Source organism: Bos grunniens, chromosome 10 (assembly GCF_055505025.1).
Source record: "Bos grunniens cultivar Pamir isolate PY7600 chromosome 10, Bosgru_T2T1.0, whole genome shotgun sequence".
NCBI classification, from domain to species: Eukaryota; Metazoa; Chordata; class Mammalia; order Artiodactyla; family Bovidae; genus Bos; species Bos grunniens.
The window spans coordinates 64356613-64644970 of NC_141174.1; the positions used below are offsets into that span (position 1 = coordinate 64356613).

Below are 288358 nucleotides of genomic sequence, written 5' to 3' on the forward strand. Positions count from 1 at the left end.
AAAGTGTGATATATTAGAATCATCTGCCTAATCATGGGATGGGTCAGTGGTGACATCTATGCCTGAAAACAATCATCTGGAGGCTACAGGACAGCCAAATCTTTCCTGCTGCTGCTGCTGCTAAGTCATTACAGTCATGTTCGACTCTGTGCGATGCCATAGACAGCAGCCCACCAGGCTCCCCTGTCCCTGGGATTCTCCAGGCAAGAACACTGGAGTGAGTTGCCATTTCCCTCTCCAATGCATGAAAGTGAAAGTGAAGTCGCTCAGTCGTGTCCGACCCTCAGTGACCCCATGGACTGCAGCCTTCCAGGCTCCTCCGTCCATGGGATTTTATGTCTATAAACATAGTAGCTCTGTAGATGCACTTCAGGGACTACAATAGAGAAAGAAATAAGATCAAGATATTAAGGTTCCAATTGCTTACACACACATACACACACACACACACACACTCTTCAATCAGTACACCTCTTTAAATTTTCTTTCAGGTTATTTTATTTTATTTTAAATTTTATTTTATTTAACTTTACAATATTGTATTGGTTTTGCCATATATCAAAATGAATCTGCCACAGGTATACATGTGTTCCCCATCCTGAACCCTCCTCCCTCTTCCCTCCCCATACCATCCCTCTGGGTCGTCCCAGTACACCAGCCCCAAGCATCCAGTAGGTTATTTTATATGTTGTGCTTTTTTTTTTATTATTATTTTTTATTTTTAAACTTTACAAAATTGTATTAGTTTTGCCAAATATCAAAATGAATCTGCCACAGGTATACATGTGTTCCCCATCCTGAACCCTCCTCCCTCTTCCCTCCCCATACCATCCCTCTGGGTCGTCCCAGTACACCAGCCCCAAGCATCCAGTAGGTTATTTTATATGTTGTGCTTTTATACGAAATTCTCAATTCAGTCATTCCACTGCACACCTACACTAACACTTTAAATCACTGTATCAGAGTAAAAGATAAATTTATTTTTATGAAAATGTAGCAAGCTTCTTATAAATAGATGCTATGGAAAACAATTCTATGTGACTGAAAAGATTTAACCTCTCCCAGCTCCCAAAGTCTGAGGTAATTAAAGAGAGATTCTAAAGGGAAAGTGGTCAATTCATTTCTCACCCCATGAATGGGCTCTGAGGTCCAACCACTGCTCTTCCTGTAATCCTCTTAAAATTAGAGATTATCTTTCCACTGACATCACTGGAGGATCCAGGTTTTATTTTGTGATACATTTTGGTATGTGTTTCCAGGAGTGAAATTAGTAAGTGATCCTCAAGAAAAAGATGAATGTTGAAGATAAGAGCTGAGACTGTAGGGCTGAGCCATTTTCTGCCGAGGGTTTCTTTCAAATCTTAAAAATGTGAAGTTATTTAAAAGAATCAAAAGTTTCTCTTACACAAGAATGTCAATAAATAGATGGAACGGGCTATAGTGTATTCAACCTCATTTTGTCATAAGGAAAAAATACTGAAAAGAACTAAACACATTAAGTTATATAATAAATATTAGATAATTATTGAGACATAAAATAAGAGAGCCTAATGTAATTTCTTGGAGAAATAAGAAATTCTTTGTGAGAAAAAAGATTGTTAGTGTGAAGAGTTTACCAGGTAAAAAAGATAGGGAAGAATACAGTTAGGTGAGAAAGCCATGTACTCATAGAGGTGAGCTTCTACATAAGATGAAATGGAAGAAGTACAGGAGTAAAGGGAGAAGTTAAAACAAATGGAGAAGGCCAGAAGATTATAGGAAATGAGACTGATGACTTAGAGCTCTTATTTTAAAGAACTTTGGAATGATATGAAATTCAACTAAAGCAACAGATACATTTTAAGCAACCAAATTATTTGATCAGATTTAAAGCAATGTTATCTGTGTATACATATATGAGATTTTAAATAGAAAATGTCCTTATTTTGTTTTCTGGTTACTATGAGAATAATATAAATTTAGGCATATTTTCATCCTTCGGGTGCTAAAAAGAACAGAGTTGTGAAAAAATAGATTATTGTTATTCCCAGAGTGTCCTGGCAATTTTCTAGTTGGATTTCAATTTTTAATATTTTTCCACATAGAAATATGATATCTGTCAAGGTGAGAAAGCAGAATTATGTTGACACTGCCTAAATAATTGCAGCATTGTAATAAATATGAAGCCAGTGAGTCTGCATCCTTATAATAATACCATACACAATTATGGATTAATTGAAATTCTTATAATTGTATTATGCAAATGCCTGTGGTGAAAATTCTATCTAAAAATACATGTGGGGGGAATGCTTAGCAGCTGTATTTCTAAACCACCAGCTAACTAGAAGTAATAGCACAATATTTGGCTATACTTAAGTGCAATATGAAATCACAAGGCGAAACTAGAAAAAAAAAATTGAGTTGAATCTACTCCAGTTTCAAAGTCATTACCAGAAGTATTGTATCTAAACAGGTAATATTCCACTACACTCATTTTGAGACCATGTCTAGCAACTACATTTTTCCCATTATGGCAACTGCTTTAAAAACTATAGTGATATAACTGAGGTACTGTCTTTAGCAACTTGAATTACAAAGCAAGGTCAGAGCAACCATTCATGAAATCATGGAAATCCATCTTTCTTCCCAGCACCAGATTCCTTCCTATGATGAGAACTTTATTTTGTGCTATGGAAGTGGAAATGTCTGTCACTCAGTCATGACTGACTCTTTGCAATCCTATGAACTCTAGCCTGCCAGGCTCCTCTGTCCATGGAATTCTCTAGGCAAGAATACAGGAGTGGGTAGCCATTCCCACTTCCAAGGGATCTTCCCGACCCAGGGATTGAACCCGAGTCTCCTGCATTGCAGGCAGATTCTTTACCTGCATCTTTACCATCTGAGTCACCAGGGAAGCCCTATTTTGTGCTAAGCCAAATATAAATGAGGGTGCTTGTCATTTCTACAGTACTCAGTCCTGCATATATTTCCTCAAACAAAGGGAGGAAAACAACTTATTTATCTGGCAAACACCACTGATCTCTGAGGGACTGTCTGAAAGTCGTCTCCTAACATATGGGGAACTTCCCTCTATATTATTCTAAATTATAAAAGCTGCCTTCCAAGTGTATGTGATACATGTCCTTTCACTTGACACAATAGTCATTGTCTAACTATCACCATAATGTGTGTATCACGGTACCAGGGTGGCTGTGTATGGAAAGGAACCAAAATACAACCTCAAAAAACCTCTTCCTTGAGCCATTTCTTCATAAGACACCTTGAGTTGATTCCTTATCATCTGATTCACTAGAGTTGTTTCTCTCCTAATTGAATGAAAGGTCTTTGCTGGCTTTGGGGAGCCTTTTGTATTCCATGTCATTTTCCTATAGTTGGAGTCATCTCAGTCCATAGAGACATTATAACAGCTTTGAACTGCAAAATAAAAGGTTCTCCATAGCAGTCCTCCAAAAACAGTCCTTAGCCTCTCTGTGATTTGCAGCTCACCATCTCAAAACACTCTAATTCTTGGACCTTTGAAATTTTAACTCAATATAGCTACAAAGCTGGAATTGCAGTCTGCATATTTCACCCTGAAATAGTTTGTATTTGTTCATTTTTTATGTACATAGTCAAAATGAACCACGTAGATAGATAAAAAGTTATTTTGTTGTAGAAACCGGGAATCAAGAAACCAAGCACCACACTCAGAGAGTTGGAGAACTCAGGTTTATTATGCTGGCAGGCCCAGAGGAGTTAACACTCCAAACTCTGAGCCCCAAAGATGTTACGGAGTTTTTATAGACAGACCAGAGTGGGCAACACTAGCTGCTAATAGGCTGGTTTAAACTAAGGGCTTTCACATGCACAGGAACAGCAGTCAAGACAGGGAGTGGGGTGTCTGATCTTTACACAGATAGGCATGATTAAGCAGGTTTGCAGAGGCTGGGCAATTGCAAAGAGCAGGACAAGGGTGAGTGAGATAAGCTCCAGCTTCTAGTATTGTAGGTCCCCACTTTCTGAGACTACGTGACCTACGTGATCCAGATTCTACAAGGAGCAACTGAGTTACAGAGGCAGAATGAGCAGGAGATTATGTAAAATTTTAACTTTTCCTCCTCAATTTCAAGAGGACTTGATGTCTTCACATCTAGAAACAGAAATGGCTGCCAGTTTCCTTTGAAAAAATACAAATAATAATACCAACAAAAAAGAGAAGGACAATGACCACTTACTTGAAGTTTCAGAATAGGTATTCAACAAATATTTGATGATCAACTAATAAAGACAATGTGAGATTATAATGTAGTCCAAGTACAATATGCACACTACTGTTTATTTTTTCAGTGTTTAGCCAGGACTAAAAAACATGCAAAATTTCATTAAATATGTTATCAGCTTGAGGGCTGAAAGATTTGATTATAACTATATTTCTAACTGGAGTATTATAAACAGACAAGATCTGAGATTCTTTTAAAGCAATGATTTCTAAATGACAGTGAAATGTACAAAAATGGAGAAGGAATGAAAGATCAGTCCTAGAGACACACATCAGGGTATCATTTGCATGTGGATGATGAAGAACTAGCACTTACTTGGCACTGAAGACCAAGAGCCTAGAAAAAGTTCTGCCTCCTTCTTATCCAGTTATAATTACCTGAAGAATTTATTTTAAGAAAATATTTCAAAGAAAGAAAAAGCTGTTTACTGATGGATATTAATAAAAATAAATAAATATATAAATAAATAAGAAACAGACAACACCAAATGCTGGCAAGGATGTGGAGGAAGAGGAACTCTCATTCATTGCTGGTAAGCATACAAAATGGTATGGCCACTCTGGAAGACAGACTGGCAGTTTCTAACAAAATTAAATACACTCTAACCATACCAATTCAATGATTATGCTCTTTGGTATTTACATGAATACATTGAAAACTTATGTACAAACAAAAATTTGTATACAGATATTTATTAGCACCTTTGTTCACAATCACCAAAAGTCTGAGGGACACAAATTGTCCTTTAGTAGATGAATGGATGAACAGTAATGCACCCATACAATGGAATCTTATTCAATCCCCCAAAATTAGATATTAAGTTATGAAAAGACATGAAGGAACCTTAAATACATATTAGTATGTATCCACATTAATACATATTATTGAGTATTCATAGTAATACGTGTTACTCACTTAAAGAAGCCAATCTGAAATGGCTGCATACCATGAGTCCCATTGATATGACATTTTGGAAAAGGCAAAAACTATGAAGAAGGCATAAAGATCAGCTATTGCCAAGAGCTGAAGGGAATGAATAGGTGGACACTGAGGATTTTTGAGGCAGTGACACTATTTTATATGCTATATGTCATTATAATGACAGACACATGTCTTGTGTTTGTCAAAACCCATAAAATGTTCCCTCATAGCTCAGTTGGTAAAGAATCCACCTGCAATGCAGGAGACCCCTGTTTAATTCCTGGGTTGGGATGATCCACTGGAGAAGGGCTAGGCTACCCACTCCAGTATTCTTGGGTTTTCCTTGTGGTTCAGCTGGTAAACAATCCACCTGCAGTGTGGGAGACCTGGGTTCAATCCCTGGGTTGGGAAGATCTCCTGAGGAAGGGAAAGGCTACCCACTCCAGTATTCTGGCCTGGAGAATTCCATGGACTGTGTAGTCCATAGGGTCACAAAGAGTCAGACACAAATGAGCAACTTTCACTTTCACACTTCACATAAAATGTTCAATACCAATAATGAATCCTAACATGAACTGTGAACTGTGAACCCCAGGTGATAATGCTGTGTCAGTGTAGGTTCATCACCTGTAACAAGTATACTACTCTGGTGCAAGGTGTTGATAGCTGGGAAGGCTAGGGGTGCAGTGAGGTATCAGAGGGTAAATAGAAACTGTACTTTCCATTCATAATTGCTGGGAACCTAAAACTGCTCTAAAAAATAAAGCCTATTTGAGGAAAAATAAGAAACATCCATATGATGTATCCTAAGCATCAGGGTAATTAGTATACACCAGCCTAACATAAAGATTATGAGTCATATAGAAACATATGAAATGTTTTACAACACAGTAAGGAAAAGATCTAAATCCCAAGGTTTATATTTCCTATGATTACAGCTATGAAAAAATCTATAAATAGAAATCCTTAAAGGGAACATGGACTTTTTGAGTAATTTAAGTGAAATTGGGAATATAGGTTATTTTTGTTGCTTTAAATTCTTGCAATTACTGTACTATGTTGTTCAGAATAAATGTATTTCCAAAGGAGGACCATGTTATTGTAGGGTTCATTCAGTTGATATTTCAGTGAGAAATAATATCAGTGCTCACTCTGGATAAAGTCTTACTTTATTTGAGGACTCAGAATTATAATTTTCAACAAATAGTAAAAGAACATTAGCACATTATACATATTGCTGATTCACTTTGTTGTACAACAGAAACTAAGGTTAACACTGTAAAGCAATTCAGTTCAGTTCAGTTCAGTGCTCAGTCGTGTCCAATTCTTTGCGACCCCATGAATTACACCACTCCAGGCCTCCCTGTCCCTCACCAACTCCCAGAGTTCACTCAAACTCACATCCATCGAGTCAGTGACGCCATCCAGCCATCTCATCCTCTGTCTTCCCCTTTTCCTCCTGCCCCCAATCCCTCCCAGCATCAGAGTCTTTTCCAATGAGTCAACTCTTCGCATGAGGTGGCCAAAGTACTGGAGTTTCAGCTTTAGCATCAGTCCTTCCAAAGAACACCCAGGACTGATCTCCTTTAGAATGGACTGGGTGGATCTCCTTGCAGTCCAAGGGACTCTCAAGAGTATTCTCCAATACCACAGTTCAAAAGCATCAGTTCTTCTGTGCTCAGCTTTCAGTGTAGTCCAACTCTCATATCCATACATGACCACTGGAAAAACCATAGCCTTGACTAGACAGACCTTTGTTGGCAAAGTAATGTCTCTGATTTTTAATATGCTATCTAGGTTGGTCATAACTTTCCTTCCGAGGAGTAAGCATCTTTTAATTTCATGGCTAAGGCTTAAATGTAAGGTCAGAAAACATAAAGCCTTTAGAGGAAACCATGGGCAGTATACTCTTTGACATAAATCACAGCAAGATCCTCTTTGACCCACCTCCTAGATTAATGGAAATAAAAACAAAAATAAACAAATGGGACCTAATGAAACTTAAAAACTTTTGCACAGCAAAGGAAACAATAAACAAGACTAAAAGACAACCCTCAGAATGGGATAAAATAATTGCAAATGAAGCAACTGACAAAGGATTAACCTCCAAAATATATAAGCAGCACATACAGCTCAATATCAGAAAAACAAATAACCCAATTAAAAAATGGGCAGAAGACCAAAACAGATATTTCTCCAAAGAAGACATACAGATGGTCAACAAACACATGAGAAAATGCTCAACATTGTTCATTATTAGAGAAATGCAAATCAAAGCTACATTGAGGTATTACCATACACCGGTCAGAATGACCATTATCAAACAAATCTACCTACAATAAATGCTGGAAAGAGTGTAGATAAAAGGGAACCTTCTTGCATAGTTGGTAGGAATGTAAATTGATGAAATCACTATGGACAACAGTATGGAGATTCCTTAAGAAACTAGGAATAAAAACTACCAAATGACCCAGCAATCCCACTACTGGGCATGCTGCTGCTAAGTCACTTCAGTCATGTCCGACTCTGTGTGACCCCATGGACGGCAGCCTACCAGGCTCCCCAGTCCCTGGGATTCTCCAGGCAAGAACACTGGAGTGGGTTGCCATTTCCCTCTCCAATGCATGAAAGTGAAAAGTGAAAGTGAAGTCACTCAGTCATATCTGACTCTTTGCAACCCCCATGGACTGCAGCCTACCAGGCTCCTCCATCCATGGGATTTTCCAGGCAAGAGTACTGGAGTGGGGCGCCACTGCCTTCTCCGACTACTGGGCATATACCTGAAAAAAACATAATTGAAAAAGATGTATGTACTCCAGTGTTCATTGCAGCACTATTTACAATAACTAGGACATGGAAGCTATCTAGATGTCTGTCAACAGATAAATGGATAAATAAGGTGTGGTACATATATACAACGGAGTATTACTCAGCCATAGAAAAAAAAAATGAATTTGAGTCAATTCTAGTGAGGTGAATGAACCTAGAGCCTGTACTACAGAGTGAAGCAAGTCAGGAAGAGAACCAAATATTATATAGTATCATATATATATGGAATGTAAAGAAATGGTACTGATCAACCTATTCACAGGGCAGAAGTAGAGATGCTGACACAGAATACAGACTTGTGGACACAGTGTGGGAAAGAGAGGGTGGGATGAATTTGAGAGAGTAGCATTGAAACATATACATTACCAAACGTAAAATAGCTAGCTAGTGGGAAGTTGCTATATAATATGGAGTGTGCAACCCACTACTCTGTAACAACCTAGAGGGATGGAAGGGAGTTTCAGGAGGAATGGCACATATGTATGCCTATGGCTGACTCATGCTACTGGATGGCAGAAATCAACACATCATAAAGCAATTATCCCCCAAAGAAAAAAAAATTTAAAGATCTAAGTTGTCACATAAATATAATATAATTTTATGTGAAAAAATAAATCAGGGAAGGAAAATAGGAAATGCTTGGTGAGAACAGTGTATAAATTTAAGTGAGATGTGAAGACTTATTGAGAGAGATGGTCTCTAACATTACAATATATTCATTTACTACTCATGTATTCATTTGCTCAACCCTACTTTACTGTTGTTTAATTTTGAAGAAAAAAAGCTTCAGAATAAGTCAAAAGAATAGTAAAATGAATAACCTCATAGTTTTCACCTGGAGTCCTCAATTATTAACATTTTGGCAGATTTGATTTCTTGTAAAACTGTTTTTGCTTTGTTTGTTGGTATAGGATATCAAGATGTTTCATTATCGCCTGCTTCACTAAAGAGTTTTAGTTGCTTTAAACAATAATGATTTATTATTTCACATGACTCTGTAGTCTGAAATTTAGGCAAGTTCAACTGGTTTTTCTATTTGGTGTACATGACACTAGCTGAGTTCACTCATGGCTGCATTCAGATGAGACTAAACTGAGACAGCAATATCCAAAATGACCTCTCACTTCACAGGACCTTTCTCCATATGGTCATCAATCACTTGCGAGTGTAGCCTGAATTTCTTAAAATATAGAAGTTGGGATCCAAGAGCAAAGGCTGAAGGTTCTTGGATGAGGAAACTTAAACTCAAGCCAAAAACCTTGCCTGGGAATGGATACTGTCTTGCTTCTGCTGCAGTCTATTGTCAGAGCAATTCACAAGGCTGACCTAGGTTCAGGGACTGGGGAATAAGCTTCGCTTCATAATGGAAGGAGAGGGAAAGGATTTGTGGCCATTTCAATTCTATTATATCAAGGATCAGTCATTGCATTAAGTTGCTGTTTTGCTGTATCCAATTTTAATTTAGAACAGCTTTTTTTTTAAATTTTCATTTTTAGACAATGTATTTCAATCAATTGTATTCATTATTCTTTGTGATGCTCAAATGATCTCACAATTGGCTAGTAGGTCCTTCCTTGACTTCTATGTGCATTAAACATATACTGACTTCTATGTTCATTAAATATAGGGTTTAATATATGTTCATTCATTAGAAGGACTGATTTTGTCATTGGAAGGGCTGATGCTGAAGCTCCAATATTTTGGCCACCTGATGTGAAGAGCTGACTCCTTGGGAAAGACCCTGATGCTGGGAAAGATTGAAAGCAGGAGGAAAAGTGGGAAACAGAGGAAGAGATGGTTGGATGGTATCACCAACTCAATGGACATGAGTTTCAGCAAACTCTGGGAGATAGCGAAGGACAGGGAAGCCTGGTGTGCTTCAGTCCATGGAGTCACAAAGAGTTGGACACAAATTAGCAACTGAACTGAACTAAATATATGTAATTTATAAACTCTAAAAAAGATGTTCTGCACATGCCATGCATTGTTTTCTTATTCTTTTTAAAGTGTTGAACACACACAGAACAGCTTTTCACAATATTATCTTCTTTTCATTTGTAGACAAAGACAATGCCAAAATTTTTATATGTATGGGGGGGGGAAAGAACAAATAATAGATGTCTTTAATCTAGTTAGGAATGTAGAAAAAGAACTCTCCAAGAAGAAGATATGACCTGAGTTCAGAAGGATAAATCAACCTTAATTAGGAAAAAGGGGGATGAAAAAGCACTCCAAATAGAGTGTTCCAAACATGGATTCCCTGGTAGCTCAGGTGATGAAGAATCCGCCTGCATTGCAGGAGACTCTGGTTTGATTCCTGAGTTAGGAAGATCCGCTGGAGAAGGGATAGGTTACCCACTCCAACATTCTTGGGCTTCCTTGGTGACTCAGTGGTAACAAACCCACCTGCCATGTGGGAGACCTGGGTTCAATCCCTGGGTTGGGAAGATCCTCTGGAGAAGGGAACATACCCACTCCAGTATTCTTTTCTGGAGTAATCCTTGGACAGAGAAGCCTGGCAGGCTACAGTCCATGGGGTCACAAAGAGTCACACATGACTTAGCCACTTCCACTTCACTTTAAACATATAAAAATGTTTGGGGGTTAAAATAACAGGGTATACGGATAAGATTTAGACAAAGTTGGTATAACTACAGAAAGAACCGAGGTTTGAAAGAGAGGTAGGGCCTAGTCAATGCAGGGCTTTCAGGGACATGTTGAAGATTGTCATCCTAAGGATGACATAGGAGGCATTTCAGAGTCCTACACAAAAGACTAGAACATTTTAGGCTAAGGTGGTAGAGACGGACAAAAGTAACAGATCTGAGATGTAAACAAAATTCATCTAGTGAATTGACCACAGACAGATAAAGAGGTTAATAGGTCACAGTTAAGCTATCTTAGCATGTCCCAGAGGGATGGTCTAAAGTTCTTTCCCAAACTGCCACCATCTTCATATTCCACCACTTCCTTTCTGCCTCATATGTTGCATTCACATGGAACCATTTGCCATTCCCTAAACATGGTTCACTCTAACATATCTGCTTTTTCCCTTACACTGTTTATACATTGTTGCTCAAGATTTACTAGCTTAAATTTTACCTCTTCTGTGAGTTCATTTAAATTTTATTTATATAGATTTATTTGCTCTCAAGAACACCATTGAAAACTGTTCTGTGCCTTAACAGATGTTATAGACTGAACTGTGTCCTGTCAAATTTCATATGTTGAAGCCCTAACTCCCTAGTGTCTTAAAAAGTGACTGTGTTTGCCAATAGGGACTTTATATAACTAAGTTTAAATGAGGTAATCAGGATGGGACCCTAATCCAGTTGGCCTGGTTTCCTTAAAAGACACAACAGGGATGCACATTCACAGAGGAAAATTCATGGGAAGACAAAGGAAAGAAGACAGCCATTGCAAGTCAAGATGAGAGACCTCAGGAGAAACCAAACTTGCTAACACCTTGATCTTGGACTTCTAGTGTCTAGAACTGTGAAAAGCCTGTGTCACTCCAGGAGTATTCAAAGTCAATCATCCATTACCTGTCTAAGGTCATTAGAATATGAAAATTTGGTTCTGAAACTTAGCTCAAAATAAATATTGGAAATTATTTAAAGTAGCACTCATTTTTTTCTTTTATGCTAACAAATGTCTCATCAGAAATCTCTTGCCCTTTTCTGAAGTTGAACCTGGAGAAAAATCAGCTGACCAATTCTGAAGCTAAGATAAGTGGACAACTAAAACTTATTAGATGTCTTAAGTTGCTGGTAAATTGTCAGTTCATTAACAAAGGGAAGAAAATGAAGTAAAATAGTTTTCCATAAAATTGATGCCTATCTTCAAAACCAGTTAGAATAGCATTTTATAGCATTTGTGAATTAGCTATCTTGGTATAAAGTTAATAGTAAACTTTATTACTAAATCAAATGTTCCACTGATCAATGGAATTCAGAGATAATCTCTCAAACATCTTTTTTGCCCAATAGCAACAACAAATAACATTATGTGAGCTGTGCACTCTTTGGTTAATGCAGTTATAATGTCTTTCCTATTATAGTTTGAAAAGCAAAATGATGAACAAACAGGAAACAGACTGGTATTGGGAAGGGGGCAAAGGAGGTTATCCCCAATAAGGTAGTCAATTTTCAGGTAACCAAAAATTGACTGCATACAGAGTCTGAATCTTGCTGATTTATAGTAATGATTCTTAAATGTGGCAGTTCTCCACTTATATTAGCCTTGAAATTGGTCAGCTGATTTTTCTCCAGGTTCAACTTCAGAAAAGGTAATGGACAACTGACTTTGACTATTCCTGGAATGACACAGGCTTTTATTTTTGACTATTATTTATTTTCTACCTTCTACATACATATTTAGGTAACTTGGATTTTTTATTTTTGGTGTCAACCTCCATGAAGTTTTTTTTAAAATCAGTTTAAATGCCAATTATAAAAGTATTGAAACATTTAATCTTCAATTCAAATATTTTATTTTAAAATCTACAATAACAAATCAAAAATAGCCTACCTGAATTCACATGTTATTATTACAATGGCTTCCTCTCCAGTCATTATGTTTTTAGCTCTAACATTTTAACATCAAAACAACTGATCCCACATCTTATTTCCTCTTTGGTTAAAGTTTATGTGAAATCCCCTTCAATGTTTTCATATGCAGGGATTGAAGAGATGAAGGAAGGGTGCAACCTATTATGACTTGCTTCAGTTTTGTATTTATTATTATATTTTTATTTTTTCTGAGCTCAACTTTCTAGAAAAAGAAAATAATTTGTGATCAATACACCCACTGGAATCAAAGATTTAACTGACACGTGGTTTCTAAAATGTTCACTTGAACATCAGGCAATAACATCTGAACAAGAATTGCATGTTGAAGATAAACTATCAGACAGGGTAGGCAAGCAGTCTAAGCTATTTTTAGTGCAAAAAATATTTTAGAAATAATTTTTCATATATTTTTAACCCTTAGAAATATTTCACTGACCATTTCAGTGCTATGTGAAGAATTACTAAAATTTTCAGTAAACTGTTCAGTCAGAATATCTTTCATGCTTATCATTATTAGCCCATTAGTTTGCAAATTTGAGGTCATTTTGTTGACTCCATATAATCAGCCACCATTTATTTCTTTATTCATATCTACTGCATGTCTGCACAGACACTGGGCACCTGTGCTTAAGTAGACCTAGTCAACACTGAAAAAAATAATATATAAATTAGCTTTAATACCTTCTACATACATATTTAGATAACTTGGATTTTTTATTTTTGGTGTCAACCTCCATTAAGTTTTTTTAAATCAGTTTAAATGCCAATTATAAAAGTATTGAAACAATTAACCCTCACTTAAAATGCTATTTTAAGTGACTACAGATTCCATTTTTATCTGCTACAGTGTAGCCTGAATTACTAAACCTTTTACAGTACAGACAGCATGAAGCCAAGTTTCACAGAGATTTTTTTTAATAATACAGGCATCATAACACATTCATTAATAACTATGCATCCTGAAATAAGCAAAGTTATTTTTGCAATATGATCTGCATAGTGCAAACAAGTAAAAGATTGTTAAAAACCCATGCAGTACACACAGCAGGTTCATTGGAATAAGGATTCATAGATGCACAAAATTTAGACAAGCATGAAAAACATCTCTCACTTTGTAATTTTTGCTTTTCTTTCTATTCTTTACCTTCCTCAGGAAAGACTGAAAAATATTTTTTGTAAGATCTGATAAGCCTTTCATTTTTTGTCTTTTTTTCTCTGACAATAAGAATTTTTACACAAAAGTGAGAAAAGCATTTCTAATAAGTAATGTGTTGCTAAGGGCAGTCCAAACTGTCCAAAAATAAATTGTAGTGAACCACATACTGTTTTCAGTGATTAAGGAATTTAAGTGTTCTAAAAGCAATACCTGAACCGTGAACTTCCTGATGTTCAAGCTGGTTTTAGAAAAGGCAGAGGAACCAGAGATCAAATTGCCAACATCCGCTGGATCATGGAAAAAGCAAGAGAGTTCCAGAAAAACATCGATTTCTGCTTTATTGACTATGCCAAAGCCTTTGACTGTGTGGATCACAATAAACTGTGGAAAATTCTGAAAGAGATGGGAACACCAGAGCACCTGAACTGACTCTTGAGAAACCTATATGCAGGTCAGGAAGCAACAGTTAGAACTGGACATGGAACAACAGACTGGTTCCAAATAGGAAAAGGAGTACATCAAAAAGGCTGTATATTGTCACCCTGTTTATTTAACTTATATGCAGAGTACATCATGAGAAACGCTGGGCTGGAAGAAGCACAAGCTGAAATCAAGATTGCCAGGATCAATAACCACAGATATGCAGATGATATCACCCTTATGGCAGAAAGTGAAGAGGAACTAAAAAGCCTCTTGATGAAAGTGAAAGAGGAGAGTGAAAAAGTTGGTTTAAGCTCAACATTCAGAAAACTAAGATCATGGCATCCGGCCCCATCACTTCATGGGAAATAGATGGGGAAACAGTGGAAACAGTGTCAAACTTTATTTTGGGGGGCTCCAAAATCACTGCAGATGGTGATTGCAGCCATGAAATTAAAAGATGCTTACTCCTTGGAAGGAAAGTTATGACCAACCTAGACAGCATATTCAAAAGCAGAGACATTACTTTGCCAACAAAGGTCCATCTAGTCAAGGCTATGGTTTTTCCAGTGGTCATGTATGGATGTGAGAGTTGGACTGTGAAGAAGGCTGAACGCCGAAGAACTGATGCTTTTGAACTGTGGTGTTGGAGAAGACTCTTGAGAGTCCCTTGGACTGCAAGGAGATCCAACCAGTCCATTCTAAAGGAGATCAGTCCTGGGTGTTTTTTGGAAGGACTGATGCTAAATCTGAAACTTCAATACTTTGGCCACCTCATGTAAAGAGTTGACTCATTGGAAAAGACTCTGATACTGGGAGGGATTGGGGGCAGGAGGAGAAGGGGACAACAGAGGATGAGATGGCTGGATGGCATCACTGACTCAATGGACGTGAGTTTGAGTGAACTCTGGGAGTTGGTGATGGACAGGGAGGCCTGGCATGCTGCAATTCATGGGGTCGCAGAGTCAGACACGACTGAGCGACTGAACTGAACTGAACTGAAAATCAATTTATACAGAGTCAAGTAAGTCAAAAAGAAAAACACCAATACAGTATATTAACGCATATATATGGAATTTAGAAAGATGGTAACGATGACCCTATATGCGAGACCGTAAAAGAGACACAGATATAAAGAACAGACTGTTGGACTCTGTGGGAGAAGGTGAGGGCGGGATGATTTGAGAGAATAGCACTGAAACATGTATATTATCATATGTGAAATAGATCGCCAGTCCAGGTTCGATGTATAAGGCAGGGTGCTCAGGGCTGGTGCACTGGGATGACCCTGAGAGATGGGATGGGGACGGAGGGTCAGGATGGGGAACACATGTACACCCATGGCTGATTAATGTGAGTGTATGTCAGAAACCACCACAATATTGTAAAGTAATTAGCCTTCAATTAAAATTAAAAAAAAATAATATTCAGTCATTTAAAACTAATATATGTAGTCATGGTTATTTCCAAAGGAAATAAAAAGTGATAGATGCTCTCTCTATGGATTTGGAGGAAGTTTATAAAATGCAACCATCATAATAAATATACCTTTTATTAATCTTTTATTGTCTACCCTGTAGCCCAAAATAACTCATGTTCTTAACAAGTACAAAATACATTCTGAAGTTTGTCAAAAGTTTCATTCCGTTACAGCAACAGGTCACAGTCTAAATTTTCATAATCTCATCAACTCACAGTCCAAAACCTAAATCAGACCCAGGGAAAGAGGAGTCTTGTCCATAATAAAGGACACCTGCTAAGGAATAATTCCTCTCCATCTATTGACGTGTGAAACTAAAGAGACAAGTTAGCTGACTACATCTGAGACAACTCAAATGTAGTTGAAACAAAGAGTAATAGTTATAAAAATTCCAGTTCAAAAATTGGAGAAGTGAATGTGAAAAATACATAATAGTTTTGAATTCCAGCTGGAAAAATGTTAGGTTTTTCTGGATTAAGTTTCAAACTCTGGGAAATTTTTCTAGTGATTCTCAGCTCTACCTTCTTGGCTCTTGGTTCTGACCTTGGAGTCATCCTTCCATTTTCATGAAAGACAGTTCATTTTTCATAACTTTCCAAAAAAATCTAAATCATAAACTGCTTAATGTTTTAAGTGACAAAAGAATTTGTCTTCTTAAATCAAATATTTTCTCAATCTTCTAAATATTTGCATAATATTCCGTTATATAAATGTAACCATTTTTAATTTAACTAGTCCATAGCAATGATTATTTTGATTGCTAATAAATTTTCTTAATTATAAACAATGTTGTAATTAACATCCTTGTATATGTGTATATATGTATATGTGAAATATAGGTATATATATAGATATATCTATGTAATTATACAAGTATTTGTAGTGAAACAGGCTGGGACCTAGGACTCTTTGCTGTAGTGCTTACACCTGGACAAACATCTCCTAAAGTAACAAAATACAAAGTAACTATAAGGGTCTAAAAACAACCATGTGCATACACAGTTCTGTCAAATTATGGACAATAAGATTAAAAAAGACCAAAAGCCCAAATGCTACTTCTGAGAAGCTGGGAGCCAAAGCAGGGTACTGCGGATGCACCCGGCAGATAGTACCACCAAAGGGGTGGGCAGGCCATCTAAGCCACCCTTCTGGCCTGATCTCTGGACCCACCTCTACCATCACTCCATATAAGAAACCAGCTTGCCCACCTAAGTAAGTGAGCTTGGGAACCTGTTACTTGTTTTCCTCCCCACTGCTGCAGCAGAAACTCCAATGAAATCTTGCCTGAATTTCTTGTCTGGCCTCTTACCAATTTCTATTGATTAAGGCACACCAGCAACTCTGGTCAGTAACAGTAGGATAAATTTCTAGAAATGAAATTACTGGGGTAAATGTTTTGCTCTCTTAAAATTTTAATAGATATTACAAAATTATTCTTAAAGGAGTTAAAACAATTTATATTCCCACCTGTGAGTCATATTTCTGTATTCCACAAACTCTGTGTAATATTTTTTAAAAATAAATCTATCATGTTTCAACATTATGCAAAATTTTATATTTCATTATGTTTTAGTTTGCATTTAAACTACTAGTAAATTTTAGCAATGATATTGTATTAACTTCTTTGTAAACATACATGCATGTCTTTTGTTCTCCTGTCTTTGAGGTTGTTGATCCTTTTCATGTTGATTTGTATAAGCTTTTATATAGCAAGAAAATTGCCCCTTTGTCATATGTATCATTAATGTATTCAAGTTTATGTTTCATTATTAAAATTTTGTACAAGTAAATTTTATTAGTGTAACTATGTAAAATGTATAGATGTGTTCTTACTTATATGGGAAACACTGATCATAATTTTATTAAATAGGACATGTTAAATCCCAATAGAAAACACTGACTGTTCTTGATTCTGATATCGATGGATACTGTAATAAATTAACCTGAGACAATCAATCTTATCAGCAATTCTTAGTGTTTTTCTCAAGGCTCTGCTATAAGATGTTGGCAAGAAATTGAGTCTTTAACAAAGGACCATTTCAAAGCTTTGGTAGAAAAGCATGTGTTGGATATGCTAAACTATTCTGCAGTGAGTAGAATTTTGCTTGTTTGGAGTTCTAAAAAAAAAAAAAAAAAAACTGGCTGAAATAGTTCAAAGAACTCAGGTAACCAGGTAAGCTGTGGTCATTACCATGTATGGACCACAGTGAGCTGGCACCAGGTAGTAAATTTTTAGAACTCTTTTTAGTCTGGAACCAGATGATATTAGAAAGGATAGTGGTAAACCAAGATCCAGAAGGACAAGAAATAATCAAAAGGACAGAATTAAATGAGAAAGATTAATTGTGCTTATTTTAGAACATTGTTGGCATTTAAATTGTTTTCTATCTCCTGACAAGCATCTCTGGAAGTCATTTCTCTTACTGATATATCTCTAAGTCTCACTTTAGACATACAGTTTTGTTCAGTTTTGTTTTTTAGATTCTTTGGCAGTTTGAATGTAATTTTTATTATTTTGATAAACTGACAGAATAGTCTTCAGTAATTAACTCATAATAAAAATGAAAACATTTCAAAAATAAAAAGATTCTGATCCTCCCACAAAATGAAAACATTTTGAAGCAATAATAATAATAACTGGTATAATAAAGTATTCATTCAATAAATATATTTGAATTTCTACTTATACAAGGTAGTTATCAGACTAAAAGAATACATAGAAAAGTAAGACATAAAATTTTCTTTTTTCTTTGCTACTCTGCCCAACTTGCGGGAATTTAGTTCCTGGACCAAGGATTGAACCCCAGGCTTGTGGCAGTGAAAGCCTAGAGTCCTAACAACTGGGTCATCAGGGAACTCCCATAAATGAATCTATTAACAAAACAGAAAAGAGTCACAGAAGCAGAAAACAAACTTATGGTTACCAAGGGGGTAAGAGAGAGAGGAGGGAAGAACTAAAAGACTGGGATCGACATAAACACTACCATACAAAAGAAATCACTCTACTGAGTATTCTGCAATGACCTGAATGGGAGCAGGACCTGAAAAAGAGTGGTGCTGGTTTAGTCGCAAAGTCGTGTCCGACTCTCGTGATCCCACAGACTGTAGCCCGCCAGGTCCTCTGTCCATAAAGTTTTCCAGGCAAGAATACTGGAGTGGGTTCCCATTTTCTTCTCCAGGGTATCTTCCTGATCCAAGGATCTAACCCAGGTCTCCTGCATTGCAGGTTGCCTCCTGCACTGCAGGAAGATTTTTATGGACTGAACCACCAGTGGATATATTTATCTATCTAAATAAACATAGACAGATTCATTTTGCTGTACAGCAGAAACTAACACATTGGAAATCAATTATATTCCAATAAAAATTAATCTAAAAAAGCATAAAATAATCTTGTCTTCATTGAACTTACATTCTGATAACAGGAGACAGATAATATGTAAGTCAGTAGACAAGTAATCAAGACCATTTTCCAATGTAAAAGGTATTTGGAAGGATGTCAACAAGATTAAAGAACCTGGAAAAACAAAGAGACAAATCAAGGAAAACCTATTTAATGAGCTCTGACCTGAAAATGATAAATATTCAGCTGTATAAAGATGCTAAGAAAGAATAATAAAATAAATGTTAGACAAATTAGAATATCAATGTTTTAAAAGAAAGAAAATATTTAAAATTGAAAAATATATGAATACTGCATATTCTAAGCATAAAAAACAAAGTAAAACACATATGAATAAAATTGTGATGGATCTGACTGCCTGAAACATGATATTTTACCTGTGGGAAAATGTAACCAGAAGGAAAAGCAATAAACTGGACGACGTATTTGCTGTGGCTATAACTGAAAAAAAAAATTGCTGTTAATATATAAAGCAATTTAAAAATAAATAGTAATTTATTAATAATAATAAATTCTTATTTCCCAGTAGAAAGTGGCCAAAATACATGGAAAGGAAATTCTCAAAGGAAAAACAAAAGAAACCATGTCTAAAATACTCAAATTCTGAGTTAATCACATGAGCAGTAAACTAGTTACATATAACTAAAAAGATAAAACATGATGTTTGTAAGCATGAATAAAAATCTTAGATATACACCTGAATAGACATTTCTTCCAAAGAAAGCACACATGGCCAACAGGCACATGAAAAGATGCTCAGCATCATTAATCACCAGAGAAAGGCATATCAAATCACAAGATATAGAGGCTTCGCTGGTGGCCAGTGGTAAAAAATCTGCCTGCTAGCACTATTTACAATAGCCAGGACATGGAAGCAACCTAGATGTCCACTGACAGATGAATAAAGAAGCTGTTGTACAAGCACATACACGTGTGCACACACACACACACACACATATATATACATATAAATACATGCATTCAATGAATATTACTCAACCATTGAAAAGAATGAATTTGAGTCAGTTCTAGTGAGGTGGATGAACCTAGAATCTGTTGTACAGAGTGAAGTCAGAAAGACAAAAACAAATATCATATATTAATGCATATACATGGAATGTAGAAAAACGGTACCGATGAACCTATTTGCAGGGCAACAATAGCGACACGACATAGGGAAGAGACTTGTGGACACAAGGGGAAAAGGATAGGGTGGGGAAAATTGAGAGAATAGCATTAAACATACACATTACCTTATGTAAAATAGATAGCCAGTAGAAATTAGCTGTATGACACTGGGAGCTCCACCTGGTTTTCTGTGACAACCTAGATGGGTGAGATGGGGTGAGAAGTGGGAGGGAGTTTCAAAGGAAAGGGGACATATGTATACCTATGCTAATTCATGTTGATATATGGCAGAAGACAACACAACATTGTAAAGCAATTATCCTTCAATTGAAAATTAATTAATTTATTAATTAAAAAAAAAGAATCCACCTGCCAATGAAGGAGACATAGGTTCTACTCCTGATCCAGGAAGATCCCACATGCCATGGAGCAACTAAGCCCATGCAACCTAACTACTGAGGCTGTGCTCCAGCGTCCCAGAGCTGCAACTGTTGAGCCCATGTGCCACAACTACGGAAGCCCGTGCATCCTAAGCCTGAGCTCTGCAACAAGAAAAGCCACCACAATTAGAAGCCTGTGTGCTGAAACTAGAGTAGCCCGCACTTGCCACAGCTACAGGAAAGCTTGCACAGCAATGATATTTGATATTTTGATTTATTATTATTTTGAGTTACAGTAGTACTTTTCACATATTCTTAATTTTTCTTTAATGACAAGTTATGAGCTTGCTATATTAGTTTATGATCACTTTAATATTTGCTAAACATTATGAGATGCACGCTGTAAGCATTTAAGGCTACTCCTATATAGTTCAAGTTTCTATGAAATCTGTTATACAGATTTGTATATGTAGATATAGCCCTGTATTTACATATACATTATTTGTCAGAAAGAACCACTCTAAGCTTTTACTTTTTTTATCTAGCACATCCATCTCTCATGGTAGTGAACTAAAAGCTAAGCTGATGGTTCACAAAATCCCCTGAAGTAAATTCATTTTAGGTTACTCTCCCAATTCATTTTTGCACACGACATGTTTTACAGAGGCCATCAAAGTCATGTTTTCATTTGGTGTGAATTAAAAAAGATAAAATACAAAATCCAGCAGCACAAAAATCTAAACATCTTGTTGCTGTGCCATTTAACAAAGCTATTTATCATCTCATATTTTATTCAGAGCAATCATATGCCATATTTTGAGATTTTCTTGTTTGTGGATGGAGGAAAGTCTGAAAAACACTCAGTTAACCTTTGTGTAAGTAGTGTGATAAATGGGGGGAAAATGTGGACTTCAGATGGGTGAGGGTTTCAACACCATCTTGAATACTTAACCTCTTCAAATGACAATCTTCTTAGAAATTAAAACACAAAAATTTGATTTTGAAAGGTTGTTTTGAAGACTTACTGAGATAAGATGAGTAAAGTGCATAATAAGTGACTAGTGTGCAATGTAGAAACAGACTTTCTGACAGGGAGTTGTAGGTAATCATGAACTTACAAAATCTAATATTGCAAATAATAATAATAATCCTTTACATTAAAAAAATAATTTTATATATATTGTCGTAACAGTACAATGATGAAAACTTTGTAATGATGTAAAATGTACAACTTCACATTTTACAAAAAGAAAAATGAGGGACAGAAAGTTTACCTAAAATGAGACCAGGGTGATGACATAATAAAATTTAGTCTTTTTTAGAATATTTCAGTTCAGTTCAGTTCAGTTCAGTCGCTCAATCGTGTCCGACTCTTTGCAAATCCATGAATTGCAGGACACCAGGCCTCCATGTCCAACACCAAATCCCAGAGTTCACTCAAACTCATATTCATTGAGTTGGTGATGCCATCCAGCCATCTCATCCTCTGTCATCCCCTTCTCCTCCTGCCCCCAATCCCTCCCAGCATCAGAGTCTTTTCCAATGAGTCAACTCTTCGCATGAGGTGGCCAAAGTATTGGAGTTTCAGCTTTAGCAACAGTCTTTCCAAAAAACATCTAGGACTGATCTCCTTTAGAATGGATTGGTTGGATCTCCTTGCAGTCCAAGGGACTCTCAAGAGTCTTCTCCAACACCACAGTTCAAAAGCATCAATTCTTTGGCTCTCAGCTTTCTTCACAGTCCAACTCTCACATCCATACATGACCACTGGAAAAACTATAGCCTTGACTAGACGGAACATTGTTGGCAAAGTAATGTCTGCTTTTCAATATGCTATCTAGGTTGGACATAACTTTCCTTCCAAGGAGTAAGCATCTTTTAATTTCATGGTTGCAATCACCATCTGCAGTGATTTTGGACCCCCCAAAAATAGTGTGACACTGTTTCCACTGTTTCCCCATCTATTTCCCATGAAGTTATGGGACTAGATGCCAAGATCTTCGTTTTCTGAATGTTGAGCTTTAAGGCAACTTTTTCACTCTCCACTTTCACTTTCATCAAGAGGCTTTTTAGTTCCTCTTCACTTTCTGCCATAAAGGTTGTGTCATCTGCATATCTGAGGTTATTGAAATTTCGCCCGGCAATCTTGATTCCAGCTTCTGTTTCTTCCAGCCCAGCGTTTCTCATGATGTACTCTACATATAAGTTAAATAAGTAGGGTGACAATATACAGCCTTGACGTACTCCTTTTCCTATTTGGAACCAGTCTGTTGTTCCATGTCCAGTTCTAACTGTTGCTTCCTGACCTGCATACAAATTTCTCAAGAGGCAGGTAAGGTGATCTGGTATTCCCATCTCTTTCAGAATATTTGCAACACCCCAAAAAGAAACTCCATACCCATTATCAGTCACTCTCCATCCCTCTACAATTCTCCCACTTTCAAAAAGAAAATGTTTAACTATTTTCATCTCTATGCTGCTGCTGCTGAGTCACTTCAGTCATGTCCGACTCTGTGTGACCCCATAGACGGCAGCCCACCAGGCTCCCCCATCCCTGGGATTCTCCAAGCAGGAACACTGGAGTGGATTGCCATTTCCTTGTCCAATGCATGAAAGTGAAAAGTGAAAGTGAAGTCGCTCAGTCGTATCCAACTCTTTGCGACCTCATGTGGGTTGCCGTTGCCTTCTCGGTTTCATCTCTATAGTGCTGCTTAAACTAGACATTTCTCATAAATGGAGTCATATAATGTGTATTTTTTTGTGAGTGGCTTTTCACCTAGCACAATGGTTTGATGTTGCAGCATGTATCATTCTCTTTTTAGTGGCAAATAATAACCATTCTAATAATATACCATATTTTGTTTATTCATTAGTAGAAGAGTATTTGGCAGGTCTGCTGCTCTCTACCCCATTACCCATTCTGTCTTCCCTCTTACTAAGCCCTTCTTATTGTTGAGAATGATAATTTTGCTTGGTAGAAAACATTTCCAATCCATTTTGCAGATTGCTCCTGCTAAGTCACTTCAGTTGTGTCCGACTCTGTGTAACTCCATCGACGGCAGCCCACCAGGCTCCCCAATCCCTGGGATTCTCCAGGCAAGAACACTGGAGTGGGTTGCCATTTCCCTCTCCAATGCATGAAAGTGAAAAGTGAAAGTGAAGTCGCTCAGTCGTGTCTGACTCCTACTAATCCCATGGACTGCAGCCTACCAGGCTCCTCCATCCATGGGATTTTCCAGGCAAGAGTACTGGTGGGTGCCATTGCCTTCTCCGATTTTGCAGATTAGTTGGCCACATAACATAATTAGAATCAATTAGTCAAGGTTAAAGTTGTTGAGTGGGGCTTTAGTGCCTTAAAAGATACTATCAAGAAAGTAAAAAGATAACCTTCAGAATGGGGATATTATTTGCAAATTATATACCCAATAAAAGACTTGTATCTAGAACATATAAGGGACTCTTACAACTCAACAACAAAAAGACAACCCAATTTAAAATAGGCAAAGGTTTTGAATAGACATTTCTTCAAATAAGACGTATCTAAGTTACCAAGAAGTACTTGAAAAGATATCCAGCATCATTAGTCATTAGAGAAATGCAAAATCAAACCACAATTAGGTACCATGTCACAAGCACTAGGATGGCTATACTTAAAAAGACAGACAATGTGTTACCAGTGATACTGAGAATGTAAAATGATGCATTCACTTTGGAAAGCGTTTGGCAGGTCCTCAAAAAGTTTAACATAGATTTACTATATGGCAGAAAGTGAAGAACTAAAGAACCTCTTGATGAAAGTGAAAGAGGAGAGTGGAAAAAGTTGGCTTAAAGCTCAACATTCAGAAAACGAAGATCTTGGCATCCGGTCCCATCACTTCATGGCAAATAGTGGAAACAGTAGCTGACTTGATTTTTCTGAGCTCCAAAATCACTGCAGATGGTGACTGCAGCCATGAAATTAAAAGACGCTTACTCCTTAGAAGGAAAGTTATGATCAACCTAGACAGCATATTCAAAAGCAGAGATATTACATTGTCCACAAAGGTCCGTCTAGTCAAGGCTATGGTTTTTCCAGTGGTCAGGTATGGATGTGAGAGTTGGACTGTGAAGAAAGCTGAGAGCTGAAGAATTGATGCTTTTGAACTGTGGTGTTGGAGAAGACTCTTGAGAGTCCCTTGGACTGCAAGGAGATCCAACCAGTCCATCCTAAAGGAGATCAGTCCTGGTTGTTCATTGGAAGGACTGATGTTGAAGCTGAAACTTCAATACTTTGGCCCCCTGATGTGAAGAGCTGACTCATTTGAAAAGACCCTGATGCTGGGAAAGATTGAGGGCAGGAGGAGAAGGGGATGACAGAGGATGAGATCGTTGGATGGCATCACCAACTCAATGGACATGAGTTTGAGTAAACTCCGGGAGTTGATGATGGACAGGGAGGCCTGGCTGCTGCGGTTCATGGAATTGCAAAGAGTCGGATACAACTGAGCGACTGAACTGAAAAAGACAGGTATAAACAGTAGGGGGAAAATATAACTCTTATAAACTAACACTACAGTGGTCGTTGTAAATGTTACTATTGCACTTCTCATGTTTGTGTCTATACTTTAAAGAGTGCTGGATTTGCTGCAAGTGAGTATGTTTCACTTTTGAAATAAATATTTCTGTTTAATCCAGTGTTCCAGTTCATATAGCATACTTTATACTCATCTTATTCATCAACATATTCAAGAAAATTTTTTCATTTCCAGCAAGATCAGTGAATTTTTGCCATGGATCCTATATGAGATATATGAGACTATGTCAACATATATTTAGTACACAGTGTTTAGAGAAAAACTACTGAATCCAAATTGAAATGTAATTAATATCATAATTAACATACTGCTATATTCAGAACAACAAAATGTGTTTACATGAAGGATCAGCCTATGAAAGATACTAATATTTATCTATTCTAATATTTATCTATTCAAGAATGTAATACAAGAAAATAAATTTTAGTACAGGTTAAATCCTATATAACATTTGATAATTTGGAGAAAAATCTGATATATTTTTCCTTAAATTTTAAATAAATTTTAATGCCAAGATGTGGAACATCAAGAACATGTCCTAAAAAGGATGTGTGAAGTGTCATATGATAAACCAAAATTTCCTTAAATTGGCAAAGTTCTTGAATGCCATTGTGCACATGCATAAGTCACATCCTACTCTTTGTGACTCTATGGACTGTAGCCTGCCAGACTCTTCTGTCCATGAAATTATCCAGGCAAGAATATTGGAATAGGCCATACCCTCCTCCAGGGGATCTTCCTGACCCTGGGATTGAACCCACATACCTTAGGTCTCCTACATTTGCAGGCAGGTTCTTTACCACTAAAGCCACCTGGGAAGCCCACTTGGACACCATTATGTAACATCAATCATCCTTTTGAAACATCCTGCCTTCAATGAATTGTTATAAATACACAGTGCTTTATCTTCCAATGTAGACAATAAAATACACCATGATAAGAGTTGCAAAACATTTACATTTAATAGAATTCTAGTCTCAGAAATGAATATAAATATGCTTTCTGCTAACATATGACTTGTAACATCTGCAATATATTGGATTTGCCCAAAACTTCACTCAAGTTTTCTGTAACATCTTACAGAAAAATTCAAACAAAGATTTTTGGCCAACCCAATATATAAATTGTGGAGAAGAATTTTATATAGTATACAATTCTAACCATTGTTATACTTATTTTATAGTCACATTCACCCAATTTAAACACACTGATCATATGGTCTATTATTTGTGTTTGACACATTGACTTCTCTGAAGTCTACTTGGGGAATCTACAGCATCTCAGTATGTTATGAAGGCATGTTAATTTAAACTATTAAGTAAATCAGGAAAAATACAATATATTTTTAGTTTACTCTCTTTACCATTTTCAACTTCTACTTTAAATCTTTTTTCCTTCTTTGATACAAAGGTTTGTCTTTTTCCTTTAACTCTGGAAAAATAGTCAATGACTTCTCTGGAGTTTTAAACATTAGGTATCTATAAATGACATATAAATATGTAAAACATACTTTGCTAGCCAGTTATAGTATTCCAATTACAAGACTGGTAATAACCAGATAGAGATGACAAGACCTTGTAGGAACTCTCTGAATGTAAATGTGGTAAATTATTTTATTATCTCATATCTAAATACAATTTAAAGGGAGCTATATTGTTTCATTGATGAGAGTAAAAATTTTAATATCTTAAAAATGCTTATCAAACATGTGTTTCACAGATATTTTTCAAAGTCACAGAAAATGCATCCAGTACAAAGAAGTGTTCCATGTCAGTGGGCTCCAGAATCAGAAAATCCTATGTTCAAATCCTCATTTATCATGTAATCCTGGTAAAATCAATCAACTTCTCAAGACAAATATCTCATTTGTAAAGTAGGAGTAATATTACATACTTTCTTCATGGTATTGTTGGGGGGATTAGTTGCAAACACAAATGTAAAGAGTTAAGCAAGTGCCTAACCAAGGATAAACACTTAATAAATGTTAGATTTTCTTTTCATCAGAAGGCTTAGAGATAGACATGACAGTAAAAGAAGTAAATAAATTCTGACTATAAGACTATTAAGATAATAAAGAGAACTACCAAGGATCTTTTAAAATTTCCTGTGTCTTCCCAAAATAGGTAAAACTGTTTCTCTAATAGACTAGGTATTAACCTTATATCTCAACAGATTCAGTTGCCTCTTTGTTGAACTTCAATTTCCTGTTGCTTCCACGTATGATTTAACATCTAGAAGCATCTTGCTTAAGGAAGAAAAGAGTTTCTATTTCCAGAGGAGTAAAGAGCTCTCAACTCAAAATTCATGATATGAACATAAAAATCCTTCACTATTGCTTCATCTTTATCATGTTTATCTCCTGAGCTTATGGTTCAATATATTGGATTCTTTCATATTAATTTCTTGCTGGTTAACTCTTACCAGAATGCAAAACAAAAGAGCATAGGTTTGAAATGAAGAACTTAATTTTAGGTCTTGGCTCCAGCATTGTTCCTGAGCATCAGGCTCTACATTTGTGAAACAATAACTACCCTTCCTCCATCACAGGAGAAAGTCAAAGTTCACGTGATGGAGAAAGTAAAAGACATTGAAGATATGACATGAAAAACATTTTAGAGGGGAGGAGCCAAGATGGCGGAGGAGTAGGACGGGGAGAACACTTTCTCCCCCACAAATTCATCAAAAGAGCATTTAAACGTCGAGTAAATTCCACAAAACAACTTCTGAATGCCGGCAGAGAACACCAGGCACCCAGAAAAACAACCCAACTCTTCAAAAGGAGGTAGGAAAAAATATAAAAGACAAAAAAGGAGACAAAAGAGGGAGGGACGGAGCTCCATCCCGGGAAGGGAGTCTTAAAAAGAGAGAAGTATCCAAACACCAGGAAACCTTCTCACTGCCAAATCTGTGCCGAGCTTTGGAAGCACAAAGGGCAACATAACAGGGAGAAAAAATAAACAAACAATTAAAACTCGCAGATTGCGAGCCCTACGGGAACTCCCCCAGCAGAGAAGCAGCGCAGACGCCTGCACACGCCATTAGCAAGCGGGGGCTAGGCAGGGAGGCACGGCGCGGGCTGCATCGCTCAGAGTAAGAATCTGGCCTGAATACCCTGAGCACTATCTGAGCGAAATAATTTGGGCTAGCAAACCAGACTGTGGGATATCTACCACGTGAAAAGCCAGCCCCAACCTAAGACACCGCCAGGCCCGCACACGGAACAAAGGACTGAACAGAGATAGCCGGCTGCAGACCTTCCCCCTCCGGTGACAGGCAGCCAGAGCCAGAAGGGGCAGTCGCAGCCCCAGAGAGACATTATCTATAAAACTGTAAGCAGGCTTCTTTGCTAACTAAAACTTCTTGGGGGTCTGGACGGTCAACATCTGCCTGAGAAGGTGCGCCGGTTTTACACCCAGATAACCGAGTGGCGGGGAGGCGATAAGTCGCAGCATTGGCGCTCGCCAAACACCTCATCACCTGAGCTGCTCGGACCTGGGAAGAGCACAAAACACAGGCCCAACTGAGTCTGCGCCTCTGAGGACTACCCGAGGGCCTGAACCTGAGCGGCTTGGACCTGGGAGGTGCATGCAGCACAGGGCCGGCCTCGGATTGTTCCAGGCGGGACAACCTAGAGCCCGAGCAGTGTGGGCAGGGAGGCTACACGCACCGTGAGCGGGGGCAGACCCAGTGTGGCTGAGGCACTGCGAGCGCACGCCAGTGCTATTTGTTTGCAGCATCCCTCCCTCCCTCCCCACAGTGCGACTGAACAAGTGAGCCTAAAAAAAAAAAAGTTTCCCCCACCGTCCCCTTTGTGTCAGGGCGGTAACCAGACACTGAAGAGACCAGCAAACAGAAGAAGTTATAACAGAGGGAAGCGCCTTGGAAGCTACAGGCAATAGATTAAAACCCCGTGGTTACTACGGGCTACATAGGAAGGGGCCTATAGATCTTGAGAAATTTAAGTCGGACCAAGGAACTAGCCAAGAATGAACTGAACCCACAATACTCACAACAAAACCAGAGAAAGTCCTAGATATATTTTTACTATTTTTATGATCATTCTTTTTTTTTTAATTAAAAAAAAATTTAAGTCCTCTATTGTTCCTTTAATTTTCACTTTTATAACCTATTACTTTGCAAAAAAAAAGACCCTATTTTTTTCTTCTTCAACAAACTTCATATATATATATTTTATAATTTTTTAACGTTTTTTTTTTTTTTCCTTTTCTTCTTTTCTTTAACATTGTATTCTTGAAATTCCAAACTCTACTCTAGTTTTTTAATTTTAGCTTTTTGGTATATGTTATCAATTTTGTACCTATAGTTTTTTTAATAATTTCTGTGACTTTTTTTTTCTGTTTCTTTCTCTTCTTCTTTTATATAACATTGTATATCTGAACTTCCAAACTCTACTCTAGATTTTTAATTTATGCTTTTTGGTATTTGATATTAATTTTGTACCTGTATTTTCTTTATAATTTTTGTGACATTGTTTGTTTTTGTTTGTTTGTTTGTTTTCTCTTTTTATGTCTCTTCTTCTTTTTTTTTAACATTGTATTTTTGAAATTCCAAACTCTACTCTAGATTTTTAATTTTTGCTTTTTGGTATTAGTTATCAATTTTGTACCTGTATTTTCTTTATAATTTTTGCGACCTTGTTTGTTTTTCTTTGTTCGTTTTTTCTCTCTTTCTTTTCCTTCTTCTTTTCTTTAACAACGTATTTTTGAAATTCCAAACTTTACTCTAGATTTTTAATTTTTGCTTTTATGTATTTGTTACCAATTTTGTACCTTTAAGAACCCAATCCTCAGGACCCATTTTTCACTAGGGAGCGAGATTACTGGCTTGACTGCTCTCTCTCCCTTTGGACTCTCCTTTTTCTCCACCAAGTCGCCTGTGTCTCCTCCCTAACCCCTCTCTACTCTACCCAACTCTGTGAGTTTCTGTGTTTTCCAGACGGTGGAGAACACTTAGGGAACTGATTACTGGCTGGATCTGTCTCCCTCCTTTTCATTCCCCCTTTTAATCCTTCTGGCCACCTCTGTCTCCTTCCTCCTTCTTCTCTTCTCTGTATAACTCCGTGAACATCTCTGAGTGGTCCAGTTGTGGAGTGCACATAAGGAAGTAACTACTGGCTACCCCACTCTCTCCACTATTGATTCCACCTCATCTCATTTGAGTCACCTCTAACTCCCTCCTCCCTCTTCTCTTCTCCATGTAACGCTGTGAACCTCTCTGAGTGACCCTCACAGTAGAGAAACTTTTCATCTTTAACGTGGATGTTTTATCAATGGTGCTGTATAGAAGGAGAAGTTTTGAAACTACTGTAAAAATAAGACCGATAACTGGAAGCAGGAGGCTTAAGTCCAAACCCTGACTCCAGGGAACTCCTGACTCCAAGGAACATTAATTGACAGGAGCTCATCAAATGCCTCCATACCGACACTGAAACCAAGCACCACACAAGGGCCAACAAGTTCCAGGGCAACACATACCAAGCAAATTCTCCAGCAACAAAGGAACACAGCCCTGAGCTTCAAGATACAGGCTGCCCAAAGTCACCCCAAAACCATAGACATCTCATAACTCATTACTGGACATTTCATTGCACTCCAGAGAGAAGAAATACAGCTCCACCCACTAGAACACCGACACAAGCTTCCCTAACCAGGAAACCTTGACAAGCCACCTGTACAAACCCACACACAGCGAGGAAAAGCCACAATAAAGAGAACTCCACAAACTGCCAGAATACAGAAAGGACACCCCAAACTCAGCAATTTAAACAAGATGAAGAGACAGAGGAATACCCAGCAGTTAAAGGAACAGGATAAATGCCCACCAAACCAAACAAAAGAGGAAGAGATAGGGAATCTACCTGATAAAGAATTCCGAATAATGATAGTGAAATTGATCCAAAATCTTGAAATTAAAATGGAATCACAGATAAATAGCCTGGAGACAAGGATTGAGAAGATGCAAGAAAGGTTTAACAAGGACCTAGAAGAAATAAAAAAGAGTCAATATATAATGAATAATGCAATAAATGAAATTAAAACCACTCTGGAGGCAACAAATAGAATAACAGAGGCAGAAGATAGGATTAGTGAATTAGAAGATAGAATGGTAGAAATAAATGAATCAGAGAGGATAAAAGAAAAACGAATTAAAAGAAATGAGGACAATCTCAGAGACCACCAGGACAATATTAAACGCTACAACATTCGAATCATAGAGGTTCCAGAAGAAGAAGACAAAAAGAAAGACCATGAGAAAATACTTGAGGAGATAATAGTTGAAAAATTCCCTAAAATGGGGAAGGAAATAGTCACCCAAGTCCAAGAAACTCAGAGAGTCCCAAACAGGATAAACCCAAGGTGAAACACCCCAAGATACATATTAATCAAATTAACAAAGATCAAACACAAAGAATAAACATTAAAAGCAGCAAGGGAAAAACAACAAATAACACACAAGGGAATTCCCATAAGGATAACAGCTGATCTTTCAATAGAAACTCTAAGCCAGGAGGGAATGGCAAGACATACTTAAAGTGATGAAAGAAAATAACCTACAGCCCAGATTATTGTACCCAGCAAGGATTTCATTCAAGTATGAAGGAGAAATCAAAAGCTTTTCAGACAAGCAAAAGCTGAGAGAATTCAGCACCACCAAACCAGCTCTCCAACAAATACTAAAGGATATTCTCTAGACAGGAAACACAAAAAGGCTGTATAAATTCGAACCCAAAACAATAAAGTAAATGGCAACGGGATCATACTTATCAGTAATTACCTTAAACGTAAATGGGTTGATGCCCCAACCAAAAGACAAAGACTGGCTGAATGGATACAAAAACAAGACCCCTACATATGTTGTCTACAAGAGACCCACCTCAAAACAGGGGACACATACAGACTGAAAGTGAAGGGCTAGAAAAAGATTTTCCATGCAAATAGGGACCAAAAGAAAGCAGGAGTAGCAATACTCATATCAGATAAAATAGACTTTAAAACAAAGGCTGTGAAAAGAGATAAAGAAGGTCACTACATAATGATCAAAGGATCAATCCAAGAAGAAGATATAAATATTATAAATATATATGCACCCAACATGGGAGCACCGCAGTATGTAAGACAAATGCTAACAAGTATGAAAGGAGAAATTAACAATAACACAATAATAGTGGGAGACTTTAATACCCCACTCACACCTATGGATAGATCAACTAAACAGAAAATTAACAAGGAAACACAAACTTTAAATGATACAATAGACCAGTTAGACCTAATTGATATCTATAGAACATTTCATCCCCAAACAATGAATTTCACCTTTTTCTCAAGCGCACATGGAACCTTCTCCAGGATAGATCACATCCTGGGCCATAAAGCTAGCCTTGGTAAATTCAAAAAAATAGAAATCATTCCAAGCATCTTTTCTGACCACAATGCAGTAAGATTAGATCTCAATTACAGGAGAAAAACTATTAAAAATTCCAACATATGGAGGCTGAACAACACGCTGCTGAATAACCAACAAATCACAGAAGAAATCAAAAAAGAAATCAAAATTTGCATAGAAATGAATGAAAATGAAAACACAACAACCCAAAACCTGTGGGACACTGTAAAAGCAGTCCTAAGGGGAAAGTTCATAGCAATACAGGCACACCTCAAGAAACAAGAAAAAAGTCAAATAAATAACCTAACTCTACACCTAAAGCAACTAGAAAAGGAAGAAATGAAGAACCCCAGGGTTAGTAGAGGGAAAGAAATCTTAAAAATTAGAGCAGAAATAAATGCAAAAGAAACAAAAGAGACCATAGCAAAAATCAACAAAGCCAAAAGCTGGTTCTTTGAAAGGATAAATAAAATTGACAAACCATTAGCCAGACTCATCAAGAAACAAAGGGAGAAAAATCAAATCAATAAAATTAGAAATGAAAATGGAGAGATCACAACAGACAACACAGAAATACAAAGGATCATAAGAGACTACTATCAACAATTATATGCCTATAAAATGGACAACGTGGAAGAAATGGACAAATTCTTAGAAAAGTACAACTTTCCAAAACTAGACCAGGAAGAAATAGAAAATCTTAACAGACCCATCCCAAGCACGGAAATTGAAACTGTAATCAAAAATTTTCCAGCAAACAAAAGCCCAGGTCCAGACGGCTTCAAAGCTGAATTCTACCAAAAATTTAGAGAAGAGCTAACACCTATCCTGCTCAAACTCTTCCAGAAAATTGCAGAGGAAGGTAAACTTCCAAACTCATTCTATGAGGCCACCATCACCCTAATACCAAAACCTGACAAAGATCCCACAAAAAAAGAAAACTACAGGCCAATATCACTGATGAACATAGATGCAAAAATCCTTAACAAAATTCTAGCAATCAGAATCCAACAACACATTAAAAAGATCATACACCATGACCAAGTGGGCTTTATCCCAGGGATGCAAGGATTCTTCAATATCCACAAATCAATCAATGTAATACACCACATTAACAAATTGAAAAATAAAAACCATATGATTATCTCAATAGATGCAGAGAAAGCCTTTGACAAAATTCAACACCCATTTATGATAAAAACTCTCCAGAAAGCAGGAATAGAAGGAACATACCTCAACATAATAAAAGCTATATATGACAAACCCACAGCAAACATTATCCTCAATGGTGAAAAATTGAAAGCATTTCCTCTAAAGTCAGGAACAAGACAAGGGTGCCCACTTTCACCATTACTATTCAACATAGTTTTGGAAGTTTTGGCCACAGCAATCAGAGCAGAAAAAGAAATAAAAGGAATCCAAATTGGAAAAGAAGAAGTAAAACTCTCACTATTTGCAGATGACATGATCCTCTACATAGAAAACCCTAAAGATTCCACCAGAAAATTACTAGAACTAATCAATGACTATAGTAAAGTTGCAGGATATAAAATCAACACACAGAAATCCCTTGCATTCCTATACACTAATAATGAGAAAACAGAAAGAGAAATTAAGGAAACAATTCCATTCACCATTGCAATGGAAAGAATAAAATACTTAGGAATATATCTACCTAAAGAAACTAAAGACCTATATATAGAAAACTATAAAACACTGGTGAAAGAAATCAAAGAGGACACTAATAGATGGAGAAATATACCATGTTCATGGATTGGAAGAATCAATATAGTGAAAATGAGTATACTACCCAAAGCAATTTATAGATTCAATGCAATCCCTATCAAGCTACCAACAGTATTCTTCACAGAGCTAGAACAAATAATTTCACAATTTGTATGGAAATACAAAAAACCTCGAATAGCCAAAGCGATCCTGAGAAAGAAGAATGGAACTGGAGGAACCAACCTACCTGACTTCAGGCTCTACTACAAAGCCACAGTTATCAAGACAGTATGGTACTGGCACAAAGACAGAAATATAGATCAATGGAACAAAATAGAAAGCCCAGAGACAAATCCACGCACATATGGACACCTTATCTTTGACAAAGGAGGCAAGAATATACAATGGATTAAAGACAATCTCTTTAACAAGTGGTGCTGGGAAATCTGGTCAACCACTTGTAAAAGAATGAAACTAGAACAATTTCTAACACCATACACAAAAATAAACTCAAAATGGATTAAAGATCTAAATGTAAGACCAGAAACTATAAAACTCCTAGAGGAGAACATAGGCAAAACACTCTCTGACATACATCACAGCAGGATCCTCTATGACCCACCTCCCAGAATATTGGAAATAAAAGCAAAAATAAACAAATGGGACCTAATTAACCTTAAAAGCTTCTGCACATCAGAGGAAACTATTAGCAAGGTGAAAAGACAGCCTTCAGAATGGGAGAAAATAATAGCAAATGAAGCAACTGACAAACAACTAATCTCAAAAACATACAAGCAACTCCTACAGCTCAACTCCAGAAAAATAAATGACCCAATCAAAAAATGGGCCAAAGAACTAAATAGACATTTCTCCAAAGAAGACATACAGATGGCTAACAAACACATGAAAAGATGCTCAACATCACTCATTATCAGAGAAATGCAAATCAAAACCACTATGAGGTACCATTTCACACCAGTCAGAATGGCTGTGATCCAAAAGTCTACAAATAATAAATGCTGGAGCGGGTGTGGAGAAAAGGGAACCCTCTTACACTGTTGGTGGGAATGCAAACTAGTACAGCCACTATGGAGAACAGTGTGGAGATTCCTTAAAAAACTGGAAATAGAACTGCCTTATGATCCAACAATCCCACTGCTGGGCATACACACTGAGGAAACCAGAAGGGAAAGAGACACGTGCACCCCAATGTTCATCGCAGCACTGTTTATAATAGCCAGGACATGGAGGCAACCTAGATGTCCATCAGCAGATGAATGGATAAGAAAGCAGTAGTACATATACACAATGGAGTATTACTCAGCCATTAAAAAGAATACATTTGAATCAGTTCTAATGAGGTGGATGAAACTGGAGCCTATTATACAGAGTGAAGTAAGCCAGAAGGAAAAACACCAATACAGTATACTAACGCATATATATGGAATTTAGAAAGATGGTAACAATAACCCTGTGTACGAGACAGCAAAAGAGACACTGATGTATAGAACAGTCTTATGGACTCTGTAGGAGAGGGAGAGGGTGGGAAGATTTGGGAGGATGGCATTGAAACATGTAAAATATCATGTATGAAACGAGATGCCAGTCCAGGTTCGATGCACGATACTGGATGCTTGGGGCTAGTGCACTGGGATGACCCAGAGGGATGGTATGGGGAGGGAGGAGGGAGGAGGGTTCAGGATGGGGAACACGTGTATACCTGTGGTGGATTCATTTTGATATTTGGCAAAACTAATACAATTATGTAAAGTTTAAAAATAAAATAAAAAAAAAAAAAAAGAAAAACATTTTAGACAAAGCTTAGACTGTTAGTAGAGAATTCCAGGCAAGGGTGCCATGATGAGGGAAGCTTATGCTTTAGTTTTATAGTACTATAAACCTAATATAGGATATCTCTTCTGCTACTAAGATATTTTTTTCCTGTTTTCACTAAAATGTTCTAATTTAAACTAGGTAAGATCAACAACTAACAAAAAGTCAAAACTCACCAATCGCATCTACAAAAGCTTCCATGGGCTTCTTTTACTCTTCTGTGTATGTGTGTGTGCATGTACATGCAAGCATATCCATTTGTTTATCTAAAACTAAGGCTGATTTTAATTACATGGACATTTTTACTTGTATATTTTTGTCTTTTTGCTTTGTCCCTCTTATTATGTAAAGTATTTCACTTTCCTTTATGACTCCTCATTATCCTAAAGTGTTTCAAGTAATAGTGTTTTTAAAAAATAATTTCCTCTTGGAATTTGGTAAAGGAAGCAAATATATTAGGTAGATATATAATTTTTCTTGACATTCATTTTCAAATTTTAAAAATAAACTATGAATTCTAGTTTCTTGAACACTCAGTTTTCACTAGAACACACAGTGACAATTCCAGATCACACTTAAGGCAGAAATACTTGTTTTGTGATATTCAAACTTTTTAAAAGTTTTACTTGTATAGTATATATCATTATGTAAGCAATACACATGTATTGTTTAAAAAATAGTAGAAACTAAAGGAAAGTTAAAAAGAATCACCTCTAATTCTACCACACAGCTTAGATTTTACAGTATATGTTTCACAATTTTATGTGCATGAATATACCATACTTTGAAAATGTAATCCTATTACTCCTAGTTTTATAATTAGTTTATTTCACTTATACGTGCTGTCTCTTCATGACAATAACCATGTATGTATATAGTAATTTATAATGCCTTCATTATATATTGCATATACCAAGTTTTATCAATTCAACAAAACTGGACATTTACATTGCTTTTTTATATAAATAATATTATGATAAATATATCCAAATCTTTGAATGATTGTCCAATTAATTCCCTTAGGATAAGTGTCTAACATCAGAGTTACTTATGCCAAAGGAATAATTATCTTTTTAACTTTTTAGTGTAGTTTGACAAAATTCTCCAAAATATTTCACTTTATTTTTACTCTTAACAGCAGAGCTGAAGAGAGCCTTTTTTTAATATTCTCACCAATACTGAGTTTTTGTTTTTTAAAAATTATCTGTATATGGACTATCTTGCTTAACTCACATATCATTTATTACTATTAAGGTTGATTTAGCCACTTGATTTTGTCCTGTAAAATGCCATTTCCCATCCTTTGCTTATTTTTTCAAATGGTTTTCTTTGTATTGCTTAATAAAGAACTTTTTATGTGTTAATGTAGATAACCTTTTATTTTGTATTATATATTTGTTTTCCAAGGTTTTCTCCTTTTAAGTTTATTTACTGTAGTTTTTGATATATAGAGGACATAAAATCATATATATATGATTATATATATAATATATATTATATATATATTTCTGTCATAATATAATATATATTTATTATATATAATATATATCATATTATATATATATTATATATTATATATATTATATATATCATAATATATATATTATATAATATGATATATTATTATATTATATATCATAATATATATATTTCTGTCATTTATATATATATATATTTCTCCACATATATATATAGTGGAGAACCTCAAGTCTCCTTGGGTTTTAGATTCAGAGTTAGTGTCCCCTCCCTAGGACCCTTGCTTGGTCTGAGGGCACACCTATTACACATCCAAGGCTCCTCTGCTTCTCAAACACAACATTTAGCAAACTATACTCCCAATGTCTGCTTGCTTTTCTGTCTCCACCTCTGACTATAAGCTCCTTTAGGTTATGAACAGTCTTACCTATACATTGGCATAAATGGAAACTTTCCTAAGTTAGCGCTCTCAGTTATTGTTTAGCAGCATTCATAACCTGTGTTTGAACTTGCTGGCATAAGTTGCATTAATTCTGCATTACTGATACAAGTATTTAATTACATAAGCACTTGATAACCATTGTACTTCTCCAAAATATGTCATAATTATATTAGTTATATAAATGCTATGTTAATATTGGCTGCTTCTCAAGAGAGAAATTGTCTATTTTTTACATTTCTGGATCATCATTTTATTTCATTAACTGAGAATTGTAAATGAATGAATCAACAAATAAATACACAGTTCATAATCAAGGACCTCTAAACAAAATATATCATAATTTCTCTAAATTTCCTGAAATTAATTTAAAATATTTTAGTTTCTCTATCCATATTATGATAGGACAGACCATAAAGAAGATTTCTAGTTTAATTTCTGCATTCATTATTGTATCATATTGAAATAATCCAGGGAGCCTACAATATTTAAATTTTAAAATAGCTATCAATGCCATGCTATCAAACACTTTACAGCAAAAGCATTTTGTCTCAAGTTGCCAATGAACTTTTATATTTTTTGTTAAATCATGGACTCATATGTATAAATAGCCTAGTGCAATGTTGGACAGGAGAATAATAAAAACAGATGGAAGACATTTTCAGTTGAATGACCTTTTAGTTCACAGGCTTGAATAAGGCTGAATCTAGTTATGCAAAATAACCAGTGGTACCTCTGAGCACCTGTTCAGTCTTCTAATGTATTTAACCTTTGCTTCTAGGTTGTTGAGAATAACTGTGTTCTGTGATGGGAGGCAGATGTGACTTGATGTTGATGTGGCTGTACAAGCCTATTCTAGTAAATTCTCTAGGGTAAAACATGTACAACCTTGAAGATAACAAACATTTGCTTCTGGCCTTTTCTCACTATGGAAAAAAACTTAAATAAGGAGAGTAATGCTATATTTATTTTTCATCTTTTAGCATGAGAGGCAACAGCAAAATCAAATTGGGTTTATTCACAATTTTTAACAACATATACAAGATTAAGAGTATGTTAAAGTCACTTTTAGCAAACTAAAACACTGATTTATTTAACAGAAGAGGACAGTAGCTCAGATGCTAGAGTCAGTATCCCCAACCCCAAATCTTGGTTCCAGCGCTTTACTTTATTAGCTGTATGAACTTGGAAACGTTCCTCAAATTCTAGGTCTTCTTGGCTATAAAATGGGGTTTATAATACTATTAATCATTACCTCAATTCTTTAGACACTTAATGTTAATAATTTTCATAGTGCACATTTAAGCATTCAATAATTATCAATTAATTATTCAATAATTATCAATAAATTAGCAATTATCAATGCACATTTAAGCATTCAATAATTATCAATTATCAGTTATTTATTATGTGAATGAAAGCCTAAATTATAACAGCTTCATGAATTCTTATGTATCCTTCAAAATCCAGATCAAAAGTCACTAGTTTTGAGACTCTTTCTTACCCAGAGAAGATCTAATTTTCTATTCATCTGCACTTCTATTTATTCATTATCAGTTAATATGAGATTAATTTGTTGGATTACTATTTCAAGAAGCATTTGGGCTAGGGTAAAACCCTAGCCCAAATAGGATTCCTTGAGGAGCACCAAGTATTCCCAGTTCCATTAATTTTGGGGCTTTTGCTTTTCGGAAAGAAGTGGCCAGGCAAAACTATTAGTGTAATTATGGAGATGTAGCAAGTGTGTATATAAAAGGAAAAAATGAATAAATGAGGTGGCAGAGAGACTTGAGAAACCTTGGAGAGAAAAACCTGTATACTAGAAGAAATCTGTTAACTTTCTGGCATATATTGTGCAATGTGAGTTCTCTTCTCCACTAAATATTTAGTAAAATATCTATTTCTTATCAAAACCTTGTCAAATTTGATGGGTTTGGAACAGTGGTATAACAAAATACCATGTTCATCCTGAATAGTTTAAAGAGAGAAAGAAGACCGCCAATGAGCATTCTGACATCTGCCTATTTCCATGGCTAGCCTGTGAATCCCTGCAGCTGAGACAAAGTCTTTGATAGTTGATCCCTGCCAAAAGGTCTAAATACGTGCTAGGAATTAGAAGAAAAGTTCCTATGTGTCTTTAACCATTCCAAACTATGAAATCCCAGTTTCCATTAATATTGTAAGATGAACTTGTAAATGTAGTCATATTATTCCTTTAAAAGGAAGTGAAATTCTGATAATATACCTAAACAGATCACAAACACATACAAACAGAAATACCCATGATCACATACATAAATAAGAAAATATTAACCTATTTTTAAGCTTTATATAAAGTTTTCAAAAAATTCAGAGTTTGAACATGGCATTCTAAAGGCTGATTTTTAGAGCCAGGGTTTATGTTAAAAACCAAACAGTGTCTATGTTAAAAAAAAAAATTATTAATTACACAGGTATTTTCCAACATTCTTTAGTTAAATACACCAAACATACTCTTTGCCAGCTAAATATTATGCCTATTTCAGCTGGGTGGGGCTGGCGAACCTAAAGCAAAATTAAGGGCTCAAGAGTGCTAAAGGTGGGTGAAAAAACATATGAAATATACCATTAGGGCAGAGGCAAACTACAGAAGCAAACTTAAACATATTGCAATACACGTTTTTGTTTGCTCTTTTTTTTAAAGTATAATTGACTTTTTATATTAGTTTCAGGTATATAGCATAGTAACTTGGTATTTTTATACATTATGTTCCACACAAAGCTACAATAATACTATTGACTATTTTTCCTATGCTGAACATTACATCCTTGGGACTTATTTATTCTATTTCCTCCATCCCACACCCCATTCCCCTCTGGCAATCAATAGTTTGTTCTCTGTATCTATGTCCATTGTTGTTCTTCAGATTCAGCATATAAATGAAACTATACAATATATGTCTTTCTCTGACTTATTATTTCACTTAGTATAATGCCATGTGTGTCCATCTATGTTGTCACAAATGGCAAGATTTCATCCTTTTTTACGGTATATGCACACACAATGAAATACTACTCACAATTATTCACAGTCTCTTCATTCATTCATCTTTTGATGGACACTTAGGTTGCTTCCATATCTTGACTACTGAAAATAATGCTAAGTGAATATGGGGGTGCATATCCCTTTTCAAATTAGTGTTTTTTCTTTTCTTTAGATTAAATACTCAAAAGTGGAACTGCTAGGTAATGTGGTAGTTCTATTTCTAATTTTTTGAGGAATCTCCATACTGTTTTTCAGAGTGGCTGCACCAGCTTACATTCCCAACCACAGTGCACAAGCATCTCTTTTTCTCCACATCTCTGAATTCCAGGTAAAGTTTTTTAAATTATTTCTAAAACTTGTCATTCTTACCAGTTTATTACAAAAATCCTTTGGTGCTTATAGTTAAAACATTAACACCTCTTGCACACCTAATTATTTCATGGCAGATTTGTCAATATGTACACTTTCTATAACAGACAGACTTGCTAGATTGAGTTTGTTTTGTGCATCGTCTACCAATGAATTTAGGCGAGGATAGTTTTAGCTACAGCAGGAAGAAAATTGAGGAATGAGACCAGTAATACGGTACTCCACTTGGGATGGTTAACACCACACAGTGTCTCAACACATGGCTTGGCCACTTGACTGAACTCGTATTCAAAGTGCCACCAGTTTTGCTATTTAGAGCTGCTGAACCAAAGCTGATGAAACCAGCATCCATGGAAAGCACAGAATTCTGGAGCTACTCATTCCTGACACTCCACAAGACATTTTAGAGATGAGCAAACAACTAGGAAAGGTAAAAAGTCACACACATGACTTTTAATGTTTCCATAGTCTCTGCGTGCATATTCTAGGAACGTCCATGCCTACACCCAACTGCAATGCTATCTCTAAAGGCTTAAGGAGATTACATAACTGAACAAAATGGTCACATCTTTTAAAATTACTAGCTGCAGGAGGTTTTTTGTGTTTTGGGGGGTTTTTTTTGTCTTCAATCAACCAAAGCCTTTTATATTAGGATCCTACTACCTGGCTTTGGGATGATGACAATATATTAATAGCTTGGTCACTTCAATTGCAGCATTTTGTCTGTCGTTTTCCTCTCATGCACTTAATGCCTGCTTTGTACAAGATGAAAGACACTTAGTGCAAATCCCCCTTGAAAACGGACACAAATAAGTTGACATAGTCAAAAATTAAAGACAGACAATCTTTCATTTCTACCTGTTTGTATCCTTTTGTCTGCGTGCTCCATTAGTCCCTCTCATCTGAAGTTTCAAATAAAGAAAATGCAATGCCACCTTTAAGTATAATTAGAATGGATAAATGAACAGAAAAGGAAGAAGCATTCACAGTCATTAATTGTCCTAACGGGTTCAATCTTGGAAACATGAATAATGGATATCCTAAACAAAAGAGAAAGTGCACATTATACTTAGAAGCAAAGTAAAAATCAGTGAGAGGATTGGCAGACAGGAAAAAAATACACGGTGCACATTACTAGGCATCACTTAGAAATGTATGCTCCCTCCTTATGACATTGTTATCATAATGGAATGACGGCCATACTGATAGAAAGCTTTGCGTTTGAGTGAGTGAGATTTGGAAAACTCCACTCACTGAGAGGGCTATTATTAAGATGCTAAATTCTTTCCTTAGACTGTGTTTACATATTCAAACCATTTGGTCATTTTTTGTTTGGTTAAAAAGAGATTCTGTTCTTTGTATGTGTTAAAAGATGAAGTGTATAAAAGCTTTTGAGTTCATTTAGGCAGCACCAAACTGAAAGTGGTTAGGAGTGTTCTACCCAAAGAAGGTTAGAGAGACTTTTACAGAGAAAAGGCAGAAGCAAAGCAAAGAAAATGATTGGCTATACCTAAAAGCCTAGTTAGCTGTGATTGGATGTCCTTTGAATTCAATATTGAGGCATTTGAAGGCTTAGATTTTGGTTGGCTCCTGTAGTGCCGGAGTCCAACTTTCTGTGACCCTACCGACTGTAGACTGCCAGGCTCCTCTGTCCATGGGATTCTCCAGGCAATAATACTGGAGTGGGTTGCCATGCCCTCCTCTAAGCGATCTTCTGGACCCAGGGATCAAAGCCCTGTTTCTTGTCTACTGCATTGGCTGTCGAATTCTTTAACCCCTAACTGCACCAGGGAAGTCCGCCTCCTGTAGGCTGCTGCTGCTGCTGCTAAGTTGCTTCAGTCGTGTCCGACTCTGTGCAACCCCATAGACAGCAGCCCACCAGGCTCCCCTGTCCCTGGGATTCTCCAGGCAAGAACACTGGAGTGGGTTGCCATTTCCTTCTCCAATGCATGAAAGTGAAAAGTGAAAGTGAAGTCGTTCAGTTGTGTCTGACTCTTAGCGACCCCATGGACTGATGCCTACCAGGCTCCTCTATCCATGGGATTTTCCAGGCAAGAGTACTGAAGTGGGGTGCCATTGCCTTCTCCGCTCCTGTGGGCTACCACAGCGTTAAAGCCACCTCAGTTTAATGGTCTCCTGCCAGGAGCCGGCATATTGCATATTGAGTGCAGCACTTTCCACAGCATCATCTTTCAGGATCTGGAATAGCTCAACTGGAATTCTATCACTGCAGGGAGCCAGCGTGAGGAACTCCACCCATGACAAAGGTCATGAGGAAGGAGGCTCGGCATATGCAAAGGTGGGATCGAGCCTCAGGAGTCCCCCATCTACCCCCAAACCCAGAGTCTGCCTACTTTCTGCTTTGTGCTTTCACCTACACCTCTGACTTTACGGGGGGCTGTCCCCCACTACCTATCTCTGAAAAAAGAGTTAGCTTACAGCTCCAGTTAATAATTCCTGGGTGTGACAGTGTTTCAACCTACAAACTCCTTTGGAAGTCTTCTAGCCTGCCTGAATAGGTTTTTCCGGCCACATGTGATTGTTCAGAGCCTCCCAACTGTGAGAGGCATGAGATGTTCTAAACTGTCTAAATACAGATTCCTTTGAGCCGTTAAAAGATTGATTAGAAATTGTATTGGTGAAGGGATTTTCACTTGTTGGGCCAATGTTTGCTGCTAAGTTTCCATATCCCTTACCTGCTGTGTCCCTGGCAGTGTATTGATTAATATAATTGGTGTAAGTAGTAGCTTTAATGTTTGTAACCTGGGACCCTTGAGTTAATTATTTTTCTTGTTATAGCCCACCACACCTTTGCTCTGTAGGAATGCAACTCTATCTAATGCTTTTGGAGGGTGGCTCCTGACCAATCACCTTTAGAGAAAAATAAGTTTTCTGAAGAAAGGGTCTTAAAATGTTAACAGGCCTCCGGGCCAGAAGATGATGCAAATCACCTAAGCTTTTGCATATGATAAGTTTGCAGGAAGAAAGCCTGGCTTGCTGCCTGACTCTACCCCTTCCCCCATTATCCTCTATGCATAACTTAAGGTATAAAAACTACTTTGGAAAATAAAGTGCAGGCCTTGTTCACTGAAACTTGGTCTCACCGTGTCGTTCTTTCTCTTACCTTCTGGCTGAATTATTCAGCCTCTTTTCTCCACTGAATTTCCTCACTGCGCTATCCTTATTCCATTACTCTTTATATCCTTAATTAACATTTAATTAAGCAGTTGTTTCCTGATCCTCGCCGACGCCGTCCCCACTTCGAATTCCCTGGATCCACCAGGGCTGGACCCCGGAAGTCTCCATGTTTAATTAATTTAGCACATATGTTTGCTGTGTTTATTTGTATCTGTGATTATGTAGCAAACTTTTGAAGTAGGCTCAGTTGCTAGCATTCTGGTAAAGAATTTATAGCAAGAGATGAGGGAGAAACTGCACATCCAAAAACCAAAATCCATAAATTTTTTTCCTATCAGAGAAATAGTGTGGTGAGGGAGTTAAGATTTGGAAAGCCTTTTTCCCGGAACTCAAATCTCAGCTCTGTCACATTCTCAGTGCTCTTGACCAAATTGTTTTTTCAGTATGCCTGTTTCCTTTGCAAACTGAGGATGTTAGTAGGTAGCTAATAGGATTTTGTGAGGAATGAATGATTGAATATACAAGCATTTGCTTGGAACAGTGCATAGCCCATGGCAAACATCCCTTACCTATCAGAATGAATATAAAAATTCATGATGATACATAGTACTGACAGCTGTGTTCTGGTTGATGTTAGAAGGTGGCATTAAGTTTTTATATGATAATCCAGGATTAAAGTAATCTATCCAGAGTCTGAAGGGAAAGGCATTTGCAAAATATAAAAATACTAATTTTTATTTATACTACAGGACTGATACATTGAGCTGGCAACAACAGGTTTTCAGTTCAGTTCAGTGGCTCAGTTGTGTTCGATTCTTTGCAACTCCATAAACCGCAGCAGGCCAGGCCTCCCTGTCCACCACCAACTCCGGAGTCCACCCAAACCCATGTCCATTGAGTCAGTGATGCCATCCAACCATCTCATCCTCTGTCATCCCCTTCTCCTCCTGCCCTCAATCTTTCCCAGCATCGGGGTCTTTTCAAATGAGTCAGCTCTTCGCATCAGGTGGCCAAAATATTGGAGTTTCAGCTTCAACATCAGTCCTTCCAATGAACACCCATGAATGATGTACTTTAGGATGGACTGGTTGGATTTCCTTACCACAGTTCAAAAGCATCAATTCTTCTGTGCTCAGCTTTCCTTATAGTCCAACTCTCACATCCATACATGACCACTGGAAAAACCATAGCCTTGACTAGAGGGACCTTTGTTGGCAAAGTAATATCTCTGCTTTTTAATATGCTTCTAGGTTGGTCATAATTTCCTTCCAAGGAGTAAGTGTCTTTTAATTTCATGGCTGCAATCACCATCTGCAGTGATTTTGGAGCCCAGAAAAATAAAATCAGCCACTGTTTCCACTGTTTCCCCATCTATTTGCCATGAAGTGATGGGACTGGATGCCATGATCTTAGTTTTCTGAATATTGAGCTTTAAGCCAACTTTTTCACTGTCCTCTTCCACTTTCATCAATAAGTTCTTTAGTTCTTCTTCACTTTCTGCCATAAGGGTGGTGTCATCTGCATATCTGAGGTTATTGATATTTCTCCCGGCAATCTTGATTCCAGCTTGTGCTTCTTCCAGCCCAGCATTTCTCATGATGTACTCTGCATATAAGTTAAATAAGCAGGGTGACAATATACAGCCTTGACGTACTCCTTTTCTTCTTTGGAACCATCTGTTGTTCCATGTCCAGTTCTAACAATTGCTTCTTGACCTGCATACAGGTTTCTTAAGAGGCAGGTCAGTGGTCTGGTATTCCTATCTCTTTCAGAATTTTCCACAGTTTATTGTGATCCACACAGCCAAAGGCTTTGGTGTAGTCAATAAAGAAGAAATAGATGTTTTACTGGAACTCTCTTGCTTTTTCAATGATCCAGAGGATGTTGGCAATTTGATCTCTGGTTCCTCTGCCTTTTCTAAAACCAGCTTGAACATTTGGAAGTTTATGGTTCATGTATTGCTGAAGCCTGGCTTGGAGAATTCTGAGCATTACTTTACTAGCGTGTGAGATGAGTGCAATTGTGCGGTAGTTTGAGCATTCTTTGGCATTGCCTTTCTTTGGGATTAGAATGAAAACTGACCTTTTCCAGACCTGTGGCCACTGCTGAGTTTTCCAAATTTGCTGGCATATTGGGTGCAGCACTTTCACAACATCATCTTCCAGGATTTGAAATAGCTCAACTGGAATTCCATTACCTCCACTAGCTTTGTTTGTAGTGATGCTTTCTAAGGCCCACTTGACTTCCCATTCTAGGATGTCTGGCTCTAGGTGAGTGACCACACCACCATGATTATCTTGGTTGTGAAGATCTTTTTTGTACAGTTCTTCTGTGTATTCTTGCCACCTTTTCTTAATATCTTCTGCTTCTGTTAGATCCATACCATTTCTGTCCTTTATTGAGCCCATCTTTGCATAAAATTTTGCATTGGTATCTCTAATTTTCTTGGAGAGATCTCTAGCAGATTTTCCCAAGATCATAAAGGTATGTTTTTTTTATTATATAATAGAGCCCATGGGGACATTGCTTTTCCTGTTATCTCTGAGTCTTTCTAGTTTTAGTTAGAAATGTGCAGTAAATCAAATTTCATGTAAACTTATAGCCAAATGTAAAATGGGTAAGTCTAAAAGTGCCTAATTCATTTTGATATGCCCCTTGTCTTGTGTTTCAGGAATTCATCAATAGACAAAAAGTGACAAGTTTTCACCATAAGTAGAGAACTAGCCCTATATGGAGAATCATTTTGGAGTACATCTTAACATAATGGTCTTTATTAGTAAGCAGGTTTCTCCCTCTTGCCCCTGTCCACCATCAAGACAATGAAGCAGAGCAAATGAGGCATTAGAAGATATGACTTAGTCAGAGATCTACCAGGCATGAAGAGGAAGTAGGAAGCAATGTATACCCTAGTCTTTCCATCCTGTGGATTTTGGAAGGAAAAAGCAAAATGGAGAGAAACTGAGGAAAGCATGCTTCTATTCCTATCTCTTATTCTAGTTTAAACCTGATGTGTTCCTTGAAAGGGGGGTAGGGAGCAAACTATAGAAATATCCAGATAGGAATAGGGAAGCATGCCCTGGACATGGCATGAGGGAGTCTATAAGCTCCTAAGAGACAGCCTTCAGAGACCTCAGCAAGACACCCATTATGACATGCAGTTTTCACAATTGCCATAGGGAACATACAGAGGTGCCATGGGCTTCCCAGGTGGCACTGGTGATAAAGCACCTGCCTGCCAATGTAGGAGACTGTGTAGAGACTTGGATTTGATCCTAGGTTGGAAAGATCCCCTGGAGGAGGGCATAGCAATTCACTACAGTATTCTTGCCTGGATAATTCCATGCACAGAGGAGCCTGGTGGGCTATAGTCTACAGGGCTGCAAAGAATCGAACATGACTGAAGTGGCTTAGCATGCACATAAAGCTGCCAATGGGGACACAGAAGACTGCAGTTGAGAAGAGCAGCCAGTGGCAGAGACCCAATATCTGAAGGCAAGGGTCAAATTAGCCCTCATGGACCAGTACATTCCAAAAGACAAAGTGACACACACAGCCCAGCAGAGCAAGTTCAGAGATGGAGCTGACTGGGCCAGCCCTCCTAGATGGACAAGAGCCAGGTTACACAGACTGAAACCTCTCTCCAGTGTTGCTGGGGACCAACTCACTGCCCCCCTCCCCAAAGACTTGAATGCATTCAGGGTGCTTAAGACCAAAAGAGATTAACATATTTTTAAGTTTTACTTGAAAATACACTTCTATACCTCTATGCAACACTGCCCCCAATCCAGCTAGTGGGGTTTATATTAATAAGTAAATCAGATATAGAAAACAGAGAAACTGCATTTTCTTTCTTGGTATCAGTGTTCATAAAAAGTGTGACCCCTTATACTCCTTCACCATGAAAGGCAATTGTACTGAAATATATAAAAATTTATTTTCTCCACACCATCAAATGGCCAGATGTGTTCTCACTTAAAAGCCAAATAGTGGCTTTTCTTAGTACAAAGAAATATTTGTACTATTGTACTTTTCATCTTTACATAAGATGAAAAAACTTAGGTATCTTTCAATAAATGGAGAATTGAAATTGTTTTAGGTTTTGGTTGGTTTAGGGAAATCGGTTTTGGGGTGTTTTAAACTCAGTCATAGCTTTTGGTTTTCTTAGATATATTAAGTGTCCAAGGTACAAGAAAGCAAAGAGGAAAAAAAAAAAAGAAAGCAAAGAGGACACACCAGAAGAGAATAGTAAGGTTTCCCAGGTCAGAATTTGCATGCAATTTGTAAACAGTGGGAACTCAGGGGCCAAGAGTGAATGTTTGGTTTGCATTACTTAACATGCTGTGCTGTGCTGTACTTAGTTGCTCAGTCATATCCAACTATTTGCAACTCCATAGACTGTAGCCATACAGGCTCCTCTGTTCATGGGGCTTCTCCAGGCAAGAACTCTGGAGTGGGTTGCCATGCTGTCCTCCAGGAGATGTTCCCAACCCAGGGATCATACCAGGTCTTCCAAATTGCAAGCAGATTCTTTACCATATGAGCCACCAGGGAAGCCCAAGAATACTGGAATGGGTAGCCTACCCCTTCTCCAGTGGATCTTCCTGACCCAGAAATCGAACCAGGGTCTGCTGCACTGCAGGCAGATTCTTTATCAGCTGAGGTACCAGGGAAGCCCATTTAACATGCTGGTTTTCCCTTAAACAGTCTACAAAACAAAAGAAAAAAAAAACCCTCTTTTTAACTTTTTTTTTTTTTTACTGAATATTGCTTAACAAATCTTTTCCTAGAAAAAATGGGAATCATACTTCTCATTTTAAATTATAACCTCTGATACTTACCCAATCAAAAGCCAAGATTATTATAATCCATGAGGAAAAAGGGAGAAAAAATATTCTTAAATATGACTCATACAAAATTTAGCCAGATTGTCTTAAATAACTATAAGATATCCTTAAATTTTTTTAAGTAAATAAAAACAAAGATAATTTTGTGTTGGTTTAGGGAGATGGATTGTTTACTTTTCTTACTAATATTCCAAAATATGTTACCTAAACTGTCATATATAATATTATGTATAATCTGAAGTCTGAATATTTCTCAGAATTATACTATGGAAAGAATACAGATTTAACAGAATAGTGTTGATTCAAGTTCAGTAGGGACACAACTTTAATATATTCACAACTCACAATTTCAAAGACATTAATATCCAATGAATGAATTAAGATAATATGAGTTTTTCAGTGTTTAAGGTACAAGAGAAACACAGTAGATATGTGTTTCTAGATAGATATGAAAGCTTGGTCTCTAGAGTTGAGTCTTAAGAGTCCAGCAGGCTTTACTGGGATAGAGATATCAGGCATATCTTATGGCTTTCAGTTTCAGCCATCCCCAAAGGACTACAGCAAACCTAATAGGCCAGTGAGAAGTTTAAAGCCAGGTGTTCTTGGTATGTGTGGAGCCAAATCCACATCAGAAGTTGGGCGATTTCTTGACTCCTTGGCTCCTTGTTTGTTAAAATCTTGTATTGGTCTATATGCTCACTGTCTTATCTATCTCCTTCCAATATATGCAAGAAGAGCATGATTTGTAATAAAATCAAAAAATAATAAATGAGATGTTGCTTTTTATACCCAACCTCATCTTTTCCTTAGGTATATATATAGAAAAATTTTAAGGAATATCATTATAAATGAGTAAGGGTCAAATTCATAATTTATAACATGACTCATCAAGTGATAAAAAAATTTTATGCATGTAGGATGGAGAATATTAATACTATATTTAGCCTTGCCACAAGCAAAGTCTATTTTTAAATCCCCTATTCCATTTTCCTTTTTTTGTAACTTTTGTCTTCTTACTCACTCTTGACTCACTGCATTGTTTTATTGACTCTGAGCTCATGAATCATAAAGGAACCTACATCAACTGTTCATGGATGGTATTGTGGTTAGAAAGGTCAATATATTCTTCAGCTGAAACCTAGACAGACGCAATAAAGAAAAAAAAATTTGAAGATACTCCTTGGAGATAAAATTCTAAGAAACAGACTCTTCTCACAGACTCTTCTTCTTTTACAAATAGACACATTCTTGGTGTATTTGAATGTCTGTTTTTAACTCTTGCCAGGAAAATCATTTTATAAGAATTGTTCAAGCCTTTGTCTTAGTGTTAAAGTAGAAGATTCTTAAAAATTTTATGTGTGACTCAGAAAAGTCATCAAACAACCTGGATTTCAGCATTAATCCACTAACACTCTGTTATATTTAATGTGGGGAAAAAGAACCTCAGGTTTATAGTTTCCAAGATTTAAAAAGTGACCACGTTTAAAAACTGTACTAACTAGTACCCATTTAAAAGAAACAACAGCATTGGTCTACAGCAGAAAGGTGGATCAAGATAACTTAAGGAGACTGTTAGGATTATGATTATCATAGTCAGGGTTGAAGAAAGAAATTATAAATTCCTCTATAATTCTATAGTTTTAAAAAAATTTTATAGGATGCTACACTCAAACTGATAAGATAGTAAGTATAATAGCCTTTTAACAGCCTATCACTCTCACTCTTGACTGCATGCATAAAATTTTTTTATCACTTGATGAGTCATGTTATTAATTATGAATTTGACCCTTACTCATTTTTAATGATATTCCTTAAAATTTCTATATATAGATACCTAAGGAAAAGATGAGGTTGGGTATAAAAAGCAACATCTCATTTATTATTTTTTGATTTTATTTTATTACACATCATGCTCTTCTTGCATATTTTATATATGATATCATACATTTTTTATGATATATGTACTAAGAAAAATGTACTAAGATGTAGTTTCTTAAACTATGGAACATAACACATTTGCCCATATTCATTAATTAGGCGTATTCAGTTCAGTTCAGTCGCTCAGTCATGTCCGACTCTTTGCGACCCCATGAATCGCAGCACACCAGGCCTCCCTGACCATCACCATCTCCCGGAGTTCACTCAAACTCACTTCCATCAGGTCGGTGATGCCATCCAGCCATCTCATCCTCTGTTGTCCCCTTTTCCTCTTGCCTACAATCCCTTCCAAGATCAGAGTCTTTTCCAATGAGTCAACTCTTCGCATGAGGTGGCCAAAGTACTGACTTTCAACTTTAGCATCATTCCTTCCAAAGAAATCCCAGGGCTGATCTCCTTCAGAATGGACTGGTTGGATCTCCTTGCAGTCCAAGGGACTCTCAAGAGTCTTCAACACCACAGTTCAAAAGCATCAATTCTTTGGTGCTAAGCTTTCTTCACAGTCCAACTCTCACATCCATACATGACCACTGGAAAAACCATAGCCTTGACTAGACGGACCAAATTTTCCTCTAAAACACCTAGTACTAAAAGGAAAAAATTCTAGCTCAATTAACTCTCATTTATATGGAATATAAATTATTTCAACCACTATGAAAAATTATTTTTAGACTATTAAAGATAAATACATGCATATTCTACAACCCAGAAAATTTCACTTTCAGGTATATATCCAACAGAAATATGAATATATGTTCACCAAAGAACATGAACACAAATGTTTAGAGCATCAGTACTTGTAACAGTTTCAAATGCAAAACAATCCAAATTTTCATCTATGGTAGGAAATACAAAACATTTTATGTATTTGTACAATACTAAACAGCAATAAGAATAAATGAGCTAGAATCATAAGCAACAGGGGTAAACCTCACAAACACAAACTTGAATGAAAGAAGCCTGACCACCCCTCCAAAAAAAAGGTGTATGACTCCATTGACTCCATTTTACACAAAGTTCAAAGACAGGTCAAATGAATCCATGGTATCAGAATTCAAAACAGTTTCCCCTTGGTACGGGATAGGAGGCGGACTGATGTGGTGAGTAACTGTAGAGAGGAAAGGACTTCCTGTTATGCTAATATTCTGTTTCTTTATCTGAATGCTGGTCACATAGGTGAGTTCACTTTTGTGAAAATACTTTCAGATATACACTTACTACATTGCACTTTGGGGATATATGTTTTATATCCAAAGAACTGATTTATATTAAACATAGAAATTTCATCCACATAGTCAGGCAAAGTCCCTAGGGATCATGGAATAAATATCACTTTCAAAGTGGCCTGCTGTTGCTATTTAGCCATTAAGTCGTGTCTGACTTCGAGACCCCATGGACTACAGTCCACCAGGTTTCTCTGTCCATGGGATTTCTCACAGAAAAATATTGGAGTGGGTTGCCATTTTCTTCTCCAAAGTAGCCTGATACAGGGATAAATTTATGAAATTTCAATTAGTCAAGGAAACCTTTGGCATTTATCCCAACACATCCTAATATGTCCATGGTACACATTCAAAAGTACACATACCTGTACCTTACAGCACAGTCTGCTGTAATCCACCAGGTACTCATTTCTATCATTTTCAATTCATTCAGTTCTTTTTTATTCATTACCAAGCCAATTTGCCATACAGTTTACACTAACTTTAACTAAAAGATATTAGACTATTTAATGAACATCTGTGTTTGAAGAAATAAATTACAATATTACACCTTCAGTTCAGTTCAGTAACTCAGTTGTGTCTGACTCTTTGTGACCCCAAGGACTGCAGCACGCCAGGCCTCCCTGTCCATCACCAACTCCCGGAGTCCACCCAAACTCATGTCCATTGAGTTGGTGATGCCATCCAACCATCTCATCCTCTGTCATCCCCTTCTCCTCCTGCCCTCAATCTTGCCCAGCATCAGGGTCTTTTCAAATGAGTCAGCTCTTCGCATCAGGTGCCCAAAGTATTGGAGTTTCAGCTTCAACATCAGTACTTCCAAAGAACACTCAGGACTATCTCCTTTAGGATGGACTGGTTGGATATATGTGCAGTCCAAGGGACTCTCAAGAGTCTTCTCCAATATTACACCTTACCTTTTGCTATTAGGGATGTGTTAAAGCTAACAAAAAAGATATTATCTCTGGCAATATAGTATTTGCTTTTCTTAACTGAATTCACAGGTGATAAATAAGTATTACTCCTAAATCTATATTGATGTTGGACTTTGCACTCAATATATCATATTTAAAAAGCAGAGACATCACTTTGCCAAAAAAGATCTGTATAGTCAAAGCTGTGGTTTTCTCAGTAGTCATGATGGATGTAAGAGTTGGACCATAAGGAAAGCTGAGCACTGAAGAATTGATGCTTTCAAACTGTGGTGCTGGATATAACTCTGAGATCAAATCAGTCATTCCTAAAGAAAATCAACCCTGAATATTCACTGGAAGGACTGGTGCTGAAGCTGAAGTTCAATACTTTAACTATTTGATGCAAAGAGCCGACTCATTGGAAAAGACCCTGATGCTGGGAAAAATTGAAGGCAGGAGAAGAAGGGGGCAACAGAGGATGAGATGGTTGGATGGCATCACTGACTCCACAGACTGAGTTTGAGCAAATTCAGGGAGATAGTGAAGGACAGGGAAGCCTGGTGTGCTGCAGTTCATGGAGTCACAGAGTCAGACACAACTTAGCGATTGAACAATAATATCAAATTTAACACACTCATTCAAAATACAGTGATGGAGAGGTTACCATATGGCAGGCACTGAAGTAGGTTCCAACAATTTAAAGAAGAAATGATGTCCCTTAGTGAACTTTCATTCTATTAGGGGCAAGGCACAAATCAATAACTACAGTGAAGTGTAAGAGATAACTGAAGAAATAAGCACAATATTTTGGTGTACTGATAAGAACACAAAGAAAAACAAAGACTCCATATTTAAGATCTTCATAGTACAGGTTACCTTTGGGCAAGGATTTTAATAAATATGTCTGTGGAAGGAAGAGAATGAAGACTAATTAATCAACTAATGGAGGTAGGGAGGACTCCAACAAGTAAGAATGGCATATGACTAGACACAAATTTCAAATCTTTCTGGTCCCTCAGATGATATTTAAGTATGATACCCAACTTTCATATAAGTCTGACTATAAAATAGCAGGATGACTGCAAATAGTTTTTCAAAATGGTAGAATGATTTTGTGAGGTCAAGTGGCAAGCAATGAGGTTAGAGTTATAGGCAGGAATTAAATCATGAAGGGCCTGTGTAGCAAGTTAAAGAGTATCTTTATCCTGAAAAATAACTTCCAGATCTCATGACAGATGAAAAGTGCACTAGGATTTCAATCCTGATCTGATTCCAGAGGGGTTTCCCAGGTGGAGCTAGTGGTAACAAACCTACCTGTCAATACAGGATATATAAGAGACACAGGTTTGATCCCTGGGTCAGGAGGATCCTCTGGAGAAGGGCATGGCAACCCACTCCAGTATCCTTGCCTGGAGAATCCCATGGACAGAGGAATCTGGCAGGCTACATTCCATGCACACAGTTGGACATGACTGAAGTGACTTAGCACACACACATGCACGCACTGATTCCAGAACTCACACTCTTAACCACTGAGCTGCTTTGCATTGTATTTAGAAAGATGGCATCGGTGTGAATTGTACTTCGAAAAGATGTGGACTGTTAATACATTGTCACGGCAGTTAGGAACCTCTAACAGAGACTGAGATAATGAAGTTCTAAGTGGAAAAGGAATTGAATGGGGTAAGGATTCAAAGCAAAGAGATTAAAAGCCAGTTCAGAGATTTAAGGGTATTGTTAAGATAGCTCCACAAAATTCAGTTTAAATCAGGTCTGTAACATTACTTAAACTGTCACTGAGATAAAGAAAACATTTAGGATCAGGTAGACTAGTGTCCACCCCCCGATTTTTTATTTACTAGCTGTGCATCATCAGAACAGGAATTTAACCACACAGAGCTCTGGTTAATTGTCTGTAAAATGGGAGAAGGTTTAATCTCATTAAAATGTCATGAAAATTAAATAAAGGAATAAATTTTACAACATCTATCATAATGTCTAATGCATGGTGAGTGAAAGTCGCTCAGTTGTGTCCAATTCTTTGTGACCTCATGGACTACAATTCCATGGAATTCTCCAGGCCAGAATACTGGAGTGGGTAGCCTTTCCCTTCTCCAAGGGATCTTCCCAACACAGGGAACAAACCCAGGCAGGCGGGTTCTTTACTAGCTGAGCCACAACTGAAGCCCCTAATGCAGGGCATGCTTTCTCAAATCAAGGTTATAATCCAGGTTCAACAAATGTGGATTATGTTTCATTCTAATGCTGTCTCTCCCAAAAGAGTATGTAAGGGAGCTTGTATGCTATACACTGTTTCCTTACAAAGATAAATAGGAAAGTCATTCTACATGTACAGATGACACTGGTTTGAATATGCACATCATGACCCAGCTTCCTGGTGACATAAAAGTTTGGGAATGATTTTGGGAACTAGTAATTTTAGGGAAAGGACATGTGTGAGATTTTATGTCTCCTCTTAATGCTCCTTTCTTTGTGCCTTCAAACCAAGTCTTTGAGATTTATTTTCTTTAATTATAAAAAATAATTAAATCATCGCTGTTTTCCTCTGCTCATGTAATGTCAAAGGTTAACATTTATTTTGTTGTTAGCAAATTGAGAAAGGGTGCTAAATGAGAAACTACACAAAACTGATTTATAAACCAAAAATTACCTCTCCTCATTTAGGAGAAAAGTGTATGTACAAAGTTTAAATCTGTCTAAACAACATGGATATACAAACTAGAAATATTTAATAGCACAAAGGATGTGAATTTAAATTCATTCAATTTGTCACATAGATAAATATTTTTAAGTCAAAAAAGAGCATCATCAGAAAATAATGGGAAAACTCTGAAATATCAGCATTAGAGTACTTTGACAGGAATATTTATTTTCCTTAATTATAATAGCTTTTCTCTGATTTTCAAATGCAATATATTTGCAAAGTATGAAAGCCATATTGAAATTTTATAATGGAAAATAAAACCACTGATCACTACCTCCCTGAATATTTCCAAATTAAAACTGTCAGGTTAGAAATATATAGATGATAAGACAAATAGATTATAATTATGGAAAGTCTTAAAAGACTTTCATTTCCTTATCTGAAGGTCTTTAAAAGTAGACCCATCAACCATCTAAAACACATCCTCTCTTGCATCCTCTCATTCTTAAATGAATTAAAGAAAAAAGAAAAATTCAGCCTTGACAGCCCAAAAAAGATGTGTGGGCCTCAAACTTTCACGTTTGTAATAATGCATTCTCTTTTCTAATAGCAAGCTACAATTTACTTTTCTAATCCAAATTAGCTTTGCTTAAAGGTCAAATAGACAATGTTGCTAGAAACAACAGGAATGATATTTCCAACACTAATGCTTTGCTTCTGCAATGTGATAAAATTCATATTAACCATAGAAATTAACGACACAGCATAGCTACTTTAAATATTGCTATTCTAGAAGAAAATTGTAGCTAGACACACACATCAAAAAATCACAAATAGTAGCACTGACATATATATACTACATATGTAAAATAGGTAACTAGTGGGGAGCTTCTATATAACACAAGGAGTATAGCCTGGTGTTCTGTGATAGCCTAGATGGGTGGTATAGGCTTAAGAGGGAGAGGGTACATATATAATTATGACTGATTTGCATTGCTATACAGTAGAAACAAACACAACACTGTAAAGCAATTATCCTCCAATTAAAACTTTTTAAAAAAAGAATTTAACAAATAGCTACTGCTGGTAAATATTACCATGCTATCAGAATATTGCTTATGAGTTTTTCAATGCAAGATATTCATTTGAAACATACATTTTTTTCTGGCTTAGAAATAAAATTTTCCTTCTTTGGAGAATTAATTTATACTCCCAAGTGTCCTTTCAATCTTTATAAATATCTTTCATTATGAGATATATACACTGAGAAGAATGCACAATACATAGATTCTCAAGTTTAAAAAATTATTAAGATAATATAGCTATAACCACCTCTGAGATTAAGAAATAGAACCTTTGTTGCACTGCTAAAGCACACTCTTTTGTCCTTCCCAGTCAAAACTATCTACTTTTGTCCAGAGCTAACCACTTTCTTGACTTCTATAATAAATTTTTTCTTGGTTCTTATGATTTTACCATTGTTATAATTCCCTAAAACATATTACTTCATTTTGCCTACTCTTTTGCTTTATATAAATGGGATCTATTCTATATATTCTTCTGAGAATTTCATAATTGCTCAACATTATGTTTGATTATCTGTGCTATTGTGTGCACAGGTTTTGAGTTAATACTAAGCTCTTAAAGTGAATTGAAGAGTTTCTCTTTCTATTCTGCAGAGGATTCTGTGCAAGATTAGGATTGCTTTTTTTTTTAATGTTGTGAAGATTTTTTCAGGAAAAATTATTATGTAGTAATGATAATCATTCATTAATTGTTTCATATACTTGTATTACCTTACATAATTTAAAATTTAATTATTATAAATATTAACTGTGCTATATGTATCAATAAATGCACATATTAACTTGGTTTGGAATAGAGCTCAGTCTGTTTTTGTTGTTGTTGCTTTTTTCTCTCATTTTTTAAAAAAAATGAATCAAGGTTTTTTTAAATTCTTTAGTGATTTATGGGGAGTAGGCAATGGCACCCTACTCCAGTAATTTTGCCTAGAAAATCCCATGGATGGAGGAGCCTGGTAGGCTGCAGTCCATGGGGTGGCTAGAATCGGACACGACTGAGCGACTTCACTTTCACTTTTCACTTTCATGCAATGGAGAAGGAAATGGCAACCCACTCCAGTGTTCTTGCCTGGAGATTCTCAGGGACGGAAAGCCTGGTGGGCTGCCATCTATGGGGTCGCACAGAGTTGGACACGACTGAAGTGACACAGCAGCAGCAGCAGTGATTTATGATTTTCAAAATTTTCACACACATGATTTCATATAATCCCACAGTAACTCATACTTTCCCCCTATCCCAATGTTGGTTATGTAAAACCAATCCTGTATTGCCCCTCCCCCTTTCCTCTCTCCATTGGTAACCACTAGTTTGTTCTCTGCATAAGTGAGTCTGCTTCATTTTTGTTTTATTCACTAGTTTGTTGTATTTTTAGATTACACGTATAAGTAATATCAGAAAGCATGTGTCTTTTTCTTGACTTATTTCACTTAGCATAATGCCCTCCAAGTCTATCCATCTCATTACAAATGGCAAAATTTCATTATTTTTATGGCTGAATAGTATTCCATTATATATATAGATACACACACATACACATTTTCTTTATCCATTCATCTCTTGATGGACACTTACTTTGTTTCCATATCTTGGCAATTGCAGAATGCTGCTATGAACACTGAGGAACACATATCTTTCTGATAGTGATTTTGGCTTTTTCAGATATATATCCAGGAGTGTCATTGCTAGGTCATGTGGTAGTTCTATTTGCAGTATTCTGAGAAACTTTTATACTGTTTTCCCTAGTGGCCACACCAATTTACATTCCCACCAGCAGTGTATGAGGGTTTTCCTTTCTCTATATCCTCTCCAACATTTGTGTTCTGTGGTCTTTTTGATGATGATCATTCTGACAGGTTGAGGTGATGTCTCATTGTATTTTTTATTTGCATTTCCCCGATGTTTGGCCATGTTGAGCATCTTTTCATATGCCTACTGCCATGTGCATTCCCTCTGGAAAAATGTCTCTTCAGTTTTCCCGCCCTTTTTTTAATTGAGGTTTTTTATGTTGAGTTGTATGAGCTATTAATATTTATATTTCCAGATATTAATCCCTTATTGGTCATATTATTTGCAAATATTTCTCCCATTCAGTAGGTTGTCTTTTCATTTTGTCAATGGTTTCCTTTACTGTGCAAAATCTTTTAAATTTAATTAGGTCCTACTTGTTTATCTTCACTTTTATTTTCTTTGCTTTAGGAGATGTATCCAAAACAATACTGCTGCGATTTATGTCAAAGAGTATTCTGCCTATGTTTTCCTCTTGGAGTTTTAGAGTATCTGGCCTTATATTTATGTCTTTAATCCATTTTATTTTTGGAATGTTCTAATTTCATTCTTTTACATGTAGCTGTCCAGTCTTCCTCGCACCATTTATTGAAGAGACTGTCTTATCTCCATTGTATATTCTTGCCTCCTTCATTGTAGATTAATTGACCATAAGTGTGGGGGCTTATGTCTGGGCTCTCTATTCTGTTCCATTGATCTCTGTGTCTGCTTTTGTGTGAGTGATTGGTTGGCTTTTAATTGAGTAGGTCTTTCTTTGACTTATACAGCTATTTAAAAGAGTAGACTAATAAGTAGAAAAGGTTTGATTATTTCAATATAGAGATAAAAAGCTTTTCTTCCACTAAATAAGTGAATATAGAAACTGTCTTATAGTTTTTAAGGTCTATTTTTAAATAACTTGTGTGGATATTTTATCTTTATCATAAAATGATAATGCAATACCCCTTTCAGTATCAAATGCTGAGTCATACTCATCTGCTTACTCTATCATAATGCCGAGGACTCAGAGTCCATCTTTTCATGTTTTGGTAGAATTTCATATTATCCCAAAAGGGATAACTCCAATACCAAAATCAGTCTCATGGTGCATTGTGAGAGATAGAAATGCCTGTTAAATAAAAATAGAGCAAACACTGATGACCAACATGATTGAGGCCCAAAATTAATATCACTATCAAAAATTGAACTAGTAAGTCATGAATTTGTGAATAATTTAATATCTTGCATTTCGTGTTTTCAACTTCTTTGTGCTCTGATTTCATTTTTAAAGCAAATCCCTCCTGGATTAAATTAACCTTTAAAAACTTCATAGAAAATAGTATCCTCATCTATCAACAGGGTCTTTTTTATTTTGGAAACATAAAATACTTGCCTCTATTATAATTTGAATAACAAATTACATAATATCATTGGATAGTTTCAAAGACTTAAGTAGATTTTTGTCAAAGACCTATACATATATTTCCCCCAAGGGAAAAATAAAGTGTGGTGTAAATCCCAGACACATAAACCTAATAGCAATTAAAATAAAATACTGGCCATATTAATTATCAGGTACTCCAGCAAAAGACTAAATAAATAAATGAAGGTTAGAGGAAATGAAAATTCTGCGTAATTCTATCTTGGGATAGTACTAACAGTCATGTCAAAGCCAAGGCAAATGTACATCATGTTCATTTTTATTCCATCTTGGAATAAATTAATCACTTTAAAGTGGCTACCACTGTCAAACTAAAGGTTATAGATCTTTTCAAAATTGTTAGTTTCTCAAGAGAAAATAGGCCTCATCTTAACCAGAGAGATATATTTTTGTGATCACAACATAACTACCTCACAATCTGTCAAAATATAGAAAACTTCATGGCACAGAAATCACATTCCTTTTACTCATGTTTTTCTCTCAATAGCCCTTTCTTGCATCTTTCAACAATCTGAATTTAATCCTATACCCTATAAATAAAAGTATCCCTGAAATAATTCCCTATACTTAAGTAAAATAGAGCATCAGAATTTTTCCTCCTAAGAAAAATCATTGTATAAATTTATAAAAGAGCTTTTTAAAATGGAATGTCTTTCAACAATTTTATGTATTACTCCATTAAGTAATTCAAGGGAGTCAAGTTTCAGGCTGACTTAAAAAGTGAGAAAGTACATGTGAAACTTTCACATCCCATCCCTGTTCTCACATCCTGTAGACCTATAAAGATGGCAAAATTATTGTGAAAGCCTAGATGCCTAATATCACCATCTAGCCTTTCTCAAATTAGAAAAAAAAAAAAAAAAAACATTCAAGAGAACTAAATGGGTTTCTACCTACTGTGAAGCCTTATCCCCTATTTAAGCATTAAGTCCCTACTGATAGAGAGGAATGAAGTTGAAACATCAACCACTAGGAAGCTCTGCTCTTGCTCTTAAGAATTGGAAGGTATACAGTCCAACCTAACTTTGCCTCTGATGGAATGCAGCACAGATTCAAGCACTAAATACAATTCACACTCACCTATGATAATTTTCATAGAGGTAATTTAGGGCCTGCCTCTACATGATTTTTATGTATTTGGAAGAATCAGATTCATAGTCATCACTTTCAATATTTAGTTATTTGAATAACAGGGCATTTCCTTTTGTTTTGACGTCCATATGTAATTAATTTATAGGCATTCAATACTGATCATTTGTACTTAAGGTATCTAAATTTTCCTTAGCTTCTGTTTAATGTGTGTTAATACATTCACCCCTTGTGCCTTCTGGTGCCTCAGTGTACTCTGAATGGTAAGGATTTCTACTGTATCCCAAAATCTAACACTAAATTTTCAGTGAGTTCATTGAATATAGAAATTATACCAACACAAATTAAAAACCTTACAAACTATTTAAGGTGACCTATACCCAACATTCTAGAAGACAATTTTAGTTTCTTAGTTAGAAATATAGATTATTATTGCTGACAATTCAACATCATCCAACTATTCTTTTCTGATGATCCCAACAGTCTAGAGGTGAACAATTTCCCAAGACAAAAAGCTGCGCTTGAATACTGCTCTATAATTTATTTACTATTTGTGTGACCACCAATAGGTTCTTTAACTTCATTAAATTTTATTTTTTCTCATATATAAATTCTTCATATTTGTATTATCTCACTTGTTTACTACACTAGATGGAACTTCCAGTACAACATTATTATAGAAACGATGAGATTAAACACACATACCTTATCTCTATTATTAGGGGGAAAGTATTTGACATTATCAGTGAGTTTTAGCTGTAGGGTTTTGTGGACTAACGGGAATATATTAATTAGAAAATTTCTCAATATTTTAAGCCATTCCATCCCTTTCATCTCATTGTTACATGAGTTACAATGTTGTATTTCAAATGATATAACAAGAAAATAAAATGATAAGTAACAGTTTGGTGATATTTTTAGTGTCACTTTAAAAGCTGAAAAATACAGTTTTTTGTTTTTAGTCAATGGAATAATATGCATCACAAAGTCCATTATTATTTCCAGAAAACCTACATCATTTATCCCTTTCAATTATCAAGCATTTCAATTTCCTCTGATAATTTGATCCCAAAATTAAAATGCATGTTGATGAGATATAATCCTTAGCTTTTTTTTTTTTTTTTTCTGTTGGGCTGCTCAAAACTGAGAGAATTTAAAACCTTATTCTTCCTAGCTTGATTGAACCCATGAGAAAATGTTCTTCCTTCTTAACAGATCAGTGTAAAATATTATCCACAGGGACACCAAGCTTACATGTGAATATACTATCCCTCCATTGTTAACAAAGATAAATTACTACCTCATTATTTCTCCCTGCATGACAAATCAGCTCTACTTTTTAGGCTGCTTCAAATCCACAGATGTTTTAAAGGATTGCTCTTTCATCTGTGTTTTAGGTACTCAGTAATTCTGAATCTTCATTTATATTGGTGGTCTTCTCAGAGAATAGCATATGCGCTAAATGAAATTTCCTGTGATCTACTGAGGTGCCAAATCTCTCTATTTGAAGACAGTTCCTTCTCTTTTTTGAATGTTATAAAAAGAAAGGTTGTAAGTTCTTTGAATTTGACAGTGAAATCTGCAGTTGCTTCTGATGGTGTGAGGCACTATTAGTCAAGTTTCTCTGATTCATATTGCTTACTTCTTTAATACCAGAAATTAGCATGATTTAGAGTTCATTATAAAAAAGTAGGTGGGGGAGAGTATTCTAGGTTTTTGGTAAATAAGTCGTCATCTGAATTTTAATATCTTCAAATACTATTTAAAAATAAAATCACTTGATAAAGAGAGCAAACAGAACCATCTGTAATCCATGCCTATAGATAGATGATAGAACATACTAGAAAACTTAACTTGCATGTATATAGGTGAAATAAACATCCCAAACCAGGAGATCCAGCTCTAGAGGCCAAGATGGACCAGAAAGTCAGGTAAACATCATGCCAAAAATAGAGTTCTGTGCACCTAGGAGTAAAAATGAGAAATAAAATGATCATCATCCTCAAGAAAGATGGCTGCCCTTTTGGGGACAAAATACTGAGAAGAATCTGATACAGAAAAATGGCTCTGATTCAGAAAAATGGCTACAGAAAAACTGAAGGCAGCGGAGTTAAAAGCATGTGAATTGCAGTTTTGGGAAAGCACAACTTTGTAAGAGGGAAAAGACTTTTAAAAGTGCTTCTTTAGTGAAGCAAAAGAAAGAAACAGGCAGTAGAGTTTAAAGATCCTACAAAAGCAAATCACAAAGCTAGAAGATACTCCCTGAAGTCACCATATAGTAAAGAACCTGAATGCTATTCTAATAGAAGAGCACAATCCTAAACAAAAACACAAAGAAAGACCTTCTAATTTCTCACATCTGCAGAGATGGCATCACCTGTTAACTGTTGATCCAGGAAATATAATGTTGGAAAAAAAGAGAAAATCCATACAGGTAAAGTTATACAAAGTCACTGTAAAATAAAAATGAGAATCAAAAGAGTTCATTGGATAAAAACTCTCCCCTTAAAATCAACCATGAAATAAAAGGATAAATATAATACAACATGGGAATCTGAATTAAATATCATTAAATAAGCATTTATAGAGATGAAAAATTTAAATCTGAAAGGAGAAACAGATAAAACTAGAAAATGTGAAATTATAGGATTTAAATTCAAGAAGAAAACTGAGGGAAAAAGAATTATCTCAGATTTGGAAAATGAATGATTAATTAGAAAGTGCCAAAGGGGAAAAGCCATGACTAAAAACCAGACATGGAACAATGGACTGGTTCAAAATTGGGAAAGGAGTATGTCAAGGTTGTATATTGTCATCCTGCTTATTTGACTTACATGCAGAGTACATCATGCAAAATTCTAGGCTGGATGAAGCACAAGCTGGAATCAAGGTTGCCAGGAGAAATATCAGTAACCTCAGGTATGTGGATGACACCACCCTTATGGCAGAAAGTGATGAAGAACTAAAAACCTCTTGATGAAAGAGAAAGAAGAGAGTGAAAAAGTTGGATTAAAACTCAGTATCAGAAAGCTAAGATCATGGCATCCAGTCCCATCACTTCATGGCAAATAGATGGGGAAACAGAGACAGACTTTATTTTGGGGGGCTCCAAAATCACTGCAGATGGTGACTGCAACCATGAAATTAAGAGACACTTGGTCCTTGGAAGAAAAGCTATGACCAACCTAGACAGCATATTAAAAAGCAGAGATATTACTTTGCCAACAAAGGTCCATCTAGTCAGAGCTATGGTTTTTCCAATAGTCATGTATGGATGTAAGAATTGGACCATAAAGAAGGCTGAGCACCAAAAGAATTGAGGTTGTTGAACTGTGGTGTTGGATAAGACTCTTGCGAGTCCCTTGGACTACAAGTCCATCCTAAACAAAATCAGCCCTGAATATTCATTGGAAGGACTGCTGTTGAAGCTGAAATTCCAATACTTTGCCCACCTGATGCAAAGAGCTGACTTATTATAAAATACCCCGATACTGGGAAAGATTCAAGGCAGGAGGAGAAGGGGATGACAGAGAATGAGATGGTTGGATGGCATTACTGACTTGATGGACGTGAGTTTGAGCAAGCTCCAGGAGTTAGTGATGGACAGGGAAGCCTGGCGTGTTGTAGTCCATGGGGTTACAGAGAGTCAGACATGACTGAGTGATTGAACTGAACTGAACTGATTGAGAAAAGTACTGTAATGAAAAAAGCCAAAAGAACAGGACACAAAATAAAAACATTAAAGTATGAGAGAAATTAATAGATTGGAAGATGTGTGAAGAGCATCCAACATACTTATAGGAGTCCCAATGAAGAAAACCAAACCAAAAATGAAGACAGTAATAGAGAACCCCAAAATATATCCACATAAATATGTCCAACTGATTTCTGACAAATTTTCAAAAGTAATTCAATGGAGGAAGGATAGTCTTTACAACAAATAATGCTGGAGTAATTGAACATCCAAAGGCAAAAAAATAAGCATTGAATTAAATATTATGCCTTATATGAAATGGATCATATATTTAAATATAAAACTTTTATGAGAAGATCAGATAAAATCTACAGAACTCAAGATTAGGAGTTCTTGGATATGGAAACAAAAAGTACAATCCATAACCCTGTTTTGTAAAAGTTGTTGTTAAAAGAATGAAGATAAGCCACAAACTAGGAGAAACTGCAAATCTCATAACAAAGGACTCATACCTATAACACAGAAAGAATTACCTATATGTAAGAGTAAGAAAATAAGTAATCCAATTAGAAAATGAGCCAAGGAATTGAACAGATGCTTCATTAATCACAGTGGGAAATAAGCACATGAAAAGGTGTAAAACATCATTAACTCTTACAGAAATGCAAATTATGAGATACTATAACAGACCTATTAGAATGACTATAAATGAAAAATATCAACAGTGCTAAATTCTGATGAAGATGCATAGAAACTTGATCTCTTACACACTGATACTACAGATGTAAAATGCTACAACTACTTTGGAAATTAGTCTAATATCATCAACCAAATAATTAGCTTGATTTTTTAATAAATTCATTGTAGATCTCTAGTTATTTATCCCTCTAGTCAAAATAAATTACCTGGTATACTTTTCAAAGTTCTGGCCACTGAGAGATTTTCTTATAGGACTGTTCTTCAGGAAAATATCAGAGAGGGATTTCGGTACTGCAGCTGAACCATCTGTTGACCAAGCCCAACTATGTTTTTTGTGAGTCCATGTGGCAACCCACTCCAGTGTTCTTGCCTGGAGAATCCCAGGGACAGGGGATCCTGGTGGGCTGCCGTCTATGGGGTTGCACAGAGTCGGACACGACTAAAGAGACTTAGCAGCAGCAGCAGCAGTATCATAGAGAACTCTCTATATAGTCACAGGTAGAGACTAAGAGAGGCAGGAGACAATGTAGCCAGATTAGACGATTATGGGACCTGGGCCACTTACTCATCCAATTCACTTGTCCCTTCACAACTTGCTCAAGCCTGATCTTGTTTATGCTACTTCTATTTGATGATGGAGTGTTCCTATGCATGCACACATTTCTGGCTAGTTCGCAACAGGGCAACTGAGTAGACAGTTATCCAGCATTGAATAGTTACTGTTTGCAGCTTTAGAAATTTCCAGAGGATAACACATTTTGTTCCAAAATCCTAGGAGCCTGTGCTATGGTTCACTGTTAGAAGCATGCTGGAGGTCTGCTACAGCTTTCTGCTACAGACATTTCAACCACCATTGCATTTACTGAGACACATGTTCCAAATACAGAGCAGCTGTCATAGAAGCTTGCAACTACTACAAATTCTCCTCTTATTCTGGGCATTACTCAAAATCATTAGTCTTTGAGTTACTTCATAAAAGATAGTAGCTTTCCCAAAATGTATATGTCACATCAAAAATCCAAAGCTTTGCTAGGCATTGTCTCTGTCTTGGCAGTAGGATGGCCCACATGCAGCACATTTTCATTACCTTCTAAGAGGTTTATCAACATAATGCAGATCCCTGAGCCTTTAGAAATTTTATGGACGTGACATGTCTCTGAAGTTTCATAGAATTTATTTTCTATTCATAATAATCCATGCATGAGGGCCGGGGGCTTCTCCAATGGCTCAAATGGTAAAGAATCTGCCTGTAATGTGGGAAACCCGGGTTCAAACTCTGGGTCAGGAGGACTCCCATCCCCTGGAGAAGAGAATGGCTACCCACCCCATTATTCTTGCCTATAGAATTCCATGGACAGAGGAGCTTGGCAGGACACAGTCCATGGCATCACAAAGAGTCAGACACAACTGAGTGACTAATACTTTCACTTTTTCACTTAGAGTAGCGGCTACTTCTGATCAGCAGGTCTATTAAGCATAGTATCATAAATATAATATACCTTCTACTATGGATTTCTGTTAAAGGAAGCAATCAAATTCACTGTAGATTATATTTTGACATAGGGCTGGAGAGTTGATGTGGTCCTGAGTTAGGACACTGAAGATATAATGTTGGCTCTACCTAGTAAAAGCAACCAGCCTCTGATAGTCTTGACTAGCGGGTAACAAGAAGCACTTCCCATATTTGCATAAAGAATACCAAAAGATTTGTGAGTTTGATCTAGCAGATGAATTTAAAAAACAAAGCATATCTGGATGAGCACCTACAACTGGATTCATTCTTCAAGATTCCATCTGTCTTCTGCACAGGCCAAATAGGCAAGTTGTGTTAAGTGGTAAGAGTACCACCTCTACATTTTTCAAGTCCTAGATAAATGGCATTTTCAAGTCCTAGATAAAAAGTCCTGATCTCTAAAATACCTACAAATGTGGTATTGCTTTCATTTTACTACTTTAGAAGGTACAGGTAGTACATTAGTCAAGGTTTTCCAGAAAAACAGAATCAATAGGACATGTGTGTGTGTGTGTGTGTGTGTGTGTGTGTGTATACACACACATATATATGTGAGTGTGAATGTATGTATTGTTTGTATGTTTGTGTACCCACAAACACACACAGCAAGTTAGCTATCAGTTCAGTTCAGTTTAGTTGCTCAGTCATGTCCGACTCTTTGCGACCCCATGAATCGCAGCACGCCAGGCCTCCCTGTCCATCACTAACTCCTGGATTTCACTCAGACTCACATCCACCGAGTCAGTGATGCCATCCAGCCATCTCATCCTCTGTCGTTCCCTTCTCCTTCTGCCCCCAATCCCTCCCAGCATCAGAGTTTTCCAATGAGTCAACTCTTCACATGAGGTGGCCAAAGTACTGGAGTTTCAGCTTTAGCATCGTTCCTCCAAAGAAATCCCAGGGCTGATCTCCTTCAGAATGGACTGGGTGGATCTCCTTGCAGTCCAAGGGACTCTCAAGAGTCTTCTCCAACACCACAGTTCAAAAGCATCAATTCTTCGACGCTCAGCCTTCTTCACAGTCCAAATCTCACATCCATACATGACCACTGGAAAAACCATAGCCTTGACTAGACGGACCTTTGTTGGCAAAGTAATGTCTCTGCTTTTGAATATGCTATCGGTCATAACTTTCCTTCCAAAGAGTAAGCGTCTTTTAACTTAATGGCTGCAATCACCATCTGCAGTGATTTTGGAGCCCAGAAAAATAAAGTCTGACACTGTTTCCACTGTTTCTCCATCTATTTCCCATGAAATGATGGGACCAGATGCCATGATCTTCATTTTCTGAATGTTGAGCTTTAAGCCAACTTTCTCCGCTTTCACTTTCATCAAGAGGCTTTTTAGTTCCTCTTCACTTTCTGCCATAAGGGTGGTGTCATCTGCATTACTGAGGTTATTTATTTTTCTCCCGGCAATCTTGATTCCAGCTTGTGTTTCTTCCAGCCCAGCGTTTCTCATGATGTACTCTGCATATAAGTTAAATAAGCAGGGTGACAATATACAGCCTTGACGTACTCCTTTTCCTATTTGGAACCAGTCTGTTGTTCCATGTCCAGTTCCTGACCTGCATACAGATTTCTCAAGAGGCAGGTCAGTTGGTCTGGGATTCCCATGTCTTTCAGAATTTTCCACAGTTTATTGTGATCCACATAGTCAAAGGCTTTGGCATAGTCAATAAAGCAGAAATCGATGTTTTTCTGGAACTCTCTTGCTTTTTCCATGATCCAGCGGATGTTGGCAATTTGATCTCTGGTTCCTCTGCCTTTTCTAAAACCAGCTTGAACATCAGGAAGTGCAAGGTTCATGTATCACTGAAGCCTGGCTTGGAGAATTTTGAGCATTACTTTACTAGCTATAGATTACTGCAAATCTATTTAAGTTCTTGGAACATCATGATTAACTATGCAATGGTAAGATCACTGCAGTTCAAATTATTTGGTCACTGCTTCAGATCAGCTGTTCATTATAATATTCATGACCATCTTGAGTTTGGTGATAAAGCCCTGTCACTTGCAGAGATACTGTCATCCACATGGAATTTAGGAAATTCAGTTGATTTCAACAATTCTTACTGTAATTTTTGCCTGAAAGAAAAACCAACACACACCAAACACATACTCACAGAGTAAGAGAAGAGCGAGAGCAACAGAGAGGGAGAGAAGGGTTAAGATTACACCTTCTCCTCAAAAGCATATGAGATTACAGCCTTGAAGACAATAAAAATTGACCATATATTAGGCAATTTAAAAAAAATCTCAGAAAGAGTAATAAGGTAGCAATACAAAAATTATCTGCTCAGATTACAATAAATTTAGAAATTAATAACAAAATCAAAAAAGTACTCACAACTGGGAATATGAAAACTTTTGCATTAAACAACTCTTGTTTTAAATAGCGACTCAATTATAGCATTTCTAAAATACAATGATAACAAATGTATTTCATTCAATGATCAGATTCAAGTTCTTAGGTTTTTATGGTGATAAAATTGAAAAATAAAATAAAAATGAATTAAAGTCCCAAATAAAATTTAGAAAAATAATATTCTATGAGTATATACAATATGCCAGGTATTCTTGGCAACTTTATTATTAAAGCCATTCATTGAGTATTTAGTCTGCCTAGGCACTATACTAGGTATATTTAAAACATACCCCATTTCATCCTTACAATAATTTCATGCGGTAGCATTATTCCCATTTTGAAGATGAAGAAAATGAAACCCAGAATAATTTATCCAAGATCTGTAGCTAATAAGTAAGAGAACCAGGGTTTCAGAGATTCATCTGACTTCCCAACCTCTGTTCTCAGCCTTACTCTCAGCATACTTACTGTGGCAGTGCGACAATATTTACGGTATTATTTACATGATTATGTTTGAACAATCAAACAGAATTGAGAGAATGTAGTTTCTGTTGCCTACCCTAATTTTTAGCCTATACTTCTTACATGTTTAAACTTGAGAACATGAAACTTTAACACTTAGAGAAAAAAAGGATCTCTAAAAGCACCTTAAAACATTCATTAAAAAATGCTTCATGACCAATAAAGAATTAAACATCATTTAGTGTACCAAGGGATACAACAACAGCCAAAATTTACTCTCATGCCACTCATCTGAATTTATGTGACTTTCTGTCTTTAAAAAATCCTCAGAAATCATTCAAATTAAGTTTTAAACATTAAATTGACCCTTTGTGCTAACATGCATATGATTTACTAACTTCACTCAAATGTATAGAGCTTCCAGCTGGCATGTCAATAGACTCACATCTGGTTGTTTCATAAAATATGAGACAGGTTTCCTTTCAGTTCCTAAAGTACTGGCATTCCAGTGTGAAAATATGAACTGTAAGTAGACTATGTATCGAGTGTGCATCATGGCAATGCTATAGGAATGTGATTGTGCCACGTAAAATCTGTTATTACAGATAAGTACTAGTGTTTAAAATATTCCATGTAAACCATTTTAACATCAGTTGCAAACCAGTAATAGGGTTAGTCGCTCAGTCATGTCTGACTCTTTGCAACTCCCATGGACTGTAGCCCGCCAGGCTCCTCTGTCCATGGGATTTTCCAGACAAGAATACCGGAGTGGGTTGCTACTTCCTTCTCCTGAAATGTGAAAGAGTCCATGGTAGGAATAGTAGGAGACACTGTTCAAACTGATGTGGTCATTTCTTTCACTTCCTATTGAGATGCCATCTGTCTTAGTCCATTCAGGCTACTATAATACCATGACTGAATAGTTTATAAACAACATAAATTTCTCACAGTTCAGGAGGCTGGAAATTCCAAGATCAAGGCACCAGCATGGTTGTATTCTGTTGAACAGTTCTGGGTTGCAGCTTCTCACAGTGTCCTTACATAGTGAATGGGGTAAGGGATCTTTATGGGATCTCTCTTTCAATAACACTAACTACTCTTGCCTGGAAAATCCCATGGACGGAGGAGCCTGGTAGGCTGCAGTCCATGAGGTCGCTAAGAGTCGGACACGACTGAGCGACTTCACTTTCACTTTTCACTTTCATGCATTGGAGAAGGAAGTGGCAACCCACTCCAGTATTCTTGCCTGGAGAATCCCAGGGACGGGGGAGCCTGGTGGGCTGCTGTCTATGGGGCCACACAGAGTCAGACACAACTGAAGCGACTTAGCAGCAGCAAATATTCATTAAAAGGACTGATACTGAAGGTTAACCTCCAATACTTTGGCCAACTGATGCAAAGAGCTGACTCAGAAAAGACCTTGATGCTGGGAAGGATTGAAGGCAGGAGGTGAAGGGGGTGACAGAAGATAAGAAAGTTGGATGGCATCACCAACTCAATGGACATGAGTTTAAGCAAGCTCCAAGAGATGGTGAAGGACAAGGAAGCCTGGCATGCTGCAGTCCATGGGGCAGCAAAGAGTCAAACACAACTGAGTGACTGAACAACAACAAAAATCTCATTCATTAGTCTTTCCCCTCATGACCTAAAAACTTATCAAAGCCTCCAACTTCTATCACACTGGACATTAGATTTCAACATAAGAATTTTGAGGACACAAAATTTTGAGGACTGTACACAAACCGTCAGAACATAGCACCAGCCTATTGCACGTCTTTAAAAGGACACAGAAGAACTGTACAAAAAAGATCTTCATGACCCAGATAATCACGATGGTGTGGTCACTGACCTAGAGCCAGACATCCTGGAATGTGAGGTCAAGTGGGCCTTAGAAAGCATGACTACTAACAAAGCTAGTGGAGGTGATGAAATTCCAGTTGAGCTATTCCAAATCCTGAAAGATGATGCTGTGAAAGTGCTGCACTCAATGTGCCAGCAAATTTGGAAAACTTGGCAGTGGCCACAGAACTGGAAAAGGTCAGTTTTCATTCCAATCCCAAAGAAAGGCAATGCCAAAGAATGCTCAAACTATCGCACAATTGCACTCATCTCACACGCTAGTAAAGTAATGCTCAAAATTCTCCAAGCCAGGCTTCAGTGATACGTGAACCATGAACTTCCAGATGTTCAAGCTGGTTTTAGAAAAGGCAGAGGAACCAGAGATCAAATTGCCAATATCTGCTGGATCATCGAAAAAGCAAGAAAGTTCCAGAAAAACATCTATTTCTGCTTTATTGACTATGCCAAAGCCTTTGACTGTGTGGATCACAATAAACTGGAAAATTCTGAAAGAGATGGGAATAACAGACCGCCTGACGTGCCTCTTAAGAAACCTATATGCAGGTCAGGAAGCAGCAGTTAGAACTGTCCATGGAACAACAGACTGGTTCCAAATAGGAAAAGGAGTACGTCAAGGCTGTATATTGTCACCCTGTTTATTTAACTTATATGCAGAGTACATCATGAGAAATGCTAGGCTGGAAAAAGCACAAGCTGGAATCAAGATTGCTGGGAGAAATATCAATAACCTCAGATATGCAGATGACACCACCCTTATGGCAGAAAGTGAAGAGGAACTCAAAAGCCTCTTGATGAAAGTGAAAGTGGAGAGTGAAAAAGTTGACTAAAAGCTCAACATTCTGAAAGCTAAGATCATGGCATCCGATCCCATCACTTCAAGGGAAATAGATGGGGAAACAGTGGAAACAGTGTCAGACTTTATTTTGGGGGGCTCCAGAATCACTGTAGATGGTGATTATAGCCATGAAATTAAAAGATGCTTACTCCTTGGAAGAAAAATTATGACCAACCTAGATAGCATATTCAAAAGCGGAGACATTACTTTGCCAACAAAGGTCCATGTAGTCAAGGCTATGGTTTTTCCTGTGGTCATGTATGGATGTGAGAGTTGGACTGTGAAGAAAGCTGACTGCTGAAGAATTGATGCTTCTGAACTGTGGTGTTGGAGAAGACTCTCAAGAGTCCCTTGGACTGCAAGGAGATCCAACCAGGCCATTGTGAAGGAGATCAGCCCTGGGATTTCTTTGGAAGGAATGGTGCTAAAGCTGAAACTCCAATACTTTGGCCACCTCATGGGAAGAGTTGACTCATCGGAAAAAACTCTGATGCTGGGAGGGATTGGGGGCAGGAGGAGAAGCGGACGACAGAGGATGAGATGGCTGGATGGCATCACTGACTCAATGGACGTGAGTCTGAGTGAACTCCAGGAGTTGGTGATGGACAGGGAGGCCTGGCGTGCTACGATTCATGGTGTCACAAAGAGTCGGACATGTCTGAGTGACTGAACTGATCTGAACATTGACTATAGTTTTTGCCTATTCATAAGCCTGAGAACATTTGACCTGAATTAGTGCTTGCATGTTTAGTCGTGTCCAACTCTTTGTGACCCTATGGATTGCAATCCACCAGTCTCCTCTCTCCATAGAATTTTCCCAGCAAGAATACTGGAGTAGGTTGCCATTTCCTTCTCCAGAGGATTTTCCTGACCCAGGGACTGGACCCACATCTCTGGCATCTCCTGCACTGGCAGGATTCTTTACCACTATACCACCTGGAAAGCCAGCAGGTTTCTCTAAAATGTGAGGTTTTCCATACCTCTTTGGACTCAGCTTTGGGCCCAAGTCATCAATTCCAGATGAGTAGAAAAATAATGAATATTATCCCTCTCTTGGGAAAATCCTCTGGTGGAGGGCATGGCAACCCACTCCAGTATTCTTGCCTGGAGAATCCCATGGACAGAGGAGTCTTGTGGGCTACAGTCCACAGGGTTACAAGGAGTCAGACACGACTAAAGCAACTTAGCATGCACACATGCATGCATTCTTTTAAAAGCCCTCAAAACACATGGGACAACATTTCAAATATATACAAAATCAATGAGAAAAACAATTTGTACCCAAAAGATGAGAAGAAAAGATTCCTTTACCCCAGAACTTTCAGAATATAGATTTGATGAAGGAAGACAACCTGAGTTGAGCTTAAAGAAGAGTTATAGTATCAATGAAGAAGCAGAGGGAGGATAGTTCATGTTTTTTCAGTAACATGTTTTTGCATGTTTTTGATAGTAATTTGCAGTGCACATGATATTTGAAGACATGTTGGAAGTAGACACAAAGAAACTGCATGAACTGAAATGAAAAATTATTAAACCTGAGTGATAAGGAAAATAATAAAAGAATTTGGACAAATCAAAGAAGCATGGTAGAGGAACTAGTAGTAATATAAAGTTTTCAGTTTGAGACACATTCAACTTCATGTTGATGGTAATGAATAAATTCAGTAGTTAAAAGAAAGACACTATCCATTTGTTTATTTTTGTTTTTATTTCTATTTCTCTAAGAGGTGGGTCAAAAAAGATCTTGCTGCATTTTATGTCAAAAAGTGTTCTGCCTACATTTTCCTGTAAGAGTTTTATACTATCTAGCCTTACATTTAGGTCTTTAATCCATTTTGAGTTTATTTTTGTCTGTGGTGTTAAGGAGTGTTCTAATTTCATTCTTTTACATGTAGCTGTCCAGTTTTCCCAGCACCACTTATTGAAGAGATCGTCTCCATTGTATATTCTGACCCCTTTTATCATAAGTTAGGTGACCATAGGTGTATGGGTATATCTCTGAGATTTCTATACTTTTCCACTGATCTATTTTTCTGTTTTTATGCCAGTACCATACTGACTTGATTAGTATAGCATTGCAGTACAGTCTGAAGTCAGGGAACCTGATTCCTCCAGCTCTTTTTCTTTCTCAAGATTGCTTTGGCTATTCAGTGTCTTTTGTATATCCTAACAAATTATTAAAACTTTTTTTTATTCTGTGAAAAATGCCATTGATAATTTGATAGAGATTGCATTGAATCTGTATAATGCTTAGGGTAGTAAGAGTCATTGTCACAAATAAGCAAATAAAAGCTAATTAAAGATAAAAGCTTTTGTCCAGCAAAGGAAACCATAAACAAAATTAAAATTACCCTCAGAATGGAAGACAAAGCAACTGACAAAGGATTAATCTCCAAATTACACAAACAGCTCATATAGCTCAGTACTAAAAATCAAACAACTCAATGAAAAAATGGGTGGGAGATCTAAACAGATATTTCTCCAAAGAAAACATACAGATGGCCAACAAATACATGAAAAGCTGTTCAACATCACTAATTATTAGAGATGCAAATCAAAACTACAATATAGTATCATCTCATACCAGTCAGAATGGCCATTATTAAAAAATCTACAGTAAATGTTGGAGAGCATGTGGAGAAAAGGGAACCCCCTACACTGTTGGTAGGAATGTAAATTAATGAAGTCACTATAAAGAACAGTATAGAGGATTTCTCAAAAACTAAAAATAGGACTATCATGACTGAGCAATCCCACTTCTGGGCATATACCTGGAGAAAATCATAATGCAAAAAGATACATGGAGCCTATTATACAGAGTGAAGTAAGCCAGAAACAAAAACACCAATACAGTATACTAACGCATATATATGGAATTTAGAAAGATGGTAATGACAACTCTGTATGCGAGACAGTAAAAGAGACACAGATGTATAGAACAGTCTTTTGGACACTTTGGGAGAGGGAGGAGGGGATGATTTGGGAGAATGTCATTAAAACATGTATAATATCATATAAGAAACGAATTGCCAGTCCAGGTTTGATGCAGGATACAGGAAGCTTGGGGCTGGTGCCCTGGGATGACCCAGAGGGATGAGATGGGGAGGGAGGTGGGACGGGGGGTTCAGGATTTGGAACACGTGTACACCCGTGGCAGATGCATGTTGATGTATGGCAAAACCAATACAATATTGTAAAGTAAAAAAAATTAATAATAAATTAAAAAAAAGATACATGCACCCCAAAGTTCATTGTAGCACTATTTACAATAGCCAGGACATGGAAGCAACCTAAATGCTCATCAACAGAGGAATGGATAAGATAAAGAAGATATAAAAAGGAGCAAAATAGTTCCATTTGGAGACACATGAATAGACCTTGTTGTTGTTCAGTTGCTAAGTCACGTCTGAATCTTTGCAACCTCATGGATTGCAGCATACCAGGCTTCAGTATCCTTCACTATCTTCTGGAGTTTGCTTAAACTCATGTCGATTGAGTTGGTGATGCCATCTAACCATCTCATCCCCTGCTGCCCTCTTTTTCTTTTGCCTTCAATCTTTCCCAGCATCAGAGTTTTTTCCAATGAGTTGGCTCTTCCCATCAGGTGGCCAAAGTACTGATGCTTCAGCCTCAGCAGCAGTCCTTCCAATGAATATTCAGGGTTGATTTCCTTTAGGATTGACTGGTTTTATCTCCTTGCTGTCTAAGGGACTCTCAAGAGTCTTCTTCAGCATCACAGTTTGAAAGCATCAATTCTTCAGCACTCAGCCTTTATGATCCAATTCTCACATCCATGTGAAAGTGAAAGTTGCTCAGTTGTATCTGACTCTTTATGACCCCCTACACTGTACAGTCCATGGAATTCTCCAGGCCAAAATACTGGAGTGGGTAGCCTTTCCCTTCTCCAGGGGATCTTCCCAACCCAGGAATTGAACCCAGATCTCCCACATTGCAGGCAGATTCTTTACCAGCTGAGCCACCAGGGAAGCCCAAGAATACTGGAATGGTTAAGCTATTCCTTCTCCAACAGGAATTTAATTCCTGAGCCAGGAATTAAACTGGGGTCTCCTGCATTGCAGGTGGATTCTTTACCAATTGAACTATGAGGGAAGCCCATATATTTTGCTAGTGGGTGGCTGGAGGTTATAGTAAGGAGTGCAACTCCCATTCTCCCCTTTCACTTCGGTATCTGTGAATGTTGGCTGCCTGATAAACAGCACCATACATGTGTATGGATGTGAGGGAAGCTCATATCCATACATGACTACTAGAAAAACCATATTTTGACTATACAGACCTTTGTTGGCAAAGTGATGAACTGACCTAGAGACTGTCATATAGAGTGAAGTAAGTCAGAAAAAGAAAAACAAATATCATGAAATATTGCTTATTTGTAGAATCTAGAAAAAAATGGTATTAACCATTTTCGGATTTAACCATTATGGATTAACATACTTGCAAAGCAGAAAGAGAGACACAGATGTAGAGAACGAACTTATGGATATCAAGGAGGGAAAGGGGAATGGTATGATGAATTGGGAGATTGGTGTTGACATATACACACTATTATGAATAAAATCCTAGAGTAGGAAATGGCAACCCACTCCAGTATTCTTGCCTGAGAAATCCTATGGATAGAGGAGTCTGGCAGGCTAGTTCATGGGGTCACAAAAGAGTCAGACATGATTTAGACACGAAACAAGAACAATGCATAAAATAGATAAGAACCAACTGTAGAGCACAGGGAACTCTTCTCAGTGCTCTGTTGTGACCTAAATGGGAAAAAAATCTAAAAAATAAGGGATACATGTATATGTATAACTGACTCACTTTGCTGTACAGCAGAAACTAACACAACATTGTAAAGCAATTATACTCCAATAAAAATTAATAAAATAAAAAAGGGAGATGCTAACAATGAATGTAAAGACAAGGTCAAGGATGAAAATGATCAATTTGCATTATCAAATTCTTCTTTGTAAAAATGATTCAAATCAACTGCATTAGAAATTCATGTACTGGAAGCAAGCTTTCTTGCTACATTAAACTTACTCAAAATCTCAAATAAGACCTAAAAATGTATTTTAGCTGGTTATTTATCACAATCCTATTCAACAACTTCTTTTGCAAAAGAAGAGGCCTTACTTTAAAATAACTTGATACTGTGAAACTTTTATTTTGAAATGATTCACTAATGTATGAGTCATTATGGATGATTAAATATAAATTAGAATTAGTGAGTATTTGTTCTGTGGAGTATGAATTCTAAAGTGGCCTATCAAAAAGGAAACTAAAATTTCAAACAAAATACATCCTTCAATACTATTGATGACTTTATCACTTTAGCAAAGAAGAAATAAAAAGTATAGCATTCATATTCCGTTATGTTGTTTTTCAAGTACTTAAAATTAATGACTCTAAAGAGTTTTTTTTTTAATAAAGGTTTTTTCTTATGAGAAATGAAATCTATTGAAACCTAATTTAGACAGCCATATGCAATCATCTAGGTAGCTTCCTCATAATACTTTTATCTAGGTGATATTAATTCTTTGAAATTTTCATAAAATATATTCCCAGAAATAATAAAGCATGAAATAAAAGTAGTATACTGATATTTTGTACAAATATGGTAGAATATTATATGTAATAACAGAGAACATTTGTTATTAGTGGTGCTTACACACTTGTATGGAAAATTCTCACAATAGTTCTAGTTACTATTTAACAACTTAATATAATATAAAATTTGAAGCATGCAGACTAAAACACAAAGTAATAAAGTATAAAATAATATTATTTTCTTTATTTACATTTTCCTTCAAAGAGAATGACTTTTGCATCACTCATTATCACGCTCTATGTGTGGAGAGTGATGATCTTTTCTGTCAATCAGTCTACTCCAAGAGTCAAAGATAAAGTTACAGTCACAAGGACTGAAATGTGGAAAGATAGATCACAATCCTGCTGGGACACTCCTACATGAGCTTTTGATTTGGCCATAAAAAGGGATTATATCAATCAGAATAATATTAGGCTGGAAACAGTGGAAAACTTCATGAATAGTGACTTTTACTTTAGCAGTTTACTTGGTTCATGTGAAAATTTAAAAGTTTAGAGGTCAGTACTATAGGGTGATGCAGCTGCCCAAGAACACTTATCTTCCTGAGTTGACACTCAGCTTTTATTCATTTGTGCTTGATGGCTACTGCCATCTACATGCTACATCCACATCATTGTCTTGGGCTTGAAAATGGGGAAAGGACAAGGCTAGTGGGGCATGCCAGCCTAACCAACCCCAGAATGCCCACCCAGGGCATTTCATTATTTGGAACTAGATCACCTTTAATTGAAAAAAAAAAAAAAAAACCACCTCTGGAAGGATTTTAAATCTGCATATTAAATACTGGAAAAAGCAAAGGGAAAGGAAAGTAGAATAGCATTTGGGCCACTAACATATAGCACAGAGAACACTGGAGAGCTGCAGAGGGTCTCTTCAAGTATTCAGCTGAGTACACAGAGTATACATGGGTTTACTACCAGGGTATGCATCGTGTAGGCATAAAAGTCCAAGAATAGAATCATCTGAAAGGATCAGAGGTAACTGTCCAGTACTCAGAAAGGTCTGCAGATGGTGCTTATTCCCACAAGCCAGTTAGAAAACATCATGATTACATAAGACACTGGGTAGAGCATAGGGAGGTTTTGCTCCAGGAGTGGGGAACTATTAGCTCCAAACTGAGTACTGTTACAGTGTCACTTTTTAAAAATCTTAATAGTAAGACCCCAAAGGATCAGCTGTCTCTACGTATCTTAACTATTGGTGTTGTTCAGTCTCTCGGTTGTGTTCACTCTTTGTGACCCCATGGACTGCAACACACTTGGCTTCCCTGTCCTTTAACCAATCTCCTGGAGCTATATCTTAATTATAACTAAAAACAAAGGCCAAAATCTTATCAGGCATTCAAAGAAGGAAGAAAACACTATCCATTAAGAAAGGAGAAAAAAGACAATCCAATTAAAGACATAGATGTCAGTAGACAAGAACATTACAAGTTATCAAAATCATATGCCACATGTTCACAAGGTGGAGACATGGATGATATTAACAAAAAATACTCAAATTAAAATTTTACAGATGAATGTTACAATGTGTAAGATAGCAAATACACTGGGGAAGAGATTAATGGCAAATGAGACATTGTATAAGAAAACATGCATGACTTGGAAAATATCAATAAAACATTTCAAATTGACGAAAAGAAAATAGAATCTAAAATATGAAAAGAAAAGCAGTGAGTTGTGGGATAACTTTACGAAAATGTATATAAATGTAAATGAAGTCTCTGAAAGAGAGATATGCTGGAGAGATGCAGAAAATATTAAAGAAATAATGTATCATTATACACAATGCCCAATATATGGAAACAACCTATGTTCATTGACAGGTAAATAGCTAAAGAAAATGTGGCATATATTCACAAAAAATATCATTCAGCCATTAAAAAAATAAAGAAATTCTGTCTTTTGTGACAATGTGGATGGGCTTTGAAGGAATATGCTAAGTGAAACAAGTCAGAAAGACAAATACTATACGTTCTCACTTACATGTGTAACCTAAAATTGCTGAGTTCACTGAAATAAAGGATAGAATGTTGGTTGCTGGGACTAGGAGAGATGTTGGTCAAAGGATACAAACTTCCAGTTTGGGGTTTTAATGTACATCATAGTGACTATAGCTAACAATATTGTATTATATATCTGAAAGTTGTTTAGAGAATAAATTTTAAGTTATCATCACACACAAAAATGGTAATTAGATTAGGAAAAAAAAGTGTTAATCAGCTGGACTGTAGTACTCATTTCATAGTATGTATGAATATAAAAAAAGTATCATGTTTCATACCTTAAACTTCAATAATACTTCAATAAAGTTTATTCAATAGTTATTATTCAGTAATAATTCAATAAAGCTGAACAAAGAAAAATAAATAAAAACTATACACCAAGATTCAAGAGCTTCAGCAAAACCCAATCACACACACACACACCACTCCAAGGCACATTATAGGTCACAATCAGAATAAAAGAAAATCTCCAAAGCAACTAGAGACAAGCTCCATAGAACAAAGATAAGGAAGACAGCAGATTTCTTATTATAAAAGAAACAATATCAAATGATAAAATACTAGAGAAACATATATAAAGTACTGAAAAAAAGTTAACTTAGAATTCTAAACCTAGAAAAACATATCTGAGAAACGAAGATAAAATAGACTTTTTACAAACATACAAATTCTGAAGGAATTCATCAGACAGAAAATGGTATCATATGGAAGAACAGAACTAAGCAAAGACATAAGGAACACTGGGAATATAATTGCATAGGTAAATACATTAAAATTTTCTTATTGTTCACATTTCTTTAAAATGTAATTGCCTGTTTACAAAACTAAAAATAATATTGTGTGGGTGCTAAAGGAAAATAAATGAAAATACATAAAGTTGGAAGTAGGAGAGTAGGGGAAAGGTATACTGTGATAACTTAAAGATACAAAGATAACAAAACTATAAAGCATGAGGCAGCAACCAAATAAAGCATAAATATAATAAATGAACAAAAGACATAAAAATGGAACCATAAAAAATTCAAATAATTCAAAAGTAGGTGGAAAAGAGATTTAAAAGGAACAAAGAGTAGATGGGACAAATGAAAAGCAAATTTTGAGGTAATAGATTTCCATGTGGATAATTATTGCATCATGTGAATAACAACATCAAATGCAAATGGTACAAATATCCCCAATAAAAGGGACAGATTATTACACTGCAGTTTTAAGAAAGCAAGATCTGATTTCTACCCACTACTGCATCAATCAAGTCTAACCAGGGAAGCATCACGTGTGTCTGTGTGTCTGTGTGTGTGTGTGTGTGTGTGTGTGTGTGTTTAGGGCAGGCACTTAAGAAAGGAAGATCACAATGAATACAGAATTCCATGTACACTAACCAAAGCTATTGGTCACAGGTAGAATTTCTTCTCTTCCCAGCAGAAACCTCATGCCTGCTTTCAAGGCCTCTTAGTTCATTGCATCATCAGGCACTCAGATAACCCAAGATAATTTCCCTTAACATTAATGATCAATGACTTTAACTATACCCACAAAACTCATTCACAGCCACCCCTAGGTTCAGATGATTTGGAAATGAAGTCTAGTCAAGCTGATGTTTAATTTGTGAAATACAGCTAAATCATTACTTATAAAAAAAAATTACAGTACTAAATTCCTACATTAGAAATGAAAAAAGGTTTCAAGTCAATTATCTCAACTACTGCTTTAAGAAACTAAAAATAAATAAATAAGCTAACAGTAAGTAGGAGAAAGGAAATAGTAAAGATCATAGTTGTTGTTGGTCAGTCACCAAGTCGTGTCTGACTCTTTGTGACCCTAGCACTGCAGCACACAAGGCTTCTCAGTCCATCACTATCTCCCTGAGTTTGCTCAAAGTTAAGTCAATGATGCAATCCAACCATCTCATCCTCTGTTGCCCCTTCTCCTCTTGCCTTCAATCTTTCCCAGCATCAGGGTTTTTTCCAATGACTCAACTCTTCACATCAGATGGCCAAAATATTGGAGCTTCAGCAACAGTCCTTCCAATGAATATTCAAGGACTGATTTCCTTTAGGATTGACTGGTTTGGTCTCCTTGCTGCCCAAGGGACACTGAAGAGTCTTCTCTAGCACCACAGTTTGAAAATGTCAATTCTTCAGGACTGCCTTCTTCATGGTCCAACTCTCACATCCATACATGAGTACTGGAAAAATCATAGCTTTGATTATGCAAAACTGTCAGCAAAATGATGTCTCTGCTTTTTAATACACTGTCTAGGTTTGTCATAGCTATTCTTCCAAGGGGTAAGCATCTTTTACTTTTGTGACTGCAGTCACCACCCGCATTGATCTTGGAACTCAAGAAAGTGAAATGAAATCTGACACTGTTTCCACATTTCCCCATCTATTTGCCATGAAGTGATAGGACCAAATGCCCTGTAATCTTAGTTTTTTGAATGCTGAGTTTTAAGCCAGGGTTTTCCTGGTGGCTCTGGAGAAGGCGATGGCAACCCACTCCAGTACTCTTGCCTGGAAAATCCCATGGATGGAGGGGACTGCTGGGCTGCAGTCCATGGGGTCGCTAGGAGTCGGACACGACTGAGTGACTTCACTTTCACTTTTCACTTTCATGCATTGGAGAAGGAAATGGCAATCCACTCCAGTGTTCTGGCCTGGAGAATCCCAGGGACAGGGGAGCCTGGTGAGCTGCCGTCTATGGGGTCGCACAGAGTTGGACATGACTGAAGCGACTTAGCAGCAGCAGCACAGTTCCTGGTGGCTCAGATGGTAAAGAATCTGCCTGTCATGCAGGAGACCCAGGTTCGATCCCTGGGTCAGGAAGATATCCTGGAGAAGGGAATGACAACCCACTCGAGTATTCTTGCCTGGAGAATTCCATGGACAGAGGAGCCTGGTGGACTACAATCTATGGGATTACGAAGAATCAAACTCTAGTGAGTGACTTTCACTTTCACTCTCCTCTTTCACTTTCATCAAGAGGCTCTTTAGTTCCTCTTCACTTCCTGTCATTTAAGTGGTATCATCTGCATATTTGAGGTTGTTGATATTTCTCCTGGCAAGCTTGATTCCAGTTTATGACTCATCCAGCTCAGCATTTCACATAGCGATCATAAAAATCATAGTAGTCATTAATAAAATGGAAACGCTACGCACACACACTAACTCGCTTCAGTCGTGTCCAACTCTGTGCGACCCTATGGACAGCAGCCCACCAGGCTCCTCTGTCCACAGGATTCTCCAGGCGAGACTACTGGAGTGGGTTGCCGTTTCTTTCTCCAGTAAAATGGAAAACAGAAAAACAATTGGGAAAAATCAAAACCAACCAAAAACTAGGTATATTGGAAAAATTAATAAAGAGTAAGTTAGTCTACCAATAGTGATCAGAGAAAAAAGAGAGGACACTAACTTTACTATCAAGGATGAAAGAGTGGACATCACTATAGATTCCAAACATATTAGAAAATAATAAAGAAAAATTATGAAGATTTCTATGCCAGTAAGTTTGACAACTTTAGGCAAAATAGACAAATTTATTGAAAGAAGTAAAAACATCAAATCTAAGTCAAAATGAGAAAGATAATAGGGTTCATCTATTAAAGAAAATTAATTGTAGCTTAAAACATTCCTATCAGGAAGACTCAAAGAGCAGACAGCTTCATTTGTAAAGTCTCCTGAACATTTAAGGATGAAAGAATATCTAATTTTCACAAACTTTCCAGAAAACTTAAGGAGGGAATACTCTTCAACTCATTATATACACTCAGACTGACCCTACACAAAGCCATTATCAAAAAAAAACTATAGATAAATATCTCTTATGAAAAGTAACATGAAAGTGTTATTCACTCAGTCGTGTCCAACTCTTTACAACCCGTGGACTGTAGCCCGCTAGGCTACTCTGTCCATGGAATTCTCCAGGCAAGAATACTAGAATCAGTAGCCATTCCCTTCTCCAGATCTTTCTCACCCAGGGACTGAACTTGTGTCTCCCACATTGCAGACAGATTCCTTACCATCTGAGCAACCAAGGAAGCCCCAAATATCTCTCATAAACCTAAATTTAAAACTTGTAAACAAATCTTTTTAATTGAATCCAATAATATATAAAATGGATAATACATAACACCCCAATTTTTTTATCTCAGAAGCAGAAGGTTGGTCTAACATTCAAAAGTCAACCCATATAATTCACCAAACATATCAAACCTTTGATAAAATCCAATGTTTATTTCAAATAGGAACTTTCAGTAAAGTAGGAATAGAAGCTTCAACCTGTCAAAGCATCTGCTAAAAACCTAGAGCTAATCAAACTTAGTAGCAAAATGATAATTCCCCCAAGATTGATAACAAGATTAGGATTCTACTTTTCAACATTCTTATTATTCATTTTAATCCATGCAAAGGGGCAATAAAAACAAAGCCATCTGGATTTGAAAAATAGCATTGAAATATCTCTACTCTCAGGTAACATGAACATCTATTTTAAAAATCCAATGGAATATACAAAAATCCACTAAAATATATAATTTTAGAATACTTGCAGGATATAAGATTACATGCAAAATTAATTGCATATACTAGCAATGTTCAATTAGGAATTTAAAACAATATTATTTATAATGCATCAAATATGTGAAATACTTTAGTATAAAATATGACAAAAAATGTTACAATGGCCAGATTTTAAAAATTACAAAACATTGACAAAACCAAAGTAGTAAATGGAGATATATACTACATTCATGGTTTAGAAGACATGCTATTGTTAAAATGTCATTTTTATTCAAATTGATCTGTTAAGTCTCCTCAAATACAATCCCAAGCTCAATCTCAGCAGCCACTTTAAAAACAGAAATTGACAAACTGATCTTAATATCTACATGGAATTGCAAAGGACTAGGCTAGGCAAAATAAGAACAATATTGAAAGACTACCTGGTTTCAAGATTTGCTGTAAAGGTACAATAATCAGATAGTGTGGTACTGGCAGAATTATAAACAAAACAACAAATTAGTCAAATGTACATAGTAGATTCCAGAAATAGATCCACACACCATACGGAAAGCTGATTTTTGACAAAGGTATTCAATAGTAAACAGAATTGTTTTAACAAATGGTGCTAACACAATTGGATATCTATTTGCAAATAACAAAACAATCATTGAATGCAAAATTAAGCCCCCCAAAAGATCATATAACTCAAAAAGCAAAATCCAAAACTAAAAATTTTTAGAAAAAATATTGGAGAAACCTTGGATTTGCAAATTTGGATTATTCAAATATGTGTTAGATAACATACAAAAAAGCATAAGCCACAAAAGGATGAATCGAGAAATAAGAATTAATCAAAATTTAATGGTTTTCAAAAGACTACTACAAGACTGAAAAGACAAGTCACACATTTGGGGAAAATATGAGTGTACCATATAAACAAAGATGAAGATACGTAGAAACAAAGATAAGCACATGAAAACATGTTCAATATCATTAGTAATTAGGTACACACAAGTTAGAACAACAATGTGATAACATTACACACATTGCTTCTTCCATTCTGCAGGAAACCTCTCAGAAATAATTTTGACTTATATGGTTTAGAGTTTTAGAATAGGCAAAGAAAAAACTTGGAATTTTTTGTCCAATATTATTCTGAGGATATATATTCCAAATTATGCTAAAGTATTTCTTTAGATATAAAATTTTATAAAAGAAATTGATTTTTATGAGTATTTTTATGCTCTAATTAGAAGTGTTGTCAGAAAAATAAAAAAAAATTCTGATCCTGAATTTATTGTCTGACACAAAAATAACCTTAAGGATAGGAATCTGAGTGGTATACATATCTGTGTCTAGCGCTTAGCAACATTTGTAAAGCACATAGATGTGGAAACAAACCCTGAATATGGTTCCCACTGAACTCCACACCTCCTGATATTGAGCCCCCTCCCCGTACCAAGGTTGACCTACGTAACCAACAGAATACAGCAGATGTGATTAATGTCACTTCCAAGATCAGTTATAAAAGACACTGTAGCTTTTGTTTGGAGTATGTTGTCTTCCTTTTCCATCTTTTGATCTAGAAAAAGGGAACTCTTACACCATGAACAGCCCCACATGAGACATTCATGTTTTCTACCAATAGCCACTGAATGAGCCTGGAAACAGATTTTCCAATTCAGCCAAGCCTTCAGGTGACTGCAGCCCTAGCTGATATTTGACTGCAACATTATAAGAGATCTTAAACCAGAACCATCTAACTAAACTTCTTTCAGATTCATAACTCTCAGAAAGTGTAAAACAAATGTTTGTTCAGAAGAAGATTCACAGTTAGAAAATGAACTTATGGTTGCCAGGGGGAAGGGATAGGATAGTTAGAGAATTTGGGATGGAAATTGTACACACCACTATATTTAAAATGAATAACTAACAAGGAACTATGTACTGGATTAAAGATTTACTGAGCATGGCCTGCCCACCAGAGCAAGACCCAGTTTTCCCCACAGCCAGTCCGTCCCACCAGGAAGTTTCCACAAGCCTCTTATCTTCATCCATCAGAAGGCAGACAGAATGAAAACCGCAATCACAGGAAACTAACCAAACTGATCACATGGATCACAGCCTTGTCTAACTCAATGAAACTATGAGCTATGTAGGGCCACCCAAGATAGACAAGTCATAGTGGAGAGTTCTGACTAAACATGGTCCACTGAAGAGAGGAATGGCAAACCAGTTCAGCATTCTTGCCTTGAAAACCCTATGAACAGTATGGAAAGGCCAAAAGACAGGACACTGAAAGATGAACTCCCCAGGTTGGTAGGTGCCCAATATACTACTGGAGAAGAGCAGGAAATAGCTCCAGAACGAATGAAGAGGCTGAGCCAAAGCAGGAACAATGTCCAGTTGTGGATGTATCTGGTGGTAAAAGTAAAGTTTGATGCTATAAAGAACAATATTGCATAGGAACCTGGAATGTTAGGTCCATGAATCAAGATAAATTGGAAGTGGTCAAACAGGAGATGGCAAGAGTGAGCATTGACATTTTAGGAATCAGTGAACTAAAATGGACCAGAATGGATGAATTTAATTCAGATGACCATTATATCTACCACTGTGGGCAAGAAGGCCTTAGAAGAAATGGAGTAGCCCTCATAGTCAACAAAAGAGTGTGAAACACAGTACTTGGGTGCAATGACAAAAACAACAGAATGATCTCTGTTCATTTCCAAGGCAAGCCATTCAGTATCACACTAATCCAAGTCTATGCCCCAACCACTAATGCCAAAAAGCTGAATGGTTCTATGAAGACCTAAAAGAACTTCTAGAACTAACACCAAAAAAAAAAAAAAAAAAAAGACTTCCTTTTTATCTTAGGGAACTGGAATGCAAAAGTAGGAAGTCAAGAGAAACCTATAGTAACAGGTAAGTTTGGCCCCAGAGTATAAAATGAAGCAGGGCAAAGGCTAACAGAGTTTTGCCAAGAGAACACACTGGCCATAGCAAACAGCCTCTTCCAAAAACAAAAGAGATGACTCTACACATGGACATCACCAGATCATCAATACTGAAATCAAATTGATTATATTCTTTGCAGATGAAGAAGGAGAAGCTCTATACGTCAGTAAAACAAGACTGGAGGTGACTGTGGTTCAGATCATGAACTTCTTATTACAGAATTTAGACTTAAATTGAAGAAATTAGGGAAAAGCACTAGTCCATTTAGGTATGACCTAAATCAAATCCCTTACCATTATATAGTGGAAGTGACAAATAGATTCAAGGGATTAGATCTAATAGACAGAGTGCCTGAAGAACTATGGATGGAGGTTCATAACATTGTACAGGAGACAGTGATCAAAACCATCCTCAAGGAAAAAAAGGCAAAAAGGCAAAATGGTTGTCTAAGGAGGCCTTAAAAATAGCTGGAAAAAAAGAGAAGCTAAAGGCAAATGAGGAAAGGAAAGATATACCCATCTGAATACAGAGTTCCACCAAATGGCATGGAGAGATAAGAAAGCCTTCCTTAGTAAACAATGCAAAGAAATAGAGTAAAACAATAGAATGGGAAAGACTAGAGATCTCTTCAAGAAAATTAGAAAAACCAAGGGAATATTTCATGAAAAGATGGACACAATAAAAGACAGAAATTGTATGGACCCAGAAGAAGCAGAAGATATTAAGAAGAGGTGGCAAGAATACACAGAAGAATTATACAAAAAAGATCTTAATGACCCAGATAACCACAATGATGTGATTACTCTCCTAGTGCCAGACATTTTGGAATGGGAAGTCAAGTGGACCTCAGGAAGCAACACTATGAGCAAAACTAGTGGATGTGATGGAATTCCAGTTGAGCTAGTTCAAATCCTAAAAGATGATGCTTTTAATGTGCTTTGCTCAATATGCCAGCAGATTTGGAAGACTCAGCAGTGGCCACAGGATTGTGAAACGTTAGTTTTCATTCCCATTCCAAAGAAGGGCAGTACCAAAGAATGTTCAAACTACCACACAACTGCATTCATTTCACATGCTAGCAAAGTAATGCTCAAAATTCTCCAAGCTAGGTTTCAACAATGCATTAACCAAGAACTCCCAGAAATTTAAGTTGGATTTGTAAAAGGCAGGATCTGTTTGCCAAAATCCACTGGATCATAGAGAAAACAAGAGATTTTCAGAAAACCATCTACTTCTGCTTCATTGACTATGCTAAAGTCTTTGACTATGTGGATCACAACAAACTGTGGAAAATTCTTCAAGAGATGGGAATACCAGACCACTTTATCTGCCTCCTGAGAAATCTGTATGCAAGTCAAGAAGCAACAGTTAGAACTGGGCATGGAACAACAGACTGGTTCTAAATCAGGAAAGGAGTACGTCAAGGCTGTATATTTTCACCCTGCTTATTTAACTTATATGCAGAGTACATCATGCTGGGCTGGAAGAAGCACATGCTGGAATCAAGATTGCTGGGAGAAATAACAACAACCTCAGATATGCAGATGATACCACCCTTATGGCAGAAAGCAAAGAGGAACCAAAGAGCCTCTTGATGAAAGTGAAAGAGGAGAGTGGAAAAGCTGGCTTTAAAACTTAATATTCAAAAAACTAAGATCAATGCCTGTCATCCCATCACTTTATGTCAAACAGATGGGGAAATCTAAACAGTGACAGACTTTATTTTCTTGGGCTCCAAAATCACTGTGGATGACTACACAGCCATGAAATTAAAAGATGCTTGCTCCTTGGAAGAAAAGCTGTGACAAACCAAGATAGTATATTAAAAAGCAAACATTACTTTGCTGACAAAGATCCAAATAGTTAAAGCTATGTTTTTTCCAGTCATCACGTATGGATGTGAGAGTTGGACCATAAACAAGGATGAGTGGCAAAGAATAGATGCTTTTGAACTGTGGTGCTGGATAAGACTCTTAAGAGTCCCTTGGACTGTGAGGAGATCCAACCAGTCCATCCTAAAGGAAATCCACCTTGAATATTCATTGGAAGGACTCATGCTGAAGCTGAAGCACCAATACTTTGGCCACCTGATGGGAAGAGCTGACTCATTGGAAAAGACCCTGATGCTGGGAAAGATTGAAGGTACGAGGAGAAGGGGACAACAGAGGACAAGATGGTTGGATGGCATCACCAATCAACGGACATGAGTTTGAGCAAACTCAGGGAAATGGTGAAGGACAAGGAAGCCTGGCGTGCTGCAGTCCATGGGGTCGCAAAGAGTCGGATACGACTGAATGAATGAAGAACAACCTACTATATCAGTTCAGTTCAGTTCAATTGCTCAGTCGTGTCTGACTCTTTGCGACCCTATATTTGGGGATAATTTGTTGCTAAGGAATGGGTAACTGAAACAATTGATGAGTGATTTTTCCTAATTAAACAAATAAATGAACAAATAAACATTTTCAAATAAACTATAACTTTCAGTCCTTGATTAATCTAAAAAAATTGAATAATTCCAGGGCCACTAAAATCCCTAATTCATACATATATGTTTTGAAACAGAACAGACAAACTAAGTTATGGCAGTATTTCTATTTTAATTCAAATAAGTAGTTGTTTAAGTCTTAATTTTATTTTCTTGTATCTGAAATGGACTTTTATTTTTTATAGGATCTTACTATTTGAATCACTCTCTGCTCCCCATCAGAATCTCTAGTCTAATGATGAGTACAAGATAATAAGTGCAAGTTTCATTTCAACCCTTGTCTGTATTTCCTGTTGTATAAACAAAAAGAAAAAAATGTGAGCAAAGAGAACATATTATGGTCAGTATGTTCCAACTTAAAAATAAGATATATCTTTACAGTTAGCTACCTAATTATTTTCTTAGAAAACTAAAATCTATTTATTGAAACATATATCAGTCTACATCTACCAAAATTACCTCTGCATGCTCTTTATCAGGGACTTCCCTGGTGGCTCAGATGGTAAAGAATCTGCCTGCAATGCATTTCTTTTTCAGGTGCATAAACACTTATTTTAAAAGAAAGAAAAACTTAGACCTCAAAAACTTTCATATTAAAATGATATAGAATCCTTCATGCAAGTCAGACAAATGTGTTTTAAAAGAGTTCTTCATTATACAAGAGCCATGAAACACAATCAATTTCCAAACTGTGATTCACATCCAATTTAAAACATTTTTCTATTATATGCATACTTGGTGACACTCTCTTTTTCAACTTTGAGAATAAAAATTACAGAGAGAAAAGATAGAAAGCAAGCAAAGATTAATAGGATCCAACTTCAGTGGTTTGATATTTTCTCAGTTGCTAAAATAAATCAACAAATAGGTCAGGAAAGCCACCATCTCATCTTAAAAGCATCAACCATAGAGTATAATGGGATTTATGCATATCAAAGCAGAAGGCTGAAAATGCCAACAGATAGCACATTGTCATTTAAGAGGAACAAAAAAGAGCACCACTATCCACTACGCAAAACAAATTAAATGGAAGATCACAGCTATTTAAAGGGCTTGCATAAAAGTACAATCAATTTAACTTTAGTAGAATTGTAGTCTTTGATTTTTCACTAGACAATATATTCATTCAAAGCCATCACTTTAACAATATATGAGTAGAAGTGGTTACTAGCAGTGACAAATGTGTTTATTTATAGCCTAGTTGTTTATTGATACTTCGTTTTATTTTCTCCTTGTAAAATGCATCCATTATAGATAGTGCTTCTAGACATGTGTGAATACAATTAAATATAAATATATATCTTCCCAAAAGACAAAAACTAAAATAAGGGATATTAGATACCAAAGCCAGATGAATTTAATTGTAATATAGTATCTGACCTCTTCAATTTGCTTCTGAACATCTAAAATGGCCACAGTTTCACAAGGTGGTTAGGACATAGGGTTCCTAGACTGTAAACAGCATTGAAATTGCTGAAGAAAAAAAAATGAAGTTTTCAGTTCAGCGCTTTAGATGAAAGCTTATAATTGGAAAAACAAACTTTAACACCTTTTTACATATATTTGAGCATTCTCCTTTCTCACCAGAAACAAGCATAGTGTCTTTGCCTTCGTAAATCCCATTTTGGCTTCTTCAGATTCTTCTGATTCCATACAAATTCTCCAAATGATCTTTGCCTTCTCTCCTTAAGCTGACTTTCAAAAATCTTCATTTCTTTAGTTTTATAAGGTATAAATGCACACAGCGTGATTAAATTTACTCACATAAATATGTGAAGGACTGCCACCATTTCAACCTTTGAAAGGATTTAGCAAAGAAAGATTCTCTTTAGAAAAAAATGTGACTAATCAGTCTCTTAAAAATATGTGGTATTCTCCAAAGAAGACATACAGATGATTAAAAAGCACATGAAAAGATGCTTTTTAACACCAGTAATTATTAGAGAAATGCAAATCAAAACTACATTGAGGTATCACCTCACAATGATCAGAATGGCCATCATCAACGAGTCTACAAACAATAAATGCTAGAAAGAGTGAGGAAAAGGAAATCCTTCCTACACTGTTGGTAGTGATGCAAACTGGTACAGCCACTGGGGAGAACAATATGGAGGTTCCTTAAAAAACTGAAAATAGAACTACCATATGATCCAACAACTGGAGGTGGGCACAGCATGCCTGGAGAATCCCATGAACAGAGGAGCCTGGCAGGCTGTAGCCCCAGGGTCTCGTAGAATCAGACACAACTGAAGTGACCGCACACACACACACATGATCCAGCAATCCCACTCCAGGACATATATTTGGAGAAAACCATAAGTTGAAAAGATATATGCACCCCAATGTTTATTGCAGCATTATTCACAATAGCAGTACATGGAAGCAACCTTAACGTCCATCAACAGAGGAATGAATAAAGAAGATATGGTACATATACACAATGGAATATTACTCAGTGTCAGAAAAAGGCAGATACCATATGATATCACTTATATGTGGAATCTAAGAAAAGCTACAAATGAACTTATCTCCAAAACTGAAATAGAGTTACAGACATGGAAAAGAAACTTATGGTTACCGGTGGGGGGGTGGGGGGGCGGGGGTTGGGATAAATTGGAAGACTGGGACTGACACATACATACTGCTATATCTAACACAGATAACTGATAAGGTTCTACTGTTGAGCACAGGGAACCCTCTGTAATGGCCTATATGGGAAAAGAGTCTAAAAAAGAATAGCTGTATCTATTTGCATAGCAGATTCACTCTGCTGTACACCTGAAGCTAACACAACATAGTACATCAGTTACATGCCAATAAAAATTAAAAAAATAAAATATGGTATTTAGTGGCCTCTAGGTTCACCTTCAATCACCAGGTTTATATTGCCCACTAAATATAGTGAAAACCCTTCTTAAAATATTCCATTTAAATCTAGGTCAAGATATGTAGTCTTTTAGAATAAAACTAATTAAAATAACCCTTGAAGTTGGGAGTTGAGACAAAACTGTATGGTTCACTGAAGACCAGAGAAGCACTCTCAAGTGTCTGCCTGAAGGTTTAGCATCATGGAAATTTGATTTCATTCTCTCTTGATATTGATTCTTGACTTGTCAAGATAAAATATGTAAAAGAACCTGGTACTGGGTACCTACACATGATACCACATTTATTATAACAAATCTATCAAGTATGCACTATTATACCAATTTTTTATAAAATGGAACTGAAGCTCAGAAAGATTAAGTAATCTATCTAAAATAGCATAATTAATAACAAAGAGATTCATAATCATGGAAATCACTTCAAAGCTTAAATAGTCTCTCCATCCCAGTATGCATCTTCCTTCTTACCTTAAAACATATATTAAAATGACTTTTAAATTACCAGTTTAAGTAAATCACCATAAGCCTACAATTGTATCATTCTGGTACACTGGAACTTCATGATTCCCTTTTATGCACTAGTAACATTTTCTTCTGTATTTCAGTGTGACAGACCAATTCTGTCTTCAAATGTTCAAAATACGCTGTTAATTACCTATTTCCCAGAGAAATATGTGCTTTTTTAAATAATAAATTTAAAATGCACTTTGGAAGATCATTTAAAAGCTGCATAGCTACAGCTTTACAAAAAGATAGCTATCTATCCATATATTTCTTCTCTATCTCTTTTTGCATATTACTAAAAATTATGAATTACCATAATAAAATTTAAGTGCCCAGTGTAAAAATACTAATATCTTAGCTAACTAGTTTTATCTGTTTCTTTTTATATAATTTCTGCCAAGTATTTAATGCCTCCACTAATAATGTCAAGGGAAATTTATGAAAGACAATAATGTATTTCATATCAATGGTGCAAACCAAATGTAAACTTTGAGTTTGCAAAATGATTCAACCAAAGCAGGAAAGAATATTAAGGGTGGATTAGTATAGAGAAAGCAACAACAAGACAAAAAACTGAGTAGTAATTGATAGTTCAGAAATAAATAGGTAATTTTATTTTTAAAATAAGATTAGATCAAAGGAAATTGAATCAAAGGCAATCAGTTGTGAGAGATGAGTAAATATATGGAATAAGAAATTATACTTTACCACATAAATATTTAAAAATAAAAGAAACATTTATTCATCCATTGCAACCAAGTGACCTATATTATTGAGAAAAAGAACATACAACTGTATATAAACATCTTGACTTCTCATTAGCTTCCATGAAATATTAAAATTGAAAATAAAAATTATTATTCTTATAATGATTAATTTATAACAATTAATCTTTTAATGTATAACCATTTTTTATTTATTGTTAATTTAGTACAGTCTCTAGGATATAAACATGCACTTTACTCATTATTTAAAAATTTTAATAAATTTATATCAAATTTATTAAATTTAATATTAAATATTAATATAAAATATAAATATTATATGAAATTTATTAATTTTATTTATAAAATTTTTATAACTTTTAATAAATTACATTTAACTTACTGATTTAAAAGTTTCAGTAATTTCTACAAGGTTTTACTACACTACTATAATAATTGCAACTTTTGTCACTCATTGGATGGCTTGCATGAGTCCAAATTTGATACAACTAGTATTTTGAATTAATTTATGGATTCTTGCCATTTGTGAAGAGATGATAGTGACAGCCATTCTAGTTTTAGTCATAACACTCAATTTCAGTTTAATTTTGTAATTTAATTTAGAACCAACTTTTCTCAATTATGCTTAGTAAGGAAGAGACTTCAGAGGATCTTGGCTTCTCAAAAGCATAACTTATTGCATGAAATAATTTACAAATGGTGACTTAGCAAAGACATTGTCACATTTACTGACTGTCTAAAGAGGCAGTGTCTTATCATGATGCCTCTCTGGTCTGGATTGAAGAAGAGAAGACAGGAAAACTCAAGGGTTTATTTCATAAACTTTGAGACATGTCATCCTGAGTTTTATAATTATTCTGAAATAGATAATCTTCAAAATGAGACAAATCTTCAGGATATAAATGTAGTACATTCAATCCACTATGTGATATAAAATATTTTATCCTTTACTCAAATACATAGGTTACATTTCTCTTTTCTGCAAAAGAAAACTTTTTGACAACACGTCTAGCAATTACTTATTCAAGAATTTCAGATTATTCCTTAAGATAGCAGAATTATAGCTATCTCTGGGTCAAGCTTAGGATTCTTTTAATAACAGTATCAAATTTTCCATAAGGAGTTTGTGATCATACGTTCTCTAACCTTTTAATTTTTTCTCTTGAGAAAGATTGTCTGGGCTAGGCCTCAGTTCAGTTCAGTTCAGTCACTCAGTCATGTCTGACTCTTTGCGACCCCATGAATCGCAGCACGCCAGGCCTCCCTGTCCATCACCAACTCCTGGAGTCCACCCAAACCCATGTCCATTGAGTCAGTGATGACATCCAGCCATCTCAACTCTGTCAGCCCCTTCTTCTCCTGCCCTCAATCTTTCCCCGCATCAGGGTCTTTTCAAATGAGTCAGCTCTTTGCATTAGGTGGCCAAAGCATTGGAGTTTCAGCTTCAACATCAGTCCTTCCAATGAACACCCAGACTGATCTCCTTTAGAATAGACTAGTTGGATCTCCTTGCAGTCCAAGGGATTCTCAAGAGTCTTCTCCAACACCACAGTTCAAAAGCATCAATTCTTCGGCACTCAGCTTTCTTTATAGTCCAACTCTCACATCCATACATGACCACTGGAAAAACCATAGCCTTGACTAGACGGACCTTTGTTGGCAAAGCAATATCTCTGCTTTTTAATATGTTATCTAGGTTTTCATAACTTTCCTTCCAAGGAGTAAGCGTCTTTTAATTTCTATAACTCAGTTAAGACCAAATTCAGGAGCTACATTGGAGTCTTTATTCAAGTCCCTTTCTGAGACAAGGTGAGTTGTATTAACTGTACCATAGTGCCTGCCCTTCAGGTGCTCAGTATCTAATTTTATGAAGACCATTATACAATGCCTACATGTCCCTTGAAGAAAGATACTGGTGAATGGGGGAGGGGAGTCCCTGGCCCACCTCTATGATTTCTGATCTGTAAGGCATGGCTGGAGAAATGTTTCAGGTAGGGTGGGGGGACGTGCTAACTGCTTAGAAAACAAAGCACGCACTGAGACTAAGTACTCTGCACATAACTCAAACACATCTTCCTTTTAGTCTATTATCTAGGATAGGCAGCACTTACCAAGAGCAATGGAGAAAAAAATTAAAAACAGCTTCTCCTATGTTATTTCCTACTAGAACTCTAAATTATATCATACCAGAGCCAATGCATGGATACAGATTCTCAGAAATCTTTCCCAAAAGTACTCTTGTACTTCTTTACATTAGTAACCATTACCATCAGATGAATATTTTGAGAGCTACATCCTTGAGATGTACTTATGATTTACCTTAGTGCTATGAAAGTCTGGATGATAATGTTGTCCCCTAGATTCTCATTCTGTACAGTTGCCTAATTTCCAGTCTATATGCACGGCAGTTTTCTCCATCATGTAATGAAAAGGCATTACAACAAAGTCCCTCTGGAAGTTAAATAGAAAAGCCATGCTTCCATAAATGTGGCATATTTCATGGAATTGATGCCTACTAACACAGTGCATTTTAAGCCAATTACTCTAATGGTTCTCAAAGAATGTGTTTGAATATCATCATTCTGCATTATTCTCAAGAGCCAGTCTTTATGTACAGTGACTACATACATTCTTAAACAACAGATGCCTTAGGTGGAAGTTGAACCTGTCATAAAGTATCCGCCACCTGCTTTTGCCCATCATTATTCCCTTAATAGCTTACTACCTGTGGGCACTGTGAGCCACCAAAGAGAAGTGTCATTCCCAAAAGTATCACCACACTAACAATACATATAAGGTTGGCATCGGAAAGCCAGATGAATAGCATTTCCCAGTACACTGCTGCAATATGTCATTTTTTAAAATGCCATGTTAGTGGATATGACTTTGGGAATTGGCTTAATAACAATAATAACAATAAAAATGGTTAGCATTTAGCAAGGAAAGTGTTTTTCATCTCAAAGGGCCCACAAGTGCTTCAGACTCAAATATGCAGTCATCTCTAAGAAGGGTGATGGCACTCAGCACAGTAACAAAAGCTCAGAAAATGATCAAGGAGAGCAACACAAACCCTCATCTAAAAGAGATACCATACGCTTTTTATTTTCCACATGGAGTGATATAACCTTGGATTTTCATCTCTGTAAAAGGGTGCCAATACATCAGAAAATAGGCTTTTATATCCCACTCTAGGTACAAACTATTCAGTGGTAAGGAAAATTGACCTTGCAGCTATGGAGTTCAGGTTTAGAAAGTATCAAAATGGATCCAAATCACCTTGGCATACTTTTTTACTACCCAGGATCTCAGCATAGCCATCCTATTATAGGGATGTACTGTTAAAATATGAGCCAAGTGGGTTTCTACTTTAAAGACAGAGAGGTAATGAAGATTGAATTGCTGGATAATTCTGAGCCTTGCAGACTATGGTCACAGAAAAGGTTTCATCATGCTGGCAAATGGCTTTTTTGATCCTGCTGAATGAAACTGCTGTAGTTGAGGCTGGCTGAACTCAGGTTCACTTATTATAGTCAGGTATAGTACTGGCTCTGAGTATGTTTTCTCTGATACAAACCATGAAATGCTTGTACATAAGTGATTGTCAAGAAAATCACTTAAGCCATGAATACTTATTTTCTCTTATTTAACATAAGAGTGTCTTAAGTACTTATTTTTGAGGTATCTATTGGCAAATTTGATCTGAAATTACTTTGATTTAGTACATATCAAGCAGCAACAGTTAGAATTGGACATGGAAAAACAGACTGGTTCAAAATTGGGAAAAGAATACATAAAGCTGTATATTGTCACCTTGCTTATTTAACTTACAGGCAGAGTACATCATTCAAAATGCCAGGCTGGATGAAGCACAAACTGAAATCAAGATTGCTGGGAGCAATAACCTCAGATATGCAGATGACACCACCCTAATGGCAGAAAATGAAGAAGAACTAAAGAGCCTCTTAATGAAAGTGAAAGAGTAGAGTGAAAAAGCTCGCTTATAACTCAACTTTCAAAAGCTAAGATCATGGCATCCAGTCCCATCACTTCACAGCAAATAGATGGGGAAACAATGGAAACAGTGACAGACTATTTTCTTGGACTCCAAAATCACTACTTATGGAAACTGCAGCTATAAAATTAAAACACACTTGCTTCTTGGAAGAAAAGCTATGACAAATCTAGACAGTGTATTAAAAAGCAGAGATATCACTTTGCTGACAAAGGTCCATATATTCAATGTTATGATTTTTCTAGTAGTCATGTATGGATGTTGAGTATTGGACCATAAAGAAGGCTGAGTGCCAAAGAATTGAATCTTTTGAACTGAGGTGCTGGAGAAGACTCTTGAGAGTCCATTGGACTGCAAGATCAAACCAGTCAGTCCTAAGGAAATCAACCCTGAATATTCATTGGAAGAACTAATGCTGAAGCTAAATTTCCAATATTTGGCCACCTGATGGGAAGAGCTGACCCATTGGAAAAGACCCTGATGCTGGGAAAGACTGAGGGTAGGAGGAGAAGGGGGCAACAGAAGATTAGATGGTTGGATGTTATCACTGATTCAACGGACATGATTTTGAGCAAACTCTGGGAGACAGTGAAGGACAGGGAAGCCTGGCGTACTGCAGTCCATAGGGTTTCAAAGAGTCAGACACAACTGAGCAACTGAACAAGTACATATCACACTATCAAAATGACTTGCTGGAGAGGGTGTGGAGAAAAGGGAACCCTCTTACACTGTTGGTGGGAATGCAAACTAGTACAGCCACTATGGAGAACAGTGTGGAGATTCCTTAAAAAACTGGAAATAGAACTGCCTTATGACCCAGCAATCCCACTGCTGGGCATACACACCGAGGAAACCAGAAGGGAAAGAGACACATGTACCCCAATGTTCATTGCAGCACTGTTTATGATAGCCAGGACGTGGAAGCAACCTAGATGTTCATCAGCAGATGAATAGATAAGAAAGCTGTGGTGCCCATTAAAAAGAATACATTTGAATCAGTTCTAATGAGGTGGATGAAACTGGAGCCTATTATACAGAGTGAAGTAAGCCAGAAAGAAAAACACCAATACAGTATACTAACGCATATATATGGAATTTAGAAAGATGGTAATGATAACCCTGTATGCGAGATAGCAAAAGAGACACAGATGTATAGAACAGTCTTTTGGACTCTATGGGAGAGGGAGAGGGTGGGATGATTTTGGAGAATGGCATTGAAACATGTATAATATCATATAAGAAACGAATCACCAGTCCAGGTTTGATGCAGGATACAGGATGCTTGGGGCTGGTGCACTGGGACGAGCCAGAGGGATGGTATGGGGAGGGAGGTGGGAGGGGGCTTCAGGATAGGGAGCACGTGTACACTGTGGTGGATTCATGTTGATATATGGCAAAACCAATACAATATTGTAAAGTTAAAAAAAAAAAGACATTACTATAAAAAAATATATAAATAAATAAAAATAAAGCAAAAAAATTAAAAAACAAAATGTCTTAGCCAGTTGGCCCTCTGACTTTGTTTATAACCACAAATTAACCATATAAAATGAATTTCTTTGAAAAGGTTTGACATTTCCCAATAGGTTTCCAATTTTCAGGAATATTCCACTATTTTGACAATATGATACCTTATTTTTCTTTTCTGCCCAACCCCATTCTTGTAAAACTGACAGTCCATCTAATATTTTTTCCTCCAAATATAAATTTTCTTCTTGAAAATGTAGCTATTGACCCACTGATGGCAGAACAAACATATACATGATGTTTCACACACTAGTTTCTTTCACTGTCTCTCTGACACTTGACAGGAATTTGTCTCTGGAACTGACAAAGATCATTTGTATTCTAGGAATAAATTTCATGACCCAGAGACCTATAGCATTATAATCTAGCAGAGTTGATCCAACCTTAGTTGGCCTGGGGCCTTGCCCAGTGAATGAAAATCTCTGAAGTTGGGGCCTATATCTTCAAAACTCTCCATAAGAAAGGATCTATCAGTTAAAATTTATATATAGCACACATGCATGCAAAGTCATGTCTGACTCTTTCCAACCCTATGGACCATAGCCCGCCATGCTCCTCTGTCCATGGGATTTTCCGGGCAAGAATACGAGAGTGTGTTTCCATTTCCTGCTCCAGGGGATCTTTCCAACCCAGGGACTGAACTCAAGTCTCTTACATCTCCTGCATGGGAGGTGGGTTCTTTACCACTTCCCAAGCACCACTTGGAAAGCCTATATAATTGTTAGTAATAAAAACTTGAACTAAGTGTGTTTAAACAAAGTGAAAAGCTACTTTTTTTCTGTTCTTCTTTTAGAAGTTAGGAGAAAGGGAAGGCCCAGCTGGTACAGAAGCAGAACGAAGGCAGTGGAGCCTCAGGATCCTTTCTCATGCTCTGCCATTTTTAATCATGGCTTCCATCCTCAAGGTCACTTGGAGAATCAAAGTAGCAACTCAAATCCTTCCCCATTACAGACAAGAAACAGGAGAAGAAGAGATGAGAAAAAAAATGAAGCACTTCCAAGTTGAAGAATTTCCCTTTAAACATCCTTCCCAGTGTTCCAGATAATATTTATATATACATTTAATAACAGAGTTTATACAAGAGACTTTATATTTTATACATTTTGTCATACCTGGCCACTCTTATATCCCAAATAAAATTGGGTCCACTTTCTAGGGAAGACAAAGAAAACAAATACTGGATAGGCAATTACTAATCACTCCTCCATATTATTATCAGATTTGAAAAGTAGAGGTTCCAGTTCAATATGATGACATGGGATCCCCCTGAACTCACCTCCTCACACAGATACCTTGAATCTACCATTCTACATGATGCAATTCCCTCTTAAAGAAATCCAGAAACAAGTTCAGTCGCCCTTTCACAGCAAGTGAAAAAGAAAATACACACCTAATCCACATCAAAACCAGTAGGAAACACTGAGACCGTTCTCACCAGAAACACCATTCCCAGAATACTGCCATACAGTTTGGAGAGAGCTGCCACATCCCAGCTTCTCCATGAGGAGTAAAGGGGGTTTGAACCTCACATCTGGTACTACAACTTTAAAGACTCCACCTAAGGGATGGGCCCCCAAAACAACTAGCTCTGAAAGCCAATGGAGCTTGGAGTCCACAAGACTACATCAAAAACGCAATAAATAAATTTAAAAAGCAAAAAATCTGTTCTGACCAGTTCTCATTTGATAGGCATCTAAAGGCTAACTGTGATCCTCCACAGGGACTGGGAAGGAAGCAGACATTATGCTCCCCTTTTCATTTAAGCTTCCTCTGTTCAGTTCAGTCACTCAGTCATGCCCCGCTCTTTGCGACCCCGTGGACTGCAGCATGCCAGGCTTCCCTGTCCCTCACCACCTCCCAGAGCTTGTTCAAACTCATGTTTATCGAGTCAGTGATGCCATCCAACCATCTCATCTTCTATCCTCCCACACACTGCCAATATCATCCTGAAATAACCTTGTAAAGATACCTGGGACCGAAGCTTTCTTGACTGCTGCAAAAGAGACAGCACCTGGATTACCTGGATCTAATAACAAAGAGACTTACATTCATGAGCCCCACAGGAATATAACAAAGTTATTAATTGACACAGGAGCACCCCTCCATATGCTTCTGGGCCCAGCATAAAGTAACAAAAAGCCCATCTCACCATTTCTCCTATGAAGGGTAAATATTACATATTTTCCCTACAGCTTCCATCAGCCTCAGTCAAAATTCTGACCAAAATCCTCCCCTTTGGGACACTGACAGGTCTTAGCACATCCTCAGCTACTGGATGACACTAAGAACAAAGGAGGCATCTTTGACAGACAGTCATAGATACTTGAGAGATAACCAAGAGTTTGGGCTAAACCAATTGATAAATTTCATCCTCTACACAAGATTACTCAATCAAGATTGAGAGACATAGCTATGTCATCTAATGCACAGAAGCCAACATAGAGAGTAAAGGAAAATGAAGAAACAGACATGAGCCTTCCAAACAAGAACAAAATAATATTCCAGTGAGATGGGAAAAAAAATACTTACCTAATAAGAGTTCAAAATAACAGTTATGAAGAGTTATGTTCTCCCGAGGCCAGGAGAGCAATGCATGACACAGAGGTGAAGAATAGAATAACTGAACTGAAAAATTCAGTCCCTGAATTCAGGGCAGACTAGATCTAGCAGAAGAAAGGAGCAGCAAGCTCAAAGGGAATTAGAATTCAACCTGAGAAGGGAAGAGAAAAACCAAACAATAAGTGTTGGCAAGGACCCTATGTACAATGTTGGTGGGAATGTAAATTGGAGAGTCACTGCGAAAAACATTATGGAGACTCCTCAATAAACAAAAAGTGGAACCATCACATGATTCAGTGATTCCTTTCCTAGGTATATAGATAGAAAAAAGTGAAAACACTAATTTGAAAAGATATACGCACCTCAATGTTCATAGCAGCATTATTTACAATAGCCAAGCCATGGAAAATACCTTGATGCTGGGAAAGATTGATGGAAAGAGGAAAAGGGGACAACAAAGGATGAGATGGTTGGATGGCATCACTGACTCAGTGAACATGAGTTGGAGTGAACTCTGGAGATAATAAAGGACAGGGAAGGCTGGTATGCTGCAGTCCACAGGGTCGCAAAGAGTTGGACACAACTGAGCAATTGAACAACAAACGACATGGAAATAACCCAAGTGCCCTATCGGTACATGAATGGATAAAGAAATGTTGTGTACACAAACACACAGGAATATTACACGGCCATAAAAATGAATTTTTGCCATTTGTAGCAATGTGGATGGACCTAAAGAATATTATGCTTAGTGAAGTAAGTCAGATAGAAAAGAATATTGTATGATATCAACTATATGTAGGATATAAAAATAATACAAATAATGTATATGCAAAACAGACACAGATTCATGACAAAGAAAATAAACTAGTGATTACCAGTGGCGATAGGAAAGGAAGAAGGGGCAAATTTGGGGTACGGGATTAAAAGATACAAGCTCTCAGTACTATGTACAAAATAGATAAGCAACGGGAGATGCTGTATAGCACTGGGAATTACAGCCAATATCTTGTAATAACTTTGACTGAATATAACCGGTAAAATTACTGAATCACTGTTTACCTGAAACATAATGCTGTAAATCAACTATACTTAAATCTTAAAAGTCAATGGAACAGAACAGAAAGACAAGAAATAAACTATACATATATCATCAATTATTTTTGACAAAGGAGCTAAGAACAAACAATGGAGAATAGAGAGTCTCTTCAATAAACGGTGCTGGAAAAACAGGATAGCTGCATGCAACAGAATGAAAGAGAACCCCTATCTTATACCATACATAAAAATTAGCCAAAAATGAATTAAAGACTTGAATGTGAGACATGAAATCATAAAACTCCTAGAAGAAAATATAGTCAGTAAGATCCTTGATGTCAGTCTTGGTGATGACTTTTGGATCTGATAAGAGAAAATAAATACATGGGATCATATCCAATTAAAATGCTCTACACAGCAAACAAAACCATCAACAACAAAATAAAAAGGCAACCTACCAAATGGGAGAAAGCAGTTCCAAATCATAGACATGATGTGGGTTAATATCCAAAAAATATAACAAAGTCATACAACTCAATAGCAAAAACATAATCCAATTTAAAAATGGGCAAGGACTGAATAGACATTTTTACCAATCCATTAGATACATGAAGAGGTGTTCAGCATAAGTAATCATAAGGGAAATGCACATCAAAGCCATAATGAGATATCACCTTATACCTGTTAGAATGGTTATTATCAGACAGACAAGAAAAAAATAAGTGTTGGAGAGGACGTGAAGGAAAGGAAACATTTGTGCACTACTAGTAGATGTAACCCAGTGCAGCCACTGCAGAAAACACTACGGAGGGTCCTTAATTTTTTAAAAAATAGAACTATCATATGAAACAGTAAGTCTCACTCCTAGGTAAATATCCATAAGAAATGAAAACAGGAAATCGAAGAGGTATCTGCACTCCCATGTTCACTAGAGTGTTATTCACAGTAGACAAGATGTGGAAACAACTTAAATGTCAACAGTAGAAGAATGCATAAAGAAATGTGCTATATGTATGCAATGGACTATTATTCACCCATGAGAAAAAAAGATAATCCTGCTGTTACTACAACACAGATGGAACTTGAGGCCACTACGCTAAGTGAAATAAGCCAAATATAAATACTGCATGGTATGAATCACATGTGGAATCTGGAAAAGAAAACAAAAGTCAAAATCATAGAAACAGATAGCAGATTGTCGGTTACCAGGGTGTGGAAGGTAGGGAAATTACAGTGAGGTTGGTCAAAGGGTACTAACTTTGAGCTATAAGAGATATAAAGTCTAAGGATCTAATTACAAAAAATAAAGGCTGAATGAAGCACAAGCTGATATTAAGATTGCCAGGTGAAATATCAATAACCTCAGATATGCAGATGACACCACCCTTATGGCAGAAAGCCAAGAACTAAAGAGCCTCCTGATGAAAGTGAAAGAGAAGAATGAAAAAGCTGGCTTAAAACTCAACACTCAAAAAACAAAGATCATGGCATCTGGTCCCATCACTTCATGGCAAACAGATGGGGAAAAAATGGAAACAGTGACAGACTTTACTTTTTGGGGCTCCAAAATCACTGCAGATGGTGACTGCAGCCATGAAATTAAAAGACACTTGCTCCTTGGAAGAAAATCTATTCCAATCCTAGAATATTAAAAAATAGAGACATTACTTTGCTGACAAAGGCCCATCTAGTCAAAGCTATGGTTTTTCTAGTAATCATGTATGGATGTGAGAGCTGGACTATAAAGAAAGCTGAGCACTGAAGAATTGATGCTTTTGAACTGTGGTGTTGGAGAAGACTCTTGAGAGTTCCTTGTATGCAAGGAGCTCAAACCAGTCAATGCTAAAGGAAATCAGTCCTGAATATTCAGTGGAAGGACTGATGCTGAAGCTAAAGCTCCAAACTTTGGCCACCTGATGCGAAGAATTGACTCATTGAAAAGCCCCCAGTGCTGGGAAAGATTAAAGGCAGGAGGAGAAGGGGACAACAGAGGATGAGATGGTTGGATGGCATCACCGACTGGATGGACATGAGTTTGAGCAAGCTCTGGGAGTTGCTAATGGACAGGTAACCTGGCATGCTGCAGTACATGGGGTCTCAAAGAATTGAACACAACAGAGAGACTGAACTAAACTGAAGGATCTAATGTATACATGGTGACTATTTACTTCATTGTAAATTTGAAATCTCCTGAGACAGTAGGACTTACATGTTCTTAGGGGAAAAAAAAGATTAATATGTGAGGTTATACACACATTCAGAAACTAAATGGGACAGATTCTTTCTCAGTGTGCACATATGTCAAATCATCACAATGTACATTTTAAAACATCTTATTGTGTTTGTCAATTATACTCAATAAAACTGGGGGGAAGAAAGAAATTCAGTCCTCTAGTTCACTTAACTAACAGTGATGAGCTAATGGATTTTTCTATCATAAATTGTTAAATAGTTGAATCAAATAATACTAGCACTAATGAGTACTGAATACTTACTAATACTAACTAGTACTGAACAGCTTGTCAAGTACTCACCTAAGAACTTTACATGATGTCATTTAATCCTCACTCAAATCCTATGAAATACCTTCCATTGTAACTCATTTATGTGCTGAGGAAACAGGCACAGAAAGGTTTAGTAATTTGTCCCAAATCACACAGCTTGCAATTTGTAGAGGTTTGGGCCTCAGATAGCCATCAAACAAAAGAGTTTAACTTATTTATTTCCAAATTACACACTTTTTTATGACAGGCCTTGCAAAAGTTCTGAGTATCTTTCATATAATTATAACTAAGGCAGAGCAAGTTTACTGCTTTTCTAGCCACCAGCTATTTGCTGCCTTAAAACCCTCATTTTGAAATCCCAAAAAGGCAAAACTGTAATTTATCTCGACAGAGAAAATTCCCCTAAGAAAAACTGACAACTTTACAGAGTTATTAAGATATTTTCATGTCAAAATACTTTTTATCCCACAGAAATTGCCTTTTCTAGTAAAATCCCTGAGGTAAATCTGCCAAAGTTATTTAGGTTTATAACGCATGCTTTCTTACCATCCCCCCATCTGTAAAACCGTTTTTTTCACAGCACTTAAAGATGAACCTGAAATTAGCAGAATTGGATGTTACTGAAAAATTCAATGGATTCAGTCTACTGTAGCTAGAAAATGACTTTTCATAAATATAGGGAAGCACAGTTCTATTATCACTAACATGTCAGTCTTTCACTATCGCAGTAGACAGAGTCCAGCAAATTTTTTCGTTGTACCAAGTCGATCCATACAACCCATCACATATAACATGAGAACGTTCTATCATCTTGGGCATGTTTCTCTGTCATTGAAAACATTGTGAAATTGCCTAATCTCCTGAGAATTAGGGTAATCATTTATGAAAATAGGTTAGGATAAATGAGCCTTAGCTTCATTGGCTCAGCAGTAAAGAATCTGCCTGCCAATGCAGGAGACACAGGTTCAACCCCAGAATCAGGAAGAGCCTCTGGAGAAGGAAATGGCAACCTACTCCAGTATTCTTGCCTTGGGAAATCCCACGGACAGAGGAGCCTGGCAGACTACAGTTGATGGGGTTACAAAAGAGTCAGACACAACTTAGCAACTATAAAACAGCAGCAAAAATAAGCCTCAAGCTTTCTTTGAGCTCCACAATTCTGTGTTTTTGTGGCCTTGCCTTAAGCACAATATTCTCCAGTGATATGCACACCATTTGTGAGGGCTCAGTATATATGGCATCATTGGACAAATAGATGTTTGAATGCTAAATTAAATGAATAGAGATGGTTAGAGAGATGGAAAGCATATTTATTTACAAAGTAGTTTTCTTACCCAGAAGAAATGTATATTAACTAAACTTTTATATTTTTTAATCCCTTAACACATAACTTCCTCAAACATAGCTTTATATATTTTTTAACTTTTTATTATGGAATTCAAACACAGATGAAAAATAAAAACACAATGAATGTCCTCATGCCCATCACCCAAGTGAAAGACATTTTGTTGCTACCATTCTTTACAATAAAACATTCTTTTTACAGCAAAACAAAGCAAATCTTAGATATAACATGTTACTCATAAATAAAAGTTAAAATTAACTATATGAAGATAAATTCTGCTTTCCAGTTTACCACAGAAATTGGAACATTCTACCCCAGTTGACTTGCTGGTGATTCACTTATTATTCTCTGCTTATTTTAAATGCAGTCAGAATCATAATGAAAAAATTCCTTAAAAATCTAAACTTAAAAAAAAAAAAATCTAAACTTTTACATAGCATTTGTACTTTCAGAAGGATTTGAAAGGAATAAGAATGTTTAGCTTGTAATTTTCAATAATCCTACAGACAAACAATTCAGTTGGTGTAAACCAAAGAAGAGAGTGATAAAAATTCAGGAGAGGAAAGTGGAATAAATTCCTGAATCAGATCTTTATAAAATTTATATTTTACCTTATTTAAATTCCAGACCCCAAACACAACTATATTACATTAAGCTCCACATTCAGCTTATAGCTCCAAACACACTTACAAAGCTAACTATAAATATTTAAAAGTTATTCACCTTTCATAATTGACCGTATTTCTATTCTTACTTATCATCAAAGAAAATAGTAAAATTAACTAAACTCTGTGGGTACACTTCTTACTTTGCTCACTCTTTCATATCCTTATCTATCTATTCTTTCTTGGGATTATTTTATTGGATTGGCCAAAATTCAAAATATTATAGAAAAACCCAAAATTTTTGGCAAACCCAATATTTGTAGTTCCAAATTCTGGTTAAATATCATTAATCATTAAATATGCCTCCTTGGTAGCTCAGCTAGTAAAGAATCCACCTGCAATGCAGGAGACCCAGGTTCGATGCCCAGGTTGGGAAGATCTGCTGGAGAAGGGATAGGCTACCAACTCCAGTATTCTCGGGCTTCCCTGGTGGCTCAGCTGGTGAAGAACCTGCCTGCGTTGTGGGAGACCTGTGATTGATTCCTGGGTTGGGAAGATCCCCTGGAGAAGGGAATGGCTGCCCACTCCAGTATTCTGGCCTGGAAGTTTCCATGGACTATACAGTCCATGGGGTCCCAAAGAGTTAGACATGACTGAGTGACTTTCACTCACTTTCACTTCACAAATACCCAATAAACTCAGAAACATCCTTTCTTATAGATTGCTAAATTGTCTTTGATTAACAGTTATTTCTTCCTGAACTATGCAGATCAACACAATGTCAAATGAAATGGATTTTATACTATGCAAAATTGGTAATTATAAGTAAAAAGCAATAAGATGCACAACAGATATGTTAATACACTGTATAAATTTGCTGAGCAGCATTCTTCATGTAGCCAAAAATGGAAACAACCCAAGTGTCCATTAACAGGCAAATGGATAAATACCACATAGCAATAAAAATGAGGTGACATAATGCAGTATCATAAATAATCATACACACACAAATACTGAGCTAAAGCAGCAACAAAAGAATATATGTATACATACACGCATGCATATAGACAAAAATACAATTTCACTAACAAAAAGTTCAAAAATAGGAAAACCTAACCTCATTTTCCCTGTCTCAGTGGTAAAGAACCCATTACCAATGTAGGAGATGTGGGTTTGATCCCTGGGTTGGAAAGATCCCCTGGAGATGGAAATAGCAAACCACTCCAGCATCCTTGCCTGGGAAATCCCATGGACAGAGGAGCCTGGCCAGCTACAGTCCATGGGATTGCTAGGAGTCAGACAAGACTTAGCAATGAAACGGCAACAAGCTCATTTTAATTCTAGGTGCTATAATGTTCTATTTCTTCATCTGAATGATGATTTTCTGGGCATTTTCCTAATAACTTAGTAAAGTGCATATGTACATATGTACTTTATGTTCTCAGTATGTTCTCCTCAGAATATTTTATTTCACTGTAAAATTTTTAAATTATGTTGACCTCAGATGCTCCAATATGTATCTTCCCTTGTTATTACTTAAGTAATAATATCCATGTGGTTATGAGTTTTAACATTTTTAATATAAGAATTTTAAAATGTAGCTTTAAAATACATTTTAACATACAGAATAATAGAAAGGGTACAAGATTAAAGTGTTAATTTTTACCATATTTACTCCAGATTAATATATTTAAAATAAAATTTTAAATGTAGCTAAAGCCACTGTCTTATCCATTTCTCTTCCCTCCCTCCTGAGATAATCATTTTTCATTTTTGTGAAACTAGGGAGTATCATTATAACATGTAATTTTAAAAATTCACATATATAACTTTAACTATAAATGATATAGAAAATAGGTTTTAAATTTATATAAGCTATCACATTTAGCTACATTTTTGTACTTAATTTTAGTTTGCTTCCAAATTATGCTTTTGATATTTATGTTAATGAATGTTCTAGTTTCTTTTCCATTTGGTTTGATAAATAATATTCTATTGCACCAATAAAACAGTCTATTAATCCATTCCTTTACTGAAGGATAATTAGTTATTCTACTTGTTTGCTATGACAATGCAGTAATAAAATTTACATATGTCTCTTGTATACATGTTAAAACACTTCAAGGATTAAAAGAAAAATTAAACATCAATAAAATAAAATTTAAATCACTCATAATCTCACCACCACAGATACCTGCTTTAAATACATCTATGCAGCCTATTTTTTCAGACATAATGAAATTGGGAAATTGTATAACATATATCCATACACATATGGTGGTTCTATATCCTTCTTTTTATTTATAATGAACAATTTTACATAGTATAAAATAGCCTTTAGAAACATGCTCACTAGTGGCTACATTGTGTTCTTTTATACAAATAGACCATAATTTAATTTATAAAACTGTTTCTTGTCATTAGACATGTAGCTATTTCCAGTTATCCTGTTGTCTCTCCTGTTTCCTAGGCCAACCTAGCTTTCTTTCAGGTGCTCTCATATAACTGCTTCTTTCATGCATCATAGCCTCTATATATACAGTTCATTCTTCTTTCCTAAACTTTTCACATGGCTGGTTTCTTCTCATTTTTGAGATCTCAATATCAATATCTCCTGGCAAAAGAGACATTTTCTAATAGCTCTTTCTAAATTATTATTCTCTTTTTGGTGCTTTTTTTTCTTTTCCCAAATAATATTTAATCTGAATGCATAACTATTTCTTTATATATCTTTATTTTTGTGCCTCTCTATGAGGTCAAGGACAAACTTATTCTTGATCACCTTCAGTATTGAACACTATGCATCTATACAAGTTGTGCACTAATTATATTAATTATATTATATACAATTATATTAATAGGAGGAACATTCATTTCATAGTTATTATATTGGGTTGGTTCAAAATTTCGTTCAGGTTTTTCTATAAGATGTTATGGAAAAACCCAATTGAACACTTTGGCCAACCCAATAAATTCATATTTTTATTATAACAATGTTCAAGCAGAAGGCCATGAAGTATCTTGAGGAAGAAGTCCCTTTAAATTTCAATCAGTGTTAGCTTTGTGATACTCAATAGCTGTTCAATGAATAAATGAACTCATAGCTTACTGGCTATTTCCAGAACCAATATTTTTCATGTCTTCTTTCTCTCTACAGTTCCCCAGAACTCCCTATTGCCCTGATGTTCACCACACTAGATGAGCGCAGGAAACACAATCACAAAATCTTTGTGGCATTTAGCTCAAGGTCATAATCTGGTATACAAAAAGATTATATGCAATGCTATGTATTTTTGATACTTAAAAATGTGAGGCATAAATCACACAAACATCTAATTAAGTCAGTAAAAAGAAGTAGGTGATCAACATGTAAGAGTTTAAGAGGTTTAAGATTTCTGTTCAGCTTGCACAAGACTAAGAATACAGTGTGCTTGTTGTAGTAAAGCTGGTTTGGTGGTGCTGAATTCTCTTAACTTTTTCTTGTCTGTAAAGCTCTTGATCTTAAATGCAAAACAATTAAGAAAATGGTAATAGGATCATACATATCAATAATTTCTTAACTGTAAATGGATTAAATGCACCAACCAAAAGACATAGACTGGCTGGGCAATGAGAATATGTTCGTGTATGCACTTCCACTTACCACATCACTCTATTAACCCTCCAAATTGTATGCAGTTATTTTATAGTTAGGTTAATAATGTTTCCATTATGGCTTGAAATTGTAATTATCCTTTATTTTTTGTCTGGCTCTTTATTGTGAAAACTGATAAACATTTGTTACTACTGTGGAAAAATAAAAGATTTTCTGCAAATGAAAAAAAGACTGTGTACATTACTTGTGCAATTAAAAATATATTGTTAGTTCAAAAAAAAAGAATACAAGGTACTTTGAGGGCATTGTTTTCATACTGATTATCTAAAAATTAAATTTCATCATCTATAAAGAAAAATTATCAAAGATTGGTTAATATTGAAATTACATATTTGTCCAATTGTGAGAATATTATGCACTTACCCTTTTTTAAACCACAAGAATCTACTCCATTTTCATTAAAGCAAACAGCATAATATGCTTGTAAAACCAAGAATAGTGAAGGTATATCTGGCCCACTAAGAATAAGACTCTTTCTACATCTGACAGTACAAAAAATAAACTTTGGCAGCTATATTTCAGCTATGATAGGAACTTTCTGACAGCTTTCCTCTCTACTGCTCATAAGTAGAGGACTTAAATGAATTAATGTCAGGTGGATTAGTCAGAATCTGTTCAAACTGACAGAAAATCATGTCTGTACAGCTACCTTAAACTCTCAATATTAGTCTAAAGAACAGGAGAATATCCTGTATTTAAAAATTGAGTGAATGTTTTAATATCCAATATGTTTTTTTTGAGAAAAGTAGGCATTACCCCTAATTTGGGGAGGAAATGATAGAGCTCAATTACAATACTAGGGCAAAATAAAATAAGGTCTTACTTCACGTGCTTATGCAGTTGAGTTTTCACCTTATAGACTAATAATTGATTAGGATCAGATGAAACAAAATAGCAGTTTCATAAAAAGCAACTTAAAATATCATTTTTAAGAGTGACAAAGGTCCTTTAAGACAAAATAAAGCAATTGCTATATTTTATGGATAAGAGATGAGGTGAACAGAGAAATGAAGAGTTATCTGAAGAAATATGACTAGTTAATTTCAGAGTCAGAAGAATAAAAAGCTTGATAGGCTAGTGAAGAAATTGTATTTATTAGAGCTTCTTCAATGGTCAGTGGGCACCAAAGGGCAAAGAATACCGTATCTACAATTATGGAGCAATTTCATTATTTTTTAAGTAATTGCTTTTAACAATTTGTATGATGGTATTAAAATCTGACATTTAAGATTTTCTAACATTGAACTTTAAATATTTGGGGTGTCATGTGACATGATCCAAGCTTCATTAAATATTTTGGGGAGTCATATGACATGATTTAAGCTCCATACGATTTATAGGGCTTCAGTGTATAGGATGTACTAGAATGAGGACAAATGGGAAATGGGAAACCAACTAGGATATTACAGTAGTCAAGCAAAACAAGTAACAAAGGAAAAATTATGGTGAATTAGGTTAGAAATTGAAAACTCACTGGATCTGGCAAATAAGAAATAGCATTCCAAACAAAGGATTCCTCAGAGCATTAGGAGCAGAAACCATATGGTATTACACTGGGGAGTATATCAGATCAGATCAGATCAGTCGCTCAGTCGTGTCTGACTCTTTGCGACCCCATGAATCGCAGCACGCCAGGCCTCCCTGTCCATCACCAACTCCTGGAGTTCATTGAGACTCATGTCCATCAAGTCAGTGATGCCATCCAGCCGTCTCATCCTCTGTCATCCCCTTCTCCTCTTGCCCCCAATCCCTCCCAGCATCAGAGTCGTTTCCAATGAGTCAACTCTTCGCATGAGGTGGCCAAAGTACTGGACTTTCAGCTTTAGCATCATTCCTTCCAAAGAAATCCCAGGGCTGATCTCCTTCAGAATGGACTGGTTGGATCTCCTTGCAGTCCAAGGGACTCTCAAGAGTCTTCTCCAACACCACAGTTCAAAAGCATCAATTCTTCGGCGCTCAGCCTTCTTCACAGTCCAACTCTCACATCCATACATGACCACTGGAAAAACCATAGCCTTAACTAGACGAACCTTTGTTGGCAAAGTAATGTCTCTGCTTTTGAATATGCTATCTAGGTTGGTCATAACTTTCCTTCCAAGGAGTAAGCGTCTTTTAATTTCATGGCTGCAGTCACCATCTGCAGTGATTTTGGAGCCCAGAAAAATAAAGTCTGACACTGTTTCCACTGTTTCCCCATCTATTTCCCATGAAGTGATGGATCCGGATGCCATGATCTTTGTTTTCTGAATGTTGAGCTTTAAGCCAACTTTTTCACTCTCCACTCTCACCTTCATCAAGAGGCTTTTTAGTTCCTCTTCACTTTCTGCCATAAGGGTGGTGTCATCTGCATATCTGAGGTTATTGATATTTCTCCCGGCAATCTTGATTCCAGCTTGTGTTTCTTCCAGCCCAGCGTTTCTCATGATGTACTCTGCATATAAGTTAAATAAATAGGGTAACAATATACAGCCTTGATGTACCCCTTTTCCTATTTGGAACCAGAACCTATTTGGGGAGTATATAGGAAGGGTAAAAATGAAATCAGTGACTCTGGAATATATTCAAGACTTCCTAAAAGTTAAACAAAAGTGAGAAATAAGAGAATATCTGGGAGGTAGAGAAATGTTTGTGTGTTAAATATGGTCACATTGGCAGGCTAGTAGACACTTGGTAATAAAAAGTAAAGGGGATAGATGATAGTGCATGTTATTTGGAAAGGAAAGAGATGTTATTTGGAAAGGAAAGAGGTATTCCTTTCCATCTAATCCAGAGAAATGATAGAGTAAACAAAGATGGTTCAAGGCTGGTGATTTCTCTTTTCTGAGAAAGAAAGGCATGGAATTGGTAAAGTCAGGAAAAATATAGGAAAGGGAATTGAAGAGAGTAAAAATAATTTAAAATATTTACACATATTGGACAGTGACAGCAAAGGACAGGGAGGCCAGGAGTGTTGCAGTCCAGGGAGGCCAGGAGTGTTGCAGGGTTGCAAAAAGTTGGACACAACTGAGGGACTGAACAGCAGATACACATTGGGAACTTCCTTCTCAACTCGACCTTTCATACACTAATATTAACTTTTTCCACAGAGAAAGCCCCTTTCCTATGAAAAGCAATGACTATGACTGAGAGACTCCAAGATGGCCCCAACAATCTTCACCTTCTGATATTCATGCCTTTGTGCAATCCCTTCCCTTTAAGAAAGGACAGGGCATGTGACTTGATTCTAATGAACATAACTAAGGTGGACATGGTGCCACTTCTGTGATTATGTTACAAAAGACTGTAACCTTCATCATTCCACCAGTCTGTCTCCCTTGCCGGCATTAATGAAAAGAGCTACCATTTTGTGAGCTGCCCTATGGTGAGGGTCACTTGTTAAGGAATTGAGGATGGACTCTTTTGGCTTATTAATTATACTTCTTTTAAAACTATTTCAGTTGTTACCCTAGAGTTTACAGTATAAATTTTTAACTAATGAAAGTCCACTTTCAAATAGTGCTATCCTTCTCCACAGGTAGTGATACTCCATTTCCTCCCTGCAGTCCCTTGTACTAACTGCCCAATACAACTGTTACTACTATTACTTTGTTATCTTTTAATCAAATGTTTTTTTAAAGATCTTATCTTATATATCTCTTCTGATGCTTGTTTTGAGATTTAAGTTTGTAATCTATCATTTCCCTTCTCCCTCAGGAATTTCTTTTTTTTTTTTTTTTTTTTTATTTTTAAACTTTACAATATTGTATTAGTTTTGCCAAATATCAAAATGAATCCGCCCCAGGTATACCTGTGTTCCCCATCCTGAACCCTCCTCCCTCCCCCCTCCCCATACCCTCCCTCTGGGTCGTCCCAGTGCACCAGCCCCAAGCATCCAGTATCGTGCATTGAACCTGGACTGACAACTCGGTTCATACATGATATTATACATGTTTCAATGCCTTTCTCCCAGATCTCCCCACCCTCTCCCTCTCCCACAGAGTCCATAAGACTGTTCTATACATCAGTGTCTCTTTTGCAGGCCAGGTCTACTAGATATGAAGTCTCCCAGTTTTTGTTTGAGAATGTCTTAAACCTCCTTCACTTTTGAAGGATTATTTCAGTGGATATAGAATTCTAGGTAGGTAATATTTTTTCTTTCATCACTTTAAATATTTCACTCCACTCTCTTCTCACTCACATGGCTTCTGAATTACAGTGCAATGAAACTGTTAGTCCTTGTTCCTCTATGGGTAAGGTATAGTTAACATTTTCCTCGGATTTCTTTCAAGATCTTCTCTTGTCTTTGGTTTTCAGCAGTCTGAATAAGGTATGCCTGGGCATAATTTTGCTTTGTTTTGTCAGTATTCATCCTTTTTACTGTGCTGAACTTCCTGGACCAATGGTTTTACATCTGTTGTTAATTTTGGAAGTTCTCAGATAATATTACTTAAAATACTTCTTCTGCTGTTTTTCCTCTTCTCCATATGGTACACTAATTATACATATATTACACTTTTTGAAATTTTCCCACAGTTCTGGTATGTGTATTTTATTTTATTTTTTTTAATCCTTTTTTCCTTCACATTTCAGTCTAGAAAGTTTCTTAGACCCATTATTAAGCACACTGACTCTTTCCTCAGCTGTATCATGTCTTCTAATGAACTCACCATAGGCATAATTTGTTTACTTTATATATATATATATATATATATATATATATATATAAATTCCCTACCATTGCCTTTCAGATCCTTCCTGAGATTTTCCATTTATCCAATTACATTATCTCTTCTTCCATTCTGCATTTCTTTTCCATTAGATCCCTACATGTAATCATATATATATTTTTTAATTTCCTGTCTATTACTTCCAACATCTGTGTTATGTCTGAGTATGATTTCTGATGATTGTTTTAGGTCTTCTAATTCATTCTCTCTGGCCTTTTAGGGTGCCCTGTGATTTTTTGTTGAATGCCAGGCATCTTATTGGGCAATAGGAAGTGAGGTAAATAGGCCTCTAATGTAAAGATTTACACTAATCTGGCTAATAACTGGGCCTTGTTTAATTTTTCACATAGCTATAGGTACCAAAATTTCAATTTCCCTTGCATTTTGTTTTTGTCTTCTATCTTTGGTATTCCTTAAATATTCTTCCTCAGAAACAGTCTGTTTTGATTACTGCAACTTCAGACTGTACTACAAAGCTACAATAATCAAAATAGTATAACGCTGCCATAAAAACAGACATAGATAAATGGAACAGAATAGAGAGACCAGTCACAAACCCTCACACTTATGGTCAATTAATCTATGACAAAGAGGCAAGAATATACAATGGAGAAAAGACAATATCTTCAATAAATTGTGCTGATAAAAATAAACAGTTCCACATAAAAGAATGAAATTAGAGCTTCATCTAATATCATATACAAAAATAAACTCAAAATGGATTAAAGATATAAATGTAAGACCAGAAACCATGAAACTCCTAGAAGAAAACATAGGCAGAACACTCCTGATATAATTCACAGCGCTATTTTTTAGATGTCTCCCAAGGCAAAAGAAATAAAAGCAAAAATAAACAAATGGGACCTAATTAAACTTAAAAGCTTTTGTACAGCAGAGTAAACCACTGACAAAACAAAAAGACAACTTATGGAATGGAAGAAAATAATTTCAACTGATGCAAAAAGTAAGGAATTAATATCCAAAATACATAAACAACTCAACATCAAAAAAAAAACAAACAACCCAATTTAAAAAATGGGCAGAAGTCCTCCACTGACATTTTCCCGAAGAATACATTGAGGGCTAATCAGCACATGAAAAGATGCTAAACATCATTAATCATCAGAGAAATGCAAAATAAAACCACAATGAGATATATATCACTTCATGGGAAATAGATGGGGAAACAGTGGAAACAGTGTCAGACTTTATTTTTCTGGGCTCCAAAATCACTACAGATGGTGACTGCAGCCATGAAATTAAAAGACACATACTCTTTGGAAGGAAAGTTATGACCAACCTAGATAGCATATTCAAAAGCAGAGACATTACTTTGCCAACAAAGGTTCGTCTAGTTAAGGCTATGATTTTTCCTGTGGTCATGTATGGATGTGAGAGTTGGACTGTAAAGAAAGCTGAGCGCCGAAGAATTGATGCTTTTGAACTGTGGTGTTGGAGAAGACTCTTGAGAGTCCCTTGGACTGCAAGGAGATCCAACCAGTCCATTCTGAAGGAGATCAGCCCTGGGATTTCTTTGGAAGGAATAATGCTAAAGCTGAAAGTCCAGTACTTTGGCCACCTCATGCGAAGAGTTGACTCATTGGAAAAGACTCTGAACTGGGAGGGATTGGGGGCAGGAGGAGAAGGGGACGACAGAGGATGAGATGGCTGGATGGCATCACTGACTCGATGGACGTGAGTTTGAGTGAACTCCGGGAGTTGGTGATGGACAGGGAGGCCTGGCGTGCTGCAATTCATGGGTTGCGAAGAGTCAGACACGACTGAGCGACTGATCTGATCTGATCTGAAGTATGATCTTAGCCTAAGGCTTCATGTTTTTTATATCTTGTTTTATATTAAAAAGTGTGCATGTGTTTGTTAAATATTTTTGTGTTATAATGAAGAGAAACATTGGATTAATAATAGAGGTTTACTGAAAGAGTACACAGCAGCTCTCATCTAATGCTTGGCCATCCTGATATCTCCCTCTACATCCACACTTCTCATGGAGGTTTTGTCAGTGACACTGTTAGCAGTGTTCTCTCTCACTTCTCTTCATAATATTGATGTTGAGGTACTGAGTCTCTTTTGTCACTGCTGATTCAGATGCTGTTGGGTCTTGGGTTTCTTTGGACTGAGTTTGCTCAATAATGGTAAATCTTTGACTTTACCATTAACTGCTTCTGTAACACTCCTGGATATTTCTGTCTACACTCTTAATCCCAACCAGACAGACTTCTCTGCACTTTCCAGTCTTAATTCCAGGGAAAATAGGCTGACTGATTTAACTAAACATGTTCCACACTTGAAATATTTGAAAGAATACAAATTCTTCATGGGTTAGGTTCAGTTCAGTTCAGTTCAGTTGCTCAGTCATGTCTGACTCTTTGCAACCCCATGGACTGCAGCACACCAGGCTTCCCTGTCCAACACCAACTCCCGGAGTTTACTCAAACTCATGTCCATTGACTCAGTGATGCCATCCAACCATCTCATCCTCTGTCATGCCCTTCTCCTCCCACCTTCAATCTTTCCCAGGATCAGTTTTTTCTAGTGAGTCAGTTCTTCGCATCAAGTGTCCAAAGTACTGGAGTTTCAGCTTCAGCATCAGTCCTTCCAAAGAACATTCAGGACTGACCTCCTTTAGAATGGACTGGGTGGATCTCCTTGCAGTCCAAGGGACTCTCAAGAGTCTTCTCCAACACCACAGTTCAAAAGCATCAATTCTTCGACACTCAGCTTTCTTCACAGTCCAACTCTCACATCCATACATGACTACTGGAAAAACCATAGCTTTAAGTAGAAGGACCTTTGTTGGCAAAGTAATGTTAATGCTTTTTAATATGCTGTCTAGGTTGGTCATAGCTTTCCTTCCAAGGAGTAAACATCTTCTAATTTCATGGCTGCAGTGACCATCTTCAGTGATTTTGGAGCCTAAAAAAGTAGTCTGTCACTGTTTCCACTGTTTCCCCATCGATTTGCAAGGGGGAAGTGATGGGACCAGATGCCATGATCTTAGTTTTCTGAATGTTGAGCTTTCAGCCAATTTTTTCACTCTCCTCTTTCACTTTCATCAAGAGGCTCTTTAGTTTGTCTTCACTTTCTGCCATAAGGGTGGTATCATCTGCATATCTGAGGTTATTGATATTTCTCCTGGCAATCTTGATTCCAGCTGTGGTTCATCCAGTTCAGCATTTCTTATGATGTACCCTGCATATAAGTTAAATAAGCAGGGGACAATATACAGCCTTGACATACTCCTTTCCCTACTTGGAACCAGTCTGTTGTTCCATGTCTAGTTCTAACTATTGCTTCTTGACCTGCATACAGGTTTCTCAGGAGGCAGGTCAGGTGGTCTGGTATTCCCATCTTTTTAAGCACCACTGCTCAAGTCATAGTGCAGGACCTCGTCTCTGAACAGAGAAGAGGAAGAGTTACTGAGAACATATCTGAAACAATAAATATTCATGTGTATTTTCACATGTACATACATATGACACCACACTACCACACACTGGAAGTTGATAGCATTTTGCCTGCATATTTTAATATATTTAACATTTAATGAGAAATGTTCTAAGTGAATGTGGAACCCTAACCTACAGTAAGTAACTCAGCAATATACTCCTTTGTAAAGTCTGCACATTTGTAACCATGATACTTCTATTCTGAATTATGAAGGTAATGCCTGGAAAAATATATCATGGTATATACTCAATGGTAAGCATATATAATATGTCAAAACCTAATTTTGTGTAGTTCTAGTTGGAGAAATTGTGATACAGTAGGTACTAACTAGGGAACTTGGCAATCATTTCTGAATTCATAGATCTGTAGATTCATGTCTTCTAGAGACATGAACATTAAAAGAACCACTCCCAGATATACAGTTTGAGGAAGTATAGAGTGGGGCCTAGGGTTCTATATTTATAAAAAGAATTTAAGTGACTGAAGTGTGAAACCATGTTTGCATGGCCTAGGAAATCACTGTGATCACTTGAACTCACTTCATTCACTTTTTCCTGGTTTAAACGTCACAGATGAAGCTTAATCATGACTTAATCTTTCTGGTGATCAGCCCCAAGGCAGGATCCCACAAAGATTTGCTTCACTAGAACAGCAATCAAAAATTCCTATCACTCAGAAAATTTCAAGGGATTTAAGGGCCCTGTGTCACATGCTTCTATAACATAGGAAATTATAAGAGTTGTAGGAACTCCATGTCAAGATAAAATACTAGAACACAAGATTCTACTGGTACCCTGACATACAAAGTTTTAGGAGCTCTGTGTAAGAAATGAGGGGCAGAGAGCAAGATATATTTCTTATTATTTCATAGATCATTAAATCTGAGCTTTATAAATTAGAATAAACTTAAAATAATTTTAACAGTATATGGATAAACTGCATTTGCCTGTTTACTAATAATTACTTTCATTTATTTAATAATTTTACTATATTCAGGGCACTTAGCTTCATATTATCTTATTTAAATTTCACACAACCCTATAACTAAGCTGTATTTATTATCTTTACTTCAGAGAGGGAAAACAAAACGTGAAAGATTAAGAAACTCCTCCAAAGTATGACAAGGGACAGGCAGTCTGATGCCAGGGCTCATCCCTCCTAAGAAGACACTGTTTCAATTTATATTTATTAACAATGTTATGTACCTAACAATTAACTTGGACACAGAGGTAATTAATTAAATTTACTACATACAGCTCAGAAGCAGTCTTGATTCATCACAAAGCATACCCCTCTTCACTAATGATTAATAAACACATCTAGTTAGTATGGTTGGGCTTCCCTGGTGACTCAGAGGTAAAGAATCTGCCTACAATGCAGGAGACACAGTTTCAATCTCTGGGTTTGGAAGGTCCCCTGGAGAAGGAAATGGCAACCCACTCCAGTATTCTTGCATGGGAAATTCCATGGAAAGAGGAGCCAGGCAGGCTACAATCCATGGAGCTGCAAAAGAGTCAGACATGACTTAGTGACTAAATGCAAACACACACAATCAATATGGTTAGAGTGGAATTCCTGTCTAAAGTCTTGGATCCCATACTTCTGTCTCTGACTTGCACTGCCTGCTTACTGAACCACATGCTAACTTTTGATGACAGTCAACAGGAGCTTTCAGATGTTCTCTGCATTAGTTCACTTCAGATTATTAAAGGATAAGGTTTGCAATTCTTACCAAGAACAGTTTCCACAACTGTTGCAATTATTGTCTTACTGTCATTATGGTTACTTTTGATTAAGGCAAGGCAAAGGTTAACAAAACTCATCCCCCTTCTGCATGAAAATATGATATCTGGTTGACTGCCTAGCTCAGTTTTTTTTTTTTTACTGATAAATATAGAACATTGACTTTGTTATTAGGCAATTTTTCATATAGTAAAAGTGATCACTGACTGGGATATTGCATCTGGATTTCATAAACTATAAATACTTCGTGGAAATCCATAACCTTAAGCATGTTCTGTTTCTCATAATTAGGTGTGTCACATTTGCCACACAATGCTCCAGCTCCGATTTCCATCTGCTTTAGAGTACTGCCCAACCCTGAAGGAATTTGGACTTGTAATTCCTAGTCATCTTCCATCCATGGGAGGGATTTTTATTATCTCACTTGAGATTGGAGACAGGCTTAGTGAAGCACGCTATCAAACTAGACCCCAAGACAAAAAGAGAGATTTAAGAAATTTTTTACCTTCCATTCTCTTTTTTAGATGTACATTTACCATATCTAGGGAACAAAGCTAGTGGAGGTGATGGAATTCCAGTTGAGCTATTCCAAATTCTGAAAGATGATGCTGTGAAAGTGCTGCATTCAATATGCCAGCAAATTTGGAAAACTCAGCAGTGGCCACAGGACTGGAAAAGGTCAGTTTTCATTCCAATCCCAAAGAAAGGCAATGCCAAAGAATGCTCAAACTATCGCACAATTGCACTCATCTCACACACTAGTAAAGTAATGCTCAAAATTCTCCAAGCCAGGCTTCAGCAATATGTGAACCGTGAAATTCCAGATGTTCAAGCTGGTTTTAGAAAAGGCAGAGGAACCAGAGATCAAATTGCCAACATCTGCCGGATCATGGAAAAAGCAAGAGAGTTCCAGAAAAACATCTATTTCTGCTTTATTGATTATGCCAAAGCCTTTGACTGTGTGGATCACAATAAACTATGGAAAATGCTGAAAGAGATGGGAATCCCAGACCACCTGACCTGCCTCTTGAGAAACCTATATGCAGATCAGGAAGCAACAGTTAGAACTGGATATGGAACAACAGACTGGTTCCAAATAGGAAAAGGAGTACATCAAGGCTGTATATTGTCACCCTGCTTATTTAACTTCTATGCAGAGTACATTATGAGAAACGCTGGACTGGAAAAAGCACAAGCTAGAATCAAGATTGCCAGGAGAAATATAAATAACCTCAGATATGCAGATGACACCACCATTATGGCAGAAAGTGAAGAGGCACAAAAAGCCTCTTGGTGAAAGTGAAAGAGGAGAGTGAAAAAGTTGGCTTAAAGCTTAACATTTAGAAAATGAAGATCATGGCATCTGGTCCCATCACTTCATGGGAAATAGATGGGGAAACAGTGGAAACACTGTCAGACCTTATTTTGGGGGGCTCCAAAATCACTGAAGATGGTGACTGCAGCCATGAAAATAAAAGACGCTTACTCCTTGGAAGGAAAGTTATGACCAACCTAGATAGCATATTCAAAAGCAGAGACATTACCTTGCCAATAAAGGTCTGTCTAGTCAAGGCTATGGTTTTTCCAGTAGTCATGTATGGATGTGAGAGTTGGACTGTGAAGAAAGCTGAGCATCAAAGAATTGATGCTTTTGAACTGTGGTGTTGGAGAAGACTCTTGAGAGTCCCTTGGACTGCAAGGAGATCCAATCAGTCCATTCTAAAGGAGATCAGTCCTGAGTGTTCTTTGAAAGAACTGATGCTAAAGCTGAAACTCCAATACTTTGGCCACCTCGTGCGAAGAGTTGACTCACTGAAAAAGACTCTGATGCTGGGAGGGATTGGGGGCAGGAGGAGAAGGGGATGACAGAGGATGAGATGGCTGGATGGCATCACTGACTCAATGGACGTGAGTCTGAGTGAACTCTGGGAGTTGGTGATGGACAGGGAGGCCTGGAGTGCTGCGATTCATGGGGTCGCAAAGAGTCGGACACAACTGAGTGACTGAACTGAACAGAATGACTTCATTATCTTACACATATAAAGCTACAGCAACAACTTTAGAATGGTTTAGAATAGCAAGAATAGGCAGAAAGGTCATATTAAAAATTATGAAGTACATGTTTCAAAGTTTTTCAAAATTACTTTGACATGTCCTGAATGAATTTGCTTACTTTTAATAACACTTCCTGTTCTCATAGTGAGTTCTCAATATAATCCAGAATGAAATACAGTAAGTGCCTTTCAGAGGAATGACTTCCATTTATAAGAGCATGTTCATAAGTACAGTTTGTTTGTAAGTCCAACAAGGTTAGCCTAGGTACCCAACTAACATAATTGGCTATATGGTACTGTACTGTAAAGGGTTTATAATATTTTCCACACAAACAATACATTGTAAAAGAAAAACACAAAAAATAAAGAAAATATTTTTAATCTTATGGTACAGGAACTTGGAAAGGACAGTAGTACAGCACAACAACTGGCATATAGGGACCAGCATCAAGTCAACAGGCAAAAAGAGTTACTGACTGGAGGAGACCAGGAGCTGACTGTGGCTCAGATCATGAACTCCTTATTACAAAATTCAGACTTAAATTGAAGAAAGTAGGGAAAACCACTAGACCATTCAGGTATGACCTAAATCAAATCCCTTATGATTATACAGTGGAAGTGAGAAATAGATTTAAGGGCCTAGATCTGATAGATAGAGTGCCTGATGAACTATGGAATGAGGTTCCTGGCATTGTATAGGAGACAGGGATCAAGATCATCCCCAAGGAAAAGAAATGCAAAAAAGCAAAATGGCTGCCTGCGGAGGCCTTAGAAATAGCTGTGAAAAGAAGAGAAGCAAAAAGCAAAGGAGAAAAGGAAAGATATAAGCATCTGAATGCAGAGTTCCAAAGAATAGCAAGAAGAGATAAGAAAGCCTTCCTCAGCGATCAGTGCAAAGAAATAGAGGAAAACAACAGAATGGGAAAGACTAGAGATCTCTTCAAGAAAATTAGAGATATCAAGGGAATATTTCATGCAAAGATGGGCTCGATAAAGGACAGAAATGGTATGGACCTAACAGAAGCAGAAGATATTAAGAAGAGATGGCAAGAATACACAGAAGAACTGTACAAAAAAGATCTTCACGACCCAGATAATCATGATGGTGTGATCACTGACCTAGAGCCAGACATTGTGGAATGTGAAGTGAAGTGGGCCTTAGAAAGCATCACTACAAACAAAGCTAGTGGAGGTGATAGAATTCCAGTTGAGCTATTTCAAATCCTGAAAGATGATGCTGTGAAAGTGCTGCACTGAATATGCCAGCAAATTTGGAAAACTCAGCAGTGGCCACAGGACTGGAAAAAGTCAGTTTTCATTCTGCCAAAGAATGCTCAAACTACCGCACAGTTGCACTCATCTCACACACTAGTAAAGTAATGCTCAAAATTCTCCAAGCCAGGCTTCAGCAATGTGTGAACCGTGATATTCCAGATGTTCAAGCTGGTTTTAGAAAAGGCAGAGGAACCAGAGATCAAATTGCCAACATCCGCTGGATCATGGAAAAAGCAAGAGAGTTCCAGAAAAACATCTACTTCTGCTTTATTGACTATGCCAAAGCCCTGACTGTGTGGACCACAAACTGTGGAAAATTCTGAAAGAGATGGGAATCCCAGACCACCTGACCTGCCTCTTGAGAAACCTGTATGCAGGTCAGAAAGCAACAGTTAGAACTAGACATGGAAAAACAAACTGGTTCCAAATCAGGAAAGAAGTACGTCAAGGCTGTATATTGTCACCCTGCTTATTTAACTTCTATGCAGAGTACATCATGAGAAACACTGGGCTGGAAGAAGTACAAGCTGGGATCAAGATTGCTGGGAGAAATATCAATAATCTCAGATATGCAGATGACACCACCCTTATGGCAGAAAGTGAAGAGGAACTAAAAAGCCTCTTGATGAAAGTGAAAGTGGAGAGCGAAAAAGTTTGCTTAAAGCTCAACATTCAGAAAACGAAGATCATGGCATCTGGTCCCCTCACTTCATGGGAAATAGATGGAGAAACTGTGGAAACAGTGTCAGAGTTTATTTTGGGGGCTCCAAAATCACTGCAGATGTTGACTGCAGCCATGAAATTAAAAGACACTTACTCCTTGGAAGGAAAGTTATGACCAACCTAGATAGCATATTCAAAAGCAGAGACATTACCTTGCCAACAAAGGTCCATCTAGTCAAGGTTACGGTTTTTCCTGTGGTCATGTATGGATGTGAGAGTTGGACTGTGAAGAAGGCTGAGCGCCGAAGAATTGATGCTTTTGAACTGTGGTGTTGGAGAAGACTCTTGAGAGTCCCTTGGACTGCAAGGAGATCCAACCAGTCCATTCTAAAGGAGATCAGCCCTGGGATTTCTTTGGAAGGGATGATGCTAAAGCTGAAACTCCAGTCCTTTGGCCACCTCATGCAAACAGTTGACTCATTGGAAAAGACTCTGATGCTGGGAGGGACTGGGGGCAGGAGGAGAAGGGGATGACAGAGGATGAGATGGCTGGATGGCATCACTGACTCGATCGATGTGAGTCTCAGTGCACTCCAGGAGTTGGTGTTGGACAGGGAGGCCTGGCGTGCTGCTATTCATGGGGTCGCAAAGAGTCAGACATGACTGAGCGACTGAACTGAACTGAACTGACTGGAGGAGGGAGAGGAGGTGGGAGATGGTAGAGCTGAAGGACTGTCAGCAGTAGCAGACAGAGGGCAAGTTGCAATTTCACTCATATTTGACCTTGATGACACAGGTTCTGGTTCCCTTGCTGGATTCAATTCTATTTAGCCTCTTGAAAAAATTATCCAATGATGTCTGAGTAGTAACTCTTTCTTGTCCTCGATGACATGATAATACTGCACTGAATTCTGAATGGCTGCTGCAACCTTCATGTACTCTCTACACTCAGGTCCTATGCCTCAAAAACTAACAATGCCTCCTCAAATAAAGAAAATCCCTTTGCCATTTCCTATGTCATGAATAGTGACACCAGCTACATCACCACTGTTCTTATGCTTTGCTTCTGGACATCCTGAGCTTGAAACAAAGATACTATACTACTGTACTCTATACAGCACTGCATGTTAAAGTACACAAAAGCACAACCACTTGTAGAGGGTACACACATGTGACAATGAACATCAGACACATGAACTAACTTACATGACTGGACATCTGATTGCAGGTTCACATCTTTCAAAGTTTGCAATTTGAAGTTCTGAATATAGGGGACTCACTGGAGTTAAACACGTTTTTTTCCAATTTAATTGAATACTCATAACAAATTTTAGATAATACAAAGCTTAGGGCTAGGACTAATGACTTCAGCAAAATTACACTGAGTAGATCCAGTTTATTCTCACTTAATAAAACAGCATTATAGGGAAAGAAGTAACAAAATGTACTCTGCTATTTAGAGAATAGTCTAAATTCATGGTGGAAAAAATCAGACCCATCCATTCTTTCGGTTATTGCAATACCATCACTTTGCATATATTCACCTAGTCTTCAGTTCAGTCCAGTTCAGTTGCTCAGTCATGTCTGACTCTTTGCGACCCCATGAATCGCAGCACACCAGGCCTCCCTGTCCATCACCAACTCCCAGAGTTCACCCAAACTCATGTCCATTGAGTCGGTGATGCCATCCAACAATCTCATCCTCTATCATCCCCTTCTCCTCCTGCCCCCAATCCCTCCCAGCATCAGGGTCTTTTCCAGTGGGTCAACTCTTCACATCAGGTGGCCAAAGTATTGGAGTTTCAGCTTCAGGATCAGTCCTTCCAAAGAACACCCAGGACTGATCTCCTTCAGAATGAACTGGTTGGATCTCCTTGCAGTCCAAGGGACTCTCAAGAGTCTTCCCCAACACAATTCAAAAGCATCAATTCTTTGGCGCTCAGCCTTCTTCACAGTCCAACTCTCACTTCCATACATGACCACTGGAAAAACCATAGCCTTGACTAGATGGACCTTTGTTGGCAAAGTAATGTCTCTGCTTTTGAATATGCTATCTAGGTTGGTCATAACTTTCCTTCCAAGGAGTAAGAGTCTTTTATTTTCATGGCTGCAATCACCATCTGCAGTGATTTTAGAGCCCCAAAAAATAAAGTCTGACATTGTTTCCACTGTTTCCCCATCTATTTCCCATGAAGTTAAGAGCGTAACAGGCAGGAAGGCCAGGGGTCCCCAAACGGAGGAAATAGCCTGCAAGTGTCAGACATTTTTATCTCTCTTAAGTGGCAGAAGAAACAAACTAGGGATATTTTTTCCTTCTCTATACAATTTAAAAGGAGGTTTCTCTTAAAATACTGTGTTGCCATAATGACACCTGGTTTCACCTGAAGTTAACTATTCTCAAACCTAGAGATAACCAATGCCTTTTTATTATGGAAAGGTTTGTCTTAAGCTATGCTAATGTACTATTCATTTACCCCAAACTCTGTCTTCAAGTGGGTTCCCCCTCTTGGCTCAGAACCTACTTGACAACCCAGTATGTTATACTCAGATATTGTTCCCCTAATCTATGTAAATGAAACTATTTGTATGGCAGTCTGGCTTTCTTCAAGATTCAAGTTAATCATTTTATGGCCCAGGATGAACAATTTGGTGCCAAGATTATCCCAAAATGCATCTTATGGGTGAGGGGCCTGGTGCCATTCTGAGTTTTAAGACATTCCTTTCTTTCATTAACAGACTGCTAGTGACTATATACGGAGAAGGCAATGGCACCCCACTCCAATACTCTTGCCTCAAAAATCCCATGGATGGTGGAGCCTGGTAGGCTGCAGGCCATGGGGTCGCTGAGGGTTGGACATGACTGAGCAACTTCCCTTTCACTTTTCACTTTCATGCATTGGAGAAGGAAATGGCAACCCACTCCAGTGTTCTTGCCTGGAGAATCCCAGGGACGGGGGAGCCTGGTGGGCTGCTGTCTATAGGGTCGCACAGAGTCAGATACGACTGAAGTGACTCAGCAGCAGTGACCATATAACATCCAGCTGAAGACTAGCAGAGGGGTACTCTTTCTGCCCTCTTCTGATGCCTATGTCAGAAGCTTTCTCTATCTCCTTTATACTTTAATAAAACTTTATTACACAAAAGCTCTGAGCAATCAAGCCTCGTCTCTGGCCTTGGATTGAATTCTTCTCCTCCAGGGGCCAAGAATCCTGGCATCTTTGTGTGATTCAACAACAACATTTCAAAGTGATGGGACAAGATGCCATGATCTTCATTTTCTGAATGTTGAGCTTTAAGGCAACTTTTTCACTCTTCTCTTTCACTTTCATCAAGAGGCTTTTTTGTTCCTCTTCACTTTCTGCCATAAGGGTGGTATCATCTGCACATCTGAGGTTATTGATATTTCTCCCAGCAATCTTGATTCCAGCTTGTGCTTCTTCCAGCCCAGCATTTCTCATGATATACTCTGTATATAAGTTAAATAAGCAGGGTGACAATATATAGCCTTGATGTACTCCTTTTCCTATTTGGAACCAGTCTGTTGTTCCATGTCCAGTTCTAACTGTTGCTTCCTGACCTGCATATAGGTTTCTCAAGAGGCAGGTTAGGTGGTCTGAGATTCCCATCTCTTTCGGAATTTTCCACAGTTTGTTGTAATCCACACAGTCAAAGGCTTTGGCATAGTCAATAAAGCAGAAATAGATGTTTTTCTGGAACTCTCTTGCTTTTTCCATGATCCAGCAGATGTTGGCAATTTGATCTCTGGTTCCTCTGCCTTTTCTAAAACCAGCTTGAGCATCTGGAAGTTCATGGTTCACGTATTGCTGAAGCCTGGCTTGGAGAATTTTGAGCATTACTTTACTAGCATGTGAGATGATTGCAATTGTGCATTGGTTCGAGAACTGTAAAACTGTTTATCTTAGAAATAGAATTCAAATTATTAAACAGAATCTTCCCTCCAGTATAAATCAACTCAATACTTATGAATTCTATTTTAATAAGTAAATTTCTTCAATATGCAGGTCAAATTCCAATGTTAATTAACATCTTTGTAGAAAACCCTGAATAATAATATTCAGAGTTTAAATTATAATTTATATGAACCTTGATTTCTATGTTAATAAATTACTTTCTCATAATTATTTGCATTTTAATTAGGAGGGTAATAATTTTATGTAATCAAGAATTTTGGTTGTGAAAAATTTGAGCCACTAAAACTTAAAATCTAGAAGAGAAGTACAAAGCTTAAGTTGAATTAGCTAAGGGAAACAACAAGTGGCTCAAAATAGAAGAATAAAAGAGAAAAAGAAACAAAAAGAGGTTTTTAATAAAGGCAAAAAAAAATCAGAGATGCAGGCAGGTTGCCCAAGTGTGGGACTGGGAGAGAGGAATAACTTTTTACTCCTTATTCTTGAGCAGAATATATTTTGTGGACACAGCTAAGAACATCATTAAATTTCCTAGGACATTAGGCCCTCCTTTTTCTGTCCTGGTAAAAAGTCTCTTGATGAAAGTGAAAGTTGGCTTAAAGCTCAACATTCAGAAAACTAAGATCATGGCATCCGGTCCCATCACTTCATGGGAAATAGATGGGGAAACAGTGGAAACAGTGTCAGACTTTATTTTTTGGGGCTCCAAAATAACTGCAGATGGTGATTGCAGCCATGACATTAAAAGACACTTACTCCTTGGAAGGAAAGTTATGACCAACCTGATAGCATATTCAAAAGCAGAGACATTACTTTGCCAACAAAGGTCCGTCTAGTCAAGGCTATGGTTTTTCCTGTGGTCATGTTTGGATGTGAAAGTTGGACTGTGAAGAAAGCTGAGCGCTGAAGAATTGATGCTTTTGAACTGTGGTGTTGGAGAAGACTCTTGAGAGTCCCTTGGACTGCAAGGAGATCCACCCAGTCCATTCTAAAGGAGATCAGTCCTGGGTGTTCTTTGGAAGAACTGATGCTAAAGCTGAAACTCCAATACTTTGGCCACCTCATGCAAAGAGTTGATTTATGGAAAAGACCCTGATGCTGGGAGGGATTGGGGCAGGAGGAGAAGGGGACGACAGAGGATAAGATGGCTGGATGGCATCACCGACTTGATGGACATGAGTTTGGGTGAACTCTGGAAGTTGGTGATGGACAGGGAAGCCTGGCGTGCTGCGATTCATGGGGTTGCAGAGAGTCAGACATGACTGAGTGACTGAGCTGAACTGAACTCCTGTCCTGGAATCTGGGCACAAGCAGCTACTGATGAAGAAAAGGGAGAAAAAAAATTAGAAAAAATTCCAGTTTAAATAATGGCCCATACTCAACTATAAAAAAGAATGAAATAATGCCATTTGCACTGACATGGATTGATCTAGAGATAATCATGCTAGGTGAAGAAAGTCAGAGAAAGACAAATATATGATATGACTTATTTGTGGAATCTAAAAAAGTGTTATCAATGAACTTACTTACAAAATAGAAACATACAGTCATAGAGAACAATCTTATCTGTTACCAAAGGAGAAAAGCAGGAAGAGAGACGAATCAGGAGTTTGGGATTGAGAGAAATACACTAGTATATGCACACAACTATACACAAAATAGATGAACAATAAGGACTGGCCATACAGCAAAGGGAACTATATTCACTACCTTGCAATAGCCTATAATGCAAATATATATATATATATAAGTCACTTTTCTGCACACCTAAAACTAACACAACATTGTAAATCAACTAAACTCCAATAAAAACTAAAAAACAGCAACCACATCAATGGCCCAGCTGCTTGCCTAAAATCGACAGAGGTGAAGCTGGCAGACTTTTAGCTAGGGGGCCTCAGTGTTGGGGTTGATGATACTATGCTAAAGGCATTTTTCATGCAGTTGCCTAGAGCTCTGAGTGCAAACAACATCATGAGAGAAACAATAGATTTATTTATAGTTGATGCTGCAGCAACACTCCCCAAATTAAGGCAATTTACAGAATTTTTCAGGCATAACCAATTCATTAGTTCACAGACCTTTTTAATTCCCTGACTAACATGCTAATTATTCCCAGCACGACCAGATGAAATAGGCACAGGTTGACAATGTAGCATAAGAAGACAAGGATAATGGCAGAATTTAGAACAACACTTTCCAAATTTAAAATATGTGTATGGATCAACTGGGGGTCTTGGTGAAAAGCAGATTATTTTTTAATTTAATTTTGTATTTTATATTGGAGGCCATCCAAGACCTTCAGGTAGGCCTGGCCCTGCCCAGGCTTCTCCAGAGTCACTGCTTTGCCTGAGTCCCAGGGCACATGAAATCTTGGGCGTATCCTCCCAGAGCGGAGTCTGTGTTTCCCCTAGTCATGTGGAGCTCCTGCACACAAGACCCACTGCCCTTCAAAGCCAAATGCTCTGGGGGCTCCTCCTCAGCCAGACCCTCAGGCTAGAGACCCTGATGTGGGGACTCAGAATTCTCAATCCTGTGTGAAAACCTCTGTGAGATCATTATTTTCCAGTTTGTGGGTAGGCCACTTGGTGGATACCAGATTTGATTATGTTGTGAAGGTGCCTCTCCTACCATCTCGCTGTGCCTTCTTCTTTGTCTTTGGATGTAGAATATCTTTTTTGGTAGGTTACAGTCTGTTTTGTAGTTAGCTGTTCAGTAGTTAGGTGTGATTTTGTGTTTCTCTGAGAGAAGGTGAACTCAAGCCCTTCTACTCCATCATCTTGTCTTCTCCTTTCTAATTCAATGAATGGATTATTTCACTGGAAAAGTGAATTGTGGTGATCCTAGGTTATCTGATGCCAGCAGAGAGTCTCTGAGACCCTCAGTCACACAGCAGCGACCCAAGCAGCAGTGAGTGCTGGACTCAGGTTTCCTCAAGGATAAAGTACAAACGGAAGCAGACATGCACCTAGGACTAGGAGGGTCACAGGAAGTAGGTGACCTCAGTTTCCTCTTATCTGGTTAATTTTTACATTAGACTGGGCTCACTCAGCTATAAGTGACAGAATTCTAACATTTTCAGATAACCTGAATAAAAGAGATCGTGGCAGCACAAGTCATCCATGCTAGCTCCAGGCTCATGGCACACACAATCCACTCAAACAGATTCTTATGCAGCCTGTCTGGGGCTAGGCCTAAGGTTCTGTGTTTCTAACAAACTCCCAGGTAATTCCAGTATCACTGGTCCTTGGAACACGTTTTGAATGGGCTCAGAGAATAGAAACAATTTCTAGGAATAAGAAAAAAAATTCTTGGCTTTGGGTATGGACTAATACAAAAGATAGGATAACATACAAATTCTTTTGTTAAAATACAGCAAGAACACAGCCAAACAACAGTATGTTGCACCACAATTCTGGTCACCACAACCTTCTTAGCAATTTCTATTAGTACGGAAACTCAACACACAGCAAATGCAAGACTGGTCCAGTAAAAAACAAAAAAAAATCTGTGTACGTTTCTTTACAGTGTAAGCTGTTATTGACTAACACATTTTCACACTAGAATTATTTTAACTAATAATAAATCTTTACGAGCTTTAATTAATTTTACAATTTCTCATTAATATTATCTTCTAAGACCAATCAGAAACATTGTAGACTCTTGGTAGATTTATGCATTGTTAGGAAGGTAAATTACCTTATATAAAAAGATATTCCAGATGATTTTCCCATTAACCTTCAAAGAAACATAGATATGGCGTGAGATCAATATGTAATGACTAGAGAAGAGATTAGACAAATGAATGGAGCACAAGATAGAATTCCACAAAATCCAAGCTTAGCCAAGTATGTCCTAAAACAAGATCATTGTTAGAAAAGAAGTGGAAAAAAATAAGATAACTCAAAAGTACAAAAAGTCAAGAGTCTGTGACACCATGTATAAATCAAATGAAAGCCACACATACAATTAATAGGTTGCTGCAGAATATATTATATAAATAATAAATTAGCACAAAGAATTAGGAAACAAAGAATGATCTACAAATTCTATTATCACCACTGTGCAGAGCTTAGAAAGTTTTGCTTGCAAGGTTGGCCCTTGACTGGCATCTGGGAGCTTGGATTTAAAGGGGATTTCTCCACCATTTTGAGAACTGATGAGTCACTCACCATGCCTAAACTCTGTTTAAAAAATGTGGTTTAAGCTGAATATATACTTCATACCTGGGAGATTAGAAATTTGGTATAGTCTAAGTAGAAGGTGACAAAATGACCAGCCCCCAGTCAAAATTCTTGACACTGCCTCTAATGAGTTTCCGTGATAGACAACATTTCAAACAATCATCACAACTCAGTGCTGGGGAGCTAAATGTCACCCTCTGTGACTCTAATAAAAGAGGACTCTTTATAAACTTACATCTGATTACATTGAGACTTTGATCCATGCACCTTTCCCTGTTGCTGGGGACCAGCCCCAGCTGATCCAGGGTATTCGAAGGAGAGACGCCCTAGGCGACTATTTATATGCTAATTAGAGATATAAAGAATAATAGAATGAGGATAGCTCAGTAGGAAAATTCAGTGGAGAAAAGAGGCTGAGTAGCTTGGTTTACGCGGGAGACCAATAAAACTTCAAGACAAGAAGTTTGCACCACTTAAGTAGGCCGCAGGCGCCCTCTCGAATAGCGGAAGGTGCCTCATCCTAGACACCTTCTCGAGTGGGTCTTAGAAGCCCAGGCATAATTAGTAAGCGTGGTGGGTTCCGCGCTCCAGATGGAGACTCAGCTGGAAGTTAAAGGGAAGAATGACATGGGGAGACCAAGCGCTGGTGAGCAAGGCCTGTAGCTTTATTTTCAACAGGGGCTTATATACCCTAAGTTACACATAGAGGATAATAGGGGGTGCAAAGTCAGCAGTCTTTGATTCTTATCAAAAACCAGGGTTTCTTTCCTGCAAATTTATCGTATACAAATGGTTTAGGTGATTTACATCATCTTCTGGCCAGAAGGCCTACTAACATTTTATGACTCTTGACAAGGACTTATCAACAAAGACTTATTTTCTCTAAGAGTAATTATTTTAAGGTTTGGGGCCATCTTCCAAAGATAAAATTGCATTCCTATAGGGCGGATGTGTAATGGGCTTACAACAAAGAAAAGAATTTATTACCTTAAGGGTCTAAAGTTACTAACACCAAGGCCACTACTTATTTTTTCTATATACCAACTATTAATTAATACACATTCAAGGATACAATTCAGGGGATGTGAAAACTTGGCAACAAGCATTGACTCATCAATGAAATCCTTTACTAGTTTATTCTGACAGTTTTTAACTCTCTGAGAGGCTCTAAGCTATTTGAATATCTTAAGCTTCCCTTGCCTCTGGAGGCTAGGAGACTGTAAACAATCGTATGCATAGCTGCAGGAGTCCGGGTAAACTTGTCAGGCGAGTTAGAGAGCCATCTGAGGGGTTTGGATTTAAACACTCCTAATTGCCTAGGAACTTTATTAATTGGAGCTGTAAGTTAACTCTTTGACAGAGAGAGCGAGATGGTGGTAGGGGACAGCCCCCAGTAAAGTCAGAGGTGAGAGAACAAAGCAATAAAGTAGGCAGACTCTGGTTTTGGGGGGGAAAATGCTCGAGAATATCTGGGCGGACTCCTGAGGCTCGATCCCGCCTTTGCGTATGCCGAGCCTCCTTCCTCATGACCTTTGTCACGAGTGGAATGCCTCACCGGCTCCCGGCACCCTGTGATGATTTTTTAAGCCCTTTTGCTGTAATAAAATGTAGCTGTGAGTATAAACTCTATCTTGGGTTCTGTGAGTCCTCCAAGAGAATTACCAAACCATGGAAAATTCTTGAGGACACCTGACGTGCCATTTACAGTCATAATACATAAAATAACGATGGAGAAAAGTGAAACCCTGAATTTAGTTTATGCAAATATCCTTCAACTTCACAGCCCAATAGCACTAGTAGTCATCTGTGTTTAACAATTATAGCTTCTTGACAGTCTTCACTTTTCTCACTACCAATCTCTGCTCTATTTTCAAACCCTGCACTTCAAACACTGCCTACCTTCTTACCACCTCACATCATGGATCCTATTTCTAATTCAATCTAATTCCCCAAATCTCACCTAGTTAATCTTTCTTTCCCATGTTACTTCTATCCTCATTGCTTACTAAAATATTTAGATTTGTTCTTTAAGTAAATAACTATTAGAAACATCAGATCAGATCAGATCAGTTGCTCAGTCGTGTCTGACTCTTTGCGACCCCATGAATCGCAGCACGCCAGGCCTCCCTGTCCATCACCAACTCCCGAAGTTCACCCAGACTCACGTGCATTGAGTCAGTGATGCCATCCAGCCATCTCATCCTCTGTCGTCCCCTTCTCCTCCTGCCCCCAATCCCTCCCAGCATCCGAGTCTTTTCCAATGAGTCAACTCTTCACATGAGGTGGCCAAAGTACTGGACTTTCAGCTTTAGCATCATTCCTTCCAAAGAAATCCCAGGGCTGATCTCCTTCAGAATGGACTGGTTGGTTATTTATCTATTTTATAAATAATAGTGTGTATCTCTTTACCCTAAATTCCCAATTGATCCCACCCTACGTTTACCATTGGTAACCATAAGTTTGCTTTATATGTAAATGAATCTGTTTCTGTTTTGTAATTTCATTTGTGTCATTTTTTTTTAGATTTTGCACTTGAGTTGAGTTCAGTTCAGTTGCTCAGTCGTGTCCGATTCTTTGTGACTCCATGAATTGCAGCACGCCAGGCCTCCCTGTCCATCACCAACTCCCGGAGTTCACCCAGACTCATGTCCATCGAGTCAGTGATGCCATCCAGCTATCTCATCCTCTGTTGTCCCCTTCTCCTCCTGCCCCCAATCCCTCCCAGCATCAGGGTCTTTTCTAATGAGTCAACTTTTTGCATGAGGTGGCCAAAGTGTTGGAGTTTCAGCTTTAGCATCAGTCCTTCCAATGAACACCTTTAGGTGTTCTAAAGGTCTGATCTCCTTTAGGATGGACTGGTTGGACCTCCTTGCAGTCCAAGGGACTCTCAAGAGTCTTCTCCAATACCACACTTCAAAAGCATCAATTCTTTGGCACTCAGTTTTCTTCACAGTCTAACTCTTACATCCATACATGACCACTGGAAAAACCATAGCCTTGACTAGACGGACCTTTGTTGGCAAAGTAATGTCTCTGCTTTTGAATATGCTATCTAGGTTGGTCATAACTTTCCTTCCAAGGAGTAAGCATCTTTTAATTTCATGGCTGCAGTCACCATATGCAGTGATTTTGGAGCCCAAAAAATAAAGTCTGACACTGTTTCCACCGTTTCCCCATCTATTTCCCATGAAGTGATGGGACCAGATGCCATGATCTTAGTTTTCTGAATGTTGAGCTTTAAGCCAACTTTTTCACTATTTTGCACTTAAGTGTTATCAAATGATATTTATCTTTTTCTATCTGACTTACTTCACTTAGGGTGATAAGCTCTAGATCCATCCATGTTTCTCCAAGTGACATTATTTCATTTTTTATAGCTGAGTAATATTCCATTGTGTGTATCACATCTTTATCCATTCATTTGTTGATAGACATTTTGGTTGCTTCCATGTCTTAGCTATCGTAGGTAGCACTGCTATGAACACTGAGACGCATATATCTTTTCTAATTAAGAGTTGCTGTTTTTACAGATATATACCCAAAAATCAGATTTCAGGATCATATGATAACTCTATTTTTAGTTTTTTAAGGAACCTCCATACTGTTCTCCATAGTGACTGTACCAATTTACATTCCCACCAATAGTGTAGGATGGTTCCTTTCTCTCCATACTCTCTCTAGCATTTATTATTTGTAGACTCTTTGAAAGACTAAAATCTTAACATGATTTATAAGGCCCTAAATTGGCTAGAAGTGGCCTACTGTCCCCGTTTTACCTTACATCCCCTTCTCTGAGTTCCAACTATGTTGCCTTCTTTATATTGCTCAGATGCAGCTAATTGTTCACCAGATCAACACATCTTCTCTCTGCCTGAAATGTCCTCTCTCTTTCCCTTATTTAAAGCTAATTCTTCCTTCATATCTCAGCTCAATAGGAAGCTGCTCCTTTTATATGCTTCCACAGCATCACGGATGCTCTATGACATGGTGTCCATTATACTTACAGTTAGAATTAGTTTGCATTATTATCAGATAAATGCCTTTATGAGATGAGACACTCTACAAAAGTGGGGATTATGTCTTTTTTCTTGGCAGTTACTCTACTGTGCTTAAATAACCTGAAACATGCTAAGAGCAAAGTATCTGTAAATGAAGAAATGAATGAATGTAGTCACTGTCCTAGATAACATAGCAGATAAGAAGGTAAATAAAATACAAAGTATTTCTCTAAGGAATTCTACCTACAAGGTGAAATAAGTAAATATAGGTTACTGAAACATAAGAAGATGATTTGTAAATGGAGATAGAAGAAACTAGAAACATTTTAGAAAGGTGATAAAAAGAAGGAAATAATGCAATGTAAATGAATCCCTTGTCCTAGTTCTTTCCACAGCAAACATTCTATCCAAAGCTGCACATCCTATCTAGCCTGCACTCAAGCATCTTAACTAAACTTCTATCTTTCATTCTTGCTCCTGTGGCTTCAAAAATTTCCGCTAAGTTCAGTGTATATATACAAACATATACATATATTTGTGTGTGCATATACACACACATATACATCATACACACACATATAATCATATATCGGAGAGGGCAATGGCACCCCACTCCAGTACTCTTGCCTGGAAAATCCCATGGACAGAGAAGCCTGGTGCGCTGCAGTCCATGGGGTCGCTAAGAGTCAAACACAACTGAGCAACTTCACTTTCACTTTTCACTTTCATGCACTCGAGAAGGAAATGGCAACCCACTCATGTTCTTGCCTGGAGAATCCCAGGGATGGGGGAGCCTGGTGGGCTGCCATCTATGGGGTTGCACAGAGTTGGACACGACTGAAGCAACTTAGCAGTAGCAGCAGTATACATTATATATATATATATATATATATATATACACACACACACATATACATACATATATATATATATATAATATACAGTGTTTAGTTGTGTCCGAATCTTTGCAATCCTATGGACTGCAGCCCACAAGGTTCCTCTGTCCATGGAATTTTCCTGGCAAGAATTTTGGAGGGGGTTGCCATTTCCTCCTCCATGGGATCTTCCTGACCCAGGGATCACACACACATCTCTTGTGTCTCCCTGCATTGGCAGGCAGATTCTTTACCACTCAGCCACCTGGGCAGGCATTCTAACCTGCACTCAAGCATCTTACCTAAACCTCTATCTTTCATTCTTGCCTTCTGCCCCTTCAAAAATTTCCCCTAAGTTCAGTAAGGGATATCTTAATAAAATGTGATTCTAATAATACCTCTCTACTTAAAACAACTGACAACTTTATAGGCCAGAAGGCAAATCAGTTTGTATGACTATGTTAAGTAGGTAAGAATTAAAAGAAAGATGAACAGTCCCATAATTCTGCATTGTTACATGCTCATGTCCACAAATGCTGGCATTCTGTCAATTATAAGGACAAGAGCAATATAAGCAGAATCTATGATCACTTGCAAGCTCTTTGTGCCACTAAAATTCCACCTACAGGAGTAACAGTTTGAAGAATGGAGAGAGAGGTTGTCTAAGAGTCCCAGTGCCTGTTAGAAAACTGGGTGACAGCTTTGAGGTTCCCTGCAGGCTTCTCTTTGCTCTTAGAATAAAATCCCAAAGTGCCATTATTACCTACAGAGAAATGATCATTTGACACTATGGTAATTTACCAGTCCCATTACTCATCACTTACTTGTCACTGTACTCTAGACTCACTGATTACTTTCAGTTACTACAAAATCATGTTGTTTCCTTCCTTGGGTTTTTCTCTCAAGTTGCTCTTTCTGCCTAGAAAGATATCTTCCATATGCATTTTATCCAGCTTACTTTACAACAGCTTATATACTCAAATCTAATATTCTGGGTAAATGAATTCTAAAGTCTATGATAAGGCTGCATAGCAAGTACACTTTAAGACAGTGTGCCACTCTACTGTTGCTAACACAGGCATAATTAATATTTATGTGAATTTTTTGTTAAATTTCTATCTTCTCCACTAAATTTTAAGTTCCATGATGTGACAGAACCTACTTTGTTCATTCTTATAATTTTATAAATTAAAATGGTGTCTGGCATGCCTAAGGAACTTAATAAATGTTAGTTGAAAAAAAATAATTTTGAAGACTCAAAGCATTCTACATAAGATAAACAACATAAGAAAACAAGGAATTACACATATAGGTATGCTAGTAACTATGGTATATATGAGAGAATCAGTCAGTCCAGTTCACATCAGTCTCTCAGTCATGTCTGACTCTTTGCGATCCCATGGACTGCAGCACGCCAGGTCTCCCAGTCCATCACCAACTCCTGGAGTTTACTCAAACTCATGTCCACTGAATCATCCTCTGTCGGACCCTTCTCCTCCTGCCTTCATCTTTCCCAGCATCAGGGTCTTTTCAAATGAGTCATTCTTTGCATCAGGTGGCCAAAGTACTGGAGTTTCAGCTTCAGCATCGTCTTTCACTGAATATTCAGGACTGATTTCCTTTAGGATGGACTGGTTGGATCTCCTTGCAGTCCAAGGGACTCTCAAGAGTCCTCTCCAACACCACAGTTCAAAAGCATCAATTCTTTGGTGTTCAGCTTTCTTTACATTCCAACTCTCACATCCATACATGACTACTGCAAAAACCATAGCCTTGACTAGACAGACTTTTGTTGGCAAAGTAATGTCTCTGCTTTTTAATATGCTGTCTTTGTTGGTCATAACTTTTCTTCCAAGTAGCAAGTGTCTTTTAATTTCATGGCTGCAGTCACCATCTGCAGTGATTTTGGAGCCCAAGAAAATAAAGTGTGTCACTGTTTCCATTGCTTCCCCATTTATTTGTCATGAAGTGAAGGGACCAGATGCCATGAACTTAGCTTTCTGAATATTGAATTTTAATCCAACTTTTCACTCTTCTCTTTCATTTTCAAGGTGCTGTTTAGTTCTTCTTTGCTTTCTGCCATAAGGGTGGTGTCACCTACATATCTGAGGTTATTGGTATTTCTCCTGGCAATCTTGATTCCAGCCTGTGCTTCATCCAGCCCAGTGTTTCTCATGATGCACTCTGCATATAAGTTAAATAACAGGGTGACAATATACAGCCTTGACGTACTCCTTTCCTGATTTGGAACCAGTCTGTTGTTCCATGTCCAGTTCTAACTGTTGCTTCCTGACCTGCAAACAGATTTCTCAAGAGGCAGGTCAGGTGGTCTGGGATTCCCATCTCTTTCAGAATTTTCCACAGTTTATTGTGATACACACAGTCAAAGGCTTTGGCATAGTCAATCAAGCAGAAGTAGATGTTTTTCTGGATGCAACTTTCTTGCATTTTCTGTGATCCAGTGGATGTTGGCAATTTGATCTCTGGTTCCTCTGCCTTTTCTAAAACCAGCTTGAACATCTGGAAGTTCACGGTTCATGTATTGCTGGAGCCTGGCTTGGAGAATTTTGAGCATTACTTTGCTAGCATGTGAGATTAGTGCATTTGTGTGGTAGTTTGAGCATTCTCTGGCATTGCCTTTCTTTGGGATTGGAATGAAAACTGATCTTTTCCAGTCCTGTGGCCACTGCTGAGCTTTTCAAATTTGCTGGAATATTTAGTTCAGCACTTTCACGGCATCATCTTTTAGGATTTGAAATAGCTCAGCTGGAATTCCATCACCTTCAATAGCTTTATTCGTAGTGATGCTTCTTAAGGCCCACTTGACTTCACATTCCATGATGTCTGGCTCTAGGTGAGTGATCACACCATCGTGGTTATCTGGGTCATGAAGATCTTTTTTTTGTATAGTTCTTCTGTGTATTCTTGCCACCTCCTCTTAATATCTTTGGCTTCTGTTAGGTCCATACTATTTCTGTCCTTTATTGTGCCCATCTTTGCCTGGAATGTTCCCTTGGTATCTCTAATATTCTTGAAGAAATCTCTAGTCTTTCCCATTCTATTTTTTTTCCTCTATTTCTTTGCACTGATCATTGAAGAAGTCTTTCTTATATTTCCATGGTATTCTTTGGTACTCTGCATTCAAATGGGAATATCTTTCCTTTCCTTCTTTGCTTTTTGCTTCTCTTCTTTTCACATATATTTCTAAGGCCTTCTCAGACAGCCATTTTGCTTTTTTTGCATTTCTTTTTCTTGGGGATGGTCTTGATCTCTGCCTCCTGTACACTGTCACAAACCTCTGTCCATAGTTCATCAGGCACTCTGTCTATCAGATCTAGTCCCTTAAATCTATTTCTCACTTCCACTGTATAATTATAAGGGGTTTGATTTAGGTCATACCTGAATGGTCTAGTGGTTTTCCCTACTTTCTTCAATTTAAGTCTGAATTTCACAATAAGAAGTTCATGATCTGAGCCAGAGTCAGCTCCCAGTATTGATTTTTCTGACTGTATAGAGCTTCTCCATCTTTGGCGCAAAGAATATAATCAATTTTATTTAAGTATTGACCATTTGGTGATTTCCATGTGTAGAGTCTTCTCTTGTGTTGTTGGAAGAGGGTGTTTGCTATTACCAGTATGTTCTCTTGGCAAAACTCTATTAGCCTTTGTCCTGCTTCATTCTGTACTCCAAGGCTAAATTTGCCTGTTACTCTAGGTATTTCTTGACTTCCTAATTTTCCATTCCAGTCCCCTATAATGAAAAGGACATCTTTTCTGTGTGTTAGTTTTAGAAGGTCTTGTAGGTCTTTATAGAACCATTCAACTTCAGCTTTTCAGCATTACTGGTCAGGGCATAGACTTGGATTACTGTGAGGGAATAGTAATATGTGGGAATAGTGGTAGATAAAGCTATAATATCATGTAGAGATCATTTGAGGAAGAACTGAGTTTTCTTATTAAAGAGTACAGATTAAGTAATTAGTAAAGAACTTATATAAACAAATGAGATAATTAAAGTTATATGAGTTGTGAGAGACTAGTTAGAAAGATACAGACATCACAGAAATTTGGGCAAATCATGGTCTCAGGATGGTAGGCAGTGATCACAGAAATGATTGGAATAGACATAAACAGCTTTGAGAAGAAAGAACAAAAGATTTAGTTTGGACTGGAAGCCTATAAGAAAGGAATCAAAAAAATATTTTAAGGTTTCAAGACTTCTGGCTTGATGGAATAACTGTTATCAAAGTAGCCCTTTATGTATAAACTGCCTCCTTTTGTAAAATTATAGAATTACAAAAATACACACAACTCTTCTTGGGCACTAACAATAGTCAGTTCAATCCTATGATTCCTGAGATGGGAAACTCATTTGGGAAACTACAATTGCCCTCTCTCTGGCTGAGGACAACCTCCCAATCACGACACTATGAGCTGGAGGCCAAGCAGAGTACAGCAATTCCACTGAGCTAAGGATAAAGATTAGAATTCATGGCAGCAGGGGAGTGGCAAGAATTTGTGGAACTAGGGACCTGTAGATACAATGGGACACAGAATTCCATGTGGGGCTCCCACATGGTCCTTGGCTGAAGAATGGGCTGCACATACACGTGGAAAGACTAGAGTTTATCAGAGTCCATCTGCTACAGGTTAAGAGTGAAGACATATACGAGAGAACAAGCAGCACGAGGGGACACTGGAGTTCAAGTCAACCCTAATGGGAAGGTTAATATTTAACCCCTTGAACGATGAGACATTAGAAAGCTTGTACCTTAAGAGTAAGAACCGCACCGTAAAGTAGAGCCTACTTCCAGCATTCAGTAACAAATCTTAAAACCAAAGATCTTCAGGAGAAAAAGTTTAGATGCGAGTTCTGCCAGATATAGAGAACTGGGAAACAACTTGGACTTTTCATAAACCTGTACTAACAAGGTGTAAAATAAATCCTACACAAGTTGAAAGTGATCATCCAATAATTAAATCACTGAATAGAAAAAACACTTTTCAGAGAAATATAAATAGAGATGTATCATTCACTATGTCAAGTGTAAAATAAAAATCACAAATAGAGAAACAGGAAATGTGCCCCAGGGTCAAGGAAAACAAAACAAATCAAAACAATGAATAGAAACCAAACCAATCATGGTTCAGATGTTAGACTTAGCACTCAAGAATTTTAAACAGCTATTAAAATTTTGTACAAAGAATAAATATACCCATAATGAATGAGTAGACACAGACTCAAAGAAATGGAAATTATTTTAAAACATGAAATGAAAACTAAATACCTGAAAGTTGTAATTTAAATTAAAAATTCACTGGTTGGGCTTAACAACCAAAAGAAACAAGAGTTAACAAACTTAAATATAGATCAACACAAGTTGTCCCATCTGAAGAACACAGTGAAAACAGAATGAAACATAAACATAACTGAATAAACTTAAATGAGGAAATGGCAAAGCCTAGAAGAAACAACATCAAAGGAAATGAATAGTATTTTTGAGAAGAAAAGTTTAAAAAAGAAAACAAAAAAATATGTATTTAACAATATGTTAGAAGTCAGCGTATTGATGAGATGCTGCTGCTGCTAAGTCGCTTCAGTTGTGTCCAACTCTGTGCAACCCCAGAGACGGCCTCCTACCAGGCTCCCCCGTCCCTGGGATTCTCCAGGCAAGAACACTGGAGCGGGTTGCCATTTCCTTCTCCAATGCATGAAAGTGAAGTCGCTCAGTCGTGTCCGACTCCTAGCGACCTCATGGACTGCAGCCTACCAGGCTCCTCCATCCATGGGATTTTCCAGGCAAGAGTACTGGAGTGGGGTGCCATTGCCTTCTCCATGAGATGCTAGAGAGGCATATTTGAATATTTGAAGGCCTTCCAAACTAAGGCAAGTCTATAAACTGTTTGAGTAAATGAGTTTCCAGAGAGAGAAAGAAAAATGAGAGGAAAGAACCCAACCTTGGAGAATTCCCTTTATAAAGACAACTAAAGAGTGAGAAGAGATAAACAAATTAAACAAAGAAACAGGAGGGAAAATAGACAAAACAAAGTGCCAAGAAAACTGAAGAAGGGTAGAGTGTCAAGAAAAAGGAAGCTCCTGACAAGCCAGGAAAAAAAAAAAGATAGAGAGGGTTACTAATAATAAGAATTAATATTGGTTTTAAAAGTGAGGAAGTCATTGATGACATCTGAATAGGTAAATAAAGGGGGAGAAAAGGTAAGAAGTAGGAAGATTTTAGGGGACTAAAATAGTAAGAGAGCAGATACAGCAAATAGAGCATAAGGAAGTCTATAGATGAAAATAGAAATTATAATTTAAGAAGGTCAGAGGAAAGATTTGTTGTTTATAAGAGTTCTTAACATACTGAGAAGAAAGAATGAGTCTATGAGAATGACTGAAAATTCAAAAGAAAAATGATTATTAATGAAATAATATTTGGTATTAAACAAAAAGTGACTGAATGACTAAAAGCAAAGTAAGGCAATTAGTTTTATAAAGGAAGAGGGTTGCTTCTTTAATATACAAGTAGAGAATGAATGAAGAAAAAATTTTGAAATATAAGGAACAGAATTTGAAAACTTTCATATCAAGTGGACTGAATTTTCTCAAAAATATTAAATATAAACACCTCTTCTGATCCTTCTTAAGGTGGCTAAAAAGGTTTTAAAACTGCTGTTATAATCAATAGTAAGAGATGAATAAAATAATTTTAAATAAAAAAGGATACAAGTCAGCATTAGAAAAACATGACAGCAATAACCAAAAAGCAGCACAATTTCACAGCTTTCTTCAACAATGCTTAGCAGACCACCATAAAATAGAAGAAAGAGTGAGAGTGAACCAGAATAGTCTGCTACCCCAGCACTGAATAATGTATCACTGGAGACACCCACTAAAGATCCAGATCAGACAGAAACAGAAAACCAGGAAAATGATTAACACACAAATACGTTAGCACTCAGTGAACAGAGGAATACAAAAAAGGGAAATTTCTGTAAATAAGAGTAAAAACTTAGTAAGTTCTTAGTAAGAACTAAGAGTGTGAAGTTATTGGGAAATAAGAAGGCTATGATCACAGAGAACAATGTCAAGTCTAAGATCTCAAAAGGGGAGGTACTCAAGTAATGAAGGCTAAAGACTACAGATGAAGGACATAATTGACATGACTAATCAACTATCATATGGATCCATCAGTTCAACAATTAACTTTTTATCCTTTTTACTTGCTACATGCCAGATTAAAATGAACGAGACAGTTTCTTTACCAATTAACATGAATATCACAGATATAGAGGGACATAATGAGAAATTATGTAGAAAGAAATACTGAGTCATCCCAGCTTCCATAGTTTCCATCCAGCAATAAAGCCTCAATGAATCTTGAGGAAATTAAATAAAGATACTGTGCTAGGCACAGGAAATGCCAAATAAATTGTAATGGTCTTATGCATAGGAAAGGCACTGTACGCGTTCAAGCAGAGAACTTTTCACTACAGAGTGAAAATATCACTGCTGCCCAATCTCTTTTCTGAAACTTTCTTAAATTCCAGGACACTACACTCTAACTGCTGTTCCCTTCTTCAATCTCAGATTAGCCTGTTCTCAGTCATGTTATCTAATCCTTTCTCCTTCCCCTAAAATTGTGTGTCCCCCCAGTTCTTAATCTTAGAACCTATTTCTCAACTTTACAATTTTACAAATTCTCTCTGGTTGTTATTTCAAGTATCATGTCTACAGTCATTTCTATTTGGTTGACACCTAAATTTGCCTGCCTACATAGCTGTGAGCCCTAGACTAATACCTTCAGATATCACCAGAGAGAGAGCTCACTAACCACTCAAGTGTTAACTAAAACCAAATTTAACTTATCAAAAAAAATTTTGTTCTTCTTGTATTCTTTTTACTGATTAATATCAGGAAATTTGTCCATTGTTAACTTAAGCTGTTTGTGGAAATGAAAAGGCAGAGGTGAACCTTATATCCTTTTGCCCACTGAAAGTTTCCCAAGGATAAAGGAGACCACTTTCTATTTTTATTTTTTTTTAAGTTTAATTAGGTCCCATTTGTTTATTTTTGCTTTTATTTCCAATATTCTGGGAGGTGGGTCATAGAGGATCCTGCTGTGATGTATGTCAGAGAGTGTTTTGCCTATGTTCTCCTCTAGGAGTTTTATAGTTTCTGGTCTTACGTTGAGATCTTTAATCCATTTTGAGTTTATTTTTGTATATGGTGTTAGAAAGTGTTCTAGTTTCATTCTTTTACAAGTGGTTGACCAGATTTCCCAGCACCACTTGTTAAAGAGATTGTCTTTAATCCACTGTATATTCTTGCCTCCTTTGTCAAAGATAAGGTGTCCATAGGTGTGTGGACTTATCTCTGGGCTTTCTATTTTGTTCCATTGATCTCTATTTCTGTCTTTGTGCCAGTACCATACTGTCTTGATAACTGTGGCTTTGTAGTAGAGCCTGAAGTCAGGTAGGTTGATTCCTCCAGTTCCATTCTTCTTTCTCAAGATCGCTTTGGCTATTCGAGGTTTTTTGTATTTCCATACAAATTGTGAAATTATTTGTTCTAGCTCTGTGAAGAATACTGTTGGTAGCTTGATAGGGATTGCATTGAATCTATAAATTGCTTTGGGTAGTTACTCATTTTCACTATATTGATTCTTCCAATCCATGAACATGGTATATTTCTCCATCTATTAGTGTCCTCTTTGATTTCTTTCATCAGTGTTTTATAGTTTTCTATATATAGGTCTTTAGTTTCTTTAGGTAGATATATTCCTAAGTATTTTATTCTTTTCGTTGCAATGGTGAATGGAATTGTTTCCTTAATTTCTCTTTCTGTTTTCTCATTATTAGGGTATAGGAATATAAGGGATTTCTGTGTGTTGATTTTATATCCTGCAACTTTACTATAATCATTGATTAGTTCTAGTAATTTTCTGGTGGAGTCTTTAGGGTTTTCTATGTAGAGGATCATGTCATCTGCAAATAGTGAGAGTTTTACTTCTTCTTTTCCAATTTGGATTCCTTTTATTTCTTTTTCTGCTCTGATTGCTGTGGCCAAAACTTCCAAAACTATGTTGAATAGTAATGGTGAAAGTGGGCACCCTTGTCTTGTTCCTGACTTTAGAGGAAATGCTTTCAATTTTTCACAAATTGAGGATAATGTTTGCTGTGGGTTTGTCATATATAGCTTTTATTATGTTGAGGTATGTTCCTTCTATTCCTGCTTTCTGGAGAGTTTTTATCATAAATGGGTGTTGAATTTTGTCAAAGGCTTTCTCTGCATCTATTGAGATAATCATATGGTTTTTGTTTTTCAATTTGTTAATGTGGTGTATTACATTGATTGATTTGCGGGTATTGAAGAATCCTTGCATCCCTGGGATAAAGCCCACTTGGTCATGGTGTATGATCTTTTTAATGTGTTGTTGGATTCTGATTTCTAGAATTTTGTTTAGGATTTTTGCATCTATGTTCATCAGTGATATTGGCCTGTAGTTTTCTTTTTTTGTGGCATCTTTGTCAGGTTTTGGTATTAGGGTGATGGTGGCCTCATAGAATGAGTTTGGAAGTTTACCTTCCTCTGCAATTTTCTGGAAGAGTTTGAGCAGGATAGGTGTTAGCTCTTCTCTAAATTTTTGGTAGAATTCAGCTGTGAAGCCGTCTGGACCTGGGCTTTTGTTTGCTGGAAGATTTTTGATTACAGTTTCAATTTCCGTGCTTGTGATGGGTCTGTTAAGGTTTTCTATTTCTTCCTGGTCGAGTTTTGGAAAGTTGTACTTTTCTAAGAATTTGTCCATTTCTTCCTCGTTGTCCATTTTATTGGCATATAATTGTTGATAATAGTCTCTTATGATCCTTTGTATTTCTATGTTGTCTGTTGTGATCTCTCCACTGTCATTTCTAATTTTATTGATTTGATTTTTCTCCCTTTGTTTCTTGATGAGTCTGGCTAATGGTTTGTCAATTTTATTTATCCTTTCAAAGAACCAGCTTTTGGCTTTGTTGATTTTTGCTATGGTCTCTTTTGTTTCTTTTGCATTTATTTCTGCTCTAATTTTTAAGATTTCTTTCCTTCTACTAACCCTGGGGTTCTTCATTTCTTCATATTCATATATATGAATATATGCATTATTCATATATAATGAATAATGCAATAAATGAAATTAAAAACACTCTGGAGGCAACAAATAGTAGAATAACAGAGGCAGAAGATAGGATTAGTGAATTAGAAGATAGAATGGTAGAAATAAATGAATCAGAGAGAATAAAAGAAAAACGAATTAAAAGAAATGAGGACAATCTCAGAGACCTCCAGGACAATATTAAATGCTACAACATTCGAATCATAGGGGTTCCAGAAGAAGAAGACAAAAAGAAAGACCATGAGAAAATACTTGAGGAGATAATAGTTGAAAACTTCCCTAAACTGGGGAAGGAAATAATCACCCAAGTCCAAGAAACCCAGAGAATCCCAAACAGGATAAACCCAAGGAGAAACACCCCAAGACACATATTAATCAAATTAACAAAGATCAAACACAAAGAACAAATATTAAAAGCAGCAAGGGAAAAACAACAAATAACACACAAGGGAATTCCCATAAGGATAACAGCTGATCTTTCAATAGAAACTCTTCAAGCCAGGAGGGAATGGCAAGACATACTTAAAATGATAAAAGAAAATAACCTACAGCCCAGATTATTGTACCCAGCAAGGATTTCATTCAAGTATGAAGGAGAAATCAAAAGCTTCTCAGACAAGCAAAAGCTGAGAGAATTCTGCACCACCAAACCAGCTCTCCAACAAATACTAAAGGATATTCTCTAGACAGGAAACACAAAAATGGTGTATAAATTCGAACCCCAAACAATAAAGTAAATGGCAATGGGATCATACTTATCAGTAATTACTTTAAACGTAAATGGGTTGAATGCCCCAACCAAAAGACAAAGACTGGCTGAATGGATACAAAAACAAGACCCCTACATATGTTGTCTACAGGAGACCCACCTCAAAACAGGAGACACATACAGACTGAAAGTGAAGGGCTGAAAAGAGACTTTCCATGCAAATAGGGACCAAAAGAAAGCAGGAGTAGCAATACTCATATCAGATAAAATAGACTTTAAAACAAAGGCTGTGAAAAGAGACAAAAAAGGTCACTACATAATGATCAAAGGATCAATCCAAGAAGAAGATATAACAATTATAAATATATATGCACCCAACACGGGAGCACCGCAGTATGTAAGACAAATGCTAACAAGTATGAAAGGAGAAATTAACAATAACACAATAATAGTGGGAGACTTTAATACCCCACTCACACCTATGATAGATCAACTAAACAGAAAATTAACAAGGAAACACAAACTTTAAATGATACAATAGACCAGTTAGACCTAATTGATATCTATAGGACATTTCATCCCAAAACAATGAATTTCACCTTTTTCTCAAGCGCACATGGAACCTTCTCCAGGATAGATCTCATCCTGGGCCATAAAGCTAGCCTTGGTAAATTCAAAAAAATAGAAATCATTCCAAGCATCTTTTCTGACCACAATGCAGTAAGATTAGATCTCAATTACAGGAGAAAAACTATTAAAAATTCCAACATATGGAGGCTGAATAACACGCTGCTGAATAACCAACAAATCACAGAAGAAATCAAAAAAGAAATCAAAATCTGCATAGAAACGAATGAAAATGAAAACACAACAACCCAAAACCTGTGGGACACAGTAAAAGCAGTCCTAAGGGGAAAGTTCATAGCAATACAGGCACACCTCAAGAAACAAGAAAAAAGTCAAATAAATAACCTAACTCTACACCTAAAGCAACTAGAAAGGAGACCACTTTTTCAAGTATTTTGATCCTCTATTCAGTTAATCAACTGCTCTCCTTTGAGTATAATAATATTGACTTATAAAAATGGCAATCACACCATATAATCCATTTCTATAGCAGTGTTTCTCAAGCTTTAATGTGCACAGGAATTTCAATAATACCAATGACTAATACAGTATTTGTTGAATGCTTGTATGCTAGGCACTATTCTAAGAACTTTCAACAGCTATTTCATTTAAGCATCACAAAGGTAAAACCACTCTTAAGTAAGCATGTTAAAAACGAAAATTTTGATACAGTAAGTCTGGTTGGAGGCCCAGGAGTATATATTTTTCTAAATATTTAAATTCTTTGATGCTCATAGGCATTTGATTCACTGTTTTATAGAATCTCTTTAACGTGCCACTAATTTTCAATTCTTGTTATTACTATGTTAATAACCCAACTTCCTCCCTATATATTTCTACTTTTTTTTTTCAGAACTGCAATCATTTCTTACTGTTAAAATCCTGTACTTTCTGACCAGAAAGTTTTTTCAGTTCACTAGAATACAACTTTGGTAACACAGAGCCATACTGTTTCCAAGCATACTCAACTAGTAGAGCTCTATTACAGTGGATAATGCAAAACAGTTCATGCATTCTCACACATTCAAAACTTCTAGCCTTTTAATTTAAAATACAGCTTATAAGTGGCATTGATTGTATTATAACTATTTTCTCAATTCTGAGAAAATCCTGAAATATGTCATAGTCAACTGCATGTTGGGGGCAGGATGTGGTAATCTGCTTCACATGGTCACCTGAGGACCCGGGAACCTTCTAACTAGTTGTTCAACTATCTTCTAGGAGTCTCTTTTTATAAAAGCAGCATATGTATTCAATTCTTCAAATGAGTCCCTAAAGCCCTCAAACTCTATTTCCATTTCACATTAAGTGTTTAGATTGCATTTTTCTGAAAGAAAATCACAGAATCTAATAGAAAAACTTCAATAGAAAATCTCTTTATAGAATAACTTCTCAGCATGCAAATATGGTAAACATAGACATTAATGTATAAAACTATGGTCTAAATTTTGATAGTAACTCACCTTTAAGGGATAAAAGAAGGCTATAATCTATAGCCCCAAAACGTGCTTACCTTGCAGAAAAGAAACAATACTTTATTTCACCATACCACTGAGGCCAAAAATAATTAACTATATAAAATATTATCACAGTTATTAATGCCTCACATGTCCTAACTTTGTAAATCCTACAAAGCTAGTAAAGTCTGATATACTAAAATGAATGTCCAGACAGTACAGCAATGCTTTAACTCACACGGTCCATTTAGTGAGCTATGATGCTTGGGTATAGAAAGCCAATTAAAGAGGAGTTAGGAAGTATTTTCCAGAATTGTGAATTAGGACAGACTCAGTGCACTCTATTGCCATTTGATTCCTAAAGCTTATCTAAATTATCTGACCTATTGGAGACCTTATAAAGTAAATACAACTCTTGTGATTCAATTCATGGAAAACTATTCCTATAGGAAGCCTCAATATTTTCCACCAGACTTTTGTCTTTTTACAGTGGTTATTTCAAGCAGCTTTTTCCTCTCTCCAGTAAATAATCCAAAATCTATGGAAAATCACATTTGGCAAGCTAAGCTATGGTTTTCTAATTAACAATCAAGTTGGTCATAATGAAATGGGACAATTTCAAATATGTATCTGAATTTTCTGAAAGAATTCTCTGAAAGAACCTTCCTATCCCTGGTTCTTGGGGCAATGTTAAGAGGAGATACTCCAGGCAAATGTACATGTTATAGAATGTCAAAACGTAAATCTTTCCATTTCAATTGAGACAAAAATATGATACACATCAAATACAGAAATGAATGCAAGACAGATGACCATATACAACATTTATAAAGAAAATCTCAGTGTCAGCAATTCTTAGAGTCCTCAAGCAAATCATATATAATAAGCTGGGTCAAGGTATGCAGAGCAAATTTCTGAGAAGACTCATTGGTACCCAGGTGGTCCTAGTGGTAAAGAACCTTCAATCAGTGCAGGAGATGTAGGAGACACAGGTTCAATCCCTGGGTCGGGAAGATTGCCTGGAGGAGGGCATGGCAACCCACTCCAGTATTCTTGACTGGATAAACCCATGGACAGAGGATCCTGGTGGGCTACAGTCCATAGGGTCGCAAAGAGCTGGACACAACTGAAGTGACTGAGGAGGCATGCACCCATTGGTAGAAATCCCCAGCCTCTCCCAAGAAGGATGGAATAAGTGTGGAAGGTCCCAACTCTTCCATCTAAAGCCTCAGAATGGGGATTTTCATTATACTACTCCCAGATCCTGGAATGTCAATTCCCTGAAGTTTGGAGTTGCAGAGAACGCCTCAGGATCTTCCAGTGGCTTGGGGTGGGAGAATAAATGTAGTTCTGTTGGGACTGGCCTTCACATCCAGAGACTGTCAGGTCCAAGGTGTTGAGTCACGCCAGAAAGAAAAAAAGCAAGACTGGAGCCATTTTAAGTCCAAGTGTTAAGTCCAGGAGTAAAAGTAGAGAGCACCAATAGTTCATTATTTGTGGAGTGGACTACCAGAAAAAACAGAGGCCAAAGGAAAAGCAATAGATTGGGAAATGGATTGTTCTGCCCATACCAGGAGAGATAGAACTGAACATGTCACCAGTGATGTGTGTCAAGAAACACACACATATATATACACAGGCACCATAAGAAAAACAAATCAGCATTTAACATCTACCAGACCTCAAAAGTTTAAAATCGGCTTCACCAGATGTCACCCAAGTAAGATATTTCTCTGTTCTATGTCATTTTTTCCCCCTTCTCTCCACCTGTTTCTTTTTTTTCTTTGAAGCTAGAGAGTGGAAGAAGAAGTGAGGTAGGAAGAGGGATTGGAAAAGAGAAGCTGAGTATACTATTTTCTCCTTATTAGGAGAAAATAGGTTTCCATCTGCTACAGGTCTTAAGTAAGGAAGAGGGAAACTATCAACAGTTAGTTGGACTTTCCTCTTGTTTTTCAGGTGCTCGATCATGTCCAGCTCTTTGTGACCCCATGGACTGCAGCACACCAGGCTTCCCTGTCCTTCACCATCTCCCGCAGCTTGCTCAAATTCCTGTTGATTGAGTCAGTGATGCCATCCAGCCATCCCTTCAACAAAGATTAAAATATTACTATGCACAGTGAGATTTTTACTTAATGAATCAACACTGTATTTGTAATTTAAAAGGACTAGAACCATGAGACTGCTGTTACCAGAGATTAATAAGAAATGTCTTAAGCCTGTCAAGATTTCATCAAGGGTCAGCAACACTACCCCTTCTGAACAGATTTTCATGGACATAGAAGATAAAAAATAAAATTGTTCTTTGATTACAAATGAACCACATATGCTAAACATTCAAGTGAACAGTATTTATAATTAAAAAGAACTTGACCCTAAATGACTCACCTCCCCCCAGCTTTAATAAGTGGGCTAAACTGCCTATAAATCATGACTCATCTTCTTGTTTACAATATGCAGGCCAAAGTCTTCAAGTCAGACTCTAAGGTTGTTCTTAGGTTATCAGTATTACATCTTGCAAATTTTAATAACTCTTGAGAGTCCCTTGGACTGCAAGGAGATCAAACCAGTCAATCCTAAAGGAAATCAACCCTGAACATTCACTGGAAGGACTAATGCTGAAGCCCCAATTCTTTGGCCACCTGATGCGAAGAGTCAGTTCACTGGAAAAGACCCTGATGCTGGGAAAGGTTGAGGGGAGAAGGAGAAGCGGGCAGCAGAGGATGAGATAGTTAGATAGCATTATCAACTCAACGGACATGAATTTTTTTTTAATTTTATTTTATTTTTAAACTTTACATAATTGTATTAGTTTTGCCAAATATCAAAATGAATCCGCCACAGGTATACATGTGTTCCCCATCCTGAACCCTCCTCCCCCCTCCCTCCCCACACCATCCCTCTGGGTCGTCCCAGTGCACTAGCCCCAAGCATCCAGTATCGGACATGAATTTGAACAAACTCCAGGAGATAGTGAAGGACAGGAAAGCCTGACAAGGTGCAGTCCACGTGGAATGCCAAGAGTTGGATACAACTTAGCAACTGAACAATAACAATGCTAATAACACATTAAGGAGAAAACCAGTTTCTCTCAAAAACATAAAGCATTTGACTGCTGTTGGTGTTGTTCAGTCACTAAGTCATTGCTTTTCAAACCTAAAGTAGGTGAGAGAGAGTCATGATGTCCACATTCTCAAGAGATATCCATAAGATAGTCTTTTGAAACAATTGGGGAAAAAATTCCAAAAATGTACATGGTATAACAACCATGAAAAGGGCCACTGAATAGATGAAGCATCCCAACTGTGTCTTGTTCGAATGCTTGCTCTGTCTCTTCAAATTATGTTCTTTGCCTTTTAATATGCCTTGCAAACTTTTTCTTGACAGCCAAATATAAGGTACCAAGTAAAAGAAAAGGCTATAAAAAAGACCCTTAGTAATATGCCATGGGAGGGATAGCCGTTTTTATTCTTCTGATTAAATCTCAGTCTTTTAGAGCCTGTGCCTCTGCACTTCACCACTGTTTCTCAGCCACAGTCGCCCTATCCCCTCAAACCCCCAACTCTTAAGTGAGACAGGATAGCTAGAGGTGCTGAACTATTTCCCTTCCCCAGGTCGGTCAGGCTCTAGTTATCTAGTTTCTCCTGAGGGCAGGTCTTGTTAAGAAGAACAGAATGTTCTGGGCATTTTTAAATGGTTCCTTACTCTTCCCCCTCCTGCCAGAAGTGAAAGTCGCACAGTCGGGGTCTGATTCTTTGTGACACTATGGACTGTAGCCTGCCTGTCTCCTCAGTCCATGGAATTGTCCAGGCAAGAGTATTGGAGTGGGTTGCTATTTCCTTCTCCAGAGGATCTATATTTTTCTCCCACATTTACTGTGGGAACTTGACCAATCTCCTGAGGATAAATCTCATAATATTGTGCACCTTTCCTCCCCTCACCACCGTCAGTGGGTCTAGTTTTTCACCCTCAGAGTTGTCCTCCCAAAAATGTGAATTGAAAAGAGAAGCCCTGGTGGATCAGACGGTAAATAATCTACCTTGTGGGAGACGTGAGTTGGAGCCCTGATTGGGGAAAATCCCCTAGAGAAGGGGATTGCAACCCACTGCAGTATTCTTGCCTGAAGAATTCCACAGACAGAGGAGCCTGGAGGGGCTACAGTCCAGAGGGTCACAAAGAGTTGGACACTAAGCCACCAGCAACTTTTCAATTACAGTTTTCCTGAGGTGGTTTCCACTCCCACGTCTCTATTCCCTGTACCTGCCTGACTCTTCAATCGTGGGGGCAGTGTTTGTGTCTCACCTCTCTTACAGATCCAAAAAGATGTTGACTTTTTTAGTCTGTTCAGTTTTTACTTTTTTTTTTTAGGAAGACTGGTGATTTCCAAGCTCCTTATATGTGATGTAGAACCAGAAACTGGAAGTCTTAAAATAGACTTTAATCTCTTCCAGAATTATACAAAATACTTAACTCACCAAAATTGTTAATCAATAGTATCCTCATCTTTGACATATTAGCACTCCTCTCAAAGGTCACAGTGAGAGTGAGGCAGGATGAATGCCCCTGAATTGTATTAAAAAGATGTCTTCTAGACCAGTGTAGTGAAAGAAATATGGGCTTGAACAAAAGCCAGATGTTGCAACTTTCTTCATTTTATGAAATTGATTAAACAGCAGCAAAGTAGGTTTTATTTGCTATTATCAAGTTCAGGGTACAAGTTGAAAGGGCTCAAAAACTGAAATTAAAAATGAACATCTATTAGGTTGGTGCAAGTGTAACTGCGGTTTTCGCATTGTTGATATTTGCCGTATGAACTGGAATACATTCTCAATAAATGTGGTTATGTTATACATCATTTTAATGCATATTTCTCATGTCATGTTTTTTGCTAATGAATTATTACTTGCTGTGTGTTTTGTATTTATCTTAGACTATGGAAATGATGTTAGACGAAAAGCAAATTTGAGCAGTTTTGAGTTCAAAATGGGTTGTAAAGCAGGGGAGACAACTAGAAGCATCAACAACACATTAGACCCAGGAACAGCTAGCTAACATACAATCCAGTGACGGTTCTAGCTGACACCAGAGCCTTGACGATGAGGAGCCTAGTGGCCAGCCATGGGCAGGTGACAACAACAAAGTGAGAGAAATCATAAAAGTTGATCCTCATACGACTACTTGAGAAGTTGCCGAAGAACTCAGTGTCAACCATTCTACAGTCACTCAGTATTTGAAGCAAATTGGAAAGGTGAAAAACTTGATAAGCTGGTGCCTCATGAGCTGACCAGAAATCAAAAAATCATGATTTTGAAATGTCATTTCTCTTATTTTATACAACAACAATGAACCATTTTTTGATCAGATTGTGATATGTGATGAAAAGTGGATATTATATGACAACCAACAGACAATGACCAGCTCTGTGGTTGGACTAAGAAGAAATTTCAAACCACTTTCCACCGCCAAACCTGCACCAAAAAAAAAGGTCACTGTCACTGTTTGGTGGTCTGATGTTGGTCTGATCTACAGCTTTCTGAATCCCGGCAAAACCAATACACATCTGAGAAGTCTGCTCAGCGAGTCAACGAGATGCACTGAAAACTGCAATGCCAGCAGCCAGCATTGGTCAACAGAAAGGGCCTGATTTTCCTCCACAACAATGCCTGACCTCATATCACACAACCAGCATTTCAAAAGTTGAACAAATCGGGCTATAAAGTTTTACCTCATCTACAGTTAGAACTGGACATGGAACAACAGACTGGTTCCAAATAGGAAAAGGAGTACGTCAAGGCTGTATATTGTCACCCTGCTTATTTAACTTCTATGCAGAGTACATCATGAGAAACGCTGGGCTGGAAGAAACACAAGCTGGAATCAAGATTGCCGGGAGAAATATCAATAACCTCAGATATGCAGATGACACCACCCTTATGGCAGAAAGTGAAGAGGAACTCAAAAGCCTCTTGATGAAGGTGAAAGTGGAGAGTGAAAAAGTTGGCTTAAAGCTCAACATTCAGAAAACGAAGATCATGGCATCCGCTCCCATCACTTCATGGGAAATAGGTGGGGAAACAGTGGAAACAGTATCAGACTTTATTTTGGGGGGCTCCAAAATCACTGCAGATGGTGACTGCAGCCATGAAATTAAAAGATGCTTACTCCTTGGAAGGAAAGTTATGACCAACCTAGATAGCATATTCAAAAGCAGAGACATTACTTTTCCAACAAAGGTTCGTCTAGTCAAGGCTATGGTTTTTCCTGTGGTCATGTATGGATGTGAGAGTTGGACTGTGAAGAAGGCTGAGCGCCGAAGAATTGATGCTTTTGAACTGTGGTATTGGAGAAGACTCTTGAGAGTCCCTTGGACTGCAAGGAGATCCAACCAGTCCATTCTGAAGGAGATCAGCCCTGGGATTTCTTTGGAAGGAATGATGCTAAAGCTGAAACTCCAGTACTTTGGCCACCTCATGAGAAGAGCTGACTCATTGGAAAAGACTCTGATGCTGGGAGGGATTGGGGGCAGAAGAAGAAGGGGACAACAGAGGATGAGATGGCTGGATGGCATCACTGACTCAATGGACGTGAGTCTGCGTGAACTCCAGGAGTTGGTGATGGACAGGGAGGCCTGGCGTGCTGCGATTCACGGGGTCGCAAAGAGTCGGACACGACTAAGCAACTGAAGTGCCTGACCCTATTCACCTGACCTCTCGCCAACTGACTACCACTTCCTCAAGCATCTCAACAACTTTTTGCAAGGAAAACACTTCCACAACCTGCAGGATGCAGAAAATGCTTTCCAAGAGTTGATCAAATCCCAAGCATGGATTTTTATACTGTAAGTATAAGCAAACTTATTTCTCATTAGCAAAAATGTGTTGATTGTAATGGTTCCTATTTTGATTAATAAAAGTATGTTTGAGCCTAGTTATAATGATTTAAAATTCACAGTCCAAAATCACAATTACTTTTTTCACCAACTGAATAGGGCTGCCCTGGTGGTACAATGGGTAAGAATCTGCCTTCCAATGCAAAGGACATGGATTCCATCTCTGATCCAGGAAGATTCCACATGCCGCAGAGCAACTAAGACAATGTGTCAAAACTACTGAACCTGTTCTCTAGAGCCTGTGAGCCGCAACTACCGAAGCCTGCACACCTAGAGCTCGTGCCTCACGACAAGAGAAGCCACTGCAGTGGGAAGCCTCTGCAGCTCAACTAGAGAGCAGACATTGCTCTCCGCAACTAGAGAAAGCTCTAGTGCATGCAAAGACTGATGCAAGCCAAAATTAAAATAAAATAAATATAAATAATTTTAAAAATAAAGTTATTTAAAGTGAGCATATTGATCTAAGAATAACTTTTCATCAAAGGCTTCTATCTTCACATATGTATAAATATAAAATTCTTACTTCAAGAATACTTGCTGTTTGCAAGTTTTCTTCATTTATCTTCTAATATCTGGTCCAATCAAAAAACAATCAGCTTAGGAAACTGTGGTTTTGAATACAATGGCGTCATAGCCATGAAGAATGTCCCAGTATGCTTACAATTCTGAGGCCACCCTCCTAATTGTTCTGAACAGAGAGACAGCCAACTCCAAACACGCAGACATAAACTAAATTAACTAAAGCAGATAAGGAAAACAGGCAACTCTACTGTCATTCTGGTGATTGAAGATGTTTCTTAGAATCAGAAATTCACTGTGACACAATAGCAAATGAGTTTGTAGTTCTCTCCACACCCACAAATCAGGAAGTTAGTCTCTTGCTAGTGAACATTAAGCTATCAGACACAAGAAGAAAAATAATACATCCAGTGTGTGATAGATAATTACAGATAACTCAGTGCCTGAGACTAAGGAAATAATGGTCACTCAGTGATCATGGCCGGAGAAGGCATTGGTGACCCACTCCAGTACTCTTGCCTGGAAAATCCCATGGACGGAAGAGCCTGGCAGGCTTCAGTCCATGGGGTCGCTAAGAGTCGGACACGACTGAGCGACTTCACTTTCACGCGTTGGAGAAGGAAATGGCAACGCACTCCAGTGTTCTTGCCTGGAGAATCCCAGGGACGGGGGAGCCTGGTTGGCTGCCGTCTATGGGGTTGCAGAGTCGGACACGACTGAAGCAACTTAGCAGCAGCAGCAGCAGTGATCATGGCAATTGAGGAATTTCATAGCAACATAAAACATCATTGTTAGTTTAGTTGTTGTCATCCTTTAGGCTGTTGAGACAACGTTCTCTCGCTAGTTTGGGCTCATAGCATTTAAGGATTTCTGGTTTACAAATATGTTCTTTATTCAGCAGCTAACTCTTTAGAATTATACCCTTAAGAATCTGAAGTTTTTGGCTTAAGACAGTGACACACAGCCAAGGCTTTACATTAGACTCACCTGGGGAGTTTTTAAACTTCAATATTCTACAAATCTACATACTTAGAGTTTCTCATTTAATTGGTTTTGGGGTAGGGTCCAAGAAATATTTTTTAATAACAAGCAAAGACTTGAAATGGGGTTTATTTGGGCATATGCAGTCTTTATAGAGAAAGGAAGAATTATATCAGGTGCTATGCATGTGAGAGTAAATAGAAGGTGAAATCCATAGGCATACCATAGAGGACAAGAGAAAGACACAAAAAGTCAAGGCAGAAATTTAAACTATCCACTGCAATATTTTACCCAAAACCAACTCTCATTCATCATCATGGCTTATCTAGAGTGCAAAAACATGATGAAAATTAGATGGACTTGGAAAAGTTTAGCACATGGTGAATTTTAGAAAACATGTTATGAAAGTCTATTTATCATGGTTGGTTTCTTTCTGAGAAGTAGCACATAAAATGTTTGACACGCATTGTCTTCACCATAGTCCTTAGCTCAGCAGGTATTTTCTCTAGTTCAGATGGAGAAAATTTTCATGAAGACAATAAGTAACCCTACAAAGGTCACCCAGCATTCTCTGTCACTCCAACTGGGAAAATAATAACAAGTTAAATTTAAGTAAAGCCTTCTTTTCAAAGAGAACTAACACACATTTCCAAGTAGAGGAAGCTGAAAGAATTACCACTCTCTCCTAGGTCACTTAAACCCACAGATTTAACACAACACAAAAGAGTTTATGGCAGACCCTTCTTGTCCATTTCAATCTCAAAAGCTATGGCACCAGTAAATAAAATATAAAACCTTTTCAGAGTACTATAAATGTTTGTGGAGTAAAGATTTATTTTAAAAATATAGCAAAACTGCTTTCACAACAAAAGGACAATACTGGCTTTCTAAAATATTAAAAGTTTTGTTCAAAAATCAGGGCCGTTTAGAGTTAAGTTTTAAAGTGTAGGAATTTTTCTTTTTAAAATCCAAAAGCAAAACTTTAGCCCTCTGTAACTTATTTATATTGAGATGCACATAAGATACAATGTGTTCTTTGTAATCTACAAGTAAAAATTCTTCACTTACTAGAGTATATCAGCACTGAGTACTTAAAGCGATCAGCTGAGTCTTAGACGTTACACCAATGCCAGGAGATTATAATGGCAACATGTTGCAAATTAAATAGCTCTGAAATAAAGATTTTTACTTTTCTGTTTTAACAGAAATTAGATTTTCGACTAAATTATTTAGCAACCAAATAGAGAATAAGCAAAAGTATGATTCCATTACCTTTAGATGATGTTGTTAGCAACCAAGACTAGTGGCTGAGACAAACAAATTACTGCCGCAAGGTGAGCTGCAAGTCCATCTGCTCCTCCCTATTTGATTTCTTGAAGCGATTCTAACTGCTAATTAAGCATGAAAAGTTGTGCTGTGAACCTTTCACCTGACATTCGTAAAAGGTAGAAGTTCTTAAGGAGCCCTCAGAGCAATGTATATGTCATCAATTGCTATCTCAGCGACGACCTGCTGTCCTGCAGTACAGGGTCTCAAACTGTGATTGTTCTGCTCTTGGGGAAGAAACTTTCTTTTTCACTTTTTACTGGCTAATATACACAGACACATCTACTAACTGTTTTGAGTGAATTGGTTTGCTTCTCACATAAACCTTAGTTCATTAGATGCTCAGACACAGGAGGGAGGCAAATCTGACTCCCACCTTATGTGCAGACAATTCTGAGGTGATCTGTCTTAGCGTGCAGAGCCTAGGCTCCAGAGCCAACATTTCTTGCTACTTCTTCTGGCCTAAAGCCAGAAAACTGGCTCTCCGCCTTGGCTGCACATTGGAAACACCTGGAGAACTTTTAAAAATGCTGACATCTGGGTCCCACCCCTGGAGATTTTAATTTCATTGGTTTGGGGTGAAGTTTGAGCACTGGAAATTTTTAAAGTTCCCTCAGGTGATTACAATGTGCAGCCAAGGCTGAGACCTGATTTAGAAGGAGGCCCTAGTTAAATCTGATTATCACCTCTGAAGACACTGTTAAGATGTCCCGGCTGCTTTCAGAAATCACAGGGAGCCTATGACTGTAAGTCCCTCTAACTGTGATCCCTGTGATGCACTTCCATACAATCCCTCATCTAACACATTTTCCCATTCCTTTCTCATTTCCACATGGTCTTCTACTTTGCTCTGGGAAACTCACAGTCTATCATAAGCAAAATCACCTGACTCAGTAACCACAGCTTGTTATTATCAATAACTACAGTCATTCCACTCTTGGTTTCTAATATCCCACTCTCCGAAACTAAGATATTGTTGGATGCTCTTTATCCCAACTCCAACAATTATTTGCCACACTGGAGCCTCTATTGATTTTTGTTCTCTATAATTTCCTTCATAATATTTTTTTCATCCTTACCCTATTTAGAGTCGATGGTTCGTCAAAATACTTCTTTCTTCATCTTTCCCTTCAGGATACTAAGTTCGCAAGATTCCAACTCTGGTTAACTTCTAGTTCTCACCCAACTTCTAGTTCTCACCTACTTTCTAACTTTACCTGAGCAGCTGAGTCTTGCTAATGAAAATCTTGGAGCCATACTGGTCTCAGCTTAAGTAAATGACCATAGATTTCAAGGGGAGAGGCAATGTTGCCTGGAATTACATAAAAGCGTCATTGTAAAACTATTCTCCCACTCTCCTTGCTGACAATTTCTCACCTTTATCTGACAACATCCAAAACCCACCTTCCCTCCTAACCTTTACTAAATTTCTTTGCGCTTAATTCTATAGGGAAAACAAGAACACCAAATAATTTCCTCATCTGTCCACCACCTCATCAAGGTCAAATGTGACCTCCACATTGCAAATCCAAATATAAAGGCTGTTTTCTTAACTGATATATCTTAAATATCTAACATAAATTCCATATTTAGCACGCTTCAAACAAAAGTATTGATCTAATTATAAATTCTAAAACAAGTTTTTCCCTAATCTTAATAAAATGGCAATTTCATTTTTATAAATATCCATATCAAAGACACTGAATCCTTCCACAATTCCTCTCTTGCTCCCTATATTTAAAATAACACTAGAACCAAAACCATTTTTCATATCATCCAGCATTATCAACCTAGTGAGTCTCTTGCCTGTACTATTGAGATTCTTCTTAACAGGCTACCTATTTCCATCATAGCTTCTACTACAGTCAATGAGAATGATATTTTCAAAATGTAAATCAGAACATGGCACTGCTCTGCTCCAGAGCCTCCAGCGGCTTCCATGCCATTCAAAAGTATCCCATCAAGAATCTTCACCAAAGCTTCCAAAGGCCTGACATACTTAACCCTTCTCCTGTATTTTCCTAATACTCTGTTCCATCTTGTACTTGTTTGCCATAACTCTCATCCACAGTCATGCCTTTCCAACCAGACTGTCCTTTTTAGCCCAAGCAAACCACTGCTTCAAAACTTTTGGGACCTTTGAATTTATTTTATTCCCTTTTACTAGAATACTCTTTCCCTAAATATTATCCTGGCTCTCTAATTCTTTTCATTCAGAGAGAAAAGCCACATAGACAGAGAGGTCTCCAATTATACTAACAGAATCCTAAGACCTCCATCCTCAGTCTCACAGTGTCTACCTCATTATTACACTATATATTGTCTTAATAGCCCTGAAATTGTTGTTGTTGTTGTTGTTTTGCTATCTAGCCCCAACTGCACTCATCTCACACGCTAGTAAAGTAATGCTCAAAATTCTCCAAGCCAGGCTTCAGCAATATGTGAACCGTGAACTTCCTGATGTTCAAGCTGGTTTTAGAAAAGGCAGAGGAACCAGAGATCAAATTGCCAACATCCGCTGGATCATGGAAAAAGCAAGAGAGTTCCAGAAAAACATTGATTTCTGCTTTATTGACTATGCCAAAGCCTTTGACTGTGTGGATCACAATAAACTGTGGAAAATTCTGAAAGAGATGGGAATACCAGACCACCAGACCTGCTTCTTGAGAAATCTGTATGCAGGTCAGGAAGCAACAGTTAGAACTGGACATGGATAAAAAAGTAAAAAATGAAAGACATGATTTTTCCAAATAAAAATATAAATATGTATTCAAAAAAAAAAAAAAAAAGAACTGGACATGGAACAACAGACTGGTTCCAAATAGGAAAAGGAGTACATCAAGGCAGAGTACATCATGCAGAGTGTATCATGCAGAGTATATGCAGAGTACATCGTGAGAAACGCTGGGCTGGAAGAAACACAAGCTGGAATCAAGACTGCCGGGAGAAATATCAATAACCTCAGATATGCAGATGACACCACCCTTATGGCAGAAAGTGAAGAGGAACTAAAAAGCCTCTTGATGAAAGTGAAAGAAGAGAGTGAAAAAGTTGGCTGAAAGCTGAACATTCAGAAAACGAAGATCATGGCATGTGGTCCCATCACTTCATGGGAAATAGATGGGGAAACAGTGGAAACAGTGTCAGACTTTATTTTTTGGGGCTCCAAAATCACTGCAGATGGTGATTTCAGCCATGAAATTAAAAGATGCTTACTGCTTGGAAGGAAAGTTATGACCAACCTAGATAACATATTCAAAAGCAGAGACATTACCTTGCCAACAAAGGTCTGTCTACTCAAGGCTATGGTTTTTCCTGTGGTCAATGTATGGATGTGAGAGTTGGACTGTGAAGAAGGCTGAGCGCCGAAGAATTGATGCTTTTGAACTGCAGTGTTGGAGAAGACTCTTGAGAGTCCCTTGGACTGCAAGGAGATCCAACCAGTCCATTCTGAAGAAGATCAGCCCTGGGATTTCTTTGGAAGGAATGATGCTAAAGCTGAAAGTCCAGTACTTTGGCCACCTCATGCGAAGAGTTGACTCATTGGAAAAGACTCGGATGCTGGGAGGGATTGGGGGCAGGAGGAGAAGGGGACGACAGAGGATAAGATGGCTAGATGGCATCACTGACTCGATGGACATGAGTCTGGGTGAACTCCGGGAGTTGGTGATGGACAGGGAGGCCTGGCGTGCTGCGATTCATGGGGTTGCAAAGAGTTGGACACGACTGACCAACTGAACTGAACTGAACCCCCAATTTAATAAAAGCTCCATTATAGCAGATATTATTTATTTTATTCATTGTTTTATCCTCATACCAATTTTTTAATAACATTAAATGACAGAAAAGTTAACATTTTTCAGTTTTTTCATTTATAAAATGGAAAATAATACCTGATTATAATGAGGATTAAAAGCATTTGCATACAATAAGCCTTTGATAGAAATAAAAATAAAATTATGGCAAGAAATATGCTAATTTGTAGCGAAGATGGCCAACATTAGCTATTCATATATATATATATATATTTTTTTTTTTTTTTTTTTGCTGTTGTTCAGTTGCTAAGTTGTGTCTCACTCTTTGCAACCCCATAGACTACAGTACGCAAGGCTTCCCTGTCTTTCACTACCTCCCAGAGTTTGCTCAAATTCATGTCCATTGAGTCAGTGATGCAATCTAACCATCTCATCCTCTGTTGTTTCCATTTCACTTTGCCTTCAATCTTTTCCAGCATCAGGGTCTTTTTCAATGTGTCAGCTCTTTGCATCAGGTAGCCAAAGTAATAGAGCTTCAGCTTCAGCATCAGTCCTTCCAATGAATATTCAAGATTTATTTCCTTTGGGATTGACTGTTTTGATCTCCTTGCTGTCCAAGGGACTCTCTAGAGTATTCTCTAACACTACAGTTCGAAAGCCTCAATTCTTCAATACTCAGCCTTCTTTACGGTCCAACTATCACATCCGAATATGACTACTGGAAAAACCATAGCTTTTACTGTAAGGACCTTTGTTGGCAAAGTGATGTCTCTCCTTTTAATATGCTGTCTAGGTTTTCATAGCTTTCTTTCCAAGGAGCAAGCATCTTTTAATTTCAGGACTGAGTCACTATCTGCAGTGATTTTGGAGGTCAAGAAAAGAAAATCTGTCACTGTTCCACTTTTTCTCCTTTTTTTAGTCATGAAGTGATGGAACCGGATGCCAGTGATCTTTGGGGTTTTTTTAATATAGAGTTTCAATCTGCGTTTTCACTCTCTTCCTTCACCTTCATCAAGAGGCTCTAGTTCCTGTTCATTTTCTGCCATTAGAGTAGTATCATCTGTGTATATGAAGTTGCCGATATTTCTCCTGGCAATACTGATCCCAGCTTGTGACTCATCCAGCCTGGCATTTTGCATGATGTACTCTGCATATAGGCTAAATAAGCAGGGTCACGGCCTTGTCATACTTTTCTCCCAACTGTGAACCAGTCCATTGTTCCATGTCTGATTCTAACAGTTGCTTCTTGACCTGTGTATAGGTTTCTCAGGAGACAAGTAAGGTGGTCTGGTATTCCCATCTCTTGAAGAATTTTCCACAGTTTGTTGTGATCCACAGTCAAATGCTTTAGCATAGTCAATGAAGGAGAAGTAGATGTTTTTCTGGAATCCTTTGCTTTCTCCGTGATCCAACCGATGTTGTCAATTTGATCTCTGGTTCCTCTGCCTTTTCTAAAACCAGCTTGCACATCTAGAAGTTCACGTACTGCTGAAGCCAACTTGAAAGATTTTGAGCATAACCTTGTTAGCATGTGAAGTGTATGTAATTGTAGAGTACAAATTCAGAATACTATAATGTGATGATGTGATAACCAAGGTTAATGGACAGAAGTATTAAAAATAGCTATAGCTTTAATAATCTGTGAATGTATACTAACAGAAAAAGAGGTAAATTTTAACATCAAAAACATAAAGATGATAGAGCTTATATGTGATCAAAGTTAGCTGGTTATCGGCATAAAATAGACTATTGTATCTATAAGACATTTTATATAAACCTCATGGTAACCACAAATCAAAAGATATATGAAAAACAAAGAAAAGGAAATCAAAGCATACTGTTACAGAAAATTATCAGTTCACAAATGAAGACAAGAGGAAGAAAAGAACAAGGAAACTACAAAGAAGAGAAATATAAGATGGCATTAGAAAGTCCTTACCTATTAAGAGATATTAATAATTATTTTATTAGATGTAAATAGATTAATTCCCAATCAAAATGTTTTAAAGATACACATAGGCTTAACATGAAGAAATGGAAAAAGATATTCCAGCCAAGTGGAAACTAAAAGAGAGTAGGGGTAGCTATACTTGTATCAGACAAGCAGACTTTAAATCAAAAGCTTGTAAGAAGAGGCAAATTTCCTTCAGTTCAGTTCAGTTCAGTTGCTCAGTCATGTCTGACTCTTTGCGACCCCATGAACCACAGCATGCCAGGCCTCCCTGTCCACCACCAACTCCCGGAGCCTACCCAAACTCATGTCCATTGAGTCGGTGATGCCATCCAACCATCTCATCCTCTGTCATTCCCTTCTCCTCCTGCCTTCAATCTTTCCCGGCATCAGGGTCTTTTCAAATGAGTCAGCTCTTTGCATCAGGTAGCCAAAGTATTGGAGTTTCAGCTTCAACAGCAGTCCTTCCAATGAGCACCCAGATGAGCACTCAGGATTGATCTCCTTTAGGATGGACTGGTTGGATCTCCTTGCAGTCAAGGACTCAAGAGTCCTCTCCAACACCACAGTTCAAAAGCATCAGTCCTTCAGTGCTCAGCTTTCTTTATAGTCCAACCCTCATACACATACATGATCACTGGAAGAACTATATCCTTGACTAGACAGACCTTACATAATGATAAAGGGTTACATGTAACCTTTGCACATATATATATGAAATATTATCATTTGAGTCAACATAGATACAAAAAAGATCTTCACGACTAAAATAATCATGATGGTGTGATCACTCACCTAGAGCCAGACATCCTGGAATATAAAGTCAAGTTGGCCTTAGAAAGCATCACTATGAACAAAGCCGGTGGAGGTGATGGAATTCCAGTTGAGCTATTTCAAATCCTGGAAGATGATACTGTGAAAGTGCTACACTCAATATGCCAGCAAATTTGGAAAACTCAGCAGTGGCCACAGGACTGGAAAAGGTCAGTATTCGTTCCAATCCCAAAGAAAGGCAATGCCAAAGAATGCTCAAACTACCACACAGTTTTGCACTCATCTCACACACTAGTAAATTAATGTTCAAATTTCTCCAAGCCAGGCTTCAGCAATATGGGAACCGTGAAATTCCTGATGTTCAAGCTGGTTTTAGAAAAGGAAGAGGAACCAGAGGTCAAATTGCCAACATCCGCTGGATCATCGAAACAGCAAGAGAGTTCCAGAAAAACATCTATTTCTGCTTTATTGACTATGCCAAAGCCTTTGACTATGTGAATCACAATAAACTGTGGAAAATTCTGAAAGAGATGGGAATACCAGACCACCTCACCTGCCTCTTGAGAAATCTGTATGCAGGTCGGGAAGCAACAGTTAGAACTGGACATGGAACAACAGACTGGTTCCAAATAGGAAAAGGAGTACGTCAAGGCTGTATGTTTTCACTCTGATTGTTTAACTTATATACAGAGTACATTATGAGAAACGCTGGGCTGGAAGAAGCACAAGCTGGAATCAAGATTGCCGGGAGAAATACCAATAACCTCAGATATGCAGATGATACCACCCCTATGGCAGAAAGTGAAGAGGAGTTAAAGAGCCTCTTGGTAACAGTGAAAGAGGAGAGTGAAAAAGTTGGCTTAAAGCTCAACATTCAGAAAACGAAGATCATGGCATCTGGTCCCATCACTTCATGGGAAATAAATGGGGAAACAGTGTCAGACTTTATTTTAGGGGGCTCCAAAATCACTGCAGATGGTAATTTCAGCCATGAAATTAAAAGATGCTTACTCCTTGGAAGGAAAGTTATGACCAACCTAGATAGCATATTGAAAAGCAGAGATATTACTTTGCCAACAAAGGTCCATCTAGTCAAGGCTTTGATTTTTCCAGTGGTCATGGGAAAACCATTTATGGATGTGAGAGTTGGACTGTGAAGAAAGCTGAACACCAAAGAATTGATGCTTTTGAACTGTGGTGTTGGAGAAGACCCTTGAGAGTCCCTTGGACTGCAAGGAGATCCAACCAGTCCATTCTAAAGGAGATCAGCCTTGGGTGTTCTTTGGAAGGACTGGTGCTAAAGCTCAAACTCCAATACTTTGGCCATCTCATGAAAAGAGTTGACTCATTGGAAAAGACCCTGATGCTGGGAGGGATTGAGGGCAGGAGGAAAAGGGAACGACAGATGGCTGGATGGCATCACCGACTGGATGGACATGAGTTTGGGTGAACTCTGGGAGTTGGTGATGGACAGGGAGGCCTGGCGTCCTGCAGTTCATGAGGTCGCAAAGAGTCGGACACGACTGAGCGACTGAACTGAACTGAGGTAAATTTGAGATCATTAGGCTAAGTGAAATAAGTCAGAGAAAGACAAATATCGCATGATCATGTTTACATGTAGAATCTAAAAAAGTTGAAATGATAGTAATAGAGAGTAGAATGGTGGTTATTAGGGGTGTGAGGTCAGAGTAATGAGGAGTTGTGGTCAAAAGGCACAAATTTCCAGCTGTAAGATTAATAAAGTCTGGTGATCTAATGTACAACACGGTGACTATAGTTAACAATACTATATATTCAACAATTGCTAAGCAAGTATATATTAAATTTTCTCACCTCACAAACACAGAAAAGGTAATTATATGAGGTAATGGAGGTGTTAATTAATCATATTATGGTAATCATTTTGCAATATATATGTATGAAATCATCACATTATACACCTTAAACCTATACAATTCTAAAAGTCAATTATATCTCAATGAAGCTGGAAAAAATAAAATAGCAAATATTTAGCCCATGCTTGGGTGTTAAAATTATTAGGTATAAAATGAGAGGCTGCATATATTTCAAATACTTAAATATTACATCTAAAAACTAAAGACTCAAAGATTCCAATTTAAAGTTAAAAAAAAACAAGCAAGATACAATATTTTGTGTAGATAAATTTTACATTATGCATTTAATGTGAACTGTTGGCAATTCTCATTGTTCCCACAACCACAAAAAGTCTCGTTTTTGTATGATTTTATACAAAACAACCAATCAACTGAATTCAAAGTTGAAAACATTTTATATAAGTATATTTTACTCCTGACATTTTAAAGGATCTATTTATGGAGTAAACGTTTCACTTTAAAATTAGTTCCCTGCTTTTTTCCCCGCATCTACTGCGAGAATGAAGACCATTCTCAGCAACCAGACTGTCGACATCCCAGAAAATGTCGACATTAACTTGAAGGGACGGACAGTTATTGTGAAGGGCCCCGGAGGTACCCTGCGGAGGGACTTCAATCACATCAATGTAGAACTCAGTCTCCTTGGAAAGAAAAAGAAGAGGCTCCGTGTTGACAAATGGTGGGGAAACAGAAAGGAACCGGCCACTGTTCGCACAATCTGTAGTCACGTACAGAACATGATCGAGGGTGTTACACTGGGCTTCCGTTACAAGATGAGGTCGGTGTATGCCCACTTCCCCATCAACGTTGTTATTCAGGAGAATGGTTCTCTTGTGGAAATCCGAAATTTGGGGGGTGAAAAATACATACGCGGAGTTCGAATGAGGCCAGGGGTTGCCTGTTCAGTATCTCAAGCCCAGAAAGATGAGTTGATTCTTGAAGGAAATGACATTGAACTTGTGTCAAATTCAGCTGCTTTGATTCAGCAAGCCACCACAGTTAAAAACAAGGATATCAGAAAATTTTTAGATGGTATCTATGTTTCTGAAAAAGGAACAGTTCAGCAGGCTGATGAATAAGATCTCAGTGATCCTGCTGCAGAAACAACAAGATAGCAGATGGTTCTATGGACTCAGTTGTGATATTTTAAAGAGACAATGAAACTCTTGATTTGAAAAAATAAAAAAATTTTAAAAAATAAAATAAAATTAGTTCCCTTTGCAATTTTTTTACCACAACCAGGGCTACACTCACAGGTCTGGCTTCTAATTCTGTGAAATTGCCTACAATTAAACTGTTAAATTAGACTATAAGATAAATTGGCAGTTAAACTGAATAAAGTTTAACATGTATGTTTGTAATTAAGGGCTGTAACAGAGAAATTTTAAATCTGATGAAAGTAATATAAGCATAGAACCTAGGGACTTCTGTAAATGGAGAACCTCCATTATTCCCTAAATGTCAATGGACCCCAGACTAAACCCACAGTTAAATAGGAAAAAGACATATAGATGTCTGTATAAAAGACTATGTACTGAATCTGGAAAAATTACCAGGTACAATCCTAGGCACTTTATATATTTTATTTAATCCTCAAAATAATTTCTGTAAAATATAGTAGTATCACTACTTTATGTTTGTTGCTGTTCAGTCACTAAATTGTGCCTGACATTTTGAGACCCCATGGACTACAGCATGCCAAGATCCCCTGTTTTCCATTATCTCCTGGAGTTTTCTCAAATTTATGTCCATTGAGTTGTTGATGTGCTTTATAGATAACAAAATTACAGTTAAGAGTAAATGACACAGGTAGTATCACACAACCTAAAAAGATAAAATCTGACAGTCTTTCAATCATACTATTTTGCTAACAATTTTTCTAGATTATATGAATACTAATGGAAAACCATAATCTGAATTTATACCCCTTTGCTTTGTACTTTACCTTAATAGCACCAATTTTTTCTATAAGGCACATTTCATAAAATAGACTACACTGGAACTCACAATGGTCCAATTTCCCATCCCTACTCCCAAGACAGTATTTAAACCATATTAACTAGATTATTGTGTTTTTAGACATTTCTTATCTATCCTCAAGATTCTTAGAGCAAATATAAATGAAAAAGACACTAATGCATTTGAAGTCATTTTAAGTACACTGTAAAAGTCAGCAGTCACTCAACAATAAGTTTTGTTTTCTGTTTTAAACTATGAACTACCTATTTGCATTCCCAGGATCTTAAAAGAAAAAACAAAACAGGATTGTTCAGCAATGAAGAGTTTATAACTTTAAGCTTTTTAAAAAAATGTTAACAACCTCTTACATGTTTTCATAAACACCATACTCGAGGCGAACTAATTCTCAGGGAATAAGCACTTAGGTCTTTAATAAAGATGGAAATTATCTTGTCAGCCAGGTCCTAGCATTCACCTATTAAAATGAACCATGACTGGGTCTTTACCTTTCTGATAAACTAAGCAGCAACCTGGATTTCAAACTCTTTCCATCCTCCCATTGAAAACTGATGATTACATGCTGAATGATAACAGCATTTGCAGCTTAATTGAAACAACATATACTTCTCTTCAACCCTACATGTTGCATTGTAATTTGAATGCATTCATCATTGTGTATTTTCAGATATAAATTACAAACTTGAATTAATGAAATAGATCTACATTTTCATTACGATCAATCATGAATGAAAATTTATCACCATGTATATACTGCAATAAGAATAGGCAAAACAAACTCCTGAAATTGAGAAGAATTCATCATTCAAGGTGATTTAAAACTAGTCATAACACTATAATGGAAAACTAGTTTATGAAATTAATATAACATTCCAAGATTACTTTTTCTTGATATACAGAAAATTCATACAAATCTATGAAACAAAACCTGAAACTTTAATAAAAAATAAGAGCTATGACTATAAGTAGATCATGCCCTTCTCTGAAAGTATAAGGGTCAAGGTTCAACATTAAGAATTTGGGAAATATATATATGTATATTTATGCAGAGAAAAATTTCAAAAATTTATGACTTAAGAACCTCCCCAAAGTATTATATGTCCTGAAATTCACTTTTATATATTTGTTTAATGAGTTTAATTATAGAATGGAAATGATATTGTATTTATAATTTTGTTTCCCTTTGCCATTCACCTTGTGATCATTTTCTCATGTCATTAGGCATTCCTTGAAAACATCCTATAGACATTAAAATGAACAGATCCTTTAGGGAATATTTGGGAAGTATTATAATGCAATATTCAAATGACTTCCTATCACACAGGTTTTAGACCATAAGGGATTCCCAGTAGGGTGTAAGGACAAAGACTTTGTCCTCTATAATGCTTTCTCAGTCATTATAATCTTTCCAACTGACAACAGTTTTTCTCAGCTTTAGTCCTAGATTTAATTTTTCTGAGTAAATGTCACACTACCTATGCAGAATTTTGTTCTTTAACATTACCATCCTCAGAGAGTTCCCTCTTTGTGATTCCAGAAAAATTAAAATTCCATAAATTATATTTAGATAATTACCAGAGTTTTCTTAAACTAACCTGACTTTTAAAAATTATTTATTAAATATGTGGATATTGGCCAAAACTTCCAGTTTATTTTTACTTATAGAGTTCTGACCACAGTGTGCATGGTATTATCCACACTGACAAGGCAGGCTTCCCTGGTGGCTCAGGCGGTAAAGAATCTCCCTGCAGTGCAGGAGACCTAGGTTCAATCCCTGGGTTGGGAAGATCCCCTGGAGGAGGGCATGGCAACCCACTCCAGTATTCTTGCTTGGAGAATCCCCATGGACAGGGGAGCCTGGTGGGCTACATACAGTCCATGGGGTCACAGAGTCATACACAACTGAGTGACTAAGCACAGCACAGCACACCGACAAGGATACAAATTCCCATTCTTATTATAGAGACCATCTCAGGATTATATTTAACAGCTCAGAGGTCAGCATCCAGTGATCTTCAATCATCCTGGAAAACTGCATTTTATCCAAATTATATCCAAAAGTTCTAATTTTAGCACATATTCTTTTAAAAATAAAACTATTGTAAGACTTTCATAAAGGTTACACATTTATCTCAGAATTTTTATAAAATATTAGACTAAGAAGAAATACTGGTCAATTTGTATCCAAACTTAGAGTTTCTCGTCCTCCACATATTTGTGTGGATCAGGAAAAATAAACATGTGGATTTATTTAAAGTTATTTGTACATGACATGAAAAAAATTCTCATGACTATAATGGTCTGGGACTCACAACTACTGACTTCCTACTGCGTAATGGATAGAGTTCAGACTCCTTCCTGGACGAGGATGCGCATGACAGGTCAAGCATCATCAGGTCCCAGTAATGGGTTGAAGCTTCCCTTCCCTGTACCTTCTCTACAGTCCAGCTGACCTCTTCAGTTTCTTACAACAATCACACTAGTTCAGCACTCACAGTTTCACTTATGAATTTACGATCCATTTAGTCTATTCCACTTTATCAAGTTCTAGGGAAAAGCCAGGCCTTTAATCTGTTCTTGGATTAAATTCTTCCATTAAAACCTTCCCTGAACTGTTACTGTACTAGTCACACATACTAATGCTTGGTTAAATTCAAGTGGTCATTTTTGGACTGTATTCTAATTGCCTAATGTACACAAATTCCCCCTCTCTGACAAGACTGTAAGATAATAAGAGGCAATTATAAATACCCCATGTGCAGCACATTAAGATGCAGTCTAGTAAGAATGCAATAAATACTTCTTTATTTGAATTTTTCTTCTTAAGTAATCAATGAGACTATTGCTGCAAATGCTACCACAGCTGTGAAACCTGCCACTATCAATGCAACCAGAAGTAGAAATGAAAAGCTTTTGAAAGATTTTTTGACTGATATGTAAATATAGTCAAAATGCTTATAATAAATTTTTATCATATCTCTACACTTTAAAAAAGTTATATAAATAAAGTAAGTAAATCATTGATAAGAATTTAATACTTTCAATACCCATCCTCATGGTAAACAGTATAAATATGCTAAAAATTAAAATACAAAAACGTTCGTCTGAATCCAAATAATGTAGGATTTAATATTAACTAAATGAAAAGACTGGCCCCCAAATTATAGGTTCATGATACATAAAAATATGCCTTGCATGTGTGCATGCATGCAAAGTCACTTCAGTCTGTCCACAGAATTCTCCAGGCAAGAATACTGGAGTGGGTTAGGCAACTTTAAATTTGATTATATAGTATTTTATTTATATTCATCCTCTTCTTTCTTTTGAAACTTATTTCCATCTAGTCCTATATTTCCAGGACACACTTAAATTTTTAAATAATTTTCTTTTAGTTAATGGAAAATATTCACAGAATAAGCAAAGTTGTATTATTTTAGGATATTCAGAACAACAAAAACACTAAAAGATTAAGTATTTGCTAGACAAACTCACTCAGGTGAATAAATCAAATTTCTTTCAGTAAAATATTAAGTATTTTCCCCCTTCACTGGCAAATAGTTAAAACCATGAATTGTAAATCTGTAAATGTCTAGAATCTACTGTATTCATGATTTTGTTATGCAGAGAAGGCAACCATCACTATAGAAGCTTCAACTACTTTAAATATGAATCCCATGCCTAAGATCAAGTGAAAATACTATCTAGAGTTTTGCCTCCCAAGAAACAGGAAGGCAAATGAAAGTATACAGTCACTGGAAACACTAATGAGCATTTGATTTACTCAATAACCTAGTCTCTTTGATTTCAAATCTAGTGACCTGTCTCTAAACATCAAAGATGTTCATCAATCATCTTGAATCTCTTCTTTGATATGCATATGTGTATGTTAACTTAGTATTTTCAAGTATAGGCTCCCTTCCCTCAATTAAAGCAGTTCCTTCAGAATAAAATCTTTAATTCCATTATTTAGTTATTCAAGTAGCCAAATCTATGCTTTAAAAGCAATAGGTGTTTGCAAAATACAAATTGGAAATTGAAAAAAAGTCAGTATATTTAAATTCACCCATGACAGATTTACAAAGAGGGAAATTTGGTAGAGGTTATTGAAGAAACTTTTTTTGCCCAAGTTTTTTTCGTGTGTTTTGTTCATTCACATATCTTTAGTGTCTGGCACATTGTAGGTAAACAAATATTTGCTGAATGAATAAATGAATATTTTCTTAAATTAATGGAAGACATTTTAATCGTGGATTCATATTACAAACACTATGTACTATAAATGTTTAACTAAAAATCTATCCTGTCAAACTCTTCATGCCTTTTCCTGACTTCATCGAAATTATTACATGGTAACAGGAAATGAAAAAGACCCTGATGCTGGGAAAGATTGAAGGCGGGATGAGAAGGGGACACCAGAGGATGAGATGGTGGGATGGCATCACCGACTTGATGGACATGAGTTTGAGCAAGCTCCGGGAGTTGGTGATAGACAGGGAAGCCTGGCATGCTGCAGTCCATGGGGTTACAAATTCACAAAGATGTGCACATAAAGCAGTTAGAAAGCAAGATAGAACAGCACAGACTCTATTGTGAAATTGCGGTCTAACAACTATAAAACTATCACTCAGTCTTTGGACTTTAAAAGTAATATTTAGATTACTAGTAACCTATCTTGTTTGTTAGCATGAAGTGCAGGGCTCACAATTGTAAAACTCTATATGCATTTTTATTTTTAATGGTCACTAGGTAATCACTATGATAAAAAATTAAGACTAACTTTTAAAGTTTACAACTGAGATACAACAAATAAGTGTGAGCTGATCTTACCTGATGTTCCCTAACTGTTCTCACCTACCGAGGCTGTACTCTTTGAAATTAAAAACTTTTATTTTCTACTTTTAAAAAGACTATGTTGATTCAAGAAACCATGGATAGTATACTGTATTTATGTTTTTCCTTCTGGCTTACTTCACTCTGTATAATAGGCTCCAGTTTCATCCACCTCATTAGAACTGATTCAAATGTATTCTTTTTAATGGCTGAGTAATAACATAAATACAGTATACTAACGCATATATATGGAATTTAGAAAGATGGTAACAATAACCCGGTGTACGAGACAGCAAAAGAGACACTGATGTATAGAACAGTCTTATGGACTCTGTGGGAGAGGGAGAGGGTGGGAAGATTTGGGAGAATGACATTGAAACATGTAAAATATCATGTAAGAAACGAGTTGCCAGTCCAGGTTCGATGCACGATACTGGATGCTTGGGGCTAGTGCATTGGGATGACCCAGAGGGATGGTATGGGGAGGGAGGAGGGAGGAGGGTTCGGGATGGGGAGCACATGTATACCTGTGGTGGATTCATTTCGATATTTGGCAAAACTAATACAATTATGTAAAGTTTGGAAATAAAATAAAATTAAAAAAAAAAAAAGAAACCATGGATAAAGGACTTAAATCCTAATAGTGTCCTTTTTCTCTAGAAATAGCTTTTGGCAGCACAGAACTTTGTTATCCATAGAAATAAATACTTCCAGTCATTTTTTCCATACAAAAATGTTTTTAGTATCTCTGTATGTGAGGCATTGTTATAGGGACAGGATGAAACAGTTAAGCAGAGAGAAAAAGTCCTTGCTTTACAGGTTCTTTTCTAAATTATAGTCTAGTAAGGATGCCAAAGATAAATAAGTTAACAAACAATTTAAGTGCTAATTAGTACAGGGGGATAAAAAGCAACTAGGACACCACTGAGGGGAATTGCCGCTGGATATGACAGCCAAGTAAAGTATGTCTGAGGAAATGGCACTGATACAGAACTGTCATGAAAAATGTTCCATGTGACTATGGGAGTGAGGGAGCCACTCAACAATCTTGTTGAGGAGATTTTGTAAATAAAAGAGAAAACAAGTTTAGAGATCCCTGGAGCGAGGGTGCTTAGCACCATTCAGTTATAGCAAGAAGCCTAGGGTGACAGAGGAATATGAAATATAGGGAAAGAGTTATGCCAGAAGGCACTAACGCAAGTGGACAGATTTTTGTAAAGGCATTGTAGGACATCTTAAGTGGTAAGCAGCAGTTTTGATTCTAAGTACAATGGAAAGCAGTTAGAGAGTTCTAAACAGAGAATATCATATTATTTGATTTAATACCATTTAATGGATTTTCCAGATGGTGCTAGTGGTAAAGAATACCCCTGCCAATTCAGGAGACTTAAAAGATGCAGGTTCGATCTCTGGTCAGGAAGATTCCCCAGAGGAAGTCATGTCCACCCACTCCAGTATTCTTACCTGGAGAATCCCATGGACAGAGGAGCCTGGTGGGCTATAGTCCATAGGGTCGCAAAGGGTTGGACGTGATTGAAGCGACTCAGCGTGTACACAATATGTGTTTACTATGCGATTACTAGGTAATTTGCTAAGTGATTTACAAATGTATTTAATCACTGTATCAACTCAATAAAGCCATTAGGCAGAACTAAGTTAGAGGGGAATTATGAAACACAAATAAAATGCTAAGTGCTGGGAGGGATCTTCTAATATAAGGTCTCCACTATAGACTCTGGACTCACAACTGCCCTATACTCTTAGCGGGGCTAGGTTCCTCAGGGGACAGATGATACAGTTCAATAGGGCCAAAGGGGAAAGTCCTAAGTCTCACACAGACCACAAAAGAGAAATCAAATATATAACTAGAATAAAATATTACTTGAAGCAAACTATGGGATATTTTAGTTCTCTGTATAAGTCATGAGTTTGGTTTAAATTAATTTTGACAAGCTTTCTTAAAGATGTCAGCAATTGTTACTTTCTCTACCTGTTGTTTCTCCTTAAGGGCGTGATAATTACCTCAAACACCTTTGAATCTTCTACATTCCCTGGCACACAATGCCTTGCAGGAAGTGGGACTTTAGAGTACTTGTTGAACAAATCATACATTGCAAAACTACAAAAAAAAAAAAAAACTCTTCTTCAGTACCTGGCACCATGGGAAACCTTAGACCTAACAATCGGTTGATGCTGGTTCTTAGTGAAACCGTTTTTCACAGAGTTTGCATTGAACTTGGAACTGTACTTTGAGAAAACTTGAAAGTGTCTTTAAAAGTTTTTCAGCAAAATGGCCTTAGACATTTTTCACTTTAAGCATTTTTAGATGTGTTTCCCTGATTTTTAAAACATCGTTTACCCAGTAGATATATTAAAGCTTTTGCCTTTTGTTTGAATTAACCAGAAAATTTCACAAGACTATTGTCAACTGAATAAATATATCTCCTCCTCTGAAAATTTCCTACTCCCTTCTGAAATTCTCAGAAAGATTTATAACAGTAACCCCTTTCCATTAAGTTCTGATCCTTTCTGGTAATTTCTTTCAGGATAAAATGTATTGGCAACAGCTTTGATGTCTTTATCTTGCTTTATCCTTTCTTCTTTAAGAAGCAGTTTTTGTTCATCCTTGGCTCTTAGGACATGCTTTATGCAACGACAGCATGAAAAGAATTAGAATGGAAATGTATATCCTTTTTTGGAACTGTGTCTATTTACCTAATATAAAAGATACAGCAGTTTTTCAAAAGCATAGCAGAACAATGCTGTACTCTTCTCAATTTCACAGTAACATCTGAGCCGTGACCAAACTATTTGACAAGAATGAATATTAAATCAGGACAGGAAGAAAGATAATATAGACTTTTCTTACTGAAATAACAAATTAATGATAGATGTATTTAAAAATAAAAACTGACAACTAAAACATGGCTTAAAACAGGAGACAAAAATGATCAGAAAATAATTTTGTAATTATTTCTCCAATCTTTACACAAAGGACTTAATCTTCTCAATGGTTATGACATATATTTTCATATCATCCATCCATTTTTTTCTTTTAATTTGTTCCTTTCCCACCCCAACCTCTCAGGAATTGTAATCAACCAATATTTATGGGATATCTACTATGTGTCTAGAATTACATTAGTCAAAATTATCCATAACAGAACTTCCTCTCAAAAGACATCTTGTTGAAAAAAGAGTAACATAACAGAAGTAGTAACAAAACAAAACAAAAGTTAAGGGCTAGATCATATGCCATGGTGAAAAGTGTAATAGGATTTCTAGCACAGGAGTTAACCATATGAACTGGACTAGTCTGGGGTAGAATTATGAAAGAAAATATATTTTGAACTAAATATTTAAATATAAAGACAGATAAATTCATAATTCCTTATCTATGGATAGAGACCATATACATTTTGCTCCCTGTTAGTTCTCAGACCTCATGTCCTGGCAATCTGTCTTGCCACAACTGCCTTTCTGTCATTCATCGAACTCATACACATTGCTCAGACCAATGTACTACAAAAAGTTAAAAAAAAAAAAAATGAGTCTGAACCCCACTAAAGAACTAATAGTCTAAATTACCTTTTATTGTTGTCTATAAAAACCCTCATCATACCCTGGATCATAAATTGAGTGTGAAAGTTCTATGTGAATTTCTGATTAAAACTCTAACTAAGGGTAAAAATGTTTCACAGAAATTAAATGAAATAGTAGAGAAAAGCAGTCTCTTAGATCACTTGCTTTCAAAGTAATAATATTAGCACATTTTCAGATATACCTGACTCATATAAATATATTCTGACTTAGAAAATCTGTAACAAAGAAAAAACCAGAAAATATAAGTCAAATTTTGTGAAGGTTTGTAGCATGGCCTTCCCCCACATATTTCAGTGTATTCACTGGCCTATCACACCACCTTGCACTTATACTCAGTAAATATCTGTGAAGTAAATGATGCACAAATGAAGAAGTGAATGAGTCATATCATGTTTGTCTTAACCAGGATAAGCTATTATATCCTGAGAAAATGACCTAGCTTTGTACACTTACACTCATAAGATTTTAACCTGTATAACTAATATTAATATATTCAAAAAAGAGGGTCACAAATTGGGCATTGTGAAATTTTTAATGTTCTTTATATTTCAAATAACCTAATATCTCATTGATTTAGGTTTCAGGAAATGTAATATTGTTGTTCACTTCAGAGTCTCCATCCAATTAAATCTGTCTTATTCTTTAAAACCTAGCTCAAAACTGAAATTCTCTGTAAAATCTTATCTAGATCCAGCAATTCCACTTTTTAAACTTTATCCCAAGGAAATAATTGGTCTTGTATATAGAAATGTGCAAGGGTGCTTATCTCAGCATTGTCTATAAAATGAAAAATAAACCTGAATCAAAGAAAATTACAATATTACATGAATTATAACTTATTCATGGCCACCGTATAGTCAGCAAAAATAATGATTAATATTTTTTAGAAAAATGGTCATAAAATATTGGTAAGTAAAAAAAATTGGGAAATATAATTCTATTTTTAATGTAGATTTATATAAATGGAGGCCAAGAAAAATGATGCTTTCCAACATCTAATTACACTGAAATGTTAAAAGTGATTTGCTCTGAGTGGTGGGATTATCAGTTCAGTTCAGTCGCTCAGTCATGTCCGACTCTTTGTGGCCCCATGAATCGCAACACGCCAGGCCTCCCTGTCCATCACCAACTCCCGGAGTTCACTCAGACTCACGTCCATCGAGTCAGTGATGCCATCCAGCCATCTCATCCTCTGTTGTCCCCTTCTCCTCCTGCCCCCAATCCCTCCCAGCATCAGAGTCTTTTCCAATGAGTCAACTCTTCACATGAAGTGGCCAAAGTACTGGAGTTTCAGCTTTAGCATCATTCCTTCCAAAGAAATCCCAGGGCTGATCTCCTTCAGAATGGACTGGTTGGATCTCCTTGCAGTCCAAGGGACTCTCAAGAGTCTTCTCCAACACCACACTTCAAAAGCATCAATTCTTTGGCGCTCAGCCTTCTTCACAGGGATTATACATGATTCAAAAGAATTATTATCCATTATTTTAGTTTTTCTGTAATAATCATGTTTTACTTGAGTTATTTCAAACAGGGGCAAATAACAAGAAAAGAACTATTTTACTTGAGTTATTTCTGAAAGGGACAAATAAAAAGAACAGAATCCTTACCTTATAAAATTTCCTCACCTTGATTTGCCTTCTAAGAAGCACAGGTTCAAGGCTCAAATTTAAAGTCTGTCACTAGCAATATATCAGATCCTATGACATACAGTTTGTATACTAACATTATTCATGTGTGTTAAGTTGCTTCAATTGTGTCTGACTCTTTGCAATCCTATGGACTGTAGCCCACCAGGCTTCTCTGTCCATAGGATTCTCCAAGAAAGAAATGGAGTGGGTTGTCATGCCCTCCTCCAGGGGATCTTCCCAACCCAGGGATTGAATCTCCATCTCTTGTATCTCCTGCATTGGCAGGTGGGTTCTTAACCACTACGTGCCACCTGGGAAACCCATACTAACCTGATATCTGGCTTCATATTACCTTTACACATTGTTTTCATCCACTGCCGTCAACTCATTTTATCTTCCTATCTTTTTTATGCTTGTATAAATTCTGTGATTTCAAATACCACAGCACTTTACCAATAGTGCAGTTCAGGGAAGGCTGGTACCAGCTCCAACAGAGTAAAACAAGGCCAACATTTATCTTGGTGAATCTAACACAGTTTAGTCTGGTCTTCAGCTTTGTTGACCCATGAGACTGATTTTTATCAGTCTACTAAAAATGGATTTGTCTTTAGAGGCCAAGTTCCCAGAGATCAATGTAGAGAAGAATGGCAGTGTATTGATTCACAGTAAGAAATAAATCTGTCATTTATACCAAATGCCATATTGACATGACCAGCTGACTCTCATCCTGTAGGAAAACTACAGAGGGAGCCAAATTATCAAAAGGTTGCTTGGTTGTCATGGAATCAGAAAAAGGAACACTTCTAAGGAATGGCTCTAAGTTAAGGTATCTTTGGGCATTCTTATATACTGTAGGAAAGAAATAGCCTTGCCAAGGATCTCATAATTTTAGAGAAACACTGAGGCACAGTGAAGTGATTAAGAGCATGGGCTTTTGAGAAAGGCAAAGTGGTTTCAGATCCTATTTCCACCATTTTCTCTGTATTTGAACTTGAACTCTAAGCCTTTGTTTTCTAAAAATCAAGTATTTAGGAAACAACTGAGGTGACTTAAATTTAAATCCGTTTAGGCTGAGGATTTGCTGTACCAATTCTAATTGTTTTAATAGGAAGTGTTATCTAGTGGTGGCTCAGTGGTAAAGAATCTGCCTTTCAACGCAGGAGAATCAGGAGATGCAGGTTCAATCCCTGGGTTGGGAAGATCCCTTAGAGGAGGAGATAGCAACCCATTCCAGTGTCGTTGCCAGGATAATCCCATGGACAGAGGGGCCTGGCAAGCTGCAGTCCTCAGGGTTGCAAGGAATCAGACACGACTGAAGCAACTGAACATGCACATTAATTAATTAGGCTATAAAACTAAAATGGTTATTTTGTAAATATGGCAATCTGTCATATCTCTGTATTCCTATTAGATATTGGGCTCTCTTAGCCCAATAGGACATCTCAAATAACTTTAGTCTCTTTTAGTTATTTAAACAGTCTCAGTTTCATATTAATACTTCATCCTGTCATTTTGAAGTTTCAAATGCATAGTTACTTGAAGGCTTTCTGTGTACTCAAATAGTTTACTGTGGTTCCAGAACAATTACTAAAAACATGATCCATGTAATGGTGCTTATCTGATAACTGATTGGTGCAAGCATGCCAAGTGACTTCAGTCCTGTCCAGCTCTTTGCAGTCCTATGGACTATAGCCAGCCATACTCCTCTGCCCTGGGATTCTCCAGGCGAGAACACTGGAAGAAGTTGCCATACCCTCCTCCAGAGAATCTTCCCAACCCAAGGATTGAACCTACATCTCTTATACCTCCTGCATTGGCAGGCCGATTCTTTACCACTAGCGCCACCTGGGAAGCTCAACCATTGTTACCACACAGCTATAGGATATGGAGCTTGCACCAGAATGAAAATCAATTTCATTACTAAGCACAGCTTGTAGCTCAAATGAAAGAGGAAATAGACAAGCCCAAAATCACAGTTATAATTTCCATACTATTCTCTTGATAATTAAGAGAGTAAGTAGAAAACCAATAAAAATGCAGAAGACTAAAATACTATCATATAAATTGACCTAATTGGTGTTTACAGAGCATGCCATTCAACAAAAGCAAAATGCAAATTCTTTCAATTGTGCCTGGATAATACTTTGAACTGGATGAAAATTAAGACATAATAATTAAAATGTATTTAATACAGCTAAGATTGCTTTTAAAGAGAAATTTATAGCTATAAATGCTTATGTTAGTACAAAACAAAACCTAAAATCTTTATCTAATCTCCTACTTTTAAAAAAAGCTTACAGAGAAAAGCAAATCCAAAGTAGGAGGAAAATAATCAAAATAAGAGAAGAAATTAATTAAATAGAAAATAAAAATAGAGGGAAAAATCCAAAAACTTCTTTGAAAATAATCAAGAGATATAAAACTCTAGTTAGAATAAAAACAAAAAGAGAAAACACAAACTATCAATGTCAATTAAAAAAAAGAAATCAAATCACTGTTAAGCCAATAAACTGACAAAACATATTCAAGGGATATTATGAATAGCTTTTTGCCAATAAATTCAACAGTTTATATAAAATGGCCATCACTAAAGATACCATCACTATGAAAAGAACAATAAGACGAATTTATGAACAACTTCATGGCAATACTTTTGAAAACCCAAATGAAATAGGAAAATTTTATGAAAGGTACAAGTTACCAGTATAACCCAGGAGATCCAGATGAGTTACTTGGTGAATTTTAGCATTTAAAGAAGAAGAAGAATACAATTTGATACCAATGTTTTCAAAGAAGGGGAAATTTTCCAACTAATTTTATGAAGACAACATTATCCTGAAACCAAAATCAGACAAAGACACTATTCAAAAAGAAAACTTTAGTGAAATACCCCTCAATACAGATGCAAATATAGATACAAAAGTCCTTAAAATATTAACAAAGCAAATTCAACAATATATAAAAAGAATAATACATTACACCTGGGGTTTATTCCAAGAATGTAAGGTTACCTCAACCTCTGAAAATCATTCAAAATAATTTACTCTATCCACATACTGAAAAAGAGCTGAATGATCATCTAATAAATACAAAAAAGTCATATGACAAATTATAATAACCATTCTTTACAAAAATCCTAGCAAATAGTAATAAATGGAAAGTTCCACAACCTGATAAAGAGCGTTTACAAGAAAAACTACAGCTTACAATATATTTAATATGAAATACTGAATTCTTTTCTCTTAAAATTAGAAAAAGAGCAAGAATGTCTACTCTCATTGTTACTATTAATGAAGTATTCAAAGTACTAACCAGTGCAATTAAGTGAGAAAAAGACAAGGCAAACTGATTGGAAAGAAAGAGGTAAAGTTCTCTTTATTTGCAAACAAAATGATAGTGTATGTAGAAAGCCTATGGGAGAAAAGGTTGTTAGAATTAATAACAGTTTTTGTCAGGGTCATGGGAAATAAGGTGATCCTGAGAAATAAAAGAGAAATGAAACACTTATCCATGAAAACTTGTATTTAAATGTTCTTAGCAGCTTTATTGGAGAAGGCAATGGCACCCCACTCCAGTACTCTTGCCTGGAAAATCCCGTGGATGGAGGAGCCTGATAGGCTGCAGTCCATGGGGTCGCTAGGAGTCGGACACGACTGAGTGACTTCACTTTCACTTTTCACTTTCATGCATTGTAGAAGGCAATGGCAACCCATTCCAGTGTTCTTGCCTGGAGAATCCCAGGGACGGGGGAGCCTGGTGGGCTGCCGTCTATGGGGTCACACAGAGTTGGACACAACTGAAGTGACTTAGCAACTTAGCAGGAGCAGCTTTATTTATAATTACCAAAAACTAGAAATAGTTCAAATTTCTATCAAGTTGAATGGATAAACAGAATGCAGTATATCCACACATGAACATTTAATAAACTGTAAAAATGTTCAACAACATTATGCAGAGAAAAAAAATCCAGGTGCAAAAGTATACATATATTATAGCTCCATTTTTTATTAAATGCTATAAAAGGTAAATCTATCAGACTGCTGATCAGTGTTTGCTTGAGGCTGGAATAGAGGCTGACCAGGAAGATATGCACCTGGAAAGGTCACGTGTAGGTAATCCAGTCAACAGACTCAGTTGAGCCCAGATTCTAGGTCATCCCAGTATCCGTACCAGATTTGTTAGAGAATTCTTTGAGAGGATTCCAGTTACCAATCATTTCAGTGTTCCCAGGTGAGACCACAGACATCCTGGGAAGAAACCAGACAATCTGGATGTACTGTGTTCAAATTCCTGGGTTGTTGATTTATGTCACCAAATACTTTTAAAAACCTAAATGAAATGGGAAATTTTCATGAAAGGTATAAATTACCAAAAATAACACAGGAGAAATGAAAATCTGAATAGCTTTCTTATATTAAGACTATTGATTTCAATTTGTAAACAGTCCCTAAAAGGTAACTCCAGGACTAGATGGCTTACCCAATAACTTTTATTCAGCAACAAATAGAAACGAATTACTAATGTATGCAACTGAGATGAATCTCAAGGATATTGTGCTAAGTGAAAAAAGCCAAGAATAAAGACTACATATCGATTCCATTTATATGAAATGCTTATCTTGTAAAAGAATATAATAAGCCAAGCAGAACAAAATGGAACTAGAGTTCACCTGCATGAGGAAACTTTTGGGAGTGGACAAATTGCTCTAAAACTGGATTGTGGTGATGGCTGCAAATCTTCATAAAAATTCATTGGAATTCACTAAATGAATTCTATATATATACTTATAATAGATGATCTTTATAGTGTGAAAATTAAAGCTAAAAAACTGTGGAAACAAAAATGATTACAAGTAAAATCTTACAGAAGAGTAACTATATGCCAGGAAAATGCTATACCAAAAGAAATGTCAAATCACAATATTAATATCCAAACATAGTACATGTGTACATAATGCATGACTGTTTTTCTATAATTTTCCAAAAAATTACTGAAACTGATGCACTGTATTCAAACACTATTTTAGAATATATTCCATCTTCTGTATGACCATTATTTATTGAAACTACTCCTAAAATACTGGTGCTAAGCTCCAGTTATTTCTCTAATGTTGTTCATACTCTCCTCTCTCACAGTTTTTCCTCATTAGTTTTCATAAAGTTGAATGATAAACAGTTCTAGCATTTTTGTTTTAGAAGTGGGAAACTAAAGCTCAGAGAAGTGGAGCAAATCTCCAAACATGACTCTAGTGGGTTCCTTAATTAAGAATATCAAACCCAATATCCCTTAGGCACATTGCCTTTCTGCTGCTGAATTAGGAACATTTTCATTTCAGATACAAATTAAGAATACAAACATTTATTGTCCATTCTCTCCTTATTCATGAAAAAAACAGACTACCAGCATATATAAAAAAGAAAAATCATAATCTATTCTGATAGTTATGTTACCTTCAGTTTTTCTGGGCTGTGTATGTTATTTTAAAGTTGTAGCCAACCCCTCTTTGATGCTATAGAAGATATTAGAGACATAATCAAATGTACTCTTGTCCAGGGCTATAAACAGAAGAGGACAGCAAGGGGAACCAACCTGCCTAAGATAACAGTTCAGTAGGGCAGCATTTTCTGTCAAGCCATAATTATGAATATTTTTATGATCCTGCTTGAGTCTTCAGTAACTCTCCTAATCAGTCTCAACAGTCATCCACAGGACCTGAACAAAGCAGCAGAGGAAACAATATGAACACTTTACGACAGCTGCTTTCTTCCAGAATGCATAATTAAAGTCAAGCTCTCCACTCCCCAGTCAATTGAAAGATGGTCAGAAAGACAGATCAACCACTGAGAGCAATAGACATGTTATATAACTATCCATGGATTTTGTAGGGAAAGGATGTGAGTTCATGTATGGCATAGGAAAAAAAAATAATCTGATATACCTTTCCAGTATCCTATAAAAACAGTACTAGAGCGTACATGAGAGAGAGAAGTGACAGAGAAGGAAACAGATTGTGTAACTTTTAGGTTATCCCCATGCTCCTTTGCTGTGCCATGCTAAGTCGCTTCAGTTGGATCCAACTCTGCGATCCTATGGACCGTAGCCCGCCAGGCTCCTCTATCCATGAGATACTCCTGGCAGAACAAAATGGAACTAGAGTTCACCTGCATGAGGAAGCTTTTGCGCGTGGTCAAATTGCTCTAAAACTGGATTGTGGTGATGGCTGCAAATCTTCATATAAATTCATTAGAATATAAATTCATTCAGTAAATTCATTCATTCATATAAATTCATTCAGTACTCAAGAATACTGGAGTGGGTTGCCATGCCCTCTCCAGGGGATCTTCCTGACCCAGGGATCGAACATGCATCTCTAAAGTCTCCTACATTGGTAGGCAGGCTCTTTACCACTAGTGTCATCTGGGAAGTCATTTGTTCCTGATACTTGCACTAGAATAATGTATCTTGTGCATACAACAAACTCCTTAAAAAATAAAAAAAGGAGGATAAAGGTAATGGGAAGCTTCCAGGAATAATTCATAGCTGCTATAAATACTTGAATCACTGTCATTGTAGTGAACTTTTTTTCCTTTTGTGAAAGATAAACAATATTAGTATGGATTGCATATAGCGAAATGTAGCAGACTTGGGGAGAAAATCTCAAAGGATTAAAATTATATGCATTTACAGTAAGAAAAAAAAGAAGATAAAAGGAGATTCTGACTGAATCTAAGTCTATCAAGGTAGTAAATACTCCAGAAAGGGATAAATTTTCATTTAATCCTGCTCTACTCTGTACAAATACATACATGGACCTGGGTCACTATGAACTAAGATGAAAGAAGTAAACTTATAACCCCATTAGGTCAGACAGATGTCTTGGCTGAGTGAGCATCAAGAAAGGAAAATTGTGTGAAAAAGCATTTCCTCTATGAGCAGATCTATAAAAATGATCTTTCATGAAACCAGCCAGAATATCATGGAGAGAAAATACTCTAGGTGAAGGGCTTCCTCAGTAAATGATAGCTTAGAAACACTGATGACAACATAAGTGAAAACATTTCCTTCCTCATTGAAATAACTGAAATTGTAGCAGGGAGCTATTAGAGGTGAAACGTGATCATGTCACAAAAATATCTTGGTTGCCCAGCAAGATTCACAGAGCTCCAGGAAGGAATAGTCTGGACCTGAAAATTAGGACATAAAACCTACCAACATTGCATTTCCTCAGAGTAGTGGGCCTTTCTTTAAAGTATTTTGGCAAATTAAGAAAATACAATAACTTGACAGAAAGACTTAGATAAAAGAAATAATCTGCCCCATGAGGTACTGTTGACTTAATGGGGTAAAAATTTATTAGTAACATTATTAACATCTTGGCCACTGTAAGATTTGTTCAGAAAATGTAAGAATCTGTACGTCATACTGGCAAAAATCTCATCTTGATTTTTCAGGTACTATTAGAGAGTCATAATTTCTAGACAAGAAAAGAACGTCCAACCAGATATTTTGAAAAACACAACAGCTTCAGTATGGCTTATTATTATAGTCAAATCCCTAGTCTATGTCAAACTCTGCCCAAACCCAAGTCGGTAAGTTCTTATTGCAATTCCAGTATTGTTGATCGAGGACAAGTGCTAATAGTTTTCATCCCAGTACATCTTTTTACCAAGAGCTTATACACCCAGAAAATGCCAACTGAAATTTACACAGTGAAAGTTCACATAAAACTGTGAATAAGAATGATCTAAACAGAATTCATCAATTTTCCCTACAATCAAGGCCCTTTCCCACCTTCCAATTACCATCAGCAGCAGACTCCCTTTTCCAACTTGATTGCCCTTCACAGTTAATCAAACATCTGTCTATTCCTCCTCTGAAAGAAACTGTGGTCTGTGAATGACCTGCATCTGAATCATCTTGCCTGCTTGCTAAAATACATATTGTTGTGTCCCTGCCCCAGACCTATCAAATATGAACACGTGAAAGAGAATCCCTGAAATTTGCATTTTAAGACTCTCTACCAGTACTCATCTATACTCCAGAGTTTCAAAATAATCCATCTGAATCTCACTTTTTAAATTCCTCCTGCTCTTCTCCAGTCAAGATTTTTACACCACATGGAGAAGCTGATAACAGTCTGGCAGCTTATCTCTTTGCCTCCAGTGCCTTCTCCAGAATTCCCCTGTATACCACTGTATAAAAATCTCAAGATCCTTTTCACCAAATATCCTTTCTGCTCAAAATTCTTAATTTTTTTTTGCCATATTTTGGGACAAATCCAAACATCACCGCTGAGCATTTAAGGATTTCTATGAAAGGATCCCAGTGTGCATGGTGCATTGACATGTCTTATGGCTTCAGTCTAGAGTTCTTCTCACCAGTTCTGATCAGACTAAACACTAACCTTATTTCTTGAATCCCTCTTCTTTTCCATCTCCGCTTATCATCCATCTTTCCCTTCAAATGCCCCAAGTCTCTCCCTAGCTTTCCAAAATCTGATACTTCTTCTAAGAAGGAAATTCAGAATCACCTTCTTTAAATTGGTAGAAAATATAAATACCATGAGTTACTAGGCAGATTCAAAAAAAATATGAGTTGTACCACTCACCACTATTGTGATTTGAAGCAAATTTATTTGATAAATATGAAATAATATACCAGATGCCTGGAACTTTACAGGAACTCAGTGAAGACAAATTTCTTTTCTTCACTCTATGTAGAAGTTATGGTCTTTGTCTACATTATTTTTCTGCGTAAACTATTTCTGCTGAAATAAGTCAATTCTAATTTTCATATGAAACACATTCCATGTTGTCAAGGTGGAGTTGACCTCATCCTATCATTACGACCACTGGAAAGTGAAAGCCGCTCAGTTGTGTCTGACTCTTTGTGATCTCATGGACTATACAGTCTACGGAATTCTCCAGGCCAGAATACTGGAGTGGGTAGCCTTTCCTTTCTCCAGGGGAATCTTCCCAACCCAGGGATCAAACCCAGGTCTCCCTCATTGCAAGCAGATTCTTTACTGTCAGAGCCACCAGGGAAACCCTATGACCAACAGAGTAGCCAGAAATCCATCTATTCCACTGCCACCTCCAACACACACACACCCCACACCACCCCACACCAAACTGCAGCAACTGGCTCACGGATGGACAATTTTCCCAAGTCAACCAGATCAGTCCCTGGAAATTTTGTTGAACACTGAAGAAGTGGACACTAATCATTGGAATTGCTGGATGTGCCATTGAGTTAAGCCTAGAGAGACTTCTGGTCAGTTTTGCTACCATTTAGGGAAAAAATTGCCTTCATATTAAAACGATTATGAGGAAAATAGGGCTTCAATAGGGAAGATGATATCCTGACAGCATCATTTTAGTCCCTGAATTCATGATGCCTGAGATCCAACTGTAGAATTTTCATTTATAGGAGTCAATGAATTTCTTTTGAATTAAAATAGTTTTCACTATTTTTCTGTCACTTTTATATGAGAACTCTTTACTAATACAGAAATATTAGAAAGTAGAATGTTGCAAATGACAAAAGTTTAAATGTAGTGGGATTAAATTAACACAGGTGAGGGCAGGGGAGCTGTAGGTAGCATCTGAGTGAGACGTTGACTTTCCTCTCTTTGGGAATGAGTGAATTATTGGCTTTAAGTCTACTATTTCCATTGTCATGTAGTGGCATTTTGAAATGATGCATATGGGAAGACAATTTGCTATTGAGCAGTCAATAAATAAATAGTAGTGGATTGCAGTAATCGTAGTTTTTGTTGACTATGCTTTTTCTCATATAAGCCTTTTTCATGAAAATCTGAGTTTATGAGCACCCTAATACCTGGTCACAAGGATATCCAGGGATGGCACATGATTTAGTTCAGAACAATCACAACCTTTCCTGGGACTTCAGCTACAAGTATCAGAAAGTGCATTTTCTTTTGATTGGAACTGCTAGCTACAAAGATAACTGAGTTTATAACTTTCCTCCATTAGCCAATTATACCACAAAGTAGAAAGATATTGCCTGAGATTAAAGCCTGGGGTGTTGGAGAAGACTCTTGAGAGTCCCTTGGACTGCAAGGAGATCCAACCAGTCCATTCTGAAGGAGATCAGCCCTGGGATTTCTTTGGAAGGAATGATGCTAAAGCTGAAACTCCAGTACTTTGGCCACCTCATGTGAAGAGTTGACTCATTGGAAAAGACTCTGATGCTGGGAGGGATTAGGAGCAGGAGGAGAAGGGGACGACAGACGATGAGATGGCTGGATGGCATCACTGAGTCGATGGACGTGAGTCTGAGTGAACTCCGGGAGTTGGTGATGGGAAGGGAGGCCTGGCGTGCTGCAATTCATGGGGTCGCAAAGAGTTGGATACAACTGAGTGACTGATCTGATCTGATCTGAATGGCATCCGTTTATCCAAAATGTAACTCTATTCCCTATACTTCTCAGTTATGTGGACCAATAAATCCATTTTAATGTAATCTCATTAGTCTAAGCTTCTGTCATTTGCAGCTAAGAATCCTGAGTAACACATTTGGTCACCTTACAAATGTTTTCTAGTTTTTTCATACACATATTCCTTCCCACTAAGCAGTAATACCTTTGAGGAAAAGATATTGTGTCATTGATATCTTTTCTAATCCCTACAGTTGCAACAGAAACTATAACTCATTAGATGGAAATATGAGAGAACAGTCAACAAATTAATTCATAAGTATGATAAAAATCCACAGTCATCTATTTCTTTCAGTTGTACAGACAGATCTAATTAATCTTCTCCAAAAGCATTTCACGATACACCATCCCAGACAAAATACCATACAAAAACTAAATAGATCTGTCTTCCATTCTCTTAAGTAGCTTTTTGAATGTTTTCAGCTTTTATGTTAAAAGTTCATTTCAAATAGCACATTTCTTAATACATACAAAGTGTTTCAAATTCACAAAATAACTAGACACCTGTAATTACAGCATAATCTCCAATGTCACATGACATTTTCCTATGTCTTTAAAAGCATGTATTCCAACAACAGTATTTAAAGTTCACCTCTCATCCCTGTGTCATGGTTTGAGAAGTATTTACTTCTGTGACCCTGCTCTCCTAGATACTTTTGATTTAATAATTATTATTCACAACAAAAGGTTCAAAGCTAAATATTTTTGAACTTAGGGCAAAATATTCCAATTTTATTTCCCAAACTATTTACTGATGAACATACCACATTAAGGCAAAATGACATAACAAAACCTATGCCTCTTTTTTCTCTTTTTTATCCATTTAAATGAGTGAAAACATATGCTTTCATGATACATGCTCCTATAAGCAAAGATATAATTAGAACAATGAAAAATTCCTATTTTTTCTTCATGTAGAAACTAAAGAATAAAAGACCATTCAGGTTGGACATTGTATCAGTCAAGTCCCCTCGCAGGAAACAGAATTTACTCCCAAGTGATTCAAATAAAGAGACTTTGGTAAAGAGACTCTTTTAAAAGATGAGAAATGTGAGCTGAGAAAAGAGAATAAACAAAGAATGGTGAGACCCTCAGAGGCTAACTTAATGGAAAGACCCTCAGAGGCTAACTTAATGGAAAGTCATCACTAACACCAGGGTTGAAAGGACTGAAAGAAATGCATTACCTGAACCCATGGAGAACTGGAACTGTGGAGGAGGGGGCCACCTGTGGAGGCAGTGGGGGGAAAACAATGATTGCCAGAGATGCTGAGGGAAGAAAGAGGAGAGAAATATTTGAGCCTCTCTCCCTCACTCTTTAGTCTCCTGCCAACGCCTCCTGTTGGTGAAATACAATTGGAAACATCCAACCAAGCAACCCAGGAAGGGAAGCAGTTCACACAGAAATCATTCTTGGTGGGGCACAGAGCTGGACAGAAAAGGAGTGAAGAGGATCAAGGGTGTGAGAAGAAACAAAGGGAGAATAACCAGATAGTGAGTGTAGTCTTGACTTTTTGGAATAGCCAAGGAGAAAGAGCTGAGGGTTCAAATTTTTCCAACTAGATTTCACCTCACTGAACCCTTTTCCATTACAGGAAGGTGGTAGATGTATTAGAAAGGGGATGGAGCCTGTTACAGAACTACAACTCTGGAGGTTATACATTTTTTGTGAAAACCTCTAGCTCAGGCAGGCAATGGGTTGCCTCCCATTGCCTCCATAAAACCTCCCAAAGAGACTTAATAAACTCTCTTAAATTTCCAATAAAATCTCTTAAGAGTCTCCCAAAGAGATTTAATTGTTACCATGGGACCTTAGCAGTCAAGATTGAGGGCAGGGCTGTGGCATCTTGTAGCTCATGGCTTAAGTTTCACATCTTTTAGTGGCCACGATATTTCTTTGGTTGTTGCTTGTCTCTTTCAGTCTTTCTTTCCTGCTTAGTTACAGCCAGTTATGCCGTTCACTCTCCGTTCACTCTTTACTGCATCACATGGCTCCTCTCACTTGTCTCATCCAAGTTCCATCTGTCAGATATTGCCATAATAGATTTTATACCTCATTGTTTCAAAAACTTAATTTTACCTCTTAATTGACATTTGGCAGTATTAGTGCTCCCTTCTTCGAATTGTATATGAAGACTGGAAAATTTGAGTCCTGTGTGCTTTTATGCAACTTCCTTTCTCTTCTCACTTGTATTTGGAAAGACAATTCTGACTTCTGGTTTTTTAATATTTTATCTCTAAAAGTTTGCTACTTTGCTTTATGTCTTAGACTGCTTTGTAAGGTAGAATAGTTGCCTTCTTTAAATCAACGCAGTGGCTATTTACTTCATCTCTTTCTTGATAAAACAAAAAAGATTCCATCTTCAGGTGAAAATTTTGTATTAGGAAACTAAGAACTCCAAGACTAAACTGTCTCTGCCCAGGAATCTTTAGGGAATTTTTTTTTAAATCAGTTCAATTAATTAAACACAATACTATTTAACAGACATAGAATGCTGCCCGTAAACCACATATGCTTTGGAAAAATGTGCAAGTGATTCATTGTAGAATAATAGCGTGGGATGATGGTCACTTGGATTAACCATACAAGAACATTAGTCAATAGGTTGCTAGAGAAATGATTAAAAGAAAAGGGTGAAAAGCAGACAAGCTTAGCCAATGAATTTTTTCCTATGGAATGTTCCTGAAATTCCAACAATGTCCTCACTTGCTAGATTACATTGCCTTGGCATCTTGATTTTCTCTTCAGATCATATCCCTATGCCTACTAGAGCAAACAAAATAATTCTTCTGATATAACAAGACAGATAAAAAATGTGATGAAACAGGAAGGACAGACACTAAAATGTTTGAAATAGCAATGCTGGTGGCTCAAAGGTTTAAGAATTGCTTCCCAGAGTTTGCATCACAGCAATTTTTGCTCACTTTGAAGGTTTCTCAAGGGTAAAGAAAGCTTTCCTCTGCTAGCAAACAATTGCACTTGCAGCAGGAATAAGGCACTCTGTGTATACCTAGACACCAAAGCTAATAAAGCAAACCTGATAAGAGAAGGTTTGGAATTGAATCTCTTCCAAATGATCTTGTTCTCTCCACTGGGGAAGAAGCAGTTAGTGTATTTGTCACACATTAGCCAACTATGCAAGCAGAACTCATCAGTGAAGGGAAGATGGTTTTAAATGAAAATCAGAAATCTGAGATTTCACAAGAAACTGACAGAGGTCCTGGATCCTTTCCTCACTCATTTCAACAGTATTATGGAAAATGTTTGACTTATTCTTGCCTATTTTGTTCCAAACTTTAAGAGCCCAGTTCTATTTAAAAAAAAGGAGGGGTGGGGTGGATAATAAAGACACCTATCAGTTAATGTCACTAAAGCACTGTGAAGGTTTTATTGAAAGATAATTCTAAAGTGAATGCTACTGTTATTTGGGCAACAACCCGTGTCACTGTCTAACATTATCCACAGAGAACTCCCTAATAAATACAGTCCTATTAAAGCAGATGAGACCCTACTTCAGCAAATATGGAAAAGAAAAGTTGGCCAAGTGTAACTGATGCTGGAAAATAGAGCTATGGCAAATTGAAAATGGTAAGACCACTAGAAATATGCAACACATATTTCCGTTATAGCACTCCTATCTAGCCAAACAGAATAAAACAGAAAATCTAAAATTAGATCAATTTTGCGTAAAGAGATAAAGCATAGATTCAGAATCCTTCTTATCTTAGAGATTGCTACCAAGCAACACAATTTAAAAGTTTTCCTCTTCTTCACGTAAAATAATACATACACAGGAACTTACTTAGCATGGACTCACCACTTTTGCTACAAAGGAGACCCACTGGAGAGGGAAGAGGTAACTCACTCCAGTATTCTTGGGTGGGAAATCCCATGGACAGAGGAACCTGGCAGACTGTATAGTCCATGGGGTCACAAGAGAGTTGGACACAATTTAGCAGCTAAACAACAACAAATTATCTGTCTAGTTATCATCTAAATATCCACTTATCTATCTACTACTATCTACCTTGTCTTTTACTCATATTTTTAACTCTGCACCTTTCTTATCCATCTTCATTTTCTACCAGTCCTATTCCACCCTCCTCTGCCCTCCTCTCTACAAGTAAGACTAAACTTTTGGTGAAATGGAATTGTACTTTAAAAAACTGTAAGCACACAATGAAGCCATTGCAGATATCTGATGGTGTACTGTCACCATAAAAATGATAATGTGAGCAGTTTGTGGGCTGGAATGAGGACAGAACTAGGAGTGTGGGGAAGATGAAAAGATTTGTAGTGCAACTGATTAAGCACAAGGTAATGTGAAGAATGTATGAAATGCAAGGCTTGAAAATCTGTATGTGGCTCATATATATCATAATATGAGGAATGTCACAAGGATTACACACATATATCAGGAAATGAGCTTTGTCACATGGGCTGCATCAATTGTCCACCTCATTGGCATTCTGTCTCTAACAAAGTAGCAATAAAAAAAACACTTTCTGGTGTTGTACTAAGTACTAAAGCAGGTAGGGAGCTATCTCTAATCTTCACAACATCCTAAAATGCTAGGTATGTTATCAACCTTATCTGAAACCATTCTATTCTTTTCAGCTTATTTTTAGTTATAAGATTTGCTTGGCTTTTATTAAATATTAGGACCAGAACTGCATACAATATTCTTCCACATTTTATACAAGGATAAAGCTAAAAGAAGGTAGGTATAAAAAAATTCATCAAACACATTTTGAGTAAATATTTGTGCAGTATTTAATTTAGCATTCCAAGGGTTACATTTAACCCAGATAATAATAAAATTAATCATAAAAATTCAGTTATCTTTATTGCCATAATTTTCACTATGAAAAATATGCCCAACTTCCTTGCAGCTACTGTTTTCCATTAGGCACACTTATGAGAGACTTGATTTCTAAACCAAGGTAAGTTGGAGAAAGGCAAGCGCAATGCATTCATTTGCTGGGGTGGACTGTAGTAGAGATGACAGGAACCCATTTGATAGAAGCAGGAGCAGCAGCAACTTTGCAGCCCATTTCTGTGGCGTGTCTTTGAGAGTCTATTCTTCACAATAATTCTATAAGCTATTTAATATTCAGTAGTAAATCTCATTACGTTTAAACTAGAACTGTTGATTCAGTTCTCTGCAACTGAATTTATTTTCATATGTAATCATTAGGGTAGGGAGTAGGATAAAAAGATCATCTCTGAGATATTTTTAAATGGGGTTAACTTCTTATGTTGCTAACTGTTTTTCCAAAACTCAAAATGAAAACAGCTGACAGAAACCTTCTATATTCAGGAGCTTATTTTTCCTTCCCAGAAGAAAATCATTTCATACCGAGAGCTCTCATAAACAGAATCACCTTGAATTTTTTTTCAAGTGCATGTTGAGGTGGAACAGGAGCAATGTCAGTCAGTCCGCGCGCCAGAGGTGGGAAAGTGGACTACAGAAGAGTCTTGTATCCCCTCGGGGTGATATTTATTTTGGCATTATTTTTATGCAGCTAGGCAGCTTCAAAGCTGCTATCTGTTATTGATGCTGCAGTAACCCTTTTCAGTGGCTGTGTCTCCATGTGGTGGTTGGGGAGCCCAAAACAATTTGGTTTGCAGAATCTTAAGAAATATTGGTTTCATGGTGCCTGTAAGCATTTGGGGAACAATATGTGAAACAGCTCAAATTCAGCTCACATAAATAAACTTCCTCTCAAGTGTATATCAGTTATAAACACAAGCCTCCACCTAATCACCTAAGGCAATCACTTCCCAGGTTCAGATACCCCACCTAACATCATAAAAAATGAATCCCATAATCAATAAACAGTTCCAACATTATGAGGAAACACATTCTTCATCATTGGTTGAGAGAGGCTTGCTATTAGTAAGTCAGTAACTTTTTTTTCTTATAAGTTTTGGCATCTTGTAATATAAACAGTCTCCCATTAGCACTGGGTACATTCCAGGTGAATTCAGGCTGAATTATAATCTTAGCACCCAGATTATCACTTAGATATAATGATTTTCAAAATTATGTATATCTTACTTATCAAATGAAGGAACTGTTTAACAGTCTAATTTAGCTTCTAATAGTTTAATTTTGAAAGGTGACTTCAAAGAAGAAATGTCATTTATCCCCAGATGAACCTATCCATAGATAAAGATAGGCAAAAAAAATAAAGAATATAAAAGCACCATCTATGATGACAAAAAGAAGACAAATGTAAACTCAGGCAACGTTTGAAATGGGTGTTAGCTTCAAAGCTCTGTCTCTTAGGCTGTAACTCAAGAGTAGGTCAATCCAATATGGCTCTAATAACACCATCTCCTTTCATAAGCAGTGGAAACATAATGGTTTCTTAGAGGCTTGTCCTGGGTGAGTGACTATCAGCTGCAGTACTACTAGCCTGAAAGAGAAAGAAAGAAAGCAAGAGGAGAGAGAGAGGGAGGTTAGGAAAGAGGGAGGGGGAGGGAGGGAAGGAGAAAAGGAAGAAACGGAGTTTGCTTTCCTAAGGATTTTAACAAGTGTATACCATCAAGGGCATTGTTGTTGTTGCTGTTGTTTCGTCACTAAGTCATGTCCAACTCGTTTGTGACCCCATGGATGGCAGCCCGCCGGTCTCCTCTGCCCGTGAGATTTTCCAGACAAGAATACTGGAGTGGGTTGCCATTTCCTTCCCCAGGGGATCGAACCCACATCTCCTGCATTGCAGGCATATTCTTTACCACTGAGTCACAAGGGAAGCCCCATCACTGAGAGCACATCAAATCCTTATCAAGTAGAATCTAATCATTTAAGTATCTACAAGGGCAAGCCTGGTGAAGGACAGAGCTGACTGCTCCTCATTCCTCACTCCACAGAGCATGGTGACCAGAACCTCTGATATATCAAGATGTAGAGTCCCATCTGTTAGACTGTATCTCAGCTTATCTCTGACCCTCATGAATAAAATAAATGAAACCCACAAATGAGGCAGTACCTTCCTGAGTGATTATGAATAACCTCAAATTAGAGTTATAAAACAAGTGGTTCTCTGCCTGAGGAGTATTGTAAATCCCATGCAATCCATTGTTTCATTACTTCGGTTTAGTAGAAGCTGTAAATAACAAGAGGAAGACTTGGACCCTGCTCTGTGTGAGCATTATTTGCATCAGTGATCAGAAAACAGGATTTGTGCTTAACCTAGTTACAAGATTTAAAATAATTCCAGCTACCTATCCAGGCACATATTTTAAAATGCTCTGAAATTCTGCCATCTTGTGGGAATTTGGAAATATAACAAATTAGGTTCAAAGTTTCACACTTTGCATAATTTAAAATGCTCTTGCAATTGTAAGCATGAATGGATATAGTATCTATAACAGCATCTAACATGCCAAAGAAATTTTTATCTTCCTTTTATTCCATATGTCATTTAAAAATAAATTAAGTAACCCTTACTCTCTTGATCTGGACCAACCAGATCCATAATTTGAAATAATTTAGACCTGGTAGAGACTTTAAATAAACTGTAACATTTTCTTTCTATTTTTCTGAAATGAAGGCTTATTGTTACCATTTGCTAATCAGATTTTTTTCATATAGTATAAAAATCCAAAATTAATACTATATTTTATATAAATTATTTGAACATTTTATTCTTTTTCACTCTATTCCTCCCTCCCTTATACTTTAGAGAATTTAAATAATTATCATTCTGGTATTCTTATCTATTTACCTAGCTGTTGTACTCTACATAAATCTGTTTTCGTAGCTGAATATTATTTGAGATCCACATCATATTTTGGGAAATAGAAAACAAAGAAAATTAAATATCTACTATTGTGTATATGTAACAAAGTCACACAGGATGTTTCTTCAGAGGCTGTGCTGAAGATGAGACAATGAGCATAATCTGCTGGTTGCCTGTTCATATCACTGCAGGGAAATGAAGCATGGAATATGAACCCTACTCATGCAGAGTTTATTTTCTAGTATAGGAAGATGCTCCAAAAAGTACATGAAAAGAAGAATTTTTGTGTCTACTCAAATTAAAGTATGGTTATTATAGTCTCCTATATAGGTAGTTTTCAGTACAGTGTTTTCATGAAACTAGGTTTGGATAAAATCGTCTTCAAATAGAATTCAGATTGTAGGGGCAGCAGCTCAAAATGATCATAAACCATCCAAAGAGAATATGAAGGTAATGAAGGATAAAATACAGGTCCTTGAAGAGGGATTTAAAATGGATTAAACAACAGAACTTTTAATGGGATTAGGAATGAGAAGATATACCTCAACCCTTTTTTGGATTCTATAATGGTGTTTTGTTCATATTAACTGACAAAAATAAAGTTTAAAAATCTAAAAAATACATATGCTTGCTAAGTAGTGTCTTTCCTCTCATTTTAGGACTATAGATAATTGTCCTAATTAAAGAAAACTTCAGACACTCTTAAAGTCACTTTCCATTTGCTTTTGAAATACATTTTAGCTATTTAATGAGACATTTTCAAAATGTACATTAATTAAACTAATAATTATATTAACCTGTGTTATCTGAACCTAAAACAGGAACCCCAATATGGAAGAGACAAGAAACTTGAGCAAGATTTAAAATTAGCCACTAAGGACCTAGTCACTTATAAAAATAATTGACTGATATGATAAACTGGTACCTTATTTTCAAAACAACATCAACATACATGCAGACCAGGAGTGTTCGCACCTTACCAGAAGTAAATTCACAAGTCTGGATCCCTCTACCCAAAATATAAAGTGAGTCACTGAGGTTTCACTCTAAGGAATATCAGAAAGCATGCAGATTTATTTTTTCTTGCTTCTCCTGATCTCTTCTACAAGGGTTTAGGAAACAGTCTAGCATATAATAAGCACCCAATAAATGTTGTTTATTATTGTTACTTCTACAGATTGCACATGAATCAAAATGTCAGGTAATGCTAATGTGCAGGAATTGAGGGGGAATGCAGAGACAGCAAAGAGTGGTGGCGATTTAATAACATAATTAGTTGACTACTGGCTGCTGCTGCTGCTAAGTCACTTCAGTCGCGTCCGACTCTGTGCGACCCCATAGATGGCAGCCCACCAGGCTCCCCCGTCCCTGGGATTCTCCAGGAAAGAACACTGGAGTGGGCTGCCATTTCCTTCTCCATGAATACTGGCACTTTATGTTAAATTTACCAAAAGGTCAAAAAGAATCCTTTATGCAGCTTGATACATAGAAACCCAAGACTTGAGAGTTCCCATTTTCTTTTCCAACTACGACTATTTAAATAAAGGGAATAAAAATCAAGATAAACAACTGACAAGTTTGTGTATTTTTGCTATTGTTAATGAGAAAACTTCCTTTGGGATAAATGATTATTTAAAAGAGAAAAAAATGAGAATTCCATCACAGGTGAACTTTAGGAACTGAAAAATATTAGCACAATACATGTAGGTTGCTGAGAAGGAAGCAGCAGATGATTAAATTCTCCATCACATTCATATTTGCTTGGTTAGTTCCTTTTCTCTCGTAAGGTGGCTATAAAATCCATGTTAATTACCCACTTACCTCACAGGGATGGAGCCAGAAGTAAATGGTATGGAAGCAGCTGGAAACCCTTGTGTGTTACATATTCATGGGGACAGGAGACTTTGTCACACTTGATCTGGCAGGGCCCTAGACCTAAACCCGCATTCTCAAGAGACTGCCAACAGGAGCACCAGGTGCACTGCAAAGCAACAACTCTAGAACAAGAGCCCTCTGGGAGCAGACAAAGTACACTGAGGCAAACACCTATCCTACCAGGGAGCAGCATTTATCCAGCCTGTTCTGCAGAAGGCTGAGATCACAAACGTCTTGAAACCAGGTAATTCAGGTGCAGATTTTTGTCATTTGTGGTTTTCTTTGACCGTTTCCCCTCAACATTAGCAAACACAGCTAACATATTGAAGGCTTATTATGTAATATTTATTTTGCATTCATTGTCTGATTTAATTCTTATAACGACTCTATGAGATAGTCATTTTTATTATTCCTTATTTATGGATGAAGTAACTGAGACTGGAGAAATTAATTTGCCCAAGGATTTGCAACATGGAACATAAACTGCAGAGCCAGAATTAGAATCTCATATCTCTAGGACCTGCTGTCAAAATCATGATGGCTTCCATTTTTCCAGGACCTCATTTTAATTTCCAAATATTTAATTATTACCTTCTTGTCCTTCTTTTTAAGCTACTATAGCTCTCTGATTGGTACAAGGGCAGAACAACACATATGCACGCACGCGCGCGCACACACACACACACACACACACATCACACATGCATCTATTAATTGGTTCCCAACTCTGGGCTCAGTTGATTGCAGAAAAACACTCTGTGAGGACAATAATTTCCTAGGTCTGAAGTTGGAAAGATGTAAGCCACAAATCTCTCTATTTAACCGTAATCTAAAAGGAAATTTCAATATATGCCCGCCAGAAAAAAGAGTCTTTTTGAATTTTCTCTGAAGGACTTGGCAAAAATTCAAATACTTGAATTTATTTTATGTTCCCATTCTGAGACTGTGAAATACTTTTAAGTGTCTGTTAAATTATTCTCTAATGTAGAACAGTAGGGAGGTGCTCTACCTCCTGGGAATCACTTGAAAATCTCACTGAAGCTGTTTATCCATGAAGTGAGTTTAAGAAACAAACCTGAAAAGTACCACAAGTCCAGTCTGTCTCTCCCTTCAGAGGCATTGGCAGGCCATGGACTATGCTGCCAGAGAAAGTAGCAGCCCACACAACTTCACAGCAACTTCTCAAGGGAATTCTACATTTACCTGTGACCAAAGAGAAAGGAGAAAGGCTAAAAAAGAATTAAAATGGCCTTTACCTGGCCTCGCACATTTCTTTTTAGCATGAGTTTTCACAGACTTGTTTAGCTATCAAAGCAATGTATCATGGGTTTTATCTTATAAAAAAAAATAATATGATTGAAAGGAAAAAGTTGTCCAGCAAACATATCTCCCCGTACTGCTTTTAACTCTGAAGAAATGCAAGAGACCATATACGATTATCAAGTAATCATGAAATAAGAATGCATATTCACATGAATAAGGATGAAGTTTATCTCTATTCAATCTGTTAAAAAATAAATAAGTAGGGACACCTAACAGTTCTCAGTTGACTGTTATAACGTTTAATCACAATTTGGACCCAAAAAAGAATTTCTAAATGAATTATTCCTCTTGCTGCAAATTAAGCCCCCTGCTTCTCCTTCAATCCCCAGTAGAGATGAAGCATAACTGAATACAGTCCTTTTTACAATTCCCTTTTGAATGCTTGAAAACAGTTATGGATCTTTTCCATCCTACTAAAAATGACCTAAATCAAATCCCTTATGATGATACAGTGGAAGTGAGAAATAGATTTAAGGGACTAGATCTGATAGATAGAATGCCTGATGAACTATGGACAGAGGTTCCTGACATTGTACAGGAGATAGGGATGAAGACCATCCCCATGGGAAAGAAATGCAAAAAAGCAAAATGACTGTCTGCGGAGGCCTTACAAATAGCTGTGAAAAGAAGAGAAGTGAAAAGCAAAGGAGAAAAGGAAAGATATAAGCATCTGAATGCAGAGTTCCAAAGAATAGCAAGGAGAGATAAGAAAGCCTTCCTCAGCGATCAATGCAAAGAAATAGAGGAAAACAACAGAACGGGAAAGACTACAGATCTCTTCAAGAAAATTAGAGATATCAAGGGAACATTTCATGCAAAGATGGGCTTGATAAAGAACAGAAGTGGTATGGACCTAACAGAAGCAGAAGATATTAAGAAGAGGTGGCAAGAATACACAGAAGAACTGTACAAAAAAGATCTTCATGACCAAGATAATCACCATGGTGTGATCACTCATCTATCTAGAGCCAGACACCCTGGAATGAGAAGTCAAGTGGGCCTTAGAAGCATCACTATGAACAAAGCCAGTGGAGGTGATGGAATTCCAGTTGAGCTATTTCAAATCCTGAAAGATGATGCTGTGAAAGTGTTGCACTCAATATGCCAGCAAATTTGGAAAACTCAGCAGTGGCCACAGGACTGGAAAAGATCAGTTTTCATTCCAATCCCAAAGAAAGGTAATGCCAAAGAATGCTCAAACTATCGCACAATTGCACTCATCTCACACACTAGTAAAGTAATGCTCAAAATTCTCCAAGCCAGGCTTCAGCAATACATGAACCATGAACTTCCAGATGCTCAAGCTGGTTTTAGAAAAGGCAGAAGAGCCAGAGATCAAACTGCCAACATCCACTGGATTATGGAAAAAGCAAGAGAGTTCCAGAAAAACATCGATTTCTGCTTTATTGACTATGCCAAAGCCTTTGACTGTGTGGATCACAATAAACTGTGGAAAAGTCTAAAAGAGATGGGAATACCAGACCACCTGACCTGCCTCTTGAGAAATCTATATGCAGGTCAGAAAGCAACAGTTAGAACTGGACATGGGACAACAGACTGGTTCCAAATAGGAAAAGGAGTATGTCAAGGCTGTATATTGTCATCCTGCTTAGTTAACTTATATGCAGAGTACATCATGAGAAATGCTGGGCTGGAGGAAGCACAAGCTAGAATCAAGATTGCCGGGAGAAATATCAATAACCTCAGATATGCAGATGACACCACCCTTATGGCAGAAAGTGAAGAGGAACTCAAAAGCCTCTTGATGAAAGTGAAAGAGGAGAGTGAAAAAGTTGGCTTAAAGCTCAACATTCAGAAAACGAAGATCATGGCATCTGGTCCCATCACTTCATGGGAAATAGATGGGGAAACAGTGGAAACAGTGTCAGACTTTATTTTGGGGGGCTCTAAAATCATTGCAGATGGTGACTGCAGCCATGAAATTAAAAGACGCATACTCCTTGGAAGGAAAGTTATGACCAACCTAGATAGCATATTCAAAAGCAGAGACATTACTTTGCCAACTAAGGTCTGTCTAGTCAAGGCTATGGTTTTTCCAATGGTCATGTATGGATGTGAGAGTTGGACTATGAAGAAAGCTGAGCACCAAAGAATTGATGCTTTTGAACTGTAGTGTTGGAGAAGACTCTTGAGAGTCCCTTGAACTGCAAGGAGATCCAACCAGTCCATTCTGAAGGAGATCAGCCCTGGGATTTCTTTGGAGGGAATGATGCTGAAGCTGAAACTCCAGTTATTTGGCCACATCATGCATAGAGTTGACTCATTGGAAAAGATTCTGATGCTGGGAGGGATTGGGGGCAGGAGGAGAAGGGGACAACAGACGATGAGATGGCTGGATGGCATCACTGACTCGATGGACATGGGTTTGGGTGAACTCCAGGAGTTGATGATGGACAGGGAGGCCTGGCGTGCTGTAATTCATGGGGTCTCAAAGAGTTGGACATGACTGAGCGACTGAACTGAACTGAAAAATAATCTTGATATTGGCTCTTTTAGAATACTTTTCAAAGTATGCCTTATTATATTTCACATATATTTTGACTCTCTCACTTCTCTAAAAATTTCCTAAAACTCAAAGATCAAAATTAGAATAATTCCCTAATAAAAGTTTTAAATAATAATAAGTATCCTGGAATTGTTACGTCTAGCTCTCTAGTATCAACTATTTCTGATAGCTTTAAAAAATCAATACTATTAATTACTCATTTTGAACTTATAATTCCAGTTAAGTGACTAATTTTTTCTTGTCAAGGTTTTTTGGATATTTTATATAACATAAATTAAAAATATCTCTGACGCATGAAATCATACTGCTCCCTTAAATATTAATCTCAATTTGGTGAAACATTAATTTATCATGTGACATGTGGAATTCTCTCTCTCTCCTTCAAAGCATTAGAAAATTAATCAAAAGAGTACCACCTATTATTTAATGGAAACAATATCAAGTCTATCATTTGTCACATTGTTAAAAACAAGATGTGAAATAGCCCTTTAGAGGCACCAGGTCCAAATCACTCACTCTGGAAACAAATCAATGGGAGGACAGGGGATGAAAGGTTCTGCTCAATTCTTGGTAATCTAGGCTGATCTCCAGGCTGTTCTTACCCTCCACTCTGCTACACAGCCATTGTCATTCAGAACACCATGGAAAATATTCTGTGTATGGCCTATTCTGCATCCTTCCCCTGCTGTTTCAGATACAGAAACACCCTTCTGCTTTTTCTGCTTCTCTTTCTTCACCTAGGTAACCTCTGTGTATAAATTAATCCTGAAACTATTTATTGTCACTCAGTAAACGTCAAGAGCATTGACAAGACAAAGCGTAATACAGTAAGCCAATGCTGTTGTAATTACATGCTAAGGAGTTCTCAGACTCTTCCACCCTTTCAAAAGAGGACTAAGTGCATGGCCTTGACAATCAAGATATCCAAGATGCTGATAGGTGAAGCAAGAGGAGAGTGGAGACACTGCCTGAAGAAGACAGGTCAGCTACTAGGGATAAGTGGGCGCAAGAAGCTTGGATGAAAGTACATCAAAGTACAGGAGATAAGTGTAAAGTCTGGTGATATAGAATCAAAGAGAAGTCCATTTAATAGTTCCTTATTGTTTCTGGATTTTTTTAAGTTTTTTTTCCAATCTCTTTCCTATTATTCATGTCACATCACAGACTAATTAATATAAAAATACATGCGCATAGTAATACACCTATGAAATAGAAGCTTGTCATATCTAGGGAGTTATACTTAAGTTATATAGGCTTTGATCTACCAGGGAATTATTCATTTAATAAATATGTATTTAGTCTATTTTCTGTGCTAATTTTTGTTTCCTTGTAATACCAAATACGACTATTGTGATGATTCAGTAACTTTTATCACATTGATCAGCCATATGTGATATTTCACTGGGGCTCTCTCTCTCTGTGTAATTTACTCATATCCATTAACAATCTTATTAAAAGCAACAGTTGTTTAAGGAAAACACTGCAAGCCCTTTGTAGTATGTATACATGTACCTAGAAATACATCAGACCTCTACGTATTCAAGAATCTGAATTATATACAGGATCATGAAAAACTCAATAAGGTAAGCTATTTCTATTTTTAATTCTATACAAATGAACTATATTTCTAATTGCTTGGACTAGTGCCTCTGGATTTCTTATTTTTCAAATGTTACCATGTATTCCACCACTCATTACCCACCAGAGGATATCCTGTCACTTTAGTATACTACGGAAATCTTTCCCTGGTTTCAAACAAGTGTGCTAAAAAAAGATTAAGACATTCTTGTAAGAGATCTGCAGTTTTCATTTTTCTCCCTTCAAATAGTTTGTCTGTGTTCACCTTTTAAATCATGTCGAAAATTAGATCAAGTAATAGCAGACAGAGTATATCAAGTAGGCTTCCCTCTCTCTCCCCTCACACTACTGCTTGATTCAGTGTAGACTCTTCTACAAATAAAATCCTGGAATTAGAGAGGCATCCAATTCCCAGGTCACTGTGTCATTGCCCAGAGCCACTGCTCAGACATCAGAATGGGATATGAACAGTACTGATTCCTGGAGTGGTGACTAACGGTGATAATAATGTCACTGGCTACCATTCACTATGCAGTGACCACCTACTGCATCTCAGGGGCTATGAAAAGTGCTGGGCAGATATGCATTACCTCACTTCATCCTTTCACAAATCCAGAAAAGCTAGCACAATATAGGAGATTCGCCACTTCCTGAATACTGATCTCAGCACCACCTGGAAACATAGGACACTGGAAAAACATTCACACTGACTTCAGGCCTAGCTTCTGGCAACATTGCACATAGTGAATTAACAGAAGCTCTTCAAATTTTCATTATTTAGGGAAATAACTTTCATTACCCACGTGCCTATCACTATGCTAAATATAGCACATAAAAAAATTATACTCAGTCTTTTCAACAACCATTTTAAGATATGAATTATTATACACACATTTTACCAATAAGGAACCCAAAGCAAAAAAAAATAAAGAGAATCTAATACAGTAAGAGGCAGTGTCAGAGCCAGGATTTAAACTCCAGTCTGTCCATATTTTTCTACACCCACACTGTTATGAATAAAAGGTGTAGTGCTATAGGACAGCAGTACTCTTTTTCAGTCACAAGATATAAAAAGAAATCAATTTTTTCATTCCTTGCAAAGTTGGAAAATAGCAGTATATGTTGAGATGAAATGTGTATTCAAAACACTTTTTCTTTATGAGAGTATGTCAGTCAAATTACAAACTATTCTATCTCAGCTGACTTATGTGTCAAGAATAAAAAATTTCAATGAACTGGAAAAGAGAGGTAAGAGCAGCGTTTTAATTTATGAACATATGATTACTAACAACTGTTTAGCTCAATCAAAAATGTACTGGGAAATAGAATACGTGAAGCTTTGCTTTCCTCTTAATAAAAAATGGTCAAATAAATAGATTTAATATGAGGAAGGAGTTAATACCCTTCCCATACCTTCCCCATAGAATTATACATACTAAAATATCTATACTCATTGTGAACCCTCTTCAAAGAAAAAAAGGCACAAAAATCTGTATAGGCAGGCCAGTACTAAGATTAAGATCAGATCACCTTGCTCTGAACCATTAGAAACACTAGTCTGTAAAAATATGATATAAAATGATGAGCATTCCTTTAAAATAATCATAAATATTATGAATTAATATATATTAAAACATAATAATTCACATAAAATTAAAATTTAGAAAAACAAGAGGCAGCTCAGTTGATCATTATGTCATTTTCCCTGACTATGTGCATGGTGTTCATAATAAAGTAAACTTCACAATAAAGTCACCACATATGAGGAACTGGTGTAGGTCTAGTCTCTTGGCCTAGGTCTCCAACGCATTTACAATCTAATCACCAAGTTCCCTACACAAGGACGTTAAAACGTATGATCACAAAACATTTAATTTAATCCAGATGATTAAATTAGGTTACTGTATTAGCAACAGTAGGTTACTGTATTAGTCTGTTCAAGCTGCCATACACAATACCACAGACTGGGTGGCTTAAACAAGAGAAACTTACTTTCTTACAGTTTTTGAGGCTGTAGCTTTAGAGTGTCTTCAGGGTAGGTTTCTGGTGAGACCTCCCTTCCTTGTTTATAGATGGTTACCTTTCTCACCGGTCTCTTCTTTGTTTGCATAGAGACAGAGGGAGGAGGGAGGAGAGAGACATGGAGGGAGAGAGAGGAAGAGAGAGAGAATAACTTTTGGTGTCTCTTTTTTCTTATAATCACACTAATCCTATAGGATTAGGATCCTACCCTTGTCACTTAACATTAACTACTTGCCTAAAAGCACTGTCTCCGAATACAGTCACATTGAGGGTTTGGGTGTCAATGTACAAAATTGTATGCACCACCCTTCTGTGATGGTTCAGAAACCATGTGCATGTATTGGTCTGAGTTATCAGCTAAGTGACTTTAAGACCTCTGTAGGTACCCACTACATATAAAGAGTGAAAGAATAGATTCTGATGGTTGTATTTTACTTCATTTCTTTAAAATAATTTTTTTTCTTCTCATAATTTTTTTTAATTTTATTTTATTTATTTTATTTTTTTTAATTTTATTTTTAAACTTTACATAATTGTATTAGTTTTGCCAAATATCAAAATGAATCCGCCACAGGTATACCTGTGTTCCCCATCCTGAACCCTCCTCCCTCCTCCGTCCCCATACCCTCCCTCTGGGTCGTCCCAGTGCACCAGCCCCAAGCATCCAGTATCATGCATTGAACCTGGACTGGCGACTCATTTCATATATGATACTATACATGTTTCAATGCCATTCTCCCAAATCATCCCACCCTTTCCCTCTCCCACAGAGTCCAAAAGACTGTTCTATACATCAGTGTCTCTTTTGCTGTCTCGAAACAGCAATGCTACATAATAAAAACTTTCTTATAAATTAAAAACAATCAAATTCATATATAGACAAAGAACCCATCAGAATTCTCACAAATACTAGTAATTGATAAACAACCCAGAGAGAAAAATAAAAATTTAACTTCATGTTGCCGTTCCAAAAAACCTTTGAGAGAAATATTGGTGTTCAAACTATTTGAACATCACAAAGATATGCTTTAAGCATATCTTTGCATTTTACATGAATATTTAGAATATTCAAAACATTGTTGTGATTGGTTTACAAAATGAAACCATGAGTTAATTAAAAATTTAATCATTGTTATTTCAAGATATAGAAAAGATTTTTCCCCTTTTAGGTAGCTACTTATAATTAACATTTTTCCTGCCTTCCTTCCATGAAATGTTTTATAAGTTATCAGGACCTTTAAAAACTTAACTTCTTTTCTAATTTTATTCTGCTAAACTAATTACAAAATGAATTTTTTATTTCATAATTTTTACCATTTGTATTCACCCTCTGGGTACTCAATTATAATTAATTCTGCTTTTCTTTCTTTAATAGATTTATGTGTATTATCATATATATTAAATTTTCCATTTTGTAACTTTTTTCATTTTATTGCTTTGCACATTGACAATGTGCACTTCATTAAAAACATGTAATCCCTTAGCTTCCATCAAGGAATAATTACAAATCTTTATAATAGCATGCATGGTCTTCATATTTTATTAGAAGACACCCCATTCCACTAGAAAATTCTGGAGTTCTCTCCTTTTAAATTGCAATAGGAGAACAGGATATAAGAACTCCAAGTTCTTAATCCAAAACTACCTATAAGTATATCTGTCTGTGTTTTTGTCTCTCATCATTTTAAGTTAAAATGTAGAGTTGGCATTCCACATCTGTAGGTTTCACATCCATAGATACAACCAACTTCAGATTAAAAAGATTTTAAAAAAAATTTCCAGACAGTTCCCAAAAGCAAAACTTGAATTTGGCATCTTCCATCAACCGTTTACATAACATTCACATTGCATTAAGTATTATAAGTAATCTAGAGACGATTTAAATATACAGGAGGATGTGTGTACATTATATGCAAATATTCAACCATTTTATATAAGGGACTTGAACATCTTCAGATTTTGCTAACTGTGGAGGTGCTGAAACAAATCCCCCTCAGATACCAAGAAACTACTTACTCATCTACTTATATTTGTCAATATGATATTTATATTAATTTAAATAATTAACACAACACACAAAAGGACTCAAGATGTTTATCTAAAAGTGATGGACATCTTGTGATAAGATTAAGCAATAACATTCTGCTATTCTTTGACCCAATTCACTTTTTCTAGAAGAAGTTAAGTTAGAGGTCCAGACAAAAAATACAAAGTGCAAAAAGTAGTGTAATAGAACAGGAAACAGTGGGCCTCAAAAGGGGTTCTCTTTGCAGATAAACGCTATTATGCTCTCCTTCATCCCATATGAATTTTGGTAACATTCTCCTAATAGTCGAGAACTCATACAGTCCCTTTGGAGTTTGCAGGATAGAAGCAGTACCATTTAAATTTGCCAGGTTTTCTTAGTGAGGGGAAAGGGCAGGAAGAGAATCTAGGAAACAACTAAAATCACTCTGAAAAAATTCACTGAAAATTGCAGTAACAGGTAATCACTGCAATCAGGTCATAAACTGCTTAGTACCATAATCCATAAAATAAAACTGTAAAATAATCCATAAAATAAGACCAGGCTAATAAATCAACTACTGAAATTAGTCCTTTTTTCCAAGTAAGTGACAACTAAATTTAGAAAAAAATTATTTTCTCCAGCTTAGAGCTCTTTCTACTCTGTCTACACAAAGTAACTTCTTTACTGGAAAATAAGACCATCTTAAAAGGTCAACAAAAGAGTATACATGGACATGACCAGATTGACACTGAAATCAGATTGATTATATTCTTTGCAGCCAAAGATGGAGAAGCTCTATACTGGCAGCAAAAACAAGACCGGGAGCTGACTGTGACTCAGATCATGAACTCCTTATTGCCAAATTCAGACTGAAATTGAAGAAAGTGGAGAAAACCACTAGACCATTCAGGTATGACCTAAATCAAATCCCTTATGACTGTACAGTGGAAGTGAAAACTAGATTTAAGGCACTAGATCTGATAGAGCGCCTGATGAACTATGGATGGAGGTTTGCGACATTGTACAGAAGACAGAAATCAAGACCATTCCCAAGAAGAAGAAATGCAAAAAAGCAAAATGACTGTCTGAAAAGGCCTTACAAATAGCTATGAAAAGAAGGGGAGTGAAAAGTAAAGGAGAAAAGGAAAGATATACCCATTTGAAGGCAGAGTTCCAAAGAATAGCAAGGAGAGATAAGAAAGCCTTCCTCAGCAATCAATGCAAAGAAATAGAGGAAAACAACAAAATGGGAAAGACTAGAGATCTCTTCAAGAAAATTAGAGATTCCCAAGGGAACATTTCATGTAAAGATGGGTTCGATAAAGGACGGAAATGGTAGGGACCTAACAGAAGCAGAAGATATTAAGAAGAGGTAACAAGAATACACAGAAGAACTGTACAAAAAAGATCTTCATGACCAAGATAATCATGATGGTGTGATCACTCATCTAGAGCCAGACATCCTGGAATGTGAAGTCAAGTGGGCCTTAGAAAGCATCACTATGAACAAAGCCGGTGGAGGTGATGGAATTCCAGTTGAGCTATTTCAAATCCAGTGAAAGTGCTGCACTCAATATGCCAGCAAATTTGGAAAACTCAGCAGTGGCCACAGGACTGGAAAAGGTCAGTTTTCATTCCAATCCCAAAAAAGGCAATGCCAAAGAATGCTCAAACTATCACACAATTGCACTAATCTCACACACTAGTAAATTAATGATCAAAATTCTCCAAGCTAGGCTTCAGCAATACATGAACCATGAACTTCCAGATGCTCAAGCTGGTTTTAGAAAAGGCAGAAGAACCAGAGATCAAATTGCCAACATCCGCTGGATCATGGAAAAAGCAAGAGAGTTCCAGAAAAACATCGATTGCTGCTTGATTGACTAAGGCAAAGCCTTTGACTGTGTGGATCACAATAAACTGTGGAAAATTCTGAAAGAGATGGAATCCCAGACCACCTGACCTGCCTCTTGAGAAATCTATATGCAGATCAGGAAGCAACAGTTAGAACTGGACATGGAACAACAGACTGGTTCCAAATAGGAAAAGGAGTACATCAAGGCTGTATATTGTCACCTTGCTTATTTAACTTCTATGCAGAGTACATCATGAGAAATGCTGGGCTGGAAGAAGCACAAGCTGGAATCAAGATTGCTGGGAGAAATATCAATAACCTCAGATATGCAGATGACACCACCCTTATGGCAGAAAGTGAAGAGGAACTCAAAAGCCTCTTGATGAAAGTGAAAGAGGAGAGTGAAAAAGTTGGCTTAAAGCTCAACATTCAGAAAAGGAAGATCATGGCATCCGGTCCCATCACTTTATGGCAAATAGATGGGGAAACAATGGAAACAGTGACTGACTGTATTTCTCTGGGCTCCAAAATCACTGCGGATGGTGACTGCAGCCATGAAATTAAAAGACGCTTACTCCTTGGAAGGAAAGCAATGACCAACCTAGACAACACATTAAAAAGCAGAGAGATTACTTTGCAAACAAAGGTCCATCTAGTCAAGGCTATTGTTTTTCCAGTGGTCATGTATGGATGTGAGAGTTGGACTATAAAGAAAACTGACCACCGAAGAATTGATGCTTTTGAACTGTGGTGTTGGCGAAGACTCTTGAGAGTCCCTTGGACTGCAAGGAGATCCAACCAGTCCATCCTAAAGGAGACCAGTCCTGGGTGTTCATTGGATGCACTGATGTTGAAGCTGAAACTCCAATACTTTGGCCACCTGATGCAAAGAGCTGACTCATTTGAAAAGACCCTGATGCTGGGAAAGATTGAGGGCAGGAGGAGAAGGGGATGACAGAGGATGAGATGGTTGGATGGCATCACTGACCCAATGGACATTGGTTTGGGTGGACTCAGGAGTTGGTGACGGACAGGGAGGCCGGGCGTGCTGTAGTTCATGGGGTTGCAAAGAGTCAGACACAACTGAGCGACTGAACTGAACTCAGGAGTAGAAACACTCCTTTCTTCAAACTTCAAACACAGTTGAACCTTTTCCCTGAGGTTTAAAAAAAAATGGCTCCTAAAAGGTAAATTTCCTCAAGTTTAGAACACGTTTGCTCTTAGATGTCCTCATAATCTCAAATAAGGCTTTTTAAGTGGGCACTTCCAAACATCTTCTTACATAGCTGTCAACCCTCTTAACTACCTCACTTCTCCATTCTTTCTCTATCCTTACTTGTTCTACCTTGTATGTTAAATAGTCTCTCTCATACTAAGTTTATTAGATTGACACAAAATTCCCTGGGTTTTTACTACCCATTTCTTTTGAGCTTCAGGAAAGCTGAACTCTTGTCTATTTCTTGTAATGCCATTGTCTCTAGATTGCAGCAGTAAAATATACAAAAATGTATTATTCATTAACCTCTACAATTCCACACACAGTCCTTTCTTGAAAAGGACTGATAACATCTTAGGTATAATTCTCTCTGGGACATCGTGCTTTAAATTTCAATGCTATGGAGGGTACTCCTTGAGATCCCTCCACATCCTGTCTCACTCCTATGGCATTGTGTGACTGTCTTTTACTCTATTGCAATATCTTTGAGAATAGAGACTCTGTCTTAACTTTTATTTCCTCAGTACCTAGCACCTGGTGGCTCAGATGGTAAAGAATCTGCTTGCATTGCCAGAGACTGGGTTCAATCTCTGGGTCAGGAAGATCTCCTGGAGAAGAAAATGGTTACCCACTCCAGTATTCTTGCCTGGAGCAACTAACACTTACCTAGTACAGTATCTGGAACACAATAAAAATCCTATATTTGCCAAATCCACGACAGGGAAAAAGGTAGCTCTTATGAAATCGTGACAATCCTCCCCCTAAAATAACATAGGAACTATGCTGCAGAAATGAGATCCTTCCTGGAACTGGGTCTGTATCTCTGCTCTGCCAGAGAACTCAAGGTTAGAACCTGTGAGAGGAAGAGTAATATTCCTTAAAGATATTCACACCCTAATTCCCAGAATTTTTTTAATATGTTACTTTACATGACAAATGGGACTATTTAGATATAACTAAATTTAAGAACCTTGAGAACAGGATATGAATCTGGATTATCCTGTCACAATGAGACCCCACCACATTTCACATTCAATGGAAACTGGATCCAAAAAATGCTACACTGGTGGCTTTAAAGATGGAGGAAGAGGTTCAAAAGGAAGGAATTTGGGCAGGCTTCAGAATCTGGAAAAGGCAGGGAAATGGATTTATAAGAAGCCTCAAGAAAGAAATGTTGCCCTGCAGACACCTACATTTTAACCCAGTGAGACAAATGCAGGATTCTTACAGAACTGTAATAAATTTGTGTTTTTTAAGTGCCTCTAAATTTGAAATAATTTGTTAAAGCAGCAATAGGAAGCTAACAGGAAACTCTGAAGCTGCCTTCTCAGAAACTGCATCCCTATTGCTTCTAGTGCTGCTTATAATAAAATGATTTTTAAAAATTTTTAATAAAATAATTTGTTTTAATTAATTTTTAAAACAACCAAAATAAGCATATTGATATAGGTATTGTTTATTTTGATAAACACCTTGGTATATTAAACACATTCAAATAATAACTGAAGATTTTTCCTCAAAATAAGGTATCTCTACCTATATCTGCTCATCCTACTTGCTTTATTTTTTTTTTTAATTTTATTTTATTTTTAAACTTTACATAATTGTATTAGTTTTGCCAAATATCAAAATGAATCCGCCACAGGCATACATGTGTTCCCCATCCTGAACCCTCCTCCTTCCTCCCTCCCCACACCATCCCTCTGGGTCGTCCCAGTGCACCAGCCCCAAGTATCCAGTATCGCACATCGAACCTGGACTGGCAACTCGTTTCTTACATGATATTCTACATGTTGCAATGTCACTCTCCCAAATCTTCCCACCCTCTCCCTCTCCCACAGAGTCCCTAAGACTGTTCTATACATCAGTGTCTCTTTTGCTGTCTCGTACACCAGGTTATTGTTACCATCTTTCTAAATTCCATATATATGCGTTAGTATACTGTATTTATGTTTTTCTTTCTGGCTTACTTCACTCTGTATAATAGGCTCCAGTTTCATCCACCTCATTAGAACTGATTCAAATGTATTCTTTTTAATGGCTGAGTAATACTCCATTGTGTATATGTACCACAGCTTTCTTATCCATTCATCTGCTGATGGACATCTAGGTTGCTTCCATGTCCTGGCTATTATAAACAGTGCTGCGATGAACATTGGGGTACATGTGTCTCTTTCCCTTCTGGTTTCCTCAGTGTCTATGCCCAGCAGTGGGATTGCTGGATCATAAGGCAGTTCTATTTCCAGTTTTTTAAGGAATCTCCACACTGTTCTCCATAGTGGCTGTACTAGTTTGCATTCCCACCAACAGTGTAAGAGGGTTCCCTTTTCTCCACACCCTCTCCAGCACTTATTATTTGTAGACTTTTGGATCGCAGCCATTCTGACTGGTGTGAAATGGTACCTCATAGTGGTTTTGATTTGCATTTCTCTGATAATGAGTGATGTTGAGCATCTTTTCATGTGTTTGTTAGCCATCTGTATGTCTTCTTTGGAGAAATGTCTATTTAGTTCTTTGGCCCATTTTTTGATTGGGTCGTTTATTTTTCTGGAGTTGAGCTGTAGGAGTTGCTTGTATATTTTTGAGATTAGTTGTTTGTCAGTTGCTTCATTTGCTATTATTTTCTCCCATTCTGAAGGCTGTCTTTTCACCTTGCTAATAGTTTCCTTTGATGTGCAGAAGCTTTTAAGGTTAATTAGGTCCCATTTGTTTATTTTTGCTTTTATTTCCAATATTCTGGGAGGTAGGTCATAGAGGATCCTGCTGTGATGTATGTCAGAGACCACTTTCTAACACCATACACAAAAATAAACTCAAAATGGATTAAAGATCTAAACGTAAGACCAGAAACTATAAAACTCCTAGAGGAGAACATAGGCAAAACACTCTCTGACCTACTTGCTTTAGAGGAAGATTCATTTCGACTGAAAAAAGTTAATTGTTTAAGGTTGTTTGGGTAGGATCCGGGAGTTGGTGATGGACAGGGAGGCCTGGTGTGCTGCAGTTCATGGGGTCACCAAGAGTCGGAAACAACTGAGTGACTGAACTGAACTGAACTGAATATGTGAGAAAGTTTACACTTTAACCAAATATTTTTCGTTCTTGTTCATATGTTTGCCCATATTTATTACATCATGTAAAACAATTTACAAGTTCCTAAGTTCACAAAACGTGATTTTTCAGAGATGTTTGGGTGGAAAAACTCCTTGTCGCACTCCACTTGAAATGTCATGAGCCATAAGGTACCACAGAAAGTGAGGATGAGACAAAGGAGGACTAAGGTAAAAGTTCTAGAACTCTGCCTTCCTCCACACAGACCAGCAACTACCCTACAGTCCAGCTCCACTTCAGCAATGGATAGATTGGATCATTTGCCCTCTAAGCTGGATAAATTGAGCTGAGAGGATAAACTTGGGACCTCAAGAACATTAGGTTTGGTAGAGGGGTCTAGACTTCAGATCAGAAATAGGGGCATTAAAGAGAAAGCTGCATCCTGAATTCTGGGCCCATAGCCCCCCTCCCCTCGTCCAACTGCAAGAAGGCTGATGTACAGAATCACACTCTTTAGGCAGGGGCCCAAATGACTTCAGGAGAGAAATATTCTCCCAAACATTGATACTGAAGTTTGCTGAAGTAAAAATGTCAGATGCAATCACCCTACAGTTAAACTCACTTGTCAAAAGAAACTGCTTCCCAACACAGAGCTCCAAACCAATATTTCAGTGACTTCTAAAGATTAACAAAGTGTTAAGGTCATCAGACTCTTGTGAAAATATTCAAAAACAAAAAGCTGAGACTGAAAACAAACAATTTTTAGTAGTGGCTAACTACAAATATGGCCAGGTTCGATGCCTGGGTCAGGAAGATCCCTAGAGAAGGAAATGGCTACCCATTCCAGTTTTCTTGCCTGGAAAATCCCATGGACAGAGGAGCCTAGTGGGCTGCAGTCCACAGGGTCACAAAGAGTCAGACATTACTGAGCACACATAAAGCACACCTGCAAAGAACCAAAGAGGGGATAAAGGATACTTTACCTTTCAATATGCAATTCTGCATTCTTTGGGCACAGTTTCAGTAAGCATACATTCATTTAGTTTAAAATTTAAGGTGTATATAATTGCTTAAGAGAAATATGTTTTGCTTGTCTGGGTGACTATCCAGTCCATGGGGTCGCAAAGAGTTGGACACAACTGAGCAACTAACACTTTCGCTTTTACTGGGTGACCACAATGGCAGAGGGCAGCAAGTCAAGCTTCAGAAAAGAAGTTCTATTTCTCTAGGGCCAGAAACCATGAACTCTCTAAAATCTGTCAGAATTTGAGACTTTGCAGATATCCACTGACTCCAAAACCACCACCATTCAGTCCCTTGGCTATTTCACAACATACCAATTAGTGCACCATATTTTGTTTCTTTGTGCAGCAGATGGTGTCAGAGACAGTTTGCAAGACTTTTGCCTTCCAGAAAGATTTGATTCAGCTTGATTGGTTTCATGAATTGGTTATCAAGGGACAAAATGAAGACAATAAGGATATTATGACTAGACTTTCCAGTTGGTGAACATACAGTAATCAAATTATTCCAATCAATCATATAATATTTTCCTACATGCACATAGAATGTTCCATAGTAGAATAGTCAAATTAACCATCCCTGTGGGAACAGGCAGTCCAGACTCAATTTATTATGACTCTGAGTTGATTTTTACTAACTAACAACACTGGCATAATAAAAGAAATCATGAAATAGTGAAATATCATACTTGATTTGAGATTCAGTAAGCCTTTTAAAATAATGCACAATTAGAAAGTTAAATTGTGCTTGTATCAGTTAAAAATAAGCATTTAAACTTCCTAATTTATATATTCAGAATATTACCAATTTGACTTTTAGATTCTTGCATTAGTTAGAGTACTCAAATTGCTATATAAACAAATCTGACAACGTATAACAGCTCAGGCACAAAACAAATTCTTCTCTTGCTCTAAATCTAAAGTGGGCAGATTAGCAGCTCTCTCCCATGTGGCAACTCAAGGATTGAGGACTCTTCCTTCCTGTGGCTACACAATCTGTGGTGTGAGACTTTCAGAGTCACGGGACTTATCTTCTATGTGCTATGGAAGAAGAAAAGCCCTACCGTGCCATGCAGCGTCTATAAAATGTGTCTAAACTGGGATTCTTTAGGAAGGAGAAAGGCTACTAGTCAGACTTGAAAACTATAAGTGTAACCCATAAATATCCTAAACACACTAAGATGATGATATGGACCAGGCCTGGGCAGTAGTGTTCACATACCAATTTATCACATGACCACTCCCAAGTGCAATGTAAAGACTGAGAAATATTGATTCAGCATGTCCCCTGAAGAGAAGGATGAAATTTCCTTCAAAGCTAGTTAGGAAATCCTGTTGCAGTGAAAAGGAAAGAAAGAGGAGTTTTCTTTTCTTTCCTGAGAACAAAGAAGATAGAACAATGAGCAGGCCTCATCACTCCTACTTTTGACTTTAACTGTTCCTAATCTGTTGTCTGCTCAGATGGTAAAGAATCTCCCTGCAATGCAGGAGACTCAGGTTCTATCCTTGAACTGGGAAGATCCCCTGGAGAAGGGAATGGCAACCCACTCCAGTATTTTTGCCCCTCCAGTATTTCATAGACAGAGGAGCCTGGCGGGCTACAGTCTATGGGGTTGCAAAGTGTCAGACACAACTGAGAGACTGACTAACACAATCTGTTGTCTATAACTAAGTTTGCTTTTCACCCCCTAACTCTGCATGAGCTCATTTTGCACCTTTTATCCTTTGACTCTATGCTAATCACATCTTGTATCTGGTGCTCACCTTTACAACACTCTCTTAGCAGACCACCCCTTGTAGTTTTTCTCCTTTTGCATTATAGAAAGAAGACACAGCGCGACACAAAAAAGACAATGGAAAAAACTACCGGGCCACGGGACTGCCAGACTCAACTACTGCGCTACCTGATGCCAACTTACGACTGTTCTTGAAACAATGCAAGAAGAATACAAGATCCTTACACCTTTATTCCTTATCACCGACCCCTGACTGCTAGCCCTCATCTGTATAATCCCCCAGATTCCTCATGGAAGGAGGCACAATTCTTCAGGCAGGAGCCTGTTGTGTGTTATCCCCTCTGCCAGCTGAGGATTAAAGCCACCTTTCTATTTCCTCCATGCTCTGTCTCTGTATTCTTTATTCAGCTTCAGTGGACACAGAAAGCCAAGATTTTAGTGGCAACAGCCTGTCTTTGCTATTTTTTATTTGCCACACTTAAGTTTCAAAGTAAATTCTACCTAAAAAGATTCTCTTATTAATAATATTGATACAAATTCCACATTCTCATGGAGCTTCTTTCTAGTGTAGAAAATAGTGATAAACAAATAAATCAACATATAAAGAGTATAGTGTGAAGTAGTTATATATTCCATGGAATAAAAAGTAAGACAGGAAGAGGGTAAAAAGAAAGTAGGGTACTTTTTAGAGAGGAGAGTTAGGGAAAGCCTGACTGTGAAATGGAGCAGACACATGAATGAAGTATAAGAGAGAGACGTTCGAGTATTTGGAGGAAGAGCTTTCCAAGAAGAGTGAAAATAATATATTTTTTAAAAGTGTCAAACCACTCAGTCAATAATAGTTTTCCCTTGTGTTTTAGAAAATTCTCATAGTGAATCACAGCTATCACTGACTACTAAACCATATTTTCATAAAATCCTTAAAATAAATGGATACTTCATTTTGCAGCCTCTCAGAAATTATGACTGAAGATTTTCATGTAATTAATTTTTCCTCTTTAAGTACAAAATTGTTTTATTTTAAACCCTTATAATAGAAGTTTATTACAATAGAGAACACTTTTACTCTATATTTCTAAAAGCAGTAACTGATGATTTTTATGCTTTCTTTTTTACTTTCAGTTGTAAGTAACAGAAATCCAAATCAAATTTAGTTCACACAAGTGAGGGAGTTACATTGGCTTCCTAGACTATATGTAATTTGATTCAGGAACTTCTATCATTAGGACTTTTTTTCATTCCCCATTTAGTTTCTCTCTGTATAGACCTCATTTTCTCTTAGTTTAGGTGACTTTCTCCAAATATGTGTAGGGAGCATGGCTTACATTATCAATTTTTATTCAGCCTCTAGAATATTAAATTATCCTACTATACCAATCCTAAAGGAACTAGAAGACTTCTCACTACCCCATACATAACACAAGGACATGTTCTGATTGGCCTTACTTAAGTCACAAGCCCTCCCTTTGTACTAATTCCTGTGGCTAGATGACAGTTCCATCAGTTGAAGTGACTCAGAGCTAGTTTTCCAACAGAAGTGAAACGCTGTTAATGGAAGGGGGAAAGTGTCTCTGGACAGACCAAACAACAGATGTCCTTTCCAGCCATCATTGCAAATGTTGATCATTATAGGAAAGGTTTGTCATAGCTTTCCTGCCAAGAAGTAATCATCTTCTAATTTCATGGCAGCAACCTAGACAGTGACAAACCTAGATGGTATATTAAAAAGCAAAGACATCACTTTGCCAGCAAAGGTCTATATAGTCAAGGCTATGGTCTTTCCACTAGCCATGTATGGATGTGAGAGTTGGACCATAAAGAAGGCTGAGCACCAAAATATTGATGCTTTTGAATGGTGGTGCCAGAGAAGACTCTTGAAAGTCCCCTGGACAGCAAGATCAAACCAGTCAATCCTAAAGGAAATCAAACCTGAAAACTCACTGGAAGGACTGAGGCTGAAGCTGAAGCTCCAATACTTTGGCTACCTGATACAAAGGGTTAACTCTTTGGAAAAGACCCTGATGCTGGGAAAGACTGAAGGCAGAAGACTAGGGTGACAAGGAATAAGATGGTTGGATGGCATCACCAATTCAATGAAAATGAACTTGGGTAAACTCAAGGAGATGGCGAAGGACAGGAAGGCCTGGTATGTCATAGTTCATGGGGTCACAAAGAGTCAGATACAACTTGGTGACTGAACACTTGCATGAGAAAAGTACCAAGTATTAAGTATGATGTACTATGTAGAACAAACATCAGGATCAGATGGACTTGGGTATGCCCCCCGGTTCCACAGATTACAAACTATGTGACTTTGGGTATGTTGGTAAAATTATTTAGCCTTAGTTTTTCCATTTATTAAATTCTGATAACAACAGTACCTAGCCCATGGTTGTAGGTACAAATTAAGGGAACATTTAGTTAGAGTTCAATAAACAGTTGCTATTATTTTAATTTCATATATTTTTCAATGAATTTTCACAATAGTTTTATGAAAGAATGTGTTGAAAGCCACATAGCTAGTAGTGACAGATCTGGAATAGACTCAAATCCTATGTATTCAGCATTTCAAAGCCCATCTTCTTTCCACCATACTATGTTGCCTTAATTATTATATATGTGTGTGTGTGTGCTCAGTCGCTCATTCATGTCTCTTTGTGACCCCACCAGACTCCTCTGTCCATGGGATTTCCTAGGCAAGAATACTGGAGTGGGTAGCCATTCCCTTCTCCAGGGGATCCTCCTGACCCAGGGATTGAATCCCATCTCTGTGACTCCTGTATTGGCAGGCAATTCTTTAGTAAAGAGGGTTATTGTTCTCTAAATTAAATGAAATCTCCTTTGTCTTCTTTACATTGGATTTTCATGCCTTCAATGCAGTCATCTGTCAGTTCCTATACTGTATCCATGAGCTGTGAACATGGAGAAAATGAAATGGTTAAGCAGAAACAGTCAGTTCACTGAAGACAAATAACACTAGAAATTCCACAATCAGAAACTCATTCTCCTAGCTTAAGTTTTTTATCTCTACGAACATTATATTCTCTTAAGACAGCTGTAACTATGGAAAGTCAGAGTTTAGAGACCTGAAGCCCAGTTTTACTATCTGAGTTTTATTTTCATTATTCATAAAATTGAGATGCTGTTTTCTTTACAGAGTAGTAGTGGTGATTAAATGATCCAGAGTATATGAAAGTTTTTTGCAAGGTATAAAATGATATTCATAATATTAAGAATAAAGCATTTTTAACAGTTCTTTAAATCTTAGTATGAACACGTTTTACATACTACAGTAAGAGTAGCCTATGAAAGAAGAAAGAGTCTGGGCCCTAAACAGTTAAGGCAACAAAAAGGAAAGTCAGTTCTCCAATAAAGCAAACGTAAGTAAAGGGAAGTCTGAAGACACCACAAGACAAGTAACCCTTCACAATTCTGCCCATGGCCCTGGCAGTTCTTACTTTGCTATATATAAAACATAAATACTCAATTACACAAGGTTAAGAGGGAAAGGTTCTCTCCAGCCCTCACACAAATTTAACTAAATGAGAGTTAATTTTTTTAAATGTGCAAATTCAGAAACAATTTATAGTATATATTAAAACATCCATTTCAATGGGTCAACTTTGTGCATCTGCAAATGAAAAAATTAACACCAATAAATTGCTTTGGACACAGTATTGTCACTTGTGTGCTCTATTAATTTACTGCACTAATTATCTTACTGTCTCACACCAAATCAACATGCCCTCTCTGGAATGAATTCATATTAACATGGACTATATATGATATGCCTTTACAATTTAAAAGTCTTCCTCAATCTATAGACAGATATTTCTAAGAGTCTGTCTATAGGGCAAAAAAATTCCATTATATGAACCATTATTCCAATGTATATTCCATGTTGTTTTAATTTTCACATGTCTAACTTAAGTGCTGTCAGTCCAAACATTGGACATATGAAAATTACGTATTAGGCAATTTTTTTTCAAATTCTTTTTCCGTTTAGGTTATTACAAAATGTTGATCAGTGTTTCCTGTGCTGTACAATAGGTCCTTGTTGGTTACCTATTTTAAATACAGAAGTGTGTACATGTAAATCCCAAACTCCTAATCTATCCCTCCCTGCAACCCTTTCCCCCTCATAACTATAAGTTGGTTTTCTGTGAGTCTATTTCTGTTTTGTAAATAAGTTCATTTGTATCATTTTTTTAAGATTCTGCATATAAGCAATATCATATGATACTTTCTTTCTGTGTCTGATTTAATTCGCTTGGTATGATAATCTCCAGGACCAACCATGTTGCTGCAAGTGGTACTATTTCATTCTTTTTAATGGCTGTATAATATTCCCCTGTATATATGTACCACATCTTCTTTATCCATCATTAATCTGACAATGGACATTTAGGCTGCTTCCTTGTCTTGGCTATTGTAAACAGTGCTGCAATGAACATCGGGGTATATGTAACTTTCAAACCATGTTTTTCTATAGATAGATGCCTAGGAGTTGGGTTGCTGGATCATATGGTAGTTCTATTTTCAGTTTCTTAAGGAACATCAGTGCCTGTACCAATTTATATTCCCACCAACAGTGAAGAAGGATTCCATTTTCTCCACACCCTCTCTAGCATTTATTATTTATAGGTTTTTTGATTACGGTCATTCCGATAGCTGTGAGATGGTATCATGGTATCTCATTGTGGTTTTGATTTGCATTTCTCTAATATTTAGCAATGTTGACATCTTAAATATGCCGCTTGGCCATTTGTATGTCTTCTTTGGAGAAATGTCTATTTAGGTCTTCTGCTAGTTTTTTGGTTGAGTTTGTTGTTGTTGTTGCTTTATATTGAACCACATGAGCTGGTTGTAAATTTTGGAGATTAATCCCTTGTCAGTCACATCATTTGCAAATATTTTCTCCCATTCTGTGGGCTGTTTCTTTTCCATTTTGCTTATGGTTTCCTTTGCAAAGCAAAGGCTGTTTCATTAGGTCCCATTTGTTTATTTTTGCTTTTATTTCTGTTAATCTAGGAGACAGCACAGAAAAGATATTGCTGTGATTTATGTCAAAGAGAGTTCTGCCTATATTTTCATCTAAGAGTTTTATATTAGGTTGCTATAAAAGTAATTGTAGCTTTGCATTGTTGAACTTTGCCCTTTGATATTGGAATACATTCTTAAATAAATATAGTTATGTTATGCATCATTTTAATGCACATTTCTCTATTTTTTCTGCTAATGACTTATTATTTGCTGTTTATTTTATATTTAGACTACAGAAATTATGTTAGACATAAAGCAAATCTGAGCAACTTTTTTATTGGAGTTCAAAATGGATCATAAAGCAATAGAGACAACTCAAAACAGCAACAACATATTTGACCCAGGGACTGCTGGTGAACAGACAGTACTGTTGTGATTCAAGAAGTTTTGCAAAGGAGACAAGAGCCTTGAAGATGAGGAGCACAGTGATCAGCCATTGGAAGTTGGCAATAAACAATTGAGAGCAATCATCAAAGCTGATCCTCTTACAACTACATGAGAAGTTGCCCATTAAATCAAATAGAACCTTCTGTGGTCATTTAGCATCTGAAACAAACTGGAGAGGTGAAAAAAGCTTGATAAGTGGGTGCCTCATGAGCTAACTGAAAATCAAAAAAATCATTGTTTTGAAATGTTCTCTTATCCTATGCAACAACAACAAACCATTTCTTGACTGGATTGTGACGTGAAATTAAAAGTGGCTTTTATATGATGACCGGCAATGACCAGTTCAGTAGTTGGATGGAGAGGAAGCTCCAAAGCACTTCCCAAAGCCAAACTTGCAGCAAAACAAGGTCATGGTCACTGTTTGGTGGTCTGCTACACTTCTAATCCAGTACAGCTTTCTGAATCCTGGTGAAACCATTACATCTGAGAAATATACTCAGCAAATCAATGAAATGCACAAAAAACCACACCTGTAACCAGCACAGGTCAACAGAAAGGGCCGAATTTTTTTCCACAACAATGGCCTGACCACATGTCACACAACCAAAGTTTCAAAAGTTGAATGAATGGGCTACAAAGTTTTGCCCCATTCACCATATTCACCTGACTTCCCACCAACCAACTACCACTTCTTCAAGTATCTCAACAACATTTTGCAGAGAAAAGACTTCCACAACCAGCAGGAGGCAGAAAATGCTTTCTGAGAGTTTGTCAAATCCTGAAGTACGGGATTTTATGCTAGTAGAAAAAACAAACTTATTTCTTCTTGGCAAAATTGTGTTGATTTTAATGGTTCCTATTTTGATTAATAAAGTTGTGTTTGAGCCTAGTTATAATGAATTACAATTCATGCTCTGAAACTGTAATTACTTTTGCACTAACCTAATATCTGGTCTTACATTTAGGTCTTTAATCCATTTTGAGTTTATTTTTGTGTATGGTATTAAAGAAAGTTATAATTTCATTTTTTTTTACATGTAGAAAAGACCAGATAAACCAAAACCTGGTTCTTTGAAAAGATAAACAAAACTGATAAACCCTAACCAGGCTCATCAAGAAAGAAAGAAGAAGGCTCAAATCAATAAAATTAGGAATGAAAAAGGAGAAATTACAACAGACACCCCAGAAATAAAAAGGGATCATAAGAGACTACTACAAGCAACTCTATGCCAATAAAATGGACAACTTATACTTTTTATTCTTTGTTGCAAATAACAAAGACATTCTGAACCTACTATGGAAATCAAGGGTGGTATAGTAGAAAAACTGAGATCCCACATAATTGAAGAATAGGACATATTGTAGCCAGTCCAAGGGACTAGAAATAGGATGCTTTTTCTATCTTTTGAAAATCACAGGAATTCTTCGATGTTATGTCTCTTTTCCTTTGCTTACCCACTTTGCTCTTCACACCCATGTTCCATTCTTTTCTTAACTTATCTGTGTTTTTGCTCAGAATAGCTAATTCAGCTGGATCTCTATGATCCTTCATCTCAAGTATCTAATTACAGTATTAGTTCAAATTCTTGAAAATCTGATTGACTCAACCCATCATAATTGATTTTCTGCCTTGAGAAAGTTGCTTGTGCCAGATCCAACCAATCACAAGCAGGGGAAAACATGTGGTAAAAACATGACCACCCAGATTTCCCTTTCATCACAGGTTGAATATAGAAGGAGATATGAGACTCTACCAATTTCAAAAGGCAAACTTAGAATCTGTCTCTCTTCACCTCTTAGAAGTCACTTAAATGCAATAAGAAGAATAAGAAATAGAAACGTGTATTCATATTTAACAAAAATCAGAGACAACTATCAATAAAATCACAAGTCAAAAAATAGGTGAAATTACTATTAAAAGCCTTAAAGATCAAATAGTAGTTCATAAAAGTGTGAAGGGAAAATATATAGTGCTGCTGATCTCAGAAAAGCAAACAATCCAAGATTAAAGACTTCTCTTTTCCTTTCAAAAACTAAAATTCCTTATTTCCAACAATGGAAAGGGCTGAGCAGATTGGCAGTATGAGCTTTCAAGGAAGCAATTTGGTTTTGAGAACAATAAGATAGTTCTGGAAGAAGAATCACCTCAGTTCAGTTCAGTTCAGTTCAGTCACTCAGTCATGTCCGACTCTTTGCGACCCCATGAATTGCAGCATGCCAGGCCTCCCTGTCCATCACCAACTCCCGGAGTTCACTCAAACTCATGTCCATCAAGTCAGTGATGCCATCCAGCCGTCTCATCGTCTGTCGTCCCCTTCTCCTCCTGCCCCCAATCCCTCCCAGCATCAGAGTCCTTTCCAATGAGTCAACTCTTTGCATGAGGTGGCCAGAGTACTGGAGTTTCAGCTTTAGCATCATTCCTTCCAAAGAAATCCCAGGGCTGATCTCCTTCAGAATGGACTGGTTGGATCTCTTCGCAGTCTGAGGGACTCTCAAGAGTCTTCTCCAACACCACAGTTCAAAGGCATCAATTCTTCGGCGCACAGCTGTCTTCACAGTCCAACTCTCACATCCATACATGACCACTGGAAAAACCATAGCCTTGACTAGACGGACCTTTGTTGGCAAAGTAATGTCTCTGCTTTTGAATATGCTATCTAGGTTGGTCATAACTTTCCTTCCAAGGAGTAAGAGCCGTTTAATTTCATGGCTGTAGTCACCATCCACAGTGATTCTGGATCCCCAAAAAATAAAGTCTGACACTGTTTCCACTGTTTCCCCATCTATTTCCCATGAAGTGGTGGGACCAGGTGCCATGATCTTCGTTTTCTGAATGTTGAGTTTTAAGCCATCTTTTTCACTCTCCTCTTTCACCTTCATCAAGAAGCTTTTTAGTTCCTTCTCACTTTCTGCTATAAGGGGGGGTGTCATCTACATATCTGAGGTTATTGATATTTCTCCCGGCAATCTTGATTCCAGCTTGTGCTTCCTCCAGCCCAGCATTTCTCATGATGTACTCTGCATAGAAGTTAAATAAGCAGGGTGAAAATATACAGCCTTGACATACTCCTTTTCGTATTTGGAACCAATCTGTTGTTCCATGTCCAGTTCTAACTGTTGCTTCCTGACCTGCATACAAATTTCTCAAGAGGCACGTCAGGTGGTCTGGTATTCCCATCTCTTTCAGAATTTTCCACAGTTTATTGTGATCCACACAGTCAAAGGCTTTGCCTTAGTCAATAAAGCAGAAATCGATGTTTTTCTGGAACTCTCTTGCTTTTTCCATGATCCAGCGGATGTTGGCAATTTGGTCTCTGGTTCCTCTGCCTTTTCTAAAACCAGCTTGAACAACTGGAATTTCACGGTTCACGTATTGCTGAAGCCTGGCTTGGAGAATTTTGAGCATTACTATACTAGCATATGAGATGAGTGCAATTGTGCGGTAGTTTGAGCATTCTTTGGCATTGCCTTTCTTTGGGTTCAATAAGGCACATTTGTACATTTGTACAAATTTATCTATTGGTGGTTAGCAAAGTAAAAAGAAATAGCATCAAAAGCCCAAAGCTTCATCATTCCTTCGGGTGGGGAGAAGTCAAGGTTAAAAGAACCCACGTAACAAATTCCTAGGCAACAGAGAAAAAGCTCCCTGCTAGCTTTCAACCCTGTTCTGGCATCTTCCCTACCCTACAAATAGCTAAGAAGGGAAGAACTCTCTCCAAAGATGTGAAATCAAAAAAGACACAGCATCAGATATTTGCAAAGACAGTTCATGACCAAAAAATGGAGGAGGAGAGGTAAGCAAAAAAAATTACTCATAAGACAAATGTTTCTATATTGCAAAGAGAAGTTATGAAAAAACAGCACTAAGATAACATAATGACAGAAAATTAGTGTCATTGATAGTGTTTAAGAAAGAGGAAAAATTAAAGTATCATAGAAATGATGGTGAAATTGCAAGTAACGTAGATATATATAAAACAGAAATAACAGATATGCTGAAATAACAATAAAGCAATTAGAATATAAGGAAAATATATCAAGATGAATGTAAAATAAAGTTTAAAGTGTTGTTAATATTATTTATATCTAGAATCAAATACACAATTTAAAGCTGGTAAATTAAGTATAAAAGTTATAAATATGAACAAATTTGGAAACAGAGAAAGAAAGAAAGAGGATGGTAAAAAAAAAAAAAAATAGTAATAATCTTCTCATTGATCAAGTGAAGTCAACAGAAACTAAAAAGCAGCTTCCCAGGTGGCACAGTGGTAAAGAATGCATCTGCCAATGCAGGAGACACAAAAAACCCAGTTGATCCCTGGATCAGGGATAGGAAATGGAATAGGAAATGGCAACCCATTCCAGTATTCTTGCCTGGAAAATTCCATGGACAGAGGAACCTGGCACACTAGAGTCCATGGGGTTGCAAAGAGTCGGTCATGACTGACTGGGCACGTGTGAGCACAAAAGCAGAGGATTATGAAAATTCTATGAAGTATAGTTTTAAAAATGACCACTAAACTAAAATATAAATCTTTCAAATTATTAATAACAAAATAAATACACCCTCAAAAAATTTTAATGTACACTATATAGTGAAAAATCTTAAAATTTAAGGCTAAAATACATAAATTTTAACAAAGTAAAATACAGACATAATGTCAAACATATTATCCATAATTATAAATGTAAAAGACTGTTTATCTATTAAATTAAAAATGCGTTCAGGGAGAATCAGGAAAAAATTACCCCTTGTGCATAATACATACTTAAAAAAAAACAGTGATTTAAAATTATTGAAAATAAAAGGCTAGGCAAAGGTAAATACAAGTAATTTGATATTAAATAAGTTTTAATTTGATATTTATATATTATTTTTATTATTTAATACATGTAGTGTCTTATTTTATATATTTTATTATATATAGTATTTTAATTTCAGCCATAAAAATAATAAAGTTTAGTCATCATAAAGAAAGAAACTGCCATTTGCAACAACACAGATGTAGCCTGAGGGCATTATGATAAGTGAAATAAGTCAGAAAGAGAAAGACATTGTATTATCTCACTTTAAATGTAGAATCTTTAAGAAAAAAACTCATAGAAATACAGAACAGATCAGTGGTTGCCAGAGGCATAGTGTAGGGGTGGGCAAAATGGGTGAAGGTGGTCAAAATGTACAAACTTCCAGTTAGAAAATAAGTAAGTGCTGGTATGTAATGTCTAGCATGGTGACCAATAATACTGCATTGTATATTTGAAAGTTGCTGAGAGAATAAATCGGGAAAGTTCTCATCACAAGAAAAAATATTGTATCTATTTCTGCTTTACTGACTATGCCAAAGCCTTTGACTGTGTGGATCACAATAAACTGTGGAAAATTCTGAAAGAGATGGGAATACCAGACCACCTGACCTGCCTCTTGAGAAACCTGTATGCAGGTCAGGAAGCAACAGTTAATAGGACATGGAACAACAGACTGGTTCCAAACAGGAAAAGGAGTACGTCAAGGCTGTATATTGTCACCCTGCTTATTTAACTTATATGAAGAGTACATCATGAGACACACTGGGCTGGAAGAAACACAAGCTGGAATCAAGATTGCTGGGAGAAATATCAATAACCTCAGATATGCAGATGACATCACCCTTATGGCAGAAAGTGAAGAGGAACTAAAAAGCCTCTTGATGAAAGTGAAAGAGGAGAGTGAAAAAGTTGGCTTAAAACATTCAGAAAATGAAGATCATGGCATCCGGTCCCATCACTTCATGGGAAATAGATGGGGAAACAGTGGAAACAGTGTCAGACTTTATTTGGGGGGCTCCAAAATCACTGCAGATGGTGACTTCAGACATGAAATCAAAAGACATTTACTCCTTGGAAGGAAAGTTATGACCAACCTAGATAGCATATTTAAAAGCAGAGACATTACTTTGCCAACAAAGGTCCATCTAGTCAAGGCTATGGTTTTTCCAGTGGTCATGTATGGATGTGAGAGTTGGACTATAAAGAAGGCTGAGCGCCGAAGAATTGATGCTTGAACTGTGGTGTTGGAGAAGACTCTTGAGAGTCCCTCAGACTGCAAGGAGATCCAACCAGTCCATTCTGAAGGAGATCCGCCCTGGGATTTCTTTGGAAGGAATGATGTAGCTGAAACTCCAGTACTTTGGCCACCTGATGCGAAGAGCTGACTCATATGAAAAGACCCTGATGCTGGGAAAGATTGAGGGCAGGAGGAGAAGGGGATGACAGAGGATGAGATGGTTGGATGGCATCACTGACTCGATGGACATGAGTCTGAGTGAACTCCAGGCGTTGGTGATGGACAGGGAGGCCTGGCGTGCTGTGGTTCATGGGGTCGCAAAGAGTTGGACACGACTAAGCGATTGAGCTGAACTGAACTGAACTTTGTGAAGTGATAGATATTAACTAGATTATAAGAAAAAAATATTGTAAGTATGTGAAGTGATAGATGTTAACTAGACCTTTACTCCAGGAGCTTTCAATCATAAATACCAATAGTCCATGCCTGCCACAGCTTTGTCAATTTAGGTTTCTAGTTTCCTCAGTAATATGTCAAAGATGGTTCAAAATAACTGGTTATTTATCAGGAGTAAAAGAAAGTTTAAAGAAATAGAGGAACACCTAATTTAGGTATTTTAAAAGTTTTTCCTATCACACTAATTTGAACTGAATTCTAAAATTAAGAATATATATATATATATATATATATATATATATTAACAATATTGAATCAGGATTCATTAAAGGAGTATCTTTAGGAGCTGTCCTGGACATTCCACCTGAGTTAACCTACCTAAGCAATTATGTAAATTCCTTTTATCTGAAAGGATTAAGATTTTCACAATGTTGAACTGTGATAATAGAAACAAAGTAGGAAGGCTTTGTAATGAACAGAATGAATGACAGAGAAATGTTGAAAGCTGTCTAGAAGAAACAAAGAATAAAGAGTATCATCACTGAAATTACAAAGGAGACTGTAAATGCCCTGTGGGTCTAGTGAAGACTCATTTGCCATCAGGATAATGGAGATCACTCAACATTAAACCTTAAAGCACTTGACTGGCTTCACAAAAGGCTATCTGTTCTCTGGCTAAAGGCTATCTGTTCACTAGGACTTCCCTGGTGGCTCAGATGGTAAAGCATTTCCCACATTATAGGGAGACCTGGGTTTAATCCCTGGGTACAGAAGATCCTCTGGAGAAGGAAATGGCAACCCCCTCTAGTACTCTTGCCCAGAAAATCCCATGGATGGAGGAGTGTGGTAGGCTACACCTCACAAGGTTGCAAAGAGTCAGACACAACTGAACGACTTCACTATCACTTTCACTTTCTCTGGCTAATACTTTCTGCTGTTTTCAGTTAAAGCCTCGGAGCCAACAGGAAAAAAATTTTCCTTGAAAGTTCTTTGTCCCAAAGAATAGACAAACTAAGTCTTGGGATTTATTCACTTAAATTTGCCTAGGTCGAATAAGAAACTAGTTTACCTGAAAATTTCCAAACTAATGAGATTTTTCCGTAATAATTTTTTCCTTTGATTTAAGATATTAGCAGTTGTTTTCATGCTATCATGCAGGTGCTATCTAGAAAGGACATTCAAGGGATGATTCTGCACCAGAAAGAGAATATCTCAGTCCTTCTCTGCATGAACAGAATAATGGAAAGAAGGGACAATAAATCCTTCCATGATCACCAGGACCACTGGCAGTAATGCAGACCCGATTGTTATTAAAACCAATACCCAGTTACTGGAGGTGCCAAAACTCTGAAATGGACACCTCATTTATGTAACAAACACAAGGAAGCACCATAGTCTGGGAATGAGTACAACATGTATACCACCACAACAAATCACTTCCTAGAAAATCAAAAAACAGACAGCTGAGCACTTATTAGTCATCGTGTTGGATTAAATTCCCTGCTTCACTCTCCACTTTTTTTTTTTAAGTTTTATTTTATTTTTAAACTTTACAATATTGTATTAGTTTTGCCAAATATCAAAATGAATCTGCCACAGGTATACATGTGTTCCCCATCCTGAACCCTCCTCCCTCCTCCCTCCCCATACTATCCCTCTGGGTCATCCCAGTGCACTAGCCCCAAGCATCCAGTATCGTGCATCGAACCTGGACTGACATCTCGTTTCATACATGATATTTTACATGTTTCAATGCCATTCTCCCAAATCTTCCCACCCTCTCCCTCTCCCACAGAGTCCATAAGACTGTTCTATACATTTGACCCAAGGATCCTCAATACTTTTCTTTAACATAAGAAAAGTGATATCCTTGTGGAAGCTGAAATCAAACTGAAGGAAATATTTGTGATATATGTTAGCTTTTACAAATCTGTAATTTGTTGTGATTTCTTTTTATTGTAAATAAATACATACTTTGGTACTCAATTTTATATTCATAATTTTTAATTATTTTTGTTAGAAGGAGTCTCTAAAACTGAACAAACTTCAGGCCTCACAAAACCTGGAGCAATTGACTGTAATTCCAAGATATTTGAAAGTGACAATTTGACATCTGTTTCCCATTGGTTCAAATACAGTAGAGGATATATGGATAAACATGCTATTTTATCTGTGAGATCTTCCTCTGAAGAGAAGTGCTTTAAAATGAACAGATAATATCTAGCCAACTCATTAATCACCTAAACCATATAATCCTAGGGAACTTATCTCAACAAATAAACTTATAGGCTTTCTTCTTTCAAAAAACTGTGTACTTTAATGTGCATCCACTTTTCACCTGGGCTACCAAGCTTTCTTATAAATGTAACCCTGATTAGTTTATCTGATTAGTTTATCTTAACTAATAAGAGTTAAACTAACTCTTAATAGTTCATCTTAAGTTTACTTAAGATAAACTTAATATTTATTACTTTTATGCTCCCTCTGTTCTAGTTTTTAATCTGAATTATGCCATTTTATTTTATAATATATCCTATCAACCCATCTTTCTAAATGTCTGCAAAACTGAAACCCAGAAAAATTCCTCCAAACCTGAAGTAGTTGAAAAAAGGAGTCATTAACCAATCAGTTTTTATCTGCAGGTCAATATCAAAGATTGCCCTTGATAATAAAGGTAAACCACACATTGGTCCACACAAATAGCCAATAGACAATCTATAATAGGAGTAGGAAAGAGTTTTATTTGAGCCAAACTAAGGACTCTAGCCCAGGAGACACACATAAAGAAACCCTAGAATTGTGTTCCACCAGACTACCAAATGGGAGAAGGTAAATAGACAAAAACTGCAAAATTATGTAAATTATCTATCAAGAATTAGAAATGAAGCTGGCAAGAAATAACAGTGCCCATTAAGCAAGGATTGATGTGTGTCCAAATGACTATATAGTTACAAGGGAAAATCAGATGGTAAGTTTGCAGCTGGTAGTTGCTAGCAGCTATTGTTCTAAGAATGACTTATGGTATCTTTGAGATTGATACAGTTCAGAAAAATCAGTTTCTCAGTGATGCAGGAATGTATCTGAAACCACATCCACAATGGCCACCCAAAACATCCATTTTGAATGTTTGAACCACAGTTACTTCATTTTGATTTGTAAGTGCATTGTTGTCTTTAATGGTTAAAGCAGATGTGCAATGCATGCTTCACAGGATATGACAGGCTGTTCTATGTAGCATAAAGTTCAAGTCAAATCATGTATCAGTAAAATGATTTCTTCATAGATAAATATGTGAAAATTTCTTTCATAACATTGAACCATCCATCCAGCGATAAATATACTTTAGTGAAGTGAAGTAAAAGTCACGCAGTCGTGTCCAACTCTTGCAACCCCCTGGACTGTAGCCTGCAAGGTTCCTCTGTCCATGAAATCCAGAAAAATTCCTCCAAACCTGAAGTAGTTGAAAAAAGGAGTCATTAACCAATCAGTTTTTATCTGCAGGTCAATATCAAAGATTGCCCTTGATAATCAAGGTAAACCACACATTGGTCCACACAAATAGCCAATAGAAATCTATAATAGGGTAGGAAAGAGTTTTATTTGAGCCAAACTATGGGTGACTTTAACTCAGATGACCATTATATCTACTACTGCAGGCAGGAATCCCTCAGAAGAAATGGAGTAGACATAATGGTCAGCAAAAGAGTCCAAAATGCAGTACTTGGATGCAATCTCAAAAACGACAGGATGATCTCTGTTCGTTTCCAAGGCAAACCATTCAATATCACAGTAATCCAAGTCTATGCCCCAACCAGGAATGCTGAAGAAGCTAAAGTTGAATGGTTCTATGAAGACCTACAAGACCTTTTAGAACTAACACCCAAAAAAGATGTCCTTTTCATTATAGGGGACTGGAATGCAAAAGTAGGAAGTCAAGAAACACATGGAGTAACAGGCAAATTTGGCCTTGGAATACAGAATGAAGCAGGGCAAAGACTAATAGAGTTTTGCCAAGAAAATGCACTAGTCATAGCAAACACCCTCTTCCAACAACACAAGAGAAGACTCTACACGTGGACATCACCAGATCGTCAACACCAAAATCAGATTGATTATATTCTTTGCAGCCAAAGATGGAGAAGCTCTATACAGTCAACCAAAACAAGACCAGGAGCAGACTGTGGCTCAGATCATGAACTCCTTATTACAAAATTCAGACTGAAATTGAAGAAAGTAGGGAAAACCACTAGACCATTCAGGTATGACATAAATCAAATCCCTTATGATAATACAGTGGAAGTGAGAAATAGATTTAAGGGACTAGATCTGATAGATAGAGTGCCTGATGAACTATGGATGGAGGTTCGTGACATTGTACAGGAGACAGGGATCAAGACCATCCCCATGGAAAAGAAATGCAAAAAAGCAAAATGGCTGTCTGGGGAGGCTTTACAAATAGCTGTGAAAAGAAGAGAAACGAAAAGCAAAGGAGAAAAGGAAAAATATAAGCATCTGAATGCAGACTTCCAAAGAATAGCAAGAAGGGATAAGAAAGCCTTCCTCAGCGATCAATGCAAAAAAATAGAGGAAAACAACAAAACGGGAAAGACTAGAGATCTCTTCAAGAAAATTAGAGATACCAAGGGAACATTTCATGCAAAGATGGGTTCAATAAAGGACAGAAATGGTATGGACCTAACAGAAGCAGAAGATATTAAGAAGAGGTGGCAAGAATACACAGAAAAACTATACAAAAAAGATCTTCATGACCAAGATAATCACGATGGTATGATCACTGACCTAGAGCCAGACATCCTGGAATGTGAAGTCAAGTGGGCCTTAGAAAGCATCACTACGAACAAAGCCAGTGGAGGTGATGGAATTCAAGTTGAGCTATTTCAAATCCTGAAAGATGATGCTGTGAAAGTGCTGCACTCAATATGCCAGCAAATTTGGAAAACTCAGCAGTGGCCACAGGACTGGAAAAGGTCAGTTTTCATTTCAATCCCAAAGAAAGGCAATGCCAAAGAATGCTCAAACTATCCCACAATTGCACTCATCTCACACACTAGTAAAATAATGCTCAAAATTCTCCAAGCCAGGCTTCAGCAATACGTGAACCGTGACCTTCCTGATGTTCAAGCTGGTTTTAAAAAAGGCAGAGGAACCAGAGACCAAATTGCCAACATCCACTGGATCATCAAAAAAGCAAAAGAGTTCCAGAAAAACATCTATTTCTGCTTTATTGACTATGCCAAAGCCTTGAACTGTATGGGTTACAATAAACTGTGGAAAATTCTGAAAGAGATGAGAATACCAGACCACCTGACCTGCCTCTTGAGAAATCTGTGTGCAGGTCGGGAAGCAACAGTTAGAACTGGACATGGAAAAACCGACTGGTTCCAAACAGGAAAAGGAGTACGTCAAGGCTGTATATTGTCACCCTGCTTATTTAACTTATATGCAGAGAAATATGCATATAAAAACTTATATGCAGCATTTCATGAGAAACGCTGGACTGGAAGAAACACAAGCTGGAATCAAGATTGCTGGGAGAAATATCAATAACCTCAGATATGCAGATGACATCACCCTTATGGCAGAAAGTGAAGAGGAACTAAAAAGCCTCTTGATGAAAGTGAAAGAGGAGAGTGAAAAAGTTGGCTTAAAACATTCAGAAAACGAAGATCATGGCATCCGGTCCCATCACTTCATGGGAAATAGATGGGGAAACAATGGAAATAGTGTCAGACTTTATTTGGGGGGCTCCAAAATCACTGCAGATGGTGACTGCAGCCATGAAATCAAAAGACGCATACTCCTTGGAAGGAAAGTTATGACCAACCTAGATAACATATTCAAAAGCAGAGACATTACTTTGCCAACAAAGGTCCATCTAGTCAAGGCTATGGTTTTTCCTGTGGTCATGTATGGATGTGAGAGTTGGACTGTGAAGAAGGCTGAGTGCTAAAGAATTGATGCTTGAACTGTGGTGTTGGAGAAGACTCTTGAGAGTCCCTCAGACTGCAAGGAGATCCAACCAGCCCATTCTGAAGGAGATCAGCCCTGGGATTTCTTTGGAAGGAATGATGCTAAAGCTGAAACTCCAGTACTTTGGCCACCTCATGCAAAGAGTTGACTCATTGGAAAGGACTCTGATGCTGGGAGGGATTGGGGGCAGGAGGAGAAGGGGACGACAGACGATGAGATGGCTGGATGGCATCACTGACTCGATGGACATGAGTCTGAGTGAACTCCAGGCGTTGGTGATGGACAGGGAGGCCTGGCATGCTGCAATTCATGGGGTCGCAAAGAGTCGGACACAACTGATGGACTGAACTGAACTGAACTGAACTGAACTCAGCTGAAAGACTCTAGACCAGAAGATACACATAAAGAAACCCTTAAATATACTTTAATGCTTACTATATGTTTATTACCAGCAGGTGAAAAGAACACTGTCCTAATATTATTCAAGAGATCAAGTGAAGTGTGAAAATCATTCAGTTGTGTCCAACACTTTGGGACTCCATGAACTGTATACTCCATGGAATTCTCCAGGCCAGAGTACTGGAATGAGTAGCCATTCCCTTCTCCAGGGTGTCTTCTCAACCCAAGGATTGAACCCAGGTCTCCTGCATTGTAGGTGGATTCTTTACTGCCTGAGCTATCAGGGAAGCTCAAGAACAGTGGAATGGGTAGTCTATCCCTTCTCCAGAGGATCTTCCCAACCCAGGAGTCAAACCAGGGTTCCCTGCATTGCAGGTGGATTCTTTACCAGCTAAGCTACTAGGGAAGTGATCAAGGGCACCTTTAAAATGATGTGTTTTTTTTTTTTAATCATAGAACAAAACACTAATATTTGAACATAGTTACTACTCACTAAATATCTGAGGTTTTACTATAATTTAATATTTCATCAATGGAAAAAACAATCTTGGATCCAGAAATCCTTTATATAAATCCTAGGTCTGCCATTTTCTTTCTAGCTATAAGGCTTTAGTGAAGCCATTTAATAGCTGTACATCAATTGTAAAATGTGGCAATAGTTATCCTCTACATGCATACAAAGATTTTTGTGAAACTGTGAGGCTTAAATGTATGAGCAAGTCCTGGGGAAAGTGTGTGGTAGAGTTGACGATCAGAGTCCCTTCTGTGATTATCGTAGTGGGAATATATTGTAGTGGGAAAGACAGAAATGTATCATGATAATCACCATGATGGAGGACTCTTCATAGCACAGTGGAACAAAGTGTCTACATCTTCCTTTGGAGTCTGTGAGGATTAAGAGAAGAAGCATCTTCGAAGTGAGCCTTGTAGTAAGTCATTAGCATATCAAAGGAAAAGAGAGTGCATTCTGGACAGAAGGGATCACTCCTGGAAAACATAGTGGCAAGAGAATCTGCCATGTGTTTGAAAACTCGACATAGTTCATAATTTGGGGAAAAGTGAGCGAGGAAAAGGTAGAGTAGACCACAGATGAAGGGAAAAGAAGTAAAAGATGGTGGAAAAGAATGGGCAAATACGGCAAGATCATTAAGAACCAGCATGATATACTATGAAAGAGTTTACATTCCATGAATCCAGACATGGGACACCAATGAAAGATCTGGAGGAAGAGAAAGGAATATAGGTTTTCTTACTAGAAAGACTATTCTAACTCCAGTGAAGTGAAAGTCGGTCACTTGCGTCTGATTCTATGAGATCCCATGGACACCCATGGAATTCTCCAGGCCAGAATACTGGAGTGGGTAGCCTTTCCCTTCTCCAGGGGATCTTCCCAACCCAGGGATCGAACCCAGATCTCCCATATTGCAGGCAGATTCTTTACCAGCTGAGCCACAAGGGAAGCCATCTGACTCCACGCTACTGCTGCTGCTGCTAAGTCGCTTCAGTCGTGTCCGACTCTGTGTGACCACATAGACGGCAGCCCACCAGGCTCCCCCATCCCTGGGATTCTCCAGGCAAGAGCACTGGAATGGGTTGCCATTTCCTTTTACAATGCATGAAAGTGAAAAGTGAAAGTGAAGTCGCTCAGTCGTGTCCGACCCTCAGCGACCCCATGGACTGCAGCCTATCAGGCTCCTCCGTCAATGGGATTTTCCAGGCAAGAGTACTGGAGTGGGGTGCCATTGCCTTCTCTGATCTGACTCCATAGAGGTGAACAAATTGGAGATGGAAATATTAGTATAAGAAAAAGTAATCATTCCTCTTACAGACTTTCTTCCTAATCCTCTCTCCATGTTTCAAGCAAAGTTTACTGCCAGATTCCCCCGACTCTTGCTCCACAAGACCAATACCAGCCCACTATGACCTTATCAATGCTGTGTATTGGTAGTTTCATCCCTCATCAGTTAACTTGCATCCCTCTGCAATTATTAGACTTCGATGTACATAAGTTTGCATGAACTCCAGGAGTTGGTGATGGACAGGGAGGCCTGGTGTGCTGCGATTCATGGGGTCACAAAGAGTCGGACACGACTGAGTGACTGAACTGAAGAACTAAACAAGATGACACTAGGAAAAGTATATTGGTCTGAAAAATTCATAGATTACAATGATGGTATTAATAACAACATTTACTGAGTACACCTAGGTGCCATATATTATGTTAAGCATTTTACATCTACTGTTGTGTTAATCCACACAATCACTACACAATTATAGTGATGATCACTGTCACCACTTTACAAAGAATGAAAGGGATAGGAAAAGTTTAGAGAAGTTTCATAATCTGCACAAGCTCACACATTAAGAGCTAAATTCAGCCTCAAATCCAGGATAATCTGACATCAATACTCTTACCATCCTAGAAGGGAAACCAGAAATGACAAGATGGACATTGCCTCGTGCATTTTGGTATTAAAGAAACAGGATTACATCTGTTTCTTTGTTAATAAAGCCTAAATACCACAATAACATTCATTCTTCTAGATTTTCCACTATTAATTGTATAATTCAAAAAAAAATTAGCAAAAATTTTCTCCTTTGACAACTACATTTATTCAAAACAAACAAACCAGTAAGCTGTACAGTTATAAAAATCTCAAAAGTGCTCCCATTTAATATTGTAGAACTGATCACTAAGTCACACTACTAAAAAATTCATCAACGAAAAGACACTAGTCATCTAGTGGAATCAATGAGAGGAAAAGTGACTCAGATAATCTAAAACTGTGAACATTCAAATATTCATGCTGATTTCAGAAAGAAAAAAGTTTTCTTAATATTTATTTATACCTCATTAGTTTCAGAATCTAGGTTTGGGTATGTTTACAAAATTTTATGAAATGAGGCCAAAATCAATAAATGAGGGAAATGGGACAAAGGAAACTATTTTTTTCTCAGCAGATTTGAGTCCCTAGTTATTTCTTTCTCAGTTTAACATGAAAATGAATTTGTAGTATCTAACATAGACTATAAAATTGTTGGCAGAATGCTATACTCCTTTGCTCATCCCATGATCCCCACCCTAGGTGTACATTTCCTATATAATCACCTCTGCTTAAGGGTTGGCTAGACTGTAAATATGATAGCTTTCAGTATTTTCATTAAGTGAACTATTATGACAAAGATGAAGGAGTTTTGCATATGTAATTAAAATCACAAATTAGTTTATTTGGGATTAAATAAAAGAGGGATTATCCTGGATGGGCCTGACCTTATTAGGTGAGTTCTTTTAAGGGAATGAGGCCTTCGAGAAGGAAGAAATCTAAAGCATGAGAAACTTTCCTGCTGGCTTTAAAGTGGTAAGAAATTAGGCTGTGAAAGAGTCACAGGGTTAGGTCCTGAGACTATCCCATAAGTACTGAGAATAGTTCCTGGCAGATAGCTAGCAAGAAAATGAGAACTTCAGTCCTACACCTGCAAGAAACTGAATTTGGCCAACAACCATGAGAGCTTGGAAGAGGCCTAAAGCCTTAGATGAGGACACAGCTTGACCAACACCTGACCAACAGCCTTTTGAAACATTGAGCAAAAAAAAAAAAATAGGAACCCAGCCACACTGACCCAATCTTCTGATTTACAGAACTGTAACATAATAAACCGGAGAAGGCAATGGCACCCCACTCCAGTACTCTTGCCTGGAAAACCCCACGGACGGAGGAGCCTGGTAGGCTGCAGTCCATGGGGTCACTGAGAGTCGGACACGACTGAGCAACTTCACTTTCACTATTCACTTTCATGCATTGGAGAAGGAAATGGCAACCCACTCCAGTGTTCTTGCCTGGAGAATCCCAGGGACGGGGGAGCCTGGTGGGCTGCCGTCTATGGGGTCGCACAGAGTCAGACATGACCGAAGCGACTTAGCAACAGCAGCAGCAGCAACATAATAAACAGATAAAGATTGTTTTAAACTCTTATGTTTGTGTGAATTCATTATACAGCAATAGAAAACTAATACAATGAGGCAGGTATGTGACCCATTGTATGCTGAACACATGAAAAACACTGTCCTCCGACATCAGTGCCTCAGAAACACTGAACCAATTGCCCTCAGGTAATCCAGAACAAATCACACACATAGAAAAGCATACATCTCAAGAAAATCTTAGATAATCTGAGGTGTTTACTGATTTGCATTTTCACCAATACATGTTTCATTATTGAAATAATGTGGGCAAATAACAAGGGTCAAATATAAGTTTAACAGCTCTTATAGCAAATCTGCATAAGTATTATTTATGCAGATTTATAATACTTAAGCAAGTCAACATAAGTATTACTCTTTCTTTCTTCATACTATGAACCCCAGATTTCTATAGGATTAAGTTTCTGTCTTAATAACTATATAAATACTAAAACTCACATCTGCCTATTCTCTTTTCTCTTTAGTACTGACACTTCATTCACTCTGACGACGCAAGTTTATAAGGACCTCTTTTCTCTGCTCTTCTCATACGGCAATGCCTTAGAATTGGGAATGGGGGAATTGCATAGTGATTGAATAACAGAGTGAGAAAAATTAGATCCTATTCAACTTTATATTCCTGGAGCCCATATATCCCTATCAATCATTTTTTAATGTTAAAAATATGTCAGCAAGAGATGTTGAGAATTAGTGTGTTTTGTTCTACCCTCTCCACCACACCATCCCCACAATACATACTTTTATTTAAATGATAGTTTTGAGAAACAAGACTGAAAACTTAAGTTATTATTTTCCAGTGGTATGAAAAATAAATATAGTCAGAATTCTGACCAATACAAAAATGTTCTATAACTTCTAAAGTCCTTCAGGTAAAAGCAATCTATTCACCATTTCAGAAGATAAATCTGAATAAATACTGAAACTCCACAGATAGTTTAGAAATGTGAATTCCGGCTAGGAGCACACATAGCAAAGTTCCTTTGGAATTTATTTCATTCACTGAGGAAGATTGGTGCTCATCCCACTGAAAACTAGCATTGTTAAAAGGTCTAGATTCCACAGAATAATTGGTTATAAAACCCAAAAACCATTTCTAAATTTATAGTAGTTCTCTTTTAATGAATTTAGTTATTAACAGATCACTATACATCTATGAAAATGACTGGAATCTGCATTCCAGGATAACCTGGAATTATCCTATTACCACAAAGATAAAACTGTGCAACCAAAAAAACCAAATCCCTTGGTTTTATGGTATATATTATGGGTATAAAATACACATAAATATATATATATATTTATGTGTATTTTATATATATATATAAATATATAAATACATAAAATATATATATATACTTTTTATGGTATATATATTATGGGTATAAAATACACATAAATATAAATGGGAGGTCAAAGAATATCCATTTTTCCATAGAAAATAGCATTTTTAGCAATATAGTGATGTAAAAAACAAACCCAAATTATATGCAAACACCAGATTTCAAAACAGAAAAAACAAAAACTAGGCTTAAAGTACTTTTACTTTATTATGAGAATATTAATTTTGGAATGCCATGCAGGGAGCATGCAAGAAAGAAGGAAAGAAAGAGAAAGGAATGAATGGAGGAAGAAGGAAGAAAGAAAGTCGGGAAGAGAGGGTGAGGAACACAGGAAGATGGGTATTGGGGGAAAGAAGAAGTAATGGAAGTAAGGAAAGAGAGGGAAAGCTTCCAGATGAAATTATTTTGCAACTTAAAATTTCTTTACTCATCCAACAAAGATGTAATATGAGCTAGGCACCATGTGTGTCAATAAAGATACAAAACAGCTTAGGACAAAATTCAGTCAGAATACAAATACATAAATAGGGACTTCCCTGGTGGTCTAGAGGCTAAAGTTCTATGCTTCTGATGCAGGGGCCCTGGGTCCAATCCCTAAAGGGGGAACTAGGTCTCTCATACAGTAAATAAGACCTGATGCAGCCAAATAAATATTTTTAAAAATACACACACACAAAAAAAAAACCAAATAATTACAACAGAGTAGGAAAAAGGTTATAATGCAGATTTCACCATCAGCTATTAGCTCTGCCTGGAAACTTAAATTCTCTTTCCAGAGATGACATTTTAATTGGGTTATCACCTCACACCTGTCAGAATGGACATCATCAAAAAAAATCTACAAACAATAAATGCTGTAGAGGATGGGGAGAAAAGGTAACCATCCTGCACTGTTGGTGGGAGTGTAAACTGATACACTCAGTACTATACACTGGAGTGCTATTTTTAAAGCAGACATTGACGTATAATTTACACACAATAGAATCTACCTATTTCAAGGCTGATGAGTTGGTAAATGTATACAGTATTGCAGTTATGTTTAGCTGAAATGTTTAGCTTCCATACACTAGTATTCATAACAAGGCTTCCCTAGTAGCTCAACTGGTAAAGAATCCACCAGAGACCCAAGTTCAATTCCTGGGTCAGGAAGATCCTCTGGAGAAGGAATAGCCTACCCACTCCAGTATTCTTGAGCTTCCCTGATGGCTCAGCTGGTAAAGAATCCCCGTGCAATATGGGAGACTGGGTTCGATCCCTGGGTTGGGAAGATCTCCTGGAGAAGGGAAAGGCTACCCCTGCTAGTATTCTGGCCTGGAGAATTCCATGAACTGTATAGTCCATTGGATCTCAAAGAGTCGGACAAGACTGAGCAACTTTCACTTCACTGTAACAGTATCATGATAATAGCTCAAAAGTGGATATAGTCCAAATGTCCATCAACAGGTAAATTACAGATGAAAAATGGAATATTAATACAATGAAATACTACTCATCAATAAAAAGGAGTAATTGATAATACAAAATTTAGATGAATCTTTTAAAAGTATTAAGTAAGAGAAGCTAAACATAAAGCTATGCAAAGGGGTGTGAGGAAGCTTTGTGGCCTGATGGAGGTGTTCTGAATCTTGACTGTGTGGTGGCAGCTGTAGTATTATACACATTTACCAACCCATCAAACTTAAAATAGGTACATTCTATTGTGTGTAAATTATACCTCAATAAGTCTGCTTTAAAAATAGTACTCCATAATGGCTGTATCAGCTTACACTCCCTCCAACATTGTAGGAAAGTTCCCTTTTTTCCACATTCTCTACAGCATTTATAGTTTGTCGATTTTTTTGATGATGTCCATTCTGACTAGTGTGAGGTGTTTTGACTTGCATTTCTCTAATAATTAGTGATGTTGAGCATCTTTTCATGTATTTATTGGCCATCTGTATGTCTTCTTTGGAGAAATGTCTGTTTAGGCCTTCTGCCCATTTTTTGACAGGGCTATTTGTTTTCCTAATATTGAGCTGTATGAGCTGCTTATATATTCTGGAGATTAATCTTTTGTCAGTTGTTCCATTTGCAATTGTTTTTTTCTGATTCTGAGAGTTGTCTTTTAATATTGTTTATTGTTTCCTTTGCTGTGCAAAAGTTTTGAAGTTTCATTAGTTCCCATTTGTTCATTTTTGTTTTTATTTCCATACTCCTGGAAGTGAGTCAAAGAGGATCTTGCTGTAATGTACGTCCAAGAGTGTACTGCACGTGTTTCCCTCTAAGAGCTTTATAGTTTCTGGCCTTATATTTAAGTCTCTAATCCATTTTGAGTTTATTTTTGTGTATAGTATTAGGAAGTGTTCTAGTTTCATTCTTTGGCATGCAGCTGTCCAGTTTTCCCAGCAACACTTATTGAAGAGACTGTATTTTCTCCATTGCATATTCTTGCCTCTTTTGTCAAAATAAGGTGCCCATTGGTCTGTGGGTTTATCGCTGGACTTTCTATCTTGTTCCATTGGTCTATATTTCTGTTTTTGTGCCAGTACCATACTTTCTTGATGACGATGGCTTTGTAATGTATTCTGAAGTCAGGAAGGTTGATTCATCCAGCTCCATATTTTTCTCAAGATTGTTTTGGCTATTCATGGTCTTTTGTGGTTCCAAACTGTGAAATTTTTGTTCTGGTTCTGTGAAATTTTTGTTCTGGTTCTGTGAAAAATACTTTTGGTAGTTTTATAGGGATTGCACTGAATTTGTAAATTGCTTTGGGTAGTATAGTCATTTTCACAATATTGAGTCTTCTAATCCAAGAACATGGTATATCTCTCTATCTGTTTTTGTCATCTTTGATTTCTTTCATCAATTTCTTATAGGTTTCTGCATACAGGTCTTTTGTCTCTTTAAGTAGGTTTATTCCTAGGTATTTTATTCTTTTGGTTGCAATGGTGAATGGGACTATTTCCTTAACTTCTTTTTCTGACTTTTCATTGTTAGGGTATAGGAATGCAAGGGATTTCTGTATAATAATTTTATATCCTGTGACTTTATTATATTATGGAAAACAGTATGGAGGTTCCTTTAAAAATTAGGAATAAATCTACCATATGACACAGCAACCCCCCACTACTGATTATATACCCTGAGAAAATCACAATTCTATAAGACACATGTACTGCAATGTTCACTGAAGCACTATTTACAATAGCCAGGACATGAAGCAACTTAGATGTCCACTGATAGAAGAATGGATAAAAAAGATGTGGTACATATACACTATGGAATATTATTCAGCCATAAAGAATCTGAGCCAATTCTAGTGAAGTGGATGAACCTAAAGCCTGTTATACCAAATGAAGTAAGTCAGAGAGAAAAAAAAAACTATTATATATTAACACATATATATGGAATCTAGAAAAATGGCACTGGTAAACCTATTTGCAGGGAAGGAATGGAGACACAGATATAGAGAATGGACTTGTGGACCCAGTAGGTGAGGGAGAGAGTGAGATGAATGGAGAAAGTAGCATCAACACATATTCAGTTCATTTCAGTTCAGTCACTCAGTTGTGTCCAACTCTTTGTGACCCCACAGACTACAGCACACTGGGCTTCCCTGTCCTTCTGCATCACCCAGAGCTTACTCAAACTCATGTCCATTGAATCAGTGATGCCATCTAACCATCTCATTCTCTGTCATCCCCTTCTGCTCCTGCCTTCAGTCTTTCCCAGCATCGGGGTCTTTTCCAATGAGTTAGCCCTTTGCATCAGGTGGCCAAAGTATTGCAACTTCAGTTTCAGCATCAGTCCTTCCAATGAATATTCAGGACTGATTTTCTTTAGGATTGACTGGTTAGATCTCCTTGCAGTCCAAGGGACTCTCAAGAGTCTTCTCCAACACCACAGCTCAAAAGGCAAATAATGATTACTAAATAGTAAGATCTTCTTTGTGCCTTCTATATTTTCCAAACTTTCAGTAGTGAACATTATTACTGTTACAGGACTTCCCAGGTGGCTCAGTGGTAAAAGAATCCGTCTGCCAATGCAGGAGCTGCAGGTTCAATCCCTGGGTTGGAAAGATTCCTGGCGGAGGAAATGGCATCCCACTCCAGTATTCTTGCTGGGATAAGCCCATGGCCTGAGGAGCCTGGTAGACTCAGTCCATGGAGTTCCAAACAGTTGAATGTGACTGAGCACACATGCATTACTTTTATAATACTATTATTTATTTATCTAATTATATTTTAAATGTTATTCAAAATTTCACTCTATAATTTCCCTATATTTCATGTATACTCAATTATGTTTAATGTATTTTTCTATTGTACATATTTACTTTGGCTACTTTCCCAAAAAATTCTCAAACATCATTTTAAAAAACTTTTATCATAAAAATCAAGTTAAAGATTTATAAATTTGGATGACTTTATATCCTTTATGAATGTGTGACATTAAAGATCTAACCCCCAGAACTTCAGGGAGTTAAAAGTGTGCTGTGAACACAAGTGCCTATTTTTTTAATGCATGAAGGAGTTAATCAAGTTTTCTTAATTTATTTTTTAGTACAGAGATTTATAATATATTTTGCAATTACATCAGCCAAGTTCTTCTCTCCAACAGATATGTTTATCAAGTATTTTCATAGACATAATCATTATACACAATGACCAGGTCTTTCATTTGAGTAAGATAGGTAAGAAAGTTCACTGGAAAATATAGAATCCTGAGAAGACTAAGGAAAGCCAGAGGTATCACTATGTTATAAGACAATTGTTATGTTATTATTCTGCTATCCCACTATTCCAAGTTGATTTTTAAGAACGACAATGCTTATCTCACGTACTTTATGCTTGAGCAGAAGTACTAGAAGACTTCTGAGAAAGCCCAGGCATCCAAATTTATAACTCAATTCCTCTAACTGGGAAAGTTTGAGTAAATAGCTAAACTTGTATTTGTTTCTTGAAACTTTATAGTGGAAAACTGTACTATACTGTCTTCAATCAAGCATAGTAATAAGACCATTAAATGATACCACAGCAGACAATTTTCCCAAGCTTCTCCCTCATTCAAATAGCCATAAATTAAAGTTCATACTGGACTGCAAAAGGTACTTGATTGGGTTGATTGCTCTGATTGAAAAGAAAACAGCCAGGCAGGGTTGAAAAATTCTGAGTTTGTCATCTTGTAGCAATTAGTGATACATAATAGGTGATAAATCCCTTCTTAGAACCAGGATTTTTTAAAGTTCTACTGGTTGCTTACTGATCTTATTTTTATTCTGTCCATTATTTTTTAAATTACTTTGATAACTGCTAGAGTTGCAACTCATCGGAAGAGTAATAGTTATTGTAGTCTATTGCTTCTTTGCACACACATCTCACTAATAGCTTCCTAAATCCACAGGGATAAAGTGAGGGAAATGTAGGATAAAAGTAATTTTCCCCTAATTTACAGCCCTCAGCTAGCTGAGGCTGAGTTCCATCAATCTTCTTTAATCGCTTGGGAAGAATGTTCAATAAAGGCTTACCCTCCTTTTTACTTAAATGATATCAATTGCTTTAATTAGCAAATGTTTTAAATATTCTTCTATTTATTTACCAGATACTCATAACCTGATTCCTACAAATTGGCAATGACGAGTAATCTGTGCAATGTTTGAGGATCTTAGTTACTCGTGTAAAAGGGGGCAAATACAAATTCTTCTGCATCTTAGTGATATTTTAAATTAACCTGGATATTCTAAGAAATACAATTGTGGGTGCTCTGTATCCGAAGTCCTGAGTTCAAACTCTAAAACTGGTAACTATTATAGAAATTCCATGTGTTGTGTGTTTAGTCGCTCAGACACTTTGCAACCCCATGAACTGTAGCCTACCAGGTCCTCTGTCCATGGGGACTTTTCAGGCAAGAACACTGGAGTGGGCCTATCCCTCCTCCATGAGATCTTCGCAACCCAAGGATCAAACCCAGGTCTCCCACATTGCAGGCAGATTCTTTATTATCTGAGCCATCAGGGAAGCCCAAGAATACTGGAGTGGGTGGCCTATCTCTTCTCCAAGGGATCTTCCCGACCCAAGATCAAAATCAAATCCTGTATTGCAGGCAGATTCTTTACCAGCTGAGCTACAAGGGAAGCCCAAAGAAGGCTCCTCTGTCCACAGGGATTCTCCAGGCAAGATACTGGGAGTGGGTTACCACGCCCTCCTCCAGGGAATCTTCCCAATCCAGGGATCGAACCCAGGTGTCCTGCATTGCAGGTGGATTCTTTACCATTTGAGCCATCAGGGAAATCCAAGAATATTGGAGTGGGTATTTTTCTTCCCCAGGGGAACTTCCCAACCTAGGAATCAAAATGGGGTCCCCTGCATTGAAGGTGGATTCTTTACCAGCTGAGCTACCTGGGAAGCCCAGACATTCTATAGCTCTCCTTTAAAGAAATAATATTTGCTTGTTTGTTTAAGGCAAAAAACAACTGAATATTTAAAATATCCTGCCTCAATGAGAAGCATTATATTTTAGAAAAATTAGTCTGATACAGTGAAAAAAACAATACCTTAGTTTTTAACTACTCTCAGTCTGTGTGACAATGTATAAGTTACTTAACCTCTCTGAGTCTCAATTTCTGCATTTAATTATTGGCTTAAAGATAGCAGGATAGACTAAATGGTATCTGGAGGTAACAAATGGTATATGGAGTTATCATTTGGCTGTAGAAGCCCTGTTATACAAGCCCTGGAATTCTAACTTAAGGTCAAGAGAATAATATAGTGATCTGCAGGTTTGTAGAGTCATTTCCACAAGTTATTTTCTCTGCATCTCATTTGTGCCTTAAAGCCCCTTTTGTGATATCCAGGCTTAGACTATTAGCTAAGACTACTTCTGCCACATAAAGAAACTGAGCCACAAAGAATTTAATACCTTTACCAAGATCACAAGCCTAGTAAGTTGAGTGACCATGATCAGCTCCTGAGCCTTTCAACTCCGAAGTCTAATAATACTTTTTCCACCGGACCACATTTTTTCTCACACAGATCTGATATCTAAATTTCTGAAATTGCATTTTCAAATACATTCTGTTAGCTTTTGAAAAACGCATACTTTTTAGTTTACTTGGAAGGTTATTTTACAAACCTCAAAAATGAAATTGAACAGTGAGGAATACGTCCTGGGTTTATAAGAGCCATCAAAGAAAAACTTTCCCAGCCTTCATATATCTCTAAAGATAATAACTGAAAGTCAGCTGTATATAGCTGAAGTATAAAATCAGGTTTAAAAATCCTCTCTCTTGCTACCTTAGATCTCTGTCATCTGGAGAGATGGTTCATGGACATGGTGATAGTATGAGTATAGCCAACTCACAGATTTCAAACCAATTAAGACATTCAGTCATGAAGTGAGGGACTAATCTAAGAAATAACCAACTAGAATAAATATATAGGAAAATTATATAAAAGGTAGATAAGAAGCCATCAGTTTGTTATAATCTTATGCCTTTCTATTAGACTCCCATGGCTGCTCAAGCTTTCACTAAGTTCCTTCTCCTTGGAGCTCTGTAGTGTATACACACTCTTCCACACAGGTTGTGACATTTTATTGTTGATGTTGAGTCACTAAGTCATGTCTGACTCTTTGTGACCCCATGGATTGCAGCATGCCAGGCTTCACTGTCCTTCACTCCTCCCAGAGTTTGGTCAAACTCCTGTCCAATGAGTCAGTGATACTATCTAACCATCTTATCTTCTGCTGGCCTGTTCACCTTTTGCCTTCAATCTTTCCCAGCTTCCAGGTCATTTCCAATGAGTTGGCTCTTCACATCAGGTGGCCAAAGTATTGGAGCTTCAGCTTCAGTATCAGTCCTTCCAACAAATATTCAGGGTTGATTTCCTTTAGGATTGACTGGTTGGATCTCCTTGCTGTCCAAGGGACTCTCAAGAGTCTTCTCCAGCACCACAGTTCAAAAGCATCAATGCTTCAGCACTCAGCCTTCTTTATGGTTCAACTCTCACATCCACACCTGACTACTGGAAAAAACATAGCTTTGACTAGATGGACCTTTGTCAGCAGTGAAGTCTCTGTTTTTTAATATGCTATCTAGGTTGGTCAGAGTTTTCCTTCTGAGGAACAAGCGTCTTTTAATTTCATGGCTGCAGTCACCATCAGCAGTGATTTTGAGGCTGGATCACAGTCTTGCTGTGGTGAAGGGGCTGGTATAACTCAATGAAGCTATGAGCCACGTCATGTAGGGCCACCTAAGATGTCAGGTCATAGTGGAGAGTTCTGACAAAATGTGGTCCACTGGAGGAAGGAATGGCAAACCACTCCAATATTCTTGCCTCAAGAACCCCATGAACAGTATGAAAAGGCAAAAAGATATGACACCAGAAAGTGAGCACCCCAGGTTGGAAGTTTTCCAATTTACTACCGGGGAAGAGTGGAGAAATAACTCGAGAAAGAATGAAGAGACTGGGCCAAAGCAGAAATGACACTCAGCTGTGGATGTGTCTGGTGGTGAAAGTAAAGTCCAATGCTATAAAGAACAGTATTGCATGGGCTTCCCTGGTGGCTCAGATGGTAAAGCATCTGCCTGCAATATGGGAGACACTGGTTCGATTCCTGGGTCAGGAAGATCCCCTGGGAAAGGAAATGGCAATCCACTCCAGCACTCTTGCCTGGATTCAGATGACCATTATACCTACTACTGTGTGCAAGAATCCCTTAGAAGAAATAGAATAGCCCTCATAGTCAACAAATAAGTTTGAAATGCAGTACTTGAGTGCAGTCTCAAAAACAACAGGATGATCTTGATTTATTTCCTCAGCAAACCATTCAATATCACAGTAATCAAAGCCTATGCCCCAATCACTTATGCCAAAGAAGCTGAAGTTGACCAGTTCTATGAAGTCTTACAAGACCTTCTAGGACTTAACCCAAAAGAAAAAAAGGTTTCCTTTTCATCATAGGGGATTGGAATGCAAAAGTAGAAAGTCAAGAGATACCTGGAGTTTTGTCAAGAGAACATGCTGGTCATAGCAAACACCCTTTTCTACAACCTAAGAGACAACTCTACACATGGACATCACCAAATGGCCAATACTGAACTCAGATTGATAATATTCTTTGCAGCCAAAGATGGAGAAGCTATATACAGTCAGCAAAAATAAGACCTGGAGCTGACTGTGGTTCAGATCAAGAGCTCCTTATTGTTGAGACCTTATTACCCTTAAAATCCCCAACATGAATACCTGGCTTTGGAAACCATCTCCACATCCAGTCACACCTTTTACTTTCACAGTTCTCATTTATCCCTGCTGCTGCTGCTGTTGCTGCTAAGTTGCTTCAGTCATGTCCGACTCTGTGCGACCCCATAGACGGCAGCCCACCAGGCTCCCCCGTCCCTGGGATTCTCCAGGCAAGAGTACTGGAGTGGGGTGCCATTGCCTTCTCCAATCCCTTGGCTACTAAAGACATATCTCAGCCTTTGTGCTAGAGAAGATGTGTTTCAATTACCTTAATTAGCATTTAGGATTATCTTCTCCTGGGAGTTAAGTTCTATAGCACTATTAATCCAATGAATTATTAGCATAAATAGCTTTTCTAGAATAGTTTATTGTGGCCACACAATATTTTCTTGTGTAAGGAAAAAGTACTCTGATTTCTAAGTGTCTGTCTCCCAAATAATCTTGAAATATACCCTATTTATAAATCAGGAGCAGTCCATATTCCAGCTTGTGCTGCTCACTAAAATCACATCTTCCTTAACTACCCTGCTCTATTCTACTAGACTTTCCAAAACTCTTATTAAAGTCCTGAGTCTATAGCACATGCTCAAAAAATAAAAAACAGTGTTGACTGATCAAAATGCAGAGATGTTCTTCAAATGTAAGTCACAAGAAATCTTATAAATCACAGCTGTCCCAAAACAACAATTATACCAGCATATGTAGTCATTCAAGCTATGTAAACATTTCAGAGTACTCTCTCTCTCTCTCTGTATATATATATACAGAGAGAGAGAGAGAGAGAGCTCTTGAACTTACTGTTTTAGAAGAGTAAGCAGAAAGGCAAAACGGCATCAAACTTTTAAAGAGGTAGAGGGAGATAAGATAAAGACAGGAGACTGAGAGAGAATGAAACAGAGAATAGCATGTAGGGAAGAGAAAGTAAATAAGAGGAGAAACCCAGGGAAAAGGAGAGAAGCAAAGGGAAACAGACATTAAAATAAAGCTGAAATGCTATGAATAAAAATTACCCAAAGATGTGCAGTTATTGTTTCTGCTGCTGCTGCTGCTGCAGCTAAGTCACTTCAGTTGTGTCTGACTCTGTGTGACCCCATAGACGGCAGCCCACCAGGCTCCCCCATCCCTGGGATTCTCCAGGCAAGAACACTGGAGTGGGTTGCCATTTCCTTCTCCAAGGCATGAAAGTGAAAAGCGAAAGTGAAGTCGCTCAGTCGTATCCGACTCTTAGCGACCCCATGGACTGCAGCCTACCAGGGTCCTCTGTCCATGGATTTTCCAGGCAAGAGTACTGGAGTGGGGTGCCGTATTGTTTCTAGACTTCCTTATTTTGGTTTCCACATCAAAGAGCAAGGAAAGGGGAATTAGAAACATAAAACAGAAAATATATGCAAAGGATGTTCCTGAAAGGGTATTTTTCTGGGAAAACTGAATTAGATTGCGGGTGTCTATTTCCCCAACCTTCCAGTTAAGTACTCCTTCCAGTTTCTTAGAGTCTATACCTCCTCCTGATCTGATTTTTAACAGAAATATTTGTGGGAAAGGTCCTAAGTTACATTCACACTAAAGTATAAAAGTCTAGTGTCCAGGGGAAATGATTAGAAGTAGTGTGTCCAAATAACTTCTTATCAAAACAAGAATACTTTTGAGAGTAAAAAGAGGTACTATTAATAATTATGCCAGGGAAATAGATGCAATGCAGGACTGGTCTGTTCAAAAGGGGAAGTGTGATCATTTCTTAGTAGGAGAGAGAAATTTGGGGAAAAGAGCTCTTCCCTGAGTCTCTAAAACCAGACAGGTTATTTATGCCATGTAGTGAAGACAGCTATACATCAGAGTCTCATATAGACCAAATTACTACACTGAACTACTTTGTATAGTCTCAGACTGTTATGTAACAACAAGACATATATCACTTCAAATTACAATCCTATCACAGAGTCATTCTAATATGTTCTGCACTCCTGAATACGTAATGTGATAATTTACAAGAGTGCTGGCTTGTATGGCTACAAATATCTGCCAATTAGCAGTGCAAATGGAAATGCTAGCAATTTCCTGATTTGCATTCATATGTGATTTAAAATAAACTGGATCAAGACCTCTCCTATTCTTCCTAATTATAGAAAGTTCATGTTAGAATGCAAAATATGTATTCTTAAAATAAACCAGAGACATTTCTAGCAAGTAGAACTTTTACAATAATATATGTGCTCAGTTGCTCAATCGTGTCCGACTCTGTGACCCCATGAACTGTTGTCTGCCAGGCTCCTCTGTCCATGGTATCCTCCAGGCAAGAATATTGGAGTGGGCTGCCATTTCCTTCTCCACAATAATATATACATACACATAATTCATTATATCTTTGAAGGTTAGGTCCACAAACAAACCACATAATCTGCCAGAAAATTTAATCTGTTGATACTGAAAATTGGCAAAAACATATATTAGGATTAATAATATAATTTTAAAATAAGACAACATTGGCCCCAGGAGTCTGCTGATTTCTACATGGTCACACAGTTTGTGTAGAAGAGTCACAAGTGGGCTTTAATCTCTTGATTTTCAGTGTTCCTTTCACTGAATCTCAAAGTCCCTCATGAGAAAGATAATGGGTCTCAGAAGACCCTAAATTTGGAGCCCATGAGACTCCCAGGAAACCCCACTTCTGTCTCCTCAGGTGTTATCTACACACTCTGTTACTCTCTGATCTAGCTCACATTCAGCTTCAGTTCAACAACTTCCATTTACAGAAGCCCTTCCCTTCATCAGGCATCATGAAGGAGCAGAGCGACCACACTGAAGTCATGGTCCCTGCCCCAGGAAACTCACAATTTAGCAACAAGTACATAAAAAAACAACCATGAAGTGATGAAAAATGACATTATGACAGGATATAAAAAAAAATAATAATAATATAATTTTACTGCAAATCTAGGCTTTATAGAATATCCTTCTCTTCAGTATATATTTTTCTAAAATTTTCCTGCCCCCATTTCTTTAGCTGTCTTCAGGTTGAACTACTTTCATTGAAAAGAAGAGGACTAAGATAATGGCAGGATCATAAAACTTATTTCTATCAACCATACCTGATGTTCTCTTAATTTATAATAGACTGACCTATTCCCTGTAGGCTTTCTGCAAGATTCCTCTAAACTTCAAAATTAGCTCACCAGGTTCCTCTGTCCATGGGATTCTCCAGGCAAAAATACTGGAATTGGTTTCCATGCCCTTCTCCAGGGGATCTTCCCAACCCACGGATTAAACCCAAGTCTCCCGCAGTGCAGGTAAAGTCCTGGTTGAGGTGTCAAAAATCAGCATACTTTACATTTAAGAAAATTTTTAAATGATACAATTAAAAAACATTAATTCATTATTTATTCAAATATATATATATGTATCAAAAATATTCCTAATGTAGTGACACTGTTACAGGATCTGCATATTGGAATGAAGCAAACAACAAAATCATTGTCCCAATAGCGTTTATGTGGCATAGAGGAAGAGCCAGAAAAAGTCAGAATTGCACTGTTCACATTTCTCTATTGTGCCAAATAGAAAAAAATTTAAACCATTCTAAATCTATATAAATTAAGTGATATAAAATGCCTAGCATACAATACATTCTTATTTGGGTCAGCAAAGGTAAGTAAAGGTGGGTAAACAGATTCTTATTTGCTGTGTACATGGACTACAAAGCTACCGGCTTAGATTTACAAGTGTTAAGAGGGCTTTTCTCCTTCTTAAGCAGTTCAGTTTAAAAAAAAGACCTAACCTTTTAACATTGAAGTTTTATAATATATCATGATGCAGTTAAAAATATAATAATTCTGCTAAGTTCTCCACAAATAAGCAAAACAGTATAAACTATAAAGCACCAATATTATTTATCAAATAGCACAAAGATGATAACATGTACTATGGACCTGTCATTCACTGGAAAATAGACTGTTTAATGCTCTTCAGTTTCCCACAATTTCAATTCACACCTATCCCAGAGAATTCAGGAAGTAGAATTAAGCTGCTCTCTCAAGATGTCAAGCTCTTTAAAGTATTTTGTAAGAGAATTTGCATATTGAAATGAGTCCTGAGACTTGTCATTAACAGAGTGAGTTTTTAAACGGAGAATCTTTATGGAAATAGGATCAGCACTCTAAGATTAAAAACCAAGTTGGTGTCATTATAGAGTCACAAATTAAATCTTATTTCATCTTCAAGTGCCAGGGCCATGGCTACATTTGTTCACTTTTGTCTAAAACACAGAGATCTTGCAGAAGGTGTGGATGGCGCTGAAATTCAATCTCTGCTCTCTGCTCTCTAAATGCTATGCTCTGGTATAGGGCTGCAGCAGTTCAGTTCAGCTCAGTCACTCAGTCGTGCCCGATTCTTTGTGACCCCATGGACTGCAGCACGCCAGCTTTCCCTGTCCATCACCAACTCCCGGAGCTTGCTCAAATTCATGTCCATCATGTTGGTGATGCCTTCCAACCATCTCATCCTCTGTTGTCCCCTTCTCCTCCTACCTTCAATCTTTCTCAGCATCAGAGTCTTTTCCAATGAGTCAGTTCTTTGCATCAGGTGGCCAAAGTATTGCAGTTTCAGCTTCAGCATCAGTCCTTCCAATGAATATTCAGGACTGATTTCCTTTAGGATTGACTGGTTTGATTTCCTTGCAGTCCAAGGGCTCAAGTCTCTCCAACATCACAGTTCAAAAGAATCAATTCCTCTGCACTTTGCTTTCTTTATAGTCCAACTCTCACATCCATACATGACTACTAGAAAAACCATAGAAAAGCTATGACCAACCCAGACAGCATATTAAAATGCAGAGACATTACTTTGCCGACAAAGGTCCGTCTAGTCAAAGGGCTGCAACAGCCTCCAGGAAAAGGACATCTCTTTCCAATTATCTTTCTAGAAAATCTTCTAGGGAGATTTTTATAATTCTGCCAAAGATTCTGCATAGACTAGCAGAACCTAGACAAGTACCACCTATCATACAACTGAAATCAGCAATAACTCCATAAAGAAGGTTCCACAGACCAAGCGTTTTTCTTGTCAAGCATCCAGGATTAATTTTGTAAATAAGAGTTGAAATTCAAATATTAGTTTCCGTAACTGTAAGCCTAAAAGAACAAAAAATTTTTCAGAGGTGAAAATATGCTTTGTACCAAAAGATGATGCTACTAACCACTTAGCTACATGTTTCAGAGAAGTTTTCTCCTTAGCAGTAATGAATGACTGGACACAAAGTCACATGTAATCTATCACCAAGTCTCACTTGTGATCAGCATCGTAGACCTGGCAGAGGCCATAGAGAATAATCCATTTGAATAAATGGACTGAAAGAATTAAATCAGTTATCTTGACCTCAGAAACAATGTGACCTAAATTTTGAACTAATCTAGCATCTAATTCAGCTAAATATCCCTAAAGATACCCTGTATTGGTATCCCCTTGAGGGCCTAGGCTCTTAATCACCACTCTCTGTCCCTAGCTCCCAGCACAGTACTGTGCATGTAGATTCAATAAATGTTAGCTGAACAAATAAGAAACATTCAGAAATAGTCATTTAATGATTCTTAGTATCCATATAGTAAGCTCAACAGTGAAGGTAATTAAAATCCTATTTTGGAATATAACCTCATTCCCTTCTGATAGGTTCTCAATTAAATTATATAAATATGTATTGAATACCTATTAAGTATAAGGTACTACACACCTAAAACTATGAGGAAAACAATGATAAATTCATTTAAAAATGCCTCTTTTAAGGTGATTATTGTTTCATTATGGTGACAGAGGTACAAAGGCTGAGTGTATCAACTAGCATGTTGCCATTTTCTACCAATAGTAAGTCTAGAAACCTACAGACAACAGAATTTATTTCAGAGTCACCTTAGAAACTTGAGCTGAGTTGCTATAGTTCACTTTGAACCAAAGTGAATAGCAAGAGCTTTAACTTTAGTGAGGGGAGTTTGTTGAACATTGTCACCTCAGATTTCCCAAGATTCCTACACTCAGTTGTTCTCCCAGGGAAGACAGAGTGAATGCCATGGTACCGAAAAATAGAGTGATTATCAAGGCGGTAAGAATGGAAGATCTTTCAGCAGGAAGATGAAATAGGAAAAAATAGGGAGCCCCAACTACTGCCCAATGGAACTGGAAGTATGTTACAAGCTTCTTGCACCCTGATTCTTTTCCATGTCCCAGGGCCACTGCCACCTCCAGGAGGATTTACAAGGCTTTATGCCCAGTAATTGATACTTAACCTTCTAAAATGCAACAGTATGATCCTTGAGCATCTTATCCCTTTTGTGCCCATATTAAAACTGATTTAATTATGCAATGGCCTGTCAACACCACAGCACACTTTGAGAAATAAAGTGAGTAAGATTGGTTTCAACTTGCTCTTTGCCCAATTTGAATAACAATCATCTAGCAAGAACAGTTCATATTATGATATTGGCATATCTCACTACAATTTCATTTTAATGAGAAAATTGCATTGTGAGATTGATGTTGCCTTTGAATTATAGGTTCTTAGCATTCTGCATTTGGGTTATCTGATTCTTTGAACCATAAGTCAGAATGCTGCACAGTGAAATTGACTGAGGCAGTTGGCTAACAATACAGTGCAGACACACACACACACACACACACACACACACCATTCAAAATATTACTGCATTTGGCAATCATTCATAAATGTAATATGCATTTCACAATTTCATATTCTCATCACAGAGAATATAATGAAAAAGAAAATGTCACATGATTAATCATTTCTCCTGACAAAAAGTTTAATAGAAAAGGGAGAATGTTGTATTACCAATGTAAATCAGTAATTATGGCCTTAAAGTTATATTTCCATGGCTATGTTCAAGAGAGTCTGAATCTCCCCACTCCATAGGCATCAGCTGGTTTTGAGATAGCTCCAAGAATGTGACAAAGCTCAAGAACAGCAAAAAAAAATTATAAGAATGACTAGTGCAACAAATGACTTGCTCTTAATAATACATTCTTTTTAAGAACAGGTTTTAATAAATTCAAACACTAATGCAAAAACTAAGTTTTCAAATGTCAAGAACAGACAATACATTATTTTTCTTTTAAAATAAACAATTTTTAGGATAACCCAAGAAAAAAGAAGTAAAACTGGAAGCAATGTGAATATAAAATGGTTCATTATTAAATGAAATGGCCTGACTATAGGATATGCTCCAAATTCAATAAGCAGAAGATTACAGTTTTCACTAATAAGAAGAAAGCAATTTCCTCTTAAAAGAAAGATCAGAAAGCTTTGTCAGTTTCAGATCCCAAAGCTAATATATCTAGTTTGCATCAAACTGAAAACAGGAAAAAGGAAAAATAGTGAGCAGTTATAAAAAATCAATAAAATTGAAGAAAAGACCAAAAATCAAAAAGAGGTATTGGATTGTGTTTAAGGCAGAGATAATATTGATTAGAAGATGAAATAAAATACTAAAAATATAAGTTTAGTCCTATAAGTTATTTGGGAATTTCAAAGCTAAATACAAATTGTAATTCTGTTCCTTTAATAGAGGCCTTTAATATAGTAGGCGTTAAGCTGACATGATGGCATTGGACTAAAAATGCATGTCAAGAACTGAAAGAATATAATTAATTTGGCTTTCTTCCATTCCACAGATCCAAGTGAGAACATATGCCAAAGAAACCCAGAGACAAAAGACAACTGCTATTCCCAAAGAGATTCATCCTTGATTTGAAAAAATATCTGCAGAGGCAGAAAAGGCAGTGGATTGGGCACAGAGGTGGGTGATAATGAACAGCAATGGGAAAAACAGCCACAAAAAATATTCCCAGAACATTCCAGTTGTTTTGACTCCTCAACCAATCACTTGATTATACAAAGAAATACCAATAATCTGTATATCGTAGACTGAAAAGTAAAAATAGCATAGAAAATGTTAAATCTCTATCTTTGAAGAAAGTTATTGAAGGATTTTAATGGCACAAAACCTAACATTTTGGTCTCAATTAAATAATTGGAAATACAAAAACCATAGAAACAAAATACTATAAACTATAGGGTAAGAAGAGAACAGAAAGTTCCCAGCCAGGGATTTTGTGGCAGCTGAGAGCTGTGCGCTGTGATGTGCAGCAGGGCCGTGGGATTAGACACAGCTCCTAGAGGGCTGCTGTAAATTATACACCAGCATATGTGCAAGGGGAAGAAGCAGCCCATTAGTAAACCTTTCAAATATAGACGGGCTCCCAAGAGGTTAGTTTGTACATTATTCACAGAAATAACTTTGACTGCACAAAGATTTGTGGAGCATTTCAATTGCCCTGAGATAATTAAGAATTTGTTCAGTGAACAAAAATGGAAACCTTAAAATCACAGTGGCTGAACAAATTATTCCAAAATGGCTTCATTTATTTGATAGTAAAATAAATCTGGGCAAAAATTAACAGGAGGTTCAACTGTGGTCACTTAAAAAACTGTCTGAAAGAATACAAAACAAAGAACAGAGAGCCATTGAGTTGTTGTGTTCCCCCTTCAAAGAAGGCTAGAGAGCCTCCATTGATAATTACAACACAACATGTACCATATCTGATTGAATTTCAATGTATTTCTTGGCCTGTAACTTGGAAACTTCTCAAAATAGATTCCCTATAATCATAGCATTGGTACAATCTGCTATAATGCTCAATAAAGCAGTTGCGCTTGGACAATAAGCAACATACAATATTCATTTCTGCTCTGTGACTGAGTGGCTGACTCTGGCTAAAAGTCTTCTGGTTAAATGTGGCTTTGAATAACCAATTCACTGTGCTTTAAAAGAGAGTGCTGGATGTATGAAATGAAGAATTGTTTTCACTTAAACCAAGTTCCATTAATGCATCTTAAGTGTATTATCCCTGTGCTTATGAGGGAAATATTCTTGATGCAGCATAGAGAGAAGCTACTTTCATCATATATTTAAAGGAGACACATGGAACTCACACAAGCAGAGTATTCTGTTATGCAAAAGAACAGCTACAAATATAGACATCAAGACAAAAATGAATTTAAAAAGCAAAGACAAGCACACAACTGAAAAATAAATGGGATCAGAAAAGTCAGAGAGCAAAAGTTCAGGAGTAAAGCATACATGTTTTCAGTATCTAACTACTTTCCAACTTTTTTTCACAATATCTTTATGACTTCTCAATTTTTCTTCTAGGAGAAGTTTTTGATAACAAATATACTAACATTATCACTGACCAAGCCATTAGATCATACTTACTAGCTGTAGTAACAGATAATGTCCCCTATTCACAGGGCTTTTTCCTCTAACCAGGTTACATTTCAAAAGCCAAAGATGTCAGAGGAGAAAACCCCTGGGGTCAGAGTTCAGATCATTATTCTTCCTCTGACTTCTTTTAGTGCCATGAGTGAATTACATAATCACCCACAGAACAAAGAAAAATGGAGAATATCACTGGAGCTTGACACATAAGCCTAAAACCATACCTGTTGCCCATTCCTTGAGTCTAGTAACACCATCCACAGTATTGACTCCAAAATTCCCAAAAGTCACTTGCTCACTCAAATCTAAAGCTAGGATTATTTCATTAGCATAGTAAGTAATTCGGGTCCAGCAGACCCGAATGAAACCATTACAGCTTACATTTCAAAAGCTTCTTTTATAATTAATGTTTTGTTATGTATTCAAACAGAGAAGGATTAGTATTAGTAGTAGTTAAACTACAAAATATTAGTGGTTAAACATATCCTAGGATTTTTCTAACATACACCAATCAAAATGATCATAATATTTTCTCTACTTCCTTTCAGTTTATGATACTTAATATTCTATTCTAAATGGTGATAAGACTTAGGCCAGTTCAAGAAGATCCATGTCGATTTTTTGCAGCTGTAAACATCATCTCTATTTTTAATTCCTCAAAAATAGATCTGTGTAATCAATCCTGACCTTTGCGTAAAATCACTCTATTTCCAACTGTCAACTGGGCATCATCACTGACTGGTTCATCTTCTCCAAACTCTAGATTCTATTTCCAAACATAATTGTCTTCCCTCTTTGAATCGACTCAACTTCTTCTAATTTGAATAATATATGAAAATGAATAGAACAGTTCCTGGCATATTAACCAGTGCTTCCTAAGAGTTAGTTTCTTTTATCAAATTCCCTATTTCTATAATACCCTACAATCCTGTTAGTTCCCAAACTTAATATCTCAGATCTTAGGCTATACCTTCTGCTCTATTGTCTTTATCAAGTCACTAGCACTTCTCTATTCCTGCTTCTTCTATTGTAAGCCAGCTTTCTTCACACCTGGATTACTGCATTGTTGCTATTGTTGTTTAGTTGCTCAGTCGTGTCTGACTGTTTTGTGACCCCATGAACTGTAGCCTGCCAGGCTCCTTTGTCCTTGGGATTTTCCAGGCAAGAATCCTGGAGTGGGTTGCCATTTCCTCCTCCAAGGGATTTTCCCAACCCAGGGATAGAACCCATGTTTCTTGCATCAGCAAGGCAAATTCTTTATCAGTGAGCCACTGGGGAAGCCCAAGGATTGCTGCATTAGCATTCTATTACCTCCATCTAAATTCACTTATTCCCATCCTGTTTCTTACCACCTGCAATCTGACATTTCTCAGTTCTCAGATTAATGTTAATAAAGATCTATTTTCACATATTGTTCTTTTTTACAAAACTTACAGCAGACATGTATCATATAGTAGTCTGAATATGTATGTAAGAGACAGGCTAAATAGCCTGTCTTAAATAAATGGCAAGGCACCAGTATTACATGATGGAATTCCTTCCTGGCATTTCTTGGGAAATTTATGTTTGCCAAATCCTCCCCCTCAAAAAAATCAGTTAAGAAATCAAAAAGGTAAAAGACAAAAAATTATTATAATTCTCATGAAAAAATTATAGCTTAACAATTAACATAGAGATATTACTAATGAGCAGGAAACACTGATATCAAGTTGAAAGTAAGACAGAAAATATGTTCAGTTAATCTTGCTTGGAGCTGAAGCCGTTCCCTTGCTCTGAATGTATATGTATTCATGTATTCTTCTCTACTGCTAATGGCTAATCATTCTTTCAAATAAAATAAATATTAATATGTTTACATGCATATTATACTGTAAACATATCAAAAAATAATGAGTGAAAGCCCCAAAATAACAGATAATAGAAGCAAAATAATAGCTTAAACAGGCAATTTTGACAGGAGATTCTCTGTGTGCTATTAATATTACTTGGAGATCCAAACTTTATACCATTTGAACACTACCCAATAATGTTTACTGGCATTTTACAGTGTTTAAATATTTACTGTAGGCTATTAGACTTGTAAGTACTCCTAAATTAATATTTCCTGTACAACTTCTAAAGAAATCCATGCTGCACTTAGTTGCTCAGTCATGTCCAATTCTTTACAACCCTATGGACTGTAGCTCACCAGGCTCCTCTGTCCTTGGGGATTCTCCAGGCAAGAATATTGGAGTGGCTTGCCATGCCCTCCTCCAGGGGATCTTCCAACCTAGGAATCAAACCCAGGTCTCCTGCATTGTAGGCAGATTCTTTGCTGTTTGAGCTACCAGGGAAAGTAACATAAAACACATGAAGTATATTAAGTATGAAGTATTTTAAGACTTCAGGTGGCAAGAATACACAGAAAACTATACAAAAAAGATCTTCACAACCCAGATAATCACGATGGTGTGATCACTCACCTACAGCCAGACATATTGGAATGAGAAGTCAAGTGGGTCTTACAAAGCATCACTACGAACAAAGCTACTGTATGTGATGGAATTCCAGGTGAGCTATTTCAAATCCTGAAAGATGATGCTGTCAAAATGCTACACTCAATATGCCAGCAAATTTGGAAAACTCAGTAGTGGCTACAGGATTGGAAAAGGTCAGTTTTCACTCCAATCCCAAAGAAAGGCAATGCCAAAGAATGCTCAAACTACTGCAAAATTGCACTCATCTCACACGCGAGTACAGTAATGCTCAAAATTCTCCAAGCCAGGCTTCAACAGTGTGTGAACTGTGAACTTCCAGATGTTCAAGCTGGATTTAGAAAAGGCAGAGGAACCAGAGATCAAATTGTCAACAACTGCTGGATCACAGAAAAGCAAGAGAGTTCCAGAAAAGCATCTATTTCTGCTTTATTGACTATACCAAAGCTTTTGACTGTGTGGATCACAATAAACTGTGGAAAATTCTGAAAGAGATGAGAATACTAGACCACCTGACCTGCCTCTTGAGAAATCTGCATGCAGGTCAGGAAGCAACAATTAGTACTGGACATGGAACAACAGACTGGTTCCAAATCAGGAAAGGAGTACATCAAGGCTGTATATTGTCACCCTGCTTATTTAACTTATATGCAGGTTACATCATGAGATATGATGGGCTGGACAAAGCACAAGCTGGAATCAAGATTGCTGGGAGAAATATCAATAACCTCAGATATGCAGATGACACCACACTTATGGCAGAAAGCAAAGAACTAAAGAGCATCTTGATGAAAGTGAAAGAGGAGAGTGAAAAAGCTGGCTTAAAGCTCAACATTCAGAAAACGAAGATCATGGCATTTGGTCCCATCACTTCATGGCAAATAGACGGGGAAACAGTGATAGACTTTATTTTGGAGGACTCCAAAATCACTGCAGATGGTGACTGCAGCCACGAAATTAAAAGACACTTGCTCCTTGGAAAAAAGTTATGACCAGCTTGGATAACATATTGAAAAGCAGAGACATTGCTTTGCCAACAAAGGTCCATCTCTCAAGACTATGGTTTTTACATGTGAGAGTCGGACTATAATGAAAGCTGAGTGCTGAAGAATTGATGCTTTTGAACTGTGGTATTGGAGAAGACTCTTGAGAGTCCCTTGGATTGCAAGAAGATCCAACTAGTCCATCCTAAAGGAAATCAGTCCTGAATATTCATTGGAAGGACTGATGTTGAAGCTGTAACTCCAATACTTTGGCCACCTGATGCAAAGAGCTGACTCATTTGAAAAGATCCTGATGCTGGGAAAGATTAAAGGTGGGAGGAGAAGGGGACGACAGAGGATGAGATGGTTGGATGACATCACCGACTCAATGGACATGAGTTTGAGTAAACTCCAGGAGTTGGTGATGGACAGGGATGCCTGGCCTGCTGCAGTCCACGGGGTCACAAAGAGTTGGACACTGAGCGACTGAACTGAACTGAACTGAAGATATCAGAAATTCCCAAGAGTTCTGTGAATTTCAATTTCTTATTCCTCAATCTCAAATATTAACATCTGTCAAGAATTTGAGGAGGGCTTCGCGTCTGGGGAAAAACTGGTGGCAGCTGGTGGCAGCGAGGGCATATCATGGAGCATCTTGAAGGTGTCATCAACAAACCAGAAGCAGAGTGTCCCCACAAGAGCTGCAGCTCCATTATTTCAAAATGCATGATTATGATGGCAATAATCTGCTTGACGGCCTAGAACTCTCCACGGCCATCACTCATGTTCATAAGGAGGAGGGAAGTGAGCAGGCACCAATGAACGAAGATGAGCTGATCAACTTAATAGATGGTGTTTTGAGAGAGGATGACAAGAACAATGATGGATACATCGTCTATGCCAGGGGAATTTTCAAAATCCCTGCAGTAGACCCGATGTGGCCATCTCCCAGTTAAATGCAAATCTGACCCATTATAATGTGATCAGACACTTTATGTAATGCAAAATAACTCATTTCCAAAATACTGCTTTGGTATTTTGGTAAAAACCTGTAGCAACATGTTATACTGGGGTGAGAAAGAGAAATCAAGAGAAATGAAAAAGCAGAGGAATGGGACCGACTGTAGTCCCCAAGTACTGTTAAATATCTTATTGGACAAGAGCTTGATAAAAAAAAATCCTTTTAAGAATATTGGATGATTGGAGCTGAGCACTCAGGAACTTGGATGGAGAATGCTGCTAGGCTCTTGGTTTTAATTCATGCTACCTGAAAAGTAAGACAAGCTTTTGCTAACTGGACACACTTTTCAGTAACTGAAGGAATGGAATGAATGCCAAATGTTTCCCTTTCCCCTGGGGGTGTCCTGTCTCTTCAGAGGAACGTGGTCAGTATTCTGTAAAGTTCCCCTGGCCTAAATGATTACTTGTTCTGGTCAAGGGAGTATTTATTAGGCTATTCAAAGCCACAGATCAGAAGAATGTCAAATAGTTGAGCTAGCCAGAGTCTAAGATTCTGTATTACCTGGGACTTTGGGAACACCACACCACTGACCTAAGTCATTCACCTTTTTCAGTTCTTCAGTATCTTATACTACTACTGCCACATCCTTACACTATCTTTTATGTTTTCAACCAAGGAGAGACCTCAATTCTATAAGTGTTCTCTACTTCTCATCATTAGCAAACATTTTAGCTTTCTAGGTATTTGTATTTAACTCGTTTCTAGGGTTTTGTTTTTGCAGTTTAGAAACTCTTAAGAATGTAAGGACTTTATCCCTTCTGCTTGATACAGCAGAGGTGAGCTACCAGCCAGTCCAGCTTAAGTGAAAAGTGAAAAGATTCTTCACCAAGCACAGTGATTAACCTGACACATATGAGATCTAGAAGGAATGTTGTTTAAATTACCTCTTCTACCTGAATACGTGAATTCTTTCAGAGCAGCAGAAAAAGAAGCCTAAAAACTCTTACCAGTGTGAATCTCAATTGTAATTCAAAATCAGAAGTGGCTGCAGATTATAAGTTGGTTTATGGAATGTATGGATATGCTGAGATAGGAAACCTGAAATGATGGTTGAATGGGTTAAAAAAAAAAAACTGCATAAAATTTGCTGTAAGATATATAGACTTATTTTCTGTACCAAAGTATTCTTATAAGAAAAATAAGTATTTGTAAAAATGGTTTCCTGTGTCAAATATTTGTGCAATCAGAGCTGAATTATAAACTATTCTTGTAATAACTGGTTATTTTGAAAGATTTATATAATGAATTCTGGATATATGACCAATAAAACTGATGAAAAAAAAAGAATTTGAAACACTAAGAAATATAAAACATAATCCTAATAAGTTTAAAGGAATAAAAATAACACAGAAAAGACCAAGAAAGCAAAATTGGAGATCCATTACAATCGCTAAGGTGTAAAGGGTTCTATAAATACAAGGGATAAGTTAGATATAGAAAGACGAGCACATGTAACAGCTTATTTGGAGAGCAGTGAGTCATCTGGTTTCTTTACCATGTGGAGGACAGAAAGGGACTAGGGTAGATGAGACTAAAATAGAAAAATGTTGAGGCTACATTTTGAAAGGCGTTGAACACTTAAAAGCCAAGCATACGTATTTGAAATTGGTTTGACAAATAGTTACTGAATGTTTCCTATTTTCTCCATGAAGTCTTCTCCAGTTATTTTCACACCTCCTTCTTTGAACATCTATAGAATTTAACATTTTTACCAACCAAGTTAGCAGCTGTGAGCCTGTAAGGATCTCAGGGACAGGTTTTAGTACTACTTGATTGTAATACCATTTGGGACCAAGAAATGCCTGCATCCTGTCATGCCAAACACTTTCTTCCCTGTGGGATTCCTGGGGAAGCCCTATGTACTAAAGAAAAGAGCAGACTAGAAATCAAAGTCCCATTGTATTTACAGCTCAGAAAGCCCTCATGCCTAATTGAATCTAACCTATATCAGGGGGTCTAGAGGAAAGTTCAGGGTCATCTAAAACGATAGAACATAAAGTGAGCAAAAAATTCAGAAGAGATCCTAGAGAAAAGAAAAAGAAGAGGAGATAGTTGAATTTTCCCCAAAGATATAGGTTCTGCCTAGGTGTACTAAATATTGGGATTAAAATTCTCAAGACAACATATAGAGTAGTCATGACTTAAAGGTGTAAAGTTCTGCTCACTAGTAAGCCTTAAAGCAAGTGAAAATTCTGGACTCTGACCAATTTTGACTCTTTTTTGTGAGTGTCAGAGAGCATCTAATAAAAGAGAACTTGTGTGGGTATATAAATTAGCTATTACCTTAAAATATAATTTAGAGAAACACTATTGACATGTGGGGGCAAGACTATTCTTCATAGTAGGTTCTGTCCTGTGCATTGTTGGATATATATTATCATCTTGGGTGTCTACCCACTAATTGCCAGGATTACCCCTCAAGTTGCGATCACCCAAAATAGTCCCAGACATAGCTAAGTGTCCCTAGAGGGGCAAAATCATACCTGGTTCAGAAGTATTACTTTAAAACAGCCATTATTTATTTTCAGTTGGCAGGGTACTTCAGCTTCATCCTGCAGGTTATCTATTTTCTACAGGTTACACTCAGGTCTGCACTAAGTATGTTCATACTGGTGTCCACGCCGAAAGAACAAGAGCTATCTAAGGAGAACTCTTCACATGACAGTGGGAAGGACACTTGCCAGCAGTAGAACTTCTATTCACATAGCAAAGTGCATGGATATAAGGAGAGGTGAAGAACTTGGGGAGATAATTCAGTGTATTGCAGTGTATCTGCTGAGAAAAGAAGTCTCTTGTCCACAGATGCCATATCTTATAATTCTCTTGTTCTTTATGACATCAGGTAAGTTAGCTGTTCTCAGGTGGCACAAGTGGTAAAGAACCCACCTGTCAATGCAGGAGATGCACAAGATGTGGGTTCAATCCCTGGGTCAGGAAGATTCCCTGGGGGAGGAAATGGCAACCCACACAAGTATTCTTGCCTGGAAAATTTCATGGACAGAGGAGCCTGGTGGGCCATAGTCCATGGGGTTGCAAAGAGTCAGACACAAACACAACTGAAGTGACTGAGCACACACATGTTAGTTACAAGTGTCTAAACAAAATAGCTGCATGTATGTCTGCTTTCTCCTTCAGTCTGTGTCTCCAAGGCAATGTCTCATCAGATATGAAATGATTCAAAAGGAAAACCTTTTGAGGAAAACCTTTTAAGGGTTTGGCTTAGATCACCACAGGGCCTAGAAGACTTGAAATAACAAAATAAGAAAGGAGTTCACACATAGTAAGAACAAACTATTCTCTTCTGCTTTAGAATTTTCACCATGTGAGAAAAGTTTGCAGGTTTTACACCAGAGCTCTCAATATCATTTATATTTGTCTGGATATAATACCACTCAACTCAGAGCAAACTGCGCTTAAGTTCTCTTCCTATGCAGTGGATTCAGTTATCCTACACACATTCTCCTGCGGTCTTCAAGATGCCTAAGCTAAAGAACTTACCCAGGTTTTATTCAAAATGGATATCTGGATTAGTGGAACCACACATGACCATTTGGTAAACCACCTTGTGGTGATTCCAATCTGGATAATTTACACATTTCAGCTATTCAAGATCATTCTGGAGGCATCAGGAAAAATTTCACATAAAATGTGAATCCAATATGATGTAAAACACATTTCTCCAGTTAAAAACCAAAAGAAACAAAGTGATAATACCTTATTCTATTTAAATATGCTTTTCTAACTGAGTTTTTCAATTAGTGAAGAATATATTATGAGAAACAAAGTGATAATACCTTATTCTATTTAAATATGCTTTTCTAACTTTGAGTTTTTCAATTAGTGAAGTATATATTATAATACAAGGGACACTATTAACTGTTACTGAGCTGTCCCTAACCTTAACAAGAATTCCAAGTAAGTGCTATAGCTAAAGATAATATCCAAGGATCTCCATCTTCTCACCATATTTTCCAGTGTTTTTATAAAATATAGACTCTGGAGAAAATGTTACCTAAGATTGAAGTAGATTCTGTATTATGATCTTTATGACTTCATGCTTCCTTTGTTATGGTATTATAAAAGAAAGAGTGAAATAAAAGATGACAAAAACATCCATTGAATTTCCCTCTCACCCAACCTCTCATCTGGAATTTCTGAGTCTCTCAACCTTTTTCTAAAACTATTAATATTATTGCTGTGTTGACCTTTGCTGCTGTTTGCCATTTTGAAATTTACAGATCAGCAAGCACCAGTAAATCTTGTCAGAATTAATGCAAATATAAGACACAGTCATTACCAGATCCTCTCAGTAAAGAATAGCTTGCTACAATGTTATTACTGAAGCACAATTTATCCTGATTGCCAGAAAGATAAGACACCCTGAATGAAAGCAGTAACTTGCTCTGAGAAATATATTTCACTGGAGTTGCCCACACAGAAGTTTGCTCACGGATGCATGCTGTCAGTGCAGCGAGTGGCAGGAGTGATTGATTCACTCCTGAGTATCTCCCATCTCCCCCTGCTGGAAAATGAAAGTTAATTTGCTCTCATTCATTCCCTTCACTACACTAGACATTTTTAGGGGCTGAACTCAGAAAATGAAGACAGGTAAATCATGGTCCAGACAACTCCTCCCCACCCCCACCCCCGGGCTCTGAACATGCCTTTCTATTTCAGTCCTGCACATTTCTTTCCTAGGACTCCCTAGGATTAATACACCAGTGAATTCCAAGTCAGATGGAAAGTAGTCTTTGTTGTGCTGGATGTGTTTATATTTTGATATATAAATAAGTGGTTCCATAAAAGAGCTGACGATATACAGGTAGCAAAATTCCTGTTTATGACAATTCCATCTCTTCAATGCATTTCTAAAGCTCTATGAAAAATTCTTGTGATGAGGTTTATTGAAGTAAGAATTTTAATGCAGTAGTCTTCTCAGAGAAAGAGTGCGAATAAATGAGTAAACCGTGGAAAATAAAGCTGCTGCTGCTTCTGCTAAGTCTCTTCAGTTGTGTGCGACTCTGTGCGACCCCATAGACGGCAGCCCACCAGGCTCCCCTGTCCCTGGGGTTCTCCAGGCAAGAACACTGGAGTGGGTTGCCATTTCCTTCTCCAATGCATGAAAGTGAAAAGTGAAAGTGAAGTCACTCATCATGTCCGACTCTTCGCGACCCCATGGACTGCAGCCCACCAGGCTCCTCCGTCCATGGGATTTTCCAGGCAAGAGTACTGGACTGGGCTGCCATTGCCTTCTTTGGGAAAATAAAGCTAAGGAAGAGATATTTTTGTGTTTCCATAATATAGCTAAATGAGGGTGTTTATCAAATCTTGGAGAAAGGAAGAAAGTTCAAAAGAAATTTGTTCTAAATATAGATGTAGAGGAACTTGGATATATGACCAGAGAGAGTGTGGACACTACATGGACTCATGCTCCTTTTTTGGCTTCTAGTCAAAACCAAGTACCTCTGACTTCAAAGAACATGAGTCATGACCATAAATACCACAAGGGGATGCTCTCAAGACCAACTACCACAGGCGGGGCAAAAATGTCAAGATTAAGACAATGAGAGCATATTTATAAAAAGATACATTAGGAGGCAGGGTAGATCAAAATGGCAGAGGATACAGAACTCACCTCCAACCACAAACACATCAAAATTACATCTATAACATGGAGCTATTCTCATGGAAAACTACCTAAAACCTGGCAGAAGAACTCCCACACACCAAGGCTATAAGAAAGATATACACATAATCAGGCAGGATGGAAAGAAAAGCATCAGGACAGGACCTGAAGCCTGAGAGGAGACTAAGAGGAAGGGGAAGATCACATGGGTGGATACTCACCCTGTGGAGTGAGTGGGTTGAGCCACAGGCTGGGTGTTCCAGTCCTGCAGTCCAGTGCATAGGAGAAAAGCTCCCTTGGCTGCTTGGCGATCTGCTGGTACAGATATAAATGCTAGAAACTGAGACTCCGCCTGTGAGGAATGCACAGGTGCTGCCTTGCTCCAAGCAGAGAGCACAGAGGCCTGCCTTAAGGCCTGCTGCCTCACCACACTCCCCAGTGTGAGTTGAGCGAGTGCCCTGGCCCCTCACTCCATGCCACAACTTGGCACTGGATCTAAGGTGTTGAGGACCTGGGAAAATGTTCCATCTGGGGAAACAGAGGTGATCTGGGGGCCCAGGACATCCTATGTTGCAGGACTTTCATTTTAGCACTTTGAGCATATCATGCCACTCCCTTCTGACCTGCAATGTTTCTGCAGAGAAATCAGCTGATAGCCTCGTGGGGATTCCCTTATATATGACTGTTTTTCTCTTGCTGCTTTTAGAATTCTCTCTTTATCCTTAACTTCTGCCTTTTTAAATTATGATATGTCTTTTTGTGGGTTGGTTTGGCTTCATTTTGATTGAGACCCTTTGTGCTTCCTGTACCTGGATATTTGTTTCTTTCTTTAAGTTTGGGAAGTTTTCAGTCATAATTTCTTCATGATATGCTCAAAATGCTAAAATGAAAATCCTACAACTTAGGATACTCTACAAAGCAAAACAATCATTTAGAATAAAATAGAAATAAAGAAATTTTCACACAAGCAAAAACTGAAAGAATTCAGCAATACTAAACCTACCCTAAAATAAATGTTGAAGGGTCTTCTCTAAATGCAAAAGAAGTAAGAATCTAGAGGAAAGGGAAAAAACACAATTGCAAAGACATATAGTAAAGATTCAATATGACTTAAGTCAGTACCTAGATTAAAAGAAAACTGTAATAGCAGCTATAACCAATAAATAACAAAGGGATGAGGATGAAGATATAAAATATGACATCAGAGGGATGGTATGGGGAGGGAGGAGGGTTCAGGATGGAAAACACATGTATACCTGTGGTGGATTCATTTCGATATTTGGCAAAACTAATACAATATTGTAAAGTTTAAAAATAAAATAAAATATGACATCAAAAATATATTTGGAAAGGAAAATAAAAAAATGGAGATCAACATATACTCAACCTATTCTAACCACAAGTCAAAAACCAATTGATACACAAAAACCAGAAAGAAATAAAGCAACAAAAAGAGTTAAAGGCATTAGACTTTGAAAAAAAAAAAATAAAACAGATGAAATAATTTTATAAAGAGAAAATCCTACACCAAAAATTTATTAGATCTAATCAAGTTCTCAAAGTTGCAGGATACAAAATTAATGTACAAAGATAAGTAATGTTTCTAAATATTAAAACAAATTATCTGAAAAAGAAATAAAACAATTCCATTTGTAATATCAGCAAATAGAAGTGTATAGGAATAAATTTAACTAAGGAGATGAAAAATGTCTAAACTGGAAACTCTAAGACATTAAAAGAAACAGAAGACACAAATAAATGGAAAGGTATACCATGTTCATGGGCTGCAATAATTAATATCGTTAAAACATCTATATTACCCAAAGCTACCTGAATTCAATGTAATCTCTATCAATATTCAAATGACATTTTTTACAGAAGTAGGAAAGAACTATTAAATTTATATGAAACCACAAAAGCTCTCAAATAGCCAAAGCAATCCTGAGAAGGAAGAGCAAAGTGGAAAGTACCACACTTCCTGATTTCAAGCTATATGATAAAGCACAGTAATCAGAACAGTATAGGACAGACATAAAAAAAACACACACACACACATAAGCCAATGGAACAGGACTGAGAGCCCAGAAATAAGCTCATACATGTAAGTCAAGAAAAAAACATATTGTTTCAAAAGCTCATTGACATGGGTCATGGCCATGATTTGTTTAGATATGACACCTAAAGCACGAACAAGAAAATAAAAAATAAACAAACGTTGACTATGTCAAACTAAAAATCTGCACAGCAAAATGAATGATCAACAAAATGAAAAGATAATCTAAGGAATGGGAAATATTTTTAAATTATTTATCTGATAAGGCTTTCACATCCAAAATATACAAAGAACTCATACAACTCAATAGCAAAATAATGTAACAAATAATCCAGTTTAAAAATGGTAAAGGATCTGAATAGACATTTTTCTAAAAACATATGCACAGATGGCTAACAGGAACATGAAGAGGTACTCAATATCTGCAATCATAAATGAAACGGCAAATCAAAACCACAATGAGATGTCTCCTTGTGCCTGTTAAAATGGCTATCATCAAAAAGACAAGAGATAAGAAATGCTGGTAAGGAGGTGGAAAAAGGAAACCCTTATGCACTGTTGGTGGGATTGCAAATTGGTTAAGATATTACAGAAGACAGTATGGAGGTTCCTCAAAAAATTTTAAAACTGAATTACTGTATGATCCAGAAGTTCCTCTGCCTGGAACACATCAAAAGTAAATAAAACACTATGTTGAGGAGATATCTGTACTCTCATTTTTTATGAAGTATTATTTACAAGAGCCAAGATGTGGAAACAACATAAGTGTCCATCTCCAGATGAATGAATTTTAAAAAGTGGCATTATAATCAATGGAATATTATTGAGCCATAAAAAGAAGGACATCCTGCCATTTGTGACAACATGGATGGAGCATGAGGACATTATGTTTAGTAAAATAAGCCAGACAGAAAAAGAAAAATAATGTATGTTATCACATATATGCCAAATTCGAAAGAAAGAGAGAGAGAAGGGAACCAAAAAAAAAAAGGAAGGAAAGAAGAAAAGAAAGAGGAAATTTAAAAAATAAATAAAAGGAAGGAAGGAAGGGAAAAAGGAAGGGAGGGAGAGGGGGAGAAAAAAGAAAAAAACACCTGATTGTAAGAGAAATCAGATTTGTGGTTGCCAGGAGCAGGGTATAAGAAGTGAGAGAACTGGATGGAAGTGTTCAAAGGAACAGACTTCTAACAAGAGAAATAAGCACTGGAATTCAGTGTATACAACATGATAACTATAATTAACACTGCTATATGGAATGTTTGAAAGTTGTTGTAAAAATTCACATCACAAAGGGGGAAAAAAATTATCTCCTTGTTTTCTATCAAAATGAGATGATGACTGATAACTAAAGGTGTATGGTGATCATTTCACAGTATATGTAAGTTATTTTTCTCCATACCTTAACCTTACACAGTGCCATATGACAGATATATCTAAAAAAAACTGGGGGGGAAAAGGTTATAAAATTTTAAAGGTAGCTTTCACTTCGATAAAGCATCATCTTCTAAGAATAAATTGCAAAGATAAGAGCAGAAAAATGCTACTATGTGTCTGCTTGTAAAGACAGGTAACATTTCAGAACTCCATTTATAAATGAAAAGGTAATTAACCAACATATCATTATGCTGTTTTACTTGCAATAAGAAATATAGTTTTAAATAAGATTTTGGAAGCAGCTAAACAAAACAGATAAGAGTTATTTACTTCTAAAGTCAGTAAGAAAAAAAAAAAAACTGATTCACAGACTGGGCATAGGACTCCACGATGCACTTGTCTTATGGTGAAAAAAACAAAAAAATAAAACACAACCCAGCACCCAAGTCATTACCTCATGAGTTATTCTGTCCACCCAGACAAATAATAACCATGCTTTTTCCTCTTCTAAAATGTAAGGAATGCCTATACTATTTCCAGTGGGCATAAATTTCTGGCTTTAAAAAGGTGAAATTACTAAATGTCATCTTTTGTTTTGTTTTAATTTTTAAAATGTGTTTGTTTTGTTTTTTTAACACATCTCAAAGACTTTGGGGAATGAAACAGGCATGACTAAATAATAAATAAGCATAAAGAATAGATATAAAGCTTTAAGATTGTTTTTAATTTTTCCCACCTTTAAAAAAAAAATCTACCAACTACGTTTTCCTACCAAGTACTGTTCCATTTCTTAAATTCCCCTTGCAGCAAAACACTCATCGGATTTCCCACTCTACCTCCTGCCACACACTGCACCAAACGTCACATAGCCTCCCTCACTGCTAAAACCACTGGTCAACCTTTAGATGTGCCTTCTTTACCTGGTTTCCAGGATATTTCTCTTTTTCTTCCTACTTTTCCTGTAATTCTTTTTCTCTGCTAATTCACCCTCTTCTCCCAGACCTGTTAAATTTGAAATGCCCCAAGACTTCATCCTTCGTCCTCTGCCTTTCTTCATCTAAATATGATATATATGCTTTAATATCCAGTTTTATATATTCAGTTTAGATCTTTCTACCAAGCAATTCCAGGTTCACATATTCTAATGCCTTCTTAATAACTAGGCATCATTATTACCTCAATATCCAAATATGGATATCTGATCTTCTCCACCTTCTCCAAAATAAATACATTTTTTTATTGCACTGAATGCTAATTCCGTCCTTCCAGTTGCTAAAGCTGATAAACTACATCACCCTTGAATCATTTCCTTTATTCATGCTCCACATGCAATCAATAAACAAATTCTGTTTGTAGAATATTCAAAATATATTCAGACTCTGACCATTTGCCATCAATCATCCTTCACTCAATCATCCTAGTCTGAACCCAAGTCAGTGCTCAATTGCATTACTCTAATAGCTTCCAACATATCTTTCTTTTTAACTCTTGTTTTCCTACAGTGTATTATCCACACATCTGCAATGATCCTTTCAAAATAAAAGTAAAATTGCGACATTTCTCACCCTAAAAAGTCATTTCGTTTGAAATTAAAAACTAAAAAACAGTACTAAAACGGCTCAAACAGGCCTCTGTCCCCTGGTGCCTGCCAGACCTTGTCTCTTACTATTTTCTTCTTGTTAACCCTAATCTATCAAAATCACCTCCTTATGTTATCTGCATATGTCATAAGGCATTCTCTTGTCTTTGAGATCTTTGCAATGACTGTCCTCTCTTCCTGAAGGACTCTATCGCCAGATAATCAATTGGCTAATTATCTTATTCCCTTCAAGTCTGTCCCACATGACAGTTTGTCATTGGTACCCTAAGACCCAGAATCCCAATCTCTGTTATCTTTCTCTATGTCTCCCATACCATTCATCATTTTCTAACATACTACACAGTTTACTTATTTACTACTTCTCTCTATGAGAATAAAAGCTCCAGAAATGCAGAAAATTTGACCTGCTTAGTGGATATATCTAGCCAAGCATTCATAAGAATGCCTAGAAATAGTTGAAGATCAATGAATATTATTGGAATAAATAAATATTATTGGAATCAATGAATATTGCTCTGCAATATTTCCTTGCTCTGCAAGGAAACTTCAGACAAAAGGAAAACATAGGGAAGACAAAAGGCATGGGTAAGATTCTCTGACTCATACCACCCTTAAAGGAAAAATTCACTGAAAATGAAAGCTACCAATTCAAGGAATAATAGCACTAGAATGGATTTTGTAGCACAGCAGTGACATTCACCTGGACTTCTAATTTCAAGCCAGTGTCACTGGAATAACAATATACTGCATCCTCTGTTATCTGCGTCCTATAAAAATAGAGGGCTTGTCTTTTAAGTAAATTGACATAAAGTTTAATCAAAGTCTAACTAAAATAGGACTATAAATCTATTATAATCAAATTTCATCTTCTTATAATCTCCAACAAAAAGTACATCTTAAAAGTTTAGTTTCAAAGATATAGGACTGGAAAAGGATAATAAGTGTGTAGAACACTTGAACAACAATTTCAACCAATTTGGCCTAACTAATTTGTCTGAAAAATTATATTCAATGCCTACAGAAAACAGTCTTTTCAAATACACATATAATGGTCACCATACAGACTATACAGTGTACCATAAATTCACAATGAGTTTTAAGATATCAAAATAATACAGAATATGTTCTCTGACCATAAGATAATTAAATTTAAATCAATTAAAATATCTCTAAAATCTCCAAATACAGTAAGCAACATCTTGTAATTAACAGGTTAAAGAAGAAATCACTAGAAAAATTAGAAAACATTTTAATTTAATGATAAATCCACAAGATATGAAAATTATGGGATGGACTAAAGTGTTTCAGAGGTGAATTTATAACTAAATGCTTATATTTGGAAGTGGGAAAGTTGCAAATGAATGATGAAAGCTTCCACTATAAGAAGCTAGAAATAAAAAAGTAAATTAAATCCTAATAGAAAATTTTTAAAAATTAGGTATGGACAGAAATTGAAAAAATAAAAAACAGACAATAAAGAAAATTAACAGTCAAAAGTTGATTCCCTGAACAGATTAATAAAATTGATACATTTCTAGAACTAACAAATGAGTAAGAGATAAAACATTAATTATCAATATTAGGAATGAAAAGAAGCACTATGACTAGAGATCCTACGGACATAAAAAGGAAAATAAACAAACATTATGGAACAGCTTTATGCCAATACGTATGACAAACAGATGAACAAATTTCTTCAAAAGTATAATTTGAAAAAGCTGATAAAGAAAGAACAGGAAGTTTGAATAGCCCCATGTATGTAAAAGAAATTAAATTCATAATTAAATCTCATCTCACAAAGGAAGCTGCTGTTGCTGCTGCTAAGTCGCTTTAGTCGTGTCCAACTCTGTGCAACCCCAGAGAAGGCAGCCCACCAGGCTCCCCCGTCCCTGGGATTCTCCAGGCAAGAACACTGGAGTGGGTTGCCATTTCCTTCTCCAATGCATGAAAGTGAAAAGTGAAAGTGAAGCCGCTTAGTTGTGTCTGACTCTTAGCGACCCCATGGACTGCAGCCTACCAGGCTCCTCTGTCCATGGGATTTTCCAGGCAAGAGTACTGAAGTGGGCTGCCATTGCCTTCTCTGCACACAGGAAGCTAGAGGCCCAAATGATTTCATTAATAAAAGCTATCAACATTTAAGGAAGAAAAAGAAGAATCTCACTAAAATTCATTTTTAGAAACTAGAGACCACTCAAAAAATTATTTTAACAACAGACCAGCCTAATCCCACTACCAAAATGTCACAAAAAATATTATAGTGAAAAAAATATACTCCTCATGAGCGTAGATGCAAAACTTATAAATGAAATATAAGTAAATCAAACCCAGAAATATATTTAAAAAAATCATAACTAAGTAGAGTTAGTGGCTTTTAAAAATCATTATATTTGACGTATTGAACTAATAAAGAAAAGGCAGCTAACAAAATTGAGGGCCAAATCAAGGTAAGATATCACAAGCTAAAACTGGAAGTGGGCCTCCATTTCTGAAAAAGGGCATCTGTGAAAACCTATAGATAACATTATAATTATGGGTGACATATTGACCTTTGTCCTCCAAGTTCAGAAATCCTGTGCTGTGCTGTGCTTAGTCACTCAGTCATGTCTGACTCTTTGCAGCCGCATGGACTGTAGCCCACCAGGCTCCTCTGTCCTTGAGGATTCTCCAGGCAAGAATATTGGAATGGGTTGCCATGCCCTCCTCCAGGGGATCTCCCCAACCCAGGAATCAAACTCAGGTTTCCCGCACTGCAGGCAGATTCTTTACTATCTGAGCCACCGGGGAAACTAGTCAGTGCGGAAAAAATTCTAAAAGTATAAAATTTGAAAAAAAGCATTAAACTGTTTTTATTCACAGAAATAAAAATTATATAAATTGATCATATGTTATATATATGAAATGCAAAGTAAACTACAGAAAGATTTAACTTCTGAGCTACCAGGGAAGCCCACAGAAAGATTACTAAAACTAATAAGTAAATTTAACAAGATGTAGAACAAGAAGTTAATATAGGAAAAAAAATGTATATACTAGCAACAAGTAATTGAAAAGTAAAATTTGAGAAAAAAAAAACTTCATCTGCAATAAGGAAAATCTGCAAAATATTTGCACATTGAAATTACAAAACATTTTAAAAGATACTATAAACAAATAGAGAGACCATGTTTTAGACTGAAGGAATCAACATTGAAACAATGTCAATTCTCCGCAAACTATCTACAGATTCAACACAATTCTGATAAAAATCCCAGCATGTTTTGTTATACAAATTTATAACGTAAGTTTAAAATGTGTAAATATCCCAAAGGACTTGAGATAAATAGAAAGAAAAGAAAAACTTGAAGAAAAGTGAACTTGGAGGACTTACACAACCTGATTTCAAACTATATTACTTATAAAGTTTTAGTGATCAAGATAGTGTGAATTGGGCTAAGGAAAGAAAAACATATCAATGGGATAGATTAGAGATTCCAAAAGTAGGCCAATACATATAAGGTCAGTGGAGAAAGGAGAGCTTTTCAATAAATGATGATGAAACAACTTACCAAAATGCAAGCTACTTCAATCCATAATAAAACTTAATTCAAGATATATCATAGATCTAAAGATAAAAGCTAAAATTATAAATCTGTAAGAAAGCATGGTAGAATATGTTCACAGTCTTGGGGAGGCAGTAACTCTTAGTACACAGAAAGCACTATCCATAAAAGAAATAAAATGATGATAATAATTTGGACATTATAATAAAATTTGAAAAGTTCTTGTTTCTAAAGATATGATAAAAATGACAAATAAAGATGCAAGTACACATATACCAAGTATCCAAAAACAGTAAAAAAAAAAAAAACTGCTAAAAATTAATTTAAAAATAGCCCAAATTTTTAACAGGGAAAAGACAATACCGCAATGGAAATAAAGAGCATATTAAAAAGTATTCAGCATCTTTAGTCATCAGTTCCGTTCAGATCAGCTACTCAGTAGTGTCTGGCTCTTTGTGACCCCATGACTTCAGCATACCAGGCCTCCCTGTCCATCACCAACTTCCATAGTTTACTTAAACTCATGTCCACTAAGTCAGTGAGGCTATCCAACCATGTTATCCTCTGTCATCCCCTTCTCCTCCTGCCTTTAATCTTTCCTAGCATCAGGGTCTTTTCAAATGAGTCAATTCTTTGTATCAGGTGGCCAAAGTATTGGTGTTACAGCTTCAATATCAGTCCTTCCAATGAATATTCAGGACTGATTTCCTTTAGGATGGACTGGTTGGATCTCCTTGCAGTCCAAGGGACTCTCAAGAGTCTTCTCCAATACCACAGTTCAAAAGCATCAATTCTTCAGTGCTCAGCTTTCTTTATAGTCCAACTCTCACATCCATACATGACTACATGGATCTTTGTTGGCAAAGTAAGTTCTCTGCTTTTTTAACATGCTGTCTAGGTTGGTCATAACTTTTATTCCAAGGAGCAAGCATCTTTTAATTTCATGGCTGCAGTCACCATCTGCAGTGATTTTGGAGCCAAAAAAATAAAGTTTGCCAGTGTTTCCACTGTTTCCCCATCTTTTTGCCATGAAGTGATGGGACCAGATGCCATGATCTTAGTTTTCTGAATGTTGAGTTTTAAGCCAACTTTTTTACTCTCCTCTTTCACTTTCATCAAGAGGCTCTTCAGTTCTTCACTTTCAGCCATAAGGGTGGTGTCATCCACCCTTACATCCATATGTAAGGTTATTGATATTTCTCCCAGCAATCTTGATTCCAGCTTGTCATACAGCCCAGCATCTCTCATGATGTATTCTGCATATAAGTTAAATAAGCAAACAGGAGATGGCAAAGTGAACGTCGACATTTTAGGAATCAGTGAACTAAAATGGACTGGAATGGGTGAATTTAACTCAGATGACCATTATATCTACTACTGTGGCCAAGAATCCCTTAGAAGAAATGGAGTAGCCATCTTAATCAACAAAAGAGTCTGAAATGCAGTACCTGGATGCAATCTCAAAAATGACAGCATGATCTCTGTTTGTTTCCAAGGCAAACCATTCAATATCACAGTAATCCAAGTCTATGCCCCAACCAGCAATGCTGAAGAAGCTGAACAGTTCTATCAAGACCTACAAGACCTTCTAGAACTAACACACCAAAAAGATGTCCTTTTCATTATAGGGGATTGGAATGCAAAAGTAGGAAGAAATATCTGCAGTAACAGGCAAATTTGGCCTTGGGGTCCAGAATGAAGCAAGGCAAAAGCCAGTAGAGTTTTGCCAAGGGAACGCACTGGTCATAGCAAACAGTCTCTTCCAACAACACAAGAGAAGACTCTACACATGGACATCACCAGATGGTTAACACTGAAATCAGATTAATTATATTCTTTACAGCCAAAGAGGGAGAAGCTCTATACAGTCAGCAAAAATAAGACTAGGATCTGACTGTGGCTCAGATCATGAACTCCTTATTGCAAATTTCAGACTTAAATTGAAGAAAGTAGGGAAAACCACTAGACGATTCAGGTATGACCTAAATCAAATCCCTTATGATTATACAGTGGAAGTGAGAAATAGATTTAAGGGACTAGATCTGATAGACAGAGTGCCTGATGAACTATCTGATAGACAGAGTGCCTGACAGAGTGCCTGATGGACAGAGGTTTGTGACATTGTACAGGAGGCAGGGATCAAGACCATCCCCAAGAAAAAGAAATACAAAAAAGCAAAATGGCTGTCTAAGGAGGACTTACAAATAGCTGTGAAAAGAAGAGAATTGAAAAGCAAAGGAGAAAAAGAAAGATATACCCATTTGAGTGCAGAGTTCCAAAGAATAGCCAGGAAAGATAAGAAAGCCTTCCTCTGTGATCAGTGCAATCATCAAGAAATTGCAAATTAAAGCCACAGAGGTAATACTGTTTCACACTCACTAGAACAGTTAAAATTAGAAGGACTGACAACCTCAAATGTTAATGAGGATATGGAGCCACTGGAAATCCCATAACAATGTTGGTGAAATTATAAAGTAGTACAACTACTTTGGAAACCTTTGGAAGTTTCTAAGTAAAATTAAACATACATGTCCTATAGCGGCATTTCTGCTCCTGAGTATTTACTTAGGAAAAAACGAAAACATATCCACACAAAAACCTGTGCAAAATGTTTCCAACAGCTTTATTCATACTAGTCAAAAACTAGAAACAACCCAAATATCCATCAGTAGGAAATTAGATAAATATTTTGGTACAAAAATAAGGAAGAAAAAAAAGGGGGGGCAAACTACTGATTAAAGAAACATGACAACTTGCAAAAACATATGTATATGAAAAGAAGCCAGACACAAACAGTACATGTTATATTATCTACATAAGATTGTATACAATCCAAAGTAGTCTATAGTGATAGAAATCAAGACAGTGGTCACCTATGAAAGTGAAAGTGAATTCGCTCAGTCGTGTCCAACTGTTTGAAACCCCATGAACTGTAGCCTACCAGGCTTCTCTGTCCATGGGATTTTCCAGGCAAGAGTATTGGAGTGGGGTGCCATTTCCTTTTCCAGGTCACGTATGAGAGTGATGTATATAAGGAACTTACTACAGAGGTTGAAATGTTGTATATTTGGGTTGAGATAGTATTTATATATGTGCAAACATTTGTGAAAATTCAGAGAATCATTTAAGATCTATGCATTTCACTTTAAGCCAATTTTATCTTAATAAAGCATTTTAAAATATAAATTGTCTTGGTTCATTAGTCAAAAGTCATTGCTGAAATGACATTCCAAGGTGCCACTTAGGAATGTATGTGTTCTCAAAGATAAAATATTGTTGAGGAATTCTGTGATATTTGAAAGCTTTGGATATATTTGGTGGCTGGACATGGAAAAATCTTGGCTGATGCTCAAACATGCAATGTTATGTTCTTACATATTTTATTATGGACATAGGTACTATAAAAGGAAAAATCTACCTTTCCCCAAATTATATCACCAGTTTATTTGTGATGAGAAGTATAGGTATGGAAACCAAGGTATCTGACTAGCATAAAGCATGGAGAACATGGTCTGTATGCTTTGTATTTTCTGGTAATCAAATCTGAATTTTCTAGGAAATACAAAGCTATCTAAATCTTCTGTGTTTCTGTATCTACAAGTTCTGAATGTTTTTTAGCATTTCCATTAAGTCAATGACAACACATGCTTGAATTTGTTTCACAGGTAGAAATATTGAAGCAAAGGGAAATCAAATTCATAATCACTTGACAACAGTGTGACTCTTTTAAACAGGAACAGTTCTAGCACTCAGTCAACTGTTATCTTAATTGTTCAAAACTGGACAACAAATAAAATTTATTTTTAATTAATAGACCATTTTTTAAATAAACATCACAACCTGATCTCCTAATTTTATATAATCAAGCAATGGAAAAAGAAACTTTTAAACCAATCTCTCAGCTTCTGGTCTATAGCATTTCCTCCAGTAAATGTTAGCTCCTTATATCACCAACAAAGCCTTTCTGAAGTCCCAGAGAAAAATAAGATGGAATCTAGCCTAATCTACTTGCCTTTAGGGGGTCAAGTGCAGAGGCCTTGCACCTAAACTTAAGGATTAGGGTTCCCAGCACAACACCAACCATTCTGTCTGATACCTCAATAGGCTGTGTGCAGAGACATTGCACTCAAGATACTCAGTTAAAGATGTCAGTGGCAGACCATGTGCAGAGATGCTGTGTCAGGCACTGTAATCTGAAACATGAGCAGTATAACTGTACCTACCATGCAACAATTCTGCCCCTTCCCACTGCTGATAAGGACACTATAAAGCAGAGCCAATGACTGACAGTTAGGGATAGTATGCCGTCTAGGGTGAAAGTTTGAATTTCTCCATTCTTTGATCAAAGAATAAAGCTTTCCTTTGCTTTTGAACTGAACTCAGTCTTGTTCTGCTGACGCGAGAGACACTGGGCAGAAGGACCTTTACTGGGCGAGGACTCAGAAGGGTGGATGACACAAACACAGAGGGCAAAGTAAAAGTGAGTCAACTATGAAAACAGCTTGGTATTGGCAATAGTTCTCTAAAAGAATGAATAGAATATCTGAGTTTTCCTTGTCTCTAGGTAATTTGCTGAAGTATGGCACTCTCTCTTACAAAAGCAACCTACAAAAGTTTTCATTACTTGCTGACTTGGACATCTTTTTATAATATAATTCATTCTAAGGTAATCCAGAGTATGCCCACTCTTTGAAGGTTTATCTCTTACCCACATAAAGTATTTCCCAATCATGTTATGGTCACAGACACTTTTGTTAATTGGATGAACACTGCTATGAATTCTCTCTTCAGAAAAAAAATGAACATAGATTTGTAAACATCAAATTTTGTAAGTACTTTCTGAGGGCCCATAAACTTGTGACCAAGGAAAACTGCTTTTAAAAAACTCATATCTGAAACTCACAGTGATTCTTTTAATGACCAATTTAATTCTAACTATTATTCAACATGTTATATAGAGAAGTGGTTCACACTGAGGGGTATGGGAAACTCACTTTTAGATTTAAATGTGAAATAGTCATGTGATACAAGTAATACTTTGTGAACCTATTAAGAAAGTACATAGTAAAAAAATATTTACTATGACTTCCTTTCAGTTTTAAATAAACTTAATCACAACTTCTGTTATATTTAAAAATTATGGTCCATGAGTGGGAAAAACAGATTATTCAGTGTAAGGACAATGCTTGTTGAATAGATGGATTTGCAGACCCTCTAGAATAACTCCAAAATCCTACCCCTCTGCCCAACTTCCATCAAAGTCCAGAGGCTCAAAGTTAACTGATTGGGGGGAAAAAACAGAAATTAATTAAAAGTTTCAAAGAGAAAATATTTTAATTTAAATAAACAAAAGAATATCTTCTGACACACAGAGAGACTATTAAGAAAAAATTTATTGTAATATAACTGCTGTAATTATATTGCACTGCTCTTTTAAAATAGCCTTAGATTGTTTCAATATGTTATTTGCATTTTGTTTCAGAATGATTTCTTAACAGCAAATTGTTTCCATTTTCATTTATAACCTGTGGTGACACAAAGTGAACTGGGCTCTATAAATTACTGTGGAAAGCTGCAAGTTAACAATTTGGTAAAACAAAGCCCCAAGGACATGACAAACAAATGGGGAATGTGGTGTTTGCAATTGCAGACTAAAAGAAGAAAAACATCTGAATTCCAAATACTATATTAAAAGTGGACACTGCTCATGGCTGCTTTATGCAATAGTCTTGCAGGCCTGAGGTGAGAAATAAAAAATTGGTCACTCAATTTAGCCATTGAATACTTGGACACTATTGTATCCTTGGGCTTCCCTGGTGGCTCAGATGGTAAAGAATCTGACAGCAATGCAGGAGATCCAGGTTCAATCCCTGGGTCAGGAACATCCCCTGGAGAAGGAAATGGCAACCCCCCCTAATATTCTTGTCTGAAAAATTTTATGGACAGAGGAGCTTGGTGGACTATAGTCCATTGGGTCGCAAAGAGTCAGACACGACTGAGCAACTGAACTGAACTGAACTAAATGAACTTGAGGATCCAGAGGATGTTGGCAATTTGATCTCTGGACCGTCTGCCTTTTCTAAATCCCACTTGAACATCTGGAAGTTCACAGTTCACATACTGTTGAAGCCTGGCTTGGGGAATTTTGAGCATTACTTTACTAGCATGTGAGATGAGTGCAATTGTGCAGTAGTTCGAGCATTCTTTGGCATTGCCTTTCTTTGGGATTGGAATGAAAACTGACCTTTTCCAGTCCCGTGGCCACTGCTGTTTTCCAAATTTGCTGGCATACTGAGTGCAGCACTTTCACAGCATCATCTTTTAGCATTTGAAATAGCTCAACGGGAATTCCATCCCCTCCACTAGCTTTGTTCATAGCGATGCTTTCTAAGGCCCACTTGACTTCACTCTAGGTGAGTGATCACACCATCATGATTATCTGGGTCTTGAAGCTAAGTATCTAGTTAATCACTAGAAGCATACTTTAAGGTCATTTACCCTTGATTGCCTTGAGCTAGTAAATATTTTTAAGGAGTTTTAAAGCTTTAGTTTGGGTAGAGACATGATCATCCAGAGACCCCACAGACTGAGACAGAACTGTGTTTGAGTGTCTCCTGCAGAGTTACAGGTCAGCAGTGGACTGCCACAGGGGCAGGAGCTCTAGGTGCAGCAGATCTGGGTATGGCATCAGCCCTCTTGGAGGAGGTCGCCATTAACCCCACCACAGAGGTGCCAGAACTTACATAGGACTGGGGAAACAGACTCTTGGAGGGCACAAACAGAACCTTGTACACACTAGGACCCAGGAGAAAGGAGCAGTGACCCGACAAGAGAATGACCCAGACTTGCCCGTAAGTGTCCAGTAGTCTCTGGCAGAGGCATGAGTCAGCGGTGGCCTGCTACAGGGTTGGGGGCACTGAGTGTAGCAATGTATGCATGGGACCTTTTGAAGAAAGTCCCCATTATCTTCATTACATCCACCATAGCTTGGCCCCAGGTAAATAACAGGGAACGCAGCCCCACCCATCAACAGAAAATTGGATTAAAGATTTCCTGAGCATGGCCTCCCCCATCAGAACAAGACCCAGTTTCCCCCTCAGTCAGTTTCTCCAATCAGGAAGCTTCCATAAGCTTCTTATCCTTCTCCATCAAAGGGCAGACAGACTGAAAATCACAATTACAGAAAACTAACCAATCTGATCACATGGACCACAGCCTTGTCTAACTCAATGAAACTATGTAGGGTGAGCCAAGACTGACGGGTCTCTCTGATGGTGGAAAGTTCTGACAAAACATGGTCCACTGGAGAAGGGAATGGAAAACCACTTCAGGATTCTTGCCTTGAGAACACCATGAACAGTATGAAAAGGCAAAAAGATACA

At 37.1% G+C, this 288358-nt stretch overlaps 1 long non-coding RNA gene, 1 other non-coding gene and 2 pseudogenes across 15 annotated transcripts; 3 read left to right on the top strand and 1 right to left on the bottom strand.

Annotated features, from left to right (window-relative positions):
• Positions 1-15713: 15713 nt before the first annotated feature.
• On the bottom strand, positions 15714-163514 carry LOC147364676 (uncharacterized). Of its 13 annotated transcripts, XR_015133658.1 has the most exons (8): positions 162479-163514; positions 161346-161464; positions 51527-51899; positions 49112-49235; positions 20293-20365; positions 19417-19480; positions 19049-19153; positions 15714-18925 (listed from the first exon to the last, which is right to left on the bottom strand). It is a non-coding gene; the product is annotated as an uncharacterized LOC147364676 (long non-coding RNA). The 13 variants fall into 13 exon arrangements; XR_015133664.1 differs by lacking the exon at positions 162479-163514 and having other exon boundaries at positions 15714-18507; positions 161346-162171; XR_015133661.1 differs by lacking the exon at positions 162479-163514 and having other exon boundaries at positions 15714-18875; positions 161346-162171.
• Positions 83296-83368, top strand: TRNAD-GUC (transfer RNA aspartic acid (anticodon GUC)). The gene has a single exon. It is a non-coding gene; the product is annotated as a tRNA-Asp (tRNA).
• Positions 163515-170253: 6739 nt separating the features above from the next.
• On the top strand, positions 170254-170982 carry LOC147364678 (large ribosomal subunit protein uL6 pseudogene; annotated as a pseudogene). Its single transcript, XR_015133669.1, has one exon. The product of XR_015133669.1 is annotated as a large ribosomal subunit protein uL6 pseudogene (transcript).
• Positions 170983-266357: 95375 nt separating this feature from the next.
• LOC147364679 (multiple coagulation factor deficiency protein 2 homolog pseudogene) lies at positions 266358-266737 on the top strand (annotated as a pseudogene).
• Positions 266738-288358: the final 21621 nt, after the last annotated feature.